Source organism: Mustela lutreola, chromosome 13, assembly GCF_030435805.1.
Source record: "Mustela lutreola isolate mMusLut2 chromosome 13, mMusLut2.pri, whole genome shotgun sequence".
Taxonomy (NCBI): domain Eukaryota; kingdom Metazoa; phylum Chordata; class Mammalia; order Carnivora; family Mustelidae; genus Mustela; species Mustela lutreola.
In genome coordinates this window covers 56,144,300-56,432,657 of record NC_081302.1, presented here as the reverse complement: position 1 = coordinate 56,432,657, position 288,358 = coordinate 56,144,300, and the positions used below count along the sequence as shown (strand labels likewise).

At 39.9% G+C, this 288,358-nt stretch overlaps 2 protein-coding genes and 1 long non-coding RNA gene across 15 annotated transcripts in view; 2 read left to right on the top strand and 1 right to left on the bottom strand.

Annotated features, from left to right (window-relative positions):
* The first annotated feature begins 29,360 nt into the window (after positions 1–29,360).
* LOC131814026 (uncharacterized) lies at positions 29,361–43,393 on the top strand. Its single transcript, XR_009347096.1, has 3 exons — positions 29,361–29,470; positions 37,002–37,221; positions 37,866–43,393. It is a non-coding gene; the product is annotated as an uncharacterized LOC131814026 (long non-coding RNA).
* A 67,923-nt stretch (positions 43,394–111,316) lies between these two features.
* On the top strand, positions 111,317–252,837 carry TSC22D1 (TSC22 domain family member 1). 11 transcript variants are annotated; one of them, XM_059144831.1, is made up of 4 exons: positions 111,317–111,418; positions 111,861–114,883; positions 250,273–250,324; positions 251,469–252,837. In XM_059144831.1, exons 2-4 carry the CDS (start codon positions 112,032–112,034, stop codon positions 251,724–251,726), a joined length of 3,162 nt encoding a protein of 1,053 aa, XP_059000814.1. In that variant the 5' UTR covers positions 111,317–111,418; positions 111,861–112,031; the 3' UTR covers positions 251,727–252,837. The 11 variants fall into 11 exon arrangements, 7 of the variants coding, with proteins under 7 accessions (XP_059000814.1, XP_059000815.1, XP_059000816.1 ...); XR_009347130.1 differs by lacking the exons at positions 111,317–111,418; positions 250,273–250,324; positions 251,469–252,837 and adding exons at positions 143,602–143,771; positions 144,665–146,596 and having other exon boundaries at positions 111,610–114,883; XR_009347131.1 differs by lacking the exons at positions 111,317–111,418; positions 250,273–250,324; positions 251,469–252,837 and adding exons at positions 143,602–143,771; positions 144,617–146,596 and having other exon boundaries at positions 111,610–114,883.
* A 32,046-nt stretch (positions 252,838–284,883) lies between these two features.
* Positions 284,884–288,358, bottom strand: part of SERP2 (stress associated endoplasmic reticulum protein family member 2) — a 21,025-nt gene continuing 17,550 nt past the window's right edge. For 2 of the 3 annotated variants that reach the window (XR_009346990.1, XM_059144323.1), the window contains one exon: positions 284,884–285,322. Coding sequence is in view for 2 of the 3 variants with exons in the window: in XM_059144323.1 (XP_059000306.1) it covers positions 285,282–285,322 (41 nt within the window). In the remaining variant the exon portion in view is untranslated. The other variant, XM_059144322.1, reaches the window with a different exon arrangement.

Below are 288,358 nucleotides of genomic sequence, written 5' to 3'. Positions count from 1 at the left end.
TTTCACCTGATCCTTACCAGCTGAAGCTCAGCTGCTTCAGGTGGGGTAGCAGCTGGTTGTGGAGAGAGGGAGCTACATGGTAAAACACCAATGGTCTCCTATACTTCAATCCCATTTTGGGGTTTGATGGAAAAGATTACCTAAACCCACTGCTGACAAAAACCCAATTCAAACCAATTTAGGTAAAAATGGAAAATTACTGTTCTTGGGAAATCTAAGTGTGAATCTAAGTAGCTGGATCCAGGAGCCCAGATCATGTCCTCATGACAGTATTTTCTGCTCTCTTTTTTCTCCACATTTTCTGTGTGGCCTTCATTCTCAACTCTCTCTACCTGGTAGCAGAGATGGCCACCAAGATCTCCAACTTTTTATCAGCTTCACAGCTTCAGAGCACAGAGAGAGCGAGCACCTTTTTCTATTGTCAGATGATTTTTGAGGCTGATGAAATACCAAAAATAAACTTTAGTTCCCGCCTTCAAGCTTCTTACAGCAAGTGGGTTAAGCCTATGGGATCACTGGAGTTTGATCAGTGTATAAAAAAGAACTAAACATAATTTTAAAACAGGATGTATTTGTATGCGACATCTCTAGGAGGGATTTTGGAGAATCAGAGAACTAACTGAAAGTCACTGACTGCCTAAAATCAAGGAATAGGGCTCCAGAACGTGGAAGGAGAAAAAAGAAGGGCAGAAAAAAGAATTCTTGCCTCTCACAGCTTTGATTATATATCAGTTCCAACAACTATAGTTAGTTTCTGGGCTCCACATAATCATGATTTTTGGTGATCTAAACATGAAAACAGTGGTTACCACATAAAGTGAATTGGTGAGATTCAACCTGGGAACCCAAGGGTTTGACTCCACTTTCTTTTACAGATCTGGCATGTGTCAGGAAGGGAGTAGGAGCCAGTGGCTAATGTAACCTAAGTGAAGTTTCCAGCATGATTAATTAGTATGTAAACACCTTCAAAGGGGCACCTGGGTGGCTCAGTCAGTTAAGCATCTGCCTTAGGCTCAGGTCATAATCCCAGGGTTCTGGGATTGAGCCTCAAATTAGGCTCCTTGTTTGGTGGGGAGCCTGCTTCTCCCTCTTCCTCTACCCTTCTCCTCCCACCCCCTGTTTGTGCACTCTCTCTCTCTCTTTCTCAAATAAATAAATAAAATCTTAAAACAAAAAACAAACAACAACAACAACAACAACAAAAAAAAAACCTTCAAACTTGGTAAGGAACTTTAGGATCATTAATGGTAGTTTAAAAAAAGGGGGGGGGGCATTTTCTAACCACAGACATTCACTATAAAGGCTCACAGACTTCTGTTTCATGACCAAGATGGAATAACATGAAATGAATTTCTCCTCCTTCTTTCAACAACTAGAAAACTGGACAAAATATATGAAACAATAGTTTTCAGATATTGAACAACAAGCAGCATTGAACTATGGCCTTGAGAGGAGGGGCAAAAGTTGGTGAGAGACGTGAGTTCTACAATTGTTCCAGCTAGCTACCTAGAGACAATTTCGATACTGCAGGGTAGGGAGGGAGAAACTGAACTCAATAGTCTCATTGCAATGAAGAATTAGAGATCCAGGTGAAAGGAGGTTGAAGGCACTAGAATTTATGGATTGAGGTATGAGAAAGGGGGAAGCTCCAGAGATTTATAGAGGGGTCACTTTAAAACCTTAGCTGATCTATCTACACTCAAGAGGAAAGTATCTGAGAGAGAAAACCCCCAAAGCAGAAGGATGAACATTACCTGGGGCTCACACAAGGCTGGGTATAGTTTATAGCCAGAGTAGAAAGACCTCCCAAAAGAGACCTTGGCAGTAGACTCTTCTTTAGTTCTACCTTGGTATTGGGACTAAAGAACTCATGGACTAAAGATTGCATTGGACCTACCATAACAAAAGTTAAAATCAAGCCTTGAAAGGATCCAGTTGCTCCCAGGTAATTTAACTTGTGCCATAATACAGGTCAATGCTATTTCAGAGAATACAACAAAACCCAGCAAACAACAATGTAGAATTACAGTGTCAGGCATTTAGTAAAAAATTACCAGGCATGCAACGAAGCAGGAAAATAGTACTCATAACCCAGAGAAAGCTGGTGGATAGAAACAGAATGAGAAATTATAGAACTGATGAGTTAGAAGATAAGAACATTAAAACAGCTATTTTAAGTATACTACCCATGTACAAGAAAGTAAAGAAATCATAAACATGATAAGAGGTTAAACTGATGACACAAAAAATACCTGGATGGGACATACACAGATAAATAACACAGAATATGAAATGAAAATACTGAATAAGATTAATAGTTGATCAGATACTACAGAAAAAAAGCTAAACGAGGTTGTAGATGGAGCAGTAGAAACAATCCACAAGGAAGCATAAAGAGAAACAAGACTGAGAAAATTGAGAGGGGTTAGTGACTTGTGGGCTCAACATATATAATCCAAGTGGGCTACATTTGTAATTAAAGCACCAAGAAAATGATGTAAGGGGTGGGGAGAAATATTTGAAGAAATCAGGAATAAAAATCAGGAATAAAAAAAAATACAGTTTAACTTTGATGAAAACTGTAAATGATAGATTCAAGGAGCTCAACAATCACCCAAGCAGAATAACCATGAAGAAAACCATGTCAGATACATTATAATCAAATTGTTGAACATGAGTGGTTAAAAAAAAAAAAAAAATCTTTAAAAGTGGCCAGAGGAAAAGGGACACATCACATACCTGGAAACAAAAATGACAGTAACAGCAGGTTTCTTGTTACAAACTGTAATCCAGAGGACAGTGGAGCAACATCTTTAAGGCAATGAAAGAAAAACTGTCAGTCTTGGATTTAATGCCCAGCAAGAACAATATAAAAATAAAAGTGAAATGAAAACTTTTCAAACAAAGGTGAGGAAATTAATCACTAGAAGTTCTTCATTATAAGAAATCTTAATAGAAGATTTTTAGGTAGGATACCACAAGAGAAAAGGATTTACTTAAACGACTAAAAGGGACACCTGGGTGGCTCAGTTGGTTAAGTGTCTGCCTTTGACTCAGGTCATGATCCTGGGGTCCTGGGATTGAGCCCCTCATCAGGCTCCCTGCTCAGCATGAAGCCTGCTTCTCAGTCTCCCACTCCCCCTGCTTGTGTTCACTCTCTCACTGTGTCTCTCTCTGTCAAATAAATAAATAAAACCTTTAAATACATAAGTAAATGACTGAAAAGTGCCAGAAATGGTAAATATGTGCATGATTTTTTTTAAAGAATTCGTTTATTTGACAGAGAGAGAGATGACAAGTAGGTAGAGAGGCAGGCAGAGAGAGAGGGGAAGCAGGCTCCCCACTGAGCAGAGAGCTTCATGCAAGACTTGATCCCAGGACCCTGAGATCACAACCCAAGCTGAAGGCAGAAGCTCAACCCACTGAGCCACCCAGGATGATTGACTCTTTAAAGCAAAACTGATCACAGTGTATTGTGAGATTCATAACACATGTTGAAGCCAAATGTATGAAAATAGCACAAAGCAGGAAGAAATCAAAGCATCCTGTTATAAGATTCTTTTACTGTACTTAAAGTGGAATAATATTATTTGAAGTTATACTGTTGTACATTAAAAAGCATAATATGTAACTTATAGGGAACCAAAATATGCTACACAAATCAAGCCCTTGTAAACAAAAATAAAACCAAACCTCCAAAGAGCTGTTTCAATAATTTTATCATTCTCAAATTTGTGTCTTTCATTCTGGTTTTAATTAGTTATAATGACATTTGTAATTTCAAAGCATAACCTGTCTCTGTGGTTCAACATCTGCTCCTCTTTTATTAAACATTGCCAAGTAACAGCAAAGGAAGTATTTTCAGCATCACGCTGGTCTCAGCAAGCTAAATTTGGTACTGTGGAATTTGTTGGTGAGGATAAACTATGTGAGAATTCCTATGCTTGAAGTAATGCTGGCATTGGGCCATTTCTATTTAAATGATGGGTTTGGAAAAAATTGTGTTTACAAACTGACTCTGCCACTTGCAAACTGTACTACCTTCTGTTGGGGAAAATATGTAAAGTCCCAGTGACTTGGAGGTCCCATACGTTGCACATAGCACACTTCTCTGGCGTCCTTCCTTATTGAGCGTAGAATGAGCAAGACTTTTGGAAACTGTGATGGAAAACTTGCTTACTTAATAACTAACCATTCTTGTCAGAGGAGTAGAAAATAATACCAACTGACGTCATTGGTTTTTCCACCAATGTGTCTCTCCGTGCAGGACTGCACGTGGGTCATATTTAAAACTGTGAGCTTAAATGAGGTCTGTTACTTAGTGGCTGGATAATCTGATAGCAGTACAACGTGTTAAGTGGCAGTGGATAGCTTAAAGAAGGAAGGTAGATAGTTAATCAGTACATCTAAGTAGAGACCCAGGAAGCCTGGCTTGGTAATAAAAAACAAGTAGGGGATTCAGGAGATCCCAAAAATGTCTCAGTTCTGCCATTTGCTAGACCCAAAGCAAGGCATGTGTCCTCTCTGGGCCTTACCTTCTATTTGGACTAGAATAATGCATCTCTAAATGGAGTGTGTACCAGTGGTGGTACACCAGATTTTTTTTCTTTTTAATATTAATATTAATATTAATGTGTTTTAGAGGGTGTAACTATCTTAGAGACTATAACTATGTCCAACCATAATTTTATGGATATTATTGATTAAGATGAGTTAAATATAAAAATCAAGCCAATATAAAAACAAAGATTATGTAAACAAGAGTCCAAACAATATCAAGCTGGGGAAAAAACTGAAAACATTATCAGTCTCAAATGCTGAGCTTAGAAATATTTGTTTTAAAGCATTTACAATAGCACATAGTTTGCACATAATCATATAATTAAATAAGAGAAAGATCCTGGCCACAACACTGTGAAATTAGCCATTGAATGGACATGGGGTAACTGGTGAGCTGAGTCTTAAGTCAGCAGCATTGGGTGAAGTTGAAGGACAACCTGATTTGCATCCCAGAACCTAGAGAGGCCTAGGAATTTGTAGCAGTCAATATTTCTGAAAGCAAAAGCTGGGAGATAACGTTAAAAATGGAACAACCATGATTGACTGTCTGTTGAGGAAGAAGTAGGACACCCTCCTTCATGCCACACAGCCAGGAGCTGATGACCTTCTCACTCAGATGGTCAGAAGACTCCACAAGAGAATGCTTCAAGAAGATGGAACTGTTGGAATACCATGGGCACCAATGCTAATGCTGAGAGATTTATGCAGCTCAGGGAAGTCTGGAGATACATTAGTGAAAAGTGTATCAAAAAATCTTACCAAGGGCGCCTGGGTGGCTCAGTGGGTTAAGCCGCTGCCTTCGGCTCAGGTCATGATCTCAGGGTCCTGGGATCGAGTCCCGCATCGGGCTCTCTGCTCAGCAAGGAGCCTGCTTCCTCCTCTCTCTCTCTCTCTGCCTGCCTCTCTGCCTACTTGTGATCTCTCTCTGTCAAATAAATAAATAAAATATTAAAAAAAAAAATCTTACCAAACCTTAGCTCTGTTAGTAACTCTGTAGAGGATTTCCCAAGGAAAACAAATAGCTGTTGCACACAAGTAATCCCAGTTTCCTATGTGGCTCAAATGACACTAGAGGTTTCACCATTAAAGCCATGTCAGCTGAATATTGACTGGGGGAGGGGCAGCTTAACCAACTGAGCCTGGGTGGCTCAGTTGGTTAAGCTCCAACTTCTGCTCAGGTCATGATCTCAAGGTCCTGGTCATGATCTCAAGGTTCTGGGTTTGACCCACCCTGCTTAGAGCTCCTTGTTCAGTGGGGAGTCTGCTTCTTCCTCTCCCTCTGCCCCTCCCTTCTGCTTGTGCTCGCCCGGGTGTGGGTGCGTGCACACTCTCTCAAATAATAAACAAAATCTTTAAAAAAGTATATTGACTAGGGTCAGGTGGAAAGTGGGTATGGGCATCAGGTAAGGAATATTGCAATTAAACTTAATCTGAAGCCTTCATAGTAGGAAATCAATAGATAAGGCTAAAATTAAAAAAAGAAAAAGCCTAAGTAGAAACATCAGGGTATGTTTTTATTCTTTTATTTTTTAAGATTTTTATTTATTTGGAGAAAGAGCACAGGAGTGGGAGAAGAGGCAAATGGAGGGGAGAACCTCAAGCAGACTCCCCACTGATTGTGGAGCCAGATGTGGGGCTCAATCTCAGGACTCTGAGATCATGACTTGAGCTCAAATCAAGAGTCCCGTGCATAACCGACTGAAACACCCAGGTGCCCCTGTCAGGGTTTGTTTTTAAAAATAAAGAATTGAAGGTAAACATGAAAACAATAGTTTCGAAACACTGCAAGTGTTAACTTTAAGAGGTGGAACACAGGGACGCCTGGGTGGCTCAGTTGGTTAAGCAGCTGCCTTCAGCTCAGGTCATGATCTCAGAGTTCTGGGATCGAGTCCCGCATCGGGCTCCTTGCTCGGTGGGGAGCCTGCTTCTCCCTCTGCCTCTGCCTGCCATTCTGTCTGCCTATGCTCGCTCGCTCTCGCTCTCTCTCTGATAAATAAAATCTTTAAAAAAAAAAAAAAATAAGAGGTGGAACACAGCTTTATTTTTTGTATTGTAGATATTGTATCTATAATATTGTAGAACTAGTTGATCCTAACAAAATAATTTTGGCACAATTTTTAAAATTCCACTTCAAATTTTATGAAGGTGTGGTGCAAATGACAAAGCTTTGGAAAATACTGGCCTGCAACACTTTAACCTCTGGAGAATCTGTGACTTGATTGAGAAAGATCTCCATTGTCATTTGTTTATTGTCATGACACCCAGGAAGCTCAAGTCACATGCATTTATGGTTTAGGTTCTAGTGAACTATCTTGGGGACAGTGGTCCAGAAGATTATAACATGGAGACATTACAGGGTTTTATCACCCATGGCTGGAAGTACTGTGACTCATGAAAAACTTTAAGTACTCATTTATAAAGGCCTGTTTGCCTAGTAAATACTACTCCCCACTCCCCTCCCCACTTTTTTAAAGTTACAGATGATTCTGGAATGGCTGGGATCAGGATGCATATACCATGGCTGGAAGGCTTGATGGATTCCATTTCATGACATTTGTTAAACTGGAAATATCAGTTGTGGGGAGGCATCTATGGTTAAATGAGATAAAGCATATAAAACACCAGGCACTGAACAAACATTTGCTGCCTTCACTCTCACCCAGCCCCACGGGAAAGGAGATGAACAGGCAGTCACTCAAATTGTGACTGATCATTTCTTGGGTTCCTAGAACCTGGAACCAGAGTGATGGTTGAAATGTGAGAACCCCCCCCCCTTTTTTTTCCTATCAAAAGAAAGGAAAAATTAATGGGAAGTGACTTGATTTTTCACCCGATCTTTTGCAACATTCCAGAGCCAGGAGAAGCCTTTCTTGTCACACGTGATTTCGTGATAATTAGGGCCAGCTGTGCCTGGGCAATTCAGGTCAAGCCAGATGCCAAACCCAACTCATACACTTACAGCAAGATCTTCATCATCAAGAGCCTCCAAACATGCTGTAGAAAATCAGAAGAAGGTAACTTCTGTTATCTTTCCCGTTCTGCCAAAATGCTTTTCTCCTGAGTACTGACAGTCTCTATGGTTTTCACTTGTGCCTCATCTCTGAAGATGCTGCTCCTGTTATATTTAGTGTATACGTGGAAGAATCCTTAAGCGGGGGTGGGGGGGGTGGGGTGGGGGGCACCATTAACAACTTTTCCATTCTTCTAGGATTTGTTCTTGGATTTTTGCCCTTACCCATAAGCCAGACCAACTCACCCATAAGTCACATAGTTCTAGCCAATAAAGATGGACTGTCTCAGCAGTTCTCTGAACAGGAGAGGAATTAAGTGGCTGGGAGATGGTTTGGAAGGAGGGAGACTTTTACCATCCACTCTGTTGTAACTTTTGAACTTAAATGAAAAGAGGGATGAGAATTTCCTATTCTAAGAAGTACTATTAAAAAAAAAAAAAGTACTATTTAAAAAACAAAAAAGGTTTTCTTTCCAGTGGAAGGATGTATTTGTTTGCTAACTGGCTTACCTCAGCTGAAGACATTCTAGTTGACATGAACCCCACTTTAAAGGCTGGAAACTTCTTTTCTTCCAGGTCATTTCAATTATGTTCTTTCTGTTGACTTGTGGACTTCTTAAAGTATTTTAAACTGCAGGTCCTTTCCTCTGATTTTTTTTACTTCTACTTCAGGATTTTCTTTCTTTCTTTCTTTCTTTCTTTCTTTCTTTCTTTCTTTCTTTCTTTCTTTCTTTCTTTCTTTCTTTTTAATAGCTACAGCTGAGAGAGATTCCCACCAAAGTCATTTACTATTTTGCTTCATTGGAATGAAACCCCCAGTGTTAAGGTTTGCTGGATCCCAGGGCTCCCTGCTGAACTTCTCTTGGGCCCCTGCTTTCACCGGCCCATTTTTTTTTTTTTTTTTTTTTTTTTGCAGTGAGAAAGGAGGTGGAGCAAGAGCCAAGACTCTCCTGCTCTTTGTCATGGTGACTGACTTTGGGCTGAATGGAGAATTCACTGCATTCCTGAAGTTGACTCATTTCCACCCAAAACCCTTGGGTTGGGGTTGGAACTCAGCTCAGGTTTTCCAAGGGACTGTTCCTGTGAGCTGGCCTTGGATGATCTTATCTGGGCCAACCTAGGGTTGTTCTTCATCTTGGGGACCTCAGTCCAGCTTGTTCTGTAGCAAGTTGATTTTTCAACATGACTCAGCTATGGGAAAGAGAATTCTGAGAAGAATATTCAGCATGCATCTAGACTCATCTGGGTTCCAGCACCAGTAGAAACTCCAACAGAGTAACCTCCTCCAGATGTCCTAGATCTGAGCTCTTGTCAAAGTATAGCAGGAACAGGCTGTTTCCAGAAGTGCAGGAAGCTCCCACTTAATTGGATTCCCTGCTTTGGTTGCTGGAGGCCACACTTTGGTTGCTGGAGGTGCAAGATTCTCTCTTGCACCAGCAAGATGAGCACAGAGATGCAACTATTTTTCTTGAAGGCATTTTAACCTTGTTATTGAATAGTTCAACAATGTGTAATAGAATCCATACCATTGACCCCTAGGTTTCCCCATTTGGGTGAAACATATACTCATTTTATAGGTCAGTGGTCCCTCAAATGAATTATTTGTACATAGTGGACATGTGAGACAATCTAGTGGGTAACAATAAAAAATATTTGAACTTAGACTTATTTTTATCTAAAATAAAACAAAGTAATCTTTACTGACATTTAATAAATGGGTTGACACTGGTCTCCTCTCTTAGCCCACATGTCAGAAGATCAAGTGTTCTGGATGACAGAGGAGAAAACTTAAAATAATCTTATAATTCAGAGAGATTAATAGCATCACCATAATTTATTTGTTTTTAATGTACTGGGACACATTGCAGTTTATGGACGACAGGCTGCATGTATTCTCAGGTTTTATAATCTTTATAATCTAGTTTTGATAAAGCTAAACCTTATTAAAGTAGGCTAATGGCATTAAAGCCTTTTTTCTAATGGAATCAGAGAGTAAAGCTATTATCAAAATACAAACAAGTAAACAAGAATACAGTAGAGCAGGAATGCCTGGGTGGCTCAGTGTCTGCCTTCACCTTAGGTCATGATCCCAGGGCCCTGGGATCGGGTCCTGCATAGGGCTCCCTGCTCAGTGGGAAATCTGCTCCTCCCTCTGTGTGCTGCTCCCCCTGCTTGTGCTCTCTCTCTGACAAATAAATAAATAAAATCGTTAAAAAAAAAAAAAAAGAATATGATAGAGCAGACACCTCTCTTATTCATGAGGTAAAAATAAGGATAATCTATGTCATCGCATGTTCCCAACTAAAAATACTAGCGAGAGCAGAAATATGATTATTTTATCCTTATCTCATCCTTTTGAAATGTCTATTTTTGTGATTTTTAAAAAACATACATAATATGTTAATGGCATCCTACATGTCTATGATTTTAAAATCATTTCATGAGTGAGTATGCTCATTTTCTTACCGATGAGATATGCAATCAAAACAGTTTTTCAGGCCTCTGTTAAAGAGAGGCAAACTAAAGCAAAATAGTATTCAATGATTTCTTTGTATTCAGAAACAGATGAGTGAGAGACAGAAATAACTTCTTCAATCCAATCACGGCAGACTCCAGCCTCTCTGGGTCTCTGTGATTCTCGAAAATTCCACCTTCTTAAAATATTATTTCTAATATGATGTGTGAATTAAACCCACGAGGCAATGAAACAATGCTGTGGGAAGAACGAAGATTTTGGAGTCAGACAGCCCTGGGACGTAGCCCAAGCCCTATAATTTCCATGCTCTGTAACCCACAGAGTCTCTGTTTCCTTATCTGTCCCGTGGGGGAAAATGAGCTCACAGAGTTGGGAGGATTAGTCGGATTAATAAATACAGAGTCTCTGGTACCTCACAGTCTTTCCTCCCCCTGCATTACAGTCTAACTATAATTCATGAAATTTAACTCTAGACTAGAGTGAGGTTGGTTCAAATACTTCCATAAGTATCAGAAATCCTGTGGAAATAAAATCATACTCCTTATCTCCAAAATACTCATGCAGATCCCACCCTACGCTACTGGAGACTCCGGCACTGAAAGGCTCCAACTCTCTCCACTGAGCCCTTCTGGCATCTTCATGCTGCCAAAGAGCATGTTCAGTTTCCAGAACTCTCTTGGAAATACTAATGAACCATGTCATTAGGAGACTGAACACTGAAACCATATCCCCTAGGGAGTCATATCAGAATCTCAGGGGTGGTGATTGGCAAAGTAGATCAAATGAAAGTAAAATTTTATATTTGTAAAAATTCTTGCGTTACACATACTATGAAAATTAGAACTCAACAAGTCATGTTGACTGGGAGCAACACACAGAGGAATTTGTGATTACGCTGGGGGGAGGGGCCGAATGAGGGAAGCCTCCATAAGGGCATTTCAGAAACAGGAGAGAGTGTGAGAGTTTCATGTCCATCAATGGGGGACAATTTAAAAAATAATGAGCAGAAGGACAAACGGTTTGAATGGGCACTTCACCAAAGATGACATTTAGGTGACAAAGAAGCACATAGAAGATGCTCAACGTCATTAGTCACTGGAGACATATAAACTAAAATCTCAGTGCTTCGAGAATGATGTAAAAGAGAAAAAGAAAAAAAAACTGGAAACCCCAAGTGCTAATAAGGATGAACACTTAGACTTTATTGGAGAGAATTCACAGTGGTACAGCCACTTTGGAAGAGTTTGCTAGTCTCTTATAAAGTTAAATATATATTTACTATACAACCAACAACCCACACGTAGATATGTACCCAAGTGGCCTGAAAACTTATGCTTTCACACAACCTATACCTGGAAGTTTACAGCAGCCTTACTCATAAACTGGTATGTACTTCAACTGATGAATAGATAAACGGTGATACGTCCATCTCACAGAATACTACTCAGTAATAATAAGGAACAAGCTGTTGAGCCATACGAGATGGGTAGATCTCAAGTACCTTTTGTGGAGTGAAAGAAGTCAGAACCAAAAGGCTACCTGTTGCATGATTCCATTGACATGACAGTCCCAGAAAGGCAAAACTGTAAGGACAGTTGCAAGGGGTTGGAATAGGAGAGGGATTGATGACAAAGGGGGAGCACAAAGGAATTTTGAGGGCGATGGAACAATCCTATATGTTACTCTGGTAGAGGAGACCTGACTCTGCATTTGTCAAAATCCATAGAGTTGTACAGTGCAAGAATGAATTTTATTCTACACAAGTAAAAGAAAATAATCAGCCGGATTGTCAGAGGTCCCAGATGGAATGTAGACTGTGGCAGATGAACAGAACAGTATTATGAGTGAATGCTTTAACCATGCTTAAGGGGGTGGGGAAGAAAGGAGACAACTTAAATAACTTTGGAAATAGTGTTTTGAGTGGATACCGCAAGGCTAACGACAAAAAATGACTTGGATGCAAAATTAGAGTATACTCCAGTGAGTCAGTTCGTCTCCTACAGGGCGTGGGTTAGCAATATTGAAACTACTTTACCTGCATGGCGGAGTTGAACAAAGTAAATGTAGTAGAGAGAATGAGAGCCAGGTTTCTTCTGGTCACGAACACCACTGCCCACAGAATAGCAGAAAAGTGCTTTACTGTCCCATTCACAGCCTTTGACAATCCGAGTCCAAGCGTCTTGCCAGCCTCATACTAGATCCTTCTGTAGCCTCTGGTTCCCAGACAGAGGGCATCACCCACTGTTCACGGTTCCTTACGTGGTTATCTGCATTCACGCCTGGTTCCTTATTCCTGAACTTGCAACTTCTTTCTACCCCTCACCCCGCCATCCACGTTCTGCTCAAGGCCTTGTTCAAACCCACTTTCCTGTGACTTCTCTTTTGAATGCAAACCTTTCTGGTGCCCTACGCATGCTCTTTGCTCGTTCTTCAATGGCATGCTTAATTCGTTCTGCATGTGTTGGCTGGTGTTTGGGGTCTATCTCTTCTACCATGGCCAAGGTTTTGGAGGGCATTGACTGTGTCATATTCTTTTTGGTTAAACCTTCATGGCATTGTACAAAGTGGGTGATCCATGGAGGTCTGATGAACGTGAGTTCTCTGGGCAGTTCAGCTCAGCCTCTGTGCTTCGTTTAGTATTTATAGCGTCCACAGTGAGATAGGTACGGGACAGAGCTTGGCAGCATCTGCTCTGCCACTCCCATTTCCAATGAGATGTGCAATGAAACTCATCACATAAACTTGCTTTTAACTTTTTTTTAAAGATCTTATTTATTTACTTGACAGCACAAGCAGGGAGAGCGTCAGGCAGAGGCAGAGGGAGAAGAAGACTCCCCACCGAGCAGGGAGCTTGACGAGGAGCTCGATCAATGACTTGAGCCCAAGGTAGATGCTTAACGGACTGAACCACCCAGGTGCCCCAGTTTTATTTTTTATGTTAATTTTTTTAAAATAAAAATATAGGTGAAATGTAGCAGCTATCTGGGGGAGAAAACAGGCCAAAACATCAGACCAGCCCATGGATAATGGTGATATTAGTCCTTTACTGTCTTTCAATTTTTTTTTTAAATAAAATTTTATTTTATTTATTTATTTTTAATTTTTTATTTTTTATAAACATATATTTTTATCCCCAGGGGTACAAGTCTGTGAATCACCAGGTTTACACACTTCACAGCACTCACCAAAGCACATACCCTCCCCAATGTCCATAATCCCACCCCCTTCTCCCAAACCCCCTCCCCCCAGCAACCCTCAGTTTGTTTTGTGAGATTAAGAGTCACTTATGGTTTGTCTCCCTCCCAATCCCATCTTGTTTCATTGATTCTTCTCCTACCCACTTAAGCCCCCATGTTGCATCACCACTTCCTCATATCAGGGAGATCATATGATAATTGTCTTTCTCTGCTTGACTTATTTCACTAAGCATGATACGCTCTAGTTCCATCCATGTTGTCGCAAATGGCAAGATTTCATTTCTTTTGATGGCTGCATAGTATTCCATTGTGTATATATACCACATCTTCTTGATCCATTCATCTGTTGATGGACATCTAGGTTCTTTCCATAGTTTGGCTATTGTGGACATTGCTGCTATAAACATTCGGGTGCATGTGCCCCTTTGGATCACTACGTTTGTATCTTTAGGGTAAATACCCAATAGTGCAATTGCTGGGTCATAGGGCAGTTCTATTTTCAACATTTTGAGGAACCTCCATGCTGTTTTCCAGAGTGGCTGCACCAGCTTGCATTCCCACCAACAGTGTAGGAGGGTTCCCCTTTCTCCGCATCCTCGCCAGCATCTGTCATTTCCTGACTTGTTGATTTTAGCCATTCTGACTGGTGTGAGGTGATATCTCACTGTGGTTTTGATTTGTATTTCCCTGATGCCGAGTGATATGGAGCACTTTTTCATGTGTCTGTTGGCCATCTGGATGTCTTCTTTGCAGAAATGTCTGTTCATGTCCTCTGCCCATTTCTTGATTGGATTATTTGTTCTTTGGGTGTTGAGTTTGCTAAGTTCTTTATAGCTATCTTTCAATTTTATGACATTCTAATGCTCATATTCATCTCCTCATTCGGCACAGCATTTACTTAACTAGCGCACAATCGAAGTGTCATAGTTGATAATAGGATTAGAATATGGTGGTACGTTTACATAACTGAGCTTAGAGCAGTGGGGTGGGAGAGGAGAATTTAAGAAGTTACTCAATTTTTTTTTTTAACCCACTGAGCCACCCAGGCGCCCCACTCAATTTTTTTTTTTAAAGATTTTGTTTATTTATTTGAGAGAAAGAGAGTGAGAGAGAGCATGAGAGAGAAGAAGGTCAGAGACAGAAGCAGACTTCCCATGGAGCTGGGAACCCGAAGCAGGACTCGATCCCAGGACTCCAGGATCATGACCTGAGCCACAGGCAGTCGCTTAACTGACTGAGCCACCCAGGCGCCCTAGAAATTACCTAATGTTAATTGGAGGTTACTTTTTAAAGAATCGGAAACTACTTAAATGATTATCAGAGTCCTCATTAAATAAACTGGAGTATACACATACCTTGTGACACGTGGTACCAGCGTGGGAAAATATGCATAATATGTAGGTTAGGGAATAGGGCAAGTTGCAGAACAATACGTATGATATGGTACAATTTATGTTGGACAAAACTTTTTATGTAAGTGCACATAAATGTAAATAAAAACATAAATTGTGTATATGCACACACATTTATAGATATAATGTATTTTTTTCTGGACGAGTGTTTACATTAAACTGTTAGTAGCAGTTACCTGTATGAAAAGGAACTGGTGGGGAAGCACAAAATGGGGGAAAGGGAAAGAGAATGTTCAGTTCTTATTCTTTTTTTTTTTTTTTTAAAGATTTTATTTATTTATTTGACAGAGAGAGACACAGCGAGAGGGGGAACACAAGCAGAGGGAGAAAGAGGGAGAAGCAGGCTTCCCACAGTGCACAGAGCCCAACACGGGGCTGGATCCCAGGGCCCTGAGATCATGACCTGAGCTTAAGGCAGCCACTTAACCGATTGAGCCATCCAGGTGACCCTCTTATTCTGTATATTTCTGGGTTATTTGAATTTGTTACACTAAGTGCATGTTTGTTTGCAATTAACAGCAACAGCAGCAGCGGGGAATCCTTTAAAGAAAGAGGAAGAGTCCCTGGGCAGAAGGGTGTTGGAATGGCAGTAAACACATGGAAGACCTCAGAAACCTAGAGAAAGGGGTGCTCAGTGGGTCCCGCGCAAGACAAAGCCACTATCCTCTGTTAGGATCCATCCCCACCGCTGCGGGATGTGCGCTGGTCACTTAACAAGCCCACAGTGACACAACCCTAGCAAGAGACCTGAGCATTCACTCACCCGCCTAATCACCATTACTCCTCAGTAAGGGTCAAATGGGCTTCTCTCCTGGTGGAAACCTTTTGGGGGAGGGTTCGAGCTCAGCAGCACAGCCTGGAATTCACTCCCTTGTTCTTCCCCATGTTGACGCCCTCCCACACTGACAGTATTTCGAGTGTTCAATTCAATTCGTATTTGAGCCTCCAGAAGGGACCCCCAATCAACACCCTTGTTTTTATAAGCATCCATCAACAATTGTGAAGGATGTCCTTAAGTTGCTTCTTTGGTAAAGCTGTTTCAATTCATCTTTTCTCCTAATACATAGTTATGGACTCTCACAGAGTTCCTGCCCAAAGCAAGATTTAGTTGGTTGTTTTCTGTGCGAAGTTGGTGAGGGAGACAGAGCCCTGGAGGGCAGGCTTTGCCCTGAACCTTCTATACAACCTCGAAGAGAGCTCTTTCCTTCTCTACGCTTCAGTGTCCTCATCTGTTAAGTGAGAGGGTTGTACCAGGTGATGTCCAGGGTCTTTACGAGCACTAACATTTGTATTCTGGTCTATGAACCTTTGCATTATGATTTACCCTCTCTCCGGAGCTGTGTGGGGCCTGGGGAGGCCCACAGACTGACAGGAAAAATGACTTGTTGAAAGCTTTTCTTTTTTGACTGCTCCTCTGTCCTTCTGTCCCTCGCAAAAAACTAACACCTCCTGGTGCTCTAATCTGATATGGAATCTGACCGAAGGGCAAGCACAGAAAGCAGCAAAAAGCTACATAGGGACAGACACCCATTCCGTCACATTCAGAGATAAAGGCCCACTGCCCAGCACCACGTCTGGTATCAAGAAGGTGCTGGATATGAGTTCTTTGAACAAAAACATTAGTGAATAAGTGATGTCATTGGCTGGGAGAAAGGGCAATCAGATTAGAGAAAGGCTGAAACTTCCTGAGATGGACCTTGAGGGCAGCTGGACAGTTCTGCTGGAGCCCACCTCATGCCGACAGCCTTGAATTCTCTTCTCTTCCCACGGAGGCCTAAGGGATTGACGGAGAGTTCCCCTGGGGAGTAGCAGGTGAGACTGGCTATTCCCTCCCTACAGAATGTTCTACAAGGAAGGATTTTTTTTTTTTAAGATTTTATTTATTTATTTGACAGACAGAGATCACAAGTAGGCAGAGAAGCAGGCAGAGAGAGAGGAGGAAGCAGGCTCCCTGCTGAGCAGAGGGCCGGATGCAGGACTCAATCCCAGGAACCTGGGACCATGACCTGGGCCAAAAGCAGAGGCTTTAACCCACTGAGCCACCCAGGTGCTCCTCTGAGGAAGGATTTTTAATCCCTCACCAAATAGAGCCCTTTATTTTTCATTGACAGTTGGGAAGTGAACGGGCATCACGGAACAGACGCAAATAAATGTCTTTCTGGGTCTGGTCGAGCAAGTAGATGGCGCTTATTTAAAGGTAGGGCAGGGCATTAAATAATTAAAGTTCGAACAATGCTCTAAAGTTATTTTGTTATCTTAAGTAGGTTAAATTAATTTGTCTATACTTTTGTTTATCCTTTAATTGGTTTAATAAGTTCTTTCTTCAAAGACAAAATAGCGATAGATTTCAGCCAACTTTAATTATCACAAAGGCCTAAATTCAGTCATTCAAATTAATTTCCTGGGAAAATTATTTATTAACTTCCACAGCTGACCCTTCCGAGGCTGCTGCCTACTTATTTGTGGTGTCCATCCTCCTTGTCTGCTCATATTTTACTGTAATCTCTCTGATTTTGAATTCTTTCTTTTTTCCACTTCTTCCTTTGTTCCTGCTCGATCTTCTAATTTTAATTCCTCATAACGTCTCACTGCCAAACAGCACCAAGCTTCACTGCTCCTGGTATTTCTGAAATGTTGAGTTTCCCCCCAAATGTGTGTGCTCCAAGCGAATCAACACCCATGAAGAAGGATCCAAATGTGGTTTGGTCTCTTTTTAATGCCTCTTTGAGTCCTGGTCAAAGTGAGACAGACAGTGTGGCCTGGGACGTGAAAAAAAATCTTGGCTAGTGGTCAGTAGTCTAGGCCTGTGATTTAAAGGACTTGGGTTCACCTTTCTGGGCCTCAGTTTCTCATTGCAAAAAGAGGCTATTGAAGCTGACTGGCCTCTGTGTTTTCAGTTTTGACTTCTCACTGTGTTGTGAGAGGCAGCATTTGGAAGTATTTGGTATGATTTATAAGTCATTTTAGGTCATCCAGAAAGGGATAATGTAAATCTTGAAAAATACAACTAACAGGATGCCCATGAGACTCATGTAATCACCTCTCTTCCTGGAAATATTAGGAAATTGTGGTTTAAACACAAAAGGCCCTAAGTTGCAGTCCTATACTCACTGATTTAAAAAAAAAAAAAAAAGAGCTAAGTCGGTATTTTCCTTAAGAAAGAAAGAAAGAAAAAAAAAAAAAAAACTACAAACAGTATGTTTTGAGGCGAAAGGAAAGTAAACAAGCATGAAAAAATGTTTATTACAATTTTTAAACTTTCAGTCACATGATTGTTCTGGAACACAAAAGCCTCCCCTGTTTTTGTTACTAAGTGGCCTATGATTTAAAGCTCCTGACAACACCAGCCACTCACAATGACACTGTCCCCCTTTCTTCCCCGCACGGTCCTAGCAGACGCTCATTTGTATGTATGGTTTCAGCCTGTCTGCAGTGTCTGGCCGGAGGGACAGATACTAATGGCATATGTTAATTACTATCCAACAACTTCCTTTCATTAGAGTGTTTATTAACATTTTCACTTCTGCCCATTGAACCAGCTGGCACGGGGGTATGCTGGCAGCCCTGAGTTCACGTGCTGTTTTCACTTCGGGCTCCCACGATAGAATAGATTTTTTCCTTTTGGGGAATGAAACCTTTTCTGTCTCTATGTCAGCTGAGAGCTTCCTGGAAGAGGACACCAAAATGGCAACTGGGAAACTAATGCCTGGCTCTTGTGGCCCACAGTCAGAGTTGTTCTGGATGTGTTTTGCTGCCATACCATGGGAGGTATCTGTCCATCTGTTTCAATATCTCTTCTGCATCCTTAGTGGGCACCAGATAACCCTTCTTCTAACTATACGCACCCAGAAGCTATGAAATAATTTGTGTATTAGTGATACTACAAACTACCTTGGGAGGCATAGCAATCTTCTCTAAAAACAGCTCTAGACTGGATTGATTTCTCCATAGCAAGAGAAGATAGAGTTCACTGAAATTTGGTATTATGGGCATTGAGGAGTGGGGGTGGGGAGCCAGCTAGCAGAGGAGGCTAGCCAGTGGAAAGGTCTGAAAGCCCAAACTTTGGATAACATGATGAACTATGAACATATTTTACAACAGCACAATTAACCATAAAGAGGTCTTTAGATCTTCCCACGTCGTCATTGATTGCGTGTGTCCCTTTAAGGTGCCCGGAGGAGGGAAATGGACAAGTCACCACCAGAATGACAAAGCTGGAATGACACGGTAGACAAGTGTTTTCCAGTGTTCTCACCCAGAGACATGTCCCAGCAATCACTTGTCGCAGAACATCAAGTGTAGGAGAGAGAGCAGAATCCTGAAGAAGCCTTTCTTAGACCGTCACTTCGTCGGGAAATCACAGTGGATTCCACTTTCAAGGGGATCGGAAGTTTTGTTCTCATCTGCTCAGGCTGTTTTGCCATAAATATTAGACTAATAGTTTTTTGTTTTGTTTTGTTTTGTTTTTTTGCTTTCATATTAGAGCTCAGCTTTTGAATACCATGCAAAGAGCAGTGATTTTGCCAAGGGAGTTTCACGGTTGCAAAGGCCTTAGGGCTTCTTTTTAAATTAAAGCTAAAGCAAGCCTGGGCCTTGTGTATTAATCCTGTGAGGAGGCTACACTCTTTTCTCTTCTCGCCCCTGTGTCCCAGGCACCAGACCCAGCTGGCTCCCAAGGTTATGTGATCGAAAGCCAAGGCCATACTCAGTCACTCTCTGCATGGGTCTGGTGTCGGGGAGCTCTGGGAAGGAAGGTCTCTGGCACTGCTGGGGGTGGGCGGATATTGGAGTACCACCAACCGCAGTGGGGAGGCTTTCGTGAGAGGTATTTATCTAATCCACAAATACTTGTTACCTACATACAAAGCTGATATTTAGCCATGAGGCTAAATGACTGTATCTGCTAGTTTTTGTTTTTTTTTAAGATTTTGTTTATTTATTTAACAGAGAAGGAGAGAGAGAGAGAGAGAGATCACAAGTAGGCAGAGAGGCAGGCAGAGAGAGAGGAGAAAGCAGGCTCCCTGCTAAGCAGCCCGATGCGGGGCTCGATCCCAGGACTCTGGGATCATGACCTGAGCCAAAGGCAGAGGCTTAACACACTGAGCCACCCAGGTGCCCCTGTATCTACTAGTTTTTAAAACATCAAAGTACTTCCCTGCTGATGGTGAAATGTCACTACCCTGAGCCTTCCCAGTAGCCCCATCTGCCCCAGACACCGTCCCCTCACACCTCCTGAATTCCCTAAGGCCAAGCATCCTCTGAATTCCCAAAAGCAAGTACCTATGAGATTCGCACTTCACCCCACAAGGGCTTCTAGGACTCTGCTCCAACACCAGCCAAAAGAGTACTCACGTTGTGTGAAAAGGGCAGTCACCACTGATATGGGTGTAAAGAGCTAGACTCTCACCATTGCCTCTAATGTCCAGGCACTAAGCTGGGTATGAGTGATACACAGAAGAATAAAACATGGACCCCTGTCTTCCAGGGTCTCCCAACTCAGTGGAGACTATCACAAAAAGAGCTTTGCTAACGCCCAGGAATCCTGAGAGGATGCCACTTTGGTGAAACCTCTTTGCAAACTTGAACACTGGACTGTATCAACGTGCTAGATGCGTCAAGTTCTCTGGGACGGATTCGCATCAGCCAAGCTCTCGAGAGACGGCCATGTAAACCCATATCACAATTTATTAACCTGTGATGAGAAATGAGAGCCTCTCAGCAGAGTGGACATTTGTGTCACCTTGACTAACACGTTCTCTCCCAACAGGAAATGAAATAGGAAGGCAAATGGTAATGAGAACAGAGCTCGGGTACACAGCCTGAGTAGGGGATTTTAGAGGGATGGTTTTAATGTCAAAGGGTGTCACATTTTCTTAAGCTCATGTGTTCATTTCCTCTTGGGAGATGGACCTGCCAAACAGATAGGACTGGATGTTCCTGTCAGCTCACCCATGCACTCTCCCTCCGTGCGAGCCCTTCCCCTCTGACTCCCACTTTCTCTTTCCATGCAGACCTCCTCTCTTGGTTCACTCATTCTATCTTTAGATCTGTTAATACCTCCAGCTAAGTTCCAGCCAACTCTGGCTTGGAAGCCTCTCTCTTTCAAGTGCCCCGTACAGATCCTGCTCTTCAGGTTGGGTTGTTGTCTTTTAACCCTTTGCTTCTTCGATTTGGCTAAACTTCGGAGGCATCTAAAAAATCTTAAAAAATACCGATGTCTGGTTCCCACCCCCAGAATTCTGATTTAATTGATACAGGGTGCAGTTTGGGCATTGAGGTGTTTTTTTTGTTTGTTTTGTTTTGTTTTTTTCCAGACCTCCCCAAAATTTACAAGCAGAATCTGGGGCTCCAGAAGAGTTGAAATTCAGAGAAAAGAGCTTTGAATTTAAACCAAGCTTGAGAATCGCTAATATTACTCTCAGAGTTGGAGGACATCTTGACCTGCACCAGCTTTTAACGCGTGCCGGTGCTCTGGTCCCAGCCTGAGCTGCCAATTTACTTGGTCCGGAGTAGGAGCCAGGCATGGGCATTCTTCCAAAGCTCCCCAGATGATACCAATATGCAGCCAGGGTTGAGATTCAATGGTCTAAACATTAATTTTGGTATCAATCAAACTGAATTTTTGGTATCAATTCCTCCCTGGACTTGGCATTGCACAGAAGGGGAAATAAGAGATACATGGTAGGGAAGGTCTATAGAGGTAAGTTTTTTCAGAGGAACAGTAGGGGCCTGTGTGGGTAAGCCCAGTGGCTTCAGTAGGATGAACATGCGGGAGGGTGGGGTGGAGGAGCTCAAAGTAGTTTCTTTTTTTTTTTTTTTTTTTTTTTTTTTTTTTTTGTTATGTTCTTTTTTTTTTTTTTTTATTTTTTATAAACATATATTTTTTATATACATATATTTTTATCCCCAGGTCTGTGAATCACCAGGTTTACACACTTCACAGCACTCACCAAATCACATACCCTCCCCAATGTCCATAATCCCACCCCCTTCTCCCCAACCCCCTCCCCCCGGCAACCCTCAGTTTGTTTTGTGAGATTAAGAGTCACTTATGGTTTGTCTCCCTCCCAATCCCATCTTGTTTCATTTATTCTTCTACCCACTTAAGCCTCCATGTTGCATCACCACTTCCTCATATCAGGGAGATCATATGATAGTTGTCTTTCTCTGCTTGACTTATTTCGCTAAGCATGATATGCTCTAGTTCCATCCATGTTGTTGCAAATGGCAAGATTTCATTTCTTTTGATGGCTGCATAGTATTCCATTGTGTATATATACCACATCTTCTTGATCCATTCATCTGTTGATGGACATCTAGGTTCTTTCCATAGTTTGGCTATTGTGGACATTGCTGCTATAAACATTCGGGTGCATGTGTCCCTTTGGATCACTACATTTGTATCTTTAGGGTAAATACCCAATAGTGCAATTGCTGGGTCATAGGGCAGTTCTATTTTCAACATTTTGAGGAACCTCCATGCTGTTTTCCAGAGTGGCTGCACCAGCTTGCATTCCCACCAACAGTGTAGGAGGGTTCCCCTTTCTCCGCATCCTCGCCAGCATCTGTCATTTCCTGACTTGTTGATTTTAGCCATTCTGACTGGTGTGAGGTGATATCTCATTGTGGTTTTGATTTGTATTTCCCTGATGCCAAGTGATATGGAGCACTTTTTCATGTGTCTGTTGGCCATCTGGATGTCTTCTTTGCAGAAATGTCTGTTCATGTCTTCTGCCCATTTCTTGATTGGATTATTTGTTCTTTGGGTGTTGAGTTTGCTAAGTTCTTTATAGATTCTGGACACTAGTCCTTTATCTGATATGTCGTTTGCAAATATCTTCTCCCATTCTGTCAGTTGTCTTTTGATTTTGTTAACTGTTTCCTTTGCTGTGCAAAAGCTTTTGATCTTGATGAAATCCCAGTAGTTCATTTTTTCCCTTGCTTCCCTTGCCTTTTGCGTTGTTCCTAGGAAGATGTTGCTGCGGCAGAGGTCGAAGAGGTTGCTGCCCGTGTTCTCCTCAAGGATTTTGATGGATTCCTTTCGTACATTGAGGTCCTTCATCCATTTTGAGTCTATTTTCGTGTGTGGTGTAAGGAAATGGTCCAATTTCATTTTTCTGCATGTGGCTGTCCAATTTTCCCAGCACCATTTATTGAAAAGGCTGTCTTTTTTCCATTGGACATTCTTTCCTGCTTTGTCGAAGATTAGTTGACCATAGAGTTGAGGGTCTATTTCTGGGCTCTCTATTCTGTTCCATTGATCTATGTGTCTGTTTTTGTGCCAGTACCATGCTGTCTTGATGATGACAGCTTTGTAATAGAGCTTGAAGTCCGGAATTGTGATGCCACCAACGTTGGCTTTCTTTTTCAATATCCCTTTGGCTATTCGAGGTCTTTTCTGGTTCCATATAAATTTTAGAATTATTTGTTCCATTTCTTTGAAAAAGATGGATGGTACTTTGATAGGAATTGCATTAAATGTGTAGATTGCTTTAGGTAGCATAGACATTTTCACAATATTTATTCTTCCAATCCAGGAGCATGGAACATTTTTCCATTTCTTTGTGTCTTCCTCAATTTCTTTCATGAGTACTTTATAGTTTTCTGAGTATAGATTCTGTGTCTCTTTGGTTAGGTTTATTCCTAGGTATCTTATGGTTTTGGATGCAATTGTAAATGGGATTGACTCCTTAATATCTCTTTCTTCTGTCTTGCTGTTGGTGTAGAGAAATGCAACTGATTTCTGTGCATTGATTTTATATCCTGACACTTTACTGAATTCCTGTATAAGTTCTAGCAGTTTTGGAGTGGAGTCTTTTGGGTTTTCCACATATAGTATCATATCATCTGCGAAGAGTGATAATTTGACTTCTTCTTTGCCGATTTGGATGCCTTTAATTTCCTTTTGTTGTCTGATTGCTGAGGCTAGGACCTCTAGTACGATGTTGAATAGCAGTGGTGATAATGGACATCCCTGCCGTGTTCCTGACCTTAGCGGAAAAGCTTTCAGTTTTTCTCCATTGAGAATGATATTTGCGGTGGGTTTTTCATAGATGGCTTTGATGATATTGAGGTATGTGCCCTCTATCCCTACACTTTGAAGAGTTTTGATCAGGAAGGGATGTTGTACTTTGTCAAATGCTTTTTCAGCATCTATTGAGAGTATCATATGGTTCTTGTTCTTACTTTTATTGATGTGTTGTATCACATTGACTGATTTGCGGATGTTGAACCAACCTTGCAGCCCTGGAATAAATCCCACTTGGTCGTGGTGAATAATCTTTTTAATGTACTGTTGAATCCGATTGGCTAGTATTTTGTTGAGTATTTTCGCATCTGTGTTCATCAAGGATATCGGTCTATAGCTCTCTTTTTTGGTGGGATCCTTGTCTGGTTTTGGGATCAAGGTGATGCTGGCCTCATAAAATGAGTTTGGAAGTTTTCCTTCCATTTCTATTTTTTGGAACAGTTTCAGGAGAATAGGAATTAGTTCTTCTTTAAATGTTTGGTAGAATTCCCCCGGGAAGCCGTCTGGCCCTGGGCTTTTGTTTGTTTGGAGATTTTTAATGACTGTTTCAATCTCCTTACTGGTTATGGGTCTGTTCAGGCTTTCTATTTCTTCATGGTTCAGTTGTGGTAGTTTATATGTTTCTAGGAATGCATCCATTTCTTCCAGATTGTCAAATTTATTGCCGTAGAGTTGCTCATAGTATGTTCTTATAATAGTTTGTATTTCCTTGGTGTTAGTTGTGATCTCTCCTCTTTCATTCATGATTTTATTTATTTGGGTCCTTTCTCTTTTCTTTTTGATAAGTCGGGCCAGGGGTTTATCAATTTTATTAATTCTTTCAAAGAACCAGCTCCTAGTTTCGTTGATTTGTTCTATTGTTTTTTTGGTTTCTATTTCATTGATTTCTGCTCTGATCTTTATGATTTCTCTTCTCCTGCTGGGCTTAGGGTTTCTTTCTTGTTCCTTCTCCAGCTCCTTTAGGTGTAGGGTTAGGTTGTGTACCTGAGACCTTTCTTGTTTCTTGAGAAAGGCTTGTACCGCTATATATTTTCCTCTCAGGACTGCCTTTGTTGTGTCCCACAGATTTTGAACCGTTGTATTTTCATTATCATTTGTTTCCATGATTTTTTTCAATTCTTCTTTAATTTCCCGGTTGACCCATTCATTCTTTAGAAGGATACTCTTTAGTCTCCATGTATTTGGGTTCTTTCCAAACTTCCTTTTGTGGTTGAGTTCTAGCTTTAGAGCATTGTGGTCTGAAAATATGCAGGGAATGATCCCAATCTTTTGATACCGGTTGAGTCCTGATTTAGGACCGAGGATGTGATCTATTCTGGAGAATGTACCATGTGCACTAGAGAAGAATGTGTATTCTGTTGCTTTGGGATGAAATATTCTGAATATATCTGTGATGTCCATCTGGTCCAGTGTGTCATTTAAGGCCTTTATTTCCTTGCTGATCTTTTGCTTGGATGACCTGTCCATTTCAGTGAGGGGAATATTAAAGTCCCCTACTATTATTGTATTGTTGTTTATGTGTTTCTTTGATTTTGTTATTAATTGGTTTATATAGTTGGCTGCTCCCACGTTGGGGGCATAGATATTTAAAATTGTTAAATCTTCTTGTTGGACAGACCCTTTGAGTATGATATAGTGTCCTTCCTCATCTCTTATTACAGTCTTTGGCTTAAAATCTAATTGATCTGATATAAGGATTGCCACTCCTGCTTTCTTCTGATGTCCATTAGCATGGTAAATTCTTTTCCACCCCCTCACTTTAAATCTGGAGGTGTCTTCGGGCTTAAAATGTGTTTCTTGGAGGCAACATATAGATGGGTTTTGTTTTTTTATCCATTCTGATACCCTGTGTCTTTTGACAGGGGCATTTAGCCCATTCACATTCAGGGTAACTATTGAGAGATATGAATTTAGTGCCATTGTATTGCCTGTAAGGTGACTGTTACTGTATATGGTCTCTGTTCCTTTCTGATCTACCACTTGTAGGCTCTCTCTTTGCTTAGAGGACCCCTTTCAATATTTCCTGTAGAGCTGGTTTGGTATTTGCAAATTCTTTCAGTTGTTGTTTGTCCTGGAAGCTTTTAATCTCTCCTTCTATTTTCAATGATAGCCTAGCTGGATATAGTATTCTTGGCTGCATGTTTTTCTCGTTTAGTGCTCTGAAAATATCATGCCAGCTCTTTCTGGCCTGCCAGGTCTCTGTGGATAAGTCAGCTGCCAATCTAATATTTTTACCATTGTATGTTACAGACTTCTTTTCCCGGGCTGCTTTCAGGATTTTCTCTTTGTCATTGAGACTTGTAAATTTTACTATTATGTGACGGGGTGTGGGCCTATTCTTATTTATTTTGAGGGGCATTCTCTGAACCTCCTGAATTTTGATGCTTGTTCCCTTTGCCATATTGGGGAAATTCTCCCCAATAATTCTCTCCAGTATACCTTCTGCTCCCCTCTCACTTTCTTCTTCTTCTGGAATCCCAATTATTCTAATGTTGTTTCGTCTTATGGTGTCACTTATTTCTCGAATTCTCCCCTCGTGGTCCAGTAGCTGTTTGTCCCTCTTTTGATCAGCTTCTTTATTCTCTGTCATTTGGTCTTCTATATCACTAATTCTTTCTTCTGCCTCATTTATCCTAGCAGTGAGAGCCTCCATTTTTGATTGCACCTCATTAATAGCTTTTTTGATTTCAACTTGGTTAGATTTTAGTTCTTTTATTTCTCCAGAAAGGGCTTTTATATCTCTCGAGAGGGTTTCTCTAATATCTTCCATGCCTTTTTCGAGCCCGGCTAGAACCTTGAGAATTGTCATTCTGAACTCTAGATCTGACATATTACCGATGTCTGTATTGATTAGGTCCCTAGCCTTCGGTACTGCCTCTTGTTCTTTTTTTTGTGGTGAATTTTTACGTCTTGTCATTTTGTCCAGATAAGAGTAAATGAAGGGGCAAGTAAAATACTAAAAGGGTGGCAACAACCCCAGGAAAATATGCTTTAGCCAAATTAGAAGAGATCCAAAATCGTGAGTGGGGAGAAAGGGGATAAAAAGAGGTTCAAAAAGGAAGAAAGAAAAAAGAAAAAAAAAAAAAAAAAAAAGAAAAGAATTTTTTTTTTAAAAAAAGAAAACACCTAAGAAAAATGTAAAAATATATATATATATATATTAGATAAACTAGTAAAAAATCGTTAAAAAAGAAAAAGGTAACAGTTAAAAAAAAAAAAAAATTTTACCCGAAGGCGAGAAAAAAAAAAAAAAATGAAAAAGAAAAAATTAAATTAACTGCAAGACTAAAAAAAATCACAGGAAAAAAGCCATGAGTTCCGTGCTTGGCTTTCTCCTCCTCTGGAATTCTGCTGCTCTCCTTGGTATTGAAACCGCACTCCTTGGTAGGTGAGCTTGGTCTAGGCTGGATTTCTTGTTGATCTTCTGGGGGAGGGGCCTGTTGTAGTGATTTTCAAGTGTCTTTGCCCCAGGCGGAATTACACCGCCCTTACCCGGGGCCGGGGTGAGTAATCCGCTCGGGTTTGCTTTCAGGAGCTTTTGTTCCCTGAGCGCTTTCCGTAGAGTTCCAGAGGACGGGAATACAAATGGCGGCCTCCTGGTCTCCGGCCCGGAGGAGCCGAGAGCCCAGGGCCCCACTCCTCAGTGCGCCCTCAGAGAACAGCGCCCAGTTACTCCCGTCTGCCTGACCTCCGGCCGCGCTCCGAGCTCACCGAGCCTGCGACCGGTTCAAGGTAACACGGAGCTGCGAGCTTACTGTCGGCTCTGTCTCTGTAGCCGGCTTTCCCGTTCCAATACCCGCAAGCTCTGCGACACTCAGACACCCCCGATCCTTCTGTGACCCTGCGGGACCTGAGGCCACGCTGACCCCGCGTGGGCTTCGCTCCGGTTTAGCCTCTGGAGCGATGTCCCTCCGCGGAACAGACTTTTAAAAGTCCTGATTTTGTGCGCGGTTGCTCCGCCGCTTGCCGGGAGCCGGCCCCTCCCCCCGGGGTCTATCTTCCCGTCGCTTTGGATTCACTTCTCCGCCGGTCCTACCTTTCAGAAAGTGGTTGTTTTTCTGTTTCCAGAATTGCTGTTCTTCTTCTCTTCGATCTGCCGATGGATTTTCAGGTGTTTGCAATCTTTAGATAAGCTATCTAGCTGATCTCCGGCTAGCTGAAGCAGTCTCAGCTTGCTACTTCTCCGCCATCTTGACTCCTCTCTCTCAAAGTAGTTTCTTTATGTCTCCACCAAGTATATGTGATTTCCCTGCCACAGACATGGATTGGGATATATACTCTTTTTTTTTTTTTTTTTTTTTAACATATAATGTATTATTTGCTTCAGGGGAACAGGTCTGTGATTCAGCAGTCTTACATAGTTCACAGCGCTCACGATAGCACGCCTTCCCCAGTGCCTCTTAAGGAGTATCTTCGAGTAACTTCAGCAGAAGTCAATGAAGTCACTGGGTGTACCTGAGGCAAGTTTTGTCGGCTGTATACTTTTCTATGGGAAACTGACTTCTTGCCTCTTCTGAGTACTCTCTTGGCTGGTCCTCTGTGCCTTCCACCTAAGCCCCTTACTGTCGGAAGATCGCCATCTTGAAAGAAGCTTAGCCACATTTTGGTCCATATTCTCTTTCAGCAGTAGCTCTGTTTAGCAGAGAAGCAGGAGGCTGGGGATTCCCAGACTATCATCTTCCTAAATAACCTAAGGGTTTTCCACTTTCCTCACAATTCCCTAATTTCCTGTCATCATTTTTAACTTTTCCAAAGAGCATTACAATTCATTTGGGCTTTCTGGGTGTTTGTAGCCTTGTCTGATCGCAGGGCATCTGGGAAAGCCATTAACTCCACTTTGTAAGCAACTTAAAAAAAAAAATGCATTCCGAGGAGAGGAAAAGGCAATGGGCAGGGCCTACTCCAGTGCCTCCACCCTTCCTTCTCCTGGGACAGCCAGAGTCGCAGGCTTTGGTACTCAAGGATTTTGTGATTTTGCGTAGGGACAAGGGGGACAGAGCAGGGCCGCTGTGCAGATGGCACAGCACGATTCTAAGGGAGTATATGATCACGGGGCCTCCAGCCTCCTTCCCCTACTGCCCTGTTCAGCAGCCTCAGCAGAAGTACTATTCTTTGAAATTCATCTGTTCTGGGACCCCAGATTCCGGGACCCCAGATTCCGGGGCACATTTGTGTTTCCAATACATGCAAGCACCAGAAAAATCCCTTGTTTTCTTTAAGCTTCATCTGCTCATCTAGGAATTGATAGGTGTTTTCTAGGTCCCAACACTATTCCAAAAGTCACTTTCTCAAGGCCAGTGGGAGCCCAGCTATTTGCACAATAGAAACAATTTGCTTCTAATCTCTTGGAGAGACTGAAGAGAACATTAATTTGAAGACTTGGAGAGCCAGATCTGAGGCTGACTTCTTCTCTCTGGCCCTCTGGAGTTTTACCCATTTCAGATTACGGTCTCTTGAAGCTCTTCCCTAGCGTCTTCACATGACGATCCAGTATCTCTGAGCAAGCAACCACGGCGAAAGCCCCCCGAAAAGGCGTCTCTCTCTAGCATTCAAAGAGGAGCCACGCTCAGCGTTTTATAATCTTGTAACTAAATATCATAATTAGATGTGGTCACATAAAATAGCCCTCCCTCTCACTGTAACTGATGAGCTACAAATCTAAATTTTCTTTGTTTTCAGAATCCACAGTGTAGACACACACAGGGTCTTTTTTCCGCATTTACAAGGTCATGTATGCATCGCTGCCTCATTGGTCTCATCTTTGACTTCCAGATGCTGTAATGAACGGTAAGCCCAGATGAAAGAGAATCGGATCCTTAGGAGACTGATAGGTATTTGGTGTGGTGTGTATGTGTTTTTATGTGTGTGTGTGTGTGTGCACGCGCGTGTACCCTGAGAGGCAGTTCGACTTCTTCTTTCAATGGCATTTATTCGCTCATTGTTCAAAGTAACAAAAACTTCCAGGAGGCAACTGTGCTAGGAACACATTGTTCTTCTCTTGTTGCCTGCCCTCTGTTCTAAAAAGAATTTCTCGTAATTGCTTGATGTTACCCGGGGAGACCCATAAAGATTTTTGGTTGGAACAGTAGAATGTTCGAGCTAGCAGACACCACAGAGATGATCCGTCTGATGCCGGCACCAAGCTTCTACACATGAGGAAGCAGAAGTGTAAAGTCACACAGCACGTTTGTGGCAGGGAACATCCAGGTCCCCTTGACTATGTTCCTCCGGAGAACCTCAACCCCCCACTGTCGTTACAGACATAACCCTGTTTTCCCCACGCCTCCCTACCTGAAGCTGGACTGCATTGTTAATAATGAACCAAATTTCACTACTTCATGACCATTCCAGCTCAGCCAGGATACCCTCAATCCTCTGTAAGATGGTTCCCCAGTTTTCTGGAAGTTTCCACATACTCACAGACAAATTTATTCTGGTGGGTCTACCAGGCCACTCTTCCCCACGAAACACCTGCGGGCACTGCTGTCTCATGCCACAGCATTGAAAAGCAGTGGCATTCCCAGAATGCTAGAGTTGCCTTGACTCTGGTCCCACTTCCTTTTAGAAAGGCTCTCCTTCACCTTATAGTCACATGGTGGGCTCAGGGAAGCTGCTTCCTCTGCGCTCCAGTCTTTTCTGTAAAGGACTCACACAGGAGTCTTGCATGAGTGGTAAGTGACTAAGTGTGGATGTATGTGTGTCCACAAAACAAAAGCGATTAACAATCTACTGAGAACTCTTTACTAAGAACAAGCTGCCCAAACGAGGCTCCTGCTCCCCTAGAGACCTTTCCCAGAAGACTCTTCGGTTGTCTAGTACAAATAATTGTCTTCTAGGCCTACCCCAGTGGTTTAGGATTTATGCCCACAGCTGAACTCCAGCTTAGATGCAAGGTGGATCCTTACTAGACTAGTAGTTTTCTTCTTCGAAGTCCATAGTGTTCACTGAACGTTAAAGGATCCAGTTGGCTTGAGGGGCAGGGTGTGATCTGACCTTTGCTATGAACATGGTGTAAATAAGATCGTAAATAAGACAGTAGTTTTCCCCCACCTGCTCTCGCTGGTAGAGACCAATAGATCCAGGCTCTGTGGGGCCTGAAGCTTGTATGATTTTGAGTACCATCTTTAATAAAAGGAGTACAAAATGCCAAATACAAAGTGTCAAAATGTATCTTGGTCTAGAATGAGTAACAAAATCACAACCAATTTCAAAATTTAAAAAGCTGAAGTATAACAAGAACTATAAAAACTACAAAAATATAGTATCTATTACTGTTTGACTGCCTGGTATACCTCTCTAATTTCTTTTTCACTACTTTTTTTTCCTGCATACTTATTGCTTCTTTTTTTCTTTTTTGGCCAGGATTTTGTAGTACCTTTTTTAAAAAAAAATTATTTTTATTAACATATAATAACGTATTATTTGTCCCAGGGGTACAGGTCTGTGAACCATTAGTCTTACACACTTCACAGCACTCAGCATAGCACATACCCTTCCCAATGTCCATAACCCAGCCACCCGATCCCTAACCCTCTCCCCCCACCCCCGCAACCCTCAGTTTATTTTGTGAGATCAAGAGTCTCTTATGGTTTGTCTCCCTCCCAATCCCATCTTGTTTCATTTTTTCCTTCCCTGCACCCCAACCCCCCCTCTCTGCCTCTCACATTCCTCATATCAGGGAGTTCATATGATAATTGTCTTTCCCTGATTGACTTATTTCACTCTGTAGTACCATTTTTTATAGTGATAATACATAACTTAGGCTTTACCCTAGCATGGTTGATGGTAACTTGTATTTTATTACTGATAGAAGAGTTTCTTTCAGCTTTACAATATGTTACTGGTCATCTTGTGTAAACTTCTAGGATTGGGAGAACTTCTATTAAATTTCTTTGATATACTAGCTATAAGATTTCAGGTCAGTTCAAGTTTGCACAGTAATCTTCAATGGTCTTTGGCTTGATGACACTCATTGCCTGGTGTCATAAGGGATCCACACAAGTGAAGTGACCTGAAGCTTAAGCCTCCTTTATCTCCTGCCCTGGCTTCTCTGGAAAATGAGTAGAGAAATGCTCACCAAATCCACTTCTCCCTGCCCATCCCTCCACTGGCCACTATGCTGGGGCCAACTCTGCAACTGTTGCTCAGAAAGGGTCAGAGCCTAGAACACATGTGTCTATGAGAGCTGGGGCAGAGAGGAAGAAACTGCTCTCGAGCTGACTTTTTTCTGATTCTTAAAGCTCTTCCAGCTAATAGCTAGTAATAAATAAATGGATTCATTTATGTGGGATCAAGTCACTCAGGAAATGTTCGGCATGAATTAAAATTCTCGGGGTGTCACAGTAGGGCATCACGCTCACTGTGTCTTTCTTCTTGAATCCTGCAGTTTTCAATTAGTGCTACACAGAGTCTGGGTCTCTGGAGGTTCCTCGGGGGCTGCCCAGAGGGAGGATGGGGGAAGGTGGTGGAGTGCTCAGGGCAAGGGGGAGGGTCAGTGAGCAGGGCCCTGGGTACCCCACTCCCTTGCTCCCATCCACCAGATCCCATCAGATTCAAATGTTTTATATCCTGAAAGATTTCCATTAAATTAAAGTGCTTTGCTTAAAAGAAAAGTCTGAAGCTTTTTTTCCAATCAGTTCATTTTCATCAAGAACAAGCATTAGGCCCCCAGAGATGTGTACTCTTGGCCATTTAGAAATATTGTCCATTCATTTGCCAATGATTACTAGTCAGAAACACTTGCAATTAAATGATTTTCTTCTCTGTTCTGTGTTTCACGACTACATGTTCATCTGATATGTAGGTCAGCTTGTTTTAGGGTCGGATTATTTTTGCTTTACTTTGCTTTCAATTTTTTGCTGTTCAAAATGCAATTGTCTGAATAAAAACCATTTTGTTTCAATTACTTAACACAGATACTCTGGAAACACCAATAGTCTCTTGGTACAGCAGGGACACATCCACTGTTGGCATTTAATAAGGTTGTTGTGTGTGTATTTTTTTTTTTTTTTAACTTTCCTTTTTAGCTCTCAGAGTTATTCCTGTATTCACTTGAGGTTTGCCCTAGTATTTTTCTCTGGATTTCTTTATCAAGCTCTACATTTTGCCAACTCTTCCATTTAGGTGTTTGCTTTTGTAAGATGATTTGCAAATGAGAAATGATTAGCATTCTTCAGATGTTGTCTGTTACTTTGTTCTATATCTTCTCTTTTTTGTAAAGGTCACAGGACATGGATTACCTTTCCCTCTTTATTCTTCCTTATCTTCAAGAACTGGTCAGGAATTACATACCTCAGGCAATTAGTAAGTTAATTTATACTTCCACAAGTTGATACTTGAACAACTTGGTATTTCTGATTCCAAGTTTGCCTTCTTGGCTTCCCCCCCCTGCCCCTCTTCCATGGGTTCCTTAGGAGCTGATTTCGGTTCCTTCTCCTATTCCACACCTTCTGCCTGAAACATCCCACCCACAATCCCTGCTCCAGAATCATACATGCAGCAAACCGTATCTGTTTACCTCTCACTCTATGTCTACTTTCCTAAGCTCAAGACCCATATTTTGTTTCCAAGAAACGCACTTTGTTTTTTCCAAAAGTTTTTATTATTGAAATCTAGTTGACAACAACGTTGTATTACTTTCAGGTGCAGAACATGGTAATTGGACAATTCTATAGATTCCACATGCTCAACTCTATTTAGGGTAATCACCGTCTCTCACCCAGCAATGTTGTTACAACATTCTTGACCATATTCGCTGGACTGTACGCTCCATTTCCATGACTTATGTATTTTATAACTAAAAGTTTGTACCTCTTAATACCGTTTATCTATTTCACCCATCTCCCCATCTGCCTCCCCTCTGGCAACCACCAGTTTGTTCTCTGTATTTCAGGTCTGTTTTTGTCTTTTGTTTGTTCTTTTGTTTTGTCTTTCAGATTCCACAACTAAGTGAAGTCATATGGTACTTGTCTTTCTCTATCTGATTTACTTCTGTTAGCATAATATCCCTTAGGTCCATCCATGTCGTTGCAAGAGTAAAGTAGAGAGCCAGGAGGCAAGAATAAAGTAAAAAGTCCTCTTTTTTTCCCCCTATGGCTGAGTAATATCGAGACTCATATTTTTAATGGCTAATGAGTTATCACCAGGAAGTCCCTCAAGGCCTCAATATTAAACTACTCCCTGCATAAAGAATTAAGTGCCTCCACATAATGAGATAAACCACTATGATTGCTCTATAATGTTATTGTCTTTGAGTCAAGTATAATGCCAATTTGATAATATTCCCTTCTCAGGGTCAGCCAAATACAAAATGCTAAGAGCAAGTTTAAAAGAAAACAGCTATTATTAGAAGGAATCTGCTATACTTAATTGAAGTAGCCAAACCAAGCTATGGCTCCTTGCAGTACAGGTTTTCCAGCCTTCTGGTGGCTGAACAGCCAATCCTCTGGTAGGAAAGCAGGCATGTGCCCACGCTGTGTCAGGAACCATATTTAAAAGACTATAAAACATGAAATATAGTTCCCCTATTGGAAACCCCATTTTTGAAAAAAAAAAATATGAAAACCTGTCCCTTTTTATTGGAATTAGAACAAGCTATCTCTTCCTTTCATGTGTCTGAAAGTCTAAATCATATTCATCCCTTACAGCCATTTACTTATCCCACAGATAACTGCTACATGCTTTCTTGTAGCAGGACCATTCTAGATGCTGGGAGACCTTGGAGACCAAGACTGGGAGGGGAGCTTTACCTTTAGGTAGCCAATCAACAGGTACACCAGCACATAAGCAATATAACTTTGAAGGTGATAAGGAAGGTTGGGAAATGAAGCAGAACAAGGGGAAGGAGTGTGATGGGGGCGGTGGGCTAAGGGTGCTGTTTCAAGTAGGGAGTGAGGGAAGGAAGGATCTCTGAGAAAGCAGGCTTCGGACAGAAGTTTGAGTGAGGTGAGAGGAAGCTCTGCATAGATCCAAAGGGAGAGCATTCCAGGTGAGGCAATAGCGAGTACACAGGTCCGGAGATGGGAAGGAGCTTGATGTATTGAAGAGGAGTTATTAACTTTGTGTCCATGGACAGAATCAGAGGCCTTGAAGTAGAATGGGAAGAAAAAATTGTATCCCTCTTTTCACTAACTTCTAGCTGAAATTTAGTGTTTCTTCCACTAATAAATATGGGCAAACAAGCTGCTGCGCAGTAGCAAATTTAGGGTGACTCTGTCACCCGAAGAAATCACAGACGCTTTCCTACCACATTTAAGTTGTTGCAGATATCTGCAAATGTCATTTATGCTCACCACCACTTCAAAATTATGATGGATGTTAGAGCAGCTAGATCCTATTATTCAACATGTTGACAAAGAAGCACATGTATTACTCTATCACAAATTTGATTTTTAATATTCTGGTGATCATATTTCAGGGCGGCTGTATCCTTTGTAATCTCATGCATTTTACTTTATGAATTTAAAAACTTGCTTCTGAGAGGCAATCATGGGGTTTCCCAGATTGCTGAAGGGATCCACGGCATGGAAAAGGTTGAGAAGTCATGTGTTAGAGGAGCCAGGAGGCAAGAGTGAAGTAGCAGTTTAGTAGTGGAGTTTGATCGGGTAGAAGGAGCCAGATCATTGGGGCTGGAGACGCCCCAGTCAAGAGTTGAGTGCTTATGTTAAGGGCAATGGGAAGTTAGTAGAGGCTTTCGACTGAGGGGGTTTCTTGTTTTCTTTTGGTTTGGTTTGTTTTAAGTAAGCTCTAAACCCAATGCTGGGCTTGAACTCACCGCCCCAAGATCAAGGGCCACCTGCTCTGATAGCCATTTTGAATAGGGAGGCAACATGATCTGATTTAAGCCTGAGGTCCCTCTAGCGCCTATATGGGGAAAAGATTGTTAAGGTTAAGAGTGGCATCCCGGAGATGGTGAAAAGGTCAGCTGGAGAGGTCACGATCAGTGATGTATTTTGAAGGTCGAATGGACACTTCGATGACAGACTAGATGCACATGTCGAGAAGAAAAAAGATAAAAGACTTTCAGGTTTATAGCAAGTGGGTGAAGAGCGGTGCTGCTTGTTAGTATAGCAAGGGCCTGGGAGGAGTAGGTCTGGAAGTGCGGGGTGAGGTGGCTGTGGAACCAAGAGTTCTCTTTTAAGCAGGTTCTACTTGAAACGCCTACCCACCATCCACATGGAGCTCACTGGGTACGAGTTGGGTATGACTGTGGAGCCTGGAAAGGGGATAAGGACTTAAAATCTGGGTCCTGGTTATACAGTTGATATTTGAAGTCATGGGGCTGGAGGAGATCACCAGGGGAGAGAACACGGCCAGCATTTAGAGGTCTGGAAGAAAAGGAAGGAGCTGGCAAAGTTGAATGAAGAGCACAGCAAGGGAGACGGGAAGGTGGTAGGGATGTTGAAAGAAATACTGGGAAGGAAAGAAGTCCTTAGAATCATAAAACATGCCTTAGGGCAGATGTCACAGAGTACTTTAAAAACCGAATTTTGTAATACCAATAACACTGGGGAAACAGTATGAGCTCCATCTAAAACTGCAGTGTAGCCATGACCGGGTCCTAGATTTAAGGACTTCATGTTTGTGATGTGCAGACCATGGTTGGTCTGTAAGCATGTCATGTTCTTGGGCATGCTGTTTGACCACTTTGCTCTTTTTTCCCTTTTTTTCTGTCTATAAATTGAGATCCATCCATACTACTGACCTGTTTCACAGGAAGATTGTGAAAAATCTCACATACCCGCATGAGAAAATGGATCACAGTTGGTTTTGCAACATCAAGGTGTTAGACATCAGGGTGGGACTGCACTCAATTTTGTGTCCATTATGGCTTTTATTTGGGTCCTGAGTTCACTGGTCCACATCTTTATCATATGACTCTTCTAGGCCCTGTTCTAGACAAAAATGTGGAAGAAAAATTCACCTGTAGCTCTTTCATGTCTTTTTTTTTTTTTTTTTTTTAAAGGGTGCTTCTAGACTTACTTTGTCAAGCCCTCCTGAGTCTGGATCTCCTGAGTCTGACTTCTCCAAGGGTTTCACACGATGACCACCTTTCCCAAATCTCATTCCCTGATGTGTAGTAAAGCTTCTCATTCCCTCAGGGCTGTGCCTAGATATTCATGCTACCAACTTCTCAGCCCTACATCCTTCACCGGTAGACACAGAGCCTGTGGGAATTGAGGGAACAATCCTGTCCTTAATAGGTACCAGTGGGAGCTCCTGCTTCATCCCCTACTCTTCCCCTTACCTGTAATGGAGCATGTCCTTGTGCTTTCCCTTCCTTGTCACGTGGCTAATACCACATTCTGGTCTCTTGCAGCTGTGCCCAACTTCCCCAAGTCACAAAATCCAGATATGGGAAGGACTTCAGGACAGGGTGTAGAAGGCCTGGATTCTGATTCTATGCCACCACAAGCCTTGAGTGTGTCACTTAAATGCCAAGTCTCACCTTATACCTTTGGAAAACTCATGGTCTAGATGAGTTCCTGAGTCACTCTCACTCAACCACACCACAGCCTGATACGGAGGACCAAATCCTGGTAAAATGTTGGTGGGCAGTAACGGGGCTAATATGTTTCTTCTTTCTGGTCACGGATTTGAACTTTACCTTGGGTGCCTTGAGGAATTTTGTCCTTCCTTATTCCCAAGCATTATTTCAAGCATGTAAGTATTGGGGCAGGCCTACAAGAGTAAGTGTACTTCAGATAACTGAGCCTTTTAGTAGACCTCAAACCACCTTCTCCACTTCTATCTATGGACAGTCTTGAATATGAGGACCAGTTACTTAAACAAAAGGGATATGGGGGCAAGTCAGTGGAGAACCAGATGGTAAAAAATCGTTGGGTTTCAGGCCATAGAGTACATCTGATTCCAGAGATAGACTGATGGAAAAACAGAAGACTGCAGGTAACTGCTTGGGAGCCCCCTCCCCATCCTCAGCTGGCCTAGGAATGGCCTGACGAGGGCCCTTTCCTACTGACAAGAGTGGAGAGTCAAGATAATAGGAAAGTCATCACCAGACCTCTTAGTCTGGTTCTCAGAGGATAGAAAGAGTCCTCGGGTATCTGTTTAATCCAGAAGGATATACTAGCTTTTAGAGTCTGCCTGCCTCGGTGTTGCAATGGTTAAGAGAGGGAACCTACTAAAAGCAAGAATTTACAAATCATGCCATTCTCCTCTCCAGATCTCTGGAATCTTCCATGCTCCACTGGTGCCCACGTTGACTCCTGTGGCCTTTTTAAAGCTGGATCCTGGGGCCATTCCCAGATGTGCCAAAGGTCTAGGGAGAAGCCCCACTGAGGAGAATGGGGAGGAAAACACCACCCACCCTGCTCCTCAAAACCTGGAAAAGGAATAACAAGTGAGACTAGAAAATACTGAATAGTCTCCCTGGGGAGAAAAACGACATCCACACTCAGGCTGGCTTTGGCCTTTGTGGGGAGAGTCCAAGATCAGACAAAGGGTGTCTGAGAAATAAGATCTATCACTTAAATATTCAGTTCTCCAAAATGTCTACAATTTAATTAAACAACAGAGTTGATCTTCTAGCTCTTGAGGAGCTCTTTTTAATTAAACTTTGCATTTCTTCTCTCTGCTCTGCTGAGGCATTCCAGGGTGGCATTTGGCTTTGAATGAGCAGTCATTCTGGCCACCCACAATGGTCTGGAAAAGCCCCACTGCTGAGTTAACAAAATTCTTCAATGAGAATATCATCGACTTTTCATTTTCACCGATATCCAGAAACTTTCACTAATGTTAATGAAGCGTGTGTGTTATTTTATTCCTTTTGTGGCTGTCTGCAAAATACCTCTATGTAGAACTCAGATGTTGACTAAGTTTCAGGCCAGATTTCAGTTCTTCCATCTGCAAAATGGCGTCACAACGTTGACTCTTCATGCAAAATGGTTTCACACTTTGAGCAAAGAATAAAAAGCGCATGACAGCATGTGTGGTGTGACATCTAAAACATGGCATCATGAGAAGCCTGGATACCAATCGCTCTACATTACAGTGGGAAAGGTGCCACTGCAGAAATTGCTCAAATCTAAGAAGCAACTTTGATGCTCAGAGTGGAGAGAATCGATCTAGGGCAAAAAAGACATTAAATGATGATGTAAACATTATTCTCACAAGCTATTCTAGTTTGACCTGAGACAGCATTCTGCGTACTTTGAAGAAAGTTGATTAACACGTAGGACTGAGCAAACAAATGGACAGGCAAGCAAGAGAGGGGTGAGATGAGAAAAGTTGGGTGAATGAGGGTGAACGACGTGGTCGTTGCCTTCCTATGACACTGGTTGTAAGAATTTGAACTGTGCGGCCATTTCCTGCTCTGTAGAAAGATACTTCACAAAATACTGTTTCCACCCAATTCTCTACCACAGATAGACACAATCTGAGTGTCTCTATCTAAATTCTTGGAAAAAATGGGTCAGAGTGGCATAAATTTCAGATTAGAAACAAAATACACCCAAGTAATGCAGATTTCTAAAATCCAAGATCAACCTTGATGGACCTGTGTTCAAAATATTAGTGTAACCTCCCCAGCAAGTTTTGTTACATGATGTTATTTTAGAGCATGGCAAACAACTCCTAGAACTGATCATTGGAATTTTTCTTAACAATTTGCAATACAGAAGGCCTGGCAAAACTCTTCGTTGCTCTACCATAACCATTAATATGTTGTGCTTTGGGATAGCCAATTAATTTTATAGCCAAAGCTAATTAAGCCAGAATTAATTGCACTATAATACATATATAAGAAACGGGAAATGTTAAGTTGAAAGGGAACCAAGAAGTTTTTCCAAGTTTGACTCTCTTCTTTTTGAATACAACCATATGATACATTCCTCTTTTTTCTTCTCTGTACGAAAGCAGGGTAATTCTGGTGGTTCTGTTTTGCTGTCTTTGAGGGTTTGTTTCTAAAACTAGCATAAGCAATTTGAAAATGTTTCTTTTTTTTATTCCTGAGGGAAAGCAAGGGTCTCTGGAAAGCATGCTCTCCTTTAAAACTGACGAATGTTAAGATTATCTACATCATTAATGAGCACAAGTGGCTTGAAATATTATACAGGGCAATCTGTTCTTCTTAAGGGCAGGACCAGGAACATAGCAACGGGCAAAATAAATCCATTCCTAATAACAAATGAACAACCATGGAAGAAAAGTGCTGAGATCTCTTCCTAGCACAAAACAAGAAACTAAACTATTGAAGGAAAACAACTATTGCTAGTTCTAAAACTCATGTAAACAGGATTCTGAGCCTCACTTTCACTGTGATTTTCCAAACCTTTGGGAAACTGACTTTCTCAGCTGGGCCTGCTGAAAGCACACATATAATGGACTTTATTAAGTAGTTAAAATTGAGGTTATGACTACTCATGAACAACTTTAGCTAGTGGAGGTTTTGGGTAGCATTGTTTTATATAGGTCAAAGGCCATTAAAAAATAAACTCTGAGATCTCATAACAAAATATACGTGAAGATCTTTTTGAATGTTTAATATGCATGGCCAATGTAAGAAAGTATTGTTCCGTGTCAACATAGGCTGAACATATGACCAGGGGCTTGGGACTGCAATTTGGATGCAACTCACAGTGATAGTTATTCTAAATGATAATAACCAGTACATGTACCCTTTGCCATTGAATTTGAATAAGGAGAAAGGGGAGAAAAGAAAATTTGTATTAGTTAATATTTGATTTTCAGATAACAGGAACCCAAGTCCCACTAAATAAAGGACGTTTATTGGCTCATGTAAAACTTCAAGTCCAGATAGGGAGCTGGACCCAGAGAACTGAGTATCATTTGGTATCTCTCCCTCTCTCGTTCTCTTTCTCTGTTGGCCTCATCTTTTTCCACTACCAATGTTCCTTCTTCAACACATAGGAAGGATGATGGTGTATTTTTCTTTAGAGAAAAAGAACATGTATATGTTCACATATATGTGTATCTTTATCTACACCTGTCATAATGGCTAAAATTGATGACACAAGAAGGAACAGGTGTTAGAGAAGATGTTGAGAAAGGGGACCCCTCTTGCACTGGTGCAGCCACACTCTGGAGAACAGTATGGAGATTCCTCAAAAGTTAAAAGATGGAACTACTCTATGGCCCAGCAATTGCACTACTAGGTATTTATCCAAAGAATATAAAAATACAAATTTGAAGGGGTACGTGCCTCCCAATGTGTATAGTAGCATTATCAACAATAGCCAAACTATGTATGGAGAGAGCCCAAATGTCCATCCACTGATGAGTGGATAAAAAAGATATGGGGTGCCTGGGTGGCTCAGTCAGTTAAGTGTCCAACTCTTGGTTTATGGCTCAGGTTGTGATCTCAGGGTCTTGAGATCAAACCCTGTGCCAGGTTCCACACTCAGCACTGAGTCTGCTTGAGATTCTCTTTCCCTCTCCCTCTGCCCTTCCCACTTGTGCATGCTTTCTCTAAAATAAGTAAATAAATCCTGAAAAAAAAAAAAAGAAAGAAAATGTGGTGTATATATATATCAATGGAATATTACTCAGCCATTAAAAAATGAATACTTGCCATTTGCAACAACATGGATGGAGCTAGAGTGTTTTAGAAGTCAGTCAGAGAAAGACAAATACCATACAATCTCACTCAAATGTGGAATTTAAGAAAGAAAACAGATGAATGTATAGGAAGAGGGAAAGGAAAAAAAGGAGAGCAGGAAACAAGCCATAAGAGACTCTCAATGTTAAAAAACAAACAGGATTGGTGGAGGGAGATGGGTGGGGGATGGGCTTGATGATTATTAAGGAGGGCACTTGTTGTGATGAGCACTGGGTGTTGTATATAAGTGATTAATCACTGAATTCTATTCCAGAAACCAATATTGCAATATGTTCACTGAAATTTAAATTTAAAAAAAAAGGAAAAAAAAATTTTAAAGGAATTGACTCAGAATTGTGGATGCTGGTATCCAAACTCTGCAGGATGGGCAGACAGGGTAGAGAACCAGGGAAGAGCCAATGTTACAGTTCAAGTTCAAAGGCCATCAGGCTGCAGAATTTCCTCTTTTGGGTGGTACATCAGTCTTTTCACTATTCAGACCTTCAAATAATTAGATGAACCCCACCCACATCATAGAGGTCAATCTGCTTTACTGAAGTCCACTTATTTAAATGTTAATATCGTCTAAATCTTCCTCACAGAAACTTCCAGAATATTTGAACAAAAATCTGGGTACCGTGGTTCAATCAAGTTGACACATAAAATTAACCTTTACAAATGATTTCCAACAATCCTAGGTATCAGCATTCCAAATTAACAAAGAAAGTTTTTTTCTCCTAGCGTCCATATACCAAGCCCAAAGAAAGACCTTGATTAGACATGCTATTATCCCATGACCATCCCGGAAATGCCACTTCTATGGTTGACAGATCCACTAAAACCTCATGAAATGGCAAAGGGGCATTGGAAACCCTTTGTAACTGTTCTGCCATATTGTTCACTGAGCGTATGACTACATGGGACATACGAAGCCATCTTGTAGATGGGTCGGTGTTATGTAAATCCCCATCCTCTATGGTGTGGGATAAGAGATATGTGGTAGGGTAGGCAGAGAAAAGCCCATCTTTAAGTATGGGGGAAGAAAGTGTGTTTCAACTATATAATCTATGACCCTTTCATTGATCACCACCTAAACTCATTCCAGTAGGAACACACTTGACAACAATGATTGCCCTGCCCAGATTAATTGTTTGGAATCTTCTTTAGGTAATGATAAGGCTCCCCAGGTTTCAACGTGCGGATATAAGTTGGGATGCGGTATAATTATTTTCTAGGTTTTTGTATTTAATCCCCAAAATATGTTTATGCCTAAGTCAACAGCATAAGAAAATATACACTTACAGACTCCCATGGGGAAAAATTTCTCTCCCTATTTCTGATATACTTATGCCTCTGTTGAACAACTGATTTATTTCTGTCTTTATAACTTGTTGTTTCTCCCTTTCCTGTTGTGACCCACCCCCTTCATTCATTGATTCAATAGCTCCAGAGTTCCAGGCTCTGTAGAAACAGGCTAAGTGTATGTGGATGAACAGGGCAGGCATGGTTCATAGGTATCCTATGGAGAAAACTGGACTGAAACAAGTCATTCTCAGTGCGACATTGGGACCTTAGAGCTTGCGTTTGTGTACGAACCTCCCTCAGGCTCTCTCGGACTCTCACACCCTTATCTTCCTTTGATCTACTTCTCTTACCTTTAATCTTGCAATGTTTTATTTATATTTGAAAACTACCTAAATTCGTTGCAGAAGGAGACAGAATATAAATGAACGAACGCTTCTTATTTTGCAGCGTGAGTTCAGCTATTTTAGCTGATGTACTTTGTTATCTTAGTAAAATGCCCCATCAAAGAACCCTCTGAAGGCCCATTCCAGGTGGATATATAGACCAGATGGAAAGTGCAGGCCCGTTCAGTCTAGATTCTAGTCCCCAGTGTGGGCAGAATCAGATAAATAGCCCTCTTATGGGGATGTTTCTCAAATTTAAATAATGAAAACTTCTCTATTAAAAGAAATGAGTTATCATAAACCTCCATTATTGACTTATTTTTATTATGTTACTTATATACATAAAGTCATAAAATAAGATGTAACCTCCTTACATATATAGTTATTATACAACTACGAAGCCAAAACAAATTTGCTTATTAAATACAAGCAAGCCTACAAAATAAAATACACAAATCAACCATTTTAATGTGATGAAGAATGCTGGTTGCTGGAATTAAACTTCAAACACAGCCTCATAATTGATTTTATATATTTTTTGTTTTCTTTTTGTGATTTTTAGTATTGTTGTGACTTCAATAGTATTACCTCTTACATGTATTCACCTAAGTATACTTTTCAAGACAGCATTAACATTTTCAAGGTGTTGTTTTTTCGGTTCAAAAAAATCTTATTCATAAACAAAACTGTCAGTGAGAAAGTCAGGAATTTAAATCCAAATTTAAAAATAGGTCTGCAAAACTGTCTTGTTCTCTTTAAGATAAAGTTAACACCACAATGTAATTGGAACGTACATTGAATGAATAACAAATCCAATTACTGCTTGAATGAAGAACAGAAAAATGCTTCCCTGTATATTTGCTATTATGCTTGCTGCTAATAAATTTTTGCAAGTTGGTACATAGACTGATGGGATCTGCTTACAAGAGGGATACATCCTGACTGCAACAGAGCAGATTATTTTGAATGTAAAACTTTGGCCGTGGGATTAGTGAATCAACTCTCTCAGCACTTTCCTCTTTTCAAACTCCTGCAAAACTTTTGTCCACATCACATCCTCATTGGGAGTACAAGCATTGGGTATACTCAGAGTTCTATGTGATTCCAATCATCCTAATTCTTTTTTAAGATTACTGTTGAAATTAAAATGTAATATTTTAAAAAAAAATCCCAGGCCCTAAGAAAATATATGCAGCCCATAGCTTAAGAAATGTTGCCTTGCAGAATGCTTTTCTATCAGGTTGACCTTTACGAGATGGAATAACAGCCTCACAGAGTTCAGATGGAGAGGTCATCCCCAAGCCCCAAAGCCAGGCTTCATTCTCTTCTTTTCCTCTTCACCACATGTCACCATTTGCCCGCATCTGTGGAAGGACTGACCCATGGCCCATTGGCTCTTGCCCTAGATGCCAAGGGGCCATTGTCTACCTTTCCCAGATGGTCTGACAAAAAGAGGGCTGAGGAGTTCTGCAACCATGCTTTTCACACTCTAAAGGGCACATACATTCCTGTAGATTTGCTCAGTCCAGATTCTGACTTAGCAGATTTGAAGTGGGGCCTGAAATTGCCTGCCTTTCTCCTTCCTTCCTTCCCTCCCTGCCTTTCTTTCTTTCTTTCTTTCATGATTTATTTATTTATTTGACAGTGAGAGAGAGAATGAGCAGGAGGGATAGAAGGGAGAGAGAATCCCAAGCCAACTCCACGCTGAGCAGGGAGCCCAAAATTGGACTTGATTTCACAACCCTGAGATCACGACCACAGTGGAAACCAAGAGCCGCATGCTTAACTGACTGCTTCACTCAGGTGTCCCTGAAACTGCATTTCTCACAAGCTTCCAGGATCTGTGCAATGTGCTGGCTTCTGGTCCACCCTGGAGAAGACTGAGTCTAAGGCCTGTTGACTTTCTTCTAGGATGTACCTTAGGGAAGGCAAACTTTGCATCTTTTGCCCTATCTTAGGGAGATTTGCCTTAATCCTGTGTGTTGCTTGGAACTCTGGCATTTTGGCTTCTACAAAATGGAGCAAAGACTTATTAAACAGATAAACAGATTACAAGAGTCTTATTTCAATCTGAAAGAAAGCAAAGTTTTGTCAGACTCAAAATTTATAGGAATTTTTCATACCAACAGTTGGTATGAAGCTTCTATATGATTAATAGCCAAAGAATCAATAAATCAAACTCTAGAAATCCTGAATTACTTTTAATTCTTAGTGGTAAATCAATAAATAAGTTAGAAGTGAATTGAGTGATTTTATTTTCCTTTTGGGTTGGATTTCATTGACTGCCAGATTGCTTTAATGTGCCATTATATAAGCCTGTTCACAGACTGATATTTATGTTTAAGAAGTATTTTGATTTTTAATTAAATGCTGTATATTATTGGAAGAAACTCAGGACAGAACTATCTCCCTTCTGTGAAACATATGAAAATCATCCTGTATCAGTTATAAATGCAGATGGCTGTGAGTGACTGTGAATCCAATTCACTATGGTTTTAGCAGATGGTGGGTTACTTTCATCACATAGCAAGACTCTTGGAGGTGGATGGCCTAGTAGGTTCACCAGCTTAGTGATATCAGTGTCACTATCTTGGCAATTCTCCTGGTCTTTCTTTTTTTTTTTTTTTCATCACAAGATGGCTGCCTCTGTTTTAGGTGTCAGATCTGCATTTAAGGGAAGAAGAAGGAGGGTAAGGATGTCATCCTCCTTATCCATCAATTCAACCAAGAGAGCCAAACGTTTTTCAGAAGCCCCCAGCAGACTCTTACTGATGCATCATTGGCCAAAATCATATCATGTGACCACTCCTTCCCCAACCCCCAGTAATGTAAACAAGGGAGAAGTTTGGGAATAGATGATGAATAGATGAATAGATGATGAATTGATAATAATCAATTATTATTATTATTTTTTAAACTCCAAACTTCCCTTTAACTGAAAAACAGAATGTTGTTCATTTTTTTAATGCTATCTCTCTGTTGGCAGCAATTGCGGTGGCTTAAGAAATATGAGAGATACATGAAATTTCTGAAAGGAACCTCAGTCCAACGATTTCTGATTAATATGGAAAGTAGAACATAAAAGAATCCCACTACCTAAAGTTCATTCTAAGAATACGTGAAATTGTCCTTAAATAAAAAAGTCATAGTGTTGTCAACAAAGTCACAGAGGCACTCCTGTGGGTCCATCCCCCTGAGTCCGCGAGGACTGCAGAATTTAGCAGGGAAGATTCTCTTTCTCTTACTTAGAGCATGTTTGGAGCTTTTAAAAGAAGAGCTTCCAGAAACATGATAATGCAACCGAGCTCCTATCTCCTGTCTCCTTTGTCCTTCCCTCATTTTATCACAGCAGGCTACTGTTCCCAATGGGTCCATGTCCCACTGGAGACCTCAGTCAGTGTAGCGGCATTCCCCCTCACTCCCTTCCCCAGGGGGAGCCCATCTTCATTAAGCAGCTAAGAAAGAACCTGCAAAGATTCCAGCACTTGCTCAGTCTTCGATTTCTCCACCTCTTCTTTATTTTGACACTTTGATATGATCCAGTAGTTCTTAGCATTAAACTTTGCATCTTTGATATATTTGTTCTGAGCTGGTCATGGATTCTTGACTTTGTCCTTAATTTCAAATTCTGCTTATAAGCATTAAGTTTTCTAGTAGCTATTTCTAAGGAAGAGTTCACTTGCTCCTGTGCATTTATCTGTGTGGAGAGTCCTTTGTTTTTCCAGTTTTGCTAGGAGTTCTGCATTTCTTACCTTTTTGCAGAACTAAGATGGCTGCTGTTATGATGTTAGGCTCACAGGTAAATAGATTTCTTCATTTATTTGTATTTCATGTGCTGCCATACAGGATGCTGGTATTCTAGATCATAATTCCTGGCCTGGTCTCTACCACCCCCAGACGTCAGCCTCAAACCGGATAAAACATATTTAACGATATTTTGAGTCTTCTCACCTCTGTGCTAGGATCTATGTTACTGAAGTGCCAGAGTATAATCACACAAAATTGTAATTTCAAGAGAAGGAGAAAGTCTATTCATACATATTTAAGTATACAACAACATCTTTTTGACACCTATTTTAATGAGTTATTCTTCCAGAAGTTTTAAAGAAGATAGGGAAGGAATTTAGAAATAGGACTTGGAATGCAACGGGTTCAGTACTTGGGGCTGCTGGATAAAAGAGAGAGTTTTAAGCAAGGAGTTTTATCTGGGTCCCTTAAACTGGAAAGTGTAGGTGGGGTGGAGTCTGCATACATTATCCATCTTTATTAGGCTTGGCCCCACCCCTGAGTATGATCACTGAGATGTTGCCCTGAGGGAATCTACTCCAGAACAGCTTGGAATACCTCAAGTGTCTGGGGAAGGAGCAGTGACTGAATTGCAAGGGAATTGCATGGAACAAGGAAGTAAGAAACTGAAGAGAAGCTGAATCTGTCCCTCAGTTTTCCTTGAAGGCAGCCCCCATAGAGTCTTTTACCAAATACTTTCAGAGGGTAAAGGCTATAATTTCCGTGGAAAGAAAGAAAAACTATGAATTCAAAATCGGATTTTATCCCAGCTTTCTGACATAGTAAGACTAGACTGGAAGAACTCAACCTTTCTGCTTTGCTTGGACAATACAAAATGCCCCCATTTGATAAATGCTTATGGTGGTGACCCTGGTGAAAATAGGACCCTGGTGATTTTTCTGAACGAAAATCGTTCCATTAGCAAATCGTTTGCAAAGACTATGAACCAGATATTAAAAAGTTGAAAGAAACTTAGAAAGGGTGGTATCTACTAAGCTGTAATCATCAAGACAGTCAACAAAAACAGACACATAGACCAATGGAACAGAATAGAAATCCCAGAAACAGACCTACAACTCTATGGCCAACTAATCTTTGACAAAGCAAGAAAGAATGTCCAATGGAAAAAAGAAAGTCTCTTCAACAAATGGTATTGGGAAAAAAACTGGACAGCCACATGCAGAAGAATGAAACTGGACCACCTTCTTACCCCATACACAAAAACAGACTCAAAATAGATGAAAGACATAAATGTGAGACAGGGAACCATCAAAATTTTGGCAGAAAACATAGGCAGCAACCTCCCTGACTTTGGCTGCAGGAACTTCTTATTAGACACATCTTTGGAGGCAAGGGAAACAAAAGTAAAAATGAACTATTGGGATTTCATCAAGATAAAAATCTTCTGTATAGCAACTGAAATAATCAACAAAACTAAAATGTAGTCTATGGAATAGGAGAAGATATTTACAAATGACATATCTGATAAAGGGCTAGTCTCCAAAATCTATAAAGATCTTATCAAACTTAACACTCCGAAACCAAATAATCCAGTTAAGGAGTGGGCAAAAGACATGAATAGACACCTTTTCAGACGAGATCGGGCGCGTTCAGGGTGGTATGGCCGTAGACAAGACACCTTTTCAGAGAACACATCCAGGTGGCCAATAGACACATGAAAAAATGCTCAACATCACTTGGCATCAGGGAAATGCAAATCAAAACCACAATTAGATATCACCTCACACCTGTCAGAATGGCTAACGTTAACAACGTAAGAAACGATAGATGTTGGTGAGGATGAGGAAAAAAGGAAACCCTCTTACACTGTTGGTGGGGATGCAAACTGGTGCAGTCACTCTGGAAAATAGTATGGAGGTTTCTCAAAAAGTTAAAGATGGAGCTACCCTATCATCCAGCAATTGCGCTACTAGGTGTTTACCCAAAGAATTCGAAAATACAGATTTTAAAGGGTACATGCATCTTGATGTTTACAGTAGCATTATCAACAATAGCCAAACTGTGGAAAAAGTCCAGATGTCCATTCACTGACGAATGTATAAAGAAGTTGTGGCAGAGCACCTGGGTGGCTCAGTTGGTTAAGCATTGACTTTTGATTTGGGCTCAGGTCATGATCTCACAGTGGTGGGATTGAGCCCCACATTGGGCTCAAGCATGGAGCTCACAGCATGGAGCCTGCTGAAGATTCTCTCCTCCTTCTGTCCCTTCCCCCACTTGCACATGCTCTCTTTCCCTCTATCACTCTCTCAAATAAATAAATCAATAAATAAAATCTTTTTAAAAAGATATAGCATACACACACACACACACACACAATGGAATATTACTCAGGCACCACGAAGAATGAAATTTTGCCATTTGCAACAACATGAATGGAGCTAGAGTGTATTATGCTGAATGAAATAAGTCAGAGAAAGACAAATACCATATGATTTCACTCATATGTGGAATTTAAGGAAGAAAACAGATGAACATATGGGAAGGGAAAAACAAAACAAAGAGGGAAGCAAACCATAAGCAACTCTTAATGAAAGAGAACAAACTGAGGGTTGCTGGAGGGGAGGTGGCGGGTGATAGCTAGATGGGTGATGGGCATTAAGGAGGAATGAGCACTGGGTGTTATATGTAAGTGATGAATGACTAAATTCTACTCCTGAAACTAATACTACACTATATATTAACTGACCAGAATTTAAATAAAAATATGAAAAAAGGAAGTAAAATGTCAAGATACTTTAAAACGACCAAAAAATGGATGATGACTTAAATACATACAGTGGCAAAAATATACACTTGCTCTTCAGAGCATCAAAGAGGTGTCAGTTTATGGACGAAGGAAATGATGGGTCTCTAAACACCTCTTTTGATGATGATGATGGTGACTGTGTCCTGTGTGTGGCATTTCATAGTGTGTTTCTGTGTACATGTGGTAAAGTACCAGGAGTTGTATATAACTAAATCCTAGGGCTTGGAATAGACTTATCTCCCAGTGGCTGCTTTTCCCCATGCTGGATCTCTGGTCACACAACTGTTTTTCTGCTTTGGTTTGTATTTTTATCATTTTTCCTAAATTTTCTACAACCTTATCACCTATCCTCCAGAAATGCTATATTCTCCTTCTTCAATAAGAAAATGGAAGCTCTTTGGTCTACTCCTCTTCAGCTTCTGTCCCCTCTGTTGTCGAAATCGATGATGTCTTTACCCAACCTTCCCTCCTTCCTGTCTCAGAGGAAGCACCCTCCTTAATTCTTTTCAGGGCTGTTCCATCTCCCTGTAGTCTAGAGTCTTGATTTATCAGTCATCTCCAATTCCTCCCCCTCTCTCTCTTCACTGGCATGTTCAATTTCCACCATCCCTGAATTAAACACACCACACTTCAATGGCCATTCCCAAGTTGCTCCCCACCTGTCACTGCTGTTGACCATACCTGGGGCCCCATGTCCCTGGGAAACAGTTGCTGCCCTAGCTCCTTGGTTCTTCAGTCCTCCTTCCTTAAGCCACAATCTCCCTCAGAACATCAACTCTTCCTGTCCTGGGGCTGGGGGGAGTCCCATGGTCTCACTTGTTTCAGGTCTGACTTTCTCCCCTAGACCTGGTCCTGGGGACCTGGCTGGTCCTCATTTTTTGAACTTGTACTTTGCAAAGCTGTTCTGAAGATCCAATGAGATTACAGATATGAAAGCACATTAACAGCAAAAACAACTTAAGAAATGGTAGCTTTTATCAGGGCTAACTTCCCGCTGACTGTAGAAAACTGACTCTAACACCTTCCCCCCAGGTGCCCCCAGCCAGTCCTCCATCCCTGCTGTCCACCAGGCAACTCCCCAAGCTGAGGTAGTGCATGGAGCTCTCTCCCCACAGACGAAGTGCTGGTCTGTGCAACTGTGCTTACGGGGATAGCTGCCCTCCACCCAGCACCTTCCATTCCCACACAACTTGGATTCCTCAACAGGGTCTATCTCCATAGTTTCTGCTTTGTCGGAGTGAGTGCACCACCCCACCCTCTGCTTCATGACATAATGTCTCAAACTTGGTTATACAGGTTGTGATCTATCAGCTCATTCCTTAGAACCGAAACTCTTCAAAGGTCAAAGTCCATTCTCCTAGGTGTTGAGCTGGTTTCCTGTTCTCTCTGAAGCACTTCCTTCTGCGGACTGTCTCTTGAAGTCTCTCCTCTTGTAACTGATTTCCCTTCAACCCCCATCTCTCTCTGCCTCTTCCTACACCCCTGCTCTGAGGGCCCCCTTTGATGTTGTGAACCTTTCTTGCCTGAGCAGGCTCATTACCCATTCGCTAGTAATACCCAAATCACCAGGACAGAGTCTGGCCTTCCCTAACTCCAGACCCACTGAGCCTTCAAACTACACACGTCCAGCGTTCCCCAGTCCCCTTCCTTCTTCCTGTGTCCCCTAACTCTGTGAATGGGAAACCCACCCACCTCCGCTCAAGGCAGAAAATTCAATTACCACCAACCCACCGTCACCAACTCCTCCAACTACAAATTTCATCCATCTCCACGCTTTATCCATTTCACTTCTTCCCCATCTTTTCACTGTGTTTAGTTCAAACTCTCATGATGTTTTATCTGATTTCAGTAACTTCCAGACTAGCCTCCCTCCTCACCACCTGCACTCTGGGGCCAGCTATCTTTAGAGAATTCACACTGCCACCCTGCTTAACCGCCTTTGCCAAAATCCTTAGGAAAGCATTCCATATCCTTCGCCGTCAGGCTCCGGTTTGTTCTCTTACGCCGGCCCCTTGCCAAAAGCCCCCTGGACCCAGGCTGAGTAGGACATGGCCTCTGTTTTGTTTGTTATTTCATTTTGTCAACTGATCCACTAATTTTCACTCACAGGTTTTCTCCTCTGCCAAACAGTTCAGCTCTGCCTGAATTGTTTAGCATTTGTAGATGATTCAATCCCAAAAATCATCTTTGCGTGGATATTTTTAGTCATCAAATGACATAAACACTCTACACATTAATCATAGAGTTTATAAAATTTCAGAGGAAACTTATAACTCTATGATGGCTTCTCAGAAGTGGTTGAAAGAATCATGGCCTCATGATATTAGCAGAATGATTCTCCCAACTTTGTCCTGTTAATATTGAATGCTGAGTTACCCAAACTATGGGAAGAAAATAGCACAAATAAATCACAGCATTAAGTATAGAAATAGATGTAGTCTCTTGTCTAATACATTATATTTTTTTCTGTCTTGCTGAGTGATTTTTCTAAGGAGGCTTTTGTTGGATTGAGAAAAATTAATTTTTAATCCCAGACAGCAAGCAACAAATGGTAAACAGGGGAGTGACCCAAAAGCATGGGAATTTCAGCCATCAGGCTGACTGGGAGACTGTATCTGTTTACAATATGATTTTAATATGAATTTACAACCCTAATTTGGGCTTAAAATGTGTTTTTCTGGCCCCACTTGGCTATTGATTGGCTTTCATTTTATGCAGGCATGTCTTCTGTCTTAGCTGAAGATCGTCATTAACGCTACACCAGTAACCTGCTTCCTGCTATATGCTCCAGACTGCAAGGGATGTAGAAAGTTGTGATTTGGGGTTTCTTTGTCATTGTGTATGGGTCAGACATAAAGCACGTTTATAGAGCAGAGTCTACAAAATATAGTCATTGTTGAAATGAGAGGTCATTCTATTTTTACTCACTTTCACTTTAATTGCAAATTGTTAGTACAGGAATTTCCACAAAAGGGTTATGCAAGCATGCCTAAATTGCTTGAAATATTTTCCACTTCTCTGACTTCCCATGGGAAAAGCCACTAGGTTGCATTTGTGGCATCTCAGTTGGTTCAAGCTACCTAATTGGGATTTAGAAGCTTTAAACTGTGCAGGTTTACAGAGGGACATCCAGGATTGGAACTCCTGTCTCCGTTTCCTGCCTCGAATCTGGAAAAGTGTAAATTACCCATGAAACATACAAACCTGAATGATGGCAGCTGACATCCAGCTTCTGTGTGTTCACTGCCCACTCATTTATTCTTTAAGATGATTTAAAAAAAAAAAAAAAAAAAAAAAAAACGATTTGAACTCTGCCAGGAATTTCATCAGGAAGCTAAGTACACTATTGTGTTCTTTAAAAAGGTGTGTGGGGGGGTTCACATCTCATAGGGGAGAAATATACCCTTGGGCACGGGTAACTTTCCTGTCTCTTGGGCAGGAGCACCTAATCACTGCCCCATCTGTCAGAGCCACCTAATTGCAAACACGGGCCCTTTTGCAATGTAGTGTTCTAATGCAAAACAATTAATTAAAGCTCAGAGGGAAAGAGTTGCTTAAAGGTACATACCCCCTTTAAGAAGTGTACCTTGTACTGGGATCTTGCATTGATTCTCTCTTGTACTTTCTTACATATCCTCACCCATGTACCCATGAAAATTTCATTTGTCCTACTTTTCAATTTCTGCTGTCCAACATTCAATGTAATTGAAACGAGTCAGGGAAAAAGCCAAAGTCAGCAGTGCTTTGTTTGCCTCTTGAGCTTTACTGTGCATGTAAATCCCTGGGGTCTTGTTAGAGTGCCGATTCTGATCCAGTGGGTCTGGTGCGGGGAGGCCCAGAAGCAACATTTCAAGTGGGCTCCCAGATGTTCTGCTACAGCTGCTCCCAGACCACAATTTCAGTAGGAATGGTCTAGATTATTAGATTCTCTTGCCAGGGAATTGAGACTTCATCTTTTCAGGATTCCTGTGCAAGCCCGTCTCTGTCTTACTTATTCAATAGAATGGGCACATCCCAGGCTATCTCACCGGCTTCACATCTTCTCAAACCCACTTTCATTTTCCTCCTTGGCCTCATTGTTATTTCCTCTGGAATCCTTACGGAAGCATATCAGTGTCTAGGACGCTTATAGATCACACAGGGAATATGTTCAAGACATGTTCCCTCCTGACGGTTTTAGAAACAAAATGACACACATCTTCTTCTTTCTATTATAACTGAAACATGGCCAGGCAGTGCACTGTTTGGAAAAATGCACTGGGTGTGAGAAATGCATCGCATCTCCGTAGGGGTCTTAAACTCATGTGCTTCAGTTTCCTTCTCAGTAAAAAATGACAACACTGAATCTGATGATCTCTAAAGCCCCCTCCTGCTCTAATACTTGATGATTCTGACAGTTGGTTTTTAATCATTTGGAGGAATTCTAACTGGCTTAACCCAGTGTATGGTCTTCTAAGAAGGGCATCCTGGTAATACTGAACTCTGTTGAACTCATCAGAGTCTGCTCCCACCTCCGTGCTCCCAGGAAGGTATTACTTGACCCACAAGGATAGCATGACAACACTGCATCCTTGTTTGTTTGTTTGTTTTTTTTAATTCTAAAAAAGTTTTTTTAAAGATTTATTTTAGAGAGATAGAGGGTTGGGAAAGGCAGAAGGAGAGGGAAAGAGAAACCCAAGCAGACTCTGAGCACAGATACCCACAAGGCACTCGATCTCATGACCCTGAGATCAGGGCCTAAGCTGAAACAAAGAGTCTGATACTTAACTGACTGTGCCACCCAGGTGCTCCCTATTTTTTTTTTTCTTTTTTAAGTAGGCTCTACACATAGTGTGGAGCTCCAGGTAGGGCTTGTACTCCCAACCCTGAGATTTAGACCTGAGCTGAAATCTAGAGGCAGACAGGTAACTGACTGAGCCACCCAGGAGCCCACATCCTTGTTAGCTTATACCCACCCATCTTTATGGCTCTGAGTGTCTGGCCTAAGCTCCTTGCAGGGAAGGGAAGCAGTCACGAGGACTGTGCCTGGTTGCCAAGACCACAGGGATTGGTGGGACCAAGTAAGTATTTACCCCAAGCACATGAAGTTGACCTAACCCAAACCAGGAAGTAGGAAATGAATCTAAGAAGGGAAGCCAGAGACAAGACCTGGAGTGAGGTGGAATCGTAGTCAAGAAAACAAGATGTGATCAGAAACTGGGAGGCTTGGGAACAGTCTAGGAAACAGAATTTGAAAGGCTGCAGAGTGAGTGGTTTTGGGGAGAGACTGAAAATGTTTGCAAGGGGTACAACTAACGTTTGAGTTATTCAATTAAAGGAGCTACCCAGGGATGATTGGAGAACTTTGTGAAGGCTGAAATTCTCATCTTTTGCCAAGGACGCCTAACATTCACCTGATGCAGTAAAAGAGATGAGCCAAAGTGAGAAGAAGCAAATGAATGAATGAATGAAACAAGTCAATTTCCAGGTGACGTAATTTATTCATGATCCTCATATCCATTTTCTCCTTCTTCTTGGTGGCCATACAAGTTCCTATCCTCATTATTTCTCAAGGAAACCAAAGGGACTCCTCAGTTCTCCAATCCCTCCCAACTTCATTTCATACTACATACGGCAACAGGATTAGTTCTTGTTTGTGCCTTAGTTATTTGCATATTCTATTGCATTAGTGAAAGTAAGTCACAAATGCCTCTAGGCACATATACACCGTATTACATAGGATTTCAAGGAGTTCAGGAATCCCCTGAAGCCCTTGCACGCCCCTGAAATTGATGGAAGTCAAGCCTAGAACGTCTGCTAGAGAAGAATAAGGGTTTTCTGTGGCCAAAAGACTCTCCCTTGTTCCCTCCTTCCCTCTCTCCCAGAGCCTTGCCACCTGGCATTCAGGAATGCAGGGAGTCAGTCCATCAATACCCATTTTGAAACTGAACACAGAAAACAGGCAGGAGGCAAGGCATCGTATATTCTGTGCTCTTGTCAACAATGGTCTTTATCACGGGGTTATAGAAATCAAGGAAGGATTGGGGGATGTGACCACTCTTGAAGCTTGGAGATGTAGGCAGGTGCTTTTGAAATTGCCAGCTGATGAAAGAGATCATACCTCTCCGCCCAGCCCCGGCGCTCCTGGGAGCTGCTAACTGTCCTTGAGGAAATGTTGAGAGCAACTGGCAGACTCTGAGCCTGAGGAGCACCTCCCCCTTCTTTTCTTTGAAGATTCCTTACTTCATCCTTTCAGTTTCAAAACAGTGTGTGGATCTGCCATATAGGAAAGGTTGCTAGGAGAAGAGGGACTAGGGCCTCAGAAATAAAAAATGAAGCTAGCCTGTCAAATGTTGATTCTAGTTTGATTTCTTTGATGGCTTTATCCCGGAAATAAGGGCTTCCAAGTTCTACTTCAAGAGAAGATATTTCCATATCCTTTGCAATTTTGAAATAGGAACTTTCTCTGATGCGAGTTGTCATAGCACGATGGAAGAGAACAGAAAAATCTGTTGTGATCCCAGGCTTTGCTCACCTCTCACACTCTTTTTCTTTTCCTTCTTTTTTTGCTGGCCTTCGATTTCATGGTAGTTGTCTTACCAGGATCCAATCAGCCTTCGAAACGGGATCCTCAACCCCTTGAGAAGCCCTTGAACTTCCCCACCAGTTCAGCTCAGGATGGGTGTCCCAACATGTGGAGAGACAGATAGTGTAATCAGCAGCATATTGATATATAAAAAACACAATCCTTGATTATCAATTATGTGAGAAAATTGTGGTTTAATAGACATCCTCAATTTTGACTTCTGTCACCAGAAGAATTAAAATGATGGGGCAGGGATGGTTAGTGCTTCTTCTAATTAGTGCTTCTTCTAATTAACCTGGGAAGAAACCAGTCATTCTGTGGCAGGCTTCACGTTCAGTCATCTCAAAATAAAAGGGAACCACGTTGCAAACAGAATGAAGGTATTAAGCGAGGTACGTAGGATGATGATACTGCATTTGGAGGAATATGGGTTTAAAATTAATCAAAGCATCGCTTGATAACAGTGTACAGAGTATCTTGAATAGAAAAACCATGAAGGTTTCCACTCCTCAAATTCAAGGCCCCCACTGCATGCAGCATAGCAAAAATCAGACACAACTGCCATCAAATGAATGTCACCAGACTAACTGTTCTCCTCATCAATGAAAGGTAGGACATAGTGTACAGAGGAGATGAAGCAAATGTATTTGGAGTTTTCTAGCATGCTTCTTGCCACTCACCTATGTGGGTTTAGACAGCGCTGTGGGTGTCTAGATCCCAGCTCCCCATTTGTAAGATACGAGGTTTAGCATTGTAGGACCTAACACATGTTAACACTTTCACTGTGTCAGGCACTGAGCTTGGTGCGTTAATGTATTAACTTTAACCTCTCAAGCAACTTTCCAAAGTAGATATTATTATTTCCACATTACAGAGAAGAAAGTTGAGGCACAGAAAAAAAGAATTAATTACCAGAAATGACATAAGAAAAAAGTGATGGGGAGGCGCCTGGGTGGCTCAGTCTGTCAGCATCTGCCTTCGACTCAGGTCATGATCTCAGGGTCTTGGGATTGAGCCCCACAGTGGGCTCCCCACTCAATGGAGAGTCTGTTTCTCCCTCTCCTCCCCACTCATGCTCTCTGTTGCAATTTCTGTCTCTCTGTCAAATAAATAAATAAAATCTTAAAAAAAGAACAAAACAAAAACAAGTGATGGATCCGTGATTCGAACCCTCCTCTATGGGGCTCCCAGATAGTCTTTAAGGTGCTTGGGTTTGTGTGCTCGGGGTGCTGTTGCTAAGTGTCACAGACAGTGAGCTGCTTGAGCGATAGCTGTTGATTGTCTCACAGTTCTGGAAGCCAGAAGTTCAAGATCAGGCTGTCAGCAGGGTTGGCCCCTTCAGAATATGTGGAGAAGAATGTTCCATACCTCTCTCCTAGCTTCTGGCAGGTTGCCACCAATCTTTGGCAGTCCTTGACTTGTGGCAGAATAACTCCAATCTCCATGCAGTGTTCATATCTGTCTAGATCCTCTCCTTTGTACAAAGATACTAGTTATATTGGATTATAAACCCATCCTACTCCAGGATGACCCCATTTTAACAAATTTCATCTGCAACCAATCTAGTTCCAAATGAAGTCACGCTCAGAGGTACTGGGATTAGGACTTCAACATATGAATGGGGGGCATGGACACAACTGAACTCATAACAGTGCTTATAAACTTGTTACGGTTCGAAGATAGAAGTACACAAAGAGTTGATTACTAATAGGACAGAAGCCATAGTTCCAGATGACACTTTATGTCAGAGCACATTAGTGTTTTCTGTGGTGGATAATGAGTGCTAATCCTTCAGAAACTGAAGAAAATCACACTTGGCTGGGTGAGCAGGGAATGCCTTCCACTGTGACAGGATTCAAAATGAGTGGAAATAAATGGCATAGTCCATGCGGTCAGTAGGGAGAAGACAGAGGGGTGTCGCTGTGTGTAAAACAGGATGCATTTGTTAGAAATTGTGAGATAGGTAAAGAAGAGATACTGTTCCTGTCATCAAGGAGCTCACAACTGAGATTCAGAGGCATGGACCAAATCTGAAAAAATTAGCTATCAAGGCAAAAGCTTAGGTAGGCTCCATACCCAATGCGGGGCTTGAACTCATGACCCTGGGATCAGGAGTCCTAGGCTCTGCTGACTAAGCCAGCCAGGTACCCCTATCAAGGCAAAAGTTTAAAAGATGATCTTCACCATATGGAGGTTGCTGTGCAGGCAGGGAAAGGTGGTCCCCACGTGAGCTACAGAACTCACAGCAAGGCCAGCCCTCTGAGTGTCTATGGGTCAGTGGTGATGTGAGCTGGAGTTTTTTGTTTTTGTTTTTAAATGGGTGGTTTTTGTGTAGGAGAACAGCAGGGAGAGGTGTTCCCACAGAGAGGAGGTACTGTACACAAGGGAGTCAAGTCTGAGGCCTAATGGAAAGCCATCAGACTTGCCAGTCAGGCTGAAACACCAGGTTCATGTAAGGTAACGCTCTCAGGCTGCCTTCAACTTTCCAGAATCCTGCATCAAAGTTACCATCTAAGAAGGCATTTACCAAACCATGTGGCCAAAACTTGTGTTCTATGGGAGCCTGGGTGGCTCAGTCAGTTAAGTGTCTGCCTTTACCTAAGGTCATGATTTCACGGTCCTTGCTCAGCGGGGAATATACTTCTCCCTCTGACTGCTGCTCCCCCTGCTTGTGCTCTCTTTCTCTCTGTCAAATAAATAAATAAAATCTTATTAAAAACCATACATAATGTGCTACCTTTTGTCTATAAAAGAAAGAAAAATATAAAATATTCTATTTTCTGATTTTTGCATGATGACACGCAGAAAGGATGTGAACCAGAAATCAGTGAAAATGGCAACTTACAGGATGCACCTGAGCCTGAGGCCGAGAAGACCTCCTTTGCAATAGACCTTGACATATGAATGGGTTAAAGATCTCAATCATCTTGCTACTTATGGAATCCGTGCTTGGGGTAGGGGACCACTGAGGACATCCTGGTTCCAAGACTAGGTGTGATTCAGTTGGAATATTTTGTTACTGGTGAGATTGTTCTTTTAAAGAGTATGTAGTTGTTTTCAAATGGACTCTTTCATAGTTCCATTTTTCTCACTAAGCACTGAGAAATAGCTGTTTCTGTTCTATCCATGTACAAGCCATTACTTCCAATATCGATGTTTTATCGCATTGAATATTTACCGGGTTCCGTGGTCAATCATGAAGCATGTAAATACGGGAGAACTCATTCATAAACTACCATGATCACAGAGATTCTGTGGGAAGCCCATCTCCTCAGTTGCTTGGGAATATTATGTATAAGATTTACAGTCATTGCAGGTGGCACTTTAGAGGTTTTCTTATGTGACTGAAGGGCCCTTCCGTTACTGCTGCCACCCAGTAAGAGCACAGGCGGTGCTGTGTGCTGAGTAGAAAGGTGGGTGGGGACCAAAAGCAGCTTCCTGGTGTCTGTAGCGGCCAGCATGTGGACTTGCCATGAAGTAAAAGAAGTGGCCACAGGGCACCTGCATGGCTCAGTCAGTGAAGCATCTGATTCTTGGTCTGAGTTCAGGTCATGATGTCAGGGTCATGAGATCAAGCCACGCACAGGGCTCCAAGCTCAGTGAGGAGCCTGCTTGAGATTCTCTCTCTCCCTCTGCTCCTGCTCTATGTCTCCCTCTCTCTCTCAAATCAGTAAATATATCTTTTTTAAAAAAAGAGAGAGAGAAGCAGCAGCTAAATTCAAGGGCTGCCTCCCTTAATCAGCATGCACCCCCACGCTAGAGAGGAGTTTCATGAGGCAGGGTTTCAGGCGTTGGATTGGCCAGTGCCCCTAGGGGAACACCATGTGCCATGCGACTGCGGCCACTGCAACCGCTCACACCCTTTGGGTGAAGGGCTTCCAAGCTCTGTTGCAGCAGAGATGAGTCATCCACCAGGGCACTTCTAGATCTTTCCTACAGGGACATGGGCTTTCAGCTCTGCGCATCTGTTTCTTCCCAGGGAAACACAGGTTTGGGCAGCAGGAGAGCGCCTAGAGCCTTGTGGAGAAAGTTGCAGCCTCTGCTTCAGCTCTTTCAGAGCCCATGACCCTCTGCGACAAGGTGCACGTTCATTTCTTTCAGACCGCTACTGAGTACAGGACGTAAACCTAACCTTCAAAGTTCACTGGAAGTCTTCGGGAGTACTTACTATTTAAAGAAAGCAAGCAGCAAATCCTGGAAAAATGTGAATAATTACAACAAAATTGACATATCGTGTAAACTTGGATCTTATATCACTTTAAACATGGGCGCCTGGGGTGCACAGCTGTCTTTTTCCTTTATTTTCCAAAAGCAGAGGCTAGTTTATTCCTTTTTCAAGGTGGCGAGTTGTTGATCAGGTCACTGTTGCTGCGGTGAGCAGCGCTTCCTCCTTGCTGCCCTCCATGGCCAGGACATCTTCTCTTTTGAGTTTGGGGCAACCATTCCTGTTTCCTTACCTTTCTCCCCTTACCACATGACACAGTGACTGAGCAACCTCCCAGGGCTAGTTTGGGAGGAGTTGAGGGAGTTCGAATGGGGCTTTTTATTTATGACTCATTTCCACTAGTCTTACAGAGATGATGGACGGCACCGAAAAACACATCCAATTTCTGAGGCTAGATATTGGCTAACTATGTAGCCAGGCCCCTTTGGCTCTCATTGAAGGGGAAACTTAAGCTATTAGCTGAGATTAAGTGACTCATTTTGAGGTCAAACCATAAATCAGGGATAGAATGAGAATTAGAACCATAGCTCCAAAGAGCCGCAAAAAAAAAAAAAAAAAAAAAAAAAAGACTTAAAGAGGGAAAAAAAGGGATACCATTGAGGAAGATTACTCTTTCTCCTCTGGCTACAGTGACAGACAACCTTGGCTGTGGATTATTCTGAGGGATTAATAATTCATTTCGAACCCCAGTAATGAATGAGAGTGTTCATGGACACAGGACCTTTGTGTGACAGTTCTGTGCTCTGCTCTAGAAGACAGAGGAAACAGATTTAAATGGTTCATCCTTCTCTACCTGCTCCGTTGTCTGCAGGGTTGATGTACTTCAACGTAACCCAGTAAGAATTTATTTAGCACATGTTGTGTGCCAAGCGTTGTGTTAATCCTCTACAACAAGTATCAGCAATTTAAGTAAGACCCCATCTCTGTCCATAAGGAACGTAGAATTTAGTGATCTATTCCTTACCTCCAAAGATTGTTTGAACCATCCTCTTGTTGACTTATATAGTTATAAGAAGAACACAAATTTGACTTTGACTCTGAAGTATCAAGGATACACAGGGTTCTTGAAGACACAGTTGCTTGGTTTCTGTTCATCCAGATGAACTGGGGGATGCCAATGGGCACATATTGACACTGGTGTCTGCCCTTCAGCTGTAGACTTGGAAAGCATATTCCAAATCTCCGGGGAAATGTGTTGGCAGGCATTTCCATCCAGATATTATTAACAAAACTAAAACAATCCACACATCGATTCTGACTCTCTGGGAGGTCCTTGATGGAAATGTTAGCCACTGGAGTTTCAAGTGCTTTTGTCCAACCAAATCTCATTTCCCAATCGGTCATAATCTTTTAAGTAGCTTTTCTGTATGGGGGTAAATAAAGTAGCATAGGCATTTCCTTGTCCGGCCACTTTTTACATTTTTCATTACTGTGACATTTTTGAAGGTTATGACTGATCCATGACTTAACGATGTAAATACCCTCAATAGCAAAAAGACTGTTGGCAAAAATATCACACAAGTCCGCCACCAGCTAGAAATCTGAAAGAACATGTTCTGTGCAGTCCATTCAGTCAACACGCATGTACTAAGCACTCTGCTAGATCTTGTGTGTCTTAGACCCCTGTCTCGATCTCTTTGGGCCTCAGCTTTCCTCATCGGTGAAATGGGAATGATGATGCCTGCCTCACAGGACGATGGTGGAGATTAAGGACAGCAGCTATGTGAAAATTCCCAGCCCGCACAGGGATGTATTTGGTAAATGAAGTTTCCTGTTACTGCTAGGGGAGAGGGGACAAAAAACAACAACAAAATATATCTATAATTTGAAGATTTATTTATTTATTTATTTATTTATTTGACAGAGAGAGAGAGTGAGAGAGAGAGAGCGCACGTGCATGCAAGAGCATGAATGGGAGGGACAAAGGGAGAGGGAGAGAGAATCTCAAGCAGACTCCAAGCTGAGAGTGGAACCCGATGAAAGGCTTGATCCCAGGATGCTGAGTCATGACCTGAGCTGAAACTAAGAGCCGGATGCTTAACTCACTGTGCCACCCAGGCACACCAGGACAAACATGTTAATGAAATTTTCCCACCTTCTTCAAGTTGCTTCCCCCACTACTCCACTCCCACCTTCTTCACCTTTTAACAGATGTAACTTGGGGGACTTCTTCAGAAGGAAACAGAGGTCATTGCTTGGGAACACCTTCACATTCCTATCTTCTGACCTCTCAGTCTGTACTCATCTTTGCTTAGATGGTCTCAGAGCATCACCATCTTTCCTGCTGACCAGATTAACTCATCATTCTGTGTTCTGGAGTCCATTCCTTCCCAGTGAAGGATTTCTTGCCTCCCAAAACTTCTTTCTCCTCCTGTCCTCAGGTACTTTACTTTTGGTGTATAAAGAAGCCTGACCATCCTCCGCCTGGGCTCATGAGCCTCACTCTGAACACGGCCCCCTCTTCTTTTCTTCAAAGTTTCTGGAAGGACTAAAGATTGCTCACTCTCTCACCCACTGTTCAGTTCTCAAGCCACTATCCTCTGGCTTGTTAATGACAAGCCACTGAGATACCTCTTCCCAAAGTTATCATTCATTTCCAAGCTGATTGAATTTTATTTCACTTTATTCTTCATAGGTCTTCATGACTTTTGAAACTGCTTTCCTTCTAGAAACTGCTACTCCTATGACATTGTGGTTTACTATGCTGGTCCTCTTCTTTCTGCCCTGGTCACTCCCAGTGACTCTAGGGGCTCCTTCCTTATTCATTATGCCTGATGATGGACACCTCAGTGTGGGTAGTTTTCAGTGCATTTCACATAAATTATTGCATTTTGGTCTTCACAACAAACTTTAATGAGTGTTAGTATCTCCCCCTTTTATTCACAAAAAATGTGAGACTTAGAAGTGCTAAGCCAGGGTCACCTGGGTGATTCAGTCATTAAGCATCGGCCTTTGGCTCTGGTCATGATCATATGGTCCTGGGATCAAGCCCCGCCCGGGGATCCCTGCTCAGGGGTTGGTGGGGGCTGAGATTGCTTTCCCTCTCCCACTCTCCCTGCTTGTGTTTCTGCTCTCGCTGTCTCTCTCTGTCAAATAAATAAATAAAATCTTGGAAAGAAAGAAGGAAGAGAGAAGAAAGAAAGAAAGAGAGAGAAGCACGAAACCATCTGCCCAGAATGATACTCTAGGAACGGCCAGAGCCTGAGTCCTACCCAGGGAACCAAGTCCCAGAAGCCCCTCCTTTCAGCACCTAAATGTTAGCTTTCCCCTCAACCCTTTTGGTTACTTTTAACACTTCATTTATCTTGATCTCACCTGGATGTTTTCCCAGATAAATCTAATTTACTTCCAGGTTTTAATGATAACCTACCTATATGTGGATGACACCTGGGTCGGTTCAGACCAAGAAGCAGACACCAAACCGGAACAGGATGTGGGAGAGCCTTACTTGGGAGAAATACGTGGAGCAGACACAGGAGAGAGGGAGCACCTTGGGACCCTCAGGCCAATCACACATTTGTGAAAGGAGACTGAGGACAGAGGAGGATCAGGTAGGGAGAGCCTCGGATTGCAGCGCGGTGCTGAGAAAGTCTGTGCGGGAGGACTCCCCCAGGGTGTCCTGTGCTGTCACCAGGGGCAGGAGCGGCCCGGGGAAGTGGGGCTCAGGGAGGGCTGCAGTGGGCAGCGGTGAAGGAGCAGAAGGCTCTCTGCCAACTATGCTCATCCCAGCAGGTTCTCTGGATGGGAGACCGGAGCAGTATATACCGTAGTGGTACACCTCCGCCGTTAGCACAAAGCTCTGGTCTACATTTTCAGTCTTAACTTGTCTTTGAATTTCAGTCCCATACTCAACTGCTGCTTCCCATGTCTACCCCAGTCTCATAAAACATTGAGCTTAGCATGTCTGACACTTAACCCTGCATGCTTAGAGGTGAACCCCAAGTGCTAGGGCATTCGTTCCTTGAGGGAAGTGCAAGGAAGGTTTCCTTGAGGAAAGCACCTGGAAAATCACAGAATAGATGACCAGCCCCTGTTTCAATAGAGGATTATCCACTCAGCCATGGTTGTTACTGGCCAAGAAAGGTTTAGTCACAGGAGAGTTTCATGCTACTATTAAAACAGCCAGTTGCTAAAGGCAAATGAGGCAAGTGCTTTAGTTTCCCTGAAATTTGAGGACCTGTAGGCTTGGGATGTCAGCCTTTTAAGTGCAGTCAACAATGACACATATCTGTTGGATGGGTTTCAAGTTCAGTCACCGACTTTGCCATAGTGCTCCCTGACCTCACCTCACACTTCCCATATCCTTTGAACTTGAGAGGCAAACTCATTCTTAACCTCTCTTCAGGGAGGGATTGTTTATTGTTTCTTCGAAGAGAAACTTGAGAAGGCCAACAGTGTGGGCCTCTTTGCAGGTATAATGAATTCTTGATGGCTCCGAGAAACAACTACCTAACAGAGTCTATTTCGGTTTTCAAGGATATCAAAGAAGTTTAGAAAGTCACCCAAGTTTGAGTATTTTGAGTTTAATTTCAGGGTAGGTCAATAGAGATATTACCCTAATGTGCTCTAGAGGATACTAGATATTTTGCTCCGTGAACTGACTTGTGAAAATTTAATCAGCTAACTTACCTTTCCCATCTCAGCACATCCAGGATACAGAAATGAACACTTCGCTTCTTCCAGAAGAAATTTATTCAGCATTCTCTATGAGACAATGTAATAGAAACTATAATAGATCGGATCGACAGACACATGTGAAGATGCTGTAAACCATAAATAATGCCAAATATCAGCCTTATAATTTTGATATCTAAACATAATTTCCCAGGGGATTCCATTTTAATAACAAATCATTTATGAACTGGATTCATATTCATGGTTATTTTCTAAAGGAAATGATCTCATTATCTTCCTTTTGACTATAGGAGGAGCAGAGAAACAGCAGGAGAAAGACGGCTGAAGGAAAGGTCATGGCTATTGATTTGATTGTTCAGGCAGATGATTAACTGCCTGTGCAGAGGCAGCCCCAAGGGCCACAGAAGCTGTCGTTCAATTTAAGACTTTCCCAAGTTTCCCTCCTAATTACTGAAATCTGATCGTTGTTTCACAGGTATACATTGGTAGTTTGATAACTTCATTTTGGGGCTGTAACTTTTCCTCCATGGTCAAAACTAGCATAAGGGCTCTATGCACAGTAGTGCTTCTCCATGCTGGTGTTCATCTTTGTCTGCCAAGGTGGGAAGGAGCAAGAGCTAGAAGCCGGGAGAGATCAGACCCGAGAAACACAGATAAGGTGAGGAGAGGAGGCATGGTGGCCACACTACATGGCCACTTGTTCTTTTTTTGGAGTACTGACCAGTCCCAGCACGAACAGATACTTTCCTGGTGGAGCAAACTATTGGTTCTCTATAATCCTGTTAGCTGAGACAACCTGGGGTCAGGGGATCAGTTGCAGGTTATGTGTCACAACACAATACTACCAATAAACTTCAAGTTGTATTAGCAGCAACCATTATTATTAGGAAATACATGGGAGCCCGTGAATGGTTATTCTTGAAATCACACCTTTCTCACTCCTGTCCATTCCAATGAGTTTCTCTGGGGGAGAGACTGAGGATGGAGAGGGTTACTAATGGGCCAGGAAGAATAGGAAATCACTTCACAGCTCCTCTTCTCGGGGTTTGGTGCCCAAGCACCTCACCTGTGTTGGGAGTCATGGTGAGAATAAGGTTGCCAACCGTGGGTTCAAGAACAATTTCTCAGGAGGATCTCTGGGCCTCAAAGCTGGGGCATGACCATACTTAATGTGTGGCCTCTTTCTTCTCCCTTCCTCTCACTTTGAAGTCTGACCCACAGGTGCTTATACTTCAGATGAGCTCCTTCCAAACTCTCTCACTGAGTTGTCTTAGACCCAACTGCCTCCAACTGGGTTCTGCAGCTCCACCCTCATGGCTGCAAACATGGAAGGGAAAGAGGGAACTCAAACCACTTACCTGGCTGTTCCAAGAGGCCATCACTGGGTACTTAGCAGACTGGAAAAATGGGCAGCGTTTTCCCTTTTTCAAATCAAGCATTTAAACCCCATCTCTGCCATTTAACTGCTGTGTGACCCTAGGAAAAATTTCTGAACCTTTCTGAGGCTCAGTTTTCTCACCCGGCAAATGGAGATACAATAGCGTTGTTGTAAGGGTTAAGTGAGGTCATGTTGCCGGGAGGAAAAACTTTTCTTCTAAGAAAAGTTTATTTACATTCACAGGAGCCAATGGATCAAATGGCTTCCAGAACAGCAAGAGATAGGGGCTTATATACCAAACGGGAAGAAGGGAACTGGGAGAAGGGGCTTCTTGGGAAAACAGATGGAAAGTATGACAGTTTCAGATAAGGTTTGTTAAGCAATTACTCATCTAGGCGATAATGTTAGACTGCTTTCTGGCTGTGAATCTCCTGGAGAGTAGATTTACAGGCTGTGTTTTTTGGGAGGTCCTGCTTTAGTTAAGGATTCTCTCTCTCTCTCTCTCTCTCTCTCTTTTTTTTTTAAGAGAGAGAGCTCAAGAGAGCTTGAACAGGAAGAGAGGAGGGGGAGGGAGAGAGAGAGAATCTCCAGCAGACTCTGAGCTAAGCGAGGAGCCCAGTGCAGGGCTGGATCTCACAATGTTGAGATCATGACCCGAGCTGAAATCAAGAGTTGGGCGCTTAACCAACTGAGCCACCTAGGTGCCCCAGTAAGGTTTTTTTTTCTGTGGCAGCTGTTTGCTCAGATGTTTTTAGCTTGAAATAATCTCTATGCCACTGTGGTACATGTTGGGTCCCTTCAATGTCACACATACTGTGTGTGTTACCCACGTGTTGGGGTGTTACAGGAGAGGTAAAGCTATCAGAGTTCAGAGACGTTACCAAACAAGTGGCACCACCACCCTTAAGGCTGATGGCTCCCTCTGGGCACTGAGGAGTAGGATGAACCACAGAATGACAGCGGCGACGGTAGCCATGAAGGGCGTGCTCTTCCTGTCTCAAGAGGGACTCTCCATCTTCCACTCGCCAGTCTTCTACCAGGAACATAAATAAAGGCTTTCAGTCTCTACCTGCTAACAGCCTCTTGTTTGACCCACAGCATAGGAAAAAGAAAATCAAGCTGAATAAAAATAATTTTATTTATGAGGTGTTTCCTCCATATTGCACTGACTTTCTGTTTCCATTCCAATTTTTTTTTAAAAGATTTTATTTATTTATTTGTCAGAGAGAGTGAGCACAGGCAGACAGAGTGGCAGGCAGAGGCAGAGGGAGAAGCAGGCTCCCCACTGAGCAGGGAGCCCAATGTGAGACTTGATCCCAGGACGCTGGGATCATGACCTAAGCTGAAGGGAGCTGCTTAACCAACTGAGCCACCCAGGCGTCCCTTCATTCCAATTTTTAAGGAAGTCCTATTCCCTATTTTGTTTGTGGTACAGTGTGTATAGCTGGGAGTGAAGACACCTTGGGAAAAAAATCCTGTAATACATTGTTATATCAAATACAGTTATTGTAACAATACCAATTAACCCCCAAGGAGAAACTTGCTTTAATTTTATTATTTACAATTTTTAAGGATTTATTAATTGTATACAGTGCAAAGAGCATTGCATCAAACCCATGAATGTTATTCTATACTTATTTAGAATACTTTATACTCTATACTTTATTTAGAATGTTATTCTATACTTATTACTATTCTATACTAATTTTTAAATGGATAAATATGACATTTTAATAGGGCCAACACGACAAATCTTTTCTTCAGTAAGAAGAATCTTTTCTTTTTGGTAAGAAAAATCTTTTCTTCCCTCTCCCCCGCTAACTTCTACTTAAATAAGAAACAAGAAGAGTAAGGTACAGTGGTGGTAGGGAAATGAATTTTGTTGATTTTAATATAAAAACACACCCAGCAATTTGTGGAGTGACTTCATCCCTGATGCCAAAGATTATCAATCGGTCTAAGAGCATGCAGTACATATTCACAAATAGGCATTTCTGGAATTATTTGAGAAGTGACATTTTCAGATTCCAAAAGGTACTGTACATTTGTCCATTCTTCCATTCTTTCTCCCTCACAGACATCTGTCTATGACCAACTCATAATTCAACTGCTCAATGGTTCTATTCACTTAAAAAATCTTACTCTCTGCATGTTGCCAGAATTTTTATCTGTATTATTCTTTCGGGTTGTAAATACCAAAGCAGTAGCTTTCAGCTCTGGTATCATGAGCCACTTATGTGTCCTCCTCTGTGTGAGAGAAAGGAAAGGATCACAACTCATGGAGTTGTGGGTGGGATATGGGAGGGACTCAGCAGAACTCACAGCTTGCCCTATAGGTATGTCTAGACCCCTAAAGCCTCTTGGGAGTGGGTCCTTCATGCAGAAGTCCTCTGTTAAATGTGCACCTTTAGAACAAAGGTTTAGGCCATGTTGATCCAGGTGATTACCCAACAGGGAGTAGTGTCATCACAAGTGGAATCTCACAAGGGCCCCTGATGATGCTAGCAACAATGATGATAATGACAACGGTGACAGTGATGATAATAAGGTGTCTTTGTTCTCAAGTAATCCCCAACTTCCCCTCTTCCATCTTTTCTTTGCCGAGACCCAGAAAAGCTGGAAAGTAGACTTAAAGCCAAGAACTCCTTCCTCCCGGGAAGCACAATGGAAGCTAAGAGGTAAGATGTACAAACTCTTCTCCTCTGCCCATTACACCCATAGGTCTGGATAAAGGTAAGAGCTGCTTTCCCATGTCTGATGGAGCCCCATCAGTGTAAGGTCAAGGTTCATCATGGCTAGCAAAGAATAATGGGTGTCACTCTGTGGTAGACATTGTGCATTGTCTACCCAAGAGCCAGTCTCACCCCATACCCCTTCTGGTGTTTGCTCTGCAGCTCTAGGGCCTGAAACATCAATCAGAGGCGATCACAATAGTCTTCTCTCTGCCAGTAACAGGCTTAGGCATTGGTGCCTTGATTTAGTCCTTACCTGAGGGTAAGTCTGCTGCAGACACTCTGGAAAAGTTTTTCCTCTTTAGTTAAAAATAAAAAAGTTGCACAAGAGGACATTATTCTTTCCTTTGCTGGACATCTTGATACCTACACATGAGGCCTAGAGCTGCTGTGATCCCTGGGGGTCAGGGGAGGAGACACTGGCCATCCCAGTACCACTGTGGTAAGCTAAGCTGGGCCTGCCCCCTCTATAGAGTCCTAGTGATGGACGTCGTAAGCAAGTTCCTGCTTAAACCTTAAGGAAAACAGGTCTTCTGCTGCTTGTGGGTAATCTACCAGACACACCCTTTAGAAGCTCATCCAGGCTTGTCATCATCTTGTCAGGGATAGAGGCCATGAAATTGGTAAAGAAACCACAGGACCTGTGCATATGAGTGGCCCTGGCCACCTCAGATACTTGCTTGTTAAAAAAATCATTGAAAACTATAATTTATCTGTCTTCTGTATCCATTCATCACTCAGTCAATGAATATTCAGTTAGCTTTTCCTGTGGTTTGGCTGTAAAAGACACAAAGAAATAGAGTATGAAGGGGTGGCATGGTGCTTTGGCATTCACCAGGAACTTCACATGCACTATTTCATGCCCACAAAAACTCCATGAAATCAGTATTTATTATTCCTATTTCACAGATGAAAAAAATCTGAGGCTTAAAAAAGATTATCCAAATTTCCATAACCTGACTCTAAGTCCATGTTTTTTTTTTCCATCAAAATCTGAAATGTACCTTGCCTACAGGAAGCTTATGGTTGAAAATTGGGGAGATGAAGTATCCCTACATTTAGAAGGAAAAAAACAATATTTAGATGGCTGGTCAATAAATTTTACCAAGTACTTAGTACCAAATGTAGATGGTGAGAGCAAGCATCATTCAGGAGGAACTTAGCAATGTTGATGGAGAATCGGTGTGTATGTTTAGTGCAAATGGAAGATAATCTTTCCCACACAGGGACTAACAGCTGTATTGGAATCCAGATACAATCATATAAAAACAATTACAATTTCATATAAGTGAAAAATGCGTAAGCCAGATTCATGTTTCTTATCAGATCTTAGTTACCTACTTTTGTCATCTGTAAGTAATTAATTTTCAGCTTGAAAGGTTGGATAAAATAATTTCATTTGAAAAGCAATCATGCATGTATGTTGAGAATATTAGAGGAAAGAATTAAGGTGATCTCAGTTTGTCCCACTAACCATGCAAGTGAAGGAAATGGATTCACATCAGATTCTTTTTACTAATATTACTTATTTTACTTACAGAACTAATAACACTCAAGCCCTTTAAATTGCACTGTCTGATTCAGTAGCAAGTAGCCACTGGGCACATGTGGCTACTTAAATTTATATTTTATTTTTTAATTTTTTAATAAGTTTTATTTTTAAAATTTTTTTTAAAGATTATTTATTTATTTGACAGACAGATATCACAAGTAGGCAGAGAGGCAGGCAAAGATAGGGAGGGGAAGCAGGCCCCCCCGCTAAGCAAAGAGCCCAATGTGGGGCTCCATCCCAGGACCCTGGGATCATGACCCAAGCCAAAGGCAGAGGCTTTAACCCACTGAGCCACCCAGGCACCCCTAAATTTAAATTTTATTAATTAAAAATTAAATAAAAGTTTAAAATACAGTTTCTCCATTGCACTTGTCCCATTTCATGTGCTCAAAAGCTGCATATAGTTAGTGGCTACCATATTGGACAGCACAAAATATAGGACACATTTTTGTCTTTGCAGAAAGTTCTGCTGGATGTGGCTGCTCTAGATTCTGGCACGTGATAGACTGTAATAGAGAATGCAGAGTTATTTCTTAAACGTAAAAGGGGAAAATACTCTGTTCATACTATAATGTTTTTTCATGGCTTTATATAATTATAGCAGAGTTGCTTTGATCACACATTACGAAACAAATATTTGCACTTTGCTAGGCACTGTATACAGGCACTATTTCAGTTCAGATGTTTTTCCCAGAATCTAGTGTCTAGCACCATGCAGGAAAATGGTCTGACTCAATAATTGTTTATTAGTGGGATGACTCTGAGGAGCAATGCAGCAGACCTTAGAACTTCTTCCTCTGCCACTGGACAGGTTAGGTATGTGACCGATGCCTCCACTGCAGAGGATAAAGCAAATTCTTACTTGCTTACCCAACCTCTTCTTTGCTGATAGAATTCCAGTTTTATTCAGGACAGTAATGTCCCCAGGCAGAGCAATGGATCAAGATTTTTCCACACACACATGACAATGTTATTTCAGCTTTCCTACCCTCTCTTTTAGCAAGTTTGGCCATGTACTCCAGATTTGGCCAATGAGATCTAAGTAGAACTCTGAGGTAGGTAGAAATTCTGTAAAGTCTTTTTCCTTCCTATAAAAGGAAATTGACTTGACTATACCACTTGTCCCTTTCTCTCCCTACTTGTTTTGAATGTGGATGTGATATCTGGAGGTTCCACAGGCATCCCGCAACTGTGATGAGATAAGTGAAGAACCAAGAAAACCACAGACAGAGGCTTTGTTGTTGCTGGGGTGCTGAGCTAAGCCCTGAACCACCACCACACTTCCTACATAGAAAACAAGAAACACCTGTTCTTTTGAGCCACTTTTAACTAGGCGTTCTATTACTTGCAGCTAAAAGCAATCCTAATTTTTACAGAATATTACGGTCCAACTTTGGGTTCCTGGACCCAATTCCAGCACGGGGGATGGAGGTAGGGGAAAGGGTCTTTCCAACACAGGCCCAGGCAATTTTTAGACACCAGCAGGGTGTTTGAGAATTCAACTCAGTTCTTAATAGCATCTACTTGGAGACAGCAGCAGAGTCCACAGGTTAAGGGCTCAGTCCTACAACACTGTCTCCATCCACTGCAGTTGCTTGTCAAAGCCCAGATTGTCACCAGTGATTCTGACTGGCCATAGATCAGAGGCTCCCATGGCCCTTTCCTCAGTTCTGATTAATTTGCTAGCGCAGTTCACAAAACACAAAACACAAAGAAACATTTTACCTACCAGATGACCAGTATATTATAAAAGGATAGGACTCAGAAACAGCCAGATGGAAGAGATGCAGAGGGCAAGGTATGTGGGAAGGGATGTGGAGCTTCCATGCCCTCTCCATTCTCCCCAAATCTCCATGTGTTTACCAACCTGGAAGCTCTCTGAATTTCATCCTTCAGGTTTTAATGGAGGCCTCATTACATAGGTATGATTGGTTAAATAGTTGGTCATTGATGGATTCAATCTCCAGCAACTCTTAACACCCAGCCCAGATGTAGGACTGTGGGTGAGATTAACCCACTAATCTCTGATCACGTGGTTGGTTCTACAGGCAACCCACCCTGTCCTTAGCTTATCTAAAGGCTTTCCAACTGTCACTTCATTAACATAACAAAAGACACTTGGCTCCCTCTTATCACAGGAAATTCGAAGGGCTTTAGGAGCTGTGACTCAGGAACCATAAACAAAGATCAAATATATATGAGAAATTTTTTTGGTCATCTGAATGGCCATGTATATTTCTTACGAAACACAGTATCTGGGGCGCCTGGGTGGCTCAGTGGGTTAAGCCTCTGCCTTCAGTTCAGGTCATGATCCCATGGTCCTGGGATGGAGTCCTGCATTGGGATCCCTGCTCAGTGAGAGTCTGCTTCTCCCTCTCCCTCTGCCTCTACTCCTGCTCCTGTGCTCTCTCTCCCTCTCTCTCTCAAAAATTAATAAATAAAATTTTTAAAAATATAATAATAATAACTACCCAAAAAAGTGGCACCATGTGACATTCAAGACTTTCATAAGAAGTCTTAGAGTTTCTGTTTATACTGGTGGGCATGCTCCCTCATGGGACACCCTCTCTGGAGGAAACCAGCAGTCATGTAAGAAATGCAACTACATGAACCACTTGTGTAGAGTGTGATACTGGCCAGCTGCCAACTCTTCCAGCCCTCTCATCTGAGGCATAGGACCTGGGTGAATGAGCCATAATGATGGAAACAGCCAGGTGCCCCAAGACTAAGCCATTTTATTTTTAAATTTTCTTTAATTTTTTAAAGATTTTACTTATTTATTTGACAGAGAGAGAGCACAGGCAGGAGTAGCAGCAGGCAGGGAGAGGGAGAAGCCTGAGCTCAAGGCACTTAACTGAGCCACTGAGGAGTCCCTAGAATAAGCCATTTTAAACACTGTCTTCTCAGAACTTCATTTTAATTCTTTGAACATCATCATCATATTGAGCTAATTCTCAATATCTCTCAATATCTCTATCGTCATTTTGCCAGATTTCCTGTTTTCCTCACTGGAATCAGGACCATCTGGTACAGTTGTGGAGGTCATGCACTGCACAAACGTGTCAGACCAAGGGGTTGAGTAGTGGTTGAAGTAATTTTTTTTTTTTTTTTTTTTTTAGTTAACATAACATGTCATGTAGCCTACTGGCTGCCCTGACTGGGACAGACAGTCTGCCAAAGTTTTCAGTCCACCAATTCTCTTTGCTGATATTTGATTGTCTATACAGTGTAATCCAATCTTACCTTTACTCCCATTTTCCTTTTTTTTTTTTTTTTTTGGCATCACTGATGCCTTGAAGTACTACTCATTGTGCCTCCTGTAAGTCCTGTATTCCTTTTTTTCCTCTTTCCCTATTAAGAAACTTTTTTTTTGATCTCTCAATTGAAGCGGCTTGTTTTCCTAATTATACACAGTATTTGCCTATTTTTTTAAAAAAGATTTTATTTATTTATTTGCCAGAGAGAGATAGAGAGAGAGAGAGAGCACACAAGCAGGGGGAGCTGCAGGCAGAGGGAGAAACAGGCTCCTCACTGAGCAGGGACTCAATCCCAGGACTCTAGGGTCATGACCTGAGTCAAAGGCAGGTACTTAACTGACTGAGCCACCCAGGTGTCCCTAATATTTGCCTATTTAAAATATTTAAAGAATACATAAAAGTATAAAGAAGAAAGTGAAAAACAACAACAATAAAATCACCTGAAATCCCATCCTTGAGATAACCATCATTAACATTTAAGTGATTTTTTTCATGTAACTTTTTTCATATATATGGGATTTTGTGGATCATCCTGCCTGCTTTCTCCAATCCTATCCCCGGATGATAAATGCAGAACCGATTAATTAGAGCCCGCTATAAATTTAGTTGTCAGACTGCCTGAATGCTTACACTGCTTAGTAATATTTAAAATCTGTCTCACTTCCTGCCTGCCACTTTTGGTTAATTGACAGCTTTTCAATGCTCCTCAAACACTACTCACTTTGCTGAAAACAGGGAGTCCCTCCTTGACTCCCCCTCACCTAAGTGGACTTCTGTTGTGGCCCATTGTTATGAAGGTAGAGGAAGGACGGTCAAGTATCTTTCAGACCAAGAAGATGGAGACAGAAAAAGAAACAAGCTACTCCATAGCATTTATAGAGCTTTATTCAGGTTAACTTATAGCAAGGATCAGGTGGACAACAATCCAAGTGTTATACAGCTATCTTCCTCAAAGTCTGGACCTTAATCCACAGATTTTATAGACTGAGGGAGAGGTCGGAGGTCAGTGTGGTGAGGTCAAAGGTAGATGTCTAAAGTGGGACCATCTGTGCACCAGAGGGAAGATGAGAGCAAACCTTCCTTTAGGTCAGGGCATACATTAATCTCCAAGGGGCCTAGAATGCATAGCCCCAAGGGAGGTCATTTGGTGGACATGAACAAGATGGAAGGCCAAAGATGGAGTTAGTATTGTCAACACTCCCATACCCATGTGTCCAAAAATGGTGAAGAGGCGCAAAGAGGAGGGAGGCAAGTTGGGGCTACCTCAGAACGGGCAGTTGGCAAGCTTTTGTTTTGTTTTTTTACTTTTTTTTACTTTTCAGTTGGCAAGCTTTAAAGACAGAAGCTGGGAAGGTGAAGTGTATCAGACCAGGATGGCCTATTTGCTGGAACAAGGCCAGATAGAGATGCAAGAGCCAAAAAAGTAAGATTGCAATGGAAGCCAAGGAGGCATCTTGCAGAAATCCTGCTAGACACCCTAGAGTAGCTCCATAGGACTTTAATATAACCAACTCCAGGTGCTAAAGTCCTTACAGGTGTAAGTGGAACCCTCGACAGGCTGGAGTTCCAGCTCTTGAGAACCAACTCAGTGTTGTTCCTCAGTAGGTTATTCCCCTCCCCCCACAAGCCTGACTGTGAGCCTTGGAACCAGCTCTTGCCAACAGGAAGGCTAAGGGATCCCTAAGCATTTCCGAGATGCCCTGGTATAAATCAGGTCACTTCCAGACTTCTCTCCCTGCTGGTTTGGGATTCACTTTTCACATATCTACAGTTATCACTCATCCATCTGCTTTACAGTTTTCAGAATGTTGACGATGTTTGTCCTCACGGATGTGTGCCTCTTTTACATTTATTTATTTTTAAACTTTTTTGTTTGGTTTTTTGGCTATCCTTTTCAAGGGGCTTAGGAAAGAAATTGAAGTAAATGTGTGCTCCGCTCATCATTTTAAAATAGAAATTAATACAGAAGTATTTTCAAAGGAGAGCAGCATGGTAAAAACATTATTTTGAGAAGCTAAGATCATCTTTAAAGTGCAGGAAATTCAGAGGGTCAGAAATGTAAGTCATGGAGTCAGGAGAGCACAGGAGACTCCAAGAGGGAGAAAAATCAAAGGTCTAAAATATGATTGTGGCAAAGAGAATGAAAAGAAAGAGCCAAACCTTTAAAAAAGGGAAAGGAAGAAATTTGTTGACCAACTGATAAAAGGGAAGAAAGAAGAATCCGTGCATTGTCGAGCTTGGGACAGAATGACTGAGAGACCTCTACGAATTTAGGAGAAGTAATGAAGAGGTTTGGGGGGACAACTGATGGGTTCTATTTTTGTGACAGTGAGGGTTGAGAATGAGGGAAATGGGTGCTATTTTCTTACAGCAGCCAAAATAGAACAGAAATTCTGCCAAAACTCATCAAACCTTTTTATTAATTGATAGGGTAATAACTTCTAAAATATAGAATCTATATTCAAGAACTTCTAAGTTAATATGGGAAATGGACGGACTCAGAGATTCAGGTGATAATGTCTTCTCTTCCTCCATATGAAGGTCATAATTTTTCAGGACATGGGTTTTTATTCTTGGGAGAAGACAAAACAGAGTTTTGTTACAGTTTAAGTTTGGGGTACTACAATGAAATCAGAGGACTGAGAAAAATCCTACAGCTTCTCATCCTACTGGTAGTCAGTCTGCCATTTTAGTCAAGAGACCATAACGGTCTTTTTAAAGAAATCTGATTAGCCCAAAAGGCAAAGCCTAAATATACAGACAACAGAGGCTCCCTGTGCCAGTCAGGGATCTCCATAGAAACAGAATCAATAGGATATATGTATATTTATATTAAGAGATTTATTTTAAGGAATTGGCTCATGCAATTGTAGGGGGCCAGGAAATGCTAAATCCATGGGACAGTCCAGTAGGTTGGCCACTCAGGCAAGAGTTGATGTCATGATCTTGATTCTAAAATCTGTAGGACAAGCCAATAGGTTGGAAACTAAGGCAGGATTTCTTTGTTATAGTCTGGAGGCAGAATTTTTTTTCTCTGGGAAGCTTTTTGCTCTATAGGCCTCTTAACCTATTGGATAAGGTCCACCCACATTATTCAGGATAATGTCCTGTAAAGTCAGTTGATGGTAGATGATAATCGCATCTATGAAATGACTTCACAGCAATATCTAGAGTAGTATTTGACCAAACAACTGGGCCAAGCTAAGCCTAGCCAAGGTGACACATAAAATTTAGCCCTTGCACTCCCCAGTGAAACTGCTCAACCGTATTGCCCGAATACCACCCAGGTTGGGTGGGAGATTACTTAAGAAAAATAGTAATAAAATAAAAATAAAAAGATTGTCTAAACACTCCATGCTAAAGAAAGAACAGTTAATCAAGAATCAGTAGACATCTGAGCTAAGTCCTTTAGAGGAAACAAAAACAGTTTAGGGAGAAGGAAACAACAAAATAACTATAATTAAGATTCTCGGGGAGATAAAAGACAGTAATGTGACCATGTAACAAGAAAAACTATTGGGAGGGAGAAAGGTTTCAGAGGACAAAAAGGAGCTCCTTGAAATTATCAAAATTATAACATAAATTGAAAGCTCAGTAAGAAGGTTATGAGATAAAGTTGAAGCAATCTCTAAGAAAGTAAAACTAAATGGCAAGAGATGGAAAATTGACAAAGGGGAAAAAGAGGTCATTTTAGGAGGATCAAGTCTAAATAAGATTTCCAGAAGGAAAACAGAAAATGGAGGAGGGGAAGTTACCAAAGAAATAATTCAAAAACATTTCTGAGCATTAAAGGTTATGAGTTTTCAGATTGAAAACCTTTACCAAGTTCCCAGCCCAGCAGATGAATATCCATACCAAGTAATTTCATCATGAAATTTAAGGAATCAAAGATAAGACAGTAAAACCTTGGGTGAGTGGGATGGATAGATTTATATACAAATGATCAAGAATCAGACTGACTTCAGGCTTCTCGATGGCATCAGCTGAGGGCAATGAAATGATGCCTTCAAAACTGTGAGGACACATGATATTTTTTACCCAGAATTCTATTTCCAACCAAAGCTAGCAAACGTAATGGTAGAAAATGAAGTTTTTGTAAATAAAAGTTTTCTAACGCTCACTTTCTAACCACTTTTTCTCAGCAAGTTGTAAAGGATCTACTTCTCCAGGAAAAGGAGTAAACAAAGAAGAGGAGAAGAGATTTGGGAATCCGGGACTCTAACTAAAGAGATAGGCAGGGACACCTGGGTGGCTCAGTCAGTTAAGCATCTGCCTTCGGCTCAGGTCATGATCCCAGGGTTCTGGGATCGAGTCCTGAGTGGGGCTCCCTCCTCAGCGGGAAGCCTGCTTCTCCCTCTGCCTGCCATTCCCCCTGCTCATGTGAGCTCTCTCTGACAAGTAAGTAAAATCTTTAAAAAAGAGAGCGAAAGAGACAGGCGAAGAGAATACGTGGCAGGATGAAGGGAGATCCCAGGACACATCGGGGATGGAGAGAGCAGTCAGTCCAAATGAAATAAGATCAGAGGATCCTGAGACAAGTTGTCTCCAAGAGTATGAAATCAATTATCGCACCTAGTGTATTTGGATGTATTAAGAGAGTTACACCTCTTGGGGACTGTTTGGGGGCACAAAACTAAACAATTAAAAATAAATATATTATATCCAGGAAAAGCAAAAGGTCATTGAAGACAGGAAAAGTAATAATATTAGTTAGTACCACTTGGTTTGATTATAAATAGTATTTACCTAGTGAAAACAAGATAAATCTGTGGCTTAATGAAATCACATGTTCGCATGGAGGATGTATGTGTGTGATGCAGGCAGGGAAGTGGAGGAAGACAGCTAAATCCTTACCTTGCATAATACAAATAGATAATAATTGATACTAAAAACAATCAAGAAAAAGTAGATACTTCAGTTGCAGTCCAGTAATGTTATTTAAAGATTAAGAAGTGAACTTGGTTTTTTTGAAAATTTTCTTTTCTTTCTTTCTTTTCTTTTTTTTTTTTTTTAATGTTTATTTGACAGAGCGATAACACAAGCTGGGGGAGCTACAGAGGGAGAGGGAGACGCAGACTCCCCACTGAGCAGGGAGCCCCAGATGGGGCTTGATCCCAGGACTTAGAGATCATGGCTTGACCGGAAGGCAGCCACTTAACAGACTGGGCCACCTAGATGCCCCCAGATGTGAATTTAAAAAGAGAAAGAATTAGAATTAAAATTGTCTCTGGGAGGAAAAAAAAAATATGGTGGGGACAAGGAGAGAAGATAGTTGTTTTTCATAATAAGTTTTGCTGAATTGTTTGATCCTTCTGGCATACATAATTTTGACATTTTTTTAGACTCCCGAACCTGTCGGATAAAACCCAAACTCTTGGCGGTCCAAGAGCTCACCTTAGGGAGTTAGAGTGACCTGGATTCTAAAACCAGCTTGGCCACGTCCCAGCTGTGTAATCTTGGGCACATTATCTAAGTTCTCCAAACTCTGTGGAAGGGGATAATAGTTCTCATGGTAACGGTGCAAAGCGACTGATCCACAGCCCTCATTGTGAAGAATGAAGAAAAGAACCCATGTCAAGTCTCAGCATTATGACTGAAGCACCGCCCCCCAACCAGTATTGTATAAACTCTCACTAATGTTTTTTGCCTTGATCAGGCTGACATTCAAGCCTCTCCGTTATCTCTCCCATCTGCTTTTCTGACCTCCTGTCATATTCCTCTTCTAGACAAACTGGAAGCTTGGGCCAGGCCATCTTGTCCTTCCTGAAAGGAGCAGCGCTCTTGCCTGCCTCCCTGCAACTGTTTGTTTTCCTTGTCACCGACCTATTTTGGTTGAGATAACAATGGAAATGCAATGTGTTACACCCTGTAAATAACTAGACAATATTTGCATTCATAGGATCGAAATCCAAGATGTAAATATTTCCTCTAGGGGCTAAAAGCCGAAAGGAGGAGTTCCATTTTTGCTCAAGATGTGTTAATCTTGTCATCACTCGAGGTTGCTATGGTTCCTGTTTGGCACTTCCAGGCCTTAAGCTTATGCCACTATATCTGAACAAGTGGAAAGAACTACATTTGATTGAGCCAGGGAGACCGGCAGGGTATCTTGTGAGATAAGTCACAATTTGCAAGTGGAAAAACAAGCCAGAATTTTTGTGTCTCACTTACACACAGATTCTCGCTGTTCCTGACACTGAGTATTTCCAGCTTCGTCTTTTTCCTGGGGAACAGGAACAATGTATTTTGTAAACCAGGAGATACTCTTTTCTCTTTCGTGTGGCACAGTTTAAGTGGGGAAAACCCAGGAGCCATGTGCTTGTTGTTTTTTAGAATAAAGTCTTCGATTTTGTAAGTAATTTGTTAGAGGCAGTGATTTCATTAGAGAGACTTCATTAGGATATAAAGATAAACATGTTCTAGCCTAAAAAATAAGGGTTAAACCAGAGAAAATTCAGCTAATTAACTTGGACAATTAATACTCTCTGTCGACTCTACAATTATTTTCGAATTTACAGTCATAGTTAGAAGGGTTCCTTGGACAGAAATCAATGTTGTGTTTTTATGAGACTCACTAACATATCTATGGTGACATCTGTGCCCTATGGTACTTTCTTGGTTCTTATCTAGCCTTTTAGAGACTTTTGGTCTCTGGTGTTTATGGGAAGTAAATAGTAATATGGGAATAATGTTAATGGCTCTTGCTTCCCTAAAATGCTCACAAGATTTCAAAACTTTATAAATCATCTTATAAGATTTCTTCTGCAGATTTAAAGAGGAGGGATAATATCATCTTTCTTCTAACCATCATTCTAAGGTGAGATCAGATAGACCCTCCAGAATCTTATACAAGTTTAACAGCATTTTGTCATTTATTATCCTTACCATGGATGTTTTGTTGACATTTGCCGACACTTTATGAATGTCCCTAAGGCATATGGTACTAAATCAGTTGCTATAAGGTGTACATCTGTGTAGACTAGGAATATTTCCTCACAGGGTAAATAATTCACAAAGGGCTGTTTCATGTGAGCTGTATCTGCTTTTTAGGTATCAATAGTAAAGGAAGAGATGAAAGCGTTTTAATGTAAAACAGAATAGTAAAAACCCTCAGGTTGAGTTTTGAAATCCCCAATTCCCTTGGCTTTAAAATAAGATAAAGTAGAAGATATTTAGTAGAGCGAAGGACTTCTAAACTTTCACTTTAGTTTCAATTTCAACTTCAGGACATTTCAGGAACAATTAGAACACAGGGCAATCTCTGTTTTGGATAATTTCTTCTAAACTATGTATTAGCCCATGATTTCCCTTTACATCTAATTACTTTCTTGCTTATTAATATCTTTGTCAATTTATATTAAGTCCTGGATAGCAGACAAGGATATATTGCCAATGAGAAATTGCCAGTCATAGGTTGTGACTGTTCTTAAGGTAAAATCCAGGGGTGCCTGGGTGGCTCAGTCAGTTGAACATTTGACTCTCGACTTTGGCTCAGGTCATGATCTCAGGGGTTATGGGATCAAGCCCTGTGTCAGACTCACGCTCAGTGAGGGGTCTCTTTGTCCCTCTCCCTCTGTTTCTCCCCCTCCCCCTGTTCCTCCCCTTCCCCGCTCTCTCTCTTTCTCTCTCTCTGTGTCTCTAAAATAAATAATTTTTTAAAAAGGTCAAATCCTAAATAGGACCCATAAACCAAATTTCCAGGACCCTCAGTATGCACTGGCAACCAACAACCAACATGAAAGTAACACTGAATATCAGCCTCTGTGGTTGGAAAATTTCATCTGATAATGGCATCTTCCTTGGGTTCCGTACTACAGTGACTTCAAATACAATGGTTGCCAACTCTTCAATTAACAGATTGATGAATCTACTGAGAAATTGGGCAGTTCTCAAGTGGTAATCCCACTAATGGATATCATGCTTGATAAATTAATTCTGAGGCTTAACTTCTGTACAGAATTAGAAAATCAAAGAAAAAACAAAAATAGACAATGGCACAAGAAACAAATTTCCAAGAAATGGCGTGTAGCATCTCAGATAGAGGAGAACAAGAAGACATAGATCTTTCTAGAGACATGGCCCACGATGGGAGATGACTACTTCCTTAGCCTCCCTCAAGTGGCTGAGTGGTGTGGAATGCTGCCTTGTACATGCACGTGACATGAGTGCAAATCTTTTTGTTCAGGATGATTTTATTGCTGGTCTATGCAGGACTCACTCAATTACATGTGATGACCCTGTACATCTATAATGTTTAATTTGAGTTTTCCAGAACAACAGCTAATGAATGGCCAACAGAGCCTCACATCCCTTCCCACCAAGTGGTGCCCAGGAAACCCCACCCCTGATGGCACTTGGTAACTGATCATTAGGTTTAATATTTCCCTGATTTCTTTCTTTTTCTTATTCTACTTTTATCTTCTCTCTTTCAACTACTGGTAATACGTAGATTGGGGTCAAACACTTCATAAATTATTTCTGGTTTAATAGTCCTCGTTTTCAAATGTATTTTTCAGACTTTAATTAAACCTAGTCTCCCTGAGGGCCTATGGGGAAGCAGTGTTTTTTCTGCTTTCCAGAAGGGGACAATGGAACAGGAATAATGACTACAGGCAGTAGAAGTGGAAAGGGACAATAAAAAGGAAACTCTCCTGACCTATTCTGAATCTAGAAGCTTTTCTGCCTGTCTTCAGATCTCAGTTCACACCATGAAGCATTTTAGGGGAAATCTGTTTCCTTGAGGAGGTTGAGAGGCATTATATTCTACATTAATAACATGAGAAAAATTCTCATTAATTTCTTATAGGTGCAGCATCATATATAAAGTAAAATACAAAATATGAGAACACTGTCAAGTTTCATCTTATTTGCCGAGATAAAAATTATTTTCATTATTTACTAAAGTAAAAAAAATGATTATTTTATAAAATATTTTATTTATTTGTCGGAGAGAAAGAAAGCATGCAAGCAGAAGGAGCGGCAGGCAGAGGGAGAAGCGGACTCCCAGCTGAGCAGAAGGCAGACACTTAACCAACTGAGCCACCCAGGCATCCCCAAAATGATTATTTTTCTATTTCTAAGAAAACTTTATTCATAATTAAATGAAAAATAAGTATAATTTGGCCTACCTGCCTTCAAGTCAGATAGTTTGATAATCTTATATGATTATAATTTATTAAGACAATAAATTATAATTTATTAAGGCAATAAATTATAATTATATAAGATTATATAAGAATATATAAGATTATATAAGAAATATAACCACTTTGTCTTTAAAATCCACACCTAAGTGGACATAAAGCAGTTAAACAACACAACCTCTATGAGGCAGCCACTGGTTAGTTGTAGCTGTATTTACTGAGGCCAAAGAGTACCTTTGCAAGTGGTTTACCAAAATAATAATAATAATAACAATAATAAACACAGGGAACATATTTTCGGGGATAATGCAATATCCTTGAGAAGGCACCTATCCTTTCTTCCACAAAGAAAGAAAAAGAAAATTTTATTTTTAAATGTAGATAGCATAGGCCTGTTTTTAAAGAGAAGGTGAAAGAGTTCCCCTTCCTTGAGGTATAATTCTGCGCAAATCTTAACAGATTATAGGAACAGAAGCAACAAGGTACAGGCATGAGACTGATGAATATCCTTTCATATAAAACCTGTATTTTTTAATTGAAGTAATAACTTACAGTATTATATTAATTTCAAATGTACAATGTAATGATTTAACAATTCTATACATTGCCCAGTGCTCATCACAATAAATGTACTCTTAATCCCCTTGCTCTGTTCACCTACCTCCCCTTTGGCAACCACCAGTTGGTCGTAAAATCTGTACTTTTAATAACTGCAGACGAGGAAATTAAATGAACAAGAATGTTCTATAGGCATCACATTGGAACAAAAACGCTTCAGCCTGGCCCAGTTTGGAGTGGACAGAGGAGCAGGAGTGACAGAGTTGAGGGGCAGAAGAAGCATAGGACATGGACAAGATGAGGTGAGAAACAGCCTCCTCCGTCAATAGGGCCCTGGCCCAGTTCATTACAGTGGACTTCTCACTATCTTTCCCACACACCAGATGATCAATCCTGGCTAACTGCAGTGATTCCATTCACCTTGCCAATAACTGGCTTAGGAAAGGGGCTTGTGACCCAATAAGAAAACATCTGCTGAAAATGACAGAGTGGGTGAATGGAAAGAACTTCAGAATTTGATGACATTGTTGAATTATTGATAAACTCATCTTGACTCTTTCCCTACTTTGGACTTCCATTCATGTGAAATAATGTTTCTTTATGTTTAAGCCAGTTTATTTATTAATTTATTGAAAATCTGATTGGCTTTATTAATTGGCTCAGGAAATTGGGCAGCACTCCATCAAGTAGAGGGAAGCTCCCAAGCCAGGTAATCAGGGTTTTCTATTATTTATTAACCAAGAATTCTCTAATTGAAATAATTAATGAAATATATGGGGTATTTCACCAAAACTCTTGCAGGGTATATTTTTATTATGGTTTCCTTAAAGTATATTTATACATAAGTTAGTCGAGCCTTGTTCATTCTATAATTTGGGTTCTCTTCTCAACTCATAGCTCTTTCTCAAGCCCTAACTCAAGAATTCCTTTATATGTTGTTTAGTTGAGAGGCATCTGAATTAACCTACCCTAAATAACTTTGCAACCAAGATACCGGTGTTCATAATGGAAGGATAAGCAAGCAGTATCACTACAGAATAATGCATAAAACATCTATGCACATGTCGCATATGATTCCCTCTAGGTTATGTAAAAAATGAGCTAATAAAGATGTCATCAACTAGTCAATTTGACATTCCTAATAATGTGCCCAGAAAATGAACAGAATATATAAAGAACTTCTTTATTCCTCTTGCTCTTCTGCCAACTGATGACTATCTTATTAATGACTATATACTCTCCATTCTGTGCTGGCAATTGGGAGCTAAACATTCACCATGGATATTAATATTCATGTTGCTGGAATTAGGAACAATGGGTATTAAAGAATAATCCAGTTATTTCAAGGATCTTGATCTTGATCTTCAGCCACTATTGCTGAAGCTGAAAAATACAGGTCTTTCAGAAAGAATATCCTTGGGTTAAAATTTGACTTTTTAGAGGAGCATGGCAAGAACAGCACTACAATGAATGCGGTCTATGGCAAATTCGAATAGTAAAGTGAAGTGCGGGTGGCCTCTCACCTAGGGTTTCTTACATCCTCTGGGGCCCTTTTTATGTCTTGGGAGAGCTCTGTCTTTTTGTCAGGACTCTTTTGTTCTTAGTGTGACCTTAATAATAACATATAGGTAACAAAGGGAGAAATATAGTAGGGGAGATTTTAATTCTTGGACCCAGCATTTTTAGGAATACATTCTTTTCTTCTACATTTGTAGTCTTTCTGTAGTGCTTAGTACCCCTAAGTGTACCTCATCACACATCTGAGCTATTACAATACCTTGACCTCTGTTACTTCCCACTTGAAATAAATCTCATGCTCCTGTCAAGTTGCCTTTCATGTCCACAGTTCTTATTTATTACCCTCATGACAGCTAGAATTATTCCTTGAAAATATTTGCATAGCATACTGTGTTTCCTCCTCTTACTCTCAACTCTTCCATATCCTTATATCTTGATGTGCTTCTTGTAAGTAGCATGCAATTGAATTCTGTTTTCTTACCCAGTTTGACAATTTTTGTATTTTAATTAGAACATTTACTTTACTTACATTTAATATAATTATTGATATGTTTTGGTTTATATCTACCATCATAATGTTTGCTTTCTATTTGTTTCTCCTGCTCTATGTTCTCTTTTCTCTCATTTCCTGTCATCTTTTGGGTTGATTTTATTATCGTCAATATTCCAATTTCCTCCCTCTATTAGTTATATGTTCTTTTATTATTCTTTTGCTGCAGAGATAGTATTAACTTGCCAAAGTCCAATATACTATTAGCTGATATTTTACCCTCTTACTAGAAATGTAAGAGCTGTAGAATCTTGAAACTCTATTTGCTCTCTCCTTACTTGTAGGGTATTTTTGTATTTTAATTTCATATTTATTGAAAAGTCCACAATAAATTATTGTTATTTTATAGTTAATATTTATTTATGCTTACTCACATATTTACTCTTCTCATTACTCTTCATTCTGTCTTGCATTTCTGGGCTTCTATCTGTGATCATTTTCTTTCTGCCTAAAAAAATATCCTTTGTATTTTCTTTACTGTGAATCTGTTAATATGAATTTTATTGATATTTGCTTGTCTGGATATTTATTTCAGTTTCATTTTTGAAGGATATTTTCATTGGATGTATAATCCTAGGTTGACAGTTATTTTCTTAAAGCATTTTAGATTAATTATCCATTTTCTTCTGGCTTCCATAAGTCTATGAAGAAGTTAGCTATCAGTTTGTTGTTGCTTTGAAATTTGTTGCTCCTTTTTTCCCAGATGATTTTAAGATTTTTTTCTCCTTGTATTTGGCTTTACTATGATGAATCTAGGAATTGAATTCTTTTATTTATCCTGCCTGGGTTCATAGAGATCCTTGGATATGGGGCTTAATGTCTTTCATAAATTTTGAAAAATTCTTAGCCATTATCTCTTCAAATATGACTTCTGCCCCATTATCTTTCTTGCTTTCCTGTAGGGGCTCCAATTATATGTATTTTGGACCTTCTCACTGCAAGCTCTATGTCTCTTATCCTCTGTTCTGTATTTTCCACATGTTTCTCTCTCTACATTCTGCATATCTTCTTCTGCTCCATCTTCCAGTTCACTAAATCTCCTTTTAGCTTTGTCTAATCTGTTATTAATCTTTTCCATTGAATTCTTAATTTTAGTTAGTTATTGCATTTTTCAGATCTAAATTTGGGGGGCTCGTTTTTAGGTTTTTGGTTCTCTTCTAAAATCTTGGTCTTTTTATTATTCTGACATAGTAAATACAGTTATTTTTAGGTCTGTGCTGGATGGAGCCTCAGAGGGTTTATTTCTATTTTCTCTTGTTTTCTAGGATTCCCTCATGTCTCCCTTTGTGTATTTGGCTATTTTGGGTGTAGTATATTTTTACAGAAATTTGTTTCTATAGGCATCAAGGGGCTCTAGCAATCCAATCTCATGACTACGCTGATTTGAAGCAGGTATTCAGTCCCTGTGGAAGTCAGTTGACTCCTAGGTCACCCTTACTTCTATAATATAGCCTACCGAACTATCCACCTAAAGCATACCGAACTATCCACCTAAAAGCCTAAATTGTTTACTAGGTTTATTCCCCACCTTTTTGTGATTTAAATTTTTTTTGCCTTGTTTTTACAAGCCTGGCAAAAACACTCATTTCTCAATTTCTCAGCCACTTCTTCCAGAATTGGTAAAGGCTATATAAGAAAATTGGTAAAGGCTCTATAAGAAAAGTTCCGTAACTGCCAAGCTTATGTCTGTGATTTGTTTTCTCCTGGACCTTGGTCCTGTAATTCTTAATTAACTTGTTGGTTCTCTAATGCCATCAAGGTTGTTTTTTTTCCCCCAAAACATTTTGTCCAAGGTTTTGTTTTTATTATTGTTCTCAGTGGAGTGTTTGTTCAAATTACCTAGTCTACCAGGCCAGAAGTGAAAAATCTGATCCTTTAAAAACATAAGTCAAATGATGACACTGAAACTCTCCATAAATAAAATAAAAGTCCAGTGAATTTACAGTGGTCCAGAAAGTCCTATGCCATCTGGATCCAGGCTACCTCTCCATGTTTATTGCCTCCAACTCTCAAATAACTCTCCAAAAATCTAATGATCAACTCAATGTACATTTCTAAAGTAGAAAGGCCATGTGATATGTCTGTTTTATAATCCCCATAGCATGTAGCATATTATCCAAGCAATATATCAGTTATGATTAAGTTTGAATATATGCAAAAAATAAAGCCCCAAATAGTGGCTTGAACTAGACAGTTTATTTTCCGCTTCTATGGAAGAAGTCTGGAGATAGGCAGTGCAAAGGTATTATGAAGGCAGCAAGTATCAGGAACCCAGGCTTTTTTTAATCTTGTTGCATTACTCCACAAGGTTTCCATTCCCAAGGTTCATCTATGGCCTAAGATGGTGCTAAAGTTCCTGATAGTAGCTGCAAAAAGGAAGAGGGAAGTAAAAGAGTACCCCTCCATTTTAGCAGACTTTTCAGAAGACATAATATCTCTGCTTTCTTCTGATCATCTAGTCAGTCATGTGGCTTTACCTACCTACAAGGGCAACTCAGAAATCTAGACTTTTAGCTGTAAAGCAGTGGGCTAAGTTAAAAATCTGAGATACTTTTAGAAATGAAGGGGACATAAGATACTGGTATGCAATTAGCAATCTCTGCTACAAACATTAAGCACATTTTCCCCTAAAGTTTCTTCAATTGTCTCTTTTTCTTGATCTTGATCACCTCAACTACTGCTCAGATACTAATTCATTCAATGCTTACATCATTAAAATACACGATTTCAATCTTCCAAAGATTTTCCCTGCAAAATCCTACAACTGAAACTTCTCCACCAAGTAAAACAACTTATCTTTTTCTTATGCAAACCTAAAAATACTATTTCTTTAATAAAATCATTTTTTGGCAAAATGAGAGATGGGAAAATTTCCCCTGAACACCCACAGTTGTCAATCATATATTTTCAGTGAGTTTACTCCAGTCTACTGAATGTGAATGGTTCTCTTCATTATTTCATATCTGTGGTTAATTTATGTGGTGTGAGTGTCACTGTCTTAGTCCACGTGTACTCTATAACAAAATAATAGACTTGGTGGCTTATAAACAACAAAGTTATAGCTAGTTTGGAGGCTAGGAAGGCCAAGATCCAGATACAGAAGATTCAGTGTCTGATGAGGATTTGTTTTCTGCTTCATAGATGGCCATCTCTTTGCTATGTCCTTCTGTAGGAGAAGGGCAACAGATATCTCTGGGGGCTCTTTTATAAGGGCACTAATCTCATTCATGAAGGGTACACCTTCATGACCTAATCACCTCCTAAATGTCCCACCTCCAAATACCATCCAAATACCACTGGGGATTAGGTTTCAATATATAAATTTGGTGAGGACACAAACATTGAGTCTATAGCAGCCATCGTCTGTGAACCTCTAATGTGTTTCTTGGTACCAAAACTTTCTATATTGGATTTTGCTTAATGTGCTTCCTTACCACTAGAAAGTAACCTCCAAATGGTAGAAAGCATGTCTATTTTTCTCCTGTGCCTAGCATCTAGCATGGTGTGTGGGACAGAGTAGGTGTTCATTATATATTTCTTGGAAGAAGGCGAAATTTAACCATTACTACACACCTATTATCTGCCAGGTAGTACAATAAGTATTTTGCAAATATAATTTTATGGATTCTTCAGAATAGCCAAATGTGGTAGGAATTATATCTCCTTTCACAAATAAGGTAAATGAAGCTTGAAGAAGATAAATAATTAAACTAAGTTATAAAGCCAGAAAGAGGTGGATCTGAGGTCTGACCTATAACGTTTGTCTCCTTTGTAAAGTCTCATTTTACCCTGGCATGTTTCTGTCAGCCAAGTGGGCTGTTCCCCAGCTTCCTCTGATAACAGGTTGGCTGATTTCATGATAAGATGAAAACAGTAAATAGTAGATTATTATCCTTTTAGTGACAAATTCCTGAAAGTCTCCTTGCTTTAACTAAAGGAATTCAGTTATAACAATTAGATTATAGGGATAATGGTAGGCAGTTGGGGGAATTGCTGGCTTAAAAAGGATAGATTCAGGAACATGTCTTCAAAAATCAAACAATGTGGATATTTCCCTATCCCGCTAACACCAATCGCCCACAAGGATCCACTGTTTAGGTGATATGATTTTGATATTAGGAGCTCTAGGAAAAGCAGAAACAATGACAAAAATTTCAGCCACGGTATCAGATAAACTTTAAAGGGTAAGGAAAAGGCAAGAAAGGCAGAAAAGATGGAGGAAAAAAGAAGAGAGGGAAGCATACACAAAAGAGCAGAAAACATACAAAACAGTGAAGTGGAGAGGGGAAAAGAATGGCATCCATTTGTTTTGTTGTTGTTTTGGGTTTACTTCCTTTAGCTGCTCAGCTTTCAGTCCTCATTCTTTCAGTGATAGCATCCCCATTTACCTATTGGTAATTCCATCCTCACTTTTGGATACCATCTGGTGGGACTGTTGTTCTTTTGGAGACCCGGCCTTCCCCCAGGCCCTGAGTGAGGAAGAGTTGAACCTGGCTAAACCAGTTAAATGCTCTCTTCCTGGAATCAAAATCCTTTGTTTTAGATGCAGCTGTTGATAAGTTCATGCTGTGGAGACTCCTGAGCTGTTTGGGTCTATCCTTTCCACCACTGGGTCTTCAGCTCCTCTTCTCAATTCTCGGAGCTTTCCCAATTTACCCAATAAATTCCTTTCTTGCTTAAGTTTACCAGAGGCAGCTACTGATGTTTGCAATCAAAGAAGATGAGCTGATACAGTCAAGGAAGAAGGGAGGTGGAAATAAATGCTTAAATTAAGATCTGGGATGAGATCCATTGAGAATCTATTTTCAGTTTCCCAAACACTAGGTACTGGGTACAAACCTAGTTCAAATCTGAAACAAAGTATAAATTAGTGTTCCATCATCTTAGATCTCTAGGAGCAAATATACTCACTCTCTAAAGTAGCAGAGGGTTTCCAAAAAGTGAGCTTAATATTCTTTTCCAAGGATTGCCTATCGAAGGATTGACATTTCAATCTGGGTTACTGAAAAAGGATGTGTTTCCTGAAAGACAGAGATTTACCTTAGTTTTTACTTTACAAGATCTTTGTGTCTTTGATAATTTCCCATCGTTGGCATGACTAAAGGATTTTTCCATTCAAATCAACCTCCTTCAACTTGGCTAGTCCCTCCTCCCTCCCCTCTGACTTGCCCCATGGGATTCTTTCTTTTCACTGCCAGGGATTAAATTCTCTGTGAAAGCCTTGAAGGCAATAGACATCTGTACTGGAAAGGAGATACAAAACTGTCCAAAAAGAGAGAAGCACTCCCAAAGCTTAAGTGAGAAAATAATTGAACTCTTTATTCATACTGGAAAAAAGTCTGGTTTCAAACTGAGTTTCTTATTGACTTTTTTTGTCATAAAAGGATCATCGTTTGTGTTGAATAAGAAACGGTTATTGTTCTATTTTTACCAAAGATGCTAAGTTTGCATGTTTTAAACATCAAACAAACATCTCCATAGAGAATGGCTTGCTGCCAATTTCTGGTGAGCCGGCCAGACTTTCAGAGAGGCCCACTTACACCATTTCTGTGTTGGTGGGTAAGCAATTCAAGATAGAAGGCTGAATTAGAATTCAGTCCTAATCCTAGGGATGATGGTTTTATTAGGTCTTAGCCTGATGGTCAGAACACAGTCCCACATCGCTTTAGTAGCTCAGATCCATTGCTCTCTCTTCAGGCTATGCACGTGACAGGCATGGTGTTGTTAGCCATGTGCAAAGAGCAGATGCCATGAGTACAGATGAGAAAGACCCAGAGTATATCGTGTAGACCTTATCAGTACTAATCTCTCCACCTTATAAGTATCTTACATTAATATTATATTCTGGCAGCTGTTGTGTGGAGTCCTATGTTGTAATAAACAAAACGGTCAGTTTAGACATGATAAAGGGGATCATGTAAAAATGATATATTATCAGAACTCTATCATCTCAATATTAGGCGTTGTTCAGTCTATTTATCTAACAACTCCTGGGAAGCCTGAGGCGGGAAATGAAGGAATATGGTCCATAGAGGAGAACTGAGCTCTGGATATTAACTCTTAGAAAATAAACCCCTGAAAATGTCTTCTCTTTATGTTTATTTGCCATGGGAAATGGTGTATTTTTTTGCTCTGTGTGAAAATTCAGCTTGGGGAAGGAAAAAATCACATAGGTTATTATGTCGGGTCTCCCAAATGGTTATAGGACTGACCCTTTCAGTAAAACACCTCAGGGTTCTTTGCTTTTCCTATAATTGCTCGGGCTTCAGTTCTATTGAAAAGTGACTGGAAAAGCCCTTCTATGAAATGACTCTTTAATATTTGATAAATGAGGCCGTCTTGTGGGCCTAGATCGTTGCAGCTGTCATGCTTCTCCGCTGAGACTGTGTATGCTCACATGGGATGGTCATTAAGCAAACCTTTTAAGATGACAGGACTTCAGTTCTTCTGTCTCATTTCCCAGAAAGAAGAATAATGGAATGAAGTCTGGAGAGTTAAAAGGGAAAGAAAAGGATGGGCACCCTTCCCCCACCACAGCTTGCTAACCTAGAAAGGCAACATAATTTGTGGTAAAGAGCTGCATTCTAAGTGGCAAAGTAAATAGGAGGTATTTATTTCTGCATCTTCATGACAGTTTAATGAGATAGGAGGAGAATATTATTATTAGGCCCTTTCTGATTTGAGAAAATGGAGACAAAGGGATGCTGGAAAATATATTAAATATTACACTATTAATCTGAATTAAAAGACCAGAACTTGCTCAAATATCTTCGTTCAGGGAAATGAACCTCCAGCTGGAGAGTGAATTGGACAATATAGATACTAGATACTCACTTTTGTCTGGATCCAGACGTTATTTCCATTCTAGTCCAAGTGAGGTTTGCTTTTAACCACAGACTAAGAGAGCTCTGGTCTCTCCCCAGAGAAATCAGACTGTCAGACCTCTCCCCTGGATTTCTCCTTCCTGCCACACACTCCCACACCCCATGCATACTACACATACCTACCAGCTGCCCACCAGAACCAGCTGCCTCAGGACAGGGCTGTCACAAGAAGTCTTCCTATGGATGGACTGCCCTTGGCAATAGCGTGGATCCTCGGCAAGAGCATTCCTTTGGCTTCGGTTCTGGCTTTGGGCTCTGACCCAGGTCTGGCAAAATAATACATACCGATTGTAGAAAACATGAAAAGTACACAGGATTTTAAAAAATTGCTTATAATCTCACCCCCCGGAGTGACTAATGTCCATATATTGGTATAATTTAAAAATTTTTAAATTTAGATAAAATTTAAAAATTTTATCTAAATAAAACATAGCAGTGTTCATTTAGTTGGGGGTCACATTATATATTCCATTTAGAATCCTACTTTACTTTTTTATTTAACTGTGTATGTGAGCACTTCTCCATGTTATAAAAAACATTTTTTGTAATTACCACACACCATCTATGATATAAAAATTAAAGATTATAGAGATCAAGGAGAAACCACAACACTGAAGGAGGAAAAAGGAAACAACCTAAAAGATGAAGATGGAGGAATGATTGTTCTAATTAGCAATTTGCAGATCCTAAACATTATGGAGGAGGGTGTTCAAGGAAGAGATTAGGAACTGGTACATAAGGAATGAAGCTGCTTTGATAAATGTATAAAATAATGAAAAGATAGTTGTTAGTAAAGGTGTAATATATAATATTTAAATACCAAGAAAACAATTGCTATTGTGCAGCATCGAAATATATTGATAACATTAATTAATTAAAAATTTATTAAATAATAAAAGGGAAATGCCTGCATTTTAAAGATTTTTTAAAAAATTATTTGTCAGAGAGAGCACAAACAGGCAGAGCACAGGCAGAGGCAGAGAGAGAAGCAGGCTCCCTGCTGAGCAAGGAGCCCGATGCAGGACTCAGTTCCACAACCCTGGGATCATAACCCCATATGAAGGCAGCTGCTTAACCAACTGAGCCACCCAGATGTCCTGGAAACACCTACATTTTAAAAAGAAGCCTAGAGGAAACATGCGAAAAGGAGCTCCTTAATTGTAAGAATAATATTCTTAATGTGGCATTGCAGGTTCTGACATTAGATTCCCTTTGTGAGCTTTAGTGAGAAATTAGAAAAAGAGGTAGACAGGATGTTAAAGGCAGAACTGTCAGATTCCTCCCCACCCATGCCAAAGATTATTCTCAAGGACAAGAAAAAAATTGTGGCAGTATTCAACCTCTAGCAAAGTAGTTTGTGTTCACTGGAGATTGTTCGTGATACCACCAGCTCCTCCCTCCTTTGTTTCTGAGCCATCTCCCTCTTCCCAGTTATAGCCCAGGGGTGGGAGAGAGCTGGGAGGACAGGGCCTTGGAGATGATTGTGGCTTATTGCAAAGATAATGGGCTGGGGCTCAGACAGAAGCTGCCTTCCAATCCAGGCATTGTTACTTCTAGCTGTGTCACCGGGGCAAGAGATTCAGACTGTCTGGGATTCCCTTTACCCCTTTATACAGTGGAGATAATAAAATCTTCCCTCTTATAGGATATTAAGTAAAAGCTGGTTGTTGTTCTTTATACTTTGTTTTTATTTGTCCGTATATTTCAGTCCCTCCCACCCCCACTTTTTTTGACCATGGAGTTGTGGCTCATTTCAACAGTGATTCTGGTTTCTTGTTCATTTCATCTTTATCATTAATTGCCTGAATTTGTGCTAGGATAAGCTAGAGAGTTTCCTTCATCTTAGTGCTTGTCATTTGATGTTTAATAAAGCTCATAGGTGGCACTAATAATATTCTTTAAACATTCATTAAACAAAAATTCCCTCAATAGATTTTTTTATTAAGAGCCCAATATGTGCTAAGCACTCTGCAAAATGATATGGCTAGAAATTAATAAATCCTAGCTAGATAAGAAACTCAAAGAGACAATGTCCAATATATTCAGAGAAAGGTGTAGACAACTACTTTTAAAATGTATAAGGCTGATAAAAATTGGATTCTCAGTATAATATAAGTTAATGACAATATTAGTTTAATTTTAGGAAACTTTCTGATAGGGTAAGAATATGAATTTAGAAATTAGAAAGGTAAAATGGAGTGGTAATAAGGAGACTTAATTTCAGCCCATGCATTAGCTATACAATTTTGAGCAAGACATTTAATTTTTCTTGACTTTAGTTTCTTTATCTGTACAATGGAATTTGGGGTCACAAACTAAAATAAATCAAATATTCTCCTCAATAACTCATGAGTTCAAGAGGAATTCACAGTGGAAATTATAATTAGAATTGTAATTAGGAAGGTAATGGTAATTAGTATTAGTTAGAATGAAATACATGTATTTAAATGAATTTAAAATATAAGATTGAAAATAATTGAGTTACATGTGCATCTCAAAAAGCTAGGAAAAAACAAAGTTGGAAAAGAAAATAATGAAATTAACAATGAAAAGTAAGAAAATAAAAAAATAATAAAAATATAGATGATTAACAAAACCAAAACCTCATTTTTGGAAATAATCCAGACAAGGCAATTTGTGGAAATTGGCAATTTATGGCAATTGATGGGCTAAGCTCACTTATAAATTTAGGTGCAAAATTTCTAAATTAAGTACTAACAAATCATACTCAATACTGTATTACAAATACAGTATGATTAATGGTACAGACATTATGGAAAACATTTCTTAAAAAATTTAAAAATAGGATTATTGTATGATTGATTTGTCTCACTTCTAGGTATATGTCCATAAGAATTCAAAGAAGATCTTATTAAAGAGACATTTGCACACCCATGTTCACTGTAGCACTATTCACAATAGTCAAGAGGAGGAATGAACTCCAATACCGATCAACAGATGAGTGAATAAAGAAAATGCAGAATAGACTGGTAAGGGAATATTATACAGCCTTAAAAATAAAAAAGGAGGGAAATCTTGTCATGCACACTACAACATTGATGAATCTTGAGGATGTTATGCTAAGCGAAATAAGCCAGTCACAAAAGAATACTGTATGATTCAACATATTTGAAATGTCTAAAGTAGTCAAAATCAAACAGAATAGAAAGGTGGTTGCCAAGAGCTGGGAAGAAGAGAATTAGGGTTTACTGGGTACAGAGTTTCAGTTTTGCAAGATGAACATGTTCTAAAGATCTGCTGCACAACAATGTGAATATGCTTAACACTACTGAACCATAAAATGAACCCTTAAATATGAACCCTTAAAAATGGCCAAGAAGGCAAATTTAATGTTATGTGTTTTTACCATCTCACTGGCATGAGATTATGTGATTATGGCATAGTGGGTTAAGAAAAAAAGTGATTATGGCGCAGCAGATAACACTTAGACACTGGAGTGAAATGGCCTGGGTTCTAATCCTCCTTCTACCACTTATCTAAGTAACTTTGGTAAATTACTCTTCTGTTCTTTAGTTTCTTCTTTCTTTTCTTTCTTTTTTTTTTTTTTTTCAAGATTTTGTTTATTTATTTGACAGACAGAGATCACAAGTAGGCAGAGAGAGAGGAGAAAGCAGGCTCCCCGCTGAGCAGAGAGCCAAATGGGGGGCTCAATCCCAGGACCCTGGGATCATGACCTGAGCCGAAGGCAGAGGCTTTAACCCACTGAGCCACCCAGGCACCCTGTTCTTTAGTTTCTCATTAAAGTAAACATAAAAATAGATCTTAACCCCCCAACCCAAATAACAACAAAACACATCATGAGCAAGTAGGTTTATCTCAATATCTATCATTCTAATCCACTGTATTAAGCAGTAAAAGGATCAATAGATGCAGAAAAATGTTGTTAAAATTCAACACTTGAAATGTGTTTCTCTGTAACTTCTGTGGCTTTCCTTTCTCTTCCTTTAGGCCTCTGCTGAAATGTCATCTCATCAGTGAGGCCTTTTCAGACCACCCTGTTTGCACTGACACCCTGCTGTGCCATGTCCCCCCTAACCCTGCTTCAGTTTTCTTCACAGAAGCACTTCCTAGGCATAAAGATAATAGAAGAAATGATAAAGATAAAAACAGACAAATTTGACTACTTAGTAAGGTAACACTTCTGTATGCCAAAAAAATCCCCACAAAAAACAATAAGTAAAACTAAAAGGCAAATTTATTTATTTATTTTTAAGATGTTATTTATTTATTTGTCAGAGAGAGAGAGAGAGAGAGAGCATGCACAAGCAGGCAGAGCGGCAGACAGAGGCGGAGAGAGAAACAGGCTCCCCGCCAAGCAAGGAGCCCGATTCAGGACTCGATCCTAGGACCCTGGGATCATGGCCCGAGCCACAGGCAGTGGCTTAACTGACTGAGCCACCCAGGCACCCCAAAAGGTAAATTTCAAAATGGGGGACAGTATTTACCAGCAATATAACTGGAAAAGGGAAACGAGTTCATCATCATCTTCATCATAATTTATAGAAAGAGTGGGCAAAACCTGTATAGAAAGAGTAAACAGATTAGTTCATTCACAGAACATGAATTAGTGACTTAAATATTTAAGAAAAAACCTTCAACCTCACAGAGAGGTTAAGAAATTTAAATAAAGGGTTGTCTTTACATCCTAATACATAGTTTTCTATTTGCAGTATTTTAATATGCTGAGCCTATTATTTTTATAAGTGACAAATAAGAAAAGTTGTATAAAAAAGATTTTTATTAGGAATGTCCATTTAGGCTTAATGTATGTGATTCTTTAATTCTTTAAATGGCTTTAATATTGTACGTAACATAAATTTTACCCTGACATTGAAAGATGATTGGTAGACAACATACAAAACAACCATATATTGTTGGTTGTAAAAGATACAGGTTAACAGCATGGATGACCCTTAAAGGCATTATGCTTAAGATACAAAATGTCCAAAAGAGGGCAAAAACATAGAGACAGAAAGTAGATTAGTGGTGCCTAGGGTTGGGAGTGGAAATAACGAATGAGTGTAAATGGGAATGAAATTTCTTCTTCGGGTGATGGAAATGTACTAGCAGTAATTAATGGTTGTACAGCCTTGTAAATATACCAAAATTCATTGAATTCTACACTTAAAACAGGTGAATTTTTATGGTATACGAATATTTCAGTTGTTTAAAAAGCTTAGTTTAAACTTTAGCTAGATAGAATGCACAATCTCAACTTGAAGTGACATCAAAGGTATGGGAAGCTCACTAGAATTACTTGTGACTAGCCGGTAGAATCTTGTGTTTCTATCCTTTGATTTTCCTTATTTTTATCAGGAGACACGTCATTAACTCAAACTTCCTAGAGGCATTTAGATGTAGAGAAACATCTGATTTATCAACTAATTCTTTAAAACATACTTTTATAAATTTAAAATACACATAATTACTAGAATCAGACTAGGAGTGGTTCAGAGAAGACCCATTGCTTAAGTAATGGATTAAACTGCTTTGCAACTACAATTTAAATTTTTCGTTCTTTCAGCAATTGAAAACTGGGTGTTTACTGACTAGTTTTAGAGGTAACTGCCAATAGATAATTATATGTATAGAAGTGATGGTGAAGATAAATATTTTAAAATGCTCTTTGGAGTCAGGCTTATGTGCTTAATTTCTAAGCATATCCTTAAAAAAAAAAATAGGTAATACCAATTTAAATTTACTCTCAGTCCAGGAATCATGATGGTTAATGCATCAAATTAGTGAGATTCCATTGTGTTTGTAGAAGTGTTAGTGAGGTTATTTTGGTAAGTCTAAATGATTCTATAATAAATTCGTTAAAAGATATTTGCACAATGAAATATCACCTGCCACTAGTCAGGATGGTTAGTATAAAAAAGACAAGAAGTAACAAGCGTTGGTGAGGATATGGACAAAAGGGAACCCTCGTGCATTGTCGGTGGAATTGTGAATTGGTGCAGTCATTATGGAGAGCAGTATGAAGGTTCCTTCACAAAATAAAAATAAAAATACCATATGATCCAGTAATTTCACTTTTGAGTATTTATCTGAAGAAAACAAAAACACTAATTCAAAAGTGTATATGCACTCCTATGTTTATTGGAGTACTATTTGCAATAACCAAGGTATGGAGGTAACCTAAGTGTCCATCCACAGGTGAACTGATAAAAAGATATGGTATATATTCATGCAACGGAACATTACTCAGCCATAAAAAGAATGCAATCTTGCCATTATTCACTACAACACAGATGGACCATGGCTATTCTGCTAAGTGAAATAAGTCAGAGAAAGACAAATGCCATATGATTCCACTTATACATGGAATCTAAAGAACAAAACAAAAAGAAACAGAGTTTCTTTTTTTGAGTTATATTTTTGAGTTATATGCCCGATTAACAGGTACAAAATTCCAGTTATAAAATAAATAACTGCATAGGGATGTAGTAACTTTATATGATAACAGAGGTTAACTACACTTATCATGAGGAGCATTTTATAATGTACATAATTGTTCAATCACTATATGGCACACCAGAGCTAATATAATATTATATTATATGTCAACTCTACTTCAATTAAAAAAAGATATTTGATCAGAATTAGAAAATTGTATGCTAATTCCAATCACGGCAATCAGTTCTGAAACACTGTAATAATTGGAGGCCTCTGCTAAGTCCTCTGGGACCCACCTCTTACTCAACAACTTAATTCCATACCAGCCTTGAATGGCTTTGCTTGAGTGTGATAGGATAGTGCCCTCCCTGACCCACTGGGATGGAGTACCATTAGAACTGGCTCTGTACTCATGAGCATGTATAAACATTGGGTGATGGCAGTGGATTTGATGTTCATAGAACCACCCTTGACCAATGGAGAATGGAAATCGGTAGATCAATGTTAACCCTTTTTGTCTCCTTGAAAGCATGCTTAAGGCTCCTTGGTGATAGCCAACTCAGTTAACACATCCTTGTATTGGCTTTTCCTTGTTCCCAGTTTGAACCCCTCTCCTCTCAGTTGATATTCCTGCATCCTGGCCCTATTTTTTTCAAATAAACTAACTGCATGCAAGTCTTGTCTCTCATTTTGGAGGAACTCAGTCTAAGACATATGGGATATTTGATATATGTAATCTATAGTACTTCTTAGTAAATTCTTGTTGAATAATTGACAATGTAGCAATAGGTTTCTATTTTTCACTTGAATTACATCATTTGAGTAGTAGAAACCCCTAATGTTACAGGAAATAAGGCCCTAATGTACATTTGATGGCAGATTCTTTGTAGTATGATTCTGACTATATATGTCACTTGAGCTGTATGTCAGGGTCATTATCATTAGGAAACTAGCTTAGGCCTCAGGAGAAGACAGTAATGATATAAAATGATGTTCAGGAGTCCAGGTTCTATATGTTTCTTTTTGCCTGAAGGTGTGCCTGCCTCCCTCGCCCTCCCCTCAAAATAAATAAAAATAAAGGAGCCAAGACAGAGATAGAGATGGATCCTTTATTTTACTTATTTAAATAATCTCTGTGCCTAATGTGGGACTCGATCTCATGAACCTAAGATCAAGAGTCTCATGTTCTACTGAGTGAGCCAGTCAGATGCCCCAAGAAATGGATCTTTTAAATGCGAAGGGATTTGGTAAGAGAGTGGACCTGCTTAATCTTCCAGAAACTTCTCCTAGCTGCTCTCCAGCCTACCACAGGCACTTGAGAGTTCTGTAATAATTCAAAGTTTTAGGGGCACTTGACTGGCTCAGTTGGTTGAACACAGGACTCTTCATCTCAGGGTCATGAGTTCAGGCCCTATGCTGGGCATGGAGCCTACTTAAAAAAATAAACAAAAATAAAATAAAATAAAATAAAATAAAATAAAATAAATTCTATCCCTATGCAGCTTTTCTGGATATTACCACAGTACCCCTAACTAAGTACTTGCTCTATTAGTGAATCTATTATTCTTTCATGACCTAATTATTGCACATTTCTGCTGGTGGTATAAGTGTAATATGACCTACTGAAATATGATTATAATCATTCCAGAATGTTCTGTTACAAGGTCTGTAGGCACAAGCAGACTTTTCAGTTCCACATTAAAAATGAGCTACAATTTAGACAAGTCTGCCACGTTTGTGGGCAGAGAGACCTCATTGAAACAAAAGCAACCAATTCTTTTTATCTTTGCTATTAGAAGAAAGCAATGGTGGAATTCTTCCAAAATAGTGGATAAAGGATAATACTTTAATTGATTTTTTCTCCCTTGGATTTGCTGCCTAAACTATTTTTTTTTTCTTTTGGTCTAGACCAAATTTCTAATGATTTCACATCCTTTTACACACAATATAGCTTGGGGATGGGGGGCCCCACTGGTGTTGATTGAGAGGTTCAAGATGGCCTAGGAATGCAAAGTGCCCTTGGGAAATTCACATGCAAATAATGAGGTGGAGGTTGTACCTAAAATACTGATCAAAATGCAATTCAATCTGTGCAAGAGACTTCAGGCCCTTCTGGCCCAATACAGCCACCGCCAAGTCAATGGAATGAGGGCCTTTCCTGAACATAACAAACAAGTTTAAACTTTTAAAATGTTCCCTAGTTTCCCTGTTGAAAATGGAGTTTAAGCTTAGGTTTAAAAAAAAAAAAAAAAAAAAAACCTTCGATTTAATCCTTTAAAGGTAGAGCTGATGACTTATTACTGTTATTTATTTTTAAACATAAAACCTACTTTTTAGTCTTTCTCCTTAGGAATATTCCATCTGTCTCTGAAGGGATAATAGGCTGCCATGGAATAGAATTGGTAAATGTTAAATACATAGGGGCTTAATTTTATTCTATGCAGGGCTGTTTGCTATCATGGTGTTTATCAGGCAACAAGCAGTCTCAAAGAATTTTTTAGTGTGTTGTTACTAGCCCTGCTTTCTGTTACATTTGGTGTATTTTCCTGGTCATCTTAATAATATTGTTAGAACATAAAGGCTTCTCTAACCCCAATTGTCTACCATTAAAAAAAAACCAAAAGCAAAAACACAGCAACAAAAAATTAAGACAACTAACAATACTTACATACTTACTCAGAATGAATTATCAAAATAAGGAGCTATAATTGAAGTTTTTTCCATCTGTACTGGACACTACCAGATGCTCATTTCCTGGCGGATGTATGTATCAAAGAGACATCATAGTTTCTAAACTACAGTGCTGCCATTATTTTACTTTGGAATTTTTTTTTTTTTTTAAAAGATTTATTTATTTAAGTAGTCTCTACACCCAACATGGGGCTCAAATTCACAACCCTGAGATCAAGAGTCCCTTGCTCTACCAACTGAGCCAGTCAGGGGCCCCACATTGAAATTATTCTTATCTAATTTCCAAAGATCCATATTGTGCCTATGTAGTTGGGGGATGAGGAAGTATTTGCAATGATTTGGAAGTCTCTGATTACTTTTAGCTTGGAGGAAGAATGTCTTTGGTGAAACATGAACCAAATTGTTCTCCTGCTCCTTTCCATTTGCTCTTTGTTTACGATAAGGTTATGCAAATATACCTTTAAGCTGGGGGTAAGGGTAAGGGGTGGTATCTCCTTTTGTGCTTTCATGGATATATAAAAGACCATTGCATAGGCAATTTCATCTGCTAAAGAGCACACAGTAGATATTCAATTAATTACACTGAAGTTGAATCAGTCTTCTCTTTCCTGTCCTTAGTTCTTCTAAGGAGAACAAAACCCCATTTCCTATCTTCTAGTTCTTACCAATATTGCAGCTACAAATTATATGCTTTTAGTTGATTCTACTTTAAGTACAGAGGAGAAAAACCATATTGTAACCTAATGAAGTGAAAAAAAATCTGCAATCAGATGAGATCAGCCTGGTTGTTAATATGCATTTGTGAGATGTTGAATGTTCTTTTAATTAGTCAATATGCTTTTATTTGTTTTTATTGTCCATTTTTGCAGGAGTATTATTCACGAAATACAACTCATCATGTCCTTAGGATGGACAGAAAAGCAAGTGGTGTTATATTAGGTGGCTAGGTGCTGCACAATTATCACAAAGAAGAAAATGAAGTATTATACTATTTTGGGGTGCCATCAGTGTGAAGCTCAATTTCGAGGTTTGGTGAGGGGAATGAGACTGGGGCAGGAGGAAGGTGGAGAGGTGAATGGGAAGGCAAGAGGGAGGAATGGCAAATGAGTTCACTGTAAAATCTATTCAACATTCAAAAAAAATGTTGACTTATAGATCAAAGGCATTAGAAAATATGTGAAGGCCTGAGTCTTAAATGAGTGACTCATCTGGTACAACTAGTAATAAGATGAATGCTAAGTTAATGTCTTATTAGAACAGAGTTATTGGAAACAGTGCCAAAGGCTATTTTCTTTGGACATTTTAATGATGCAGAGCTGGGTGGAAATGGCGATTTGCCTCCTCTGAGGATCCTACAGACCTAAAACGCTCTGGGGTCAGAATCTTCCTGTTCTTCTACAAAAAGGCACAGCAAAAAGAAGTCCTATTTTCAGGCAGCTACCGTGTATTTGCTAGGAATATGTTTCAGGTACAGAATCATTACCATTAAAAAAGAATTTATTAACTACTTGTATAGTGTGCTAAGTAAATATTATGTACTTAAAAATATATCCATAATGATATCCATAATATCCAATAAAGTGGCTTCTTCATGCTAACCTTAATTTTATAATAGAAGGCAGGTGTTTATTATTCTGGCAATTGTAGGGGAAGAAAAATAATTCTCTCTCTACCCTCAGAATTCTTCGTTGAGACCGTTGTAATAAAAGGCAGATTAACAAGAGGAAAACAAACAGAAGTTTGTATACACAGGATGTATACACAGGATACATGTATACACAGGATACATGTATACACAGGATACACTCAGGAAAAATGAGTATCTCTCCAAGGTGTCTTTAGAATTCAGGATTACATGCTATCTTAATAGGAAAAGGGTAGGGGAGGTATAGACCTCTTAGGTAGCATGGGTGAGTTTTAGGAAAGATGAATGGGCCAATAGAAGAACAGATGGGAGGTATGATAGTCTGTGACAAAGTCTGTCTGAGCATGGTGTCAACTTGAAGAGTCTTCTTCATGACAAGAGTTAGCGTTCTTTGGTTGAGGAAACTCTAGGGGAGGGCATGTATGACACCTGGGTTCCCTTTGGAGAATATGTCTTCAGGCAGATAAAGGAAGTTCAGAGAAAGCCCTGCATTTGCTTTTTAAGTGCCTACAGCTCAGCTCAAAATATCAATATATCAAAACAGCATGTGGTGGCATGTCCTATTACCCTCCACAATCATAAATAAAAGAAAGATATTTCATGAAAGAAGAAATGAAAAAATAACAGCAAACCCTCATTTGATATTAACACTTCAAAACAGAAGTTTTGACTAATAGTAAATTTTTTAGACTTATTAACTAAGTCAAGCTTTAAACAATGGATCATTTTATCTGAAATCACTCTATTCATTGTAGGCTTTGTAGGAGGTCTGTGATTAGCCGCGCCAAGTAAGTTCTTAGAAAATAGCTCTGGAGCTCATCTGCCTGGAAGAAGCCCATGAATCCTTCATATCCTTAAACTAGGATGGAAAGAGTACATTACCAGAATCCACAAAGGCTGAAGATTCCAGGTCTCACTGGTATTTAACATGATGCCCTGTCCTTAAACAAATGCGAAGCTATCAGAAAAGGAGATAGAGATTCAACTCATATCTTCTTACTGTTTCCACTGAACTTTGCTGTTTACCAGAAAAAAAAAAAAAAAAAAAAAAAGCAGCTTTGGGCATGATGTTCCATGAAAAAGAGTAGTCAGCAATTTGTTACCGGCTTAGGTTGGACAAGGAGAATTTTACAGAGATCAAGTAAAGAACAGAGAAGGAAATTTAATACCATTGAATGCCCTTGACCAAAATTTTGATAATGAGCTTGTTTCCTAGTGTCATAATTTCTGAACTTAATGTTCTTCAGCGATATCTTATGAACAATCTAGTAATAAAGTTTATGTGATAAATTATGTTGACAACATTATTACATAATGCGGGATTTAAGAAATTCTTTATGAGTCTTTGTTGAGTGCCTATCATATGCCTGGCAGAATAAAGAAAATTTAGCTCCTTTCTCAAGATGCTTTTTACTGGAATTACTCCTTTCAAAACTCTTATTTTTATCACATAATTTTGGATCAATGTTGGATTAGTACAGACTATTACCCCATTTCATTCAAATATGTATTGATATGGGTGTAATTTAACAAAAATTTTTGTGATCCTGGTTATGACTTGAATGAGGAGTATGTTCAGAAACTCTTTTAAGCATCAAAGGTACAACACTGAGTTGGCATTATCATGTGATCCCATTCCTATCTATAAATAACTAGAGCAAAATAGCACCTGGACCTTCTCTTCCATTTTTTTTTTTTAAAGATTTTATTTATTTATTTTGACGGACAGGGATCACAAGTAGGCAGAGAGGCAGGCAGAGAGAGAGGAAGGGAAGCAGGCTCCCTGCCGAGCAGAGAGCCCGATGCAGGGCTGGATCCCAGGACCCCGGGATCATGACCTGAGCCGAAGGCAGAGGCTTTAACCCACTGAGCCACCCAGGCGCCCCACTCTTCCATTTTTTGATGGAAAGCTTGGTTGGTATCTTTGCAATTAATTTTATATTGACCTCAGTTAGGCTGTGTCACGTATATACTTAATTTTCTTGAGTTTGACAAGTGTGTAGAACATGTAATAAAACAAACCAACCATGTTGGACTTTTTCCTCCTAAGTTTCATCTCACACTTTTCTTTGAAATTCTAACCTCTCCTCTTTAAATCATTCTAATTTTATCATTCCTATAGAAAGAGTTTGTAAATACCTTCTATGCAGAAGTAGTACTATTGCCTGTAACATTATGTGGTCATAACATTAACGGATTTTATCTTATGCTTCTGATTCCAATTATCTTGTGTGCCTTTAAGACTTTTCTTCGTTTCTTAAAGGTATTAAAACATGAAATGATTTTGGCCTTTAAGACTAATGATTTCCTGTTTTTCTATAATAAAATTAACTGGAGATGTCAATTTAAGTTTGTTAATAAAAACTACTTTCTCAATTTTCTTCTAAAAGATAAAGTCAGAGCAGAGGGAGAAAATGAATGACCAAAGGAAAATTTCATACTTTGGAATGACTTCAACAGCCATTCCTTTCCCCCTGAGCTTGAGACTTGAGATACACCTAACTGTTCATGAACCTAATCTTTAAATACAAAGAAACACTGGCTGCTATGATTTGTTGTACTTCTTCACCTGGTTTTGGTTCATGCATGGTAGAAGGACAGAGGTCTTATTAGATATTTAATATAAACAAAAATCATAAATTTATTTCTATAACTTTAAGTATTCAAGTAGATGTGCAAATACAAATTGTTCCTTAAAACATACTGCAAAGGCTAGGTTACTATTATCTCTATTCTGTAGGGGCTCATGTTCAATAAACACTAATTGCTAAAATGGGAAAACACTTATCTTGTCCTGTATAGACAGCATTCTTTAATTATGGGTAATTAATGCCTTTTTTCAAGCATTTGACATCTACTTTTGATCAGTGAAAATCATCCAACTTATCAAATCATTGTTCTGTTCATTTAATTTCTACATGGCCACAGTAGAGTCTGTAAAATGTATACTCTTTCTTAGAATGTCTCTACATCGGGAGAAAATGGTGCTCCCAGATTCTTTGGAGATACCTCATAAGAAAAATCAAAACATGAGAATTCTGTAGAAATTTAACTTGGGAGCTAGAATTAGCAGGAGCCTGATTTAACAATATGTCTGGAGGCAGCTGTGAGGGGTGGTTACAGTACAGCTTGATTTGCATCTCAGCCCTCCACTTGCCAAGTTGTGAGAACGCAACCTCTGGGCACCTCACTTTACTCATTTGTAAAATGGGGTAATTATAGCCCCTACTTTATACAGTTGTGAGAATTGAGATAAAACACTTAAAGCATGTAGAACAATGTGTGGTACAGAGGAGGCGTTAAGTATTAGCTCTCATCTGGGGAAATCTGGAGTACTATTTGAGTTTAGACTAAAAAAACCCCTAAATTAACAAATTATTTCTTTTTGCAATGTCAATTCCTGGTTCTGTAGCGAAGTTAGAAATGATTTTTTTAAGTTGTGAGAAAATTCTCCAAATTAAACACTCATAAGTCAGAAAAGACTGGCTATAGAAGTAGCTGTAACATTTATATATGGTCAAACAGGGAAAGAGTCTTTTATCCTCTTCATGTAGAAGAAAAGCTGTATGTAATTACTGTGTGTGCAGCATATCTTTCTTGGCATTCAAAAGCATTAAGAGAACACTCATTAATTTCCAAGAGAGTTTTGAAAAATGCTAGTTCCTAGAATTCAGGCTGAATTTTTAGGGAAAAAAAATCTCTCGACACAGAGGCACAGAATCAGAAATTAAGAGGACCTGAATACCCAGATTTAGGTATAAATTTTGGACAACTTATTTAATCTCTCTGTGATCACTTTTAAAATGGGAATGATAAGGTTTTCTCCTTCAAATGAGCTATTGTGTGTCAGTGTGTTCTCTGAACCATAAATTAAAATTTCTGGATTCAAACTTTTATTTTATAAGCATATCTCCCTTGAGGATATAAAATTGTTTCACTGACCAGAAACACACTTGTATTGAAAACTTAACAAATGCTGCAAAAATGAATTATAAGCTAAACTGTACACATTGAATTTTGAATGAGAAATTTCAAAATAAGCATTTTGTTCTATTTACAGAAGTCAAATAGCACATACTACTTTTGGTCTCATTTAAAACATTTTCTAGAGAGTGAATTGATTTATAAACATGCTGTAATATCCCTAGGCATAAGTTTCTGCATATGTAAAAATGTGTGATTTCATGTTTATAACTCATTTAAAACGTTGATTCCCCCCCCCCCCCAGATGACATTTAAGAGTTACAGATAAGTAATACTGCATGACTGAAGCAGTGGTTAGCTAGAATTAATAGTGTAACAGTGGCATCTTTTCTGCACACATTTCTCTTTTAATATCTGTCTTTGCCACTCACAGCCATTCTGAGTCAAGCATTCCCTTCCTGCATTACTTCTGGAGAATCACTTGGTTTTAAATACTGACCTATTTCACAGTTCTAATAGGTAAGTTGTGTTACAATGTTCAGCAAATTTTGTATTTTATGGTAGGAACAGAAACACTAAACACAGCCAAATATACACGTTGGTTTGCAATGTTGCAGTGACTAGATTTAAGTGAACACTGCACTACAGACTAATCTTTCAATCAATAGAGAGTAATTCAGAGCTGCACCTTCGGAATGTAAACAGGAGAAATTCAGTCTTTGAAAAGGCAAAGGATAACTCTACGTACTGAGTTCAAAGCATTTAATGACTTCATTATGCATCTCAGTAGGCATTTAGTATTAATGTAAAAAAAAAATCCAGACTTTTTTTTTTTTTTTTAATTAAAAGGTGGTAACATAACATTTGGCAGTTCGAGCACTTCTTGTTTTAATGTGCTTGTATTCAGGTATTCCTGGTCCCAGAAATGCTGGCAACTGAGAGATATAGAGAGGTTTTTAAAACTCAGGTTTCCTTAATTGCAGAGTTTGTTGCTTATAGCTTAGTGGGGCTTGATTCAGCCTAAACGGGAATCTGAAAGTGATTTAGCAGACAAAAATGAAATACATTTGAAAAGGCCATGGCCTGCGTCTCCCCTCCCCCAAATCAAAACAGCCCCAAACAATATCCTTTACTACTGGTCAGAACAAGTATCTGCTTTTGGGGCGCCTGGGTGGCTCAGTGGGTTACATCTCTCTGCCTTTGGCTCAAGTCCTGATCTTAGAGTCCTGATCTCAGGGTCCTCGAATGGAGCCCCGCATTGGGCTCTCTCCCTGCCTGGGAGCCTGCTTCCCCCCACTCTCTCTGCCTACTGGTGATCCTGTCAAATAAATAAAATCTGGGAAAAAAAAAGTAACGAGTATCTGCTTTTATAGGGCTATCTCAACTCATTCTGTGGAATTCAGGTAAGACTTTAAATGTTTCTTCTGCTTCTAACCATATCAGCACAATTACAGAGGGTATTTAGGGCCCAAGGGGGTGTTGAGCTGTTGTTTGGGGTAATTTTAAACTTGGACCTAATGCAACATTGAGAGATTTTCTTTCACACTAGTCCAAAGAAACACATTTTGTCTATCTACATTCCATTGCACGTTCAATTGGCTGGGATAGTTTCTAATTTCCATTCACAAACTATTGAAATAGCAGGTCGGATTTGCATTTCAACATCGGATGGCCACCATTAATTCCCCTTTTCACCTGCAACAAGAACTGTTGGGTATTAAAAAAAATTATTATTGTAAAATATACCAATGGCCATGGGTATGTAAAAATAGTCATTTACATGTTCATGAATATCGTAACACAAGTACGATCTTTTCAAATGTAGTTCATTTTTATTATCACACCATTTTCAATATTGTGTGCACCTACTTTGTACCTAGCACACAGCTCCACATTAGCAAATTAAAGTAAAAAAGGTAGTCCCTCGTTTCAGTGGGAGAGACCACAGAAAAAGCAACAATGTATCATAATTTTGATACAGGATACACATGGGATAGGAAGGGTGCATTCCTATTCAGTAATAGAACTGTGACACGCTGAGGGAGGGAATGAAGACAATCGTTTAAAGAAACTTAAAGGTAATGCACCGAATTGACAACTAGATGTCTATCAAACTGTGCGAGACTACAGCTCTTTATGCTTAAGCTCCTGAAATAGGATTACAGATTGTAAATTTGTGAGATTTCCTAAATTAGATGTCTAACCATAAAAGTTTAGTTCCCCAACAATCTAAGTTAAAAAAATAAAAAATTCTCTCTAGGATTCTCTATTATCAGTTTGTTGTTTAATTCCTGGGCGAGAAGCACATTCTAGCTTGGAGCTAGAATGTTTTGCCGGGTAATGCTAGGGAAGCAACTTCCAGTCAATTGCCTCCAATCAAACCTAACACGACTTCTATAGAACTATGCTCAGACCATGCAGGTCTTTTTCCTTTTTTTTAAACTGGAATTGCAGATGGCTCTTTTTCTTTTCTAACCCCAAGACGTGGTCTTCATTTGTCACTGCACTCATTTTGCCAACAAGATGTGTCTTTTCAGTCAAATCTGTGGAGGCTATAGCCTGGACAATTAAACGAAAAGACATCTCCGCCGGCGATAAGCTCCACCTGTTGAGGTCAATTAAGTTTACAGGGCTAGGCTCCTTCTTCCGTCCAGGTAGGGATGGGCTGCTAGCACGCGCTCTCTAAGGAGCCTACCCCGGAGGAACTTAAGCAATTAATAGCAAACAGCTGCCAACAGCTGCCTGGCTAGCTTACCCCTGCCCGTCGAAGGGCGAGGGGACCGCATGGCAGCCACAACTGAAAGGCACAAAAGGCAGCACCTATCTTGAAGACACTCTGGCCTCGCGAATACCGCTCCCGGCGCAGGGGCCTCCGCCTAGGGGGCGCGGGCGACGCGGGCCGGGGGCGAGCCCAGGTGCGGCGACGTGGGGGAGGGCTCCGCCACGCGCCAAGGAAGAAAGCCTGACTCATGTCGTGTCCTGGCGGTGGCGGCAGCTGCGGCGGGCTCCTGGGAACTGAAACTCGTGATGCTGTTGCTGCGGAGAAAAGCCTCATTACCCATTCCGCAGGCGGGGGGGGGGACACCATCCAGGGCGGGGACACCACCCAGGGCGCGTACACCCGAGACCCGGGGCTCCGGCAGCCTCTGCGGGCCCCTCCCCGCAGCTCCCCCTCCCCTGCCGCGTGCCCGCGCGCGCGCCGGCCGCGTGTGAGAACAGAGCGGACACACCTAACCTGCGCGCGCCCCGCACCCTGCCCCACCCCCACTCGGGCCCAAACTCAGACCCGGATTCGCTCCCCCGGCCGAAATTCCCCACCCCCACCATCCCCCGGCGTCGGCGCCTCCGCGAGCCTTCGGCAATTTCCGTCGGGATACCCAGCGCTCGGCAAGGCCAGAAGCCCGGCCGCCTCCTACTCCGGCGGACCCGGCTTTATGTCTGCGGCGCCGGGGCGCATGCGCAGACGCCATCTTCCCTCCTTCTCCTTTGCTTGCCCCCTCCCCCTCGCCACCGCCACCGCCTCCTCTCGCCGGCGGTCGCCCCTCCTCCTCCTGCGCTCGGGCGCTGGTCCCTCCTCTCCCGATGCCGCGAGAGACCGGGGGATACGGTGGAGCTGGAGAAGAGCACTAGTAACAACCATCACAGCCCCCTCCCCGCCCGCCGCCCTCCCTCGGCACCCACCCACTCACCCGCCCTGTTTGCCGACACCGACCAACCCCACCTCTCGTTCCTTTGAACGGCGTCGGCTGCAGTCGCTTGCACCAGTCCGTCTGGCCACCAACGCCGCCGAGAAGGAGCCGCCGCTGCCTGCGGCCCACTCCCGCCCCGGCCGCGGGAGCACAGGGTGAGGACGAGCCGGCTGCGGAGGAAGAGGACAGGAGCGGCTCGCACCCCTCTGCGCTAGCGCACATCCCGCCGCCCTCCGGGGAGGCTCGGGCGCCGGCCCCTTCCTCCCCGAGGACGTGTGCCGAGCCGAGGCGCCTGCCCTGAGGGAGGAAAATGCTCGGGCTCCATGGCTGCCAGTGATGGAGCGGTCCCTGGGCTCCCGCTGCCACTGCCGCCGCCGCGCCCCGGCCGTGCTCCGCGAGGACCCGGCGTCTCTGCGCGCCCGCCCGCGCCTCGTTGCTGGGCTCACCGTACCGGGCGCCCCGCCGCCGCCGCCCCGCTCCGAGCCTCGCCGCCCCGGCCCCAGCCGCGGCCAGCGTTTGCTCACGGAACAGCCGCCGCGAGCCCAGGGGGTTTGAAAGGGTCCGAGGGGCGTGGGGGGAGGGCTAAGCGGGGACAGCGGGGCCGGGAGGGGAGGTTTGAGCGACACTGAGCTCGGGGCTTGCCGGCGGCGGCGGCGCTGGGGGTGGCGAGGGGAAGGCGACACTCGCTCCGCGCTGCCTTCGTGCAGAGCGACCGGGAGGGCTTTGCAGCGGCCGCCGCCGCCGCCGCCGCGGCGGGAGGAGGGGTTGAGGTGGTTTCTGAGTTGTCCGGAGAAGGTGGGCATTTCTCGGTTTTCCCACCCCCTCCCCTTGTCTCTCCCTTGCCTTGTCTCCCCCTCCCTCCTGCCCCGCACCCCACGTGAAGCGGAATATAAAGGGGGGTGTGAGACTAGAGGGGAAAGTGAATGGCGAAGGACTGAAGGGGTCCCCCCTTCGGGTCCCTGGCCGCCCTGTTCACCCTCGTTCATCCTCCCTTCCCGAAGCTCGCCCTCGAAGGCAGGAGCGGCCGGCGCCTTCGGCTGAGGAGGAGGAGAAGGAGGAACCGCGCCGGGCGGAGCGTCAGGTCCCGTTTTCCTCCCCGGCGTCTTGAATACAAAGATTACGGTGCAGAAGGAAATTGCGCTCGCCTCCTCCGCCCCCCGGTACCCGACACAATGCACCAGCCGCCTGAGTCCACCGCCGCCGCGGCCGCGGCCGCAGCAGACATTAGTGCTAGGAAGATGGCGCACCCGGCAATGTTCCCTAGAAGGGGCAGCGGTAGTGGCAGCGCCTCTGCTCTCAATGCAGCAGGTACCGGCGTTGGTAGTAGTGCCACATCTTCCGAGGATTTTCCGCCTCCGTCGCTGCTCCAGCCGCCACCTCCTGCAGCATCTTCTACGTCGGGACCACAGCCTCCGCCTCCACAAAGCCTGAACCTCCTTTCGCAGGCTCAGCTGCAGGCACAGCCTCTTGCGCCAGGCGGAACTCAGATGAAAAAGAAAAGTGGCTTCCAGATAACGAGCGTTACCCCGGCTCAGATCTCCGCCAGCATCAGCTCTAACAACAGTATAGCAGAGGACACTGAGAGCTATGATGATCTGGACGAATCTCACACGGAAGATCTGTCTTCTTCCGAGATCCTTGATGTGTCACTTTCCAGGGCTACTGACTTGGGGGAGCCTGAACGCAGCTCCTCAGAAGAGACTCTGAATAACTTCCAGGAAGCTGAGACACCTGGGGCAGTTTCTCCCAACCAGCCCCACCTTCCGCAGCCTCATTTGCCTCACCTTCCCCAACAGAATGTTGTGATCAATGGGAATGCTCATCCACACCACCTCCATCACCACCATCACATTCATCACGGGCACCACCTACACCATGGGCACCACCATCCATCCCATGCTGGTGTGGCCAGTACATCCATTCCCGGAGGGCCACCCTCGAGTCCAGTATCCAGAAAACTCTCGGCCACGGGAAGCTCTGACAGTGTTATGCCAGCTGTACCAACTTCTGCTGTCTCATCGGGTGGCTCACCTGCATCTGTAATGACTAATATCCGTGCTCCAAGTACTACCGGCAGTATAGGTATAAGTTCTGTTACTGGCACGAATACAATGAATACTGTTAACATTACTGCTGTGGGTAGTTTTAATCCTAGTGTGACGAGCAGCATGCTTAGTAATGCTAGTGTAAATGCAAGCAATATTCCTAGTGCTGCTAGTGTGAGCGTGGGGCCTGGAGTTAGCAGCGGTGTTAATATGAATATCTTGAGTGGCATGGGCAATGGTACTATTTCTTCCTCCGCTGTTGTCAACAGTGCCCCTAACGCAGCTGCAGGGATGACTGTGGGATCTGTTTCAAGTCAGCAGCAACAGCCAACAGTTAACACGTCCAGGTTCAGAGTTGTGAAGTTAGATTCTAGTTCCGAACCCTTTAAAAAAGGTAGATGGACTTGCACCGAGTTCTATGAGAAAGACAATGCTCCACCTGCTGCAGAAGGTGTGGCGATGAATAAAGTGGTGGAAACAGTAAAGCAAAACCCAGCAGAAGTGACTTCTGAGAGGGAGAGCACTAGTGGGAGCTCAGTGAGCAGTAGTGTCAGCACACTGAGTCACTACACAGAGAGTGTGGGAAGTGGAGAGATGGGAGCCCCGACTGTAGTGGTGCAGCCGCAGCCGCCAACTCTTCAAGGTATGGCTCTTCAGCAGGTGGATTTCAGCAGCTCTGGTCCTCCGAGTATCTCTCAATCGCAGATCACGCAAGTACAATTACAGCCTCAAGAACTGAGCTATCCTCAAAAGCAAGGTCTTCAGCCAGTACCTCTGCAAGCCACGCTCAGTGCTGCCACTGGTATCCAGCCACCACCTGTTAGCGTGGTTGGTGTAACTTCAGCTTTAGGTCAGCAGCCTTCCATTTCCAGTTTGGCTCAACCCCAACTGCCATATCCTCAGACGGCTCCTCCAGTGCAGGCTCCCCTTCCAGGGGCCCCACCCCAACAGTTACAGTATGGACAGCAGCAACCGGCTGTTTCTACGCAGATGGTCCCAAGCCATGGCAAAGCAGTGATTCAGAATCCCGCTTCAGAGTATGTACAGCAGCCACCGATTCTCCAAACAGCGGTGTCCTCGGGACAGCCCTGCGCTGCAGGAGTGGGAGCAGGAACAGCAGTGATGCCTACGGCCCAGCCACAGAGTATCCAGCTGCCAGTGCAGCCCGCAGCAATCCAAGCACAACCTGCAGGGGCATCTGGCCAGCCTGTTGGCCAGGCTCAGGCGGCTGTATCTGTTGTACCTCCTGGCAGTCAGATTGCAAATATTGGTCAACAAGCGAGCATACCTACTGCAGTGCAGGGACCCTCTACCCAAGTCACACCTTCAGTTATTCCGCAAGGTGCTCCTCCATCTTCACAGATAGTCCCACCTGCTCCAACTGCGATTATTCATCAGGGAGTTCAAACTAGTGCTTTAAGCCTTCCTCAACAGTTGGTCCTTGCACCCCAAAGTACCTTGTTAACTGTGCCTCCCCAGCCTCAAGGAGTAGAATCAGTAGCTCAAGTTTCGCAGCCGTTGCCTGCAGTTAGCCCTTTGCCCTCTGCTAGTAGTATTTCTGTTACAAATCAGGTTAGTTCAACCGGTCCTTCTGGAATGCCTTCTGCCCCAACAAACTTGGTTCCACCACAGAATATAGCACAAACCCCTGCCACTCAAAATGGCAATTTGGTTCAAAGTGTTAGCCAACCTCCCTTGATAGCAACTAATATAAATCTGCCTTCGGCACAACAGATCCCACTAAGTTCTACTCAGTTCTCCGCACAATCATTAGCTCAGGCAATTGGAAGCCAAATTGAAGATGCCAGGCGCCCAGCGGAACCCTCCTTAGTTGGCTTACCTCAGACTATCAGTGGTGACAGTGGGGGAATGTCAGCAGTCTCAGATGGGAGTAGCAGCAGCCTAGCAGCCTCTGCTTCTCTTTTCCCGTTGAAGGTGCTACCGCTGACGACACCCCTGGTGGATGGCGAGGATGAGAGGTAAGATCATGCCGTGTTTCTGCAGACATTCAACAGATTCAAAGTTAATCTGTTCAGTAGCTATGTATCTGCACAACATTTGTCAAAAGCATTACCTATTTTTTCATTTTTGTATGTGAAAATGCGGTTTCGTGGTAAGTTTTCTAGAGCAAGAGTGGTGGAATGGTTTCAGAGTGGATAGTAAGTGGTGGATGCAAGTAATATGTAACAGACTAGTTATTGAGCAGAAAGTATAGGTCTGGGGGCACCAAGTGTTTTTGTTACTTATGAAATGCTTTTTAAAGGGATTTATTATGAACGGAAAATTTTTGCTAACCCATATAATAGTAAATCTAGTCATTTGAATTTCTAAAATCCTTATGATAATCTCTTGAAGTGGGGGTTGTTCCCACGGTGGTTTCTCCTTTACTAGATTGGACAATCCTTTTCACTTCTACTGTGTTTGATCTTAGACTGTGAAAGATAATGTTACCTGCTTTTCCTAGTCAGACATTAGAGGAAAAAGATGACCTAGTCTGGGTTATATAGGTTGCCCTTATACTGTAATTGACCAACTTTTGTGTACTTATTTAATGGTCATTTTAACTGACCAGAACAGGAATGGGAATCTTAAAAAGTATCTTGTGGGGGAGGAGGGTATACACTGTCAAAATTACCAGGTTTATCTTTGAAAGAAGTATCCTGTACGTTTTTCCTTTTGTTTGGTAGATCAAGGTGGTAGCCATTTTAAAAAGTAAGGAAAGTCTTAGAGGGTTGAATTTACAGAGGCTTGAAAATAAGACTTTGTTCTCCAGATAATGTATTCCACCTGTTCCCTCTTTGCCAAAAAAATACCTAAAGCCAAAAATACAGTATTAATCGAGTGTTTTTGTAATTGAACTGGAAATAATGCTCCAAACATGCCATTGAATCAAATTGTGTCTTTTAAGCTGACTGCCTAGAAAAGTTGTGAAATCTCTAATGAGTCTACATTGCTTTAAAGTTGATTTTTAAAGGAATGTTCTTTTCACAGATTTGCTGGTCTGTGACTAACCTTGATCAAAAGAGTATCATAGGAGTTAATGACAAAAGGCTGCTCATTTTAACCATCGAACTTTGAATAAACTCTAAAGACACTTAATTATTTTAGTGTTAGTTGTAGATTTTTGTGATTGAACTTTCATCAGACCCAATTGGAAATTTTTTCACCTGGGAGAAATTGAGGGTATTTCAAAAGAATTGCAGTCTTAGAAAAATATTGCAGTGAGGTTTTCATAATATATATATATATATTTTAGTTCCTTAAAAGATGTAAGGTAAAGGCATCGTTAATTGAAATAATTTAAAATCTTGTCTTTCAAGATTTTTGTTTTTTTAAAATTTTTCCAGGAGTCATGTAATTAAAACCTTGTTATCTAACCAAATGTGTTCTGTATCATGTATACGAAACTGAACTTAAGAGTTAGACCTCTTCTAAGAGGTAGTTTCCTTAGTAGTCCTACTATAATTAATGATAAACTTTGTTTCATATGCTAATTGCTAACAGTCACTATAATTTTAAAGTATTTGTCCCAAATATTAATGTTTTCTAAATCTAAGGGGCATGATTGAGTGAAACTCCTGAAAATCAGGTCTATTATGTAGGTGCTAAATTCAGAGAAATAAAAGATAGATGAAATACACAAATGAAAACCACACATTTTGAATTGAAACCTGCCATGATTTTTGTTAATTACCATTTGTGGTCTCCTGGCATGACTTTCTCCTTTTTTATTCCCCTGGTGGTAGGGCGTGATAGAGCTTTCCACAACTTGCTCTTCCAGACAATTAAAGTCAGATGTTGCTACTTAGAACTAGGTTTTTAATTGTAGGGATAGAGGCCAGCTTAAGATATTTAGTACAAAATTAATTTTTCCATATAATAAGTGAGATGAAGATTAATTAAGGGCAAGCTGTGTAGAAATGTTTGGAAATAAAGGGACAAAAAACGATACTGAAGTATGTTAAGTATTGGTGTAAAGTAACCTGAGTTGACTCTGCCTGTTTTGAATTTACTACATATTTAAACTTTTTGTTAGTTAACATCAAAGTTAAGTCATGAAAGCCAGAAAATTTTTGTTTCGTAGGTGTTCTTTAAATGTTGAAAAATCAAAATTTGTCACCCCTAAAGTACCTATAAAGGCCAATAAGGATAAACATGTATATATTATTTTCTTTATGGTGTTTTACTGCAAATTATTCTTTTATCCCTAAAGAAAAAGAAATGTTTTAAATTTGCCTTTGGAAGGGAATTTGAGACTATCTACTAGAGAAAAAAGTGATAATGATTAAAAAAATTCTTACCTTTTCTTCCCATGACAGCTTCCATGTCACATGCATCTTCTGGGGTTTGGTCACCAATTTCTCTCTCATGGGAGGAAGGGGGTTACATTATAATTTCAATATTATGACTTAGAAACCATGTTAACAATAAAGCATTTTGGTGGTAAGGTAAATGAAAGATTATTCTGTAGTCTGTTTCTAAAATAATACTCTTAACACTTTAAAATTTAAAACGTTCATTAGGCATGTGAAAAATGCTTTCAGTTGATCATTGGTCAAGACTATAAAAATTAGAAACATGGGTCAGGCGTTAAGGTTATCTTGTTTTTTAAAATTCATTCTCATTAAAAAGGTCTTACTATCTCGTTTTCGTTTTTAACATGAACTTACCTTTATAACACAGGGAAGATACCGGTATTTCACACTGATCTATAATGTTTTGTGCTTTCCAATTCTTAGTACAGCCTCCCTTGTAAAATTGGTCATACTTCTATTCATTCTTCAACACTTATCTCAGATGTTCCTTCTGGAACATTTTTTGGTGTTCCTCTATTTAATGCGCTGCACACATTCAGTTGTTATGTTTACCTGTCTTCCTCATAAGACTCTGAGCTCCTCAAGGGCAAGAACTAAATTTTTTTTTTTAAGATTTTATTTATTTATTTGACAGAGACACAGTGAGAGAGGGAGCACAAGCAAGGAGAGTGGGAGAGGGAGATGCAGGCTTCCCCGTTGAGCCAGGAGCCCCATGTGGGGCTTGATCCCAGGATTCAGGAATCATGACCTGAGCAGAAGGCAGACGTTTAAAGACTGAGCCACCCAGGCACCGCAAGAACTAAATAATATTTGAGTGAATTAATGAGCAGACCTTTCTCTGCTTTTTCCGTCACTATTTAAAATTTATATATTTTTATATATGCATATATATTTATATATTTATATATTATCTCATCATAAGCACAACTGTTAGAGATGCAGGATCATATAATTTGTGTAATAAATTGAAAAGAAAAGAAGAAAAAGACTTGCTTTTTTGCACCTCTTTAACCTCATCGTTGAGGTGAATTGATAGCTTTTTTCTAAATACAATACCTGTTACTTAGTAGGCTCTCAAATTTTTATTAAAGAGGAATGAAAGTCTTCTTATCTATAAAATAGGAGTAATACTCATTTTGCCTTCTTTTGAGGATAGTACCATTAGATAAAATATTTTAACTATAAAATTCTAAATTATAGGCTTTAATTTTTACTTAGGTTATACCTGCAGAGTTTAAAGGGTCAAGTAATTTACATGGTTATTGAAGCAAACAAAAGCTTCCTACCTCCCCCTTTCCATTTTACCTTACCCAAAAGCAGTCACTTTAACCTCTTTTAGATGATTGTCCTGTTTACCTCCTAGTTTATAAACAACATGCTTATATTGCTGCTGGATATGCAACATGGCTAGATGGTTAGGAGCATGGGCTCTGGGTTTATACTGTTTAGGTTTGAATCTTCCTCTGTCAGCTGTTAGTTTTATGTAATATTGGGCTACTTAACTTCTCTATGCCTCCTCATTTGGCTCATTTAAAAATGGGGATAAAAAAAATAAAAATATTATAATAAAAAAATAAAAATAAAAATGGGGATAGTAGTACCTACCTCATAGGGATGTTTTAGAATATGAATTTGGAAAGCCTCTAGAACTGTGTCTAACTCACATGCTATGTATAGTTTGTGTTAAATAAAATACTCTGCGTTTGTTTCGGTTTTATTAACTTCCTGGATGGAAAATGAAGATTTAATTTCGTTATCACTTACGCAGCTGATCCCTTTACTTCCTGGTACCCTTCTTAATAGCTATGATTCCATCACTTTTGATAATTCAATATTCTTGTAAAATACCACTTTTCCTGTCCTGTACAATGTGCTGTACTTGCCTGCCTCCCTCCACTCCACCCCAGCTATCTAATGCATATAGTGTACTAGAATATATAGAATATATATTTCTATATACTACTTAGCCTATAGAAATGTTAGCCCCCCCCCCCAAAGTTTTCATGTGTTTCCTCCAAATTGCCTTTCTGGCAATTTTGTATGCCTTTCTTCCTATTTTTGCTTTGCCTTTTGTGATAGAGCCTTTCCTCAGATGTCTGGTAATTCTTGGTCATCTGCACATCTGCACATCTGCACGTTAGGAGAGGAAAGAGCTTATCTAGTCTGTGTGACTTGTTGATTGTTAGCTTTACTGTAGGGTGATCTGGCTGAAGTTCAATGTCTCTGCTCCACCCCTGGGTTAGTTTTGCTGTAATTATCACTAATTCAGCTTTTCGTCAAATGTCTCTTGAAATGTTCAGGTATTATCACCAATTTTATCTTCCTGAGGCAGTCTCTCCTGTCCCTCTGGCCTCCATTCTGGACTGTCTTCTAGACTTCGTATACAACCATTATTGTGGGATTCCTTTCACTTTCTTCCGTGGTTGGATTTCCATTTTGCAGTGGTCCATGTCATGTTCATTCTTGGCTTACTTGATGTTTTAAAATTGTTTTAGGGGGCACCTGCCTGGCTCAGTCTGTAGAGCATACGACTCTTGATCTCAGGGTTGTGAGCTGCATGTTGGGTGTAGAGATTACTTAAAAATAAAATCTTAAAAAAATGGTTTCCGTTTACCCTGAAATTCATTTGATTATTTGGTTAGGTTAAGAATACTACTTGTAAAATTGTATTATTTTATAATTTTGCTCCATTGCTTTCTAGCTTCCATATTGCTTTTGAGAAGTCTGAAGTCACTCTGATTTCCAAATATTGTATGTGACCTGTGTGTTTGTTTCCTTTTTTCCTGCCTTATTTACCCTTTTCTCTGTTCCTCTCTCTCTCTTTAATTCTCTGAAAGCTTTTGAGATTGTATCTGTTTCCAGTGTTTGGAAATTTTATAGTCATGGATCCTTGTATAGGTGTCTTTTCATCCATGTTGCTGAGTACTAGGTGTGCTCTTTTAGTCTGGAAACATCTTTTAATTCTGGGACTTTTTCTTGAACGAGGTCTTGATTATTTCTCTCTATTTTCTGTTTCTTTCTCAAACTCTTATTGGGATAATGGACCTTCTTGATTTCTTTTCTACTTTTCTTGTATTTTCCATCTCATTTTCTTTTTGCTGTACTTCTATTGAGTTTTCTTATGTTATATATTTAATTTTCCACAGCTTTTGTTTTTTGACTTTGCTCCTTTGAAATAGTTTCTTGCTCTAATAACAATATTTTCTTTTAGCTGTCTGAATATATAAAGGTTATTATTATTTTTTAAAGATTTCTTCTCCTTGTGTGATCAGTGTCTCCCAGGTTTGTTTTCTTAGTTTGTATTTGCTTTGTTCTTTATCTTTCATGTTCTGTAGCCTTACCTTAGATGGTTGGTGGTTGTGTTGTGAATAGGGAGTAAAATCATAATTAGAAATCCTCAGTGATACTTGTTAGCCTTTACTGTATAGTAACCAGGCTCAGATGTTTGGTTGGAGGACTTTATTGATGTCAGTGTCTTCACGTATTTCCTTTGAGCTGGTTAGATTCCCTGTAGAAGGCTCTTTCTTGCTTGGAGGTGAAAGTTGTGGGGGATAGGAGGGAAGTTGGGTAAAAGGTCTTGGGAGAGTCTTAGCATCCCCATATATATTTCTTCGCTCAATCACCCTGTTTTAGTATGTTTTACTGCCTGCGGCTGTACCTGATTTTCTCAGTCTTGAGATATGGTGTTTTGTATTCTCCAGACAATATATTTTCAGGTTTCTGTTGGGATTGGGGAAGGACAGTAAGGATCAGTGGAGCTGGTTACTTCTTAAAAAGACTTAAACAATCTTCCTTATTTTAGCTCCCTCTCTCCCCCATATCCCACTTCAGATGTATGTGGTACTGCCAATTGCTGAGTCTTTTGGGGATTTTACAGTTTAAATTGGGTTTGTTCTTGGCTTTCTCCACTGTTTGCTAAAGATTTTATTTTCTAGTGTTTGCTAAGTCATTTGTCACTCAACCATCTGCTTTCCAGCTTCCAAACTTTTGTTGCTATTGTCTTTTTACCCATTCTCTCAATTTTTGTTGGTTTATGTCTTTATAGCTAAAAAATTCATTTTTGGGGTAATTTTAGTGGGTTTTTAGTAAAGGAGTATAAATTATGTGTTTACTATCATTATATACTAATCTTAACTATACAACACTGCACTATTAAATGTAAAGAATGATGCTAATTTTAATAAGGTCATTGCTCCAAGGTTTGATCTGTAATAAGTACATAAATTTTAATATTCAGTAGAAATAATAATAGTATATAACTCGGTATTTCAGTTCATAGAAGTGATTAGAAATGTTAGGATTAGATTCAGTTAATATTTATTATCACATTAAGCCAACTCAACAACCCTGTGAGTTAAGTTCATTCTGTCTTACTGGTGAATAAGCTGAAGCGTAGTTTCTAGAGAGGTGGAGTTGTTTCTGGTTACACACATAGCAGCACAACAGCTAATATTAAAATTTTTTTTTCCAACTAAAAGTCTTTTGGTATTTCTACTAATGAAGCCAACAAGAAGGAAGCGTAATGCCCATAAACAAGAGTAGCTGAAAACCTGAAAAAAGGCAGGCTTCTTTGATTTGTGTATTTGTGCAAAAGTAGAATTACCGTAGAACATACTGCTGTTTGCCTGTAAGTCCTCGGTGAGGGAAAAAAGTGGTTAAAGGCATCACAACTGATGGACCTGGAGTGCAGTAGACATGCAAATGATAAGTGAATTAAGTTTAATATTGTTTTTTCTTTTTGAAGTTGTATGAAAATTATTTTTTCAGGAAAACTTTTAATTTTCTAATTTAAATTCAGTCTTTGTAGCATTGGCTTCAGAATTGTGAGGCAACAGTTAGATTTTGGTTCTTGTTTAGGAAGTTGAATTTAAAATTATGAACTATGCAAAGCATGACCTCTTCTGCTGCAATACTAGAAGCATGCTGCAATGTTGGAACTCTGGTGGTTGGTTTTTGCCGTGTCACCGTGTTGAGCGTGTCATGGTAGGAATATGCTTTAATGGCTCATTAAAAGAAATTACATGAATTGCATGTTTACATTATTTTAAAGAACTATTTATAATTAATTTTAGATTCTAGGTTGACTTTGTTTTCTAGCTTCACGTATATTCACATGTCCTTCCCCCCATTATTTCTTCCTCACCAGTTTGATGTGGAAATCTTACGTTTCAGCATTATTGAGCCTAGTTGACTTTTATTTTTCCTTCTTCTTGAAACACTCTTTTGCTTTCAGGGCTCTTTTTAGTTTCTTCCCACCTTTCTGGCTCCTTTTTTCAGTGTCTCTCAGATTCATCTATTCTGTCCGACTCCATGTTGGAGTTTCTCTGGATTTCTAAGTCCTTTTCCCACCTAACTGCCTTTTCCGTAAGTGATCATCTGCTCTGTGGCTTTAAATACAGTCTGTATGCTATCAGTTTTCTGAATGCGCATCACTAGCCCACACTTTTTTTAGCTTTAGGTGATACTGTTCTCTGCCTTCATAAAGCATCTCCACTTGCATTCTCATAGTCTTAACAGAGCACAAAGTTTCTCTTCATTACCTGTCCTCTCAAATTTCTTTCTATTTTGTTATCTTCTTTTTAATAATTATTATTTCTTACTAGTTCTTCACTTCAGAAACTTTAGGGTAATTCCTGATAACTTCCCCTTTTTCTCACCGTGTACTTCCTGACCTTATCCTACAAAATATATTCTGAATTCATCTGCTGCCCCAACTCTAGTCTAATGTATTTAACTCTTAAAGTACTACAGTAGCTTCCTCATTAGCCTCTTGCATACATTCTCTTGTTTCTCCAATATTATATCTTGCAGTCAGAATGATATTCTTAAAATAAAAAATCTGTTCAGAACTCTCACTTGCCCAGCACCCTTTAAAGCCTTCCTATCCCTTTGAAAGTAATTACTTTTTGCCTTTGTTTACCTCTGGCATCATGTAGTGCCACTTTCCCCTCTGCTTTCTGTGTTCCAACTGCCTTCTTTCAGTTCCTCAAGTTGCCATTCATTCTTAGTTCTTCCTCTAGGGTTAAGCACACATTCTTCAGCCTAAGCATCCCCTGTGTCACCTGTCCTCTATTCCTCCTCAAAGTTTAACTGACACGTTTTTATAAAAAAATTTTTTTAATTTCAATGTATTAGTTTCAGGTGTACAATATAGTGATTCAGCAATTCTATACACTACTTGGGGCTCATCACATGAGTACTAACGGTCACTTTTTGATAGGCCTTCTGTGACATAGCAATCTAAACTCTGGTTTTTTGTTAATAATGTTCTTTTATAATGTTTATTAGTTTGTAGAGTGTGTGTGTGTGAGAGACAGAGAGAGAGAGAGAGATTATCTGATGATTTTAAGCTTTATAGACAGGGATGCTTGATTTGCTTCTACATATCCAAAGTGTATTTCAGTGCTTAACAAACAGATACTTAGTAAAAATCTGCCTAGTGAATAAATGAAGCCAAGTGGCACAAGATAAGGACAACTTATCTTTTTAAAATCATTGTTACGGTATATTTGGAAGGTAAGTAAGTTCTGTATAGATGACCATGTGATATCACTATTTCCTCCTTTAATAGAGGTGAATCAGAATTAATTGATTATTTTTTGCTGTGTTTATGAGCCAAAAGAGCAATCTTAGTTGTTGCTTGTAACAAGCATTTTGTTTTGTGTTTTTCTGCTTGTTTTGTATTTACTTTTGTTTATGCCAGTAAAAGTTCTCCAACTTGGTTAAGACCAAAAAACCCCTATTTATTTGAAAATTAGAATATCAGTATTCTTTATCATCTTTTGGCTTGTTCATCTCAATATATAATGAAGCTTAAATAGTATCCAACTATTGTCTTGGAAGTCCTTTGGTACAGTTTCAGCTGTTGAAAATATAAACATGTAACTTGTAAAAATGTTGTTTGTATTGAGAGTTTTCCTTATTAAACAGTTTAGTAAATAGTGAGTTAATTACTTGTTTAAAATTCCTAACTGATCTATTTTACTTATGGTTACTTGTTATTGAACAGGTAAGTTATGGATTAATTAAAGGCAGATGAAAAAGGTTTGGCAGTGATCAAAATTAGCTAAACTAATTGATTACCTGTGAGTGGGTGTTAAATGGGCATAAAAAGTGTTAAGAGATGAGGTCTTTACTCTTAAGGTTAGGTAATTAAAAACAGAAGGGAAAATGTACAATCTGATGTTGTAGTGCAATGGTCATCCATTAGGAGAGGGACCTTTCCATATTAAAACCTGGTTGCTTTGCTGAAAACCATATTTGTGTTGATTGGGGAGAAGATTTATTATGATTGATTTTTATTAAGGATTAGCTTTAAATCCTGGTGTATATGGATTTACCATGGTGTGGATGGTATTGCCCTTCCCCATCCAGGACGCCGTAGAGTAAAGGGTTACTCTGAGCTGCATGAGGTTAAGACAGATGTGATAGCAGCTTATTTTCCCAGGACTCTAGATTATTTTTATACTATCAGCTCACCACTCAGGTTAGGCAACTTTTGATACCTTGGGTACATGCCTGAGTATTCCTTTTTTGAGTAAGTTTTGATTGGATTGATTATAAAATTGCTCACTGTGATGAGACTTCATTTTTCACAGCTTGGCTAGTTACCTGATTTCTTCAGTATTAGACTTTCTTAGTATACATTCATTCACATGGTAATAAACAGCATATTGACTAGTTAGGAATGCTTTGAAGGTATAAACATGCAATTTAATATCTAGCAAATTTTTGCTGTGGTATGGCTATGATACATTTCTACTGGTAGTAGTAATGAAGTCTTACTCTTGTGTGACTTTGGGGGGTTTGTTCTTAACAAAGTACTTTGAAATAGATTATATCCCCTTGAGTCCTAGCAGTCTTAAAGTTGATAGGATACTTTTGTTCCATATTCACAGAGGAAGAAAACAGTCTGGTTCATTTATTCAGTCATTGATTAAATATTGAGTTACTACTGGGTGTTATGTACTGTCTTTAGCTTGTTCATAGACTCTATAACAATTTAACAGTAAGAGAGTTCAAAATTATAGTACTTAGCTGTAGGATTGTTCTAAGCACTTTATGTCTATCAATTCATTTAATTCTCAGAAAATCTTATATGAGTTTTAAGTACCATTATTACCCCCATTTTGCAGGAGATGAAACTGAGGCATAGAATGATTAACTTGGGAAAAAAAACAAGTAACTTATTCAAGGTCACATATCTAGTAAGTTGGAGCTGGGATTTAGATCTAGGCAGTTTGGGTTCCAGAGTTTGTCCTCTTAAGACCCTTGAGCTCTGTTGGCCTCTGTTAGCATATGGTCTGAACTGAGTTGTTCTGACAGTGGTATTGAGAGTTGTTTTCTCAGTCAGCTTTCCTGTATTGGAAGGCATGGGGAACTGCAGATATTTCTTATCTTATTCTGTCCTCAAATAATCTTATCTTGATCTTGGAAGTTTGAGTGGGAATGGTACTCTTATTCTTGTACTCAAGAACATAAGCTCCATGAGAACAAGGACCTTATCCATCTAGTTTACCTCTGTATTCTCACTGCATGCAATAGTGCCTAGCTCATAGTATGTTTTGAAATATTATCGAGTGAGTGCATTCAGACATGTGGCAGAAGAAAAACCCCATAAATATCTGGGATGGGGATATCATTACAGCCAGAAGCTCTGCATTCTGTTGACATTATATGCATAGCTGTTCTGATATACAGGAGTAAGTTTCAATTCTTCCCAGATATACTACTGTACCTGTTACCTTAAATTCTTTCTGTCTCCCTTTCAGCAGCCTATCAAATGGGTATATTTATTGAGTACCTACAAGGTGTAAATTATTACATAGTAATGGTATAGGCAAAGATATAATCAAACATGATTTTTGTCCTTAAGGAGTATATACAACGTACATATGGTGAAATTACATGACAATAATTAGAGCTAAATAACAGTTTTAAATGACATGAAATACAAAATGAACAAATCAGAAATTTAGAGCTGGAAATCTTGAGATCTCACTCAACTCTTGTTTTATAGATGAAGCAACAAGTTCAGAAAGGCTAAGTGAATTCTCAAATAGTGCTACAAAATGTTTCTCAGACTAACGGAACTCCTCTTTCCTGATAGAGTAAATTACATTCAAAGTTCACAGATGGGATGAAATTGACCTTTGGTAGGTCAGGGATGCAGTGTTTTGAATGGACTTTTTGAAAGTTTTGGGTTGAAGAATGTTTCAGGTAAGAGAGTACTAATAAAAGGGAAAAAATAAGAAATGCGTTCAGGGTACCAGTAGGGGAACAGTCAGACTAAATAGAGTTAAGTTTGTCTTAGGCTGTGATAGGAAGTGACTGTAGGTTGAATTCAGGAGTGATCTGGTGCTTAACACTTTTTGATTAAGTCACATTCAAGGAAGATTAGTATCAAATGAATCCATAGTTTGGATTGGAATGGGGGTACACCTGGAAGCAGAAAGAACCAGTCAGGAAATTGTTTTCTCTGTTACTTTTTAATGAATGAAGGAGATAAATTAGAGGGATAGTGATTTTTTGTAAAGTGATTCAGTATAGAAGTCCTTTGGTTAGGAAATTTCTCAGTTTAGAAAACTACTGTATTCACTTTCCAAGTCTGTCTTCCCTTAAAGCAATATATTTCTCTTCTCATTTTGAAAAATCAACAGACAAAAATAACCTAATTTTTTGGAAAGGCTATTATCTATAGCTGTAGTTTTAAAAGTGCGAGGGGTAAGTGGTAATAACCTTCAGGTAGGATTTTTGCAGTTTGTTTTCATAGGATTCATCTGTGTCTAATCCAAAGCAGATGTGTCCCAAATATATTTAGTAGTGAAAAGAAATCCAAGTGTGAACTAATATTTTAGGATTGGTTCTTTACACTAGTGATCATAGAGACTTTTCCCTCCTTTCTTTTCATTCACTCACTTGCCAGTCTTTTCCAGGCAGTGGAAAGAGGAAGAATAATTTCTTCCTAACTGCCCCCCGCCCCCCGCCCCAGCACTCTCAGGTCTACCACAAGGGAAACGGTATATATAGTTATTTAAAAATGTTAAAAGCATTAGTGCTGTCATCGACACTAATGTGAGTAATTTGATTATTTTATTGACATTTAAAGTGCCACAGAAGTAAATTATATGTTGGTGCCTTTTTTTCACTTCACTTGCCATTTAAAATTTTGAGAATATATTCGTATATGTGTGCATATACATATAAAGAAATATAATTTTAAAAGGATATTTTGAAATTTTTAGATTTCCTATGTATTTGAAAGGATATAATTTAGTAAGTATTTGTACAGCACGAATCTCTGTCCTTAAGGAGAGCCTACTTAAAATCAAGAATAAGTGTGTATCTATACATACAGATATACATATATGTGTGTGTGTGTGTATGTGTACACATACACACACACACACACAGACACAGATAATAGGTATAACAGGTTCCAAATACTACTCTCCTGTTTTCGGTCCTTTGTTTCAGTTTTTTTCACCTATTTATAATTTATTTTGTAGTATTTATACCTACCTTTGTTGACTGCTTGAAACATTTTAGGGAATGACTTGGGATGGAAGTGCAATAAATGGGAAAAGGATGACAAAGGTAGGCTGTGTGTCAGGAGAGATATTAATAAAGCAGTATTGAGAGTCAGAAGGTAAAGATCAGATCACATGCCTTTGAAGAGGTGGCATTTGAGAGAAGTTATTTTAGTAGAGAAAACTTACACCAAGAAGGTTCAAGGTACAGGGAGTATTTATGGAAAAGAGCATAGGACATAGTCTAAGTTGGTAAGTGATGGTGTCTGTATATAGGAATATGGAAGATAAGGCTAACTTTGAAAAGCATCGGAGACAGGATTGAGGAGTCTTGACTTAATTGGACATGGAATGGAGGGCCCTTTTTAGTTTTTGTGCCTTGTAATGGCCTGGTCTCAGTGTTGGGTTTTAGGGAACTCCTGACTTTATTTCGGATGTCTAGTTGCTTCCTTCCCTAATAGGGTATGAGGAACTCAGTAATTCCTTTTGCTGTCAGTGGTGGAAATGGAGGCATATTGTCTTTGTGGTTACAGTCTGAGATGATGGTTTGAATCAGTGACCTTGGCCTCATTAGGAAAGCTAAGGAGGCAAGGACCCAGTCCACATATGGTAACATTCTACTAATCCAGAGGTTGAACACTGGTAACTTAATCCTTTGGAATACAACCTCTGGAATGTAAAGGCCTCCAAACTGCTGGAAATTGCTATCACAAAATAAAGCCATGTAGCTACCACCCTCTTCCTCCAGGGCTATTTTTGTATAGTATTTTTGGTTATTTTTTTTTAGACTTTTTAAGTGTTATGTTTGCCGTCTTTATCACCTTAAAGCAGATGAGGGAGGGGAAAGAAAAGAAATGGGATTCTAAGGCAGGGGCAAATTAGGCAAGTAGTAGCATATAGCCTGAGAGCAAAGTAGGAATTAGAAATTTTAAGATTACCCCAAAGAGACATGATACAGTGAATGATTCACTATTTGAAAGTGAGATTATAAAATAGGTAAACCTGGGGCGCCTGGGTGGCCCAGTGGGTTAGGCCTCTGCCTTCTGCTCAGGTCATGATCTCAGGATCCTGGGATCAAGCCCTGCCATCAGGCTCTCTGCTCAGCGGGGACCCTGCTTCCCCCCCTCTCTCTGCCTGCCGTCTGCCTACTTGTGATATTTCTCTCTCTCTGTCAAATAGATAAATAAAATCCTTAAAAAAAATGAACTAGATAAACCTAACCCACTTACATGCTAAGGAAGTTTTTGTTTATACTTAATATTAAATTAATTTTATTTTCTTGGTTGTGTTTTATTGTATTTTCAACAATGACGAGGATTCTCTTTCTGCTTGGGGGAAAGAACTCATGTTTTAGAAACTACTTTTTAAAGATGATAGTCAATAAAACTTATAGTAGCAAATTCATTTTAGAAAAGTGCTGCTTGTAAGTTATTTTTTGCTTGATTTTTGTTTCTCCAAGTGTATTGCTTTGGGTGCAAAGTGGTGTGAGGTGGATTGAAAAAATACGGGTTTTGGCTGTAGTGTTGTCCACGAGTCAGGTGCTGATAACCCATCAAATATCTAGCTTTCTCCTTTTCTTCCTCTTTTTAGGCTTTATTACTGTAGTTTACTTCCCTTTCAGACTTAGGCTTGGAGCCATGTCTTTTCTTCAGTTCATGCTCCCTGTTACTGTAGAATCTTGGAATAAAGTTTCGTCTGACAGTGAAGCTTCAGCTTCATTGTTATTTTCTTCTTTGGGGATCTACCAAGCATTATTTACTAGTTGTTCTCTGAAATGACAGCAGGATTTATATACAACTGTTATATTTTGTTATTAGGAATTTTAGTTGTTTTCAGGTTCCAGGGAGGAGGGATGGATCCAAAATGGGGAGATAGGTTAAGTCCAAATTAGATATCTTAAAATGTTTCCTGCTTTCATTCTTGAATCCCATAATAATTAACCATAATTCTGAACCCCAATCCTTTTAGGAATAAGTATATTTAATGCTTATTGAAGGAACATAATGTTTGAATTATCGACCACTTTAGCTTTTTTTTTTTTTTTTTGGTAAATTTATATAAGACGAATGATGAATTTATAGGGGACCCGAGGATTATAGGATGACAGAGAGATGATTCTAAAATTTCTTTTTCTTTTACTGTATTATTGGCAGATATATTATTTAGGTAAAATATTATTAAGTTAAGTAACTTGGTCATATAATACTAAGTGATGGAGTGAGTATTCCGCTAGGTGATTTGACCCAAAGCTTGTACTCTTAACCATTCTGGAGATTGTCTTGGCCCACTGATGAGCCATATGAGGTGGCAGCTGACTGCTGTCAAAAGCAGTCGTTAGCCTATGAGGATGGAGGCATTTAGTCCTGTAGATTTCACTGGATTCTCATTATAGAGTTGTACAGTGAGTGATATTCTTAAGGGTGATCCTTTCGATTGTTTTCTCCTAATTAACTTTTTTTTTAAATTATTTTACACACAGAGAGAGAAATCACAAGTAGGCAAAGAGGCAGGCAGAGGCGGGGGGGGCGGGAAGCAGGCTCCCTGCTGAGCAGAGAGCTCGATATGAGACTCGATCCCAGGACCCTGAGATCATGACCTGAGCCGTAGGGAGAGGCTTAACCCACTGAGCCACCCAGGCGCCCCTCCTAATTAACTCTTTTAATTTTTTTTTTTTTTTTTTTTTTATTTACTTGACAGAGAGAGAGATCACAAGTAGGCGGAGAGTCAGGCAGAGAGAGAGAGATAGAGAAGCAGGCTCCCGCTGAGCAAAGAGCCCAATGCGGGGCTCGATCCCAGGACACCGAGATCACGACCCGAGCCGAAGGCAGCAGCTCAACCCACTGAGCCACCCAGGCGCCCCTTAAAAACATTTCTATCCCAAATGATTAAATTTTCCAAATTTTTGCTAAAGAATAAACTTTAAATTTGGAGAATTTGTTTAAGTGAAATCCAATTTTTAAGACTAAATGAATGTAGAAATAATTTTATGACATGAACCTTTCAGTAAGTCAAGTTAGTAGCCTTCTGCTGGTCTCATTTTGTGAGCTTTTACGATAAGCTATTGATACTTAGGATATATATTTTTTAATGCTTAACATGATCAAGTTACATTAAGATACTTATTAAAGTAGAAAACTCATTTTAATCGGTTGAATCATAATAGCACATTTTATGACTCAGTCTTTTAATTTTGAATGGTTATAGCATTTGGTTTGCATTTCATGCTTATTATTGGAAGAAGAAAATGCTAATTTATGTGAATACTTTTATAGTAAGTTGAAGAACAGGATTTACCTTGTCTTTTTGCTTGTTATCTTAAAAGGAGGAGTTTATTTTTTGAGACAATTGCCTTAGGTCTTCTATTCTAGTCTATTTTATCTCTCTCTCTCTCTATCTATCTGAGAGAGCGAGAGAGTACAGTCAGGGGGAACTGTAGAGGGAGAGGGAGAAGGAGGCTCCCTACTGAGCAGAGAGCCCAGTGTAGGGCTCCATCCTAGGACTCTAGGGTCATGACCTGAGCTGAAGGCAGATGCTTAACCATCTGAGCCACCTAGGTGTCCTTGGCCTTAGGTATTCTATTAATTCAAAGTTTTTACAGTAGAGCTGCTTTGTTTAATTTTTCATTGTGTGTTTCCTGATTTATAAACATTGAATTATATAAAGAAACAATTGGAACTTCCTAAAATCTTGTAGTTAATAGTAAGTATCTTAATTGATATAGTAACTTAATTTATCACTGAATAGTAATATAGTATGAATCTTACTCAGTTTTTCCATAATTTCACTTTCCACTACTGTGTAATAGCCAAAAGCTACTGAAAGCCAGTAATTTTCACATCTTGTATAATTTGATTGCATTTCTAGACATTTTACTTATTCGTATGCTTTTGACAGCCTAAATTTGCCATTCTCCCCATCCATGTAGGCAATCACAATGGAGAATTTTTTTTTTTAAAGATTTTAATTATTTATTTGAGAGAGAGTGCAAGCGAGAGAGCGCTAGCAGGGGGAGCAGCAGTTGGAGAGGGAGAAGCAGGCTTCCCACTGAGCAGGGATCCTGATTGGGGTGGTCGGGGGAGAGTTTGGTCCCAGGATCCTGAGATCAAAGATTCCAAAATCTGGACCTGAGCTGAAGGCAGATGCTTAACTGACTGAGCCACCCAGGTGCCCCTAAAGGGAGAATGTTTAAAAGTGAGGTTGTCTGTTGTGAAATAGAAAGCAGAAAGGGACCCACTTTGGGTTTTTTCCTTTTATTTAAAGGTTTAGTTTCTAGTTGTACTTGTATTTTTAGCTCATGAGGATCTACCAGTATCTTACTAAATTTTCTTGTTAAGAAATGGATCCAATATGCAAAAACAAAAACTTTTAACAAGTAGACACTCTGGCCTAATAAAACTCAAGTTGTGCTGTATTTGAGCTTATAAATACGTGACCTAAATGCCATGTAGTGGTCTGAGTCAGAGACTCAACAAATGAGTAAGGTAGCAGAAAGGTCTAGAAGATGATTACTGTGAATAGAAGGGAAAGAGGAGGAACTGGTGATAATTGATAACTTATTAAACAGTTGTGTTGCCTACATCTCTAAATCTAGCAATATAAAATATTTTAGAAAAACTACCTAAGCTAATTTAAGCAGTTGTCTATTAGCCTTTGGAGCTTTTTATAGTATTTCTAATCTTTCCTGGTATTGTGATGATTTATTTACTTAAGAAATATTTGAATGCTTGTTGTGTATGCTAGCACTGAACAAAGGTACTAAGGATACAAAAAAAAGTTGTGCTTTTGGTCTTCCAAGAGTTTTGTCTAGTACTCTGAAAAAGCATCATAAGATCTTAATATATTTTCTAAATTATCCAAATTAACATATCATGCTTAGTTGCTCTGTATATGATGTGCATGACAGCCTTTTGATTCAAATAAGTTGATTAATCTAGCTATGGATTAAGGAGCATAGTGGACAGTGAGGTAGAGTTTAATGAGCATTAGCTTTGGCATCAGATCTGGTAGCTAATCTTCTTTATGCTATCTTGCATTGTGTGACCTTTGTAAATGTAAGCCCAGTTTTCTTACCTGTGAAGTGGGAGTAAGCTACCCTTGCACTGTTGTTGGGAGGGTTTAAGGGGATAAAGGATGTCATGCACCTAGCTCAGTTCTTTATAGTTGTTGTACATAGTATCTGCTTTTATTATTGTGTAAGTAAGAATGATTCCTTTCAGAAGCACTATAAATTAAAATTAAAAGCTTGCCTACATAGTCGGAGACTTTCTCCATACGATAACCTTCTAAACCAGGGATTCTGCACCCTTGTGACATTTTTGGTATAGCCTTTCTTGCCTGGGGATCCATAAGAGAATTAATCCCTGTAGGAAAAGAGTGACTCTCTCTCAATCCTCCTAAGAATGGCGTGTATCTGGTATCACCATTCTAGATGCATATGAGCAAAGGGAATTTATTACTTATAATGGAAGCATCAGGGATTAATTCTTCTGAGTCCTAGGCTGCTGGGACAGTGTTACAACTATTCGAGAACTGCTTCAAAATTCTTAAATTTACAGAAACAAAAGTTGTTAAGAAAGCACACCTTCCTCTTTTTCTTAATGGGGATAGGGGCTACTTACAAGGAATATAGTGTCTTCTGGGTGTTTGTTAATATTCCAAAATAGAACGATTACCCTAATCAAGTGATTCTTTTTCATTATAAAGATTGTTTTAGATGGACATAGTGCCCTGAAGACCCATCTGTTCCATACTCCCTCCTATATGGGACTGAGTGAACACTATCTCCTTAGAATGAATGGAATTAATCAGCTTGTTTTTAGTAAGATAATGAGTCAGTACCTGGTTTTTAAGTATCAAGATCATTGAACTGGATTTTGAAATCTAGTATAAAAGTTTCAAAACTAGTGTTTTTGATATACCACTTTTTCAAGCCAAAAAAGAAAAAAAATTTCTAGAGCCCAGGAGTCTTGGGGAATTTTTTTTTTTTTTAAAGATTTTATTTATTTATTTATTTGACGCAGAGAGAGAGAGAGAGAGACCGTGAGAGAGGGAACTCAAGCAGGGGGAGTGGGAGAGGGCGAAGCAGCAGGCTTCCGGCTGAGCAGGGAGCCTGGTGCGGGGCTTGATCCCAGAACCCTGGGATCATGACCTCAGCTGAAGGCAGTGCTTTAACTACTGAGCAACCCAGGCGCCCTGGGAATGGTTTTTGTTATAGACATCCTGGAGGTTAACTTTGCATTTTAATGTATTAAAGACTGAGAAATTCTGCAGAAGAGAGACAATTTTATTTAGTCACCACTAACCTTCCCAACTTTTTTGATCATCTAATGTTTATTAATGTCCTGTAGAATGAGTGTTCTTCATAATATGCTTTGGAAAATGTTAATCTCCTTCATTTTATACATGAGCAATGCCTTGGGTCCTATAGTTAAGTGATGGTGGCAGACTTCAACTGGATCCCATCTCTACAATTATTATTCTACCCCTAACAATTCCTTTTCTGCTATATCACCCTGGTTTTTATAAGTATTCGATTTATATTAGAAATAAAAGTAAAATTGTTGTCATATGAATATATATACCAAGTGAGCCATCTGGCAGAAGATTAAGAACATATTTTGAGAACTACAGCCCTGACATATTTGCAGCCTCATTTTATTGGCTTTGTCATTGTAAATGGTTTACAGACCTTAGGGATAGACTTCATATGAGTTAGTGTATTCCTGGGGGAACTCTGTAAATAGGATAGAAAGAACTAGTTAACACTGTAAACATTCAGAGATAGGGAAGCTGATCAGTTTCTTTGCTTTGATTACCGTTAACGTAGAACTTTTTACTAACTTTGTGTTTCTTATGTTTTAGAGTTAAAGCTTGATATTGCTAACAAAGTAAAGGAGCCAACTGAAGGTTATCCTCTCCCATTTATCTATTCCCTTTGTTACACGGATTTGAGAAATGGATTAAGAAAGTACAAATGGGGATGTCAACTTCTGAGGTGAAAATTGAAGTCTTTTGGGGACTGAAAGATTTATCAAAGGGGTGAAAAGAATGGTTATTGGAGGTGTTTCTGAAGATAAATTGGTAGATTAGGGAAGGAATTTTTGGCTCTTTTGGGAATGTCTTTGTAAAACTGCAAAGTTGGAATTTTTAAAACTAGCTGCATTTGATGGTTTCAGAAATTTGACCCCAGTTTTGAAGGAAGAATGGAAAGAAAAGTACTGTACTCTGGTATTACACCTGAATAAAATTTAAACGAGTGACTTATTAAAACGTGTGAAGGAATATACAGGAATATCATTTCCTAATGGGGATACATCCATATGTGAAGTTGTCTTACTTGATGAATTGAGAATTTAGTAGTATTGGCACTTTCAAGGGCTTAATCCAAGGTCTGTTGTGGCTTTTACAAAATTGTGCTGCTAGCCTATACAGTGATTAATAAACTTCATGTATCTCTCATATCAAATCATATTTCTTAGATTACAACAAACATATTCTTAAATTATTAACTTAACAGGGGGTGCTATTCTTTTCCCTTCATCTCTTTTTACTATTTTTGGCAGTATTTTCCTTTTCAAGACATGGATTGTTACTATAAAATCTTATTCCAAAAATGTCTGGGGAAATAGAATAAAGTCTAATTTGTTATTGCTAGACTATTATTTTAATCATGCTCATAACAGAAATGATGCCTTCTGTTGTAGATTTGATGTTAAATTACATTAAGATAATTAAACTCATTAAATTCTTTGTGAAATTTTTATACATTTAAAAGACTATCCTATAGATTTGTTAGGCAAGTCAGTGGATAGGTAAACTAGAAATTCAAATTTTTAAAAAAGCTTTTTTAAAAGCACTTTTAAAAGGTAAGAGAAATTTCTGATTACCATTTCAATTTACTTTTAGATGCAGTCTTCTCAGGTTCAATAGAAACATCTGTTTCTAAATTATTTTGCTGATACAGAGTTTTGCTATACTTTATTTCGAAGCTTTATTGCCTTGTCAAACTTCTGTTGGTTGATAGAAATGACAAAGCAAGTAACTTTCAACAGATCCATGTTTAAATGAAATTGAAGGGAAGAATTTCAGAATTCTTCTTAAAACATTGTTTATTTTAGCAGTTTGTCATATACGAATATTTGACAGAAAAGTTAATGAAAATAATATGACTTAAAAAATATAAAATTCGTTAAAACTCTGGGTCCTAGAGACTGGTTTTGAATTTTCTATTCTGCAGCTGCTATGTGTATGATCTTAGGGCAGTTATTCCATTACTTTTTCCCTTAGTGTCCTTATCAATAAAACTTTAATATTGTATATGTCAGAGTTATTGTGAGGATTGAATGAGGTAATATATATTAAATGCATAATAATATATTACTTGCTATATACTAAGCTCAATAAATGGTAATAAAAAAAAAAGGTCCTAAATATTTTTTACTGATTTTACGAGTGAAAGTAAATTATTTGGCTGGCCCAGGGGAAGAGCTTGTGATTCCTGATTTTGAGGTTATGAGTTTGAGCCCCACATTGGGTATAGAGATTACTTAATTAAATTAAAAAAATATTAGGGAGCTTCATCGTTGACTTTTAGTGGAAAAAAATAATAGTGGAACATTTATGGCACTAAACTTTGTTTCCTATAGACATTTTTAAAGAAAAAAATGAGCATAATATTTTATTCCTTCCATTTTTATAATATGGCAATAAATGCTTATATATGATAATTCAAATTATCAATTTAAATTGGAAGACCGTTTGGTTTTTTAATCTGCCTGTTCTATCTTATGTTTGCTGTAGTGCAAAGTTAATTTCTACAACTAGTTATTTAACATAAACATAACTTAGTTTTTCTGTTTGTGGGTGAAAGATTTTGATCTCTCACATGCTTTCTTCAGAAGAATTCTATTCTAAAATAGAATCCTATTCTAATTTAGGATTAGAATAATTTACCAAAGAAATGAAAAAACTTAAGACTGTCACCATCTGATTAATTTTTTTTTAAAAGATTATTTATTTTTTTATTTGACAGACAGAGATCACAAGTAGGCAGAGAGGCAGGCAGAGAGAGGAGGAAGCAGGCTCCCTGCCGTGCAGAGAGCCTGGTGCGGGGCTCGATCCCAGGACCCTGGGATCATGACCCGAGTCGAAGGCAGAGGCTTTAACTCACTGAGCCACCCAGGCACCCCTGATTAATTTTCTGATACTAATACAGAACATAACATAATGCTGGCATTTCTAGTAGGATTAGATTGGTATAAACTTTTCATAATGAAAAATGTAGATTTATATTTCTTAGTGGACATTCCATTCGTGTGTCAAATATGGTACCTTATTCAGAACCTCTTTAGTTTTTAATTTATTTTAAAATAATTTTAGACTTAACCGAAGTTGCAAATTAGTTAATAGAATTCTCATATAATTCATCCAGTTTTCCTTAATGGTCATATTTTACATAACCATAGAACAAATGTAGAAATCAGGAGTTAATACTAACCAATCTGTAAACTTTATTTGATTTTGACCATTTTTTATTTGCTAAATGACCTTTTTTCCAGTCCAGGATCTAATCCAGAATCTCATACTCTTGTCTTTAATTGTCTTGTCTCCTTAGTCTCCTTCAATCTGGGATGCTTCTCTCTTTGCCTTTCACGACTTTGACACTTTTGAAGGGTACTAGCTAGTTAGAATGTCCCTTAATTTGTGTGTCTGATGTTTCTCATGATCAGATTGGGATAATGCATTTTTGGCAAGGATTCCACAGAAATAATGTTATGTCCTTATCAGTGCATTATATCAGGAGGTAGGTGGTATTGATTTGTTCCGTTACTGGTGACATTATCTTGATCATTTGGTTAAGGAAGTGTCTGCCAAGTTTTTATACTCTTAAAATTACTCTTTTTCTCCTTAGAAATAGCAAATGTTTTGTGGGGAGATATTTTGAGACACTGTAAATATCTTGTTTATCATATTTTCAATTTTTCATATTCTCATCATAGTTTTCATTAATGTTAGTATCCATTAAGGAATCTTGCTTGATCAGAAACTTTTGAATTTAATTCTGTAACATCTTTTTGTTGTTGATGTATTTCTTGTTATAGATGGAGAAGTGTCTTGAAGGAATTAATATAAAGGCAGCATAATTCATAAAACGTCACTGTTCTTCCTTCTATAGTCTTTTCATCTGTTTCTAAATGCACTCATTAGGGATGTAACACAACCCAAGGTCCTGGAATAAAAAATGAGATAGAAAGATGATCCTTTCTTTTTTTTTTTTTTTCCCCCCAGTACCTTGTATATACTTTAGTATATGCTGGCCATTATAAGAACAAAGCCAAATATTTCACAGTAGCAAAATAAAGAGGTGAAAAAGAGGTGAAAGTAATGGGCTGGGTTAATTATGAAAGGAATTTATGAGAGCAACTTAGAGAGTTTTCTTAAAATAGACTTCTACTAAGGTTTTCTTTTCTTGTCAAATCGAAGGGCCTTTTTCATTCAGAGGAGACGATGGCAAATTTAAATATTTTTGTGTTTAATATTCTTGAGCTTGAAGTTGCCTTTTTTATATGACATATATTTCTATGATTGCCTTTTATCTTTTATTCTGTAGTGGACTAACTACTTTAAAAAAATGTGTTGTGCTTTGTTTCAAAAAATGTGTTGTGCATTGTTTCTTTATCTGTTGTACTTTATCATATACCTTAATCAGTGAATCATGAAGACACATTGTCTGTCTCTTGTGTATCTGTTAACAAATACTTGATTTTTAAACCTAGTGGAGTAACTTGAATCTCAGTAACATTTTTGGATAGTGTCTTTTCCAAAAGGGTGAAGAGAAAATGTAGTGGTAAATCTTGAAATTTGGTAGTTCTTAAAGCATTTTAATAATTAGGGTTTTCATTCTCATCACAATTTTTTTCTCTTTTAGGAAATTGCTTTCCATGAGAAGTGTCTCCTCTCATAATGCTATGCATTCCTTAAAGTTTCAGTCTGCCTTATTTTCATGTTTTTGAAGTGTATCCTACTGGACAGTAGGTATAGAATTGTGGATTAGAAGTAATCTTTTCCTTCAGAGTCAATACAGTACCGTGATTAATTAATTCTAAGGTAGCTGGTTTTGTTTGTTCATTCCTTTGCTTTTGGCAAGATCTCACTTTTTCAAACTTAATATTTAAATTTGAATGTTCTAGCAATATCTGGTTTGTTTTCTTACTAATTTTGAATCTGGAAAAGAACATTAGAGAATCTATAATAGGTGTTATAATTTAGCTAAAATTTGTATCATCCTAGGATACCTTTGAGGTTCTGCCAACCATATTGGAAAATTAATTCTGAAAACTGATGACCCCCAAGAGACACATGAAAGTAATAACTTTAGATATTTTTATTTTCTTTATGATTAGAAAGTTGAACTTTTTAGTGTCTTCTTTAGATATTAGCCACTTAACAAAAGTTATTCTTTTCTTACTTTTTGTTTCTTGATCAGTAGACCTTATTCACTTGTAAAACATTTACTGTCTTAACTCACTGCACTAAATATCTCTATCTGGAAGTAGAGACTCAAGGTTTCTGTTATGGTTGTTCTTCTTACTGCTATGCAGCTGGGACTGTTCTGGGCACCTGGAGGGGTTTGTGAGAAATTCTTTTTCTTTATAGACTTGCCTTAGAGCCAGTAAGAATGAGTGATAAAAGATGAGTAAGAAGAATGTGTTCTATCATGTGTCCAGTTTAGCCTGGAATGTTTTGTTTTATAGGTAATTTATAAATCTGTAAGTTAGCAAGTTCAATTTTAGTCAGTTATAATACAAGGGAATAGAATTAGTCTTTATAGAAACATACTGCCTTATTTCATTCCTTAAAAATGATTGGGCTTAGCTTTTTCTCTTTCTTCAGTATTAGAAATGCTTAAAACTAATAAGCAGTATATGCCCATTTAATATAAATTTAGTGTTGAGAACAAATATTGCAAATAGTCTAGTTTGCACATTTTGGGAGAATTTCTTGGAGTGATATTTAAATATAAAATACTTAGATTTATTTCTGATTTGAATATAGCTGGATTTTCAGTAAGAATATTTAAAAATTTAAATATTATTGGTAATATTCAAATGATTGTATTGAGGTGTAGTGGATTAATAGCTCTCCTAACATCCATTTGAGTTCCTTTGTGGCATTTTAACACTGGTGATTTTGTTAGCTTTGTTTTGGAATTTATTCTCTAGTGGTTGAAATACAAGTTCTCTAGTGGTGTGCTAATTCTTTTCATCTCTTTAAACATCACATAGGAGGGACGCCTGGGTGGCTCAGTTGGTTAAGCAGCTGCCTTCGGCTCAGGTCATGATCCCAGCGTCCTGGGATCGAGTCCCACATCGGGCTCCTTGCTCCGCAGGGAGCCTGCTTCTCCCTCTGACTCTGCCTGCCACTCTGTCTGCCTGTGCTCGCTCTCACTCTCTCTCTTACAAATAAATAAATAAAATCTTAAAAAAAAAAAAAAAAAAAAAACATCACATAGGAGAATGCTGCCTATTAAAATAGAATTAAGTGAGGTCCTACTGTGTCATTCTTAAGAGCCTTTAGCAATAGTAATCTCACAAAGGCTGCTCATTCTTGTTTGAATTATGATCTCATTTTGAAAGTGCCTTTACATTTTTCTTTATAAATGATATATTATCAAATCCACAGTTCTTCATAAATAATTAACTCCTGAAGCAAGAGAGATACTGGCTCTCCTCAATGATTCAAAATGATTTCTATTTAAGGAAATCTGTCTATTCAGTTTTTGAGTATGAATATGTTGAATCCACAAGTTTTGGTATATCAGGCAAAATAAAGATGTTATTTCCTGAAAGTCATCTCACTTGGGAGAAGTTAATGAGTGGATATACTTCTCCAGCCCTATAACCTATCCTAAGAACATTTGTTTTTCTTTTTTATGTGTTTGTATTTTTAAGTTATGAATCCTGTGGGGTATGGTAAATAAATCAAGGGCTTAGAGCTTCTACTGTAGAAGAAATTGTAAACTTAGCCTACTGTTAATCAGAGCAAGCTATGATTTCTTAGTTGTTTTTCATTTTCAAAGCAAAGTGAGCCTGTAACTTAGAAAACAATTTACTAGTTGTATTTCTTATTCCCAAATGGAATGCTCCCCCTTTTTTTCATTAGAGGTATTGTTACTACTGATTAGTATTCAAGAAATGAAGGAAAGCTGGGAAATTTGGAAAATCATAGCTTTATGGTTTCTGAATTTATTTTTTAAAACTGTATCTTAAAGTAGTTAAGGTTTACTTAGATCTCATCAATTTGGAAATCTTTAATCTTATGCTTTATATTAAGATATTGAACCTGAAAAAGAATGTTTTGCTGAGGAAGTTGATTAGAAAAGACTAGAGGGTGATTTTTTAATAATTAAAAAATACTTGAATAGCACCTTGTTAGCACAATATACAGAGTCCCTCCTCATCTATATGGGTTACATTCCAAGACTTCCAGTGGCTATCTGAAACCTCAGATTGTACCAAGCCCTGTTTGTACAGTCTTTTCCTGTATATAACATACTTCTGGTAAAGTTTAATTTATAAATTAGATACAGCAAGAGATAACAATAATAAAATAGAACAATGATAATATATGGTATAAGTTACGAAAATGTGGTTTCTCTTTTCAGAATCTTATTATATGTACTTACCCCTCCATTTGTAATGATGTGAGATGATGAGGTGCTTAGCGATGAGATGAAGTGAGTTGAATGGCCTATGCATTGTGATGTTGTGTTAGGCTGCTATTGACCTGACGATGTGTCAGAGGATCAGCGGCTTCGTGATCATGGTTGAACGGGGTAACTGGAACCATGAGAGCAAAGTCATGGGGGGTTTTGTACTTATGCCTAAGATACTGTAGGTGCAGTGAATACATAAATAAGCTAGCTCTAATGTACTAATTCTAAGCCTTTCTCATCTGTTAAAAAGCCACCCCTTAAGAACTCCAGTTGTGGAATTCTTTGTTAATCTATTTGGAATTAAAAAAAAATTTTTTTTTGACTCTTGAAAATATGTAGAGTACAGTTCTTGTGATATTTAGTATTCAGATCTTTTTCTAATTTGTACTCCTTTCCTTTCATCATCCCTCATAGACCTCCTCAGTGTGATTGCACTGTAAAATACTGTTGTAAGCTATTGTTCAAAAAGTGTAGTCTTCAAAACTAACAGACTTTAGGACTTAAAATTTGTTGGAAACTTAAAGTAAAAAATTAGCTGCCACGCAGTCTCGTAGAGTACTTCCGTAGTTATTTATTGATACGTCTTGCTAGGTGGCAGTTTCACCCCCTTGACGTCTTTTAGATTTCTTTTCCCCCTTCTTTACATTTTGGAAATCACAGATTTGGTGGTTAATTTCTTAGGTGTTCTTTTCTTAGTCCAAACTGTTTTTATTTCTCACTTGTACAGAATTGAGTATATTCCTAAAGCAGAAGGGTTAGATTGTCTTTCTTCTTCAGGCTTTAAGAAAATTGGAGTCTAAATGTTGTTAGGTAATGGCATAACAATTCCTTTTCAGCTGTTGGTATATTTCCAAACTGGCTGGCAGAGCCAGGAGGAAGTGAAGGCCTTAAAACACTAACTTTGGTCGGTTGCTACCTTCTTAGTGCTGAGACTATAACCTTTGTTGGTTGATTGATAGAGAACAAGAGAGCACAGTCCTCGTTCCACTAACAGGTAAGGAACCCTTCTGATAATGAGTTGGCGTGAGAGAAATTATTTGATAGCTTTTTTTTTCTTAATTTATTCCCATATATAACATGTCCCTGAAATAGTATAGTGTGACTATGTTCTATACAACAGAAATGTGCAGCACCTTTCTATTTAGGATAAGATCTGAAATTTAATAGGGATGTATCAACTCTGTACCACAAAGTATGATTGATCTGTTTTCCACTATTAAAATTTATTCTGCAGTCCCTATAACTTTAAATACATATCTGCCTATCTTATTCTCCTTTCAGCTTTTCCTTGATCAGATGCTATGTGCTTTGAGCTTCCTTCTCTTATTTACCTTATTCCTATAATAAAACGAACTATTTTCCCGTATCTTTATCATCATCTGTTATTTGGGTATGTCTTACTGCTTTAATTTCTGCATTGTAGCCCTTAATGATTTATTTCCTGGTCCTTCTTAACCCAAAACCAAATGATCATACATTTAAAAAAGATTTTTACATTGTATTACCGATGTCCACTATTCTAGCCTCCAACTTTTAAATATGAGTGCTTGAAGAATAAATCTTTTTCAGTGACAGTAGTTGTAACTTGATAAAATTTAGGCTTAGCTTTGTATTGCTGTAATATGGGACTGTAGTCTGATTAATTCTTTAAATTACTGAAGACTTAAAAATGAGAACAAATTCAGCTTCTTAGACAATTCCCAAAGTTTAGTAGTATTTCTGTTAATATGCTTGATTATTCTGTTTCTCGTTTTCAATCCATCTTCTTCTCTTTGACAGAAGAACTAACTGGGACTCCTCCTTTGATATACCTGAGGTCGAGTGCCTTTCCCCTGTCCCTTTAAGACAACTGTACTCTTGTTTCTAGTCATAATTTAATCATTTTTGATTCAGTCTTCCACTCGAAGTTGGGTGGTTTGTCACAGAGTATGTTATGGCTTACACCAAGATAGGTCCCTTCTTAATAGTTACTGAGGAATTAATCATTTGTGGTGACAGATTTCTAAAATTCAAATTAAGAAGGCACTAAAGTATGCCCAAAGGTAGCTCCTTTTTGTCCTGAGGATAAGTCATTACAAACTCAAATGACCAGAGAATGTAATTTCTTAATAAGAATTTTTTCTTAAATCTATATTCAGCTCTCTATTTCAGTGCTTCTCTCCTACCAGAGGTGCAAGGAGTGATCCTAGAACCACAGATACAGCCAAGACCACGGAGAGCTTTTGACGTCAGGGGTCCACTTTCTCCACTGAACCCTTGGAGGCAGAATATCCAGCTTCTGGAGAGAGTGGGAAAGGATAATAAACAAGTGGGTGCTTTCCATTATTTACTTGGGTTTATTTATAGATTGGAGTGTCCTTCCATTGCCCATTTAATTCTATTGGTATACTCCTTGGGTTCATATAAGAACCAAGTGGGGCTGCAATCTGTTTGTTTTTTCTAAGAATGCTAACTAGTGCCCATTCAAAAAAAGAGACCTACAATTTATTTAATTTTCTCTCCAGATAATTAAAGCAAAGTGGATGATTTGGGGGCACTAGATTTTGTGACTGCCTGTGTAGTCCACAGGAATTTTAAGAAGGAATATTTGCCCATTTTAACCTTGAATGGTATTAGTGGACTTCTAAATGCTCTTTTATATTGCAGTAATTAAGAAGTTTTTGTATTTCATCTTTGGGCAAGCTGGACATCTGAACTCTCCTAATTTACACAGTCTGATGTCCAGGCGATATCCTACCTGTTAGAACTTTTTGGTCTTTTTCCTACCTCAAACTTTAGGACTTCATATTAATTAGATCTTTTAGAAGATATGATGATAGTACCATTATGGTTTTACTGTCAAATTGAGGCTTCATTCTTTAATAAGATAAATGTGAATGATTATAAGTTTCAGGATGTATTATCCCTGAAAGCTATGTTAAATATATACTCATAAGTAGTTTTCCAGTCCCTAAGAATAATGTTATTTGTGGCAAAGAGCCTTGTCCTAGATGTTTCCCATGGCATTAAGATGGTTTTCTCTTAGTTTCTTTGATGCCAAGGGTAGGATCTGATTCCAGGAAGTTCTTAATCATCTACAATGGGTAGAACATGAACTTTGGTATCTTTGGCAAGTTTTCATTTTTCCTTGGTGGATTCCTTCTGTGACTCCAGGTATCTTGATAATGGGAGACCGGTTTATTTGTTCTCTTAATTGCCCAGATTTCTTTCAACTGGTAAACATCATACTACTTCAGCAAAAGGAATTCTTCTAGCAGAGCCTTCATGGATGATATCTGTCACACATGCAGCACCTGCAGTTTGGAAGGCAGTGGTGAACGGAGCCATGCAATATATCTAGAAGACACAAGGATGAGAGAGCCACCTGATCTTGTCATTTATAAACTTTAAGATTTACTCTGGTGTACTCTTGGTCTGGAAATGGAAAGGCTCAATAATGAAATAATTTTTTGAGATTGGAGTTTTACATGGCCATGCAAATATTCCTTTCTATTCAGAAGACTGAAATAGAGGAAGTATGAGAGACTCCTTTCTTTTCAAAGCAGCTCTCTGTTTCACTTAGAAGATTTGTGGGATTGAAAATCACCTTAATGATGCAGGCAACCCCACCTCCCCCTTTTAAAAAATATTATAGGAGATCCCAAAAACTTCTGAAACTGTTTTTTGTTGCCTGACACTGAAAAGAACTAGTAAATAAAAGGTGAACTTTTTAATGATTCCCAAATTACTTTTAGTATTAGGATACAGTCTTTTAGCTTATCTTTTCTCTGGTCTTGAGCCTTAATTCTTATTTGTCTAAACAACAAAGATTCTAGCATGAAGGAAAAGAGACGTCTTTTGAGATCAAAGTAGCTTGGTCAGTCTTCTAAAATAGTAAATACCTATTAAATTTGAGGTATTGTTCTGCATTGAAGGCATTCTAAGTTTGAGTGATACTGAAATGAAGAAATATTTTATTGAGCAAAGGCAATTAGTAGTATTAGAATAAGCCTCTACATGTGAATAAGTGTTGCAAAATCGTTTCCCAAATGGAAGGAGTTATCAAAATACTTCTATTTTTCTCTTTGGTACCTATTAACTGGTCAGTCAAAAGCTATTAAAGAAGTTTCTAAAAGTTACCTGATGCTGCCAGTTTGTTTTATTTGGTATACTTTTTAGGAATAGAAATTGTAGAGTTAGGAAGCATCTAAAATGTTTTAGGGATCTTGAAGGTCTTAGGAACCACATTTACTAAGTTATAACCTGGCCTTTAGTTTTTCTTTCCATGAGACCTGTTTTTTTCCTCGTTAATTATAAATTTTTGTATAGTACTTAAAAGTTTAAAAGAATTTTAAATTTGAACTAAAATATCCATAGGGAGCTCTGAATTCCCATGAATGATTATAGCTTTTTATGCTTGATATGTTATTGTTAAATATGAATAAGACAGTCTTTACAAACACGTAAATTAAATCATACCAGCCATTTTAGAAAGACTCAGGGGAAATGAAAGTGAAATTTGTTTGGAAATTAAGTTGAACTCTGAACCACAGTACCAACCAGTTTATGGCCTGTGCGATTATTAGCCTTTTGTTTCAGCTTTAAAGATGAAAAGTGATTTAATCTCTTAACCTCATGCTTTGATTAAATTTTAGCTCTGTTCCTTAAAGTGTGCAAAAGAAATGTAAGTGCATTTCCATTCACCTCATGCTACTAAAAGCTATTTAAAAGTGAAAATTTTTGTATATTAATGTGAACTGATTTGTTTATTTAAACTTTTATTTTGATACATTTCCTTTCAGATTTTTTTATATTTCGTGTCACTATGCAACCTATATTTTTCAGTGTTTATTTTATGATTATTAGTATAAGCTAATTTTTTTTTCTAGAATGACTAATTCTGTAATATTTGTATTATGTGATCATTTGAAAACTAATAAATATTTTCTCCATGAAAAAAATGCACTTACTGATAAATGGCTTATTTTTGTTTCAGGAGTAGACAATGAAAACAACTATTTTTAAGTGTATTTTAATTTTATGTGTCTTCCTCTAAGTATTTCTGAATATATATCCTATTCTTGTGTATGTTGATCTTTTTTGAAAAAAATTTCTCAACAAACTGTTAAATTAAAATGATTCTTTATTGGGTCACCCAGTGCCAAATGTATTGAAATAGGTGATCTATTTAGTCTTTTTTTCCATTTTCCTAATTAGCTTCATCTTTGTTTCCAGAAGTGGGTTTCTTTCTTTCTTTCTTTCTTTCCTTTTTTTTTGTTTTTTTTTTCCTTTAGATGCCGTTTTGGTGTGTCCATTTTGCAAACCATTAAAACTCTCAAGGAAATATTGTAAATATCAGGAATAATGTGGTCAAATCTTTTAAAGTGAGACTGATCAAAATATAACTCCTTATAAAATAGCATATAAAAGAAAAATCCTCGACCCAGAAAAAGAACATTTGGAAATATTGGCTGATTGGAGAACTATCCAGTTCACAAGAGCTGTTAACAAGAGAAGAAAAATGTTTTATATTTTAATGTTCTATTCGAACAGATAATCATAGAAGGAGAAATCTTGACTTGAGAGACTCTTGCTTTTAACCTTATCAGGACAACATGGAAAAGGATGAAACTTGTTTTTTATGATTCTTTATAGCTACATAAACTTTAATTGAAGCCACTGGAACAATTTACCTTTTCTATGCATAGTCTGCTAGAAGCAAGAGGGGTTTCTCTTTCAATTAGAAGAAAACATATGTAAAAAGTGGACTCCAAAAATTAAAAACATTGTGATGGGGTCCTAGGCAAGAAATAAAAGTTGAATTAATGACAACTTGTGGATTAAAATGAAACCATTTGGCTCCCCAAAGAAACACTCTGAAAAAATAAAGAAAAAGGAAATTATGATTTAGAATAGTACTGTGTTTGGAGGGTAAAAGGAAGCTAAAATTCTTGGCTTTATTACTCTGGTAAGTTTGGAAAAGGAGTTGAGATTCTGTGGATAAAATTTTGTTTTTAGAATTAAAGCCATTAAAAGATTTCACAGATGTATTCCAATGGAAGGCTATATTTTTTTACTTGAATACAAAAAATTATCAGCCTTAGCTATATATGCATAAAAGATTGGGGTGTGGGGGGTTTAAATAAAAATTCTGTACCAGAAACTTCAAACATACTGTAAAGATAATGGTGAAATGAGAGTTTTAAACACTTTAATTTTTATTATGTGGACTCTTCCCTATACTGTCTTCAAAATAAAATCATTACAGAATGTTAAAATGGCTTACCTTTATATCTTTGAGGTATGAGAACATAGGCTTATTATTCACCATCATTCATTGGATTAACTGTAGTATAAAATTTTGATTTTGTTCTTTAGTGAGGAGACAAAATATCTTTTGTTTTAAAAAAGTGAATGTCACATAAGCAATGTGGCTGACAAAAGTTCTGACCTTACAATTTATTGTAAATATGAGCTCAGATCTTATTGAAACAATTGAGCAAAATGTCAGTGCTTAGATGTCCTAAGCAATTGCTTGCTTTCTATTCAGTTATTTTTATTTCCCATTAAAAAGATTGCATATTAATATAGTCCTAAAATGTGAAAGATTTTTGTTTTCAAACATAAGCATAGAGGTGCTCTAGAATTCTTTTCCACTAGCATCCTCTAAGGTAATTAGATTACTGCGGTAAATGTTAGGGAACTTCAAAGTATGCTTCGGAGTTTTCAGGAATTATGATCAAAGGGATCTCTACTCAAGAGGTAAGGTCTGGCATAGGTAGAAAAATGTGAAATGTGTTCAATAAAATGTCTGATGGTAAAGTCCAACTACAACAGATATCCTTAGATTTTCAGACAGGTGTGGAATTAGGAAAGTAATTTTTCCTAAAAATCTCTCCCAGAAAAAAGGATGAACCACAAATATGTTTTTGTAGGACTTTGGAGTGCATTTAGGTACATATATCCACAGACATTGTACCTTTGGTGTACTTAAGCCTCCTGTATTTCAGGGTATCTTTTACCTGTGCTCTCTTAGTGTTTATCATCCATTTTCAATTTAGGGTTTCTTAAGCTCTGAGCACTATTAAAATATTATAATTTGTATGGAAAGTTGAGTACATACTCCATGGGATTATTGCTTGGCTTCATTTTGCCTGTTTTGGTTACATGATATCTAGAACCTAGAAAAACAGTTGTACTGAATAATGTTTATCTTGGCTTGAGAAACAAATTAATTTGAGTTTTAAAAGCATTCATTTATGCTATAACTTGGGGGAATTTGTTATATAATGCTTTGAAAACTATGTTGGGTAGTATATAAAATCATTTAGAGAAAAATGTTATGCTGTTATTCTCTGAGGAATATTAAGTAGGTTCACAGTGAAGTGTTAGCATATACTATTTAGTATATCAGAATCAAAGGAAAATGCAATATTCAATACAAATGATCTAGAAAAATGATTTAGGTTTTTTTTCCCCCCTAGAAATACTAGTATAGTCTATTCAATAGATGGTAACATAGATACCACAATAATCTTCCATCCTGTCTTAATTCTTATAAGAACACTAGCTTGTGGACATTGGGTGTTTAGTTAAAATAGTTGGCTATATCTGCTCCACTTTCATCTTTATGGTAGAGCAAATGATAATGTTGATACGTGAACCTGAGCGAGAACTCACTACTTCATGAGGCAGATGATTTCATGTTCAGGATGCCCTAATGGTGAGAAGTCGATCCAGGGTTTGCTTCCATATCATATTTTATTTGAAAATTACCAGAGACATCTAGTTTAGCACCTTTGTTTTATATACAAAGGAATGAATATCCAGGAATATCTCCTGTATTTCTGATCTCACACAATGGATACACAGTTGTAGGACCCAAGTATCTTGACTGCGAGCTCAGGGATCTGTACTCTGCTGCTTCCTTGTGTTGTTCCTAGTTCTGGACAACATGAAGCAAGTCTGATTTGGCTCAACTATGCCAGCCTCCAGATGTTTTAAGATGACTGTAATACTGTATAAATTTCAAGCCCGTTTTGTAGTTGTTTTTATTTCTAAATAGATGAAGCACCTCCATCTTACTGCCTTTATTCATGTAACATAGTTTTGAAATCCTTAAAGTTTTTTTTAGATCTTCTCTGAACATGCTTCTGTTTATCGTTGTTCTTAAGGTGTGACAACACAGTACAGGTTTGTTGAGCCTGTTCGGCCCTAGAGCACTCATGTCCCTTTGTTTATCCTTAGATATCCAGTAAGGTGCCTAATTTTATGCGCAAAAAAGTTCCATAGTGATATGCAAAATATTTCATATCTAAAGATTAGTCTAGTAGTCTTTATGTACAGGCAAATATGTACAGTTCAGTGGGAAAGAAAAAAAATCTTAATACCTAAGACCTTGAGAAGTCACAGTTTAGAAAATACGGTCTTCCAGTGTTTGCTTGCTTAGTTCTGACTCAGATTAACTATCAGTTCCATTTTAAATGACTTGTATAATGTGAAATGTTATTTTTCAGTTTGTCCTTGCTAACTTAAGGGTAACCAGGCCCGTTGGAGCTAAACTGTTGACACGTGACTGACAATGAGAAGAAAATCAACTTTGGTTTAGTAACATAATTAAAATTAGAAACAAAAAGCTGCTTCAGTGGAAAGGTTTGGGATATATCCCAAGCAGCAGAAGATGGTGAAGTAGCCACCCTGGAAATCTAAGAATGTGGCCTGAGTTCTGGTGAAGGCATAGTCTTATGATGCCTCTTGAAATGTAGTGGGATACTCTGCTAGAGCAATGTTTTAGCATAACAGCTTTTTTTTTTTTTTTTTTTAGCATAACAGCATTTTAAATGATCAGTTATTTAGCTTTTTTCACCCAGATTCTTAAATTGAGCTCCTGTAAGGTACAAGGTTGCATGTACCTCACAGGGTACATGTTGACCTTTGTTGGAGAAATACTGGTTTGAAATTGGGTATGTTACCCTACCTGAGTTAGAATTCTAGGGCACAGGAGGGAGAAAAGAACACACACATGCCTGCTCTATGCAGCTTTGGCCAGCTGCTTTATATATATTTACCCAATTTAATCCAACTGATCCGTGAGAAAGGTAATTTTTTTAATTCAGTTCATGCACAAATGCAGAAGCCCAGAGGTTTCAGAATCTGCCTGAGGGCACATAATCATTGAGCAACAAAGATGGCATTTGAAAGATCTGTCAAAGTGGAAAGAATTCTCTTGCACCATTGATTGCCAAGCATTTTTACCAGAAAGAACACATGATTTCAGGAACATTTTTTTTTTTTTTTTTTTTTTTATAGAACAAAGGTGTTTAAAGTAGATAAGAGGGGTATATTACTTAGTATGCATTTTTAAGTTGACTCTTAAAAAAACTCATTTTTAGTTTTATCGGGAAATTGACCAGAAAGTACAGAGACCCTGTTTTCCCCTCCTGTAACATATACCCTGTTTTCCTCCCATAGTTTACCTTATTAACCTCTTGCTTTTGTGTGGCACATTTGTTGTACTTAATGAACTAATATTGATAGACATCATCAAGGTTTATTCTTGAGTCATATAGTTCTTTGGGTCTTGCTGAATATTTTTGTATCAGTGAGATACTGATCTTTAATTTTCCTTTCTTGTAATTTCTTGGTCTGATTTTGATATTAGATTTGCCTCAGTCTATGAATGAGGAATTGTTCAGTTTGTTGGTATCATCTCATTAAATATTTGGTAGAATTCACCCGTGAAACCACTTGTGCTTGGTGCTTTCTGTTTGTGAAGGTTATTAATTATTGATTAAATTTCTTAATAAAGATAACCTTATTCAGTTTGTTTCTTCTTGTGTAAGTTTTGGCAGATTGTATCTGCCAAATATTGGCAGATTGGTTTCGTTCATTTCATCTAAGTTTTCAAATTTGTGTTGATAGAGTTGTTCATAATACTCCTTATTAGCCTTTTAATGTCCAAAGGACTGGCTATAATGACCCCTCTTTCATTTGTAATATTAGTTGTTCCTTGTTTCTTTTTAATTGTTAGCCTGGCCAGAGATTTATCAATTTCATTGACAAAACAGTCAGATTTTGGTTTAGTTTTTTCCCCCTATTTTACAGTTTTCAGTTTCATTGATTTTTGCTCTAATTTTTATTTCTTCTACCTGCCTTATTTATATTGCTCTTCTTTCTAAGCATTGTTTTTTGTACTATCCCAGTATTTTGGTAAGTTGTATTTTCATCTTATAGTTTGAAATATTTTAAAATATCTCTTGAGTTTTTTTTTTTTTTTTTTTTTTTTTTTTTTTTTTTTTTTTTTTAACACTAGTGTGTTATCTTGAAATATGTTCTCCAGGTATTTTGGGATTTCCATCTACCTGTAAATACTTGTTATTTGTTATTGACTTTGTTTAATTCCACCATGGTTTGACTTTTTACTTAGTGTTATTTCTATTCTTTTAAAATTTTTTTATGATGTGTTTTATGGCCCTTGATCATGGTGAGTGTTCTGTGTGAGCTTGAGAAGGCATAGTTTGTTGTTGGATGAAGTTTTCTTTGGGTGTCAACTTAAGTCCAGTTGATTGGTGCTGTTCAGTTCAGTTTTTTCTGCCTGCTGGATCTGTCGGTTACTGATAGGGATAGAATAGTGTTGAAGTCTTTAAGTGTAATAGATTGGTTAATCAGTTTCTTGTTTTAGTTCTATCAGTTTTTGCCTCATATATTTTGATGTGCTATTGTTAGGCCAGTGTATATTAAGACTTGTTATGTCTTCATGGAAAATTGATCCTTTCATTAGGTAATGACTCTCTCTATCCCTGGTAACTTGTACTTGTTATAAAGTTGGCATTTCCTGAAATTAAGCTATTTTAGCTCTATTTTGATTACTGTTGTTATTGTATAATTTCTTTATCCTTTTACTTTAGTCTACCTATATCTTTATAATTAAAGTGGGTTTCTGATAGACCCCTTTTATCTACATATATCTATATATTTAAAGTAGGTCTTGTTTTTTTTTTTAATCCTCTTGGTAGGCTTTGTCTTTTAATTGATCTTTTTCAGCCATTTACATTTAAAGCAATTATTGATATAGTTGGATTAATATGTTGTTTGTAACTTTTCATTGTCTTTGTTTTTTTAAAATCTATTTTGCCTTCCTCTTATTTTTTCTGATCTTGAGTACTGCGTGTAATTCTGTTTGCTCTCTTAGCATACTTCTAAAATTGTTTTTTTTAGTTGTTGCCTTAGAGTTTGCAGTATACATTTATAACTAATCTACCTTTAGATAATACATACTACTTCATGGATAGTGCAGGTATCTTGATAATAGAGTATTTCTGCTTTTTCTCTCCTATCCCTAATAACATTGCTGTCCTTTATTTCACTTTTCCTTAAGCTCTAATCAACCAAAATATTGTAGCTTTCATTTTGAACAAACTGTGTTAACATCAATTTAGAGTTTTAAAAAGATTTTGTTTTGCCTTTTGAAATTACTTCTCTGATGCTCTTCCAAAAGGAAATTGTATAGACCCATGACTTATATAAACTTTCTTTTCTCTGGAGAACTTATTTTAGCATTTGTTTCAAGGCAGGTCCACTGACAAATTCCTTCCATTTTTGTGTGAGAAAATTTCTTTTTCTGCTTTCATTTGCAAGGATACCTTTGCTGTATACAAAATTCTAGATTGGTAGGGTTTTTTTTTCTTTCAACACTTTATTCATTCTGTCTTTTTGCTTGTATGATTTTTGAAGAAATATCTGATGTAATTGTTATCCTTATTCCTCCGTAGGTCACGTTTCTTCTTCTCCCCACTCCTACCTCTGGTTTCTTTCAAGATTTTTCCTTTGTCTTTGATTTTCTACAGTTTGAATGTGATATGCCTAAGTGTAGATATTTTGGATTTATCCTGCGTCATACTCTCTGAGCTTTCTGGATCTGTGCTCTAGGGTGTCATAAATTTTGGAAAATTCTCAGGCATTATTTTTTCAAGTATTTCTTTAGTTCCTTTCTCTCTTCTTCTCCTGGTATTCCCATTGTGCATATGTTACCTCTTTTAAAATTGTCCCATAGCTTTTGGATATTCCTTTTTTCCCTTCTTTTTTTCAGTTTAGGAAGTTTCTATTGACATGTCATTTTAGCTCACTGATTCTTAGGCTATGTGCAGTCTACTTATGAGCCCATTAAGTACAGTCTTCATTTCTGACTTTGATTTTGAGTCCTAACATTTCTTTTTGATTCTTTCCCATCCGTTTTTTAATGTTACCCCTTTTTCCACTAGAGCTTTTAGTGTATTAGTAGTTATCTGAAATTGTTGGTCTAGTAGTTCAAACATATCTGCCATATCTGAATCTGGTTCTGATGCTTGCTTTGATACTCAGATTTTGTGTGTGCATGTGTTTTGGTTTTTGTTTTTTAATTTTTAGGATGCTTTACCATTTTTTGTTAAATGCTAGACATGCTATATTGGAAAAGGAACTTAGACAAATAGGTCTATAGTGAGGTTTTATGTTGATGTGGCTAGGTGTTGGTCTGTTTACTGTTTGTTCTATCTGTATGTGTCAGAGGCTGAAATTACCTCTATGTGCTTTTTTGGGGGGGGCAATCTGTTTTCTTTGGGATTCCTTAGAAACTTTATAAACAGAATCCGAGCCTTGCCATTCTTTCACTAATTGTTTGTTGATATAGTGGGTAAGGTGTGGGGATAGGGGAAGTGCTTTGTGGTCCTATCATTAGGTGTCAGTCTTTCAGCAGACTCTGCTGTTGGCTTTCACCTTCTCAAGTGCCCTGCTTTCCTCGTATGAAACATGAAGGCTAGAAAAGGCCTGATTTGGATACTTCCCTTTCTCCATTTTATTAGAATTGGTACAATAATATTCCTTGTGGGAAGCCCTTTGTTAAAGAGAACCATATGCTTTGGGTATATTTCCTTCTCCTGTCTCCAGGAGTAGAGGAGGTTTTTCTCTGTTCAATACCCTACAAATTTGGTGGGGCTTCTGGGGATAAAATTTATGGAAATGTAAGAGGCCCCATAAGATTGATTTCCCAGGAATTTTTAATCTCTCAAGCTTATGTGCTCTCTGTCTCTGACTCTCTGACTAACTGCTAGCAGTTAGTCAGTTCCTTTTACGTTTTTCTACCCAGCGGGCTCCAGTGTTGATTTCTCCTGGTAAGCTGCTGATACTTGTATTTGCCTGGTACCTCACTTTTGGAGCTGGAGGTTGGTCCTGTAACCTTGGTTCTCTGATGGATTGAAGAGGAGGTGTTGATTTTCAGTTTAGCTCTTCTTGTTGTGTGCTCTGAAATGACAGCTTTTACTTGTTGGACTGGAAACTGAAAGTCACTGAGCATTTTTAAATATTTGAATTTGACTTCAAATTGGTTTGTGTCTTTTCACAGATAATGGAGACTTCTAAGCTATATTACAGTTGTTTAATTTGGTTCATTTAATCCTGTTGATCATCTACGTACTAAATTTTATGCGTCTCCCAAGCTTTGGTGATAATGAAGATGCTTCTACCCTTGTACACCTCTTTGCAAAGTCTTTTGCTGTTATCGTTGTCCTCCACATCCTGGATGGATCTTTTGTATCTTGTCAAGGACTTTGTGTCTTTAGTACTTTATCTTTTTATGAGCAAATCTCCCTCTCTATTGGATCCTTAGTGTATCTAGTTATTTAGTCCTGTATCATCTTAAGGAATTTTGATTCTTTCCCCACCCTCTAACTTCTGCGGTCTCTGTTCACTCTTACTGTCTACTCAGTAAGTAAGTTATAGTTTCTCAAGTTCTGTTTATTTTTCAGTCTATTCCTATCTGGCTTTTGCATGTAATACCACTAGAATTGCTCTTGTCAAAGTCACCCAGGTCCTCGCTGTTGCCAAATCCATTAGACACTTACCTGTGCCTTTTTATTTGATCTTTTAACAGAACTTAGTGTAGTTGAACACTTCTAACTTTCGAAATGCCCTTTTCTTAACTTCCATAACAGCATATGCTTTTGGTTTTCCTCCCTGCCTTTACTTTTTTAGTTGCTGTCGCTCCTCATTCTTTCATCCTACTTCGGATTTGTTCAGTGCTCAGTCCTTGAGCTTTTCTTTTAACCTCTTCTCCCTTTACACTTTATTTATTTATTTATTTATTTATTTGGTCTCTATACCCAACATGGGACTTGAACTCAACCCCAAGAGTTGCACGCTATTCTGACTGAGCCAAACAGGTGTCCCCTTAGATAATCTTATCCATTACCATGGCTTAATACTTCTGTTAACTCTGCCCAAATCTTTATCTCCTCCTGTCTGCAGCCCTTCCTCAAAGCTCCAGTCTTGACATTCACTTGGATAATTAAAAAAAGTAAAGTGTTCGATCCTGGATTATTTTTCTCTTAGTCTCCCGTATCTCAGTGGAGCACCACTGTTTATTTCATTTTGTGAAAAACCATGGAGTCATCTCTAACTCATCTCCCATATACAGTATCTTCATTATTCATTAATTCAGTTGTTTGCTTTTGGACTTTTTAAAATGTACTTTATTTTACAGTGGGTTTTTATTTTTATTATTTTTTTTTAAATTTTAAGTAAAGGCTATGCCACACATGGGGCTCAGACTCACAACCCTGCAGTCAAGAGTCACATGTTCTACTGGCGAAGCTAGCCAGGCACCCCATTATTTATAGTGGTTTTAAGTTAACAGAAAAAATGACCAAATGGTACAGAGTTTCTATATTGATTCCCCCTCCCTCTTTTTCTACTAACATCTTGGCATTTATTTTGTACATTTGTTGAAGCTGAATCAGTTTTGATACATTAAAGTCCACAGTTTACATTAGGATTCTCTCATGGTGTCAAGCAGTTCTTTGGGTTTTGCTAAATGCATAATGTCCCATATCCACCATTAGGGTATTTTATAGGAGAGTTTCACTGTCCTTAAAAATCCTTCTTGTTCCACCTTTTCATCCTTCATTATCCCAATCCCTGGCAACTACTGATCTTTTTCTGTGCTGGTATTTTTGCCTTCTCCAAAATGTCATATAGTTGGAATTGTGCCATATATAGTCTTTTCCAGTGGCTTCTTTTATTTTGCAATATGCGGTTAGTGTTCCTTCTCATCTCTTTGTGACACAATAACATATTTCTTTTTATCACTGTCTAGATATGCCCTGGTTTTATTGATCTATTGAAGTACATCTTGGTTACTTCTTGTTTTGGGCACTTACAGATAAAGTGCTGTGAGCATTCATGTGCAAAGTTTTCTGTGGACATTTTCAGCTCATTTCAAAAAATACCTAGTTAGTGTGATTGTTGGGTCTTGTGGTAAGACTGTGCTTAGCTTTGTGAGAAACCGCCAAACTGCCTTCCACAGTGGCTGAACCATCTTGCGTTCTCGCCAGCGGTGAATGAGAGTTCCTGTTGCTCCACATCCACATCCTCATCAGTGTTTTGTGTTGGTGTTTTGGATTGTAGCTCCTCTCATAGGTGTGTGGTGGTTTGGTTATTTTAACTTGTAGCTCCCTGGTGATATGCTATCAAGGATCCTTTCATAAGCTTCTTGTCCATTTCTATGTCGTCTTTAGCCAGATGCCTGATTAGATCTTTTGCCTATTTAAAAAATTAGTTTTTCTTATTAGGGTGTTATAAGAGTACTTATGTATTTTAGATACCAGTCCTTTACCAGATAAGTGTTTTCCAAGTATCTTCTCTTTTCTGTAGCTTGTTTCCATTCTCTTAACAGTGTCTCTTGAAAAGCAGCAGTTTTGCATTTTAATGGAATCTACTTCATCAGTTTTTCCTATGGCAGATCATGCTTTTGGTGCTCAATCTAAAAACTTCTTGCTAGATCCATGGTTGCCTAGGTCTTCTGTGTTGTCTTGTGGAGGTTTTACAGTTTTGAGTTTTATATTTAGATCTATGATCAGTTTTGAGTTAATGGTTTTTGGAATAACATTTTCTTTGCATGTGGATGTCCAGTTGTTTTAATACCATTTTTAAAAAGACTGTCTTTTCTCCTTTGAATTGCTTTTGCTTCTTTTTCAAAGCTCGGACTTACCTCCTAAGTCTCTCTCAAACTTGTACATCTTACTATTTCCATCTTTCAATCTCTCCAAGTTGCCATCCCCTCTTACCTGAACAGTAGCCTTTACTGGTCTTCTTGCTGTATTTCTTGAACTCTACGTTCTTCACAGCCTATGACTTACTACAATTTTTTTTTTTTTTTAAAGATTTATTTATTTGACAGACAGCACAAGCAGGGGGAAAGGCAGGCAGAGCGAGAGGCAGAAACAGGTTCTCCCTGAGCAGGGAGCCCAATGCTGGATTTGATCCCAGGACCCTGGGATCATGACCTGAGCTTAAAGCAGATGGTTAACTGACTGAGCCACCCAGGTGCCCCTGACTTTTTACACTTTTAAAGCATAAATAAGATCATGTCTGTTTTCTGCTTAATACTAATTGCTTCCTTTGGTAAAAACAATAAAATCCAAATTCTTTTTCATGGCCTATTAGGCCCTAAATGATTTTGTCCTGACCTTTCCTCAGTTTTACCCTTGCTTCTATGACAACTTTGGGCTTATTTAGTCTCTGAATTATTTGAATTATTTATTCTCTATCTTAGGGGATTAGCTGCCCCATAGTAGGCACTGAGCACGTATTTTAATGGAGAAGAAAGACATGGGCAACCTTTGAAATGCCCAGATCTAGTGAGGGAGATCCACACATACGTAGATGAATTGCAATGCTACATTAGTGCTATTGGACAGTTGTAGTCCCAGAAAATAAGAGCTGAAAGATTAAAAAAGAAATCTTTGGGATTCTTTCTCACTAGTGCGAACCAGTGATTACAAAAGTCAGTTTATGAAGTCTTATTCCTGAGGCTTCTTAGCCATTAATTTATATTTTTATTATTGGCTACCATGGGGATCAACGTAACTCTCATCCCAGCAGTCCCAGACTTAGGATCTTCAGTGTCGGGAGAACCCATCATTCTGTGAGGACAGTGGAGGTACACTGGGGTAGGGGCAGTCTCAAGCCACCAAGAGGCCTTATGGCATACTAATTCGGCATTGGCTCTACAGACAGGGTTTGATTTTGAATACCTTGTGCTGCCATTAACCTTGGGCAGATCATTTCACTTTCCTGTGCCTTAGTTTCCCCATCTGTGAAGGAACTAATAAGCTTATAACATTGTTTTGAGGATAAAATGGGCAAATATATATATATAGCACATTTACTATGTGCCCAGTGCTGCAATAAAGGAAAGTATTTCTGTTATCCTATAAAGGCCTCATATAAGTAAAATTTTATTGCTTTAGGATAAAATTAACATTGAGTAACATGCAGGTCTCTCCACAGGTTCCTCACTCCCTACTTTACAGAGAAAAGACTTGATTCTCCCCACGGCAGACCTAAATCATACCTTTGTGCAACATTGTACCACCTCTGCTTTCTTAGATGTTCTCACATCTTAGTATCCCTTGTGCAACATTGTACCACCTCTGCTTTCTTAGATGTTCTCACATCTTAGTATCCCTTCTTTCTTTTCATATATACCTTCCTCCTGTCACCTAGTTCCCTCTACTATGCCTGTAAACACACTAACGTCTCTCCAGCTTAAAAAAAAAAAAAAAAGTAACGGTCTCTGCTGCCCCCCTCCTCATCTCCATACCCAAACTGAAACACAAACTTAACACTCTCTCCATTTACTTCTTCCAGCACTGCTCCCTTCTCAGCCTGCACCAGTCTTGTTTCTACCTCTTAATAACATCATCGAAATTATACTATTGAGGTTACCAGTGACCTCGTCACCAAATCAAATGGACAGTGCTCTTGTCAGCTGCATTCAATATGTTTGATGTCGTTCTCTTCAGATTTTTGGTTCTGTGGGTCTTTACATCTGTTTTCCTTATAGCTTTTTGGTGGTTCTTAGTCTCATTTGCAGACTCTTCTGACTCTAACAAGGTTTTGTTTTATATGTTGGGATTTCTAAGGTTGCATCCTTGGTCATGATGTCATTTCATTGTGTGTCTGGGTGCATAGTGCAGAGTCAGTGCCCTGATAATGAGGATTCAAGTTTAAGAACACAGGTCTGACTTTGTAGATCAAATACCTACTTGGCATCTCTTTGTGTGCTCTAATCCAGTCTTGCTTATTTTGTGTCTAAAATATCCCAATAACCTGTTTCTCTGTTTTCACCACCTTGGCTCAGTTAATTATTTCCTAATGTGAGCTACGACAGTTCTAGTTGGTACTCCTCTGTAGACCCTCGCGCTAATCGAATTCAGTCTCCACAATGCAGCCAGAGTCATGTTTCTCAAGACCCAAATGTAATGTTATTATTACTTTAATTAAAACACTCAGTTGGCTTTCTACTGCTCTTAAGATCCATGGGAAGGATAGAGATAGAAGTCCTTAAATACCACAATTTGTGAAACCCCGAAAGACCCAAGTCCCTGTTTTTTTCTCCAGTTGCACCTTTAGCCATGTGGTTTACTCCCTCCCGTCCGCCCGCCCCCGCCCCCCCTACATCCTTCATGGTCTCAGCTCAGTGGTCATTTCCTTGCCTCAGAACACCTCCTCTGATGTTCTTCGTTAGGTTAGGTGAGCATCTTTCTGGTCTCACAGTGCCATGAACATGCTATATTGTTGCCTGTCATCGTGGTTTTCCATTTTCCCTCTAGCTAAAAAGCCCCAAGAGGCCAGGGATCTTGTTTGCTTTTATCATTTGCCAGTACTTAGCACAGTAACTGGCGTATATCCATCATTTCCGTGATTCTTACGATGCCAGTTTTATTTTTCTTTTGCTAAGGAATAAAGTAATCCAGTGAAAAACAAGATCACAATATTGAAAGAGTTTTCTATAAGAGCTGAATTAACTTGAACTGGGTAACATTTTTTTCTCAGGCGCCCCCCCTCCCCGTTTCTATGATGGTAAAAGAAATGTTATTTAAGAAAAAAATTTTGGAGTCTATTTCTAGATTCTGATAATGTTGTGAAAATAATTGGCACTTAATAATGGTTCCAGGACTCAGGCCTTCCAAAACAGAAACACTAGATTTGTTTTTAACTTTGCAGATAAATCTTCAAGTTAGTTTTGATTTGGCTTTAAGTGTAGTTTGATGACTTTCTGAACTCTCAAGGGATTCTGATTTGTAATGGTATCTGGGAAGGGATACTTAGTGATAATTTTAGTTTAAGAACATCACAAGAATTTTTAAATTTAGGGTGAGGTGTAGTGAATCATTGTTTGTCTAGCGCTTCATTAATTTATCTTTTCTTTTTTTCTTCCTCTTGCTTTTGTTTTTTTATAGGAAGATTACCCACGGTCAGCATTTCTGTTTTCATTCCTCACTTTAGGACATTCTCTGCACCATTCCCATAGGGGGTTGAAAAGGTCATTTCTATACCAGATTAAAATTTTGCCTTGACCCAATTTATTTTTCATATTAAAGAAGTTTAGCCTGAAAAGACTCAGTTTGCCATTTAACATTGGATGTTTCTCAAAGAAAAGTTTCAAAAATGTATCAGAATGTTTGTAATTTTAGGTCCTGTTTTCCTAGGTTCTGAATAATAACCCCTCCTGGCATTTGGTAGTTGGAATAAACTAATCACTTCAGCCTTTTGCAATCACTTAAAATACTCATTAACTGTGAGTCATTGTTTTGAAATAACGTACATTATAGCTCTTTTTGTTTTTCTTGCCTGAAGAGCCTAACATTCTTTAGAACAGCTTTGTGGCAGCTTTGAGCTTAGTGTACATTTTTATTCTCAAAATTGGATGCTGCCAAAGTATATTGCTGGACAGCAAAGTTTACCATCCAGTCAGACTGGCAGGACATGTCCTTTTGTAGTGCTTCAGGGTACACTGAAGTATAGAACTTGATCTTCGTGCGGGGGTACTGATGATAAATTTATTATGATAACTTTATTTGGAGAAAATGTAGATGTTTGAATTAACGGGGAGCTAATTATCTCTGGCATCTTAAAAACTTATGAACATGTTCCTTTGCTAAAGATAGAACTGCATTTCCTTATTTTCCTCATTAAATTTGCAGTAGTCTTTTGAAAGCAGATAAGAACCTTCATATTTATTGAACAGTTAAAAGTCAGTCACTATTATCACATGTACTAAAATATGTGTATAAGAGCTTACCAATTACTTCCTAAAATTTGTAAAGTTTTAATTTTAAGGACTCAGTAACTTTTTCCTAGGTTAATTTTTATTCAAACATTTTAAGTATGTAGTCTTTTTTTTCCCCAAGTTGGTGGCATTCTTTATGTTTTCTAACAAGACTTTTCTTCACAGAAAATGTGACTTAATAATCATGAATTCTTACTTTTTCACTGTTGTCTTTGGAAAGTCATTAAAAATAATTTTGTAATGGCTACCAGGTTTTAAAAAATTTTAATTAGCCGCTCCACTTCCACTTTTCATATAAACCAGAGCCTTGGCATTTTAGCTGCAAAATTCGGTACATTAAGAACGAAAACCAATAATCACCTTTTAGAAGTCACCTTTATCTGCTGGACTATTTGTGCTGGTGGTGGTTATAGGACAATCTGAATGAGGACCGATTTTATGCACATTTTCTGGTTAAGTAGTCTAAATTCCAAACCTTTGTTTAAATGTATTAATTCCCCTTACTGTAATGTAGTTTCTTAATAAATCAATATTGCCAATATCAATATTGGCAAATTAGGTTGCCTTTTTCACTGAGTCCACCAAAAATGTCAGATTACCTGTAATGGAGAATAGGTTATCTAAAAGATTCATCACCTCTTCTACTTTTGTGGAAATGTAATTTTGACATGAAGATTCTACAAGGAATTTATATACTTATATATAAATTCTAACCTTATAACTTTTCAGTGAAAAATTGAGTGCTATTTATTGGCTATACTTTGGGTCATTATCTTATTTTCTATTTAATTTTGGCTTCTTGATAGGAAGAGGACTAAATTTGTTAGATAAATTGGTTTTTCTTATTGCTCACCTCAATAAATCTTTAGTTTTTTTAAAGCTTACCCCTAATATAAGTACATGTTTTGAGTGTGCAGATATGAGAGGGTTTTTTTTTTTTTTAGATTGCTCTCAACATTTCAGTACATATTATGTTCTAAAACATCCATCTTTAAAACTCCTTTGTCATAGGAAGTACCCCAGAAAAGCAGTCACTCTCTCATGAACTGTTAATAACCTTCCTTTTACATTGAATGTACAAGTTCATTGTATTTATTGTGTTGAGATTCTGCTTTGTCATTACAGAAAAGGTCAGCGAATTTTGAATGTCTTTCTGTAAAAGAAAAGTGCATGGTCCTTCTTTCAAGTTTAACGACTCCCTAAGTTCTTTACAATAGATAACTAGAGAACTGTAGAGGGGAAAATAATTTTTAACTGCTCTCTATCTCATTAAGTATCCCAATGATCTTTCTATTTTTAAAGGCTTAAAAAAATAAAAGAAATTAACCACATTGATGATAGCCTGGAACATTTACTGCACATTTCTTATTTCAACTTCTTTGCTGCAGTTGCTTGCTGGTGACTGAATGACTGGCTGAGTGATTTTCCTGAGTTGTTGTTTCTGTCAATTTATCTGAGACTCCCTTCCCTAGGTAGGGTAGCTGTTCGAATAGAAGTTACACACATGATTTATTAAGGAAGAAATTTGCTGTGGAGATTTCATGTTCTCCAGTAAAACTTCTCTTGAATTCTTCAGATATACACACAAAATGTTTATTTTGGAAGTAGACTCTAGCAAGGACCATAGGCAGAGACATGTAAGATATGTGTGTCTTCTTTTATCTTCTACCCAACCTTTCCTACTATGTAATCTGCTCTAATACTTCTTTCTTCATATATTAAGCTATTTTTCCTATAATTCTTTTGACAGTACTTACTGATTAAGCATTGCATTTTAATTTGTCACCATGCTGGGTTTTTTAAAAAATCATTTATCCGTTTTTTACTGTAGGAGGAACAGCAAGTCTTCCCCATGTACTAGAGCTTTATTAGTACTATTTAGTGGGTGTTATAAGATGTTGGAAGGATTGCACTGAGTATTACATAGCTTTAAAGAGGTCTTTAAGAAATACAGATGTTTGTCTTTATGTTCTGGATGTTTAAGTTACAGTGATGGCTTCATATTTTCATAAATTATCAGCACAATATATATTTTGGACTGTGATTGTTGGTCTTGATAGTGGACACAAATCTATATTTCGTAATGAATTCTCGGTAGTTTTGCAGGTTGTTTTTTCATACATCTGATTAGCACGACCAACTGATGTGGCTAATAGGGTGCTCATGCTAGGAAAAATGTTTAACTCTACCATTTTCCTTTTATGTGCTTGTGTTTACATTATTAATATCCTAATTCTGTATTCCTTTGCAGGAATATTTTGAAGCTGTTTCTCCATTTGGTGTGGGTTATTTTGGTTAAAACAATATAAAATAACTCATTTAACCAGATGCCCATAAACTGCATTAGAATTTAAGACATGGAAAATAACAAGAAAGAGTGGCTACCGAACTTCCTAAAACCTTTGTGGCACTGTCTCTGAGGAAATCTTAACTGGAACACATCTTAAACACTATAGCAGATGGAGACCATCTGACCCAGGGAGAGACTATGCAGTATCAGTTTGAATGTTAAATATCAGCAGAGTGCAGTGTCTTTCTTCTCAAGATTAAAAAACAAACAAACAAACAAAAAACAAAAAACTTTTATAAGCTATTCTTTTTTCTGCACCAAATAGATTGTCTTTTATACCCTATTTTGAAATTTACTGGTTTAGAGTATGGTTAAATTTTTTTTCTTTCATAGTCCTTGAAAATTAAAGTAATTTGGATGTTATTTAAAATTCCAACCTTACATAACAGCTCACAATTTTTCCATCACCTTAATTCCCTCAAAAAAAATTTTTTTAATTTCCAAGGGTATATTGAGCTTTCTGAATTAAACCACCAATACAGTCTTTGATATTATAAATATTAAGGCAAAGTTTGATTACAGTAATAACCTACATCCATGATACTTTGATAGCTAAGTACTATAATTAGGACTATATAAATAAACAATCAATCTGTTTTTAACTTAGCCCTTTTTTGGGGGATGAGACAATTTGTTTATTAGAAATACTTTTGTGAATTAACGTCTATAATTTGTTTACCTCTACTTTGAAGCAACATATTAGTTTTTTTCTGGGGACCTTTAACTTTTTCATTGGAACCTTTGAACATGCAGACATATTCTTGACATTTAATTTGTAGACATTTAAGGAAAATAATAGCAGTAAGCTGGAAGATACTTTAAAATGCTCAGGTTTTGATAGGTAAAAGAATAATGTTCCCATACAGTTTAAGTTTGAAAATTTAATGATTTTACTTTCTGTTACTTGGTATGTCTTAGAAATTGTAGGGGCTAATAATTTCTTCTGGGAAATTTTCTAATTTATGTTCACTTATCTTTTCTCCAACTTTTACTAATATTTTAGGAGGAAATAATTTAATTTCTTAAAATTCTTGTTTTTAACAGTGATGTTACATTGGTGTCCTATATTTTAGATGTAATGGTTATAGATAAGTGTACACTGTGTAAGACAATAAACATTAGTTCCTGAAATGGGCTGTAGCACAGGATGAATAAAGAAGTTTGAAGATTAGCTTCCATTTCAGTTGTTAACCTCTGATGATCAAAAAGGATGTATGTGTGTGTATATTTTATATGTATACTTACACATAGTCTGGATCAAATTATATTTACATATTGTATGTATACATGTATTTGTGTACACTCACAAAATATGCACACACACATTTGTATATATGTGTGTATAAACATTTTCTTTATCCCTCACCAGAGGGTACATGGTAGATCAGGCAGCTGTAATTCTAGATTGCTTTTTTTAGAGTTGGTGGTGTGTTCTAGAACTAAGGGATCAGGAGGTGGTAGGAAGAGCGGGTGACTAATGACTGGATAGGTCTGGGGAGACGACTGCTACCCCTTTCTTCAGTTTAGTAGTAACAACCTGCTTTTGCTGAAATGTCTTAGCCTTTGAGAAGCTCCTGTTGTTAACTGTGTTGTTGTTTCCAGAAATAGGAGGGAGAGGGAAGGGGAATTATAGAGACAAAACTTGACTTTTAAAATCCTGTCTTTGAGAGGAGAATTTCAAGTGCCTGGATTTCATCTTTTCTACTTAGTGGATTTTTGATGGGGTATTTTTAGTGTCCCTTTCTACATTTGACTACATTTACCAAACATAAGTCAAATAGTATTTCATTTGTAAAAATTTTTCTCATTATAACTAAGGAAGAATGTTACTAGCATAGTGCAGTTACTGGGTGTGTTTTGAAGATGGCCTAGGTGTGTTTGATGTGTTGGGATGTCCTGGGTTTTTCTGTCGACTGGCTATTATTACATAGCTAGTTTTAGTTAGCTGTGATTAGGTACCATTTGGAGCCCAGATCCAAGTCTTCAGAAACTTTTTTATTAAGAGACTAAGACTAGGAGTGCCTGGGTGGCTCCGTTGATTAAGCAACTGCCTTTGACTCAGGTCATGATCCTGGAGTCTCAGGATCTAGTCCTGCGTCTGGCTCCCTGCTCAGCATGGAGTCTCTCCCCCTTCTCGTGTTTTCTCTCTCTCTCTCAAACAAATAAATAAAATCTTCTAAAAAAGTTTTAAAAAAGTGACTAAGAGTAGTAAGAGAGTTGGGTTTTTTGTTTGTTTTTAAGTAGAGTTGTCAGAATTAAGAGAGAGGTCACCCATAGTGCAGAGGAAATGGGAAGAGGGGGTGCTCCTCTTCATTCAGCATCAATTTCTAGTGCCCTCAGAGTCCCAAGTACATGTTGGGATGTTCAACAAGAAAACTCTTTTTTTTTTTTTTTTTAAGATTTTATTTATTTATTTGTCAGAGAGAGAGACAGGAAGCACAGGCAGACAGAGTGGCAGGCAGAGTCAGAGGGAGAAGCAGGCTCCCTGCGGAGCAAGGAGCCTGATGTGGGACTCCATCCCAGGACGCTGGGACCATGACCTGAGCCGAAGGCAGCCGCTTAACCAACTGAGCCACCCAGGCGTCCCAGAAAACTCTTTTTTTTAGGAGGTGTGGATGCTGCTGTTATGCAGGCAAAGTAATGCATTACTCTAGGGATAACACAGCTAGTCAAATCATTTAGAAACTACTTTCTGGAAATGGGATTATGTTTATATTAAGATCAACTTCACTTTCGGTTTCAGCCATTACTTCCAAAGTACTATGGAGGGCTGCATGAAAAGTGTGTATCCCCTCAATACCCATTACCCTGTATGGAGGAGGGTACGTGCGGTGATGCCCACTGGATATTACACTTAACTAGTGAATCGTTGAACACTGCATCAATGACTAATTATGTACTATACAGTGGCCAACTGAACACGCAGGAAAAGTATCTACTCTCAGAAATAGTATATGTTGAAGTGTATGGTTTTATTCATATTGATATCCTTATTTTTCTCCTCTGTGAAATTAGTGCTTATTTAAAGTAAAGAGGTTTTGTTTACTTAAAAAAATTTTTTTTTTTTTTTTTATCAACTATTCTATTGAGGAGCTTTCAGAGAAAGGTCAAAGAGGAGGAGGATGATGAAATCCGATGTCCTTGGCCTGGCTGAAATCTTTCTAGCATTGTAGCTGCCAAAAGCTATTTTTAAAATTTTTAATAGATTTATGACTAGTATATATTGCAAAGTATTGCTGATAACCTCTGTTCCAAATTCATTCTGTAGTATCTACCTTCCTAACCCAGCTCTGGGCAGCCATGATTAAATTCTTAATTGTTCTTTCAGACGTTTTATGTATTCAAGCAATTCAGAATATATATTTTTATTTTTTCACTTTTTTTATGCAAAAGATAGCATACCACACACACTGTTTTGTCCCTTCCTTTTTTCACATAGTAAATAGACTATTTCCTCATTCTTTTTTTAACAATTGCATAATTCTGCATTATATTTATATACCATCTTTTACTTAACCAGTCTCAAATTAACGTATATTTAGGTTGTTGTCTTTTGCTAATACTGTGATGAGTCACCTTGTACATATGTCAGTTCCTATCTTTGTAAGTTTATTCATAATTTAAATTCCCAAGAGTAGACTTGCAGTGTCAAAGAGTATTTGTAATTTTGAAGAATATTGTCACATTGCCATACATGAGATTTGTACCAGTTTATGGTCCCATTAACAATGGTTGAGAGTACTGTTTCCTTACTGGCCTGTCATTAGAGTATGCTAATGAATTTCTGGATTTTTGTCCATCTGTTAGGTGAAAATTGTATCTCAAAGTAGTTTTTATTTGCATATTTCTTATGAGTAACTTTAAGCTTTTTATATTTATTTTTATTTCCATGTATTACCAGTTCATACTTTTTGCCCATTTCTATTGAGTTCTGTTGTTAGGTTTTCTGATAAGAGGGTGTAGCCAGTATTTTTCCCAGTTTGACATTTGTTTTTTGATTTTGTATGTGTCTTTGTGTATGTGTATTGCCATGCAGAGGTTTTTTTTATTTATATGGAATCAAATTCATCCAAGTTTCCTTTTATGAAAAAATGTTTTGAGTCAGAAAGACCTCTCTACTCCTCCCAAGGTGTAAGGAAGTTATATTTTCCTTAGCTGTTGGTTTCATTTTTTTCTATATATGAATTTTCCACCTCTTTTTGGAGTTTATTTTGGTTCACTGAGTAGATCCGACTTTACCTTTCTGCAGGTAGCTCCTGTTGTTCTGATAACATTTAATGATTGTATTTTCTCCAGATGATCAGAGCATACTCAGAATGTGTTTAATTAGAATATCCTTTAATGTTTTGAATCTGATGTGATAAACGAAGAAATGAGTAATAGAAAAGGTAATATTATCTATTTTTAGTTCCCTTCTTAGTTGAGTTACCAAACTTCTAATTATCTCTAGGTCCCCACAAGTTGAAAGGAACTCTTCCAAAACTTTTCTACTGCATTTGCTAGAGTTTAGTGTAGGTTATCGTCTGGGTTTATCTATCAACATTATTTTTAATTGATGTCTGAGGTTGTTCATGCATACTTGTGTAATTAGTCTTCTGAATTCTCTTCCCCCAAGGACCTTAAGTAGTTAACTCGAGGGCAAACTTAGGTGGAAGAGATAGGATATTCTACTCTGGTTCAGTATAGCACTGACTGGTATTGCTGATAGTGATTTATAGTTGGATATGTCTCCTTTGTTAGCTATTAGGATTTCCAATGGTTTCTGCATATTCTGAATAATAATAAAAAGAACCACGAGGTTTTATAAGCTGATCTCTATTCTAGTCCACATTATTTCAGGAGTGCTTTCTGTTGTTAAATATTTCACTCTGTCTTGTTAGGCTACTTTCTTCCCTATCTATTTATCTTCATATTTCCAAGTACGCAAACCTTTTCCTAATGCCAAAAAATTCACAGATATTTGTGATTTTCGTATATGGTAATTAAGAAAAGACATAACAAAAACGTATCATTTCTTGCAGTGAGACTGAAGTTGATACAGTATCAATCACAAAAAGCATCCACATACATTTTAAAAAAAATTCATGTTTGAATGTACAGGTTCATGTTTGAAGATACAGGGCCCAGGAAATTGTTACTTAACAGTCACTTCCTAGATCCTGCACACTAAATCATTTTAACTAAGCAGAATGGTATAAGAGAGACAGTCTCTTCTCATGCCGGAGCTGACTTGATAAGGAAGACAGCCATTATAGAGCATTTTAGACCTGTTAGGAGAGGAGAGGTAGGGGATCATGGTGTGATGGGTCACAGCTTAATCTAACCTGGTGTGAAGGAGCAGGCAAGACCAGCCCGTAAGGTGACTTTTAAGCTGATCTCTGAAGTGGATCCATGAGACAGGACTGGAGGCAAGATAATCAAGTAGGAGGCAATTTCAGGACGTAGGCAAGAGCTAATGTGGATCTGAACTAGGGCAGAGGCTTTAGAGATAGGAATGAAGAGACTGATTTAAGATAGACTTAGGAATTCCTGTCTTGTTAATTGATGGATGTGGGTGTAGGCAAGAGATAAATTAAGAATAACTTGTTTTTCTAGGTGGAGAGTGATTCTGTTTCACAGAAATGGGAAATACAGGAGGAACAGGTTCTCAGATGGAAGACTAAATCACTTTTAAGCATATTGAGTTTGACACAAATCTCCAAATGGAGGTGGCCAGTGAGCATTCACGTTTGAGCCTCAAGACTCAGTTCTGAAATTGAGGATACCGACTGGGAAGCTGTTATCCTCATGCTGATAAACAAGGATATGAGAAGAGAGGTGATGATTTAGGAAGTGTGTGCAAAGGAAGAGCAGAGAGCTGAAGGAAGAGCTTTCGGGAACCTTAGCATTTAGGGGATGCAGAGACTCTCATTATGGCCGTTGGTTGGGCCGTTTCTCCCTTGAACTGCTATCCCTTGAACTCCCTTGAACTGCTATCACCCAGCCAAACCTGATCAGTCCTTCAGCAGTCGAATTAAAACCTGTCTTCATCGTGAAACCATTTCTGCCACTTTCTCTAGAATTTAGAAAAGGGGCACCTGGGTGGCTCATTGGGTGAAAGCCGCTGCCTTCCACTCAGGTCATGATCTCAGGGTTCTGGAATTGAGCCCCACATCTGGCTCTCTGCCCAGCAGGGAGCCTGCTTCCCTTCCCCTCTCTCTGCCTGCCTCTTTGCCTACTTGTGATCTCTGTCTGTCAAATGAATAAATTAAAAAAAAAACAAAAAACAAAAAAAAAAACTTTAGATTTAGAAAAAAAAAAAAGCACTTATTGTTGATAGCATTTATTTTTAGTCAATCAAATACTACATATAATCCCAGATTTTTGGCTTGATTGACTGGTTCCTGATTGTTGAAAAATACTAATTGTGTGTGTGTGTGTGTGTACATTTTTGTATTCTGTCATTTAAATGGGTAGGTGTTCTTAGATAGTCATACTGAGCAACTACTATATGTCGATTAGTTATGTGTTAGATGTTAGAGATCAAGAAGTCTGACATAGTTCCTGATCCTAGGGTACCAGGAACTTAATGTGGAAAATAAGATAGCTGGGTAGATGTTTTAAGAATTCACAATTTCCTTTATTCTCTCCTCCCAGGTATAAATTTGAACTAATCTGTTGCCAAGTTAACCTTATTTGTCCCCCAACCATTAGAGTGACATAAATTCACACATAGAAAAGCAGCAAAAAATCCTAAACAGATTTTTATTCATATTTGAAAATATTTGAAGTTATTCCTGTTATATACAACTTCCCATAATTTTTTAATGTCACATTTCCCCACATTATCACAGGTTCTTCAGGAATATTTTTACCTGCTATATAAAAACATGTGGGTGAGTCAGAATTTACTTATTTTCATTGCCAGACATTTCATTTTTTTTATTCTTATAAATAGTGCTTAAATGAACATTCATATTTGTACATTGATGTTTTTATGCATTTAGGATTGTTTCCTTAGGGTTATTTCACAGATACGAAATTACTGGGCAAAAGAGTACAAACATTTCTGAGACTCATAATAAATACTGGCAATTGCTTTTCAGAAGAAGAAAAGGTTCTTGACTGTATTTGCACTAATATATGCGAGTACTTGCATCATTATCTTTTACTAATTTTGCTAATTTTCTGATTTCATGGGTGGAAAATGTGTCTGGTTTTAATGTGAACCTTTGAGTTTTAATGAAGATAAACATGTTAAAACTAATTGTATTTCTTCTTTTGATGGTCTGTCTTCTTTCTTCCCCCTTTAGTTCTAGTAACTAATTTAGTGAACAGTTGCACGTTCTTACTGTATCTTAATAGGCTTAGATCATGTCCTTAGCTTGTATGCTTTTCACGACAAGGATGTCTAGGTTTTTTAGTCTTGAAACTGTATTTAAATTTTCCCTACTTCTCGCCGCCCCCTCCTTTTGCAACTGCGGTAAACTACCCATCACATAACATTTGCTGTCTTAACTAGTTTTAAGGGTACAGTTCAGTGGCACTGAATGCATTCACTTCGTTAGGTGACCGTCACCACCACCACCTGACCCTCTTGATCATTTTGATTAGTCCTGTGGTACACCACCACTGGCATCGAAATTTATCGGTGTTGTTTGGAGTGTTCTTACCTTATTCTTACACTTATATTATTATTCTTATTTTGGTCACTATTTCTGTGGTAATTTTGTGGAGATTCGTTGGTTTGTCTAGGCGTAGAAGCACACTGAATGCAATAGCTGAGATTCCAGTGTTTGTTGGCTTTTGGGTTGTTACTAATAATTTAAGGTCCCTCATGGAAAGGTATGGCTTATTAGCATACATGTCAGTTTTCCCTAAGCTTAGTACAGTGTTCTACGGAGACAGTCGCGCATTCGCTACTTCGCACATATCATGCAGGGCCTCATGCAATATCTATATGGTTGGTGGTTCTTTCTCTTGACTGGATATGTCACTCAGAAATTTTTACTCATGAGGGTGGGGGCTGTGTGTCTATCCCTTCATGCTGGCAGAGGGCACAGGGAATACGAAGGCAATGTAGTGGGAGGAGCGTGACTTGTTCAAGGAACAGAAGGGAGGCCAGGGTGGCTGGGCACGAGCAGGCAGGTGGACAGAGATATGAGATGAGAGCTCAGAGGTGAGCTGGGGTCAGATACGGTAGGGTTCTGTGGTAGTTCAGTTCCTATGACCCTGTGACGAGAACTCTAGTGTAGAATCGTAATTGGACATGGGGTGAAGGGGGCAGTACATTCTAATAGATGTTTATAAAGAGCTCATAGGGGCAGCTGGAAGAGAACTGGATTATAGAGGAAAAAGAGTAGAAGTGGGGTGATGTGTTGGAAAGCTGTTTCCGTTACCCGGATGGCACTGTTATGTGGATATTCTCTCTCTTTTTGACTAAATCCACATTGTGACCGTCTGCAGCACAACTGAAGACAACTGGCCAGGTTTCCTCCACAGAAAAGTGAAACTTGCCAGAGCATAGGAACTTCAGAGTGATGGGGTCATTAATATCATACTGTAACTAAGCTAACTAAGCCCAGGCTAAATATAGTTAACATGTGAGTCTCCAGAACCCACTGTCAACTATCTTTGAACAGCTCTGTGAGGTTAAATGTGCTTTAATTATAAAGGACTTAGTGAATTCAAAAAGATGCTCATATGCCTCTTATATATGAAGAACAGGAAGTACAGTCAATAGTACCGAAATAAAAAGCAAAACATCTGTCAGCTTCTTTTAAATGCAAGCACTGTTTTGTCACCATAATGCTTTTAATTTAATTCCTTCCCAAATCTATTATAACTTGAGGGTATAAATTAAATTTGAGAGCTTTATGCACATTTTTGGCCTTTAATATTTTTGTGTCCCAAGTCAAAGGTTGTGTCACTGCTCTGAGAAGCTGCCTCTGATTCCCTAAGCTTGGGAGAAGTCTCCTCTTCCGTGCTTTGAGTGTACCACCTACCTTCCTCTCTGCCTGGAATTTACTGTGCGGAATCCTAAGGCTCTGAGGACAGAGATCTTGGATCTTGGGGACAGGGAAGGCAAAGGCAGGGGGAAACTGGGGAGTCAAACTAGGAGAGATCTGAGGCAAGTGCGAAACTTCTGTGAAGTCCTGTGAATCTTCTATTTCATGCCACAGTACAGTTTTAATATGAAATAGTATTGTAAATTGCCTAGCATTGAGAACAATTGTCGTTGCAGGGAGCCCTCCTCGTTGTTTCTGCTGTGGCTTCCTCTACTGGGGGCATCCTATTACCTTCTCCGGGGTGAGGAGTTCCAGTTCTATAGTATTTCGTAGACTTTAGATTCATTTTCTTTGTTGACTTTAGGGGATAACATCAGTATGTACATGATTAGGCTTTGTAAGGTTTTAGAAATAATACATTTATTTGGAATGTAAAATGTTGAAAGGAATTCAGGTCCTTAGTTCTTTGAGGCAACGTGTACGCTGACTCTTTTCCTTCTTAGACCTGGCTGAGCTTGCTCTTGGGCTCCTTGCTGACTGTGACAGTGCCCTGCTCCAGTGGTCTATTTCTGCTGTTTTTGTTTCCTTTCTTGCTATTTACCTTCCTTCCCTCAAGCTAGGTGTGGGTATATAGGTCATCTCCTTTGTTCTGCTTCTTTCTGTCAACTTCTTGCTGAAGCATTTGCCAGTTCTTGAACTCTACAGTCTGCAGAGGACCCGAGTTCTTATCTTCAACCTTGCGTCTCTTTCCCATTGCCAATGGAGCTGACTAATGGCCTCAGATTTTGTTTGAATTCCTCCTAAGTGCATAGCTTCTATGCATGAGTGCCCTGGTGTTCCTGTCATCGAGGCTCCAGAGCTTAGTCACCTTGGCATCCACTTTCGTATGCCTCCCACACGCTTGTCCCCAAGTCCCCCTGCCTGGACCACAGCAGACACTGGCTTTATCTCTGATTCTCTTATCTCTTATTCTCTGATTCTGGTCTTGCTCCCCCCCCCCCCCCGCCCTTTTTGCCTCCCATCCTTATTATCACCACCACAGCCCAGGTGACTACTGCTTCTTTGAACTATTGTGGGAGTCACCATGTGGATGGACCACCCAGCATCCAAGCCTACTTTCCTCCTTCCCAGTCATGCAGTTAGTCTCATTCAGATATTCCCTCTCAGTTCAGAAATCTTTAGTGGCTTCCTCTTGTTTTAGCCAATTACTGACTCATACTTTTAATAATAATATTTCAACATAGCCCCTTGCTCTTTCTTCCATAGCCTCTTTGCCTAGAATTCCCACTTCATTTTTCCCCCTGAAACTTACCTGTCCTTGGGCCACATTTTAAGTTCTGCCTGAGTAGACGTGATCTGCTTTTGGAAACTCAAAAGACTTTTTTTTTTTTTTTTGGTGACAGTTTTTTGCTCCCACCCATGCCCTACGTTAAACATTTCTTCGGGTCAGCAGGGCCAGAGTGGTTATAAGGAAGGGCTCTGGAGTTGCACTGCTTGAATTCACATCCCAGTTCCATCTGTTATGGCTCCTGCACTTTGAGCTGATTCCCTGACCTCTCTGAGCCTCATTTTTCCCATTTATGAATTGTGAGCAGTAATAGTAACCAGCTCCCGGGGCTGCTGTAAGGAATAAGTAAGTTAATACATGTTTAACACAGTGCCCAGTACTGTATAGATATTTGCTGTTATCATTACATGTTAAGAAAATGTTTATCCTATGCCATAAGCTTCTTAAAGGAGGAAAATTCTTGATTTCTCACTTGGAATGCCTACAGAATCTCTCATGGTACCTTATGTTTAGTAGACATTCAGGAATCATTTATTGAGTGAAATTGAAATTTATTGAGAAATCCAGTTGTCTAATAACAGCTACTTTTGGTTTTGAAATAAGGCTGTTCGAACTTGTACAGAGAGGTTTCAGCAGGCATAAAGTGAGGTCACAGAGTTTTTCCAGGATAATTTAATAGCAGAGTATACGGTTTCCTTGTTTAATTATATGGTTTGGAAAAAAAAAAAAACCAACTATGTAGTTTTAAAATATATATTTTAAACAAAATTATATGAAGATGATGAAATAGCAAAACTTTGAACACTTAAATACTTAAAACATAAGCTCTGGTGTTTTAAATTAAAAACCTTACAAAATTTAAAAAAAAAAACCCACAAAACTGAAGAATTATATTGGGCAACAGTTTGCATGCAATAGAGACAACCTTCCAAGTGAAAGCCTCCCAGAGTAGAATCAGTTATGTGTAGTTTTCTTTCAAGAGTACTGGTTTTGGTCTCCATTCTGGGATTTTTAACTTATATTTACATTTGGCTTTTATAGCATAATATTGAATAGGGTTTTGGAGTAACTTCTTGGATTGAATAAGAGATGTCTAGGACTAATGTTTGCTCTTGGTCTTGTATGTTAAATTTTAATACATTGGAATTGTGGTAATGACGTTTTAAGCTTAAATATTTAACATTCCATCAGGTAGTTTAATTTATATGGTTTTAAAGAAATGGTAAACATTATCTTTTGAGTAGACGTTTAATTTAGTTTTATCAAACTGCTTGAGACTTTTAATAGGCACTTAAACATAGCTCTAAAATTAGACCACAGGTGAAATGTACAATGATGTTTGCTTTTGATGGGGAAAAAGGCAAGAAATATCCATTAAATATGGGCTTAACTTTTCTGGCTTCACAAGGAGAAAAGTGAAATCTTTACCAATAAACAGAAGCCTGGCTAATTGCCCTAAGAAAGTAAAAGTATTTTTCAGACTTTAATATTTTATTCTATTTGGTGATATCAAGTGAAGTAGTATTTTCTTCTGTAGGCTTATAGGGACTTTGAAGCATTGGACAAAGAACTGCTAGAAGTTCAAGTTCCCACTGAGTAATTATTGCTTGTAATAAAGTCTTAGGAAGATTACCTTGCATACTTAACAAAGAGTTAAGAATGAAATTTCCATCTTTTTATGTAAATATACTCTGTTTAATTAATGTCTCCTGATTTTGTTGTGAATTTATTTAAAATATTAAGGTATTCTAAGTATTGCTAGTCAAAATAAAATATGTTCAAGGATCTATAAAATTAGGTTTTGTAATGGATCAGTGTTTAAGTAAAAGGAGGAAAGGTATCAAGTAATTATAATGAAATATTCACCAGCTGTAGAATGTCCTGCTCATCCACTTGCCAAGTCTTACCTTTGTTACTGTTTCATTTGTCTTTATAACCTTAGGGTAGAAACACTGGGAGATGGTGCCGTAAACATCTCTGTTCTCTCTGCTTTAGAGTTGAAAATACTGGAAGGTTTTTATATTCTGGGTCACACACCCCTCCTCTCCCCAGCCCCCAATTTGAAGAAAATTCTTGGGCAAGTAGAGGATTTACAAATTTATTAGCAATGGTAATATGATAATTCAAGTTTTCCTATGTATGGCATCCTTCAGTTGTGGTGGAAATAATTTATTTTCCTTTCTCTTCTGCCATGTTAAACTTTAATTTAGGTTTGTACATTCCAAAAGAGAGCCCCAGCAGATTACTAGAGATTTTGTGTTTAACTAGATCACCTTTCTGCCCTCTGCTGTTTTCTGTGTACTTGAGGGTATCTGCCTGGGAATATTAGAAACTATCAAGAGGAATAGAATTGCTGAAACAGCAACCTTCATAATTATATAAAGAGTTGAAAATTGTTGATTGTAGATATGTCTATGCTATGTCAATCTTGTCCATATATTAATGTTCAAACTTCATTATGTTCCATATGCACATATTAGTTTGTCTGTAATGATTGATGACTATAGGTTTTGGCTCCAGCCAGGCTTATATCAAGTAACTTGGTCTCACCCAAATTCACTCTTTGTTTCTTAATTTCTTATGGCTATTATCAATTGCAGTGATCAACTGAAGATTCTGTGTGTGTATGTGTGTGTGTGTGTGTGTGTGTGTGTGTGTGTGTTTGTGTGCTTAGTGCTATGGGAATACAAGGAAAGTTTGTTGCAGTCCTTATTTTTTAAGATTTTATTTTATTTATTTATTTGACAGAGAGATCATAAGTAGGCAGAGAGGCAGTCAGAGAGAGAAGGGGAAGCAGGCTCCCTGCTGAGCATATAGCCTGATGCGGGGCTTGATTCCAGGACCCTGAGATCATGACCTGAGCTGAAGGCATAGACTTATTCCACTGAGCCACCCAGGTGCCCCATGTTGCGGTCATTATTTAAAATAGCTTTCGGTTTTGTTTTGAAGAAAATATATGCATGCAAAATAGTTACAAAAAAGTGAATCCTTAAGGATAAGTTCACAGGCATGGTCTACACATGGAGGATTAGCTAAATGGATTCAGAGCAACAGGGTTGGACTTAGTGAATTAGTAAGGACTCCGGAGGTAGGCACCCTGGATTTGAATCCTTGTTCTCCCACTTACTAGCTCTGTGAACTTGATCAAGTAACTCCATTTCTGCCTGTTTCTTCAAATGTCAAATGCAGACGCTATTATAACTTACCTACTGGGGTTGTTGACTTGTGGCCTTTCTTAACTGGGGTTTCTTGAGAAAACTCAGCCCTAATGACGTAAGGCATCTATTTTAAGTACTGACTTCTCTTTTGTGCGTCTGGAATGGCAGTAGTTATGAACCATCCTTGGGAGATTTGTGAAAACAGCCACTAAGATAATTTTCTGTCTGCAGTGGTTCCAGTTAAGAACCCTGACTGAGGACTGAATGAGTTAACATATAATAAATCATGTGGGGCAGGGCTTGCAAAGTGTTAGCTGTTTATTGTTGGTTTCTGAACGAGAGTGGTAAACAGTTTTTCAGGCTGGGAGAAGTTAAACTTTATTTGAGAGAGTTTTCCATCTCAAACAGGTATATAGTTACTTTGTATCTCTAGGACCAAAATGGGACCTGGAATATCTGCAACTTAGTCATGAATCAGAAAAGCACGGAACATTTGAAAGTAATGGTTCTACGTAAACAACAACAACAACAACAACAAAACAAAAAACCCAGAAAACAAAAGAACCTTCTTATATCTGTATCAAAGTCATACAAATTTACAACTATATTGAGACAATGAAAGAGACATAACAATTCTTAGTGAGCAAGAGATGGCGAATGGACATTTACCATGTACCAAAAAGGTAAATTGACACATCTTTCTTTTTATGGTTACAGTTTTGTGTAGCTGTTGCCTCTAAAGGCAAGCTGGAGAGAGACATTTACTTCATTTGGTCTATAGTGCCATACAGTTTTAGGTAGGTGAAGTACTAAAACTTGGCTGCTGAGCATAAAGATCATTGGTAATATTGGGAGAGAGCCATTTCAGTGGAGTGTCACCCCCCAATGCATGTGTTAGTACTCGTTCTCTCTCACAGTTTCAGGATGTATTTGTAAATGTATATGCCTTTGATACAGTTTATACGCTTATCAAGGAGTTGTTTGTTATTGTTTTTACTACAGTAGACTCCTGAATCGTCCTCTTGCATTTAGAGTTCCTATTATCCAGCATATCATGTGGGTGATTATTTTCTGTCATCTGTTCCACTTGACTCCTGCTAGTACACTCACCCCTTTCCCAGCTCAGCCTCTGGGACCAAGTCAGACTATAGGGAGGATTTATAGGGTTCCATTTCAATATTGCGGGATTCAGCAGGAGAGACAGTGCAAATCTGACGATTGTTCAGTATTTGTAATTGGTATACTGTTTTGTTCCAATCATTGGTTCCCCACCTCACACTCTGATTCAGGAGCCTAGAACATGCTATTTCTCTTTGCGGAGTGCTTGCTTTGATAAGTCTAAGCCTTGTTAAGTCCCTGGGACTCAGAGACTGAGTCTTTCTGATGTGTGCCATTGACAGTGCCCTATTGGGGCAGCTGCTAATGTATGGTGACATTTCCTGATATCAACCACTTGCCCAGTTGTTCCCTGTTGCCTCTCAGGGTTTTATCTGTTTTTCTTTACCCACTAAATTTTCCATACCACCTACTGTTGGTTCACCACCTTCCAGTTTCTAATTCCAAATCCCTCTCTGTTCTATTGCACCTCAGAAACCTCTGGCAGTGCCCAAAAAATGACAGTGGCTGAGAGTAAAATGTTCTTTATAAAATGTCCGCAGTGAAGGAAGGAGCCAGCCAAGTGGATACCATTAACTGTATGAGATACAGCAAATCCATGGGAAAAAATTTGACACAGTTTTAGCATTAAGAACCCAGATGGAAGACTTTTTTCTTTCTTTTGCTTGAGATTATAATTTAGAAATTTTTAAGATGGGCCATTGGGAAGAGTGAAGGAATTTAATTGATTGGCTCTATCATCTCTGAAATTTAGATAGAGATGTGACTTGTTGATAGTGAGATAAATTATAGCGGCTCTAAGAGAATGAAAAAAAATATATATAGTGGTTTATGTGTGGAATGGATATGTCGTCAACCAAGAATGAACATAGGGATTGTTGAATAGCTATGGAATAAGTCTGATTATGTCTGGCTTCTGTAACATTTGGGAGCCCAGAAGCAGACTGGCTAATAATTAGTTAAGTGCATATATGGGATTTTTTAAGGATATATTCCAGAAGAGGTTAAAGATAGCTTACAAAAATATATACATTGAGATGAAATAAAATTAAAGATATATTGTGGCAAAGGAGAGAGGTTGAGAAGGGTAAGATGGAGCCCAGAATGAGAATAATACCCAGACTCTACTAAGGAAGTCTAGAAGTGGGCCATAAATTCACTGAGAGCTTTCTAGCAGCCAGTGTAGAGATGGAAATAGTAATTGCAGATTCTAGCCCTGTAAGACCTAAAACAAATGAGTTAATTAGGCAAAGTGCAAGGATTGTTGGCACTGTGAAAATATTTGCCTGAGGTCTTTTCTGTGAATTTATAAACTTAATGAAAATGGAGAACATGCTTTGGGTCAGCAGAAATAGCCCTAGGAAAAATCAGTCTTGACTATAAGAAAAATAAGTAAGTTAATAATGGTGCTTCATTTTTTTAGGTGTTGGGAATCTATAGATGTTATTATGTGGGCAGAATTAGACTGGATTAAAACAGAGTAAAAACTACCCTGTGAACAGTGAAAACACATGACTATAGTTTGTCATTCAGGCACTATTTTATAGGAAATATTTATAAATTTTAGATATTTCAGAATCATCTAGGCAGTCTAGAGATATATTCCCACTTACCTGGGTTTATCTGGGTCTATTCAAATTTAGATCATCAAAGCATTCTCTGATATCAGGTGTTTTCAGCAGGAACAATTGAACAATTCTTTCAAATTTCAATTTTCTCTGAAAAAATTCTGAAAGAATCTGGTTTCTAGCACATTATCTAATATCAACCAAACCAAATGCTTTCATGAGCCTAAGAACTCAGGGTAGTGTGACTAAGGGAATTGATAGGAAGTGGTATAGGAGTGAGCAGAACTGTATGTCTGAAGGCCAAGATTGATTGTGTATTTCCAGTGAGGGAGAGAACAGTTAGCTAAATTTTTATATATAGGATTTCATCTCAAAAGTAATTAAGGAATTTTTACCTTGTCTATAGTCTTTACTTAATGAAAAAAGAAAATTTATATTTCTTTAAATTGACTTAGAGTAAGAAGGATTAGAAAATATTCTTTCATGCATTAAATGCATTAATCAAGAAGCTCTTGTTTAATTAGTGTGAGGATGGATTACTTAACAGAAATATTGCACAAACAAATTGCTAATTATTCTCTCAGATATTGGCCAACCATGAAGACTAATAATGATCAAGTATCAAAAGGTTGAGCAAATCTATGAATTGTTTGATTTGAGCAAATGGCTGAACTGAACATTTGCTGAGAGAGGTACTTGAGGTATAAATATGGTGAAATCATGGCCCCTGCTGTCAGGATCTACTAGGGGATTATCTAGTCTATAGGGAAGTAAGCCAATTACACTACAGTGTGGTAAATTCTTTGATAAGTGCTTATTTTATGTGAAAGTAGTCAATTGGGAGCTGGGGAATAACCCTTATAGAGGATGAGACATTTAGTTGAATCTTTGAGGGAAGTTACTCACTTGGAAAAGTATTTCCCAGTTAGAGGTACAGAGCTCTTAAACAATATAGATCTTTGAAGTAGAAGAGTATGCAATATGTAATTGGAGGAGAGACAGGGAATGAATGACAGGTGATGAGACCAGAGGTAGGAAGGACAAAACAGGACTTTTTTTGTGCTAGGATAAGGTACTTCACTTTATCTGAAAAGCCATATGGAGACATGGAAGGATTTTGAGCAGAAAAATTGATTAGATGTGCATTTTGGAAGGACGGATCTGGCAGCAATTCAGTGAACAGGTTAATGGGGAACAATATTGTTGGCAACTAGATTACCTGGGACACTGTTGTAATTAGCAGGGAAGAAGCGACAGACCTGAATTAAGGCAGGAACAGTGGCAAGGAAAAGGAGGAGGAGAGAGTCACACTCTGAAATGGAGGCAGAACCTGCTTTGACTCATTGCCATATGGGATGTGAGAAGCGATGGAAAAAATGGGATTGAGTGTAGTTTTGGCTCTCTAATTCAGGTCACAGGTTTTGTTTTGTTTTGATTTTAAATTGAGGTGGAATTCATTTTAACATAAACAGACATAAATTACCCATTTTAACGGGTCCAATTCAGTGGTATTTAGTACATTCACAGTGTTGTGTAACCACCACTTTTATCACATTCCAAAACATTTTCATCACTCCAAAAGAAAACTCCATACCCATTATGCAGTAACTGCTCATTTGGCCTTGCCCCAGCCCCTGGCAACCACCAATCTGCTTTCTGTTTCTCTGGATTTACCTATTCTGAGTATTTCCTGCACGTGGCAGCGTACTACATGTAACCTCTTTAGCCTGACTTCTTGTACTTAGCATAACGATTCCCAGCTTGCTTCATGTATACTGCTGAATAATGTTCCATGCGTGTGTATTGAGTACATTTTGCTAATTCATCTGTTAAGGGACATTTGAGTTGTTTCTACCTTTCCTGACGAGTGCTGCTATGAATTATTTGGGTACAAACATTTGTTTGAGTTACCGGTTTCTGTGCTTTTGGACACATACGTAAGAGTGGAATTGCTGGATCATATGGCAATTCCATGTTTGATGTTTCTGAGAACCCACCAAACTATGCTCCCCAGAGGCTGTACCGTTTTACATTCCCGCCAGCAATGTAGGAGTTCTGATTTCTCCACACCCTTACCAATACTTGTTTTCTGTGTTTTTAATTATAGCCATCCTACTGGGTATGAGGTGGTAGCTTATTGTGGTTTTGATTTGTATTTCCCTAATGCTTAATGATTAATGATGTTAAGCATCTCTGATGTGCTTTGTTAGCTATTTGTGAAATTTTTTTTTTTTTTAAGATTTTGTTTGTTTATTTGAGAGCAAGGAGAGAGCACAAGCAGTGGTGGGGGACAGAGGGAAAAGGAGAAGCAGACTCCCCACTGAGCAGGGAGACTGATGTGGGGCTGAGATCATGACCTGAGCTGAAGGCTGACTCCGAACCGACTGAACCACTCAGGTGCCCCTATTTGTGTATCTTCTTCTTCTTCTTCTTCTTCTTTTTTTTTTTTTAAAGATTTTATTTATTTGACAGAGAGAGATCACAAGTAGGCAAAGAGGCAGGCAGAGAGAGAGAGAGAGAGAGAGAGAGAGAGGAGGAAGCAGGCTCCCTGCTGAGCAGAGAGCCTGATGCGGGACTTGATCCCAGAACCCTGAGATCATGACCTGAGCTGAAGGCAGAGGCATAACCCACTGAGCCACCCAGGCGCCCCTTGTGTATCTTCTTAATTCCGCTTTTAGGTATATACCCCAAGGGCCCATAAGCTATATCCTAGACCATTCTCAGATACATGTTTTGCAAATATTTTCTTCCGTCTGTAGGTTCCCTTTTCATTTTCTTGATAATGCCCTTAGATTCATAAAATTTTTAATTTTGATGAAGTCCAGTTTATGTCTTCTTCTGTTGCTTATGCTTTTGGGGTTGTGTCTGTGAAACTCCAAGGTCATGAAAATTTACTTTGTGTTTTGCTCTAAGGATTTTGTAGTTTTGGCTCTTATGTCTTAATCGTTGGTCTCTTGTGAGTTTGTATATGGTGCGAGGAGGAGTCTACATCCTTCTTTTGCATGTGGATGTCCAGTGGTTCCAACACCGTTTGTTGAAGGGACTACTCTTTTTCTCTTGAATGGTCTTGGCACCCCTCTCTGAAATCAACTGGCCATAGTTGTATGGGCTTATTTTGGGATCTTTGCCCTTGGTGATCTCTGAAGCATCTGTTTCTTTAGCTTGTGGTCAGCTAGTATTTTGGCAGAGGTTTCCTTGAATACCTGGAGCTCCCTACCCCACCTCCCCCTTGCCCCAGACAACCCCAGTTTTCTCAGTCTTTGCATATTGACTCTGTTGGGACACTCCTTCATGCTTAGCAAGGCTATTTACATGCTCCCTTAACTTTCTCTTCCTGCTTGTACTGAGTCTCCAGTCAGTCAGGGGTCAAAATTTAGGGTCTTCTTACATCCTGCGCTGGGCATACACTTTGGCATTCTTTTTTTTTTTTTTTTTTTTTAAAGATTTTATTTATTTATTTGACAGAGAGAAATTACAAGTACATTGAGAGGCAGGCAGAGAGAGAGAGAAGGAAGCAGGCTCCCCGCTGAGCAGAGAGCCCGATGCGGGACTCGATCCCAGGACCCTGAGACCATGACCTGAGCCGAAGGCAGCGGCTTAACCCACTGAGCCACCCAGGCGCCCCCACTTTGGCATTCTGAATTCCCCGGTTTATATGATAGCTTTTTAATTTATTAATTTTCCAAAGAATCTCTCTCTCCAGTTTTCTGCATATCTCTACCTTCAGAGGACAGTGGGGGATTCATTTGCCTTTTGGTGTTCTCGAGGCATGACCCGTGCTTAGACACTTCTCCCACACTGAGAGAGTCTGAGTCAGGTGAAGGAAAGGCAAGCACCTTATCAGTCCTTCAGGTTGTGAGAAAGTTGGTAAGTCACTTGATGAATTACCACAAAATAATGGATATGTAACCTTCAACCAGATTTTTAAAAAAACAAGAGCATTCCTAGCATTCTAGAATCCCCTCTCAAACTACCTCCTAATTACTACTCTCATTCCTTTCCCTAAAGGTACCTTATTCTACAGACTTATAACAATATCACTTTTGTTCATTCTGAACTTTGTATAAATGAAAATATATATTTTATGTTCTTTTTTTTTTCTTTTGCTCAGTATTTTTGAGATTTATTCATGTTGAGTTTAATAGGAGTTTGTTCGGTTTCATAGCTATATAGTATTTCACTGTAGAACATTATATTTTTCTACTGATAGACATTTGGGTTGTTTCCACTTTGGAGACTCTTATGAATAATGCAGCTGTGACTATTCTTGTGTAAGTCTTTTGATGCACATATGTTTGCATTTCTGTTGAGTATATTCCTAGAAATAAGATTGCTTAAAAAAAAAAAAAAAGATTGCTGGTTGGTTTGTGTCTGTTCATCTTTAGTAGATATTCCCACAGCCCACCCAACACTGAGATTTATTTATTTATTTTTGTAAGAGAGGGAAAAGGAGGAGATGAGCAGAGGGAGAGGGAGAGAGAGAACTTAAGCACGTTCCACATCCAGTCCTGGATCATGACCTGAGTGGAAATCAAGAGCTGGACGTTTAACTGACTGAGCCACCCAGACACCCCACCCATCACTTAGATGTTTAAACCCACTTGTCAGTCTTTCTAATTTTAGCCATCTTGGTAGATGTGTAGTATACCTCATTGTGGTTTTATATTGCATTTCCCTTATTACTATGGAGATTGAACATAGATAGGTTATTTGGATGTATTATTTTGTAAAATGCTTGTTCATGTTTCTTACCCACTTTTCTATTGGGTTGATCTTTTCTTATTGGTTTTAGGAGTTCTTTAAATGTTCCTGAAATGAGCTCTTTGATATGTTACAAATATCCCCTCTCACAGTGTGATTATCTTTCCATTCTTTTATTCATCTCTTTTAATGAACATAAATTCCAATTTTGATGTAGTTTAGCTTGTTAATCTTTTCTTTATAGTTAATGCTTTTGTGTCTTGTTTAAGAAATTTTTGCCCAGGGCGCCTGGGTGGCTCAGTGGGTTAAGCCGCTGCCTTCGGCTCAGGTCATGATCTCAGGGTCCTGGGATCGAGTCCCACGTCGGGCTCTCTGCTCGGCAGGGAGCCTGCTTCCTTCTCTCTCTCTCTCTGCCTGCCTCTCAGTGTACTTGTAATTTCTCTCTGTCAAATAAATAAATAAAATCTTTAAAAAAAAAAAAGAAATTTTTGCCCATTCCCAAGATACTCTTGTTATTTTTTAGAAATTGTTTTACCTTTTACATTTAGAGCTACAGTCCATCTGATTTGATTTTTTTTCTATGGTGTAAAATAGGGATCAGGAGTAATTTTTTTCCCTGAAGGGGCAGTTAATGGCTTAGCATAATATTTGAGAAGACCATCCTGTCTCTTGTTTGTAGTGCTGAAGAATTTTTTTGTTGTTAGGATCTCATTGACATATAATGTTATTTTAATTTTAGGTGTATAACATAATGATTTGACCTATGTATATAGTACAAAATAATCACTATAATAAGTTTAGTTAACAGCCATCACCACATATAATTGCAGTGTTTTTTCCTATGATGAGAACTTCTGCAATTTACTCTCTTAGAAAATTGTCAAATATACAATATTATTAACTACAGTTATCATGCTGTACATTATATCCCCAGGACTTATTTATTTTATAACTAGAAGTTTATACTTTTTGACCCCCTTCATCCATCTAATGCTTCCTTTTCTCCTTGCCAGCCTCTGGTTACCACTAATTTTTTTTTTTTAATCTATCAGTTTAGTTGTTTTTATTTCATTTTTTTTTTTTGTTAGATTACACATTAAGTGAGAGCATGTGGCATCTGTTTTTATCTCTTTGGCTTATTTCACTTAGCATAATGACTGCAAGTTTTATTCATGTTATTGCAGTTAGCAGAATTTCCTTTCTTTTTTTAAATGGCTGTGTGTGTGTGTGTGTGTGTGTGTGTGTGTGTGTGTGTATGAAAACAAATCACATTTTCTTTACCTGTTTATCCACCAACAGATGCATAGATAGGTTCCTTCCATATTTTGGCTGTCATGAATAATGCTGTAATGAACATGGAAGTGCAGATATCTTTTCAAGTTGGTATTTCCATTTTCTTCAGATAAATAGCCAGCAATGAAATTGATGGATCATAAGGTAGTTTTAGTTTTAATTTTTTGAGGAACCTCCATACTGCTTTCCATATTGGCTGTATTGGTTTACATTTCTACCAACAGTACACAAAGATTCCCTTTCTCTACATCCTGAACAACACTTGCTCTTTCTTGTCTTTTCTTGTCTTTTTGATAATAGCCATTCTTACATGTGTGAGGTGATATCTCATTGTGCTTTTGATTGAATTTTCATGGTCATTAGTAATGTTGAGCATCTTTTCATGTACTTGTGGGCCATCTGTATGTCTTTAAAAAATGTTTAGATCCTCTGCCCATTTTTTGATTGGATCATTTGTTTTTTTGCTCTTGAGTAGTATGAGTTCTTTATATATTTTGGAAGTTAACCTCTTGTCACATACATGATTTGCAAATATTTTTTTCCATTCTGTATGTTGCCTTTTCATTTTCTTGATCAAGGTTTCCTTTGTGGTTTGCTGTAGTCCCACTTGTGATTATTGTTTTCGATGCTCTTGCTTCTGGTGTCAAATCCAGAAGATCATCACCAAGACCAGCATTAAGGAGTTTACTGCCTGTGTTATCTTCCTGGAGTTTCATAGTTTCAGGTTTTAAATTCAAGTCTAATCCATTTTGAGTTACTTTTTGTGTCTGGTTTAAACTAGTAGTCCAGTTTCATTCTTTTGCATGTACCTGTCCAGTTTTCCAAATCCAGAGACTGTCCTTTTCCCATTGTATATTCTTGGCTCCTTTGTTGTAAATTAATTGACCATACATGCATGGTTCATTTCTGGGAGTCTCTGTTTTTTTATTTGCCATTTTTGTTATTTTTATTTAAATTTAAAAAAATCCGAGTGTAGTTTACACACAATATTATAGTAGTTTCAGGTGTATAACAGAGTGATTTCACAAGTTTATACATTATGCTATGCTCACCACAAGTGTAGCCACCACCTGTCACCATACAATGCTATTACATTATCATTGACTGTATTCCTACACTGTGCCTTTCATTCCCATGATTCATTCTATAATGGAAGCCTATGTCTCCCATTCCCTTTCACCCATTTCGGCTCTTTGTTCTGTTCCACTGATCTGTATATCTCATTTTATGCCAATATCATATGTTGTAATTTACTCACTATAATTGTTTTGATCACTATAGCTTTATAATATAGTTTGAAATCAGGAAGCATATTGTTTTTTCCACCTTTTTTGTTCTCAAGAGTGCTTTAGCTATTCTGGGTCTTTTGTGGTTCCATAAAAATTTTAGGACTTTTGTTCTATTTCAGTGAGAAAAATGTCATTGTAATTTTGATAGATATTGCATTGAATCTATAGATTGCTTTGGGTAGTATGGCATTTTAACAATAATTTTTCTAATCCCTGGGCCTGATTATCTGCCCATTTATTTGTGTTGTCTTCAGTTTCTTTCATCAGTGTCTTATAGTTTTAAGTGTACAGGTCTTTGACCTCCTGGTTAAATTTATTCCTAGGTATTTTTTCTTTTTGATGTATATGTATTTTTCTCTTTTTGATAGTTTGTTATTTTGTATAGAAATTTAACAGATTTTCATAGATTGATTTTATATTTTCCAACTTCACTGAATTTGTTGATTAATTCTGACAGTTTTTTGATGTCCCCTTTAGGATTTTCTGTATAAAATATAATGTCATCTAAAATGGTGATAATTTTACTTCTTCCTTTTTAAAAAAAAAAAAAAAGATTTTATTTATTTGACAGATCACAAGTAGGCAGAGAGGCAGGCAGAGAGAGAGGGGGAAGCGGGCTACCTGCCAAACAGAGAGCCCAATGCAGGGCTTGACCCCAGGACCCTGACATCGTGACCTGAGCTGAAGGCAGAGGCTTAACCCACTGAGCCACCCAGGCGCCCCTACTTCTTCCTTTCTTATTTGGAAAAGCTCTCAGTTTTTCTTTGTTGAGTATGATGTTAGCTGTGGGCCTTTAATATTCTGAGGTATGTTCTTTTGATACCCACTTTGTTGAGAGTTTTTAATCATAAATGGGTGTTGAGTCTTGTCAATGCTTTTTCTGCATCTATGGATATAACATAGTTTTTATGCTTTATTTTATTAAATGTGGTGTATCACTTTGATTGATTTGTGGATATCAACCATCCAGGCATCCCTGGAATAAATCCTGCTTGATCATAGTGTATAATCCTTTTAATGTATTTTTGGGGTGCCTGAGTGGCTCAGTCAAAGTCTCTGCCTTTGGCTCAGGTCATGCATGATCCCAGGGTCCTGGGATTGAGCCCCACGTTGGGCTCCTTGCTCAGTGGGGACTCTGATTCTCCCTTTCCCTCTGCTGCCCACTCGTGCTCTCCCTCTTTTATTTTTTAAATAAATAAATAAATAATTTATTTATTTTTTAAAAAATGTTTTATTTATTTATTTGACAGCACAAGCAGGGAGAGTGACAGGCAGAGGGAGAGGTATCTCTGCTCAGCAGAGAGCCTGATATGGGACTCTAACCCAGGACCCTGGAATCATGGCCTGAACCACTCAGGCACCCTAAATAAAATTAAAAAAAGAAAAAGAAAATTATGTTTTCTACATGTTGATATGTTTAGAATTATTAGCCACCTTGCTAAAACTTGTTACTGAGTCTAAAATTCTCTATATATTGTGGATCATTTGGCTAAGCGTCCTGCTCTTGGTTTCAGCTCAGGTCGTGATCTCAGGGTCCTCAGATAGAGCCCTGTGGCGGCTCTATGCTAAGATTGGGAGTTTGCTCTCTCCATCTCCTTCCCTCCCTCCACTTGTGTGCACTTTCTCTAAATAAATAAAATCTTCAAAATTTTCTGTATATTGTTTTTCTGTGTAGGCAATCATATTATCTGGGATTAATAATAGCTTTCTTTCTTCCTTTCTAGTCAATATTTATTTTGTCTATGTTTTTGTTTAGTAGAAACATGAGCAACATGTAATTTTAAATTTTTGAGTCATATTAAATATAAAGATACAAGTGAAGCTGATTTTAATAATACACTTTATTTAACCCAATATTGTTATTTCAGCATGTTTATCAGTATAAAAATTATTAATGAGATATTTTACCTTTTTTAACTTTTTTTGGTACTAAGTCTTCACAGGCTGGTATGCATTTCTCATTTACAATACATGTCAATTTGTACTAGTCATATTTCAAGTGCTCGTGGCCACCTGTGGCTAGTGGCCACCGAATTAGACAATGCAGGACTAGAATTTCCAGGAGGATGCTAATACTGGGTGTATTTATCTTGTTCCTAATTTGAAACATGCTTCTGACATTTCACCACTAAGAAGGCTGTGTTCTCTAGGTTTTGGCAGATGTCTTTCATGGGAGAAGAGAAATTTTGTATTTTTAGTTTACTAAGTTTCATTATTAGTAATTTATATTGAATTTTGTTAAACGTTTTTAAAATATTTCTTGAGTTGATTTTTTTTCCTTTTAATCTGTTAAGACGATAAGTAAAATGTAAAGATTTTCTGATGGTAAACCACTCTTATATTTCTAGGATAACTTAAGGTGGTTGTGATGCTTTTTTATTTATAACTAGATTTATTTTATTTTTGTCGGTTTGCTTTTATGGATTCTTGCACTGTTCATAAAAGACCATGAGAGAATTTGTCTTTCGGACTGTATTTATACGTATATCTCTATGTCCCTATCTATCTATATAAGATCTCTATAAGCATTTTTATGAGAGTGTTATCTTCTGTTTCTTGGCTGTTAGGTAGAACTTTACATGTAAAACCTAGATCTGGTGTTTCTAAGTGTTGCCTTAAGGTTAATAGTATTCTATTTTAATTTTTTTCTGTATTTATGATCTCCCTTTCTGGATATTGTTTATATTGCATCCCATTGTCTTCATTAATCTTTTCAGAGTTCTACCTATTTTATTTTTCTTTTCAAAGAGTCATATTTAGCTTTGAGTTTTTTTTTCTCGTTTTGAATTTCATTAACTATTGCTTTTACATTTATTATCTCCTTCTCTTTGCATTTGTAGGTTCATTCTAGTTCCAATGCTGTCATATTAAGTTGAAATTTTAGCTCACCAATTTTCAGATTTTCTTCTGTAATGTTGTAAACATTTAAGGCTCTAAAATTCCTTCCACGTTATTACTTTGGCAGCATGTCTTACAAGTCTGCATTTTCTTTTTATTTTATGTGTTTTAAGTTTCCATTTTGATTTTGTTTTTGACCCACAAATTATTTGAATGTGTCTTTTGAAGTCATCAAATATAGGTGTTTTTACATTTTATCATTTTTGAGTGAATTCTACATTAATGAATTGCATAGTGATCTGCTAACTTGGTTGTGATACTGATTCTTGGAAATTGATTTACTCTTTTATGGTTTGGCACATGAACACTTTAGTTGTTTCATGTATGATTGTAGAGCATGTCTGTTCTTTTAACTTTAAAGTTGAGTATTGTCTTCATGTCCATTAAGGTTTTAAATTTGTTTAGATCGATAGTATCTAACTAATTTTATTGGCTTGACCCAACCATATTAGAGAAAGGTGATTAACACTTTCTCCCTTATAGTTCTATCAAAATTTGCTGTATTTATTTATATGTATTAAGTGCATACAAGTTTAGAATTGCTGGTGTATTGAAGCTGTTAGGTCGTGACTCTCTTTGACCCTAGCAATGCCTTTTACCTAGTTCTCTTTTGTCTTATTTTAACAAGGTTATTCTACCTATCTTCAGTTGGTATTGCTAATATCTTTTTTCCCATTTTCTGTCTTTTAGCATTTTCATTTCCTTTTCTTTTAGGATGTCTCTTATAAATAATGTATAGCAGGATTTGGGTCAGAGGAGGGACATTCCTGTTTTATCCCCTTTTCTTATTTGGGACCTATATATTCTTCTTGTGTTCTTTTAATCAACTTAACAAAATTTAAGGTTAATCAATATCTTAAAATCATCATTTCTAGAAAAGGTACAAAATCCTTACCATATTTTATTTTTTAAAAAGATATTCATTCATTCATTCATAAGAGGCAGAGGAAGAATCAGGCTCCCTGCAGAGCCTGTCGGACTTGAACCCAGGACCCCGGAATCATGACCCAAGCCAAAGGCAGACACTCAATCAACTGAGCCACCCAGGCACCCTCCTTACCACATTTTAACGCTAACTGCCACCTTCCCCACTCCCCACGATTTACATATTGTTGTCCATAATTTTAACTTCATTTTAAAATAATTCACAAATTTGACATTATTTTCTATAGACAATGTTTAGCTTTAATTACATATTTATCTACTTCTTTATTTACTCTTCTTTCTTGTAGCTCAGACCGTCTGAATGGAACATTTTTCTTTTTCCTAAAGAATGCTTTTTGGAAGTTCCATTGATGAATGTTAAATGGTGGTTAACTTATTTTCTGCTTTACTGAACTTGCCTTTATTTTACTCTAGTTCTTGAAATGTCTGGATACCCAATTACAGGTTGAAAGTTATCCTGGTCATCGTTTTTTTCCTGCAAAAGCAGAATATTTTTGAAATGTCTTCCTAGTGAAAAACATAATCAGGATTCTAATATTTATTATGTGCAGGCTTAATGAAAATAATCTTACTAAGAAGTCTCTTAACATTGTACAAAATTTGTATTAGGTTACTGGTAGAATTGCTATACATTTAAAAGTGGAAATATGATTAGATGAACTTACCATACATATGTGTGGTAATTGCCCTTGGGTTTGTGGATAGAGTCACTATTTATAGTGCCTGTTACTGTTTATGGCCTGGAATTTTGTTTGCTTATACTAAGCACTGGTTTTTCAAAAACTCATACTTTATTAGTCTTGGTGGTAAGAGGGTAGTCTGTTTGTATTTGTCTTTTAACATCTTTTTTTTAAATTGTTGTGTTGATTTACATTAGCTTATGTGGATTTATACTGTTATTTCTGCCTGGTTCTTATTACTTTTATAATTTGGCAAAAGGAGGGAAAGGAGTCATTGAATCTTTAACTATCATTCATACTATATACCCTATATATTTTTCTTCTTTTAGTTCTTAACTATAATTATACCTTCTATTGTATAAAGGAAAAAAATTGAATTTAATAGTTAAATGACTTTCTCAGGGTGTTATAGCATCTTTAAGTGTTAGAGCTAGGCGTCAAAACACAAATGCTCATGTATATTCTACAATTCTAGTGTCATTTAAGTTAAGATGTCTTATAGTAATCGGTCCTCTTTATACAGATCAGCAAGTGGGCTGAATAACCACCTGCGTAGCTTAATGTTAGATGTGTGAAAGAGCCCCCCTCCCAACTAACAATATCGTTGCACTATTTATTCTGTGTAGCTTTAAAGACCTATAATTAGATTTACTTGTAGGATTCGAGATGGTTGTCTTATGCTGCAATTATTAAATATGTTTATCATGGGTATCACTTCTACTCTTAATAAACCTTATCACTACCAGCCTTCCTGTACCCAGCTCCTGTCCTAGACTAACATGACAAGTCATAATAACTTCGTATTTTTCCTCTTCCAGACTAATTAAAAAAAACTTAATATGTACTTTAAAGCCCCACATTCAGAGGTATTATTTACATCTGGGTTGGGAATCACTATTATTTATAATGTATAAAATGGGACTATTTTGGGAAGGGGGAAGGACTGTATTCCCTGGCTTGTCCATAGGAAATAAATATATTCTGCATACTCGTAAAGGATTGTATAGAAAGAAATGGAAATTCCATTATTGTACATACTAGATACTTTAGAGGGATGTTTGAACATTACTATATTTGGCTGTAGAAAAAATTTCAAGCTCACAAGCTACTCAAACCTCAAAACATTCAGGTAGTAATTCTCTTCATTTTCTTTTACCTATTCATATTCTTTTTTCAGTTTTTCAGATGTCCTGACAGTATGTTAACAAATTTTGTGACTTTTTATTTTGTGTTTAAGTAATATATTTTTTCAGAAAAACGGTCCAGATTTGTGTAGAAGATGCCTATGTGTTTAGGTTTTTAAAAATTAGTTCAGAGGTCAAATTATACAGATTATTAAATAAATAAAATTTTACTTAATTTAAGATAGCTAGGGTTGTGTAGGTAAAAATGTTCTAGGAGAGTATGGACGGCTGTTTTTAAATAGGATATGATGCGTTAGCGCCATCTACTGTTGAGTAAGAATAATTACTTCTTGGTGTGTATTTGGCTTTTTCCCAGTGCCTGTGTATTTATTTCTGATTCCTGCATATTTCTCGGGATGGTCTCACTTAGTTGATCACTTTGTAGGATCTGCATGTTTTGGTATGCTCAGATGATATCCTGTGTATGTTCAGGGTTGGCCAATTTTTGGAGATTTTTGCCTGATAATTCTTGTCAAAGCAAGAGTAGCAAATTTCCTACAATATTGACAGTTTGAGATTTTAAAAATAAAGCTAGTTAATTATGCTAGCTTTCCAAGTGGTACTTTTGTTCTAAAATTTGATGATTGATTTACTATTGTTACAAAAAGCCTGGTGGATTAAAATAGGGATTTAAACTGAATGTTCCATTTGTAGTTGAAAGACTATGGAAAACTATTTCTCTCAATATATTGCTTGTTACTGAATTAATTGAAGGTCCAAATCTGCATGGTGCAGTATTAAGTGTGTTGGTAATTTAGAGGAAAGTCTTCATCTAAATAATATGATCACTTTCTTGGGAGTTCAGTTTGTTAATGGAAAGGATATTGCAAAAATAGGCTTATATAATGTACTACTTAAGCCTCAAATTTAGACTCCCTGCATTTAAATGTTGGCTTTATCACTTGTTCCATTTGTGATCTTGAGACCATAAACCATAAACCCTAATCTCTCTGAGCCTATTTTCTCATCTGTAAGCGGGAATCATAATAGTAATACCTACCTTTTAGGATTATGTGAAGCATAAACAGAATAGCACTAAAGCACTTAGCATAGCTTCTGGCACATAATAAACACTTAATAAATGTTAGCTGCTAATTATTGTCAGTATTACCACTTTTATTATTGCTTATATAATCAAAGTGAATATAATGTTTCAATAATTATATTTTAATCTTAGTAACTAATCCCTTTTTTGAAACCTAGAATTTAGGAATAAAATATGTAGCTTAAGAATATAAACATTCAGGGATGCCTGGGTGTCTCAGTGGGTTAAGCCTCTGCCTTCTGCTCAGGTCATGGTCTCAGGGTTCTGGGATCGAGCCCCACATCATTCACCCTCTCTCTCTCTGCCTACCTCTCTGCCTAATTGTGATCTCTCTCCCTCTCTTTCTGTCAAATAAATAAATAAAATCTTTTTTTTAAAAAAAGAATATAAACGTTCAAAATATTTACTGTTTCTGCCCATCATTTAGAGTAGAGGCAAAGTGAAAAGAACAGGCCTTTTAATAAACCTTAACCTTGGGTCCTGGATCCGTCAGTTACTAGCAGTGTAATGTGCAGCAACTTTTTTAACCCAAAGCTCCGTTTCTTTATCTCAAAAATGGGTTGTTTTGAGGATTAAATGATAGAATATATTTATAAAGCCATCGTTCTTAACATTTTAGTAGACTCACAGAACATAACTGGTAATTCTCTTTCAGTAACCACTTACTATAAGTTTACAGACATGTACATACTTCTGTAGTTTTGTTACCCATACTAAAGTAAAATATTAAGCACCTTTTGTATTTGAAAAACTGGTGGAGTTTGAGAAGGGTACAAAGAAATTGTGACTACCTCAAGTATAATTGAGATGGGATATGAATATTTGAAAGGTTTTAAAAATTAATTTGAATAATGCAATAATATTTGAAGGCAAATTTTAAAGTAAATTATATAGAAAATGTTTTTAGGAGCTCAGAGGAGGGATACTTTCTATACTGGGTCTAGCTTACCAGTCCCTTACCAACTCTATTGTTGTTGCTGTTGTTGTCATTATTATTACTATGGTGGTTGTAGGACATTCAAGTCATTCTAGGAGGACATGCAGAAGATAAAATCCACTCATGGATTATTAGAAATATTTATCGATTACACATTATCTACCAGCCTAATGGAATGAGCCTGTGAGTGTATTCAGCCTGCAAAGTGAGAATGAGAGGGAAATAATGCTGAATGTTATTCATGATCATGGGAGATGCTGGCAAATTGGTGAATGAACCCAGGAAAGTCTACATCGGTTATGCTAACTAAAACTAGTGTTCTGTTCACATACTAATATGAAATTCTGCGTAAAATTATAAAAACCAAATTCTCTCCTGTGTCCTCTGGGACTTTGCTTCCTCGGGATTATGTCCTCTTGTGTTATGTTTAGGTTTTGACTCCTGCATAAGCCGCCAACCCCACCCAGGTCCTCTGCCTTCCTCACGCCTCGTTCACCTGTGCTGCTGGGGTGTGGCCTCACCATGCTGCCACTCATGCTTCTGAAATTGTTCTTTTGCAAATATTACCAATGACTTGCTAACTGTCTCAAGTCTTAAATGCTTTTCAGAACTGATCTCCTTTGACATCTCTCTTGGGCATTGTACCTGTTACTTCCTGCATTCTCTTCCCTTGGCTTCAGTGAAAGGTGCACCATTCGCTCCCCGTTCTCCTACCTGACCCTCTCCTTTTTGGTCTCTGTTACAGTTTGTTGGTTTCTTCCCAGTTCTCTTAAATGTTGGTGTTTCTCTAGAGTCTATCATTTGCCCTTTCTTCCTTTTACTCTGGAGGTTTTCTTCGCCTTCCAGGGACCTCCCCCATATGCTCATGGTTGGGTGCTTCCAGTTGACTTTTCTTGATGGCTTCAGAGTCCCGTGTTCAGCCACTGGTAGTGCAAGAGAATGAGGACATGGGCTTTAACCCCTCATCCTCTCCATCACTTGTTAACACACTAAAACTTCCTTAAGTAGACATATACTCTATGTAAAACAAAGAACAACAGCAAATACAAAAACTCTTGTAAAAGTAGTGTGTTTGATATGGAAACTGAACCTCAAGAAGTATCTTCTGATCCATTCTATCCCAGACTACTCCTTCATAGAAATTCTGGAGCTGCCATTGATTGTCCCCAATTTCCCTGTGAACATATTTACTTGGACATACCATCCAAACTGGGCTCCTCATGGATCACTGCTTTCAAAGGGTATTCTGCCACAATTAACAGTGCCAAGATGTACTCTGTATCATACACCCAGACCCCTAAATCATCCTAAACTCTGCTTCTCCCTTTACTTAAATAGCCAACCAGTCCCAGGATCACTATTGCCTTAATTTCTTTCATCTATGATGGACTTTGCTTCATTATATTTTAATTATTTGATTAATGACTGTTTCTTTCACTAGCATTTTTATGTTCTCACTATCTACCATGATTTTTATATGGTAGTAAATGCTCAATGAATACTTTCATACATAGAAATAAATTTATCAGCAATCCCTACTTGCCCAGGAATTAATACCTTTTACTGTCTTTAAAATGTCAAAGCACTCTAAAATAATAGATCTTTTCATCTGGATTAAAAAAGGTTATATTAATTAATGTTAATGTTATATCAGAGGGACATATGTTAAATTCTTTTTATAAACTTCTCAATTTAAAAGAAAGTTTTTTATGTGCCATTAATACATTTTGGAACTTGTATACTTCTAAGCCCCTCATTTTTTAAAATGAAGTCCAAGGGCACTGGGTGGCTTAGCCGGCTAAGCATCTGGCTATTGATCTCAGTTCAGGTCTTGATCTCAAGGTCATGAATTCAAGCCCTGCATTAGGCTCCTCGGCATGGAGCCTGCTTGAAAATAAAAATTTTATTTCTGTAAATTTCCTCTCTCTTGGTCCTATTATTAATCCAATTTTTCTTATTTAATATTTCTTAGTATTACTTTGTTCATTGCATATTCTCAAATGGTGGTTTGCTGGTTCCATTTTTGTTAAATGTAAGACTGTGCCTTCCATTTATTGTCATTTTTAAAATAGATTGTTCCCATTACACAGCAGTCCTTTCAGGACCGGCCGAGAGGTATGGACTTCTCCCATTTCACTCCTAAATAATAGCAAAAGAGAGGATAGTGTGTTCCAAATTCTAGCTGGTAACAACTTAATTACGTAGGTTTTCCAGTGATTTTAGTATCTGACCTAAGAGAAATGCTCAGATAATCAAAACCTAAATTTTCAGGCACCTGATATTACTGTAACCCTCTAACCTTATTTTAACCTTCTGATGATTGAGGTTTGATGATGACTCAGGTTCAGCATCGGGGTGATGAGTTGTCTCAGATGCTGACTACTGCTTCATTTTCCTGTCTTTAGTAGGCTGAAAACTATCTCTTCTTGAGCCTGGGTTTGTCTGGTAACACGTTGCTCTTTTCCCTTGATTGCTTTTAGTTTCTCAAGTCCCCAGAAGCCAGGTGATCATGTTTCAAGAATTGTATGATAGGGGTACTGGGATTGCTCAGTCAGTTTAGCATCAGCTCAGGTCCTGTGTCAGGCTCTCTGCTCAGCAGGGTGTTTGCTTCTCCCTCTGCACTCCCTCACCCCTGCTCATGCTCTCTCTCTCCTACTCTCTCTTGCAAATGTGTAAATAAAATGAAAGAAAAAAAGAATTTATGATAAACTAGAGTCAGTAATTATCAAGCAAGCTTTAAGGGACAGAGTGTATTTCTTTGGTATAGAGGCTTTATGAGAATTTTTTTTTTCAGCTTTTCAGTTAGTATTTGAGTTTCTGGACTACGTCCTGAAGGTTAGGGTTGCTGATTCTAGATAACTGGATGTATTTCCCATTCACTTATGTTCATCTACTGCTATATCCTTTTCATCACTTACAGAGCCATGTGGGGCAGAGCAAGAGGGATTAATTTTTTTAAGCTTTTACTTTAATACATTAGTTAACAGTGCTATATTAGTTTCAAATGTACAATACAGTAATTTAGCTCTTCCATACATCACCCTCTGCTCATCACAAGAAATACACTCCTTAATCCCCATCATCTATTTTACCCATCTGCCCACCCACCTCCCCTCTGGTAACCATCAGTTTGTTCTCTATAGTTAAGAGTATGTTTCTTGGTTTATCTCTCTCTCCTTCTTGTTCTGCCCCTTTGCTTGTTTCTTTTGTTTCTTAAATTCACATATGAGTCAAACCATATGGTATTTGTCTCTGACTTATTTTGCATAGCATAATAATCTCTAGCTCCACCCAAGTCATTGCAAATGGCATGATTTCATTCTTTTTCATGGCTGAGTAATATTCCATTATATATATGTGTGTGTGTGTGTATGTGTGTGTATTACATCTTCCTTATCCATTCATCAGTTGATGGACACTTGAACTGTTCCATACTTTGGTTATTATAAATAATGCTGCTATAAACATAGGGATGCATGTATCCCTTTGAATTAGTATTTTTGTATTCTTTGAGCAAATATCTAGTAGTGCAGTTGCTGCATTGTAGGGTAGTTTTATTTTTAACTTTTTGAGGAACTTCCATACTGTTTTCCAGTTTGCACTCCCATCAACAGTGTCAGAGGGTTCCTCTTTCTCCACATCCTCACCAATACCTGTTGTTTCTTGTGTTTTTGATTTTAGTGATTCTGACAAGTGTGAGGTTATACCTCATGGTAGATTTGATTTGTGTTTCCCTGATGATCAGTGATGTTGAGCATCTTTTCATGTGGCTGTTGGTCATCAGTATGTCTTCTTTGGAAAAATTTCTATTTGTGTATTCTGCTCATTTTTTTTTTTTTAAAGATTTTATTTATTTATTTGACAGAGAGAAATCACAAGTAGATGGAGAGGCAGGTAGAGAGAGAGGAAGGGAAGCAGGCTCCCTGTTGAGCAGAGAGCCCGATGCGGGACTCGATCCCAGGACCCTGAGATCATGACCTGAGCCGAAGGCAGCGGCTTAACCCACTGAGCCACCCAGGCGCCCTTCTGCTCATTTTTTAATTGGATTATTCATTTTTCAGGTGTTGAGTTTTTTAAGCTCTTTATATATTTTGGATACTAACCCTTTATTGGATGTCAGTTGCAAATATCTTCTCCCATTCTGTAGGCTGTCTGTTAGTTTTATTGATTGTTTCCTTCACTGTGCAGAAGCTTTTAAGTTTGATGTAGTCCAGTAGTTTTTTTGCTTTTGTTTCCCTTGCGTCAGGAGACATCTAGAAAGAAGCTGCTACTGCCGATGTGAAAGAGGTAATTGCCTGTGTTCTCTAGGATTTCTATGATTTCAGGTCTCACATTTAGGTGTTTAATCCGTTTTGAATTTATTTTTCCATATGGTGTTAAGAAAGTGGTCCAGTTTCATTCTTCCGCATGTTGCTGTCCAGTTTTCCCAGTGCCCATTGTTGGAGAGACTTTTTTCAGTGGATGTTCTTTCCTGCTTTGTTGAAGATTAATTGACCATATAGTTGTGGGTTTATTTCTGTGCTTTCTATTCTGTTCCATTCATCTATGTGTCTGTTTTGGTGCCAGTACCATACTGTCTTGATTGCTATAGCTTTGGAGCTTTAATCTTTGGTGATGGAGGTCCTGCCCCCCAATTTTTCTATACCCATAGCACATATTCATGAATCTTATTGCTGTTAGTTCACTGCTAGAGCCCCTGTCTGTTTATCAAGATTATTAGTGTCTGTGCGTGCATACTGGGCTCTCTTGCTGGAAAGTGTGCACAGCAGGAAGGACTAGGTACTGTGGTGGAATGTGGGAAACAAGCTAAACATGAGTTTTCTATAAGGGGTTTGGTGCTACTTATATTTTAGAATGTGTTATACGATTTCTATCAGTACCTTATATTAATTATATAAAGAATTGCTGTCACTAAAAATGTGAAATTACCTGGGGCACCCGGGTGGCTCAGTGGGTTAAGCCTCTGCCTTCCGCTCAGGTCATGATCTCAGGGTCCTGGGATTGAGTCCCACAGGGAGCCTGCTTCTCCCTCTGCCTGCCTCTCTGTCTACTTGTGATCTCTGTCTGTCAAATAAATAAATAAAATCTTTAAAATTTTTTTTAAAATGTGAAAGAATTCTTATAGCCCATTATTTTACTTTTTCAGAATTTGAGCTGTCATATTGGTTTCTTGTAGAGCCAATAGAGCCTCAGGCAGCCAGATTCCAACCCTGACTCAGAAAGTCACTCACTTAGGCCTAGAACCTGGGCATGTTACTTAGTGTCTCTGTGTCTGGGTCTTCCTGGTGATAGTTGATAAAATAAAACTATTGTGGGGATTATATGAGATACTATATATGTAAAGTACTTAGAATAATGTGTGGAGTTCAATAGTGGTAATATTCTGTATATATTTTTTTCCTGCAGAAAACACTTGAAAGTAAATATTCATATATCTTCAAACTTAGGCCTTCTGGACTCTTCTGGCACCTCCAAAAGAATGTTGTGTTTTAACTATTTAAGCCTTAAGCAATTCAAAGTAGTTCAAATTTTATGGGTGCCTGGGTGGCTCAGTTGGTTAAGCAACTGCCTTTGGCTCAGGTCAGGATCCTGGAGTCCCAGGATCGAGTTCCCCTGCCGCATTGGGCTCCCTGCTCAGCAGAGTCTGCTTCTCCCTCTGACCTCCTCCCCTCTCATGCTCTCTCTCTGTCTCTCTGTCAAATCAAAGTAGTTCAAATTTTAAGTTTTGTCCCAGCTTTCGCAAGGAATCTGATAAAATTATTTTACCTTTTACATAGGAATTTATTTTGAAGTAAGAATAAAATACTTGCTGTATTCTCCATGGTTTACTCTTTTTTCTCTTCTAAACACATCTGACTTCCAGGCAGTTGTTAGGCCCTAGAGATACAACAGTGAAAAAGGCACACATGTTCCCCCAGTGTAATAAGGGAGGCAGGCTGTCCTACCTTTAATCACATGGGTAATTAAATTCTACTAAGCCAGGATCTTTAGATCTATGAGAGCATTTGACAGGGAGGACTCACTGGGTCTAAGTTTTGATATGTACTATTGTATTGTTATTGTTCATTTTTAATAGCAGAAAAGATGTCTGTTTCTGTGATGTTTACTCTTGTATTATATTTTTCTATCACACATCTTTTTTAATTTCTAAAGTTTAATCTCATTTTAAAAGGTCCGACTTATACATTTACTTACATACATTTTCTGTTTCATAATTTTTATCATTTTGCTTTTACTGATGTCAGTTCCTTTTACTTTGGTTGTTTTATCAGCCTTTTCCTACCTTCCGCAGTAGCACTGGAGACTGTTTAGTAGGAGGAAAACAAACGGAGAACTGTGTATTTCTCACCTCTGCTCCAGTAAAATGGCGTTTTTGTAGGATCGGAGTAGAATATCCTTGACACAAATTGCAGGAAGTACTATGAGTCTGAGGCCTCTTGGGAATCGGAGATCTGTCCCGCCGCTGGTTTCTCCATTTCTCTCAGAGACCTGACTCTGCTTGCTTCCGTTTTGCTTTGCTTTTCTGCTTGATGTTTTCCAGCCTCCCTCACTTAACCATCCTCTCTCTCTCCTTTCCTGTCTTCAGCCCTTCCTTTATCCTTTCCCTTCCTCAAGTCTTTTTCCTTCCATTCCCGAATCCCCCCCCCCTTTTTTTTTTCGTTTTTCCTCCCACAATCAAACATGTTTCAAAAGTTGAAAAATCCCCTGCTAGATGTTTCTGACTTTTGGATCAAGGTGAAATGATCAACAGAGGCCATATGCCATTGATTTGTTACATGCTGAGAAAACCTGAAGGAAAAGAACTCCTACGGCCTTATAAATCCTAGTCACCTAAGTTTTATCACTCTCTTGATAGTATCTTTGTTCTCTCAGAAGCAGTGAATCGACCATCAGTAAATTGGGTCACTGCCCCTTTAAGTGGAAACTGCCTTGAGGGGGCCCCCGGAGCAGGGGTGGGGGGGGGACTCCTTCCTGCCACGCTGGGTCCGCAGGAGTGTCAGTTGGCCCGAGAGCTGAGGGAGGCGCCGGAGAGCGACGGTAGTGTGCGCGGGGGGCGGCGTGCGCATCTAGAAACCTTTCCTGTATCCTAGTGACGGACCTGCCGTGAGGACTTCCCTGGATGTAGCTCGTGGCCCCGCCGGCGTCCTAGACCGTGTTCATTCCCTCGAAAGGCAGTTGGCTCCTCAGTCCTCGTCCTGGAGGCTGAAATCAGGTTCAGTTCCGTCACTTTTGTTTTTCCTTCGTAGTCGGGGATATTAGAAAAGCTGTTTTTGAAACCACTTGGAAGATCACTTGAAGTTTGTGAAAGGAGGAATTTTTTCCCCCTTTGGGTGTTGACCGAGAGGAGTCGTGTGGAGTCCTGTTTCAGGGAATGATTTTTAAGAATTCAGTTGTGTAGCAACTCCGTAATTCGGTTCATCCGTTGTGAGTTGACTTAACATTGTAGATCTTCCGGAATTTCATAGGGAGCTTTTCGGCCCCAAGATATTACCTTCGTTTATTCATGCTTGAGAATGATGTTAGCTGTACTTAGAAGCCTTTACATTTATTTGTGAAGCAGCAGTTGCGTGGTTCTTATGAAATGTTCAAAATTTTTGTGAATGCTTTTTAGAGCAAATTCTAGGTTGCTTAGTATATATATGTATATATGTTTGTGGTGTTCTTATCTACTGTTTCTATAACTTACACTGATTTGAATTTGGAAAAATTACCCATCCACTCCTATATTTCTACGTCAATGTAAAATACTTAAGAGAAGTTGGTGCTAGTTTTTCAAATTAAAAATTAACTTAGAATTACATTTTTAAAACCGTTTAAATTTCAAGATGAGCTGTTAGCTGGCTTAAAATTCGAGAAAATAGGTGTAGGAATTTTGCAGTTAGCTTACTATGAAAAGATGCAGATCAAAGTTTGTTTTAAAGGGAGGTGACTCAAAAGGATAATGGACAAATACACTTTTCAGTCTTCTAATTAAATCTGTAGGTTCACAAATTTTAACAGTTTGAAGAAAAGATATTCATTAGAGTTGAAATGGCAAATGGGAAATCTTCTGCTTATCATAAATGAAAGTTCTTGAATCTTAAAGGAGAAATAAGCTTTTTTGCCTAAATTATTCCTTGTATAGGATGGCAAATTTTTCTAATTGTATTTATGGAAAATTAATTCATTTATTAATTCTAATTTATTTTGATTAAGGGTTCTGGAAATGTTTTCAAACTTTCTAATAAGGTCGTCACATGATTTCAGAACAATAAGTGGACTAAGAAATCATTTACTATCTGATTATTAATGGTCAAATAATATTTTATTTTTATAACAATATAAATGCAGATGGAAAGATTGTTTTTTAAGAAAATGTTGAAATAATTTAAATTTTAGTTGTTGACAGATAATGAGGAATTATTATTTAAAATGTAATTTTTTTAGAGCTGGCTTATGATGATTTTAAAAAGACACACTTTAGTTAAACCAAATAGAACTTATGATTCACAAATAATATCCCAGTGAAATGAATGGTTAATTGAAATTATTTTGGATATGTAGGATACATTTCACCTTAGTTATAGCATTAAGCAATCTTATTTGCTTACCTATTTTGGGATATGACTTGCCTCCCTGATGATTGGCTTTCAAAGTAACTAAATACTCTATAAGTGCCTTTACATGTATTGTCTCATTTGGATCCTTGGAATAACTTGTGAGGGAAGGTAAGGCAAATATTTTGCAAGTGAAGAAATTGAGCTCAAGAGATAGCTACTTAAGGAAGCATATAGCTAGTGAGAATAGGTCCCAGTCTTCTAGCTCCTACGTTTTTAAGTATATATTTAGCACATTTAAAGTATGCTCAGTAAATATTTGTCAAATGAGTTAGCAGAAGTAATTTTCACCATAAAACAATATATATTCATTGAAGATTTAGCTAGAAATCTCTTTAATAAAACGAATATCATATTTTATTGGCAATTTTTATTTATTTAACATATAGTGTGTTATTTCAGGGGTACAGGTTTGTGATTCAACAGTCTTACACAATTTACAGCACTCACCATAACACTTACCCTCCCCAGTGTCTATCACCCAGCCACCTCATCTCTCCCCTCCCCTCCCCTCCAGCAACACTCAGTTTGTTTCCTGAGACCAAGAGTCTCTTATGGTTTGTCTCTGTCTCTGGTTTCATCTTATTTCATTTTTCCCTCCCTACCCCTATGATCCTCTGTCTTGTTTCTCAAATTTTTCATATCAGTGAATGTGATAATTATCTTTCTCTGACTGACTTATTTTGCTTACCATAGTAGCCTCTAGTTCCATCCATGTCATTGCAGATAGCAAGATTTTTTGATGGCTGCATAATATTCCATTGTGTGTGTGTGTGTGTGTGTGTGTGTGTGTGTGTGTGTGTGTATGTATGTGTATGTGTGTGTGTATAGATATAAACACACCATATCTTCTTTATCCATTCTGCTGTTGATGGACATCTAGGCTCTTTCCATAGTTTGGCTATTATGGATTTTGCTGCTGTAAACATTGGGGTTCACGTGCCCCTTTAGATCACTACATTTGTATCTTTAGGATAAATACCCAGTAGTGCAATTGCTGGGTCATAGGGTAGCTCTATTTTCATCTTTTTGAGGAATCCTCTTACTTTTTTCCAGAGTGGCTGTACCAACTTGCATTCCTCCCAGCAGTGGAGGAGGGTTCCCCTTTCTCTGCATCCTCCCCAAACACCTATTGTTTCCTGACTGGCTAATTTTAGCCATTCTGACTGGTATGAGGTAGTATCTCACTGTGGTTTTGACTTGTATTTCCCTGAATGCCGGATGAGGTGGAGCACATTTTCATGTGTCTGTTGGCCATTTGGATGTCTTCTTTGCAGAAAAGTCTGTTCATGTCTTCTGCCCATTTCTTGACTGGATTATTTGTTCTTTGGGTGTTGAGTTTGAGAAGTTCTTTATAGATTTTGGATGCTAGCCCTTTATGTGATATGTTGTTTGCAGATATCTTCTCCCATTCTGTCAGTTGTCTTTTGGTTTTGTTGACTGTTTGTTTTCTTTGCTGTGCAAAAGCTTTTATCTTGATGAAGTCCCAATAGTTCGTTTTTGCCTTTGCTTCTGTTACCTTTGGTGCTGTTTCTAAGAGGTTGCTGTAACTGAGGTTGAAGAGGTTGCTGCCTGTGTTCTTCTCAAGGATTTTGATGGATTTCTGTCTCATATTGAGGTCTTTCGTCCATTTTGAGTCTATTTTTGTGTACAGTGTAAGGAAATGGTCTGGTTTCATTCTTCCTCATGTGGCTGTCCCAATTTTCCCAACACCATTTGTTGAAGAGACTGTCTTTTTTCCATTGGACATTCTTTCCTGCTTTGTTGAAGATTAGTTGACCATAGAGTTGAGGGTCCATTTCTAGGCTCTCTCTTCTGTTCCATTGATCTATGTGTCTGTTTTTGTGCTAGTACCATTTTGATGAATTTATTTGTTTTGATGATTGCAACTTTGTAATAGAGCTTGAAGTCTGGAATTGTGATGCTGCCAGCTTTGGTTTTCTTTTTCAACATTCCTCTGGATGTTTTCCTTCCATTTCTATTTTTCGGAACAGTTGCAGGAGAATAGGTATTAATTCTTCCTTAAATTTTGGTAGAATTCCCCTGGGAAGCCATTTGGCCCTGGCTCTTGTTTGTTGGGAGATTTTTGATGACTGCTTCAATCTCCTTACTGGTTATGGGTCTTTTCAGGTTTTCTATTTTTTCCTTGTTTAGTTTTGTAGTTTATACTTTTCTAGGAATGCATCCATTTCTTCCAGATTGTCTAATTTGCTGACATATAGTTGCTCATAATATGTTCTTATAATTGTTTGTGTTTCTTTCATATTGGTTATGATCTCTCCTCTTTCCTTCATGATTTTATTAATTTGCTCCTTTCTCTTTTCTTTTTGATAAGTCTGGACAGGGGTTTACAGTCTTCAAAGAACCAGCTCCTAGTTTCGTTGATCTCTTCTACTGTTCTTTTGGCTTCTATTTCATTGATTTCTACTCCGATCTTTATTATTTCTCTTTTCCTGCTGGGTTGGGTTTTATTTGCTGTTCATTCTCCATCCTTTACATGTGCGGTTAGGTTGTGTATTTGGGTCCTTTCTTGTTTCTTGAGAAAGGCTTGTATTGCTATATACTTTCCTCTTAGGACCACCTTTGCTGCATCCCAAAGATTTTGAACAGTTGTGTTTTCATTTTCATTTATTTCCATGAATTTTTTTCAATTCTTTAATTTACTGGTTGATCCATTCGTTCTCTAGTAGGATACTCTTTAGCCTCCATGTTTTTTAGTTCTTTCCAACTTTCCTCTTGTGGTTGAGTTTTAGTTTCAAAGCATTGTGGTCTGAAAATATGCAGGGGATGATCCCAGTCTTTTGATATCGGTTGAGACCTGCTTTGTGACCCAGGATATGATCTATTCTGGAGAATGTTCCTTGTGCACTAGAGAAGAATGTGTATTCTGTTCCTTTGGGATGGAATGTTCTGAATATATCTGTGATGTCCATCTGGTCCAGTGTGTCATTTAAAGCCTTTATTTCCTTATTGATCTTTTGCTTAGATGATCTGTCCTTTTCAATGAGGGTGTTAAAGTTGCCTACTATTATTGTATTATTGTCAATATGTTTCTTTGATTTGTTATTAATTGGTTTATATAATTGGCTGCTCCCATGTTAGGGGCATAGATATTTAAAATTGTTAGATCTTCTTGTAGGACAGACCCTTTGAGTATGGTATAGTGTCTTTCCTTATCACTTACTATAGTCTTTGGTTTAAAATCTAATTTGTCTGATAATAAGGATTGCCACCCCAGCTTTCTTTTGATGTCCATTAGCATGGTAAATGGTTTTCCACTCCCTCACTTTAAATGTGGAGGTGTCTTCAGGTCTAATATGAGTCTCTTGCAGAAAGCATATCGATGGGTCTTGTTAATGGGTCTTGTTTTTTATTTATCCAATCTGATACCCTGTGTCTTGATTGGGGCATTTAGCCCATTTACATTCAGGGTAACTATTGAAAGATATGAATTTAGTGCTACTGTATATTGTCTCTGTTCCTTTCTGGTCTGTGTTACATTTAGGCTCTCTCTTTGCTTAGAGGATCCATTAGTTGTTTCCTTTAGGGCTGGTTTGATGTTTGCAAATTCGTTTAGTTTTTGTTTGTCCTCGAAGCTTTTTAATTTTCATTCTATTTTCAATGACAGCCTAGCTGGATATAGTATTCTTGGCATATTTTTCTCATTTAGTGCTCTGAATATATGATACCAGGCCTTTCCAACTTGCCAGATCTCTGTGGATAGGTCTGCTGCCAGTCTAATATTTTTACTGTTGTAGGTAGCTCTTGTGCTGAGCTGCTTTCAGGATTTTCTCTTTATTTCTGAGATGAACCTAATAGTAATAGTAAACCTAAGTTTTACTATTAGAAGACAGGGTGTTGACCTATTTTCATTGATTTTTGAGGGGATTTCTCTGAGCCTTCTGGAGTTACCTGTTTCCCTCCCCAAATTAGGGAAGTTCTCTGCTATAATTTGCTCCAATATACCTTCTGTCCCCTCTCTCCTCCTTCTTCTGGGATCCCAATTATTCTAATAGTTTCGTCTTTTGATATCACTTATCTCTAGAATTCTCCCCTCATGATCCATTAGTTGTTTAGCTTTCTTTTTTTCAGCTTCTTTTTTCTCCATCATTTGGTCTTCTATATCACTAATTTATTTGGTCTTCTATATCACTAATTCTCTCTTTTGCTTCATTTATCCTGGCAGTAAGAGCCTCCATTTTTGAGTGCACTTCATTAATAGCTTTTTTGATTTCAGCTTGGTTAGATTTTAGTTCTTTTATTTTTCCAGATAGGGATTCTCTAGTATCTTCTATGTTTTTTTTTAAGCCCAGCTAGTATCTTTATAATCGTCATTCTAAACTCTAGGTCTGACATCTTACTAATGTCCATATTATTAGGTCCTTAGCATTATTACTACCTCCTGTTCTTTTTTAGAGGTAAGTGTTTCGTTTTTTCATTTTGTCCAGAGAAGAATAGATGAATGAGAGAACAAAATGCTAAAAGGGTAACAACAGCCCCAGAAAAATATACGCTAAACAAATCAGAAGAGACCCAAAACTGGGGGGGAAAGAAGCAAAAAATTTTAAAAAGGTATGATCAGGCTAGTGAATAGAACAGAGCTACACACTTAATTTTGGTTGTATTTTGGTCTGTTAGAAGAAACTGCCTCCTAAAATTTTAAATAAAGAAAAAAAAAAATATATATATATACACACACATACATACATACAGCAGTAAGGGTAAATATCATGAAAGATGGAATATGACTGTAAAGATGAAAACTAAAAAAGATTCTTAAAAAGGAATTGATAAGAAGTTGGTTGAAAAAGAAAGGAAAAAATTTATTATTTTTTTTTCTTTAGGAAGAAAAAAATTTAAAAAAGGAAAGAATGTGATCAGGTGGGAGGCTAGAACAAAGCCATACACTAGATTTAGCGTATATTTTAATCTGTTAAAAAAAAACTGTCTCTCAAAATTTTGAAGAAAGAAAAACTTAAATATATACAAAAAATAAGGTAAAATAAAATGAAGGGATAGAATATGACTGGAAAAATGAAAATTAAAAAATATTTTTAAAAAGGTACTGACAAGATGTTGGCTAAAATAGGCTAAGATGTTAGTTAAAAGAAAGAAAATTGAAAAAATTAACTTTGAAAGACTAAGGAATCATGGGAAAAAGCCATGAAATCTATGTGCAGTATTTCCCTACTGCTGGAGTTTTGCAGTTCTCATTGATCAGTAAACTTGGTCTTGGCTGTATGTTCTTGCAGATCTTCTAGGGGCAGGGTTTATTGCAGTGATTCTCAAATGTCTTTGCCCTGGGTGGAGTTGTACCACCCTTGCCAGGGGCCAAGCTAAGTAATCCACTTGGGTTTGCTCTCAGGAGCTTTTGTTCCATGAAAGCTTTCTCTACAGCTTTGGAGGATGAGAATGAAAATGGCAGCCTCTCAATCTCTGGCCCTGGAGGAACCGAGAGCTCAGGGGTCCCCCACTTCAGTGAGCCCTCAGAGAGTAGCAGTTAATCACTCCTGTCTCCCTGGTCTCCAGTCTCACTCCTAGTTAACCCAGCATGTGACCAAGTGTTTCTATCTCTGGCCCATTTGGAGTCTCCAAACCCAGTAGATTCCCGCAGTGTGTTCCTGCCCACTCCTCTGAGTGGAGAAGGGGGGTTTACTCCTGGATCTGCCACTTCTGGGGTCCCTGCTCAAAGAGCAATGGTCTGACTGTGTTGCATATCACCAGTTTATGGCAACCCTGAGCTGAGAGCCCACTCCTTGGTTCACTCTTTGCAGTTGGCTTTCCCACTCTGATACCTGGGAACTCTGCCGTACCCAGGTACCCCTGGTCTGTGACCCCAAGGGTCCTGAGACCACACTGTCCCAGTGAGCATTCAACCCCCTGCTTAGCCACTGGAGTAACGTTCTTCCATGGGGTAAACTTCTAAAAGTTCTGATTTTGGGCTCCGCTGCTCTATCATTTGCAGGTAGCCAGCTCATGGAGGCTTCATCCCCCTTTCCCCACCTGCCCCACAGGCTGTCTCCCTGTATATTGCCTTGGATTCACTTCTCTGTATGTCCTACCTTCCAGAAAGTGGTTGATTTTCTCTTCATAGAATTGCTGCTATTCTTTTCTTCTGTCTCTTGTTGAGTTTATAGGTGTTCAGAATGGTTTGATAACTATCTAGCTGAATTCCTGGGACCAGGCGAAATTTAAGTCTCCTACTCCTCCGCCATCTTGCTAAACACTTTTATATTGGCAATTTAAAATCTGATCATAGACCTGGTCTGAGTGAAGAAGGTTATCTAGAGAAGTTTATGTCCAATTTTAGGGACATGCATGGAGAAAATCAAGAAGAGTTATTCATTTTATCAAGAAAGCTAAAAGGGAAATGGAGTAAAGGAAGGGCTTTGAGAGAGCATTAAAAGGTGGTGATTTGTTACAAAAATGGAATTTAAAGCAGATGAACTTACAAATCTTTGCTTCTTGAGTTTTCTTGAATCTTCTCTTTTTCTGAGTTTACTTATGGAACTTATAGGTAATACTGATATCCTTGTTTCTCCTGTAGTCACTTAGCAGATTATTTTCTGTGGAGAGAAAAGATTAAAGATGGTGGAAAAATTTATTTGCTTAATAATTGATAGTGTCACCATCCTTGATTAAAAATTTTTTTGTTTTGTACCTTTGTTAATGCCAGTCTCAACTCTGTGTAGTACAAGACTTTATACTACAAACACATTTAGCATTTGTAGTGGAGCTTCTCTGGGGAATGATTTTAAAGATGGAAGGAATGGGCAAAAATAGGTACCTTGAAACAAAGTTCAGCTGCCTTTCTTCCCAAATTCTTTTACACTCTTTACATACTTCTTCTGAAATACATGGCAGTAGATCATCTCTTTGTGTCTGTCCTACTAAAATATAAAATTTTGAGGGTAAAGATGATGAGTTTTCATGTTTTTGTCAAATAAAGAGGTAGCTTTTAAATGGATGAATGGATGAGAATTGAGAGAAAAATCAGATATGTTAATGGTCATGATTATCTGAGGGATTCATACCAGCATGCATGGTAGAAAATGCTGCTTTATAGGAAAAAGGAGAAGGTTGTGAGATAAAAGAGATAACCAGCATTTGTCAAAGAAATAAATTCAAATGATATTTTAGATCACAAAAATGGCAGTTGTTTGCCCTGTGCTCTTTCCTGGAAGTTTTAACACTGTAAATGCTGCTTAAAGTCATCCTTAACAGAAAAGCAATTTAGCCAAAAGATCTGATTATCTTTTCAGAAACATTTTAGGAACTATTCTATTTTTATCTATATAAACTCTATTCTTTTAGATATGGTAGTTAGTACAGGTTATCTGTCCTCTGAGGCTCAGTGTCTTTATGGATAAGCTGGGGATAATAAGAGTACCTCCTTCACAAGGTTAACAGGAGGATTATTAAATACAATAGATCAGGTAAAGTACAAAGCACAGAGTTATAGGTACTCTCAAGATTCAGGTTTTTGACCTACATAAATAGAATTTCATATGATTCTTTGTCATATTATTGTCATTATTTTTTTTGTAATTGGTGTTCAGATTGTCACAGAATAAATTTTCAGTCCTTTATATGTCAAGAGACTTGGTTTTCTAAAAGGAATTAATTGTTATAGAAGGTGCTCTGAGAATGACAGTGGTCCTATATTTTTATATACAATTTTAAAACTAACCTTATTCATGTCAACATGTTAAGAAACAATTCTTTATTTATATTTGTTGAGTCTGAACAGTTTAAGAATTATGAAATATACATAGTAAAAGTATAAGGGAATATTACATGTAATCTTCATAGTTTAAAGTTGATCAAGCAGAGCTATATTGTGGGCAGTAAAAATTTTGCAGTTCTGTTTATATAACATGACAGTTATTGAACTACAGAAAGAAAAGCGTGATCCATAATTGCTACAAAAAATTTACTGAGTGTTCCAAGTGCTCACAGTTACATTTCTACACTTTAAGGGAGAATTTAGCTTTCACCTTAGAAACAATTTCTTTAAGTCAAACATAGGCAATTTGATAAATTCCTATAAATTTCAGGGAACATTAACACCAATAAATGCTATATTACTTTGATATTTTTTGAAATGAGCACTTTTTTTAAAAAATCAAATTTTGTTTTAAAGTACGAAGTAGTGAAGTACTTTTGAATAGGTACCACAAGGTGGCAGAATTGTATTTTTGCAGATTCTTTTTGCTTTGATGTACAGCAAAGGCTTGGTTGTCTAATGTCAGAAGTTTTCCATGTGATTAACTGTTAAGCATTTTATATACCAGAACTATTCAATTTTAACTTTTCTGGTAGAAAACTTGCTAAACTACATTCCATGCTTTCCTGAATTTGTAAGCAGAAGATGAGGCTAAGTTGCCGTTGATGAGGGAGCCATTTGAATACCAGTTATTGGATTGTGTTAAGATGAAGTGATAGGTGAAGGTAGTGTGTGTGCTCGCTTCGGCAGCACATATACTAAAATAGGTGAAGGTAGTGTGGAGGGAATGAGGACTGGTCCCAGCAGAGACTGGATTTTTGTGCTCTTAAAAGCAGTGCCTGACGTCAGTTCACCTTCGGCTTATCAATATTTTTTTCTATTAAAGTGAAGTGAATATCAAGTGCCAGGCTCTGGCATGATAGTTTTCTGCAAGATTGAATAGCAAATGAAGGCAGACATTGCCTTCTCCCAGGGCATTTTGTGACGGGTTGTTGGAGGGAAGGAAAATAAACTATGGGGCCTTGAAACTTTGTCATCAATGGGCTCTCTAGACAGTGAGGAATAGGATTCTGTAGTGCAGTTATATAGAACATTAGAAACTGATGTAACTACTTGTGTAGCAACTTCAAGAAATCTTATTATAATATTTTAAACCCTGAATTGTGCATAATTTGTATGAGTGAGATAATATTGATTACAAAAGATATGTCTAGGTGTGAGTACTTTTCCCTGGTGACTCTGTTTTCCTTATCTAGTCATTGAAGAGCTTTTCCAAGGCAATCTGTGTCTTTATTGGGGATACAATAAGCATTGGGTAAAATCTTCAGTCTCTTGGACTTCTCCGTTTATTTCTGGATGCTGCTTTTGGTCACCACTTCTCTCTCCCCTTCCCTATACTTCCAGGTCTAGAGTTATTCCGTGTATCTGTTGCAAAAAACTGGACTATAGAGAAGTTTTCTTCTGGATTTCTTTCCTTCATTAATTATTTGCATATTTAAAAAATCTTTTAAGATACTATATAGAATTCATTAGACCGAATATCAGAATGAATCAATTCAACCTCACATAAGCAGTAAGAAAACAGTAGTTGAGCTTTACTGATGAAGGGGAAAGGAAGAGGACTTGGTCTCCAGCAGCAGCTCCGTGTTTCTCTGGCTTTGGCAAATGTTCATCTTACCTGCCTGCCATTTTTCTGCTCTCCATAGATCATCAGCTCACGGAGGGTTGTGTTTTTGCCTTCATCTTTTCACTCGGCCCTTCTGGGGTAACTGGAGACCTCTCAGTGCTCTGGAGAAGCTGCAGAATGGACTGATAAAGTAGCTCCATCTGAAATGGATATAAGAGCATAGACACTTGATCCTTTCTTCTCAGTTCTCCTTGGTAGTGACAACTTTCTTTCTTTTTTTTTTTTTTTTTTTTTTTTTTACTTCTAGTAGATGAAGTGGTATAAGTTTCATGACTTAAATAGATGGATAAATTTTCCTAACTTTTAATTTTAGAATGTATAAGTTTTCTTCCTGGCAAGATACTATATGTTTTTTAGTAAAAAATAATCCTATTCAAAATTTGCAAACTGTTTTTGTGGATTATATAAAGGATTCGTACTTTAAGAACAGGCTAAACCCACCCTGTTGCATTAGGACAGTTTTTGTGTAATTGTACACTCTGAAACTAAATTAACTTTGAGATTACCTGAAAGGTCAGGTGCAAGACCTCCGCTGTGTTAACATCCTCTTGTCTTCCATGCTCTGCGAAATGTATAAGTATTAACAAGTAGCTCACCTGAGATGGTAGCAAGTTTGAACATTTAACTCTAAAATAGCTAGAATCTCCTTGAAAGAATTTAAAGAATTCACCCACAGGTTAAGTGTTTTCTCATTCTAAATGTAGTCTTAAGATATATTTAGTTCTTGCTTTGGTGAAAGAATTTCGGGTTAAAAAATGCATTGTAGTTGAATTTTAAAGAAAGAAGTTAGAGTTGGTTAAGGGGCAGTTAGTTACAGACTTGGAACGCCAAACTAAAGAGTGGGATTTTATCCTATAGGTACTGTCTAATCATTAAAGGACTCAACAGAACAGGCAACTGGCAAGAAAATTAGGAAAATTCTAAGAAATTAATCTGGAAGCAGTGTGCAGGATGAATTTGTTTGGATCTGGCTGGATAGAGATTGGGACCAGATTGACCAAGTGATATGGTGATAATCTGGAATAGCAGTGGGAATAGAGAAAAGGCAGAGATATTATCAGGGAAGAACTGATAGGACATAGAAAATTGCTAAGTGTTTTAGAAAAAAGTGTTATATAAAATTTCTATTTTTGTCAGAGACAGAAGTCTTAGACATAAGCTTGTCCTTCTATAGGAAAACTATTTCTGTACATATAGCATATTTCAAACTCTTCATTATAAAGGAGATAATGCTACTTGATGTAAAGCTCAACAGTGGAAGATACTATTGATTTTGATACTTATTTCGAAGAATGATATGGCTAAAAATGACTTTGAAAGATCATGGTGTAGTGGTTCTCAAATACTATTAATCTCAGAATCATTTGGTTTATTGGGGATGGGGGAGGGTATTCTAAAGGCTGCAGAATGTCATGGTTAAGAGCACAGACTGTATGTAAGTCTGCAGGTTTGAAACCTAGATCTACCCTTTATCATGAGCAAGCTACTTAATCTGTGTCCCAGTTAACTCTTAGGGTCCTTCCAGGAACTAAATCAGGTAAAATATAAAAAGTGCATAGACGATTTTCTGGCACATGGGAAATGCTGAATAAATGGTAGCAGCTGTTGTTCCTATTCATTGATCATTTCCTACCTCTGGAGATTGCAGTCCATACCTTTGACATTGGGCTCAGGAATCTGTATTTTTAAAATATCCCTTTCCGTGACTCTGATCACTAAGTGTAAAAACTCATTGCAACCTGCTTTTTTCTACCTCCCTATAATAGGACTGTTTAAACTACTCTAACCATTTTTATCCTTTATTTTGATGTTCCAAAGATGGAACATGTTTTTAAATAGTATGTGCTAGTATTTCAGCATGCTCCATCAGGAACTCCTTTTGAATAGTGTACCTAAATCCCTCTGGAAATTCCTCCAAGCCTCCCCCACCCCCTTTCTCCCCACTTTGTCCCTCCAGTGGAACTGAGGCTTCTAGCTCTTAGGTTCCAGCCCCACATGCTGACTGTCCCAGAAGCTGAGATCAGTGCTCTTTTGGTCTTAGACCTCACACTCCAGCTCTGATTGTTTCCAGCCCTACCTGTGTCCTCAGAAATATCCCTGTAAATTTTATTGGGGATAATGAACATATAGTCTTATTTACAATTACAACTGCAAAGTTTTTAAATGCATAAATTATTTCAGGGTTTTGTTTTCTGTTTTTGTTTTGTTTTTAATTCTTTTTAAGACCTGTTCTCCTATCCTTTGATTATTGCTGGTGCCTTCCTTTAGTTTCGTGGTTCTTCGCCCTGGCTTCATATTGAAATCACCTGGGGAACTTTTTTTTTCTTTTTGAGATTGTATTTATTTATTTATTTGACAGACAGAGATCACAAGTAGGTAGAGAGAGAGGGGAAGCAGCCTCCCTGCTGAGCTGAGAACCCAACGTGGGGCTCCATCCCAGGACCCTGGGACCACGACCGGAGCCGAAAGCAGAGGCTTCAACCCACCGAGCCACCCAGGCGCCCCCAACCTGGGGAACTTTTAAACTGTACCAATGCTCAGGTCTCAGATCAATTAAGTCAAGATGGGACCTCGTATCTGTGTTTGTGAAGAGCTTTTGTCTTGACTCTAAGGTTCAGTAGGGCTGAGAAATGGTGAGTTAGGCCCAGTGTCATCACCTACTTCACCACAGGTCAGACAAAGGAGTGTTTCAGGCATCAGAGGTGAATAATAGAGCTTCCCTGGTCTGGCAAAGTATTTGAGGCTATCGCAGGCCTCTCTGTGTACCCCTCTCTTTGTGCTTTAGACCTTTCCATATGCCATTCTCATATTAGGTCAAGGTCCTATGTTATATGCTCTCCTAGAACTGTAAAGTGTTCCTTAATAATGCAGGCATTTCTTCTATACCTTGATACATATGTTCCTCAAAACCTCGTTTTACAAAATTGCATGCAAAAAATAAAGACAGTGTGTGGAGAAAACAGAGCTGGGGCTAACTGTTCCATACTTAGGCAGATTTGTAACCAGAGCAGTGAGAGAATAAAAAAATTGGTACCAGCTCAATATAGCTGGAAGTTCTCATGGTAAATATTAAAAATACATGCACAAAAAGTAGAGTGAAATGCCAGCAATGTTTTAATTAGAGCAGAGGCGGCAGGTGCTAAGATAAGGCAGAGGGAAATGGAGCTCCAAGCCAGTTGGGGCTGTGGTGAGGCTGGTACAGGAGGCAGCTAAGCTGGCATGAGCTGAAAGCTGCGCAGAGCTGGTGGGGGGGACTGCGGGTGGAAGCACTTGCTTTTAAGTCTTGTTAAATACAAATGAAAGGCCTCTTGCTGCTGCTATAGCAACAGAGTTGAGAGCTTTTTCCTTTCTTGTTAAAGGTTGCAATTCCGCTGTTCTGGCTCCTCTTGGTTGGAAAAAGTTTTGAATCAACAAAACTTCTGTGTTATCCTGACATCATTTTTCCATTTGCTGATCACTCATGAATTAATTTGCCTTCCAGAAACATATGCATGTTATAGCAAAGTGGACTATATATCACAATTTGTAATCCTAGACTAATTTGTGACATGACTTAGGCCTTCTTTCCCTCTAGAATATAAGCTCCCTGAGGTGGGACTGAGATTGTTCTGAACACTGGTCCTAGCAGGCATTTGCTGAATGAATGAATGACTCAGATAGAACTTTTCTAACAAAAGTGGTGGGAGCAACTAGAGATAGGAGCATTGAGTATGCTTTTTAAAAAATGGAACAATGAAAGTGACCTAACCTTACAGAAAGTTTAGGAAGTAAAGGAGGAAATAACCCCTGATCCTTTCCTTAGTCATATTCTAATACTATTATTATTATTATTATCATCATTACTACATGGCCTTTTGAAGTATATGTCTTAGTTCTTTATTGTAACAAATTATCCTAAAATTGAGTGGCTTAAAACAACAAGAAACATCATCTTACTCCATTTCTAAGGGTCAGGAATTTGAGAGAAGCTTAGTGACCCTGGCTCTTAGCGACCCTTAGAGACCCTGGCTCAGGGTGTGTCATGAGCTTACAGTCAGGATGCCAGTTGGGGCTACATCTGAAGGCATGACGCTGGGCTAGAGGATCCACTTGTAAGAAGGCTCGCTCATATGGTTGGCAAGTGATGTTGGCTCTTGACAGAATGCCCATGATCCCTTGCTGTGTGGAACTCTCTCTAGAGCTGCATGAGGGTCTTCATGACATGGCAGCTGGCTTCTCCCAGAGAGAATGATCAAAGAGAGAGTAAGGCAGAATCCTTGTGACTTAGTGTTCGAAATCATACACCATCATTTGTGCAGTAGTATTCTCAGGTCAGCACTATTCGGTATGGGGAAGAACTTTACAAGAGTATGAAAACCAAGACAGGTGGATCACTGGGCACCATCTTGAAGGCTAGCCACCACATATAAACATTCATGTTTATAGGTATCATCATAGGTTATGCATAGTCTATATCTTTTTGTTCATTTAACATTATGTAAGCATTTTCTATGTTGCTTAGTTTCTATTATTTTTCATTGACTCAAACTCCATAGTTTCTTTTGTATCTAAACATGATTGTAAAATAGTTATACTTAATTTTTTCTAAAATGCAATTTAGCAGGCATTGAGTACTCTCTGAGTACATAGCTAAGCATTTTAAATTTGCCAATGTGTTCTTGAATAAATGAAAATGTAACCTACGTACATACATATAGAGTAGCTCAATTATGAGTATAATAAGCAGCACAGAAAATGATTGATTTTTATTTTTTTCTCTCTCATGATTTAATCTACTGTATATGGCATTGTTCTCTGACAATTATTATGGATTGCAGGTAAGAATTCTTTTAAACTTTATTACATCTTAAGAGCAAATGAATATACACTTAAAATATGATTATTTTCATGAAATCCTCTAATCAAATTCCACACATTTAAGGATTTAGACATATCTTTTGAAGGCCATTTTGGAAGAGAGAACAGTTTGCTTTCTATAAACTTCCTGGTGAAGTTCAGTAGTTAATCTGAATTTATTCCCGTTGACCCATGTCTGACTTTAGGTGTATGGTGTTCTAATTCAAGGGCTGTTAAGTCATCTTAACTATTAACTAGAGTCAGAAGTGCAACCAGTTTCTGAGCTGCAGTTTAGCTACAACTATTGTTTTTATAATTCTGGATCAACTGAAGATTAATGTAGGTATGTCAGAAGTTTGTGAATATGTCAGATGAGTTGAGTTTGAGAAATAGATGTTAGATCATTACCACTTTTCAAAGAAATTTTTATGGACTTTAGAACTGAAATTATGTAATTTTAGGAGATCCCGTAGTGTTTTTTTTTTTTTTTTAAGATTTTATTTATTTATTTCACAGACAGAGATCACAGGTAGGCAGAGAGGCAGGCAGAGAGAGAGGGGGAAGCAGGCTCCCTGCTGAGCAGAGTCTGATGCGGGGCTCAGCTCAATCCCAGGGTCCTGAGCTGAAGGCAGAGGCTTTAACCCACTGAGCCACCCAGGCGCCCCAGATCCCATAGTTTTTATATCCACTTATACTTCTTCCCTGAGGCTTATACACAGATTGTGAAGTCAGTTTTGTCAAGTAAACTTGATCCTTTTGGTCAAACACGTGAGAAATTATTATTACTTTATTTTATTTTATTTTTTATTTATTTTATATTTAATATTATTATGTTTTCTTATATAATCACCTTCAGTTTTAGGATTGGTCAAGGGAAGGTCTGAAATTATTATTATTTTTTCTTGTTTGTTTATTTAGTTTTTTTAAAATTTTTTATTTTTTTATTAACATATAATGTATTATTAGCCCCAGGCATACAGGTCTGTGAATCACCTGCTTTACACACTTCACAGCACTCACCATAGTACATACCTTCCCAATATCCATAACCCAACCACCCTCTCCCTATCTGCCTCCCTCCAACAACCCTTAGTATGTTTTGTGAGATTAAGAGTCTCTTATGGTTTGTCTCCCTCCCGATCCCATCTTGTTTCATTTATTCTTTTCCTATCCCCCAAACCCCTCGTGTTGCCTCTCAGCTTCCTCATATCAGGGAGATCACATGATAATTGTCTTTCTCTGATTGACTTATTTCGCTCAGCATAATACCCTCTAGTTCCATCCATGTTGTCGCAAGTGGCAAGGTTTCATTTCTTTTGATGGCTGCATAGTATTCCTGTGTGTGTGTGTGTGTGTGAGAGAGAGAGAGAGAGAGACATCTTCTTTATCCATTCATCTGTCGGTGGACATCTAGCTTCTTTCCATAGTTTGGCTATTGTAGACATTGCTGCTATAAACATTTGGGTGCACGTGCCCCTTCGGATTACTATGTTTGTATCTTTAGGGGTAGATACCCAGTAGTGCAATTGCTGGGTCATGGGATAGCTGTAATTTCAACTTTTTGAGGAACCTCCGTGCTGTTTTCCAGAGTGATTGTACCAGCTTGCATTCCCAACAACAGTGTAGGAGGATTTCCCCTTTCTCCGCATCATTTCTACTCTGATCTTTATTATTTCTCTTCTCCTGCTTTCTTTGTTGTTATTTCTCCAGCTCCTTTAGGTGTAGAGTTAGGTTGTGTATTTGAGACCTTTCTTATTTCTTGAGAAAGGCTTGTATTGCTATATATTATCCTCTCAGGACTGCCTTTGCTGTGTCCCACAGATTTTGAACCGTTGTGTTTTCATTATCATTTGTTTCCATGAATTTTTTCAATTCTTCTTTAATTTCCTGGTTGTCCCATTCATTCTTAAATAAAATGCTCTTTATCCTCCATGTATTTGGGTTCTTTCCAAATTTCCTCTGTGATTGAGTTCTAGCTTCAGAGCATTGTGGTCTGAAAAAATGCAGGGAATGATCCCAGTCTTTTGGTACTGGTTGAGACCTGATTTGTGACCCAGGATGTGAGACGGTCTGAAATTATTAATTGGATCTCTTTTATTGAAAAGAATGACATGATTGCAATTATTTTTTTAACTTCTTAAGCTTTTAATAAATACAACATACATCTAAAATCTTGTTTATAATTTTACATTAACTTTTTATGCATTACATATATTATACATAAGCTTTGCTTTTCACAGATAACAGAGCCTCTGAATATTTCCAGACACATTTACCATGTTAATGGACATTGTATTGCATTGCATTATATTGCATTGATTTCTTACTCTCTTCCACTCTAGTTTTAGAACTTTTTAAGTTACTTATTTACTTATTTATTTATTTTGGTTATTTTATTTTTGGGGGCTCCCTCTAACTTCTTTACATCCTTTTTTTTTTTTAATGTGGAAATAGAGTCCATATCAAGTTCTTTAAGCATCCAGATAAATACCAAAAGTAGGATAGCTTCTAGTACATCTTATAATAGACTTTTAAATTCCATTGATGTATCTTTATATTGTGTAAGATTTATTTTTATTTGGATTTTTATGTCATACTTGTACTCGTTGCATTTGCAGGCTTGTAAATGGTTTGTTGGAGGAGATGACCCATCTAACTAAAAGTAGTATGGGCCAGAGTTTATCTTGAACATTTGCTATAAGATGATCACAGAGAAGGACTCTGAAGGCTTGCTAGAAGCACATCATTACTACTTTCTTTTGTTGCCCAAAGTTTGCTCTTGTTTTCTATAAAAGAGATTAAAGGAGGCCATTGTGATATTGAGTTTACAGAGCCATATTTTCTATTATGCAGTGCCTTTCTAAAACTGTTTGTATGTGAAATAGATGTTTGACATTTTATGACTTGAACAAAACAAGGTGCTTAAGTTAAGTGATAGCAATTTTTATTTTGCTGAAATAACAGTCATGAATATGTAGGTTAGCAATCTAGGAGTCACCAGACTGGATTATTTTTGTTGTATAATGGTTTCTGTGTAATATAATATATATACTTACTTTTTATAGTGATAGAATGATTTGAAGTATTGATTATATTTTGATAACTTGGCTTCCTTTAAAATCACTCCCCAACTGCCTTAACAGGTTAACAGTTTACCAGAATTTCTTCCTAGTCTCTGCTTTTTTCCTTCTTCCTTTCAGCCTTCCTGCTGTATCTTCATTCTTTCTGAAACCCAGAACACTCCTCTGTAGCAAAGCCTTCACTGTTTGCTCTCATTTCCTAGAGACAGGGTTGATATTTGGCTGGTTTGCACTAAAAGGGTAGAATTGGCTGTTTACAAGCAGCATCTATTTTTAAAAAATTAACATATAATGTATATAACCAGCATTTATTCTGATTGCCTGGCGCTCATGTGTTGTAGGTGAAATTTCAGATTCTTTAGGAGTGTTTTCAAGATTTTGGGTACTTGGAAGATCTCTGAATACTACTGCCTCCATTTTCCACCATTCTGTAATTTTTTCAGATCTACTTTTTGGGGATCTTCCACAAGGATGTTTTGCCTTTCTGCCTGTTTTGGACATCCCCTTCATTTTCCTTGAACTAATCTCTCTCTCTCTCTCTTTTTTTTTGTCTAATGATTTTAAGATTATTCATGAAGGGGCGCCTGAGTGGCTCAATGGGTTAAGGGTCCGCCTTCAGCTCAGGTCATGATCCCAGGGTCCTGGGATAGAGCCCCACATCGGGCTCTCTGCTCAGCAGGGAGCCTGCTTCCCCCTCTCTTTCTGCCTGCCTCTCTGCCTACTTGTGATCTCTCTGTCAAATAAATAAAATCTTAAAAAAAAAAAGATTATTCATGAAGATTTAATTTAGGAGAAAACTCCTTTTTGAAACCTTTCCTGACTACCCAACACTTAAAATACTACCCCTACCCCACCCGACCTACTTGTTTACCTCTGCCTGTGCTCTCTTTGGTACTTGGGACACCTAAGATATCCCACTTATTACTTTGCACTTTAATTATTGCTTGCGAATCTACCCCCACTTCCTGGACTATGGAGCTATCACAGTGCTTAGCACAGGTGGTCACTAGAGAAATAATTTAAGTACAATGGAAAGAAATTGGTTTTTTGAATGAGACAGACTTGAGTTCAGATTCCAGGTCTGTCATTTAATAGCAGTGGTCACATTAACTTGGCTTTTCTCCATTTCCTCATCTATATACGTAGAGGTGAGCTATTAAACGAGAGAATATGTAGAGGGCTTAGTGCATTGCCTGGTGTACAGTTGTTCAGTTTTCCTAGTTACATTCTGTTTAAAAGTTTTGTCTTGCCTTTTATTTTTCTCTTTGAAGTCTAATCTATAGCAAGAATGCAGTTTTATCTAAAAACATTTCTCCCTTCGAGTGCTCTGTCTTAAAACTGGATGATGAGTTATACCACTCCTGCTGCTAAGGAAAAACATCGTTTACAAATTCCTGCCAGCTTTTTAGAAGAGGGGTGCTTTTCTCTCCAAAGGGAGCCCAGTGACTAGCCCAGTGCCAGGCACAAAATACTTGTGAAATAATATGCAGTAGGTGTTTGTGGCAGGGAGCTATCGTGAGAAAGAAGGACTGTCTTCCCCTTCTTGTTCTGGGTATGAAGTCACTTGATTTCTTGATGGAGGAACAGGCATACTACAGTCATGGGAAAAGAAGACAGAAGCTGAAGGGGAGTTTCCCTCCTTAGCTTTTCCTTAAAACAGCTTTTTTGAAAGAGGCTGCCAGGACTATCACATAGTTTGGGACATTAAATAAATTGGTGAGGGAAAAAGAGAGGAGATTCTCTTTAAACATACAAAACAAAAATATTAAGAATCTCTCTGTGAACTAATTCATCATATCACAGAGATTAAAGGAAAACTTGTGCCTTTTTACCAAAAAAATGAAATCTTCATTGTTTTTTGTGATGACTATTATGATTTGTTCTTAGGATTATTATTATTATATGGTTAGGGGAAAATAAATCAAGTCATATGAGGTGATTCTCAAAGCTGAAACATTTTCTTTTGGATATAATCTGTAACAATACTGTTTATATTAGGCTATTTTCAAGAAATGGTCTCCTATAAAAAGTAAGTGGAGGAGTACCTAGATGGCTCCATCATTAAGCAACTGCCTTCGACTCAGGTCATGATCCCCAGGTCCTGGGATTAAGCCCCTCATTAGGCTCGCTGCTCAGCAGAGAGCCTGTTTCTCCCTCTCCTTCTACTTGCCATTCTGCCCACCTGTGCTCACTCTCTCTGTCAAAATAAAGAAATAAAATCTTAAAAAAAAAAAAAAGAAAAGAAACATACTTAAAAAAAAGTAAATGAAGAAATGTGTTGACTTCTTTTGATTAAACCCAGTTATGACCGAAGCTGAAAACAGTTCAGAGCACAAGGTCATACATAGCCTTAATTGCTCATCTTATTGTTGCGGGAAATGCCGGGTTCTTTGCTTGTATTATCTCCTCATTTTACAGAGGAAGAAATAACTATGGGAAATTTGAATTAAAGCTAACTCCAAAGCTCAAAATCCGATTGTTACTCATTAAAATTGCATTTAAAGGGGCTCTGGGTGGCTCAGTCTGTTAACTGGCTCTTGATTTTGGCTCAGGTCAGGATCTCAAGGTCCTGACATCAAGAGTTTCTATCCCCTGCATCCTGCCCCCCCACCCAACCTCTCCCCACCTCAAAAAAAAAAATTTTTCATTTAAAAAGTCAGTTCTAAGCAGGGAGTAGTAGCCTTTGAGCTTCACAGTTACATATCTAGATGAAATGACCAAAATAATATCATAGTTGTTTTAAGGGTTGTTTGGAAGCTACATTTTAATTGGAACTAGAAAGAGTAAGCCTGGGCACCTGGGTGGCTCAGTTGGTTAAGTGTTCGCCTTCAGATCAAGTCATGATCTCAGGGTCCTGGGATCAAGTCCTGCATCGGTCTCCCCGCTCAGTGGAGAGCCTGCTTCTCCGTCTCCTCCCTTCTTGTTCTCTCTCTCTCTCTTTTTCTTTCTCTCTCTCTCGCTATCTCTGACTCTCTCAAATAAATAAATAAATAAATAAATACAATCTTTGAAAAAAGAGAGAGAGAGAGAAAGCCAGATTCATTTTGGCTTTACCTCTCTTAGGCCATATAGAATCTTGCTATTAAGGGAATGTGGAGAATTTTTGCTGATACCAGAATCTTAGTGAGATACATTAGGAGAGTAAAAGTGATAGAAATAGTGACTTGGAAATAATCAAAACCTTCACTAATCTATTTAAAAAGTGAAAGTAGATCCCAGAACTTTTTCTATTTTGAAATAAGGAGACCTTGAAATCCACAGAGCAGAAATGTAATTTTCCAAGTCCACCAATAACGTAAGACAGCCTGGGCAGATCTAGATCAAATGTATACATTTAAAAAGATAGATAACCTGTGTCATCAAAATTGAAAATTTGATCCAATATAGAGCCTCTTTCTTCAGTTCACTTCCATACCATTCCTGGAAATTCTGCAGTTCTCTTGTCTACACTCTAAGCCTCTCCCTACAGCTGAAGTCTTTATAAATTATAAAGGTGTTTGAAACTACCAAGCCAGCCACTACTGGCACTAAAAGAAGCAGCTTCTGCAGAATTTGGAGATTTCCAGTTAAAGTCTTGGTATATAAATAGTGCTTTCCCTTTGATTGGGAGGAAGGTTGTTGCTGTTTGTTTCTGTTTCCTCTTCAGTCTCTTTACTCAACAGTCTTCCCATTTCCTCTGTTTCTTTAGAGCTTGTTCTTAGTGACTTCACAGCAGTTGAGGTTGCTCTAGCTATAGAAGTTTCCTTTATTGTTGTGGGTTATCTTTGGTGGTTCGCAGCATGGATTCTTATATGCCTCTTGTTTTAGAGAAATTACATGTTCTTTCCTTTGAAAACACCCTCGTTCTACCTTCTCCTCAGTACTTAAAAGCTTTTCTTTTGCATGCACTGCTGGGGTTTCTGAAGCCCAGTGATATTCGACATGTTTCGGATGTTGAATGAGTGCCTTTTTATATAGAAAAATTAACATTTGCAAAATAATAGCAAAACATAATCCTTGTAGCACAGCAAATGTGGTGGACCGACTTACATGATACACATCTGAAATATACACGTTTGAGTGTGTGTGTTTTGTGTTTTTCCAGGCAACTTGGTTCAGCTGGTGTGGCCTCCTGCTCCCACCTTGTTTTTCTTAAAGACATAAGCATAAGCAAGAATTGAAGTGTGCATTATTCAAGTATTTAATATATATAAATTGTTTTGGAGCAAATTCGTGTTTTCCCAACAAGCTTCAAAACAGAACAAATTGTACTTGATAGGCTTTTCTAATTAAAAAAGAAAAGCATGATCTGTAGTTTTAGGAAATTTTCTTGAATTGTTTTATGATACTCCCCTCCCTTCCATATTCTCTGTTCTGTTTCTGAAATTCCTGTCATTCAGGTGTAAGCCCTTCTAAACTGCTATTCTTTCTTTTCCTTTTTCTTTCTTTGGTATTTTGTTTTAGTTCCGAGATATTTCTTCAACTTTGCTTTCTGTTTATTCTAGTGAATTTTCACTGTGCTCTCACTGATACTCGTTTTTCAACTTCCAAGAGCTCTTTTTGGTATCCTGTTTTCCTGCTATCATTAGATCCATGCCTTTTAGGATCTTTAAAGTTTTCTCATTTCCCTGCACACCCAACACCCCGCCCACCCCATTTTCTCCAGGTCCCTTTTTTCTGAGTGTTGGTTATGTTAGAGGATAGTTACCTTTCCTCAGTTGTTCAGCTGTGTAAGACTGGGGTGGGATAAGGTCTGTGTTTCATAGATTCTCATCTCACTTGCATGGTGTACTTTGAGAAGCATGTGGTTTAGAGTATTGAGTTCTTTAATTCATATCAGCTATCTTCTAGACTTCTTTTAATGCTTGCTTAATTTCCAGCTGAGTGAATTAAACGATCTTTTTTTTCCAGTTGCCCAGACTGTTGAAATTGACATCTGTCCTATTTTTTTCTACCCCTGTGTGTTTAAACTGGATTCTCTATCTCCTTAGTGGTATGTTGGTGGAAACAGATAAAATATGCATGTTTTATCCACCACATTTACTCAGAAGTAGTTTTAAACAGCTTTGTTGTGGAAGAAAGTAAATTCTCTGTAAGATACTCATGGTTTCATGAAACTATCCAAACCAAGACTCAGAAAAGAGCTATCACTGCCTATCTAGTGCTTGAATTGTGTAGGCCGATGATTCTACAGAGGGCATCATTCAGTTATACTTATACACAGAAAAGGTTGAATTTTTATTGAGAGTTAAAAAATGTCCCAAACTAATCTTTGAAGAAACTAGGGGAATACAAAGTAGAATATAAGACCTGTTACTGTATTGCTATTAAGCTCACAGCAGGACTTCTTAAATGCAGTGTGTATGGAGATTCTTTTTTTATTTTTTATTTTTTAAAAAGAGAGATATATATATATATATATATATTTATATATTTATTTATTTATTTATTTGACAGAGATCACAAGTAGGCAGAGAGGCAGTCAGAGAGAGGAAGGGAAGCAGGCTTCCCACTGAGCAGAGAGCCTGATGCGGGGCTCGATCCCAGGACCCTGAGATCATGACCTGAGCCTAAGGCACAGGCTTTAATCCACTGAGCCACCCAGGCACCCCAAGATTCCGATTTTAGTAAACATTCTCCACCCAGAGGAAAGAAGACAAGAAAGCAAACTAGGGAATGACTAGGAAATGAAGAGTCCTCTAAGTGTGATTAAGTATTTGCTATTATCATCATTGTGATTATTATTACCGTTCATTTCATTCAGTAACACCATATTGAGCACTCATTATATACTAGGTTCTGATCTAGGTACTTGGGACATGCTGGTCAATAAAACAGTAAGTCCCTCCCCTCACCAACCTTCCAGTGCAAGGAAGCAGATGGTAAACCTAGGAACTAAATGGGAGTGACACTTTGAACACTTTCAGGTCCGGGAAGTGTTGCATTCTGAGTAGGGCTAGTGCAGTAGGAACACACAGGGGTTTCAGTGGCTTTGGTCACGACCTTAGTTTGGTGGTGGGTTTGTAGGTGTTTATTCTACTGATATGCTTCATAAGTGTTACATGTATTTTTTATGCTTTAAATACTTCTTTAAAAAAATCTTTTCTATTCCGAGTATACTGAAGTGTTCAAACAGGTCAATTATTTGTTTAGCCTAGTTATCTTAATTAGATATTTGGTTTTTAAAAATCCGTTAATAGGGGCGCCTGGGTGGCTCAGTGGTTTGGGCTGCTGCCTTCGGCTCGGGTCATGATCTCAGGGTCCTGGGATCGAGCCCCGCATCGGGCTCTCTGCTCCACAGGAAGCCTGCTTCCCTCTTTCTCTCTCTCTCTCTTTGCCTGCCTCTCTGCCTACTTGTGATCTCTGTCTGTCAAATAAACAAATAAAATCTTCAAAAAAAATAAAAATAAAAAAATAAAAATCTGTTAATATTAACTTAATTGGTACCCCCTCCATTTATTAAAGACAAAGTTGTTTTTAAGTAACTCTGTTTTTACTCTTTCTCTTGGAAATATTTAGTTTTATGTAATTTTTGCAGAATTATCCAGACTTGGGAATTATGAGAATCATGGGAATTATGCTTTGTCACTGACACCATTTTAATGACTTTTGCAAAACATCTTGTTTTATTCAAAATTATATCACTGAATTTTGAAAATATATGTAGCATTTAAATTTTGTAATAGAATGAAGGATTTTTAAATTTTCCACATTAGACTAAATTAGAGGAGTCATTCTGTGTTTTTTTTTTTTAATATTTTATTTATTTATTTGACAGAGAGAGAGATCACAAGCAGGCAGAGAGAGAGAGAGGAGGAAGCAGGCTCCCTGCTGAGCAGAGAGCCCGATGCGGGACTCGATCCCAGGACCCTGAGATCATGACCTGAGCCGAAGGCAGAGGCTTTAACCCACTGAGCCACCCAGGTGCCCCCATTCTGTGTTTTTACTTTGCCTTCAAACCAATTACAAAACTGTTAAAGCCTATTAAGACTATTTCTTTTTATTAGAAACACAAGTCTAACAGTCTGACAAATCAGTATATTTAAGATATAAATTATCCTAAACTGTCTAACCATAATTACTATAAGTAACCTTTACAAGTTTAAGGACAGGTGTAAGTTTTTTACTAAATTAGCTATGCATTTCTGAGGTGTCTAGGAACTGACCACCTTTTGGTTCTGTGTGATGTAGAGGACTCGTGCTGTATACCAGCCTCCACTGACTGGAATTTGTTTAAGAATGATGTTATCTTGGGCCAGTTGTTTGACCACTCTAAGTCTTAGTGTTTTTTTCTTTAAATGAAGAAAATAAGGGTACCTATTACTTCAGTTATTGTAAGGATTAAATAAGAAAATACACATACAACTAGCTAATTGAGAAGTCTCAATTTTCCAGGGTATGAATATGTGGTGGTTTTATCTTCCTACTAATTGTACCGTCTTTGCCCTTTGCAAGCTCCTCCTCTTTGCTGTTTAATGGGGCTGCTTCACAGCAGCTTACTTTAGTTCTACAACTGAAGTTACTTTTCTGACTTACTGTTTAAGGAACTTTGGACTCTTAAGACATAGTTTTATTATTTAATGACTTTATATCATATTTGCTTCAAAGCAGTCCACTTCTGTCAAGCCAGGCTAAGCTTGAGTCTCTAGCAGTTTGAATTGGAGAATGGGGTTCCTGGTCCATTCCCATATCTATCTTCCCCCTTCCCTGAGCAGGCTCCCTTGGTGTGGGGCTGGGGAGAGGGAGAAGATGGATGTCCTTACCTCAGACATTGCAGCGCTCTCCTTGGTCAGCTTTCACGGCTATTGTGTTGGTGATCTGTGGGCATGATATGGACCTGTGGTGACTCCAACAGGCCTCACAGGTAAGGGTTCTCTCGGCATAGCTCACTTAGTTCTTGCCAGTCCCTTCAGAGACAGGACCTCATCTTCCAGTTGTCCCTTCACTCATAGCTTTATGCTGTATTCTTCTGAATCTCCCTCCATAACTTTTTACTGAGATGTCCAGTTACTGGGGAGAACAAAGATGTAGTTTGGTTTTATTTCTTCAAATGACTGCTACTAATTGTGTCTGTTGAACTCTCTTTCACACTGGTAGCAGGCTTCCATATCAGCATCTCAATATATTTCCATGACTTCTCAGTAAGTGTTAGTTATTTAAGCAGTCACAGTTTTTTAAAAATTACTTTTTTAGAGAGAGAGAGGGACGGGCAGAGGGAGATGGGGAGGGTGAATTCCGAGCAGGTTCCACACCCAGTGTGGAGCCGGACATGGGCCTTAATCTCACGATCCTGAGATCCTGACCTGAGCTGAAATCAAGAGTCAGCCACTTGACCGACCGAGCCACCCAGGTTCCCCAACAGTCACAGTTTAAAACTGAGTTCTTCACCTTTGGAAACTTGACTCTCATGTCAGAATCCGAGTTCTCTTCTCTGTCTACTCTCACCTTCAAAAGGAAAAAAAAAATTTGCCTGGGTCATGGCATCTTTGGGGGGCGGGCAGGTGTTTGGTTTTCACATGTTTCCCTTCTCTCCACAGTAAGTAGTGCCCCAGCTTTGGGGGATAGTGAGCTCAGAGGGGCAGAAGCCTCTGTGCTGGCTGTTGCCAGGTCCTCCTCCTCTGTGGTGGCTGCAGCTGCTTTTCTGTCTACCTCTGACTGACTGTTGGCTCTTCCTGTGAGGCAGCCATTCACATGTAAGCTCCCTCATGAGACATGTTTGGTGGTTCTTTGGAGAACTGCCCTGATATCTTCACTTCCAGCCCTTCCACCGTCAAACCAGACAAAGGTCTTGCCACATGGCTGAAGCTCTTTATCTTCTGTAGTATCCATCCACTAGGCCCACAGAAAACCCAGGTGTCTTTATATAAATTATATAATTATATATATCTATAATGTCTTTATATAAATTTATATATATAAATTTGGCTGTCAGTCAAGTCAAATGGCTGTCCCAGTGGTGTGCAGCCTTTCAGCACCACCATCTTTCCCATATCCATTCCTGAGGTAATCTCATCCACTCCCATGGCTCCTTACTGTCCCCTGCCCACACAGCTTCCAAATGTTTTTCTCAAGACAGGTCTCACTGAAATTCCAAAGCCATATTGTCCACTGCCTGGAGTGTCCCATCAGTGTCATTTTCCAGAACCAGTGTCCAGCCGTAGTAGTCACCCTGGTGAATGTCATCACCTTTCACCCATTCACATAATCCGAAAGCCTGGGACTCCTCCAGCCTCCCTTACTTCCCACATGCCTGTCCTGTCCATTCCATCTCCCAGATACTTTTTGCTTTAATCCCCTCTTCTCTCTGTCTGCCCTAGTGGGTCTGGCCCTCATGATTTCCATTCTTTCACAGCAAGTCTCATCTCCTTTCACCTTGTATGCTTTGGTCCGGGGGGCCTTGCCATCGCATCACTTGCCCACTGAAACCCTTTTGTGTGGACCCCCACGCCCTCGGACTGAAGGCCAGTCTCCGTCTTGTGGCCTGTAAGGCCCCTGTCTGTCTTTAGCTTGTTAACTTTCTACTTCTCTCTGCACCTCCCACCACTAACCCCCAGCTTCCTACTCCCTCACCACACTCAGCTGATAGGTGCCACACTCAGCCTGCTGCTTTATGACCACAGTTTTACCTGGCCATGCCCTTTTCATGGAGTGTTCTCATTTTCTTTGTACCTTGTGGTCTGACTGTACGACTCCAACTTGTGTTTCAAGGCCCAGAGGCAGTCTTCTGCTCTCTGAAACGTCTCTGGTTCCTTCTGCTAACCATCATTCTTTTTATAGACCCAAATGATAACAGCTATCACATGCCTTCTCCCTGCCACCAGCTATCCCCCTGGTCACTGAAAGCAGGGACTATGACTTACTCATTTTATAATTTTAGTGCCAACCATAAAGTTTCTGGCCTCTCATGGTTGCTTAGTGCTGAGTAAATATGAAAAAATGAAGGCATACCTGAAGAGCTAATGTATAGAAAATTATTTTATTCTAGTTTGTATCTTAGCTAAGATATATCACAGTGGCCACTTCTTTCACTGTACAAGTCGAAAGACTTGTACATTTGTAAATCACAAATTTTTATTGTTTTTTATATAACTATCTGTTGCAAAAAATTATAAATCATTACAAATTATGCATTTCCCACTTCACTGACCATTGTAGTCCACTCAGTACTTATTATTTTTATTATATTGTCTTACTTAATTGTGAACAGGAAAATATGCTAATGTCAGAATCTTATTCTGGGTGAGAAATGGGAAGGAGATCCCAGGTGAGGCCACTAAGAGTAAAGATCTGTTTTCAGAGTGACGCGCTGTGAAGGCCACTTTCTCCTCTGAAAGTTCCACAGGCCTGGGGAATGCAGCCTGCTTCATTCCCTCCAGTCCGGCTGGGCTCCCCTTGGCCCTTGCTGCTCTTGAGGATTCTCTACAAAACTACCAGGGCTTTAGGAAAGCACAGTTCAAAAATCACTCTTAGGTGTGCTCACGAAGTAATGTGCCTGTTAGTAGGCTGTCAGTCAGTATGTCTGATGAACCTCCCTCATGGCCAGGACCTTTTCCGGGGACTGGGGAGCACCTTTGCAGACTGTGGTGCTCCCTGGCTTCTCCAGTATCATAATATAATACAAACAGATCTTCGGAGGGCCGGCTCTCATGAAGAGCCCAATATCTTTACTCAGGGAGAAGGCCTGGAAACCCAGTAGTCGGGGTTTGCCATCTCTATACAATTCCAGCTCTCATATTCCTTTGTGTGTGTGTGTGTGTGTGTGTGTGTGTATGAACATATATATGTACTATGAACATATACATGAACTATGTAATGTATAGTATGTGTATATATATATGAATAAATATTATATATAATATATCAATCTATCTATCTATATATATATATATAAATATGAAAGTATGTATCAATCCAGGATTCCAGGCCTACATATCTAAAAGACAATATATTGAATCAAAAGTTGAATCATCTTACAATTAAATAGATAAACTCTGGATAAAACTGACCACGTCTTTGAGCTTTCATTTCTAAACCTACAGAAAATGAAAATTAGAACTATACCATCTCTAAGGTCCATTTCAGCTCTAGAATACCAAATAGATCAATTGAAGAAACCCTCAGGCCCTTTGAAGTCACAGAGTTGGAGTTCAGAGAGACCATACTATGGAAATGTGTCCTTTGATTAGAGCAGAACATACTTATTAAACACACGATGTGTCTCCAGTGTACAGAGTTACCTTTCCAATTTGTTAATGCTTACTGAAGTCTGTAGTGTATTAGAAATTCAGTAGCCATGTACTACCCTTGAGTTTCTGTGTAAATAGGACTGTTCAGTTGAATTTTGTCTGATTGTTTTAGCATCACCAAAGGACTGACTCTAAAGGCCCAAAGTGTTTCTGTATGCAGAGAATAATGGTTAATCCAGTTCCTACTGGCCCTTCTTTCTATACTGCTGATTGTTGATATCTTCTGGAATTTAACATGAAAATGTGGCTTAAAGTAGCTAGTTATTTTTAAAAAATAAAAGAAGAGCTTGAAGTATCTGTTTTCCATAGCTGTGCAAAAGTAAAATAGAAATGGTATTCATTTTTGATAGGAGACATGCATGAGGTTCTTGAAATAGAAAATTGTAATCAGGACAACTTTTTACTTCTTCAAATATTTTATATAGCATACTATTTGGCTTCTAAATCTGAGATGCCCTTTTTCCTTGTGTCTCCTTATTTTCATAATCTACCACTATTAGGAAAAGTGATAATTTATTAAGAAATTTGGCTTTGAGGACCTCATTGTCCCAGAGATAAAAAAAGGAAAAAGAATGCTGCCCATTTGAATCCTCCTGCTTAAAGACATTGAGTCTTTTTAGGATATGAGCATTCTTTTGGAATTTGTAGTTATGTTAAATAAGGCAAGGAAATAGAGGTATGTGCATGGAAGACTGGGAATTATTTCTAGAATTGTAACTAATTTGAAAGTTATCATAAATATTTAGAGAGAGAATATACAGAAAAATACAGAAAATATATTTGCAGAGGGCCTTATACAGAGTATATATGTATATAACTAAGTAAAAGATTATTTTTAATGACATTGATTTTTAAAAATTTTTTGTTTATTTTAAAAAGTTATTTAATGTTTTAAGTTATTTAATATTTAATATATAATATATAATTATATATAATATATAAAAATATATAATACATATAATTTTTTTTTAGTTATTTAATTTTTTTAAAAGATCTTATTTTTTTTGACAGAGAGAGAGAGAGAGAGAGAGAGAGAGAGAGAGAGCACAAGCAGGGGGAGGAGGAGAGGGAGAAAAAGTCTCCCTGCTGAGTAAGGAGCCCGATAAGGGACTTCATCCCAGGACCCTGGAATTATGACCTGAGCCAGAGGCAGACGCTTAACCGACTGAGTCACCCAGGCATCCCAAAAATTTATTTGAGAGAGAGAGAGCGAGCATGCTTGTTGAGCGGTGGGCAGGAGGGAGGGGCAGATGCAGAGAGAGAATCTCAAACAGACTCTGCTGAGCACAGAGCTTGACAAGGGACTCAATTTTACAAGCTTGAGATCATGACCTAAGCTGAAATCAAGAGTTGGTCACTCAACCTCTGAGAAACTCTGGTGCCCCATGATTTTTTAATTTTTCTTTAAAATATTTTTTTTTAAATTTTTTATTTTTTATAAACATATATTTTTATCCCCTGGGGTACAGGTCTGTGAATCACCAGGCTTACACACTTCACAGCACTCACCAAATCACATACCCTCCCCAATGTCCATAATCCCATCCCCTTCTCCCAAACCCCCTCCCCCCGGCAACCTCAGTTTGTTTTGTGAGATTAAGAGTCACTTATGGTTTGTCTCCCTCCCAATCCCATCTTGTTTCATTTATTCTTCTACCCACTTAAGCCTCCATGTTGCATCACCACTTCCTCATATCAGGGAGATCATATGATAGTTGTCTTTCTCTGCTTGACTTATTTCGCTAAGCATGATACGCTCTAGTTCCATCCATGTTGTTGCAAATGGCAAGATTTCATTTCTTTTGATGGCTGCATAGTATTCCATTGTGTATATATACCACATCTTCTTGATCCATTCATCTGTTGATGGACATCTAGGTTCTTTCCATAGTTTGGCTATTGTGGACATTGCTGCTATAAACATTCGGGTGCATGTGTCCCTTTGGATCACTACATTTGTATCTTTAGGGTAAATACCCAATAGTGCAATTGCTGGGTCATAGGGCAGTTCTATTTTCAACATTTTGAGGAACCTCCATGCTGTTTTCCAGAGTGGCTGCACCAGCTTGCATTCCCACCAACAGTGTAGGAGGGTTCCCCTTTCTCCGCATCCTCGCCAGCATCTGTCATTTCCTGACTTGTTGATTTTAGCCATTCTGACTGGTGTGAGGTGATATCTCATTGTGGTTTTGATTTGTATTTCCCTGATGCCGAGTGATATGGAGCACTTTTTCATGTGTCTGTTCGCCATCTGGATGTCTTCTTTGCAGAAATGTCTGTTCATGTCCTCTGCCCATTTCTTGATTGGATTATTTGTTCTTTGGGTGTTGAGTTTGCTAAGTTCTTTATAGATTCTGGACACTAGTCCTTTATCTGATATGTCATTTGCAAATATCTTCTCCCATTCTGTCAGTTGTCTTTTGATTTTGTTAACTGTTTCCTTTGCTGTGCAAAAGCTTTTGATCTTGATGAAATCCCAGTAGTTCATTTTTTCCCTTGCTTCCCTTGCCTTTTGCGTTGTTCCTAGGAAGATGTTGCTGCGGCAGAGGTCGAAGAGGTTGCTGCCCGTGTTCTCCTCAAGGATTTTGATGGATTCCTTTCGTACATTGAGGTCCTTCATCCATTTTGAGTCTATTTTTGTGTGTGGTGTAAGGAAATGGTCCAATTTCATTTTTCTGCATGTGGCTGTCCAATTTTCCCAGCACCATTTATTGAAAAGGCTTTCTTTTTTCCATTGGACATTCTTTCCTGCTTTGTCGAAGATTAGTTGACCATAGATTTGAGGGTCTATTTCTGGGCTCTCTATTCTGTTCCATTGATCTATGTGTCTGTTTTTGTGCCAGTACCATGCTGTCTTGATGATGACAGCTTTGTAATAGAGCTTGAAGTCCAGAATTGTGATGCCACCAACGTTGGCTTTCTTTTTCAATATCCCTTTGGCTATTCGAGGTCTTTTCTGGTTCCATATAAATTTTAGAATTATTTGTTCCATTTCTTTGAAAAAGATGGATGGTACTTTGATAGGAATTGCATTAAATGTGTAGATTGCTTTAGGTAGCATAGACATTTTCACAATATTTATTCTTCCAATCCAGGAGCATGGAACATTTTTCCATTTCTTTGTGTCTTCCTCAATTTCTTTCATGAGTACTTTATAGTTTTCTGAGTATAGATTCTGTGTCTCTTTGGTTAGGTTTATTCCTAGGTATCTTATGGTTTTGGATGCAATTGTAAATGGGATTGACTCCTTAATATCTCTTTCTTTTGTCTTGCTGTTGGTGTAGAGAAATGCAACTGATTTCTGTGCATTGATTTTATATCCTGACACTTTACTGAATTCCTGTATAAGTTCTAGCAGTTTTGGAGTGGAGTCTTTTGGGTTTTCCACATATAGTATCATATCATCTGCGAAGAGTGATAATTTGACTTCTTCTTTGCCGATTTGGATGCCTTTAATTTCCTTTTGTTGTCTGATTGCTGAGGCTAGGACCTCTAGTACGATGTTGAATAGCAGTGGTGATAATGGACATCCCTGCCGTGTTCCTGACCTTAGCGGAAAAGCTTTCAGTTTTTCTCCATTGAGAATGATATTTGCGGTGGGTTTTTCATAGATGGCTTTGATGATATTGAGGTATGTGCCCTCTATCCCTACACTTTGAAGAGTTTTGATCAGGAAGGGATGTTGTACTTTGTCAAATGCTTTTTCAGCATCTATTGAGAGTATCATATGGTTCTTGTTCTTTCTTTTATTGATGTGTTGTATCACATTGACTGATTTGCGGATGTTGAACCAACCTTGCAGCCCTGGAATAAATCCCACTTGGTCGTGGTGAATAATCTTTTTAATGTACTGTTGAATCCTATTGGCTAGTATTTTGTTGAGTATTTTCGCATCTGTGTTCATCAAGGATATCGGTCTATAGCTCTTAGCCAATAGGATTCAACAGTACATTAAAAACTGCAAGGTTGGTTCAACATCTGCAAATCAGTCAATGTGATACAACACATCAATAAAAGAAAGAACAAGAACCATATGATACTCTCAATAGATGCTGAAAAAGCATTTGACAAAGTACAACATCCCTTCCTAACCCTACACCTAAAGGAGCTGGAGAAAGAACAAGAAAGAAACCCTAAGCCCAGCAGGAGAAGAGAAATCATAAAGATCAGAGCAGAAATCAATGAAATAGAAACCAAAAAAACAATAGAACAAATCAACGAAACTAGGAGCTGGTTCTTTGAAAGAATTAATAAAATTGATAAACCCCTGGCCCGACTTATCAAAAAGAAAAGAGAAAGGATCCAAATAAATAAAATGAATGAAAGAGGAGAGATCACAACTAACACCAAAGAAATACAAACTATTATAAGAACATACTATGAGCAACTCTACGGCAATAAATTTGACAATCTGGAAGAAATGGATGCATTCCTAGAAACATATAAACTACCACAACTGAACCAGGAAGAAATAGAAAGCCTGAACAGACCCATAACCAGTAAGGAGATTGAAACAGTCATTAAAAATCTCCAAACAAACAAAAGCCCAGGGCCAGACGGCTTCCCGGGGGAATTCTACCAAACATTTAAAGAAGAACTAATTCCTATTCTCCTGAAACTGTTCCAAAAAATAGAAATGGAAGGAAAACTCCCAAACTCATTTTATGAGGCCAGCATCACCTTGATCCCAAAACCAGACAAGGATCTTTAAAATATTTTTTTTTAAAGTAATTTCTACACCCAACATTAGGGCTCAAGCTCACAACCTTAAGATCAAGAGTCGGATATTCCAATGTATATATTGGTCCCCCAATATATAAAAATATATTTAAAATATATAAATAAATACAAAAGATTATATTTAAATTTTATTAGCCTTTTTTAAGGGTTTTTGATATTTTCACACTTAAAAGTAAGTATTTATTTTTTATTTTTAAGATTTATTTGAGAGAGAGTGCGAGAGAGAACACAAGTGGGAAGGGCAGAGGAAGTGGGGGGCGGGGTGGGGGGAAGAGAGAATCTCAAGCAGACTCCACATCACTGAGTATGGAGCCTGAGGAAGGGCTCAGTGCTAGGACCCTGAGATCACGACCTGAGCTGAAACCAAGAGTTGGATGCTTAACGGACTGTGCCACCCAGGTCTCCCAGTATTTATTTTCAAAGTCTTTTAACACTATGGGATTGTAGAACTGTATAGCATATGTAACTCTGTGGGATTTAGGAATAGTATCAGAGTATCTAAATTAGAACTCTTATAGATTAATCACCAACAAAATTATAGCTTTAAGAACAAGGTAAAATTGTAGTTTAAAATTTAAACCCAATAATATATTTCATGTGATTATAGAGAAATTAGTTATAAAATAGGCATTTTGTGTCTCTTCAGTGAAAGTGTTCAAGTCCTTGAATTATATCTTTTTATTTTTTGCTTTTATTTTGGAATATTTTAATAAAAAATAGATATATACACATATATATGTATGTATACATACGTATGTATATGATTCTAAAGTAGTCAAATTCATAGAACCAGAAAGTAGAATGGTGGTTACTGGGGTGGAGGGAGAGGATAAAGTAGAGTTGTTTAATGATATAGTTGTAGATGTGCAAGATGAAAACTACTGCTTCACGACAATGTGAATATATTTAGCACTACTGAACTACACAGTTAGAAGTAGTTAAGTTGGTAAATTTTATGTTTTTTACTACAATAAAAAATACATGTATGTGTATAAAGATCAAATAGAACTAATACAAAAAGTTTAAGCAGTTTCTTTCTTTTTTTTTCCCCCCCATTCTTCCCAATGTGCTACCTAGGTGGCAGCCACTTTTTTTCTTTCATTTTTGAGGATCATTTACATAAAGTTTTCCTTTGTATAGCATATAGTTCTAGAAGTTTGGACAAACACAGTGGGTGTACTGCCATCACTATCCAGAAACAATTCTTTTACCCACAAAAACCTCCCCTCTTTTACCCCCTAGCTTTCTCAATCTGTGATCTGTTTTCTGTCCCTATAGTTTTGCCTTTTCTAGAATGTTATATAAATAGAATCATATATTTAGCAGCCTTTTGAATCTGGCTTCTTTCACTTACTATAACATATTTGAGATTTTTTTGTGAGGTATTTTCATTCCACTGTGAGTAGTTAATTTCATTTCATTGCCGAGTAGTGCTCTGTTGTATGGATGCACCAGGCTTTGTATAACCCCTTGAGCGACATTTCGGTCGCTTCCAGTTTTGAGTGATTATAATAAAACCACTCAAAACATTCATTTGCAGATTTTTGTGAGAACATAAATTTTTCTTTCCCTTAAAAACTTGGGTGGGATTATTGGGTTTTATGGAAAGTATGTTTAACTTTATAAGTAACTGCTAACCTGTTTTGCATAGTTGTAAGATTTTGCATTCCCACCCTCAGTATATGAGCATTTCAGTCACTGCATTCTTGTCAACAGTTGGCATTTCTAGGTTTAATTTTTTTTTTTTAATGTGGCCATTCTAATAGGCATGGAGTGGTATCTCATGGTTTTGATTTGTGTTTCTGTAATGGCTAATGATGTATAGCATTTTTTCCATGTGCCTGTTTACCTTTCATACATCTTCTTTGATGAAGTATCTCTTGTCTGTTTTTTTAAGTGGGTTGTTTGTTTTCTTGCTATTGAGTTTTGAGAGTTCTTTATATATTCTGGATATAGGTTCCTTTATGTCAGATATGTGACTTGGCAATATTTAATTTCAGTCTGTAGTTTGTCTTTACATTTTTACAGCAATGCCTTTCAAAAAACAATTCCTTTTGATAAAGTCCAGTTTATTGTGTTTTTTTTTTTTTCTTTTTCTATCATGGGAGTGTACTTTTGATGTTATATCTAAGAAATCTTTACCCGATTCAGTGTCCCAAAGATAACTCCTATGTTTTCTTACAGAAGTTTTATGCTTTGGGATTTTACATATCAGTCTATGGCCCTTTTTTTTTCTTTCTTTTTTTAAAGATTATTTATTTGAGAGAGAGAGCAGAGCAAGCAAGAGAGAACATGAGTGGAGCAGGGAGCAGAGGGAAAGGGAGAAGCACACTCCTCGCTGACCAGGAGCCCAACTCGGGCTTGATCCTGGGACCCTGAAACTATGCCCTGAGCCAAAGGCAATCACTGAACTGACTGAGCCACTCAGGCACCCCTAGGTCTATGGTCCATTTTAAGTTAATGTTTCATACAGTGGGAGGAATGGATCAGGTTGGGCTTGTTTAATTTTACTTTTATGTGGCTATCTAGTTGTTTTAACACTATTGGAAAAGATTGTCTTTCTGTATTGAATCAACTTCACATCTCTGTAGAGAATCAGTTTGCTATGTATGTATGGGGTCTACTTCTGAACCCTATTTTCTGTTCTATTGCTCTGTACATCTGTTGTTTCACCAATACTGAACTATCTTGATTAGAGTAGCTTTACAAAAAGTTTTGCGGTAAGGTAGTACAAGTCCTTCAGCTTTGGTCTTTTAAAATTGTTTTGGTTATTCCAGTTCCTTTACCTTTACATGTAATTTTTAAAAAAGATTTTGTTTATTTATCAGAAAGAACAAGCACAAGCAGGGGGAGCAACAGAGAGAGAAGCAGGCTCCCTGCTGAGCAAGGAGCCCGATGAGGGACTCAGTCCCATAACTGATTGCATAACTGCATAATGCATAATGCATAAATGCATAACTGACTGAGCCATCCAGGTGTCCCTACATGTAAATTTTAGAATCAGTTTGTCATTTTCTACAAAAGGTCTACCTGGAATTTTGATTGGGACCACACTGCTTCTATACTTTATTTAAGGGGAAGAGGAATTGACAGAATGATATTGAATCTTTCAGTTGACGAACATGATATGTCTTGCCACTTTATTTGGTTCTCTTTGTTCCTTTTATAATGTTTTATAGTTTTCAGCATAAAGATCTTTTATATATTTTGTTAGATTTATACCTATTTCATGTGTTTTTAATGTTATTATAAATGGAACTTCAAAAAGTTTCAATTTCTTTTTTGTGCCAACATGGAGAAATACAATTGATTTTTCTATATTGAACTTCTATTCCGTGACCCTTATAAACATGCTTCTTGTTAGTTCTAGTAATTTATTTGTGGGTTCTTTGGGATTTTGTACATAGACAGTGATCTGTGAATACAGATATATTTTTTTCTTTCCAGTCTGGATGCTACTTATGTACTTATGTATTTATTTATTTTTGCCTTATTTGCCTGGCTATTAGTTCAATATCAGATTAAATAGAAGTAAGAGATGTAAGCTGAATGTGTTTTATAAATGCCTAAAATCCTGTTAGTTCCTGTTTTGCTGAGAGTTTTTTCATGAATGGATGTTAAATTTTGTTAGTTGCTTTTTCTATTTCTATTGAGATGATCCTATAACTTTTCTTTAGTCTATTGATAGGGTGATTCACATTGATTTTCATATGTTTACCTTGCATTCTCAGGATAAATGCCATTTGATCAGGATGTAATTTATTATCCTTTGTATGTCTAGTTGGATTCAATTTGCTTAAATTTTGTTAAGAATTTTTATATCTATGTTTATTGGCTTGTAGTTTTTCTTTTCTTTTTTCTTTTATGATGTCTTTGATTTTAGTATGAGGGAAATTCTTACCTCATAGAGTAAGCTGGGAAGTGTTTTCTCCTCTTCAGTTTTCTGAAAGGGTTATATAGAATTGGCATTATTTCTTCCTTAAATGTTTAGTAGGATTCACCAGTGAATCTATCTGTGCCTGGGGTTCTGTGTGTGTGTGTGTGTGTGTGTGTGTGTGTATGTCAGAAGATTTTAAGCTACAAATTAATTTTTAAAATAGACATAGTGCTATTTATGTTACCTGTTTTTCCTCAAGTGAGTTTCCATAGTGTCTTTCTAGGAATTGGTCCATTTCATCTAAGTTGTTAAATTTATTGAAATAAATTTGATATGCCATGTTTTTATTTTCATTCAGTTCAAAATATTTCCTTATTTTCCTTTTGATTATTCCTTTGACCCATGAGTTATGTAGATATGTGTTACTTTATTTCCAAATATTTGGAGATTTTCCAGATGATTTTCTGTAGTTGATTTCTATTCCATTGTGCTCAGAGAATTTACTTCATATGATGTGAATGCTTTTAAATTAATTAAAACTTGATTTATGGCTCAGAAGATGCTCTATCTTGGAAAAAATTCCACATGTGCTTGAAAAGAATGTATATTTGCTTGTTATTGGGTGGAATGTTCTGCAAAAATAAATTAGGTCACATGGTTGGCAGTGTTCAAGTGTTCTGTTATCTTTACTTATTTTCTCTTTCTTTCAGTTATTGAGAGAAGATTTTTGAGGGGCGCCTGGTTGGCTCAGTGGGTTGGAGCCTCTGCCTTGGGCTCAGGTCATGATCCTGGGGTCCTGGGATAGAGCCCCGCATCAGGCTCTCTGCTCAGCAGGGAGCCTGCTTCCTCCCCTCTCTCTCCCTGCCTCTGCCTGCTTATGATCTCTGTCTGTCAAATAAATAAATAAAAATCTTAAAAAAAAAAAAAAAGATTATTGAAAACTCCTTACAGTTCTATCAATTTTTACTGCAAGTGTTTTAAAGCTCTGTTGTCACTGTATAAACATTTAGGATTTTTATGACCTCTTGATGAATTGACCCTTTATTCATTATGAAATGATCTTTGCTCTTCGTGTGCTCTGAATAATATGGGCACTTCAGCATTCTTTTGATTATTGTTAACAGACAGTATCTTCTTTCATCCTCTTATTTTACCTATTTGTGCCTTTATACTTAAAGTATGTTTCTTATAGGCAACATATAATTTTGTCTTTTTTTTTTTAAATTCAGTCTGACTACCTCTACCTTTTAATAAAGGTATTTAAGTGGAACCATTTACATTTGATGTGATTATTGCTGTAGCTGGTTTTAGTTTACTATCATGGTATTTGTTTTTTATTCTGTTCTTCATCCCCCTTCTCTTATTTTAGATTGTATATTTTCTTATGATTTCACTTTATCTTCTTTATTACTTGATTAGCTATGTGTCTTTATAGTTATTTCAGTTGTTGCTTTATAGTTTGCAGTACACATAATAGTCTTTTCAAGTAATGTAAGAATCTTAGAGCAGTATGCTCATTCTCTCCTCCTGGCCTGTGTTCTTTTTTTTTTTTTAAGATTTATGTGTTTGACCAAGAGAGAGACAGCACACACAAGCACGAGAAGCAGCAAAGGGAGAGAGAGAAGCAGATTCCCCGCTGAGCAGAGAGCCTGATGCAGGGCTTGATCCCTGGACTCTTGAGATCATGACCTGAGCCAAAGGCAGACCCAGGCGCCCCCTGTGTTCTCTTCTTGTCCTACATTTTACTTCTACATGTGTTGTTGCCTCTCCCCATACATGGTTATTATTTCTGCCTTAAACAGTTAATCATCTTTTTCTAATTTTAGTTTTAATTAAAGGACAGTTGATATACAAAATTCTGTTTGTTTCAGGTGAGGAACATAGTAATTTGATACTTTTATACATTATGAAATGGTCTCAGTGATAAGTCTACTAACCATCTGTCACCAACAAAGTTACTACAATAATAGTGACTGTATTCCCTATGCTGCACCTCATATCCCCATGACTTATTTATTTTATAACTGGTAGTTTGTACCTCTTAATCCCATTCATCTATTTTGACCCATCCCCTCAACCCCTTCCCTCTTTGGTAACCAACTTTCTCATATCTCTGAGTCAATAATAAACAGTCACTTCTTCATCTCTTAAAAAAGATAGGGTACGGTTTTTTGTATTTAACCACATAATTACCATTTCTGATATTCTTCATTCTTTTGTATAGATTTAGATTTCTATCTGGTATCATTTTCCTTCTGTCCAAAGAGCGAACTTTAAAATTTCTTCTAGTGCAGGTCTGCCTTTGATAAATCCTCCCAGCTTTTGTATGTCTGTAAAAGAACAAATTTCACCTTTATTTTTGACAGGTATTTTCACTGGGCCTAGAATTGTAGGTTGACAGGTTTTTGAAAATTTTCTTTTAGCACTTTAAAAATATTGCCACACTGTTTTCTATCTAGCTGTTTCCAACCCACAGGTCGGCTACATTCTTTATCTTTGTTTTGCTTTGTGTATAATCTAGTTCTTTTCTTGAGCTGCTCTTAAATTTTCTCATTATCACTGGCTTTAAGCTATCTAATTATGACACACACCCTTATTGAAGTTTTTTCTACAATTCTCTTGCTTGAGGCTTAGTTTCTTAGATATGTGGATTTATTATTTTAATAAAACTTGGGGCAAATTGCCATTATTTCTTCAAATATTTTCCTTTCTCCTTCCCTCTTCTCTTCTTTAGGGACTTCACCAAAGATACATTTGGTTGTTTGAAATTGCCCACAGTTCAATGATGCTCTTTTCTTATTTTGTTCTTTTTTTTCCCCCTCCCTGTTGTCACTGTATAAACATTTAGGATTTTTATGACCTCCCTGTGTTTTATTTTGGCTACTTTTTATCCCTAACATATCACTAATATTTCTTCTGCCCTAATTTACTGTTAATCCATGCAGGGTATTTTTCTTCTCAAATGTTATATTTTTCATCTTCAGAAATCTAATTTCTTTATACCTTCCATACATCAACTTAATATGCTAATTTTCCCTCTACCTTCTTGAACATATAAAATATGGTTATAATAATTGTTTTAATGTCATTGTCTACAAATTATATCATTTTGGCTATATCTGGGTCATTCTGATTGATATTCTTCCTTGTTATGAGTTATTTTTCTTGCGTTTGTATGCCTGGTACTTTTCATTGGATGCCAGACACTGAATTATTGGATGCTAACTCTATTTTATTTAATATCCTGGAGCTTTGTTTTAGGACAAAATTAAGTTACTTGGAAACAGTTTGATCTTCAAGGCTTCCTTTAAAACTGCATTGCGCAAGACCAAAACACCCTTTAGTCTAGAACTAATTTTTCCCCATGACTTTGGCAGTATCCTTCTGAATATCTGGTGCCCCATGTTTACAAGTTGTTTTTTGTTTTGTTTTGTTTTTAATCTGGCTGGTAGTACCACCAACTATTCCTGACTCTGTGTGATTTCCAAAAATTGCCCCTGCCTGATTCTCTGGGGTGCCTCTTTCCCATCATTGGTAGTTTGCTCACATGCTCATGCTGGTAAGTACTCGGCGGCAGCCTGGGAGCAGAGGAACATCCCATTCTCTTTCTTTTACTTTAAGAAAATGCTTCTACATTCCTAAAGATCACACAGAGTGAATAGAAAAAAAAAAAAATACATGTATGTATCTATAGGAGTATATATAAATATAAATTCCTTTTTTTTTCAGCCCCCTGTCTGTTCCTCAGCCAAAAATTTTTGTTTTCTCATAGTTACCTACCTATGTCTATGTATTTATACTGTTATTTTCGTGCTTGTGTAATTTTAGGTATTTTATAATCAAACTGTCATAGATTCAGATTTAGCATAAACCATTCTTATGGCTCAGGTCTTTTTCCCCTCCACCTTCCCCGTGCAATTAACTTTTTAAAGTTAAACCAATAAAAATTTTTTCAAAATTAATATAGTTATGTAAATTTTATTGATAAGCATACTAGTTTTTTCCTTGCTTTGTTTTCTGTAAAAGCCTTTGAACTTCTCTCAGACACCTGTCTGTGGCTCCCCTCCCCCTCTGCAAATGCTCAGCCTGATTGGATCAGTTCTATGCTCAGCCCCACCCACCCGAGCCCTCCCTCCCCAGGGCTCCCATCTTTCTGCCCCTTACAGATCATCTGCTGCTTAGGCTTGCTTAGCAGCTGTCATCTTGAGATGTCTTTCCTCATCGTTCTGTTGATTCCCTCCCTTCTCTCTAGCATTTGAGTGCCTGGTTCATGTTTCCTGTACCTTTTCTCTCTCTCGTTCCTTTTCAAATAATACAGCATTCTTTATTTCATCCTTTTGCTTGATTTGTTCCTCCATTTTGGTGTCTGAAAATGTTTTTGTTCTACCTTTACACTTAAAATGAATTTTTGGCCAATCAGTGATGATTTGGCCAAATAAGAATGAGAAATGAGAATGTTTTCTCTCAGAATTTTCTGCATTGCTCTCTGGCAGCCAGCAAAAACCATTCTGATTATTTATTCCCGTGTTTATAGCTTGTTTTTTCTGTTTGGAAGCTTTTAAGGATTTTCTCTTTTCCAAGTAATCTTTAATGCTGATGTGCTTTGGTGTAGGGCTTTTTTCCTTTCCTTTTTTTTTTTTTTTAATGATTTCATTTATTTACTTGTCAGAGAGAGAGAGAGAGAGAACATAAGCAGGAGCAGCAGCAGGCAGAGGGAGAAGCAGGCTGGCTGGCTCTCCGCTGAGCAGGGAGCTCAATGTGGGACTTGATCCCAGGACGCTGGGATCATGACCTGAGCCAAAGGCAGACATTTAACCAACAGAGCCACCCAGGCATCCCAGGGCTTTTTTCATTTATTGTGGTGGCCATTTGGTCATCTCGGTTAGGCTGGAGACTTGTGTCCCTCAGTTCAGGAGAAATTCTTAAACTATTTCTTTGTTCTCTGGTTTTGGAATCATCTGATTCTGATATTGGACCTCCCAGATTTATCCTTTTAGTTTCTTTTATTTCTCAATCATCTCTTTTTCTTTTATTCTACTTTTTGGAGATTTTTCTCATTTTTTTTTTTAAAGATTTTATTTATTTGACAGAGATCACAAGTAGGCAGAGAGGCAGGCAGAGAGAGAGGAGGAAGCAGGCTCCCTGCCGAGCAGAGAGCCTGATGTGGGGCTCAATCCCAGGACCCTGAGATCATGACCCGAGCTAAAGGCAGAGGCTTTAACCCACTGAGCCACCCAGGCGCCCCGTTTTTTCTCATCTTTATCTTCCAACTTTTCTATGGAAATCAAGGATATTTCAAATATGGCTGACTTTTGTTTTGATTTCTTTGGAGTTATTTCTTTTTCTGACAGTATATGGGACCCAACACAAAACATTTGTTGTTTATCTGCAATTCACTTTTAATTGGAAGTCCTGTAGTTTTATTTACTATACCTAGTAACCCCACTTCTAGGACCTGGGGAGGATAAATTAGGAAGGGGCAAGTGAGCTGACAGTTCCTGGACACAAGATTTGGTCAGACATGGGATGATAGGTTTTAGTGTCCTCCCTGGCAGTCACTTTAGATTTGCAAGGAGTTTGGACAGAGGGAGAAACAGGTTATCCTATTTGAGTGGTGGATCCCCAACTGTACCTATATAGGCCAAGACAGATGAATTTTGGAAAAAATGCACTCATTACTGAATTAAGGAACACAGGACCTTCCCCTGCTCCTTTTCTAATATTCTAGCATGCATGCTGCCAGCATGCAGAGGGCATGGAATTGGAGTCCAAGTAAAAGGCCCTTAGGCAAAACAAAACAAAACAGGAAAACAAAACAAAACAAAACAAAAAAACAAAACCACACCACACCAACCTCTAATGCTCAGGCTTGTTTCCTATGCTCCAGATCTCTACTGGAGTGAGACCTGGTCTCTGCCCAATGCCTCATGATGGCTGTTGTCATCCACGCCTTTAAGGCGGCACAGTTTTCCCTGTCCTGTCAGCTAGACTTTGTTAAGCCCCGAGTAGACCCCAGACTCACAGATCCTTCATCTTAAAAGAGAAGTATCTTTGAGAGTAATTCTAGTGACTTTGTGCCTCAAATATTTCTGACCCTTGGTTGTCCCGTCCATGGACTTTCTTCCAGTTAATTTACCTTCTTTTTCAAATTGTCTTCCAGTCTGCATACAAAAATCTAGTTTGAAAGGAATCTAGCACATTTATGTATATAAAAACAATAGATTTCAAATAATTTGGTGGAGGGATTTATATCCTCTGGCCCTGCAAATTCTCCAGAAATTCTCCAGAAATGTACATACATTTCTTGTAATTTTATTAAAATAGCCACGTCCTGGGTGGCTCTGCAGAGATATGGGTTAAACTGACTGTGATGGCTTACATTGGCTTCTGTAGCTTAACCTAATTGTGATCTGTTGAAACAAGTGAAATGGAAGCACAACCAGCTTGTTTCTGTCTCTGTTCAAGAACATCATGAATAAATAAAATTCAGTTAATTTGGTAATCCTAAACTTCAGCTGGGAATTTTTAATTTATTCCTTCATATGACCTTAAGAGTTTTATTTATTTTTTTTAAGATTTTATTTATTTATTTGACACAGGGAGAGAGAGATCACAAGTAGGCAGAGAGAGGTAGGCAGAGAGCGAGGGGGAAGCAGGCTCCCTTCTGGGCAGAAAGCCAAATGTGGGGCTCGATCCCAGGACTTTGAGATCATGACCTGAGCCGAAGGCAGAGGCTTAACCCATTGAGCCACCCAGGTGCCCCAATAGTTTTATTTTTTAAGCTCCTTTTTTTTTTTTTTTTAACAGTTTAAGATGATGTTTAATAATTTGTCACGTACAGTTCAGGTAAAATATGTAAATGGATTTAACTACCACAGTTTGTGGTAACTTTAACTTTCAAAACATAGAAACTATTTTGTGTATTAAATACTAACTCTGTCTAGCACTCACAGACAGAGGGATCATGTCCTTGGTTGCCAAATTACTGATTTAAGCTTCCACTTGCTCTGTTTCTTTTTACTGAAAATGGGTGCCTTCCTCAACTACATTTCCTTCATCTGAGATAGTATATACATCAAGTTTTGTAAATCACAAATATGCTAACAAACATTTTTATTCAAAAGCAAAGTCTTAAAATTTGGAAAATATGACTTACAATAAAAAAGAATGTTACTGCTTATTTTTAGTGACACTTGGGTTTTCAGCCCGAAAGAGAATTTTTTGTCCTTGTCATCATCTATCATATTTGCCAGATTCGGTCCTTAATTCCTTTAAATGGTTTCTAGAACCATATGCTCCCTGGCAGCACTGGATCAACTTAAAACGATGTCTGAAAGGCTCTGATGGTAATTGTCCTAAATTAAAGGATGCTGAGGATTGAAGGATGTGAAATTGAGAGAGAATGCCTGTTTGAGAAAAGACTGTGTGTGTGTGTGTGAGTGTGTAAATAGAGTATTTACATATATTCTGTGGTCAAATTTTATATTGAAATTATTTGTGCCTATAAATTAGAAAAGTCTATATATACTATGTGTAGTTTTTTGTTTGTGGTTTTATAGACTTATGCCATTAGAGGGCAGTATTGTAGTGGTTAAGTTTGCTTTCTTAACTATTGACTTGCAAACCATAGAATTTATAATAAACAAATTTAAAGCCTTAGATTTTTAGTATATTAAGTTGTAGTTTCAATTGATGTGTCCATGCAAATATTTTAAATTAATAGAGGAAATAAGCAATGGGTTAGTCTCTTAGATCACTTGATTTTCATTTGGGGAAGGGAATTTTACTTGGTCAGTATGGCCATCAGCATGAAATACATACTTTATAATACTTCTGTCCTTCCGATGTAAGAAGACTCACAGGGTGAGACTTATAGGAATTGCGACTTTCAAAAACATGCCTTAGGGACTTACTGAAGATAGATTGATGTAGGACTTAACCTGTGGATTGAGTTTTCTAGGTCTAAATGGAAGGAGGGAGATGTGATTTTAAGGTTTAGGGCTCTAGGGACGTTTTGGGAAGATCTACTTGATTTCTTCGTCTGATCGTACCTTTTTGCTTCAATAGATATATGCCTAGCAAAGAATATGTAATGTTTTTTTGTTTCTACAAGTAATAGATGCATAAAAATGTAGTATTTCTCAGAAAGCAAATGTGATTTTTCCCTCCAAAATTTACTACCGCTTTAAAAAGTGTTATTACAGTATGGTTATTATCCTTATAAATAAACCTGCCCATAAAATCCTCCCATTACTTTGCCTGTAAGAACTAGATAATTGAAATCGAGACACTCGAGCTCCTCCAAGTCTTAGCGGTGGGACTGGGCATGCCCAGTAGCTCAGACGGTTCTGGTTGCAAATAGGAAGCTTTCTCCGTTCAGAAGCCGCGGGGACAGGCAGCTCCTGGGACGGGGTCTGACTCCCTTAAACGTAAGCACGTGCGGGGCCCCAATTGTATTTTCAGGGACCCTTGACATTTTCTGCCGAAGCAGTGGTCCGGCTGCCCAAGGCTTGGAGGCCTTGGTGGCTCCGCAGCTTCACGGGTCCATTGCGGCCTGGGTCAGCCCACCCGAAGAGCGGGATCCGATCGGGAGGCTGGGGTGGGGGGTGGGGGGTGGCGGGGGGCTGGGAGTGAGAGCCGGGAAGCTTGAGGAGGGCGGGGAAGGGAGAAGGGGAGGTTCCAATAGGGTGCTGGCCAATCGGCGCGGCTCTCGCCTCCATATATTCTGCGGCGAGCCAGCGTCCTGGTCCATAGCCTTAGTGGATCCTGGCTGTCGTCCTGGGAGGCTTCTCCGCACAACGGTGGGATCAGCATCTTCCCGGGATCGCCAAGCCCCAGAAGCCGGGTTTCTTTAAATTAGGGCTGCTGTTTTCCACTTCTCCCTGGGCTGCAGAAAGCTAGAAGGTTTTTTTTTTAAAATCTAGCTCAAACAAGGCTGCTGGTATTCCTTTTTTTTTCCGCGAGGGTGTTTTTGGCTGCAATTGCATGAAATCCCAATGGTGTAGACCAGTGGCGATGGATCTAGGAGTTTACCAACTGAGACATTTTTCAATTTCTTTCTTGTCATCCTTGCTGGGGACTGAAAACGCCTCTGTGAGACTTGACAATAGGTAAATGTCGACTGGGATAGTTTCTTTAAATTTGCTCGTGAGATACTTCTAATAATGCAGGTGAAAAATAGCCAGGCGAATTCCTTTGTCCATTGCCGGGAGGCTACGGTGACATGGATGTTGCTTTTTCAAATGTTTAGAATAGCCTCCTTTTCCCAGGTCTGGCCGGAGAGCAGGCTTTTACTACATTATGTAATTTAGCCTTTTGTGGCTTACTAAAATAGGGAAATGTCTGGATATTCGTTAGTAAGAGAGTGGCTGGTGTTTTCTGGAGGGTGATCTATTACATGGTGTTGTCGAATGTTCAAAAAATGCTGCCAGTAACATCACAGAATAGGGGAGTCCTTTTTTGTCTTGGATGTTATAAAAATTCCACTTATCGATTTTTTTCCCCCCTCTCTTCCAGCTCCTCTGGTGCAAGTGTGGTAGCTATTGACAACAAAATCGAGCAAGCTATGGTAGGTACTGATTAAAAATCATTTGTACTACATGTGGGCACAGTACAAAAAGCGAGATCGGGATGGCACCAGTGCATCCATAGTTAGGATGACTGCTCTTCGTACATTGAGAAATGCCGGCACTGTCTCCTCTCGGCCGGCATGTAGCCACTTCCCAAGGCTGCAGCGGGAGAGCCCGGGGCCCTGAGGGTATTAAATGTTCTCAATTCCCGAGGGGTTTCACACGACGTGGGGATTTTTGCAGAGGTGTCCCCTTTTTGCTCGGGAATTGCGAGGGAAGCTCTGCCCTGCGCGTCCTTCGGTCGCGGGCACATCTCTAGCGATGTGGCTTTACTAGCAATCTCAAGGTTTACTAAGGAAGGAGGGGGGTACAGAGTGGGGATCTCAGGGGCTCTCTAGACCTTGTACAGACGGATCCCCAGTACTGGAGGCTACTGAATGATGAAGAAGAATCGGAGAAAAGTTTTGTCTTTCTCAGCCTCTGCCTGGATTTCTCCGATTTTTTATTTCCGCCTTGGCTTTCTTTGTTATTGGAGCAGCGCCTGTGGCTCTTCTCACGGGATTCTCTGCCCACTGTTGCTAGGCAAACTCCGAACCTTTAATTCGGAGCTATAAATAACTCGAGATCCCATTGGCTGCAACGTCTGCCCAGGTTTCTGTGATGTCAGCTTAATCACGAAAGGGGGGAGGGGGGTGGAGGGAGGAAAATGCGGCAACATGCTCTGTAGGAACTGGCTGCAGCCGGTGCTGAGGGAGGCGGTCCGGGGGGCGGAGGGAGGGACTTGGGGGCGGGGAAGCGGCTACCGTTGCTGCGGGCCTGGACATCCCAGTGGCCAGGCTCCTGCCCCGCCTTCCAGAAGCCCAGTGCATTTTGCCGTCTAGAGTAGGAAACGCGAGTGTATGCATCCCTGGCTGAGGGCCGCGGAAAAATGCACAGGCTTTGAAAAAGCCTGATCCCCTTATACATTAAACTTCAAGTATTTCGTACAGTTGTGCTTGTATTCAGTAGATGGCTCCTAGGGCTGGTTAAATAAGATAAAGGCAGGTTATGTTAATAGTCCTGGACGTCATGCAAAATGATGTTTTAAAAATTCAGAGTCTGGGAAATACTTAAGATAAACCTCTTTTTCCCTCTGCCTTTCAGGATCTGGTGAAAAGCCATTTGATGTATGCGGTTAGAGAGGAAGTGGAGGTCCTCAAAGAGCAAATCAAAGAACTAATAGAGAAAAATTCCCAGCTGGAGCAGGAAAACAATCTGCTGAAGACACTGGCCAGTCCTGAGCAGCTTGCCCAATTTCAGGCCCAGCTGCAGACTGGCTCCCCCCCTGCCACCACACAGCCACAGGGGACCACACAGCCCCCCGCCCAGCCAGCGTCCCAGGGCTCAGGACCCACCGCGTAGCTGCCTATGCCCCCGCAGAACTGGCTGCTGCCGTCTGAACTGAACAGACCAGAGAAGATGTACTAGGGGGAATCCGCCTCCACAGTCACCCATTTCATTGCTCGCTGCGAAAGAGAAGTGAGACTGACGTATATGCCATTGTCCAGTATTAAACACTCATATGCTTTTGGCTTGAAGAAATTTCTTAGTTGGGCGAATTAAAGGTTAATCAGAGAATTAGCATGGATATACTGGGATGCAGCTTGGCAGATACGTGAGAAGTGGTTTCATTCATGCCGAGGAGCTGTGTGCCTTTCCACCCCTTCCCTGCTCCCCATCCCCACTCCCGAGCGTTCTCTCCTGCTTGCACGTAGTGTACTCCATGGGGTCTGAAGCAGTGGGGCTCCACTGGACTTTCCTCTCTCCTCTTCTCCCCCAGGAGGACCTTAAAAGGGAGGTCAGAGCAAAGACTGACGCATAGTCTCACCTAAGATGGGGGGAAACGTAGTTCATCGAACCAATTGACGACTGTCACCAAAAATCCATAAAAACAATAGTACTGTGCCTCTTTCTGAAACAGTGGATGACATAAAAGTCTTAGTGACTAAAACGGTGACAGGTAGCTGGGACCTAGGCTCTCTTACATGAAGGTTGTTTTGCTTATTGTATATTTGTGTATGTAGTGTAACTTTTGTACAATAGAGGACTGTAACTACTATTTAGGTTGTACAGATTGAAATTTAGATGTTTCATTGGCTGTCTGAAGAAGTGTGGATTGTCTTTTATATAGAGATCTACATTAAAAAAATGCTACAAGAAGAAAACCACACCTAAAGAAATTTTAAGAATTTGGCACCGTCGGTCACTTTGTGTAATCTAAAATCTTCTAGTTGCTCCATATCTTGAAGTAAATTCCTGTTCACTGAAGTCTTTTGATTGAGCTGGTTGAATACTTTGAAAAATGATCCGTTCTAGCTAATGAATTTCGCAGTAGGGGTTTCTGCATATTACCTGTATAGTAGTTCTATGCATACGTTTCTGTGCATGTTCTCTACGCAGTTGTAAGGTGTCACTGTATTTAACTGTTGCACTTGTCAACTTTCAATAAAGCATATAAAATGTTGATAAACAAGTGTTTTCATGTTAGAGTGTGTTAACATTACTGCAGTCACTTTGCAACTATTTCCAGGTAAAGTTCAAACAGTTTGGCAAAATCTTGAAGGGGAGTGTGAAGGTTGGACAAAGTAGGGGTGCTAGTGTTTTCGATTACAGATAGACGGTGCATTATTTCAAGCCAGTAAGGGGAAGAGAGACATAGTGAAGGAGATAAGAGCTTATGTCTTTAGCCCAGTATCATCAGGACAAGTGGCTTCACCTCTCAGGGCCTATGTGGACACTGAAAGAGGAAAAAGTTCTGTGACTTTGAAGTTCTAGAAGTCTATGTAAGCCTTGGTTTTCAAATGTTTTATTAGCTGGGAGGGTCATGAGCCTTAATTCTGTGTATAATCCCAATTAGCAGCTCTGGAATAAAAAAACTGATTTCCACTTTAGAAACTGTCACCCTGGATTGGGATGTCGTTCCTAACATGGGTTGGGTTTCTAGCTCCTGGAAATGTCCAAGCAAAAGAAGATGATTCCAGGTGTTTGCTCTACTGGATTTGAGGTGGGACCAGACGAGCAAGAGGGTCAGTTGATTCCTTATGACTAAAATAGGTCAAAATTTAAAGCATGTTGGAATCCTAAGGCAAATTGGCGTCTGAGATGTGAGCCTGACAAGTTCTGGGGGCCCTATCAGCAAGCAGTGTGAACAGGGTGGGTTTATCAGCTCTAGTATGCCCGAAGGCCTCAGCAACGCCCCCTCCACCCAATGGGAGTTGGGGCATTTGTGAGCTCCAAGGCTTACTTAAACCCTAGCAGGACGAGGCCTTAACTTCTGCTGTAGAGCTGGTAGGAGATTGATAGGTGAATGGAACATCAGGGCTTCCTGAGAAGTGGACAGTGAGCATGTGTTAAAGAGCTCACCATGGGGACGCCTGGGTGGCTCAGTTGGTTAAGCAGCTGCCTTCGGCTCAGGTCATGATCCCAGCGTCCTGGGATCGAGTCCCACATTGGGCTCCTTGCTCCGCAGGGAGCCTGCTTCTCCCTCTGACTCTGCCTTCCACTCTCTGCCTGTGCTCGCTCTCTCTCTGACAAATAAATAAATAAAATCTTAAAAAAAAAAAAAAAAAAAGAGCTCACCGTGATGGGTTTGGGGACACAGAGCTCTCGTTGAAGCAGTAAATTATTGACTGCCACGGGCTGGTGGCAACTGCCATGATGATGGTTTGGGGGATTTGGAGAGGACTTAAAAAAGCCTTTGTCATTTTACTTTGAAGGTTATATGACTTTGGCTTAAATAAAGGGATGCTGACTTAGTAGTTACATTTCCTTTAAAAAGAAAATCATAATGAATTGAAATCTATAGCCATTTCATCATTTGCTTTTTATTGAAGATCCTCAACACCAAAGGTGTTAATTGTCGAAAATTTTGGAAATTTCATGTTAATGTATTGTTAAGATAATGGAGAACTTCCTTCTCCATTACTTAATGAAATTTTGGTCTTCCAATTAAAAATGTGAGACTCCCATGACAATTTGAGAGCTGAATATTGTATGTGAAATCATGGATTATTAAAAGATGGTTTTCCATTCATGTTTATTTTAGTAATTACTAGACATGTTTTTAAGTGATTGACATTTTGGGATGTTTAAGGTAATTTAAAAAGGCATTTCTTTACTTGCTTACAGGCTTTTGTTGGCCTGTGGGTTATTATTTAATTGATTATATCACAGTCATGTTCAGTGGAGCAAGCAAGATTTTTAAGAGGAATGGAGTGTTGCACAGGCCTGGGTGTTGATGACATCATTTGCAGCAGGAGAGACCGTTGTTCAGTGAAGGAGACATAGAAGGAATTTTACATGATTTTTTTTTTTTTTTAAGATTTTATTTACTTGACAGACAGAGATCACAAGTAGGCAGAGAGGCAGGTAGAGAGAGAGGAAGGGTAGCAGGCTCCCTGCTGAGCAAAGAGCCAGACTCGGGGTTTGATTCCAGGACCCTGGGATCGTGACCTGGGCCGAAGGCAGAGGCTTAACCCACTGAGCCACCCAGGTGCCCCTTACATGATTTTTAATGACTGACTGCTTTCTGTTTCAAATTAACAATGTTTATCACTCAGTCGTTCTGTGCCTTTTTTTTTTTAACATACTTTAAAAACAAATTTGTCACCATGTGATGAATATGCCATGGCAGAATCAATTTTAAATTTACACATGAAACACATAAAAGTTCATTATAATGGAAATCAAAAATGAACATGAATTTCAAGAGACATGACTCTGACCTTGCTGTATGTACAGGAAGTAGTGGCAGCTGCTAGGAAGGAGTCTGACAACACAACTGCTTATAGTCGTCACCCTGCAGCAATAATGGCGCAAGGGTTAGAAATGGAGGCAGAGAAGATGACGTTAACTCCCGTTAGCTGACGTGGCCTCAGCTGGAGACGTGTGCACAGTGTTGGCACTTGGAAGCAGGTTGTGCAGTACACTTCCTGTGCGAGTGTGGGGAGAAGGACCCTGGGCTGAGTGTGGACACTCGCCTCGCAGTCACCAGCCTGTAGACACGAGATGGAACCTCTCAGACCCGCTTTCGCATCCATAAAATGAGTTGGATCAGGTTGCAAAGATTCAGGTCTGCCCTAAGATGCTACAACCCTCTGCTTTTTGAGATGACTCTCCTTTATTCTAACTTTGGCGGACGGGGCGGTAGAGCCCGCTGTTTTTGTTTGTTCATTTAACTTCGTAAGCTAGAATTAATTGGTTTTAATTGTAACTCCACTGGTTACTAGCTAACTGACCTTGGGCAGGAGATTTTAATTGCTTTTCTCCGTTACCTCATGCTCAATATGGGACAGGTTCTCTCCACAGGGTTTTTGTAAGGATAATGCTGGAAAATAAGCACGGAGATGGAATCAGAGCAAGTACCCAAGGAATGCTAGCCTTTCTGTTATTTCTGAGCTACTCGTTCTGTTATGTTTTAATTTTGTATTTTTTGTAGGAATAAAGCTGTGGCAATTTTATTTTCTGTTAGCTTTTGACTTAGCATTTAATAATAGTAGTGGCTGTTAAAATTTTATTACAAAGACACACATGAAAAATGCCATTTAGGGGGTGCCTGGCTGGTTCAGTCAGTGGAGCGTGTGACTCTTGATCTTGGGATTGTGGGTCCAAGCCCTTGTTAGGTGTGATTACTTAAAAATAAAATTTTAAAAAGGCCATTTGGAATATGGACAGAAATGCACCATTTCTTCTTCTTTATCTCAGAAATAATACCTCAAGTTTCATTTCTGTGAGTTAGAAAAGGGATTAGTTGAGAATTATTCATGTTTGAAAATAATATTGTTGGGGTGCCTGGGTAGCTCAGTTGTTAAGCGTCTGCCTTCGGCTCAGGTCACCATCCCAGGGTCCTGCAATTGAGTCCTACCTACATCAGGCTCCCTGCTCGGCAGGAAGCCTGCTTCTCTCTCTCCCACTCCCCCTGCTTGTGTTCCCTCTCTCTCTCTCTGTCTCTCTCTGTCAAATAAAGAAAATCTTAAAAAAATAATAATATTGATGGAAGTAAATGCACAATTACAGGCGGGAGATATAGATAGAATATTAATTTTCCTGTGGAATAAAACCCTATATAAAACAGTACTATGGAATACCAGGCTCAAAGTCACCGGGATTAGCAATCAGGCTTTATCAATAGCTATGGAAGGTTCAGTGACCATTTTAAAATGGGCAAAGTTGCTGTAATATTATACATCTATGCTTTAAATCCAGGTGTTTTAGACTCAGATGTCTATGTGAGACTATGTAGACTCAGACTCAGGATGTGACAGAAGCTTCTTGACTGCAGTGAGGGGGAGACAGTTGGATGAGATAGTGGTGGTGGCATTGGAGAGTCCGTGCTCCCTCTGATGGGGATGACTGCTCCATAGCGCCGTCCACTTGTTGCTCCGTGGGGACACAAACACTGCGTTGTCAGGTCTTCCAGTTTTTCAAGATCCAGAAGTCCAGGCTCTGTCTGAAATTTCCTGATTTTCGGACACTATAGACCAAACGAAAGCCCGCCTACTATGCTGATGTGGCCTGTGGGAGTTTCCACTCCCTTTCTGTGTTTGTTTCAAGAGCCAGACTCCTGTCCCCAACAGCAGCTCATCCTTCAGCGCAAAACAAAACAAAAAACCTTTCTGATTAGAGACACTGAGCAGAGGCTTTCTGGTAAGTTCTGCGTAAACTGCTTCAGAGAACATTCACTGAAGACCTTCCAAAGGCCAGAGATAGTACAGTGAGTGAGCCACAGTCCTTGCCTTCAAGGACAGCCCACTAGCTTCTTTTAAAATAAATGAGGTACTTTGTTTTCTGGTGAAATTTGCCTTGTGCAATAGAATGCCTAAAGAATTCTTTCTGTATTTCTTCTCAGATCAAACTTTTGGCAAACATATTTCTAAGAACTCTTGTTAAATTGGTGGCATTTTCTCGTGGTAGCCTAACTCCCTCAATAATAACTACGTTTTAGAACTGACTCATTTGGGGACAAAGACAGTGTTTGGCAGTTGTGTGCGCTGCAAGGTTACACCATAGATGCTCCAAATTTCCAGGAATGGCCTATATTTCAATTAAAATAATCTTTCCAGGGCATCTGGGTGACTCAGTTGGTGAAGCGTCTGCATTTGGCTCAGTTCATGATCCCAGGGTCCTGGGATCGAGTCCCACACTGGGCTCTCTGCTCAGTGGGGAGTCTGCTTCTCTGCACTTCCCTTGGCTCACTCTCTCTCAAATAAATAACATCTTTTAAAAAAATGAAATAATCTTCCTGTTGTCTCAAGTACATCGAGTGCATGCCCTCATCTGTAGTCTGTAGTCCCTGCAGACGAGGACGGCACAGAAACAGAGACCTAGTTTCTCTCCATAAGGAGAGAGATGTGAGGGAGGCCTTGGGGTGATCAGATGGACCGGTTTCCCCGGGCCTTTAGGGGTTCCCGGGAAGTGGGACTTCTGGTACTCTGGCCGGGAAAGTTCCAGGCAAACGGGGACAAGTTGGTTGGCCCAGATCCCATTTCCTTTTCTACTTGGACATGCTGCTCAATTACATCCCCCATCCTCTTGAAGTTACTGAGGTGTGACCAGGGGACCCAGCTTCAATCAATGGACAGAAAGCTGAAGGGACCCAACACTTTCAGACTTGGCCTTAAGAAAGTCATTCTTAGCAATCTGCTGTGCTCCTTCCCCTTCTGCTGACCCCTAAGGAGAAGACCTGGGGCCCCAGACATTGACAACATTAAATACGCTTCTAGAGCCCATCAAAAGACTCTTCAGTTAAACAACGTGCTTCACCCCTTCAGACAGTCTACACTCCCCATATACGCCTTTGGTGTCACATGAGCTGTCAACTGATAGAGGTGGGCCAGACTATAGAGCACTATTATGTAACGCAATCTTGTCCAGAACAAATATTCTAGGTCTTGCTGAAGTACAAATAGGGCAGAAGCCTACCAAGGTTTTGAGGGGCTTTTATTGCCAAGGGAGACATAAGCTAGTTCAAGCTAAACCAACGACAACTACAAAAAACACCCTCGAAACCTTCAAATAATCTTCAGGCCCTGGGACCCACGGGAGCTGGAAGTGGGTGACACGAATGAGCTGTAAAACGCTCAAGGAGAGCCTTCTCCCCAGTGCCCACTTCGCAGGTGGCTGTGGAGGATACTGGACAAGGAATCCTCCCAGAGGAAGGAGACTGGAACTTTGGAGAAGGATGGGCCCGAGACTTCTTTTCTCAAAGGATAGAAATAACGTCTAATTAGGGAACCTTTCCCACTGCCAGGGCAAAGGGCATCTTCTCAATGCTTGAACATTAAGACTTCATAACTGATAAGGACTGGGTATGTTTCCATCGGGGGTTTTATGGCCGATCTTATGCCCCGGCTCTCCCATTATGCAAAGTCTGTAGAGACATTTTTTAGGCCTTTAGGAGCCACATCCAAACCTGTGTCTTACCCAGAGATCTTGGAGTTTGAGCTGGATGGGATTTGGAGCTGCTGCCCCTTGGGAGGGTGAACGTATTATGTGAGGACAAGAAGATGATATGCATATTTAGATCCAAAGGGAGGGGTTATGGCAGAGATTGGTAGGTGTTTACCAAAAACAAAAACAAAAACAAAACTCTTCTTCTTCCTGGACTCACAGATAGCATTTCCCAGATTCCCTTGCAGCTGAGCGAGCCCATTTGATGGAATCCTAGCCAATACTGAGAACGTGAACAGAAATGCTGGTTTGTCATTTCCAGGCCTGATTCATAAACATTTCCCCTTGGGCAATCCTCCATGCTTTTTCCCCTTCAGCCAACTGGTTGGAGATGGGACAGCTTTAATAGCCTGGGACCCTGACTGACTGAGTGGAGCCAAGCCCCTTTCCTGCCTCCCAGCTCTCTAACCTGGAGCTACTCAAAACTGTTACAAGAAGGCAATAAATACATTTCTATTATGTTTCAGATACGTTTTCTAGTTCATTACCTTTGCCAGTTCCCAAACACATGGACTACCTGGTGCAGTGTTACAAAGCAGTGGGCAACAGAACTAGAACAAATAATCCTAAAATTTGTATGGAAGCACAAAAGACCTTGGATCTCCAGAGCAATCTTGAAAAAGAACAAAGCTGGAGGTATCACAGTCCTAGATTTCAGGATCTTCCTCAAAGCTGGAGGATTCAAAACAGTATGGTACTTGCACAAAAAGGGACATGGATCAATGGAACAGAATAGAGAGCCCAAAAGAAAAAAATACACACACACACACACACACACAAAACCCAATTATATGGTCAACTAATTGTCAACAAAGGAGGCAAATATGCAATGAGAGAAAATCTCTTCAATGAATGGTTGGGAAATTGGATAGTTACATGCCAAAGAATGAAACTGGACAACTTCCTTACACCACACGCACAAATAAACTCAAAATGGATTGAATAGCTAAATGGGAGACCTGGAGCCATAAAAATCCTACAAGAGAAAATAGGCAATACCTTCTCTGACATCGTCCATAGCAACATCTTTCTAGATATGTCTCTTGAGGCAAAGAAAATCTGAAAGCAAAAATAAACTATTGGGACTACACCAAAATAAAAAGCTTCTGCACAGCAAAGGAAACAACTAACAGAATTTAAAGACAACCGATTGAATGGGAGAAGATATCTGTAAGTGGTATATCTGATAAAGAGTTAGTATCCAAAATATATAAAGAACTTACACAACTCAACAGTTAAAAACCAAATAATCCAATTAAAAATAGGCAGAAGATAGGGGACCTGGTGGCTTAGTCGGGTTAACCATCTGCCTTCGACTTAGGTCATGATCCCAGGCTCCTTGCTCAGTGGGAAGTCTGCCTCTCCATCTTTCTCTCACTCTTTCTCCCTCTCACTGCTCTCTCTCTCAGGTAAATAAATAAAATCTTAAACAAACAAACAAACAAACAAACGGGCAGAAGACATGAACAGACATTTCTCCAAAGAAGACAGATGGCCAATAGACACGTGAAAAGATGCTCAGTATCACTCATCAGGGAGATGCAAATCAAAACCACAATGAGCTATCACCTCATACCTGTCAGAATAGCTAAAATTAAACAACAACAACAACAACAAAACAACACAAGAAACAACAAGTGTTAGCAAGGATGAGGAGAAAAAGGAACCCTTATGCAGTGTTGGTGGGAATGCAACCTTGTTCAGCCACTGTGGAAAATAAGGTGGAGTTCCCTCAAAATATGAAGAATGGAATTATCATACGATCCAGTGATTCCACTACTGGATATTTACCCAAAGAGTGCAAAAACACTAATTTAAAAAGATATATGCATCCCTATGTTCCTAGCAGCATTGTTTATACTAGCCAAGATACGGAAGTAGCCCAAGTGTCCATCAATTGATGAATGGATAAATAAAATATGGTGTGTGTATGTAACAGACTATTACTCAACCATAAAAAAGAATGAGATCTTGTAATTTGCAACTACTGGATGGATCTAAAGAGTCTAATCTTAAGGGAAAAAAGTCAGTCAGAAAAAGACAAACACTATACAACTTCACTCATATGTTGAACTTAAGAAACAAAGCAAGCAAAGAAAAAAGAGACAAATGGAAAACCAAACTCTTAAACAGAGAATGGATGGTTACTAAAGGGGGACAGATGAAGCAGGTAGAGGGGATTAAGAGCACACATACCATCATGAGCACGGAGTAATGTATAGAATTGCTGAATCACTATATTGTACACCTGAAACTAACATAGCACCGTATATCAATCATACTAGAACTAAAATTTTATTTATTTATTTATTTTTTAAAGATTTTATTTATTTATTTGACAGACAGAGATCACAAGTAGGCAGAGAGGCAGGCAGAGAGAGAGGAGGAAGCAGGCTCCCCGCCGAGCAGAGAGCCTGATATGGGACTCCATCCCAGGTCCCTGGGATCATGACTTGAGCCGAAGGCAGCGGCTTAACCCACTGAGCTACCCAGGCGCACCTAGAACTAAAATTTTAAAAAACACTAGTGCAGCAAAATAAAAACTAAGAACAAACAAACAAAGGAAGAAAAAAACAATGGGCATACAAGGACCAAGAAGCAGTAAATAGATGAGAATGTATCGCAGAGGGGTTCCAAGAAGAGATAAATCTTGAGGTTGGCTTTGAAGGACCTGCAAAGCAGCATGTGAGTAAAAATAATTTTTGATCTAATTATGAGAGCAATTGCCTTCCCATGTGATATGTGTACATTATCTTCCTAAGAGTTTTGAGAAATGCTTCTATGCAGTGAGAACCGGCCTGGTGAGCTTGTAAGGTGGAACTTATTTTGAGAAGCAACATAGGCAAAGAGCCTGCTAGATAGAGGTCCCAATGTGGTGACACTGGATTGGCCCAAGCAAGTCTAGGGACCAGAGCTGGATCTCTGATATGCCTACACAATATTTGAAAGACAAAACAAAGTGCATCAGCGACATCCCTTCCGAAATGGGGATATCATTCCAAGTTCTGGCCACCTTGAGTCGTCTACTTCCTGTGTGACAATAACCTCTGGCCACCTTGAGTCCGTCTACTTCCTGCGTGACAATAATTGGTCTACTTCCTGCGTCCGTCTACTTCCTGTGGGGGTAGCCCAGCTGGACTCCCGGTCTGACACACTTGTGAGGGCCCCATGCTGTGGGTTGCCAGCGCGCCTCCCTGTCCCATTACTTACCCAGCTCAGGCAGGCATTGGAGGTTGTGTCCCAAAGCCGGACCATGACACCCAAGTCATAATATTTTGGGCTTAAATTCCATTCAGCCCTGTTTGTAAAATGCTCATGATTAGGTCCTCAAAGAAGAAAACAACAAGAACATGTTTTATTATCTGTTGGGTTTTATTTTGTTTTGATAGCATGATATTGAAAATGAGCAGTAAGGCTCTTTCGTTCACAGGAGCGAAGGGGTTGAGCTGGGCCACAGCCTCAAGACCTGACGTCTCCTTCTGGAGAAAGGAAAACGGAACACATTCGTGGATTTTATTAGTTACTTATTGTTTGGGCGCTGACTGTGTGCTAAGCGCTCATGATACAGCATCTCATTTATTCTTCACACCCTGTGAAGAAGTTCTCCTGCATTACAGAGAGAATAAATAACTTGCCAAGTCAAGTGGAAAGGCCTGATGGGCAGAATGCAAATCAGGTGCATCTGACACCAAGGTCTGTGATCTTGGCCACCGTTTTGGCCACTCCCAAAGCCAAGTAGCCCTATCCACTGGAGCATGTCTGGCATTCTGTCCATCCCTCAGTGTGTGTCTTAAAGAGGGTGGGGGGGCATGTGGCAGTATGGGTCTGGATGTGTGAATCCCATCCCCTTCAGAAAACAGCAAGAGAAAGCACCCTTTCCCCCGAACTCTTCCCTGTCCATCAGTCCGCTTAGCTAGAAGGGCCCATTGGAATTCTAGGTCCTTTAAGAAACCCCAAAGGTAAGAGTAGGTTGGGTTGAGTCAGACAATCCATAGGTGGTTGTACAGCCTAAAAGCAAGTAGCTCCCCTTCTCCTGTCCAGCATGGTGGCCAATGGATCCATGGCATAGAGGAGACAGCTACCCTTCCCGCTGCAATACCACAGCCCATGACCCAGCCGAGCCGGCGCTGGAGGTTGAAATGTTCCTGAAGAGGATGCTACTAGTCATTCATTGATGAAAGCCACCTTGTTTACTGAGCACCCACAACATGCCAAGCTTAGGGAGTCCGCCTGGGTTCCGTGGGTACAACAATGGAAAACACTTTGCTTCTGCTTTCAAGGGGCTCAATCCAGTGGCAACGGCAGATACGCTAAGAATTATTATAATGCCAAAGACTATCTCCTTCAAAAACATTATACACTGAAGTGTCATGAAACATAGGGAGGGAAGAATTAATGCTGTCTAGGAAGTGGGTCACTGAGGGATGGAGGACACACCGCTTCAGAGGGGATATTTTTTGTCTCCTTCTGTGCTTGCTTGGGAAGAAGTGTTGTGATGCCATTTGCTGTTAGCTGCTCAGCATTCACTTGCCTTCCTTCCCTTGGGAAGCCCTGATGTGGGTCCAGAAATGGCCCCGTTTGCCCTCTGCCCCTCCGATGGCCACAGCTACCCAATCTGGTCCCGTCAGCGTGAGCGTTAGCCTACAAAGGGCTCCGAAACTCATCCCAGCCTCTCTTGCTCTCCCTGCTGGGATCAGCAGATTGAAAGTGAAACTCTTAAAAGGGCACAGCCGTGAGAAGAGAGCTTGGGGCTCCCGCAGGAGTCATTATGTGGCTCCATTAAAGAAAGCTGGGCTGGGATGTGGAGCTCCATGACCGAAGGCAGATCTTCCCCCAGACATTGTCCTTTTCTCTGGAGCTGGTATAAGTTGGGTTTTCTGTGGCTTGTGAAGTGGAGGATCCCTCATTTACACATGTCCTTTCTCTGTTTCCTTGTCAACAGATTGGGATTCTGTTTATTTTCCCCCTCTTCACAGAAGTTACCGTGGCCTACTTTCAATTTCAGAAGGCCTTGAAGGCCTTTCTTGAAGGCCTTTGAATTCCTGAAGTTGTACGGAACTACTAAAGAAATAACCAGCACCAACCTCCTATAGTTTCAAATGGAGTCTGTTAGTGTGTGAAAACATTACTAACACCATAAATGAAGGACACATTCCATGGTATATTCAGCGGGCTATCATGGCTGAGACCAGTGGGTAAAAGTACCAGCCATAATCTCCATGGTGGTAGGGGTCTGGAATCCATGATGGACCTATTGAAATAGATCAGGTGTGAGAGAGGAGTCTAAGAAACATCGAGAAAGAAGACTTGAGGGGGTGGGGTGGGGAATCATGGGATCCTTCTGGCTCAGGTGACTGGGTGTGTGGGAGGGACAGCCCCAGAAGGGACTAGAAAGGTAGAACCCGTTGGGGAGCTCCCACAAGTTCCATTTTGAATACGTGGGGTGAGGAACCAGTCAGATACCCATGTGGGGATCTCTCTTAACCAGGGGCTGGACGCCTGCAGCTCCAGGGCCCAGGGGAGGGTGCGGACCTGTGCCTTTCCCTTCCTCCGGAGTATGGCCGCACCAGCTTCCTGACCTCCCTGCCCTCTGGGCTGTGAGCAGAGCTGATAGGTGCACATGCTGCAGGCTTGGCCCCAGGGCCTTGTGCTCTGTGGGCATCCCCGACCTCCGCTGAGCTGAGTGGAAGGGCTCTGAGGGGCGGGGAGGGGACAGAGGGCAGGGCTGAACACTGAGGGGCCAGGCTCTTAGAGTGACTGTGTGGAGCCGGGCACCTCCTCCCCATACTCCCTCCCAACTCGAAGGAACTATGAAGGAGGTGGAAAGTGAGCTTGACCTACAGCTAAGCCCCAGACATGTGGGGAGAGTTTGTTAGAGCAGTTGGCCAGCTTTGACTAACACAGGTGAAGGAAGTGAGTTGAGTCATTCCCATGAGGGGCTGGTGAAAACTCCTCAGGAAAAGTCGAGTGCAGGAGGAGAGGCTGAGCCTGGGGAGGGAGCTGGGAACCCCCAGCTGCAGGGGGAGAGGCGCTGAGGAAGAAGCACCAAAGACAAGCGCACAGAAGATGTGTGAGGGGGAAGTGATCGACATCGGTTAATTCTGACAGCAAATCAGGACCTCATGGTACCCTGGTGGTCTCCGCCAAATCCCCTACCCCCAGATCCGGTGGCCCGGGTGGACTTGTTTGGCGAGTCTGTCCCTGGAGCAGTAACCAGAACCGCACCTTGGGAGAATTACATCAGCACTGGTTTAGGGGAAAGGGGAGGGGAAAGGAGGGGGTGTGGGATTTAAAGACAAAAAGCTATAGGATCCAGAGGACTACATGACCAGCTAGACACGAGGGTTGGGACACCAGTCTGGAGCGGGGATCGGGGATGGAGGGCACAGCCTCAGGAGGTCCTTCCATTCTGGCAGTACTGACTCCTACAAGGTGAGCAATAGAGTCGCATTACTGAGGACCTGGGAGGTGGGCCGTTCCCTAAACAGGTTCTGCTCCTTCCTCCTCGTACAGAGGGACCATGAACTCACTTCTCTGTGGTCACAGACTTAGTGGCCACGACTCCCTGGAACTAAAAGTGACCAGCAGGGAAAGAGAAGTGGTGGGGGGACTTGGGGAGACGAGAGGAGGGGCACTCATTCACTCACTCATTCATACCTCCATCCACTTCTTCATTCTTCGTTCAGCGAGGATGCATTGCCTCTTAGAGGCTGGGACCGCAGAGATGACCATGACCTGTCCCTGCCTTGAAGGAGCTTCTAGCCAGGGAGGGGACAGAGATAGCTGTTGGAATGAAGTAAGCTGGAATCAGAGGGGCATCGAGGGGGCGAAGAGTCATTTCTGCCTGGGGTGCTGGAGCCGGTGGATGAAGAATGTCAGGAAAAGCTTCCAAGAGGAAGCAACTTGACCAAGTCTTAAAAGATGAGGCAGACGGGGTGGAAAAGGACTTTTGGGACGAGGGGCAGACGCCAGCCCAGAGAGCACGCTGTGCAGAAGCAGCCCTCAGGTTGAAGAGTGAGTGCTCCTCCCTGGAAATCACTTTTTTTTTTTTTTGAAGATTTATTAATTTATTTGTCAGAGAGAGCGCACAAGCAAAGGGAGCAGCAGCCAGAGGGAGAAGCAGGCTCCCGATGGGGGACTCGACCCCAGGACCCTGAGATCATGACCCGAGCTGAAGGCGAAGGGTCAGGTTGGGATGGATGCTTAACCCACTGAGCCACCGTCCATCTGGGAAATCACTTTTTGGTCGGTGGGGAATGGAGGAGAAAAAGAGGTCTGGGTGTGTGTATGTTATAGTCTTGCCTGGTCAGTGCAAATCCATCAGCTAAGAACTGGAGGAGGCAGAGCTCAAAACCAGGCCTCTGGGCTCCCGGAGGAGCTCCACCGCACCCCAAGTGGCCAGGCACCACCCCAAGGGCTGGAGGGCTGGGATCCCAGAGGCGAGTCAGGCTCATAAATAATGCAAATAAAAAGTGACAGGGCTAAAATCCAGGAGAGAGTGTTGAGGGAGGGAGGGATTAACTCCAGCTTGGAAGGGGGAGCAGAGTTATGATCTCGAGGAATGGGTAGGATTTTGATAGGGTGCGTGGGGAGTCATACGCTGATAAGAGCTATCCTGGGGGAGCCAGGAGTTATTCGGATGGAATTTCCACCTTTCCGCGGATTTCCCAGCAATGAGCAGTTGGAATCTGCATTTTCTCTGAGCCTTGGCTCCTCTGGGTCTGCCAGGCCCCTCCCCTGCCCGCCATGCCCTCCCCTGCAGATCTCAGCAGTTCTCTTTCCAGGGCTGTCTTGGTGGTGTATTTCCAGTATACCGTGCTTCATAGGTGCCAAATAAATGTCTGTTGAGTGAATGAGTGAGCGGAAAAGGGTCTCTATCCTTCACCCCAATGTTTTGTAATTCCAGAATTATAGAACAGAGGGTTTAGTTTCCTGTGGGTAACAGGACCCAGACCTTAGCTTCCTCCTCCTGGATTCATAATCCCTTTTTCTGCCTTGGACCTCTTAGGGGTATGGTGAACACTTCTCAGAACATAGTTTTTTGTTGTTTTGTTTTGTTTTGTTTTTTACAATCTTTGTCAGGGAATAGATTGATTCTTTACATTTTTTAAAACAAGGTTTACATGCTAAAATTAAATATCCAGGGTCATAAAAACTTTTATATTAAAATATAATTCTCAGAATATTTAGAAAATAAATTAGTGTTATAGTACTACGTAACACATTCATTATACATTCATACATATACATATACAATAACATTCATAATGTTATTCATTAACATTAAATAATTAAAAACCTAGTAGCAGGTCTTATTACTTCTTGTGATTTCCAAGTAGTGACGACCTTAATGGCATTTTGAACCATCTGCGACATCCGTAAGAGGTTTGAAAATTTCTATGATTTCCACTCGTAATAAACACTATGGGTGGTGGTTTGTTCCCTGCATTTATTCCTGGAGAAACTGCTAAATGATCACCAGAGGCCAGCGAAATGAAGAGGCATGTCTCCTGCATGTAAATTTATGCAGCCACTGACCTCTCTCCCTGGTCCCGAGCTGTGGTTCATCATGCCTCAGCTACATGCACCTGCTGTGACCACCAAGGTCACAGTTGCTGGGGACGGGCATGCCTGAGCCAGGACACCTGGTGCCCGGACCCCACTGCACCAAGGTCAGTCAGCACAGCCACAGGGCTGGTGCTTGGGAATAATTTTGGCCCTCTGGATGCAGGTGGAAATGGCTTGTCTCCAGAACAGTCGGTGGGCTCAACGCTTTCACATGTGAGGCGGCTTCTGGACCGAAGCATGCGGGATCCTGTGGGGCACGGAGGAGAAGGCACCAGACTCGAGAGTGTTCAATCAGGCTTCCACTCACCTAAGAAGGTGAGAAGGCCTCCTTCTCATGTCAGGACGAGAACTGAGGGAGACCCTGGGGGCTGCATTAAGGCCTCTGAGTTACAGGAGTCAGACGAAGGGTTTCATTTGTTTTTTTCGGGCTGTGTTTCAAATTAGAAAGGGCACACATGTTGAGGAAGGGGTGTGGAAAGACTCATTCTGCGTGTGTTTTGACATTTTTTCAGGGTGCTTTGGAGCTCTGGACCCCAAACCTGAAATGTGTATATCGGCTTTGGGCTGGCAATCCTGAGGCTACAAGTTTTTCTTAGTAATTATGAGCTTTTTGTAAAGGGTGTGGACAAAATTTTGGTCGAAGTTTTGAACAGTAGCAAAATTAAAAAAAAAAAAAAAAAAGCAAAAAACAAAACAAACCAGAGGGACTCATTCATGATATATTGCAAAGAGAGCAAAACCAAAAGCAGCCAGGTCTCAAAGAGTGTCCCAGTTAGGCAGTGACTGGGAAAACCACAAGGTAGACCCCGACCACAGCTAGAAGCGCTCACACTAAGTGTGAACGGCGGTCGCATGAGCACGGTGGGATCACCTACGCACACTGTTTTCTCCCCCTGCTCCTCCGGCGCTCTAAAATTCTTACAGGGAGCCTGGAGGATGTAGCTGAGCTAGACATGTTCACTTCGGAGGAAATGTTTAGTAAGTTTATGTCCGGCAGAAGGACCACCAACTTGTTTCAAAAAAATCATTTCTCCACAAAATTAAAGTTCACTTCAAATCTCTCTCTTGAGAGTGTGATTTCAATGAGGGCAATTAAAAAAAAAAGAGAGAGAAGGAAAAAAGCAAAAGGAAAGTGTCTCAAGGGAAAGGCTTGAAGTGTTTGCTGGTCTCCTCATCTGAAGCCAAAGCCAGAATCTCTGGGGGGAGACAGACGTTGCCTTTGGGGCTCCAACCAGCACTCCCATCCCCACCCCCACCCCTACCCAGCAGCAGCCAGCCTGGTGTCCTGGTGGTTCAACTGGGTCCACGCCAGGCTCTGCCACTTACAGCCGAGGCTGCCACTGGGGCTGGGACGCAGGGTTTGGGGTGGTGAGGGGCTCGTGGGACTCAGCAGCTCCTTCCCCCCAACCATCTAGAAGAGGCAGGGGCCCAGGCAACTCCGGGCAAGGAACACATCTCACTAAAACAGGCTTCTGAAATTGAACTTCAAATGTCTGCAAAGCCTGATACCGTGCTTTGGCTTTGCATGCATTTTTTTTTTTTCGGAGATGGATTGCATGTCCACTGTAGCAAATATTTATAGCACACGCCTTTGGTCCCCAAATATTTGCCGAGTGCTCGCGTCAGAGAGAGCAGACATCGGGTGGCTCCCTCCAGGACGGCAGAGGGCGGGGGTGGGGAGGTGCTCTGGACACGGTCCATTGGTGGATTCCAGCTCTTCTTCCCAGTTTGGTTAAAGGAGGCGCTTGAGGCAAGGATGTGGTGGCTGAGAGGCGGGACTCACTTCCTGGGCTGGTGGTGGAGGGGGGCTCAGTGGGGGTGCTGCTCAGAGGCTGGGGGGATTGGGGAGAGGAGGCGGTGGGTGTGAACAGAGTAGAGTTGGTCTGAGGTGTCAGGGGCCCACGGGGACCCAGGCAGGGCTGAGGGTTTATATGTGGCACCGATGGGCAGAGTTTTATGCCCCTCATTCCTTCCTCACTCCCCCCAGCCACCTACATCTAAAGAGATCTTCTGGACATAACTCCCTTCTATGCTACAGAGCTAGGGTGACCCACCATAGCTCCTGCTGTTTGGAGGAGAGAGGGGAAAGTAAGTCATTATAACCCAGAACAAGGGCTGGGTGGGTGAGTCTATGTTTAAGGGGCAGGCTTCGAGCAAAGGAAGAAATGACCATTCCTGGTCAATGATGGACGAGGAGCAAGGCATTCCAAGGAAGGAAGAGTGGCTGTGAGAGCAGAGATGGGGGACACCAGATGGTCTGGCCCGGGATCTGGGTCTTGCAGCCAAGCCCAGGCTGCCTGCCCCAGTGGAGGCCAAGCAGTGTGGCTACAGAGAGTGTTGTGGTCAACGCTTGGGCCACTGTGAGCTGAGGTTGGAAGGAAGAAACTCAGATATGCCCCTAGAAGTCCTGTGCTGGCCCTCCATGAGGAGGGCTGGCTGGGGATGAGGGGTTGGCAGGGGTCCCTGGCTGGCACTGGGCACATGGGCCCCTTGGGAAACTGCCGCCATGAGCAGGGACTGGGATCCTGGGAGGAGGGAGCAGGCCTGAACGTATCTAGGCATAAAATGAACAGGTGGCAGGTGGTGGCTAAGGAAACCAAGGGAGGGAGAGCCAGCCATGACTAGTGCCACGCCGGACAACCTGCCTGTTTGGAGGTGAGGAGCTGGTTCAGTTTGGAGTTGGCTCAGAGCAGTGAGGGGTGGGTGCGGGGAGGATCCAGTAGGGTCCTGGAGACCTATATGCTGGGATGTGGAGCTCAGGAGAGGGGACCTTGGGCTGGAGCTTAGCTTTATAGACAGTCCTGTCCTGCTAAAGGGGACCCGAGGCAGTCAGGCAGCTGGGGGCCCCAGGAGAGCCTCCATCTGTGGCCTTGGGCAAGGCACTTATCCTCTGAGGGCCTCAGTTCCCTCCTCTGCCCTAAGGGGTTGTGGCGGAAAGGATGATGAAAGGGGATAGCCTGGGCACTGTGCTCAGAACGTGTCTGGGGCACAGACGGGCCCTACGTGTGTTAGCGCTGGCTCACGACTACCTGGGACCCCCCCCCCCATTTTAATTGGGAGGGGGCGGTGGTGAAGCCGTATGAACAGATGAGATGGCCCAGGGAGGCAGTTGTGAAGGAAGCAGGCAACAGGTGGGGAGCCGAAGCAGGAGGGGAGGGGACAGTGTGAGTGGATGGCTCCCAGGTCCAGGGATCCTGCAGCCTCAGCGGGGAGGGTCGGAGGGTCAGGCCATGGTGGGTGACCCTGGCTAGGGCCTCCCCTCTCATGAGCCACTGGACCCCTGAGGTGGGCACCCACCCACTCCACTCCCACAGCAGATGCAGTCTCTGTTTCCTCGTATTTGCCATCTTTCGGGGACTCGAGATACTGAACAAGTTCCCAGAAGGAGCCAAATGAGGCTAACACCTAGGGCAAGTTGCTGAATTTCTCCCAAGCTTAGTTTCACTCCGCAGGAAATGGGCATGCAACTGTTTAACTCAGGTGACCTTGTGGACGTAACTGCATTCACCGGGTTGGTTCCTTTCCCGGGGGTGTGGGCTTGCAGAGAGGCAGGGAGTGCAAGGGAAGTTTGTGAGTGAGCACAGGGGGACTAAGGAATAATAAAATGAAGGAGGCGTAAACTCATCTCTGGATTGCACTGGATGGCCCTCTGCTTGCTAGCAGTGGGCTAAATATTCAGTTCTGAGAATCTAGGCTACCAAAGAAAGAAGGAAATAAGACAAGTCTGAGCATATCGCTTCTGGTTAAAATGTTCCAGCGGTTTCCTCTGGCCCTTGGATAAAAGCCAAGCGCCTTCATCTAACAGCCTCTCGTATCCCCTTCAGCCCGACACACTCTGTGGCACGGGGAATCCACACCCCTCCCTTTCTTGGGCCAGCCATTTGCCCTGCTCTCTCCTTTCCCTGGGACTCAGCGGGTCTGCCGTGGTTCATCCCCAACTCCATTCCTGGGGCTCATTCTAGGGCAAAGTTCCCAGAGAGGAAGTGCCAGTGACTCATCTAAATGATCTGTAATGTAGATAGATAAGAGGCGATCAGAAGTTGACATGGTGAAAACAGTCAGACGTGTTGGCCTGGGAAGATGCTATGGTCAACCTCATGATAAATATATCCAGAACCTCCAAAATCATAGTCCACACTCCATACCAACATTTCACAACTAGAGATTGATCCAAAGATCTTGAGTCCTATGTCAATACCTCATTATCTGTCATCAGATTGTAAGCTTCTTGAAAACAGTAAGAACATGTCCTTTTCATGCCTTTCCCTTAGTATGCATTCCAGAATCGTCACTTTATACTTGCTTGTTGAATTCATTTTGGTGAAAAGAATTGGAGAGGTATAGTTTTCAGATGTAGGGAAGACAGGCTAAACTTAATGGTATAGGGTGGCATTTCAGATGGGTTAAGAGAATTACTCATTTTTAAAAATATTCACCACCCCATTACAGAAATGATGTGGCACCTATGTGAAATGTGACGTAGCGGTTTCAGACAATGATGTGTTTTAATTTCGTCATCGCTGTGAAATGATGCCAAAGGAGATTGCCAGATGGATGGGCTGCTTTCATAAGAGTGTCATGATCCTTTCCTCCATTGGCCAAACCACATCTGAAGTAAGACATTGTATTCTGGACCCTGTATCTCATGTATGCGATGGATAAACCCAGAATGCATTCAGGAGACAGTAACCGGGAAGGAGAAGGCCCTCAAAGCTGTGAGATGTGGAAAGTAAGTTCCCATTTATGCTATCATCCACCTTCTCACCCAAACTGGAACCTTGGTACTAATTCTAGACTCTTTCATTTCCCTCAATCCCTCCTGGATCCCAGCACCGCTCTCCATCCCCCATGTCCCCAGCTGAGTTCTGATGCCCACCGGGTCACCCCACGCAGCTCCCTTCCTCCAGGCCTGCTCAGCTCTGCCTGTCCTCTACACGGCTCCTAGGGTGAGGCTTCTAACACGCACATCTGTTTGTGTCACTCCCTGCTTCACCCCCTTCATGAGTGCTCATCCAACCAGCGTCTGATGCAAGCCTCCTATTGGAGTCTTACCCAATCCCTTCTGCCAGCACCAGACCATGAGACAGAAGCTCAACTCCAATTAACTTAAAAGAAAAATGATCACGCACGCAGGATATGCCTGAGTAGAAGGTAGCACTGAGCAGAAACTATTTCCCAGTAAAAAGATTCTCTCTCTCTGCCCTGCCTCCATTTCACCCCCTAAGTTGAATGTTTACCCTTAATGGGGAAAGGCTAGAGACACCAGCCACCAGTTGCCACTTCACAGCCTCCCAGCATCCTGAATTCAGAGGCAAGAGACAGTTTTTGTCCCTAGTGGGAAGATCTTCACCGAGGATTCTGGGGGCTAATGTCCGTGGCTTCCCTGAGCCAATCCCCTGTAGCTGTGGGATGAAAGCTCACTCTGGTGGGCCCCTGAAGTATGTCTGGGACGAATCAGGACCCTCCCTGTAGGGAGGGAGACAGAGAAGGTGTTCCCGAAGAAAGGGTGCTGGACAGACAACCGCCGTGTCATCTCCCTTGTGAGCCTTCCCTGACACCACCTGAAGACGCAAGTGCTTCTTCCCAGGTGCTTCCAGAGGTCCTCACGAACCTCTGCCAGCATGGCGTAGCTGTGGTTTTTTTGGATGATATACTAGAACATCCATGGGATAGAAGTTCCTGGAGGGCAGGGATTTTGTTTGTAGGGTTCATCTTCTGTCTGAACTCCATGTTCATCCTCCTGCCCTTTTACCTCGCTCTTCCTCGTGGACTGCTTGGTGGCGCCCTGGACCTGGTAGGCCGGGGTGGGAGGTGGGGTGGGGTGGGGTTGTATATGCTCATTTGCAGGAGATGAGGGACAGAGCGGAGAGTGGGGCTGAGATGTTGATCCCTCTGGCTCCGTCCCTGCCAGGTTACTGGGTTACCGTGAACTGGCTGGCAACATATCCTGGGAGAAAATCCTCTCCACGTGGCTCTGGGTTCTGGGAACACCTCCCTTCCCTTGCCCCTTCCAGAATCACCCTGCAGTTCACAGCCCTGGGCGCTGCGCTATCTGTTCATGTTTCCCTATACCCTGCCCACCAGATAAATAGCTCCTTTATTAAAGTCTCCTCGTATTACCCAATTAGAGCATGCCACCTGGTCCCTGCCAGGACCCTGCCTAACACAGCGTTCTCTATTCATCTTTGTTTCCCCAGGGCCAGAACAGTGCCTTCCATACCACTGGCACTTAATAAATTTGGGAATTAAGGAATGATTAAACATTGGCTAGATACAGGAGTGTTGAGCCCTGGACAGAAAATGGACCCAGGTGGGTAGCTTTCAATTAATTTCTTTCTTTCTTTCTTTCTTTCTTTCTTTCTTTCTTTCTTTCTTTCTTTCTTTCTTCTTTCTCTTTCTCTCTCTCTCTCTCTTTCTCTCTTTCTTTCTTTTATTTTTGATTTTCCATCCCAGGACTCATATTAAGAAATGTGGCTCGTATTGCAGTGCAACAGACACACGCATGTTTATATATAACCGAGAGAGAAGTTTCGGGAAGCTGTGCGTACCTTTACTGTGAGAAGAATAGCAACACACTCTGATATTCTCTATTTAATTCTGTTCTGTTTCAAGTTCAAATTCTCCTGATGGTCTGCTAAATTGATTTCATGACCTGAAAAACCATCGCAACCCACAGCCAAAGAAGCACTGGCCCGGTGACCCTCAGCCTTCCCTCCATTCTGGAGGGTCTGTCAGTCCCTTAAATCCAGTAGGATTTAAGGCACCATCAGTGAGAACAGTGACTATGCAGCCGATGGGAGCTGGCTTCATGGCCTCGAAAAGTCGAACAAAATCGCCATTCTATCTTCAGTTTTTCGTACAATTCTTACTCAAAGTGGGCCGTTTTTTAGGTTTGGCCTGATCTGGGGTGGGGTGGGGGAGGGCAAATTGAAGCTCTTAAAGCACACTGATGTCTTATGAGTCATTTTGAGCATCTGATTCATCAAGGTCAGTGTGAAGGACCACTAGGCCTGTGGTGACCACCAGGCCTGAGCGAGCCTGGAGACGATAGCTCGTCTTGCGGGCCTGCCCAGGGGTCCCAGGGCCTCTCCTCCATGTCCTTGTTCCCATAAGCCGATTTTTCTCTTCCTCAGCGAAAGCATTTCCTAGTGCCCTGGTTATAGGATGGACTTTGACCCTGAGGGCAGCCTGGGACTGTCTATGGGGGGAGGTGAGGAAGGTGGGGGGGCTGTGGGGTAGGGGGTGGGGTTGGGGTGTGGGGGAGTGAGGGAGTGGTGTGTGTGGTGGTGAGGGGTGGGGTGTGAGGAGGTGGTTGTGAGGGGGGTGAGAGGTGCGGTATGAGGAGGTGAGGGGGTGGTTGTGAGGGGAGGGTGGGGTCTGTGAGGGTGGGGGTTGGGGGTGGGAGCTGGGGTGTCTGGGGGTTGAGGGGGTGGGGTGTGTGAGGGGGGTGAGGGGTGGGATGTGAAGGGGTGAGGGGTTGGGGGGTGGTATTCACGAGGCCCACACAGCCCATTTACGATTGGATATAGTCTCCCTGCTTCAAGCCCAGCCCAAGTCTGCGGCCCTCTCCACCTCAGAAGCTGTAGGATTCTATTTTAAACCCTGAGTTCTATGTTCTCTAAAATTGACTCTCCCTTCCCAGCTCACCATCTGTCATTCGCCTGGTATCTGAACCGCAAAGCCAAGTTAGAAGAGTAGAAGACAGTAATAGATATTCTTTAGCTATGATTCGGAATCAAATCCTCAACCCCCGTCCTCTACCAGACATCACCTCCCTGCCAGGTTCTCGAGAGAGATAAATACAAAAGAGACAATTCCAGGCAGGCGGGCCTGTGACCAGATGCTCCTACGCAGAGGCTTGCTGAGCCGTACAGGCGAGCTGTCATTCACTTGTTTACTCGTTGTCGTCATTCTTTCAAAACATTCCTGTCGGCGCCTACAATGTGCCCGGCACAGGACAGGGAGACAAGAGCAACCAAAAACCAGGGTCTCTGTCCTGACGAAGCTTACGTTCTGGCAAGGGATCAGAAAAGAAACAAATAAAATATCTGAAAACCAGCATAGGGGATGGTCGTACGTCCTGTGAAAGCAGTAATTCCCGCTCAGGTGGGGGCTAGGTAGCATGTGAATGTGTGCGGCGTGTGTGCATGTGTGTGCACGTGGGAACGTTATTTTAGTTAGTGATGTGACTGAGGGCTCTTTGAGGTGGTGACCTCTGAGGAGAGAGCCTGGTCATTTGAGCCAAGGAGACACCCAGGGGAAAAGCATCTGGCGAGAGGAAGAGCACAGGCCAAGGCCTCGAGACCACGAAGAGGACTCCTTAAGCCCCAGCGGAGGGGCCGGGCGACGGCCTGGCACCGTAGCAGGCGGTGTGGCCTTCTCTGCCCTTTGCCACCCCAGCCTATGCCAAACCTTGGCCAATCTTGGCCACAAAGACTCAACAGTTTTTTAAAATTATTTTTAATTGTGGTAAAATACACACCCACGTTTGACACCCCCACCCTCCAATAACAGGGGAAGGCCCACAGTCCACTCTGTGGACGGTTGATGAAAGGAACAAATCTGACCAGGGCTGTGGCCGAGAGGAAGGTGCTGAAACCTCCTAGCCTCTGCTTGTGTGTGTTTTTATAGATGGGGCTTCTCTGATTTTGTTTGAAAGGGCTGCCCCTAAGATAAAAAACGAAGATAATCCAATTCCCTGGGGGAGAATCGGAAACCCACAGAGGGCTGGCGATCTGCCAGGCATCCCAGTGCAGCTAGCGGTCTGGCCGGGATCCGAATCCAGGCTCCCTAGTCTTTATTTGGTGCTGCTGTCACCTGGCCTTTGCCAGGAAAGGAGATTGTCTTCTGTCAGCCTCCCCCTTGCTCTCAGCCTGTCTCCTCCCTCATAAGAGAGGGCAGAACCCCCCCCCCCCCACCAGCAGATGCAGCCTTGGCCCTGGGCACCCACCCCGCCACTCCCCCCACCCCCGCCAAGGCTGGGCAACCCAGTGTGGAGTCAGCAGGGCTCCCCTAAAGCAGGGAAGTGTGCTTTCCTTTCTCAAAAGCTTGAATCAAGTTAGGGAGTCTGAGCGCTGCTGAGACACCTCCAGGCAACCCCTGCAAGGGCTTCGCTGGTCTCCCGATGCCCAAGCAAGAGCGAAGCTGCTGTAGGTCTTCATTCTCTGAAGCTGCTCCTTCCCGAGGAGAGAAGGACCGGAGCCTTGGCTGCAAGTGAGGGACAGAGAGAGGCCTGAGCTGTGGGGTGTGTGTGTGAATGCGTGTGTGAGAGAAGCCCCGGGTACTGTGTGTATGTGTGTGTGGTGTGTGTGTGTGTGTGTGTGTGTGTGGTGTGTGTGTGTGTGTGTGTGTGTGTAGTAGAGACAGGCAATAAGAGAGAAGGAGACTATGATGTAAAGGAACAGAACCTTCCTCAGAGAGTTTTGGGAGCTGAATGTCCTGAAAAGCCCTTAGCACCGTACCTGGCACCAGGCGAGGGCCCTGCAGACGCTGTTTGTTATTATAGCGGCACAGAGGCCCGGAGAGTGGTGGTGGATCCGGAGAGAGAGAGGAAGGGAAGGGGGGAGGCGGGATGAGAGAGTCCTTGAAACCCCGACAGTGTGTAACAAAAGCTGGAATCCGGGCAGACCTCCCTCGTCCTGGCTGTTCTCCCACAGAGCTGACTATGCTCACCTTCCTCCCCTATTGTATTTTCCCCCCTATTATATTTTTAAATTTATACAACACAGTCTCCATTGTGTAAGGGAAAATGACTTTCTGGATTCCCTGAAGTACTTTGGCACACTGTGCATTGGGAGACTGCTGGTCCCATGGACAGAGACAGTGGGGTCTGGTGGCCAGGTATCACCCCCACCCTTAAGAGGAAAAGTCTCCGCTGTGAGCCTGAGCCCTCTCTGCCTGCCCTCGTACCCCCCTGCACCCTCTGGGTCTCCTCACATCTCTGGCAGGAGGGAACCACTTCCTCGGCGTGTCGGTTTGAGGGTGAATCCCACACAGCCCCTGGATCCCGGGATGAAGATGGGTCCCAGGTCCCTCCAGGCCCTGACCACGGAGACCAGCAGAAGCCCCGCCCCTGCCAGTATCTTGAATCCTATGCCACTTGGGGATGGCTCTGAAAGGACAAGGTGCATGGGGCTCCCACGGTGTCCAGGATGATTTTCAATCCAGTCCCTCACAGGGGGTCTTTTTGGGTTAACATTTTAAAAATGCGGTCTTGTCTCTCTGTTGAGACTAAGAGGCCCAAAGGAGGGCTCCTTTCCCAGCAGGGCTGGCTGGGAAACGCCGCTGTCCCCTGAGCTATCCTGGGGCCTCAAGCTTGTGATGACTGCATGGACTGCACCTGTCTATCTCAGTCCCAAGCAAAAGGCAAATGACCAGACCAAGTCATTGCTGGCATCTGTCCCATACCCTCTCTGCTGCAGGAGGGGACCACCAAGAAGCTTCCAGACAGAGGGGAAAGGGGGTCGGGCCTCTCTGGTGAGAGGTTGCAAGAGCTTGGCCTGGGGAAGGGGGACAGCGTGCAGCCGGCCCGGCACAGCGGGGGGACACAGGAGGCCAGCCAGCGGGGCTTGGCTCGTGAAGCTCGCAGAGGCCACGCTCTTGAACCCCCAAGTCCAGGGCAGGGAGTAAGCAATCTTGTTAGACAGAGACTAGCAGGAACTGCTCCTTGGTGAGAGCCTGAGACAGAAAGACGGAAGCACCAAGAGGCACCTGGACACCCTCTGGGGATGTGTTGTCAAGGTGGCTTACTAGGGAAGAGCGCGAGCCCTCACTTTGAAGACTGTTCTAATGGCTCCCCTGCCCAGTCTCCCTGTGGAGGCTGTGCGCCGGCTTCTTCCTGTCCCCGGAGGCAAATGGCGGCAAGTCCCAAGCTGGGTTATTACATCAGCGACTTTCCCCCTCCTTGCTCCCCTGGGGAGCCCGGGCCAGGGTGGAAAGCAGCAGGACTCTTTTCCAATACAAACACACCATGATTTCAGGTAGCAGCCCCGGCTGTAGAAAATGGGGAGAGACATCTTATGGGTTTCACTCAGGTTGAAAGGGTTTGGAGCTAAGCCCAGTCTCTTCGAGGCTGCAGGCCAGCCTGGGAGACTGAGAGCTGGAGAGATGTCCCTTGAAATACAGGTTTGGTGACTTCTGACAGTAAATGACCTTAATTCACAGAACTGAACGCTACGGCTCCTTTCCCATCCTTTGCCTGTTTGCAGCAAAGAAACACCCAGCTGGGATCTCCCCCGTATTAAGCAGGGAACAAATGGAGTGTTTTCCTACTGTGGAAAAAACCCGAGTTTTCCCAGCTACAGAGTATGGAACAATGCCACCAACCTCTAGTCCTTTATTTTCCCAAAACACCTTCCGGAAGAGACAGCAAACACCCTTTTAAGGGATATCTGCTTGATAGACAGATAGATGCCTTTTGTGCCACCGTCATACTGAAGGTTGTCTTGTGGTCTGGCAGCCATTTTGCCTTCCTCAGAAGAACAGTTCGAGTGCACTCCCAGGAGCAGTATGCCTGGGCGGGGGCGAGGATGCCAGATGCCATGGGCCCCACAATGTGACTTCATGCTCGTGGAGCCTTTAAGAAGCCTGAGAGCCCAGGAAGCAGTGAGCAGTCTCCCCGAGCCCCCTACTCTCTGTGTGTCCTGTGCTCCGAAGACATACCCAGTCCACAGAAACCAGGGCCCTTTCCCTGTATCGTACTCCCTGACAACCCCAGTCCCTCCTTCCCCCCAGAAGTGTATCTCTATTCCATTCTCACTGTCCCCTGCCAGCACCAGCCTCTATCCAGCCTCAAGATGCTTATCAAAACAAGACGTCAGATGAGAAACAGAGGAGAAATGAGCCCTTTCCTCACACAGAACATAGGTCTGGGAAATGGGCTGCTTTCTAGCATCCCTCCTGAGAACACATCCCTCTGGGTTGTGGCTCTGGAGTGAGGCGTGCGGGAGGTGTAGCCCATGGGACCTGGGGCCTGGCCCAAGGAAAGCGTGTCCAGGGAATGTGAGTGGGTGACACGGCAAATCACTGAAGCGTCAGGGAGTCCCCTGCCCCCCTTTGTGTGGTTCTTCCTCCTCTCCCCCCACTCCTGCTTTTCTTTCTTTCCTCTCCTTCTTCCTTTTCTCCCCCAACCCGCCTTCCCCGGCGGTTTTGAATCTCCAGCACTGCATGACTTGTCCTGCACGTCCTGGGTCCATTCCCTTCAGGACCGACCTGTGAAGATAACGTATAATCAGAGTGAAACTCGCAGTCGGTCAGCCTCTTAACAGGCGCCGATGGTCCTCCAGAGCCCGGATCATCTCAGTCCCACCAAAACTCTGCCTTCAGCAATAACTATAAAACACAGTTAAAAAAAAAAAAAGCTCCCCACAGCACTGAAGTACTATATGAACTTTGAATTCTCTCCATTAACCTGGATTGTCTGTGTCGACCCATCCACACTTTCCTGTCTGGGCATTCTTGCTGCTGAGAGCATGTTGTTTGAAGATGGCATCCCGGTTGGGGTAGGATTTTGAATGTGAATTGTTTTTTCTTTTCCTTCCTTTCTTTCTTTCTTTTTCTTTCTTTCTTTTTTTTTTCCTATGGAGTCCCCACCTGTCCTGGGTAGCAATTATTATTATATTATTATATGGTTGCCAGCAGTGATTACATACATAATTGTATGCATAGATGTAATTACCTACATATATAATTTGTATACATTTTACAGTTTTTTCAAAGCGATGTCACATACATCATATCATTTGCTTCCCACAACAGCCCTGTGATGTGGGAGGGCAGGATATCTTCAAATGTATGGCTGTGGACATCAAGGTCGGGAGCCAAAGTGAAGGGCAGAAGCCGGGGCAAGAAGCCAGGGGCCTGACTTCCGGGCCTGGGCCATTTCTACAATTTAGTCCTATCTCCCGCCGCTCCAGTCTTGCCAAGAGTATGTGTATTCATCAAGAGACTACTATTTGCTGACTCTTGTGATCATTCATTTCATGAACAATCATTGAGCTCCAGGCACTGGTCTGTGTCTGGAATGTATAGCCGTGAAATTAACACAAAACAAACAAAACCAGTTCTCTCTGTTCATTAGGATCAGGCCCCTGGGAAGGGCAGCGCCATGATAGAGAGCTCAGATATTGGTGCTGAGCCCGTCTGGGTCTGAATCCCAGTTCCCTCCTTCACCAGCAGTGTCCTCTTGGGCACATTTTTCCAACCTTCTGAATGTCAGTTTCTTCCTGGGTGAGTCAGGGATAATGATGGCACCTACCTGAGGGGCGTTATGTGAGGAGTCCACGCACGGAAAAACAAATCCCGGAGCGGTATCTGTACACGGCAAGCCCTCCATCGGTGCTCGCTGGGAGTCTACTGACTGGTTGGGGAGACTCAAAAAACCAGAAATGTGTTGAGATTGTAAAATGCTTAAGAATGCTTTGCGGTTGGGGCTGCCTGGGTGGCTCAGTGGGTTAAGCCGCTGCCTTCAGCTCAGGTCATGATCTCAGGGTCCTGGGATCAAGTCCCACATCGGGCTCTGCTAGGCAGGGAGCCTGCTTCCTTCATGCCCTCTCTCTCTCTGCTTGCCTCTCTGCCTACTTGTGATCTCTCTCTGTCAAATAAATAAAATCCTAAAAAAAAAAATGCTTTGCGGTAAAATTTGGGCCATTTCTCTTTCTTTCTGGTATAATTATTTCTGATATAACTATCAAGAGCAACCCCTTCCATGCTTACAAACATCCGGCTGGGGGATGAATGCCACGGTCACTTGCCCAGGCACAGAGCGAACCTACTTGGAGCTCCCGTCTGTGAGCCAGGTACAGACGGGCCCTCAAGGCCTAAGGAGTGCAGTGAGATCTAGAAATTTAGAAAAAGGAAAAGTGATGGCTAGAAAACTGCCCTCAACAGAACACAGAGTCTCACAGTCTCACCACATGCTCAAGAAAAGGATGTGTTATGGCTGAAACAGTTCTGCAAATACCCGTGTACGCTGCTGTCTCCCCATCTTCCCTGCAGACAGGCTGGGCCATGGGACTCGCAGGGGCCAATGTCATGGTGAGCTAGAAGTGAAGGGTCCCCTCTGGGCCAGGGCAGTGAAGACTGTTATCCCTACTACACCTCACTTTCAGTGGCACAGTGACCTTGGGTAGTGACGGCAGCGTAACCTGGACTACACGGACACTCTGTGAAGGGAAGCTTGGCCAGCCCACTCCAGCCAGACTCGTGTGAGAGAGAAGTCAACGTCCAATGGCTGAGGGACTGAGCTTTCCAGTTGTTACCCCGGCACGGCAGCATCTGGATCTTAAGCAAGAATATTCCTATGTTTGCAGAGGATCAGAACTGCCTTTCAGCAAAGCATGGCTTCCTTCTCTTCTGGACCAGCGAGCTCTTTCATCAGTGCGCTAGCCTTCCCAGAGACAGTGTTTGATCTTGAAGTATGCTCTGGGAGGTCGAGTCCTGGAAGAAGCTCTTAGCCTTCCCACCATGCAGGCTTCCCTCCTACAGAGCTCCTGGAGTCAAGTATGAAGCCACTGTGTACCCCTCTCTGTGATCTACTTGAGACGACAAAGGACACGCAAGACCTGGGGCCAGATAAGACATTGAGTCTCATTGTCGCTGAGCTCTGCAGAGAAGCCCAAATGCTTCTTTGGAGGCGGGAGAAACTCTTGTGCAGGGTTGCTGCACCGTTAGGTTTGGGGGAACTGCTGCTGAGTCCCCGCTTTGGCTTAAATGAAGTCAAAGCTTAAACCAGTGACTGTTTCCCAAATGCTATTGGGTGGATGGGCAACTTCAGAATCATGTGGACACTAAAAACCAATACATACACATCTGCCCTTCTTCCCAGGAGACTGAGTCTCAGCCGAACCCGCAGTGGATTCCAGCTTTAAAAAACAGCCATCCATTGAGCACTACATCAAAAATTTATAATGTACTATATGCTGGTTAACTGCACATAAAAACAAAACAAAAAACAGACATCCCCACCCCAAGTGATGGTGAGGAATGGCAAGTGATTGTTGACAAAGGGAATGTGGTGTTTATTTCCCGTTATTTCAATGAATTCAAGGGGTTTAGTGTTCTTTTGTGGGATCCTAATGACCCAGACAGAATGCTTATAGGCCATAGAAGGTATTGATGGGCTGTGACTGGTGTGACTCAAGTTCTTACCAGAATGTAAAGTGAGGTGCAAACTTTCTTACCTTGTGAGACCTGTTCATCTGTCTCCCGCAAAGGGCTTGTTTTTCCGCCCCAGGAGCGGGGTTTTCAAACTGTGGGTTGGAACCTACTCTTGGGTTATAAGACTCGTTGAGCAGGGTGCATTAGAGAAATTAAATGGTCCAAGGTGCGGGGGCTGGGAAGAGCGCATGACATATGTTAAGGGTAAGTGTGGTTCTAGAAAACCTGTTTTGGTGGGTGTGTTGTACTTTGGGCTGCCATGTATTTCTGACTATGTGTCACGGCACAAAATGTCCCTAAGTCTCGGCTGGACAGCATAAATCAACCATGACTCTGATTTACTTGGGGCAGCCCCTGTCTCCTCTTTCAGAAGGGTGACAGAAGTAGTCACCAGGGAGGGCAGTCAGTCACATACAAGTACTTCTGGGAGGCTACCTGGAAAGTAATAGAAAACCAATTTGTGCATGATTGCATAGCTTGGGGAGATCGATTGATCTCAGGCAGTTTTACCCATAGCTGCTGGCTCAGCCCACCACACCTGTCACCCGGGGACCACTGGGTTTATCTGGAGCCCAATCTGGCTAAATCTCAGTTTCCCTTTCCTTGAAAGAGAGATGATCGCTCCCATGGACTACTACTACTGTGGAAAAGACCAAGCTAGTATTGGTGGAAGACTCCATCCAATAAAGGAGGCACCCCAAAGACAGGGCCCAGTCACGGCCTTTGCCAGTGGTTTGGTGGGTATGCTGCTCTCAGGGCAGGAAGAGCAAGGCCATACTCAGATCAGGTCTGGGCACTGTGGGAGTTAGAGATGGCGCGGACGAGAGCACAGACCAGGTAAACCTGACATCAAGTGGTCTTTCATCTTCCAGCCTCTTGGCAGGAGCCCTAAGGTCTGATCTTTCATAGTACACTGGTCTTACGCCGTGACCTAGAAGGGAGCGGGCAGCGGATCCAACAGGACGAGGGGAACCAGCTCGCAGAGCATCTCGTGTGCACCCTTGTGGTGGCAAGTGTCTTCTGTCAGCTTGGGAGGGGGTTGGGGGGGAAGCGGTGAGAGGAGCACAAGGGTGGGGGGCTTTCCTGGGGTTGCTAATTTTGGAGCAAGCCTGCTCCAAAACCTTCCCCCTTCTCAGTGGGAATGAGAGGAGGAAAAGGAGGATGGGAAGGAAAGCAGGCCTTAAAGAAAATCCCTGAAGGGTCTGGGGTGAAAGACTCCAGTGGACCCACACCCCCCCCCCCCCCCGCCAGCCCCCAGATGTCCTGGCCACTTCCGTGTTTAAAGCTCTCATAATATTCAGGAATGAAAAAAACTGCCAAGAATGCAGAGATGGAATTTTAAAATGCACCCCAGGCCTGTTTCAATTTGCAGGGTGAGCATCTCCAATCCTGTTGCTGATCTCTGTGGCTGCCCCTAGGACTTCCTTAGGCCTCACTGAAAGTGGAACAAAAGGGCACGCCTACTAGCCCCTACCTCCCTCCCCTCTGCCCCACCAGGATCGGTCTGCTTAAGAGCATGCTTGGGGTGCCTTTGCTTCTTGGAGGGCGTCAAAACTCACTCCCTCTTTAGCTGGGCTTTCTCAGGATCGTGATCCTCAAGATTTTGAGTGCATAAGCCTCACCTAGGGAGCTTGACAAAACATTAGTCTTAGTTCCGCCTGTAGCACTTTAAATTTGGCAGACTTGAGGTGGAACCCCAGAGTCTGCATTTTGAGATGCCCTCCACTCCCCCTCCACCCCGCTCATGCTGGGATGTCAGTTAGAGGCAGACCACACTTTGAGGCGCCGTGGGGAGGCTGGCCAGGGAGGGGAGGTTTGTACCCACAAGCCCTGGGTCTCACCCTCCCAGCCTTGGGGCTGACCACCCAGAGTGAGGTGGGACTCACTCCGGGATTCCTGGCCGCCTGTGCTCCTCACTAGGGCAGGGCTGGGACCTAAGGTTGATTGATTTTCATAAAGAGGCCTCAGACATCTGTTCCCCACCAAGTCCTCAGGCAGACAAAGAGGTGATAACAGCTAATCGAAACTTAACACTTTGTAGGTGCCTTTTTTGTGTTGAAACAAAAAAAGAACAAAGAAACCCCACAAAAACCCCCTCAAAAGATCAAAAAAATTTAAAAAAGTGGAATGGGTGGAAAATCCAAGGTTATTAGAGCCGCCTGGGACTTCATTCTGGGCAAAAGCCCTGAAGGTAAATCTAGCTCTGGTTCCCCAGATACAGATTCCTGACCCTGTCCCAATCCTCTAGCCCAGTTCCCGCCCCCCCCCCCCCATTCTCCCAACCCCACCTGGAGTTATGCTGGCATTTTCTTCACTTCGGTATTCTCATGGTAGCCCACACATGGTGTAAGGTTGAACAAAGACATTTATTTGCAAAACCAATTCCCAATGGAGGAGGGGTTGTATCCACAGAAAGTAAACTGGTGATCATTCAGAGACCACATATACATCAGTGAAACCAAGGGCCAAACCAGAAAACAGTGTGCTGCTGTGGACACCTGGGAGCTACCAATCTCGCCAACAGAAAAGCAAAATGTCCTTTCCGCTCCAGAACACGGATGTACCAAGATGTCCTGTGAGAAGGCAATTTGGTCTGACATCCACGATGAAGTGATCAGGGAACAACTGAGGGAGACTTTTTTTCTATTCTGTGTGTCTTGTTTGCTTCCCACAGATACCCGGCTAAAAGCTTAAGTGGTCCTCCGCCCTCCAGAGAGAGGGGCAGTGTCAAAGCCCCGGGCCTCCTCACATGCCCATCCTTATGCTCTGAATGATCTGAAAGATAGCTGAAAGAGGAAAACAAGACAGACAGCTCAGGTACCAGGCAGCACGCAGCCGGAAACCCCAGCCCATGGTGAGCCCCGCTCCTGCCGACCCCTGGGCCCTGGACGTGGGAGCATACAGCTGATTAGATATTTCCTAACAAGGAGTTAAGTTAACAAGAGGTCAGTGAACTTCTTTAAAAAGGAAGCCTGGCTGGGTTGGCTGATGGATGCCTCGGGGATTTAGGGATAACTCCTGCTAATTCCATCAGGAGCGAAGGCCAGAATTCCCTCAGGCATGTAGGGCTATGGCCCCCCCTTCCCCAGAAGGGTTTGGTGGCCGCTGGGGAGAGGGGGACAGGGCTCTTTCCATACGGGCACTGCACTCATTTCACCATTTTACAGGTCAGTGAGGCTGCCTTTTCAAAACAGCGGAGACCTGGAAAACAAGCAGCCCCTGAGCTGGAAACGCGGGCCAGGTGCTGGGAGCAGATGTGCCAAGCGTGGGGGCGGGGGGTGGAGGGCTGGCTGCCTGGAGCCCTCAGTGCAAGATCTCGGGGCTGCCTGCACATGTTCTGCAGGACAGCGAGCTCCCATCCTAGCCACACTGATTTTATCCTGCGGGGGGGGGGGGGGGGAGCCTGAAAGCCCGCAGAGGATTCCAGGCGCCCTCGCCCTCGCCTGTTTTGCTAAGAGCTGCTTCCTCAGCTCCCCCGGCCTGGTGCTAGCTCTCGCTGTCACATGCGTCCCAGGAAAGTCAGGCCCAGCTTCTGTTCTACACCCTCTCCAGCCAGCAATGTTGGTCAGTCTTGAGGAGGCCAACGGGAATGAAGGACACGGCAGCTACCCTGTGTGGCAGGATTTTTTTTTTCCTGACACGAAGCTGGGTATCCTTTCCCTGAGTCCTGTCTAAACACAGAATACACAGGAATGCAGCTGAGAGGCCACAGGAAAACAGGCTCTCTGGAGTCCTCAGGAAACGAGCTGTTGGCATTTCATCATCTAACATTAGTGAGCAGCACTGTGGGCCGAATACTGTGCTTCAGGTGTACAAAGACTAAGCACACAGGGCCTTGGGCAATCTTTCTTGGATAGCTAGACTTGAAGGAGAGATAAAGCATGAATGCATTTTTTTTTTTTTCCTGAAAAACAAAAAACAAAAACCCCAAATCCTGCACACATCATCACTATTCTCCTAAATTGGATTGTCCCCAAACATGACACAATGGTAATTTTTCATAAATGCTTGGTGTGACCCTAATGAAAAAGAGTCATTGATCTGACTTCACTGGAGCAGTGCCGTGGAGTCTGTGTGTGGCGTTCCCGGGCTGTACGCTGGGCTCTCATTTCTGCTTCTGTCTTCTTTGTTTCACTATGACCATCTCTGCTCACCTTTCTGGTGTCACAATACCAACCTGCAATGGGCCCTCTTCCATTATGATGTTGCTACAGACCCAGTGGAACACGGAGGCTGTTAGAATTACGTGGAAAATTAAAGCGAGCGCGCTCTGGGCGAAGGTCAGAAGGGCTCTTCTCCAGATACAGCGAAGAAGGGATTTCGATATTTAGTTCTGGTTGTGCTCAGAGGTCTGCTTGGCTGCTTCTGGGTTTGGGGATGCGTCTTGATGGGAGAAGTTGCTACCTGGGTGGAAAAGTACCTTACGGACATGGCGGGCAGGTCTGTCCTCCCCTCCCAAGGCTGACAGGGAATAAAAATTAAATAAATTTAATTTAAAAAACATTAAGTAAATTCTTCCATCTTCCAGCCCAACAGAGTGCTGGGAGGCGGCTGTAATATTCAACAACGTTAGGGAAAAACTGTTTACATCTACCACGCCTCATGTTTTGTTCCTGGGATCAGGGAAACATCCCGAATATTGACAGACAAGGGTGCAGTGAAATGTTAGGCTCAGATGGCACCAGGTCTTCACTGGAGGGCCGTGTGACAGACTGGACGAATAATTTAACCATTTGGCGTTTGTTTCCTCTTGTGTAAAACGAGGACCGTGATGCTTGCTGTGCTGTTCTAAGGATTAGAGGACACGACACAGACGAAGGCTCTGCGTGCCTCGAGGACTCGGTGCACAGGGCTCGTTGCTAATACTCCCATTCCTACAGGAATGACTGCTTCTTCTCCACGGATGAGCAGGAAGCCGGGAGCTCAAGTGCCCAGGACTGCCTACGGCTCGCTAGAGGTGTGTGCTTTGCGAAATTCCTGAATAGTTCTGAGCCCTGATTCCTCTATTTGTACACCTGTAGGTAATACGGATCTCAAAGCATTACAAGGAATAAATATCATGACCTAAGCAAAAGAATCTGCCCATCCTATAATGCTTGAAAATGTTATTTCTCCCTGAATTTTATCCTTAGACGAGAAATGGAGGTCGACAAATAGGAAACAGCCTGTGCTTTAAGTCCATCATGCCCCATTCAGTTAATTCATGACTTCAAAAGTGCTGGGTAATGATAAAACCACCCAGTTCTGTTTAAGGACCGGCTGCAAATGTTTCTAAAGACTCTCAGACAAAAATCTTCTAGTTTCAGAGTCTCCACACTTGTATTAAAACTTACCAGTGACTGAATCTGCTTTAAGAACTTATTAAAGATCACTCCTGACCCTACTGAATCCATCCATTAACATGTGAGAATCTGACGGTCCTTCATAGGGTTACAGGTGACTCTGAAATTGAACACGCTTGGAGAAATGACGTTGAATAAAGTTTATCTTAAGCTCGCCATTTGCCTCCACCTCTAAGATAATGGAGAGATGGCTGTGTTTATTATTCCTTTTTCAGTTGTAATAATGTCTTTAAGAAGCCTTCGGCATTCTATACCAATTACGGTAATTGTAGTTGTCTGTGGCTGCCAGTAATGACCCGCAGAGCAGCCCCGGGCTTCCAAGTGCTGACTTTGCGAGGCAGCGAACAGGAAGGGAGCCAGCAGTGGGTTCAAAGTGGGAAAGGAAGTGGGGAGTCTGGACCCTGACAAGTTAATAACTTAACAGTGGGTGAACAAAGCTGAGAAAACAGCTGAGCAGGCTGTAGCAAAGGGGCTGTGGGT

Coding starts and splice junctions, on each gene's coding strand:
- TSC22D1 (XM_059144831.1), top strand. CDS start 112,032: ATGCACCAGCCGCCTGAGTCCACCGCCGCCGCGGCCGCGGCCGCAGCA. Junction 114,884..250,272: donor GTGGATGGCGAGGATGAGAG/GTAAGATCATGC, acceptor CCTCTCTTCCAG/CTCCTCTGGTGCAAGTGTGG. Junction 250,325..251,468: donor ACAAAATCGAGCAAGCTATG/GTAGGTACTGAT, acceptor TCTGCCTTTCAG/GATCTGGTGAAAAGCCATTT.